The 239488-nt window shown below is 39.5% G+C and overlaps 12 protein-coding genes and 2 long non-coding RNA genes across 24 annotated transcripts; 9 read left to right on the forward strand and 5 right to left on the reverse strand.

The window, feature by feature from the left end:
* The first annotated feature begins 7323 nt into the window (after positions 1-7323).
* znf532 (zinc finger protein 532) lies at positions 7324-18786 on the forward strand. Its single transcript, XM_067574619.1, has 9 exons — positions 7324-8042; positions 11116-13495; positions 13924-14105; positions 14990-15166; positions 15953-16115; positions 16387-16695; positions 16780-16892; positions 17635-17773; positions 17880-18786. The coding sequence occupies exons 2-9, from the start codon at positions 11147-11149 to the stop codon at positions 18372-18374; spliced, it is 3927 nt and encodes a 1308-aa protein (XP_067430720.1). The 5' UTR covers positions 7324-8042; positions 11116-11146; the 3' UTR covers positions 18375-18786.
* Positions 18787-20716: 1930 nt separating this feature from the next.
* oacyl (O-acyltransferase like) lies at positions 20717-28710 on the forward strand. The gene is made up of 14 exons (XM_067573952.1): positions 20717-22328; positions 24050-24183; positions 24288-24366; positions 24458-24593; positions 24762-24962; positions 25283-25485; positions 25591-25693; positions 25810-25911; positions 26038-26370; positions 26497-26607; positions 27350-27473; positions 27634-27820; positions 28216-28358; positions 28495-28710. Exons 1-14 carry the CDS (start codon positions 21929-21931, stop codon positions 28597-28599), a joined length of 2361 nt encoding a protein of 786 aa, XP_067430053.1. The 5' UTR covers positions 20717-21928; the 3' UTR covers positions 28600-28710.
* Positions 28711-32118: 3408 nt separating this feature from the next.
* alpk2 (alpha-kinase 2) lies at positions 32119-44771 on the forward strand. The gene is made up of 11 exons (XM_067573951.1): positions 32119-32389; positions 34808-36893; positions 38134-39694; positions 39876-40023; positions 41208-41335; positions 41481-41525; positions 41638-41936; positions 42711-42799; positions 42912-43129; positions 43235-43283; positions 43383-44771. Exons 2-11 carry the CDS (start codon positions 34992-34994, stop codon positions 43588-43590), a joined length of 4647 nt encoding a protein of 1548 aa, XP_067430052.1. The 5' UTR covers positions 32119-32389; positions 34808-34991; the 3' UTR covers positions 43591-44771.
* LOC137170513 (uncharacterized) lies at positions 36191-41195 on the reverse strand. The gene is made up of 3 exons (XR_010924623.1): positions 40574-41195; positions 39878-40007; positions 36191-36280 (listed from the first exon to the last, which is right to left on the reverse strand). It is a non-coding gene; the product is annotated as an uncharacterized lncRNA (long non-coding RNA).
* Positions 44772-45021: 250 nt separating the features above from the next.
* Positions 45022-47001, reverse strand: LOC137170512 (uncharacterized). The gene is made up of 2 exons (XR_010924622.1): positions 46342-47001; positions 45022-45674 (listed from the first exon to the last, which is right to left on the reverse strand). It is a non-coding gene; the product is annotated as an uncharacterized lncRNA (long non-coding RNA).
* A 13692-nt stretch (positions 47002-60693) lies between these two features.
* nedd4l (NEDD4 like E3 ubiquitin protein ligase) lies at positions 60694-112022 on the reverse strand. 9 transcript variants are annotated; one of them, XM_067574954.1, is made up of 33 exons: positions 111684-112022; positions 109388-109461; positions 102757-102838; positions 101014-101052; positions 100516-100569; positions 88836-88871; positions 88063-88113; positions 86602-86663; positions 86136-86238; positions 85242-85396; positions 83843-83978; positions 83533-83721; positions 83299-83376; positions 83161-83208; positions 79796-79855; positions 78750-78887; positions 77513-77707; positions 74675-74872; positions 73167-73244; positions 71285-71339; positions 70449-70507; positions 69963-70028; positions 68873-69102; positions 65504-65625; positions 65348-65418; positions 65106-65201; positions 64912-64985; positions 64692-64752; positions 64402-64461; positions 63481-63588; positions 62719-62815; positions 61732-61804; positions 60694-61596 (listed from the first exon to the last, which is right to left on the reverse strand). In XM_067574954.1, exons 1-33 carry the CDS (start codon positions 111726-111728, stop codon positions 61494-61496), a joined length of 3096 nt encoding a protein of 1031 aa, XP_067431055.1. In that variant the 5' UTR covers positions 111729-112022; the 3' UTR covers positions 60694-61493. The 9 variants fall into 9 exon arrangements, with proteins under 9 accessions (XP_067431055.1, XP_067431056.1, XP_067431057.1 ...); XM_067574955.1 differs by lacking the exon at positions 88836-88871 and having other exon boundaries at positions 111684-112021; XM_067574956.1 differs by lacking the exon at positions 83161-83208 and having other exon boundaries at positions 111684-112021.
* A 5219-nt stretch (positions 112023-117241) lies between these two features.
* On the forward strand, positions 117242-131039 carry prlra (prolactin receptor a). The gene is made up of 9 exons (XM_067574011.1): positions 117242-117454; positions 123012-123099; positions 123416-123548; positions 125677-125846; positions 127191-127357; positions 127559-127700; positions 128042-128138; positions 128900-128969; positions 129098-131039. Exons 2-9 carry the CDS (start codon positions 123030-123032, stop codon positions 130193-130195), a joined length of 1947 nt encoding a protein of 648 aa, XP_067430112.1. The 5' UTR covers positions 117242-117454; positions 123012-123029; the 3' UTR covers positions 130196-131039.
* A 1002-nt stretch (positions 131040-132041) lies between these two features.
* LOC137170559 (alanine--glyoxylate aminotransferase 2, mitochondrial-like) lies at positions 132042-144079 on the forward strand. Of its 2 annotated transcripts, XM_067574013.1 has the most exons (14): positions 132042-132287; positions 133949-134037; positions 134273-134463; positions 134588-134711; positions 134813-134907; positions 135222-135315; positions 135888-135981; positions 137085-137185; positions 137449-137541; positions 138479-138611; positions 139639-139727; positions 139903-140052; positions 141287-141385; positions 142813-144079. In XM_067574013.1, the coding sequence occupies exons 1-14, from the start codon at positions 132209-132211 to the stop codon at positions 142912-142914; spliced, it is 1533 nt and encodes a 510-aa protein (XP_067430114.1). In that variant the 5' UTR covers positions 132042-132208; the 3' UTR covers positions 142915-144079. The 2 variants fall into 2 exon arrangements, with proteins under 2 accessions (XP_067430114.1, XP_067430115.1); XM_067574014.1 differs by lacking the exon at positions 132042-132287 and having other exon boundaries at positions 134273-134500.
* Positions 144080-145293: 1214 nt separating this feature from the next.
* Positions 145294-156862, forward strand: LOC137170472 (alanine--glyoxylate aminotransferase 2, mitochondrial-like). Its single transcript, XM_067573895.1, has 14 exons — positions 145294-145489; positions 146720-146808; positions 147684-147874; positions 147981-148104; positions 148206-148300; positions 149025-149118; positions 150293-150386; positions 151167-151267; positions 151464-151556; positions 151756-151888; positions 152626-152714; positions 153255-153404; positions 154848-154946; positions 156580-156862. The coding sequence occupies exons 1-14, from the start codon at positions 145393-145395 to the stop codon at positions 156679-156681; spliced, it is 1551 nt and encodes a 516-aa protein (XP_067429996.1). The 5' UTR covers positions 145294-145392; the 3' UTR covers positions 156682-156862.
* Positions 156846-165080, reverse strand: dnajc21 (DnaJ heat shock protein family (Hsp40) member C21). Of its 2 annotated transcripts, none has more exons than XM_067573893.1 (12): positions 164650-165080; positions 164137-164230; positions 163866-163989; positions 162875-163006; positions 162410-162714; positions 162143-162309; positions 161782-161866; positions 160670-160861; positions 159842-159890; positions 159612-159748; positions 157907-157991; positions 156846-157662 (listed from the first exon to the last, which is right to left on the reverse strand). In XM_067573893.1, exons 1-12 carry the CDS (start codon positions 164744-164746, stop codon positions 157501-157503), a joined length of 1629 nt encoding a protein of 542 aa, XP_067429994.1. In that variant the 5' UTR covers positions 164747-165080; the 3' UTR covers positions 156846-157500. The 2 variants fall into 2 exon arrangements, with proteins under 2 accessions (XP_067429994.1, XP_067429993.1); XM_067573892.1 differs by having other exon boundaries at positions 159612-159751.
* Positions 165081-167681: 2601 nt separating this feature from the next.
* Positions 167682-171517, forward strand: bxdc2 (brix domain containing 2). The gene is made up of 10 exons (XM_067573991.1): positions 167682-167877; positions 168855-168966; positions 169115-169158; positions 169241-169311; positions 169404-169453; positions 169552-169625; positions 169863-169913; positions 170297-170398; positions 170543-170671; positions 170887-171517. Exons 1-10 carry the CDS (start codon positions 167728-167730, stop codon positions 171133-171135), a joined length of 1032 nt encoding a protein of 343 aa, XP_067430092.1. The 5' UTR covers positions 167682-167727; the 3' UTR covers positions 171136-171517.
* Positions 171428-176124, reverse strand: rad1 (RAD1 homolog (S. pombe)). The gene is made up of 7 exons (XM_067573992.1): positions 175990-176124; positions 175367-175568; positions 175107-175215; positions 174740-174897; positions 174505-174605; positions 173969-174067; positions 171428-172533 (listed from the first exon to the last, which is right to left on the reverse strand). Exons 2-7 carry the CDS (start codon positions 175559-175561, stop codon positions 172356-172358), a joined length of 840 nt encoding a protein of 279 aa, XP_067430093.1. The 5' UTR covers positions 175562-175568; positions 175990-176124; the 3' UTR covers positions 171428-172355.
* Positions 176064-178638, forward strand: LOC137170548 (UPF0729 protein C18orf32 homolog). The gene is made up of 3 exons (XM_067573993.1): positions 176064-176201; positions 177853-178068; positions 178503-178638. Exons 2-3 carry the CDS (start codon positions 177889-177891, stop codon positions 178566-178568), a joined length of 246 nt encoding a protein of 81 aa, XP_067430094.1. The 5' UTR covers positions 176064-176201; positions 177853-177888; the 3' UTR covers positions 178569-178638.
* A 2275-nt stretch (positions 178639-180913) lies between these two features.
* On the forward strand, positions 180914-232188 carry dym (dymeclin). The gene is made up of 17 exons (XM_067573854.1): positions 180914-181133; positions 182822-183028; positions 184877-184929; positions 185126-185219; positions 186272-186408; positions 187496-187568; positions 189771-189896; positions 191085-191224; positions 196916-197101; positions 197261-197439; positions 199132-199257; positions 199389-199502; positions 199764-199858; positions 203126-203225; positions 218745-218927; positions 221223-221336; positions 230635-232188. The coding sequence occupies exons 2-17, from the start codon at positions 182889-182891 to the stop codon at positions 230782-230784; spliced, it is 2010 nt and encodes a 669-aa protein (XP_067429955.1). The 5' UTR covers positions 180914-181133; positions 182822-182888; the 3' UTR covers positions 230785-232188.
* Positions 232189-239488: the final 7300 nt, after the last annotated feature.

Here is a 239488-nt window from a genome sequence, read left to right on the forward strand (position 1 = left end):
GGAGTAGAAGTATACAGTAGTAGAAGTATTAAGTAGCATAAAATGGAAACATTCAAATAAAGTGCAAGTACCTAACAATTGTCATTAGGTACAGTACTTGAGTAAATGTACTTTTTGTTACTTTTCACCACTGGTAATACTTTTGTGGTGTAATATCTCCTTCCAACTGCTGCGGGAAGGAGATATTACAGCACTTCATTAGAAGAGCTGTAAATAATTGTAAATAATTTAATCTCTCTCAGACCTTTGCAACTCTTTTTTTCATTAAAATTTTAATTTAATTGATTATAAATTTGTTTATACATATTTTTAAACCTGACAGAGTGAAGTGTACAAACATTTCCTGTGTGCATGTACCTCGTCTGTGTGCAAATGACACTAAAGTCTCTTGAATCTTAAAGTCTATAAATATTCCCCTGCAGTCCATTCAAAATCATATATAGCTCAAAATACAGGAGCAATTGTTCTTAAAATATGAAAACTAAAAGTACTCATCATGTAGAATGGCCTCTCTCAGAATATTATTATTGATGCTATATAATGGTATCATATTACTGACACATTAACATGTTACCAGCATTTTAATATTTTCATATGTAAAATCTTCTTAGTAACTACCACATTATATCAGATAGTAAAATTACAACATTTGATTCTGACATGCAGTACAGTAGAAGTGTAAAGTACCTCAAAATCAAAGTGAAGTATGGTATTTGAAGAAAATATACTTTCTACCACTGACTAGAGCTTAAATTTAACTAATGAGTGTTTTATCCAAAGGGTGAGGGAGACCTGAAGATAAGAAGCTAATAAATAAAAATAGGATAGAAAAACCCTGTAATGACACAGACTCAACACAGGAAGAACCTTTGTTTAACCAAATTCTTTTTTTCTTTTTTGTCTAATGTTGTCTCAGTAACCTATTTAGATGATGTAAGACACGCAAAACTTATAGCACCTCAAACTTCTTTTTTTAATTGAACACAGAACAACAATACAAAACAACACCTGATTAACACAGGAAAACTGATATATTAATTACATTACATCATCAAACTGAATGATTCATATTAAGTAAGGCTGAAGAAAAAATAAATATGTAGGCCTACTATCAAAATACTGAAACTAACTTTAAAAATCACACAAAAGTAGCAAACAAACATTTAATAAATGGTTTATAGCACACTATCATGTGGTTATAAGCTGATATGAAGACATTCATTTCAGTGTCTATTAATGTACAATATTTGTCAGTAATTCTCCTGTGAAGACATCTTTATATTACCACAACTGCATTACATTAATAAACACTTACATCTGCATTAACTGCATTATAGAGTGTTATAAACCATTTATTATAGTACGCCTGTATACTGCTTATAATGCTAAATAGGGAGTCTTAAAGTAAAGGATTATCATTGTCTCTTTGTTTTATGCTTTTTGCTGCTTTTTTTCTGTATTTGTGAAACATTTTGTGACATCTGCTGTTGTGGGCTGGAATCAAAAAACAAAAAGCACTAACTCACTCGCACCTGTGCAAATGACGCAGATTTTAAACATATCAACAGTGATTGGAAACAAACACAGCGTCAAACAAGATGCTGTGAAGGACGATGATGATGAATAGTTTTGCTGCAGCCAACACCTGTCGTGTGCTCAATTACAAGAAATCTGACAAAGCAGCATATGCCAGCTTGTTATGCATAGTCCACATGATTTATCTGTACACTTTATTACAGTGTACTTATCCCTCTGGAAAGGTCAACAATGTGAATTAAGCAGCCCTCAAACACGGTTGGGCACACACGCATGCCTGTGTTAAATTCTCATACTTGACTGATCCCTTTGATGACAGTATTGACACACAGAATGCTGCAGACAGAGAATAGATGAGGACAGATAAGGAGTCCGTGTACGTTTTCAGGAAAGTAACATTTTGTGTTGAAAAGGTTAAGGGTTTCCTCCGGGTATTGTCAGGTCACGACCCCACACACACACACACACACATGCACATGCACACACATACACACACACATCCTAGCAGGATATTAGAGAGTCTATCTGGCTCGTAACGTATCATATCCAAGGATGACCTTAACAAAACATGAGTCACCTATTGGTCAAAGGGCATACAGAGCAGTGCCATCTGAAATATTTGTTGGTTTATTTTTATGTGAGACAACAAGATCCTGTGTGTGATCGTGTAGCAAGAAAATATCTTGAGAAATCACCAAATATCAGAAATATGTAGATTTATCACTGAAATAAAAGATTCTGTGTTCGTTGATTCCCTAAAATCCTTCTCAAATATACTAATACAGATTGATTTTATGTTTTATTACATTTTTTTTTAAATGCGATATCTTGATACAATGACATCAAGGATGCTAAAGTGAAACATTACATTAAAAAACAAATGAGTTATACTTTATATATGTCTAACATGCGGCACAATGAAGGTTTGACCTCAGGGGTTACCACATACTGAGAAACCAAGGAGCTTTTAATCATTCATGAGTTCACTAACAGCCACACATGTCTGATTGCCAGCCCTCGATCACCGTCACAAGAGACCACTGGAATTATTTCAGGCCACATACAGTAATCAAACCAAATCTAATTAGTCTGAAAGTTTGAAGAGGCCTTATTGGCTGCGTCATACACCATTTTACACATGAAAGCTGGTAATTATAAGCTTTTATTATGCCCTGTGATTGAATTAAGTGGGCTGTGAGGGTTTTACAGCCTATATTTATGTAGAAGAAGTATTTCTATTCATATCTTGGTATCCTCTCATATGTATAAGTTCAAAACATCCATTAAAAGTATTTTTAAGAGTCGGTGATGCTTTACTACAACAACTCCAAATGTAAAACACCAGATGGCACTGTCGAGTGAATTTAGAGAGCATTCAGTCAGTGTTTTTTGTTGTTTTTTTATGATGAGTGTTGTCGTGATTAAAGCTGCATCAACTACTTTATCTTTAAATATTATATTGCACATATTTAATATCATAGCATAATGTTAAATGTCCAACAGAGTGCTTGAAAGCATCACACTTGAAACAACTGATTTTACTGCCATTTTTAGATTGTGTACAGAATGTGTTAATTGTGTTATTATTGTCTCTATTTATATATATATATATATACATATATATAAATATTGGTACACTGTTTCTTCAGGCTAATTTGACTTATTTCATGTACAACAAAGTGAACAAATTGAATGATATCATGCTGAGAAGTGTTTCTGAGCTGTGAAAATAAAGCTCTTTCTATTCTCTATTCACACTATTCATCCTTTTCAAATGTCATATGATACGTTAAGTGCTCTGATGGTGTCCTGGCTGTAATAATATTGGCTTTATGAAAAGTTAAAACGCCATTCAAGGGAAGCCTTTCAATGGGGAAGTGTCAATTAAAATGGACACTTTGCTATTATCAGGTCTTTGCTATTAGTCACAGTTTGAAATCACCTGGCAGCCGACCAATCAGAGACCTCGGAGGTGGGGCTGGGGTATAAAGAAACATATTGCCTCATTATTTCATGTCTCATATGTATTCTGTATAGGTTCGCTCTCTTCATTAAAGCTATTTGATATTTACACATGAGGAAATATTCACATATGGCTGCAAATACTGGTACAGGTCTTGTGCAACAGTTACACACTTTTACCCAAAATTCAATCTGACATTCTGGTATCTTTGGAAACTTTGGACTTGCCACAAGAATTTAAAATAAGGCTTTGTGGGTTTGAACAATGTTTGGCTGTAGAGCATGAGTTTGTGCTGACTAACACACCAGTGAGGGGTTGAAGAGATTTGAATCAGTGGCTCTTCATCTGGGGGTCCCCAAGAGATTTCAAGATCAATCTGATGGGTCACAAGATAATTAAAGAAATTAGAAATAATAAAATATTTCTGTCACACAAAACCAGATTCAATATTTTTTTCTTCTGAAACAATAAATAGCTTTATTTCTTCAGACAACTTAAAAATCCTTCAGATAACAACCCAAGAAGACAACATCACTCTTCGGTTGAACCACTCACAGCTCATGTCCACACTGAGTCATAACCTGAGGTGAGGGGTTTCATTGCTTCATTTTAGAGTCACGAGTCCAAAAAAAGTTGAGAACCACTGGTTTTGCATTAAGAGCCTGTGTTTAAGACTTGTTACAATAGAACAATATGGAGAGAGGATTACACACTATTCACATTCAGAGAGTTAAAATATAATAAAATGCTAAAAATGATAAAGCATTTTTAGATATGTTCAAATAACTCTACTAATCCACATATAATCTACATAATATACCACAATCATAGGACTGTCTGATTCAACAAGTCCCTCGTTTTGTTGACCCATCCATCCACCCTGACCTCCTCCCTCTACAGACTGTGTAGCACTATAATAACATCACCTGACTTCCTTCTTTTCTCCCGACGGACAAGAGCCATAATTACTACTTGGGCCGCTAGAGGGCTTTATCACTTGAACACAGCATGTCGTTTTGGGGCACTATTCTGTCGTTTTGGGGAGGACCATCTCGACTGATTATCAAGAAAACATACATATGTATGACATTTTATTTATTTTATCTTATCACATGCAAGAAATTCTGGAAATAGCAGCTCCAGCTTTTTTTTTTAATTGAACACAGAACAACAGTACAAAACAACACCTGAATTAACACAGGAAAGGAAAACTGTGACAGATGAATTACATTACATCATCAGACTGAATAATTCAAATTAAGATAAGGCTGAAGAAAAAATAAATATGTAAATAAGTATGTAGGCCTACTATAATAAAACTAAGTAAAGTAGCAAACAAATATTGCAGATTTACAAAGAAAAATAAAACATTTAAAAAAACTTACTGTTTTTAATAAGACTCAGAGACTGTATTTGAGATCTAATGTCAACTAAAATGAAATCAAATTTCAGTTTAGCCTTAAGGATTTTTTGATTAGAATAAAGAATTTTACAAGTAATATGAAAAAATGTACCACTAATTCAGTAGATTTTTAGCATTTTCATAGCAGCAAACAGTAAGCTATCACAAATTGAGAAAACAACTAAACGCATATCAGACAAATCAGTAAATTTTGCTTAAATGGCGGAAAGAATCTTAAAATAGACTTCCTTAAACTCCCTTAATGTTTGCCGCTTATAGGCAACATGAACAGAGGCAACATGACGTCACATTACTGTGTCTCTGTTAGGGGAGGGGAGCACAGCAACCTCAGCCTCCTCCTGCACTGTAGAGAGGCAGGAGGCGCCATGAGGGCCTTTTATAATATATATGCACAAATCCAACTGCCTCGCAGTGTATAAAATGCATTTGTGTTGTTTGATGAATAAATCTGTCATGGTCTTTTACATAATGAAGGTTAATTAGTTTATGCTGCAGCATTCATGGCTGCCTTTGAGAGGCTTGCCAGATGTATTAAGGACTGGTAGCAGGCCAAACAGAGGCAGTCTGCTGAAGGCAACTCTCTGCAGGCTCCCAGGTAGGTTAAAAAAATACTTGCTTTAATCATGTTTTGTTTACCAGACTTTAGATCATATCTATCAGACATACTGTAATGTGATGATATTTTTACTTTTTGATGGTTGATGTCTTATTTATCTACATGAATAATAATGGAATCAGGACAATCTTGCTCATGTTTGCAGAGTGAAAAGTATTACCAGTTTGCATGTGTAAGAGAAAATGGCGCCATTAGGCATTATGTCATACCCTTTTACACTGAAGAGTAGCCATCTTCTCTTGCATTGCTTTTGTACTGTAAGATGTATGCATGTGGGTATTTATCTTGTGCATTTGTGCATAAAAACAGGCAGCTGGATTGCCATCAAAACGTGCAACACTTCCAATCGTAAACAACAGAAAAGCAAACACAAGATTCAGTGACCTTGGCACACGCAGCATGCAGATGGGCAGTCGGGCCTAAACAGGCCTAGGCTATTTATATATAATGTTACTGACCTTAAAAAATGTGCAGCATCGACGGTTCAACACTACTTTATCAACACAATCCTATGCTAACATTTGCTAACATCTTATGCTGCACAGGCCTGAAATATGAACATAGTGTGTATATTCAGGTCCTGATTATACTCTCCTGCTCATTTTCTTTTCTTGTTCTCTAACTCCCCCACCTCCCTCTGTCTCTGTCTCTGTCTCCCTCTCTCTCTTCTTTCTCTGCACCAGCTGCTGCTGCTGCTCCAGAGCCAGAGTGGAGAGTCCCCTCACCCCCCTGCACAGACAGAGACAAAAGGCCTGATTCGACTGCTGAACACTGCCCCCTTTCTCCATCCATCCCTTCATGCACGGCCGTGGTGGTGGTGGTGGTGGTGGTGGTGGTGGTGGTGGCGGGGGTTTCAGGAGCAAAACGAGGCCTGGACTGGGACTAAATCTAGGACTGACCCAGTGAAGGAGAGTGGGAAGAGGGGGAGGGAAGGAGGAGGAGGAGGAGGAGGAGGAGGAGGAGGAGGATGGGGGCTGGAATGGCTGGGGCAGAGTAAGGCAGGTGCTGAGGCCTCTACAGGAAGACCTTTTTTTTCTTGAATATCTCTCAGAGTGGGGAAAAAAAATCTAACAAAGGGTATGCAACGTTTACCTCTATATATGCATGAACGTGCATGTGTATGTGTGTCTCTGTGGGAGCAGGGGTGGCATGTGTTTGATGGAAATCTGGGGAGGGAGATGCATGGATGGCTTGTGTTTGCCCATGTCAGATTGTCTGCTGGGTTTTTATTCCTTGTCTTTATATTGCAGTGCTGAATGTAATGCTGCTGGAGGCTGCATGTAAAGCAAGTTTTTTTGGTTTGTTTTTTTTAGAATTGTTTTGTTTTCATTTGGTGTCATGACTGGACAGACTACCAGCATGTGTGGGGTGACTGGGAAGCACTAGGGATCTGGTTGAGAAAAAGGCCAAGGTACTGGATTGAGCTTCTACTCAACTGCCATGATGGTTACCTGAACTAGCTTCTTCTTTTCAATATCATCAATCACCATTTTGCACATCATTTTACTTTAAATGTTATGAATCTTACCTGATGTAACACATTGTTTTGTTAACATAGAATGATTGTTGTGATTTTCTTTACTCTTGTCTTGTTTTTTTTTTTATTTGTAAGGTATCTGCGCTCATCCAAACAACTTCTTTTTGTGCACTGTTGTTATTTTTGTGGCCTAATTTTATGGCAAGTGCAAGGGACCAGAACAGGGATTCTCTTTTAACCATGTCTCAACCTGATATGAAATATTATGTGTTCTTGTTTAATGTATATGACAATATACACATAGTTTAGTGAGAAATGTTGCAGTGTTTCCTGGGAGCTGGGCTCCCTGCTCCTGCCTGTGTGTTTCTGAGGCCGTATTGCAGCACAAGGCTTTATGTTGGGTGACCGGAACCAGCTGAAACCGGTTTGAGGCAGACTGAGGGCTGACAGGAACAATGCCGTCTCTGTGCTCCACTGAGGGATATAGATAGTCCAGGCTACTCCATGGCGGCCCTTCACAGCTCAGCCACTAGCTACCATGTCACAGGCACAGACCCTGCCGCTGCTCGACGCCGGCTAGATGTCTGCGTGCTGTGCAGCGTGGCTCACACAGCGAGGGGAACAGGAAGATTTGGGAAGGGACGAGTGCAGGGGGACGTGGCTGGCTGGGAGTCTGTGAATCTGCAGCCTAGAGCCTGCCTCACACACACGCACACACACACACACACACACAGGAGCATGATCTATCTGTCTGTTTATATGTCTGTGTGCTGCTAGTGGTGCAGAGAATGACTAAGGAGGATCCTTACCAGGACCACCACCACTTACCAGATCCTTGGATGTAACCTGACCCTGTATTCTGGGCCTTTGCCTATTTGTGAAGAAGCAGGACTTTTTTTTTTCTCAGGCAGGGTGGGGTGGATGGCTTTTTGTGGGTTAGTAGTGTTGTGACTGTGTTTGTTGCAGGATGGAAGAAAGGAAGGAAAGAAGGTTTGGCTAGTGGCTGGAGAGGGACGGAGGCAAGAGGGTGAGGAGTGGCTGATTCTCTTGCATGTTTCCACTATTGTGATTTTACATTCACTTTACTGAGATTGTAGATATCTTACTCAATGTGTAGATTTGAGGTGGTAATGATGCATGTGTATTAAACTGGAGTTGTTGAGAGGTTCTGTGTTGTGTGTTATTCATATTTGTCTGTGTTTAACCTTCATTACTTTCTGTGTCAGGCTGCTCTGGCTGTCATGGCTGTGACTAGCTGTTCTTTCCACCAGGCCTTTCTCTGTCTGCTGCAGCCTCACACAGCTCAGCAGCCATTTTTTCCCCCTCACTGCATATCTCGCCTGCCCTTTTCCCTCCATAACATTTCTCCCTCTCTGTGTCATTTTGTTTGTTAGCTTCATCATTATAGCTATCCCATCATCTGGACTGAGGATTGTTGCTTAATGAAACCAAAGCTGAGGCTACAAGATATGGATCTTTGTGTGTATGTGTGGGTGTGTGTGTGTGTGCAGATGTGGTCGCCATGCATTTGGATCAAAGAGCAGCACTGGTTTAGCTGTATGTACAAGCAGAGCAGCTCCATGACTGTACCTTTTTGTCTCCAACATGCATAACACATACAGACACAGTGCATTTCATTCCTATCATCATTTATTTGCAGTGCTCACTATCAAAAAATTAAAGACTGGTTTGTTTTCGAGGAATTATAAAGTTCTTGTTTTTCTTGTGTTAAATAATATAAAACATTTTGCTCACAGAATTCACTGACATGAATAAACTATGGTCATTGGTTCTTTCTGATAAACTTGATGCCTGTACGCTTGAAAAAGTCCATCTTTAGATCTTCTCATTCCTTATACCACATTATCAAAAGCCATCTCTGCTGCCACCATGTTCAATTTACATTTCATATTGCATTCAGCTAACATATGTTATATTCAGTGCCTGTCCCAGATAAGAAAAATACTCAAAATTGCAACTAAACTCATATATTATATTGTATTAATTATTTAGACCAGACCCATCATTCTACTGATTATAGATCGTAAAATATAATATTCTAAAGGAGGAACTCTCTGATATATTTAGGACATGATGCCGGTCCTTGCACTTTCTGTCAACAACTTTTCAAGAAAATCAAAAACGGATTTAATTGGCGCACTGGTATACTATTTGCTTTTGTTTAATTATAGCAATGCGAATCATGTGGTGATTGAAGAGTGAAACTGTTTTGCTGAGTACCCATATTTAATGTCATGAAAATGTCACATCTACCCCCCATGTAGACCAACGTGTGGTTCTGAAGTGCTTCTCTCTAAAACGGATCAGTGATGTTATCTGATAAAAGGGAGAATGTGGCAGAAATAGGACTAACTGTACACACTAGTATGTACATACTATACGTCAGCTGGACTTTTTTTTTTTCAAAAGAGCTTTTCATCAGTGTGATGCATATTTTGATTTGAAGAGTGAGGAGAGAGGGCTCAGCTCTGTTGGCTCATGCATAAATGAAAAATCAAGCACCAGAAAGCAGTGACTAAGTCATGGTTAAAATGGTATTTCATAGGATGAGCAGTGTGTGGACACTGGCACACCATGTGGTAACAAATGAAATTGCAAAACTAAAGCTTGAGTTCTTGAGCCTAAAACCACCACAAATCATACAGCAATTAACAAAATATAGTAATAATTAGCAAATACCCCTAAATCCTATACTTACCATCTCAGTCAACATTGTGAGCATCTACCAAAGCTGGAAATAAGTATAATGCCACAACATTATCATCAGATATACATTTGTGATAACATACTACTACAACTAGAAGCCTTTCCACTGATAATAAATTAGAGACCACCTTTATGAACTCAAGTTGGCAGGTATTCATTTTTTTTGTAATAAAATGTTACTGACATTTTCTTTAGTCTATTGCTCAATGGCCAAACTTGGCAATACTGTCAGCAGTGTAGGAGTAGTACAAAAGTATTGTATATTGCCCTTCCTTTCAACAGCATCCAACATTTTCTTGTTCATGTAATTGTTCCTTCACAAACTGCCTAATTGGGCAATCAGTTCATGATTTTTCCAACTTTAAGAAATGTGTTGTGCAGCTGTTTCTATTACAGCCAACAGTCAACAGTCTGCAGTCTGGTAAATATGAATAGTGCTGTTAATAATTCATTCTGACTGGAATGCACATTCGCCCTCCCTCATCAAATAATTCCAGAAATTCAATTAAAATTTCTCCTTTGAAGAATGATTGCATGTTTGTTTTGGTTTTATTTACTGGCACAGACACTATTATTTCTATTCTTATCATCCAAAATGTCTGATTTTCTCCAGGATTACAAATTTTTGTATTGTTGCCTTCATAACCCAATGTGACACTCCAACTTCATCAAAACCCAACAGCCAAAATGCTGATGAACAGGATCATATTAAAATGGCATTAAACCTAAGCAGGTTCTGCTCTCAACATGAATTGCCTAGACCAAAAGAAAAGGTGGCATTTGGGACTAATGATAGTGATGTTAGTGATTAAAGCCATTTGTCAATCACACCTTACCTTTAGAGACTGATGAATAAGTCAAATCTTTTGCTCGCACAACGTATCCTAAGATCTGCAGAGAAAATTGCCATGACATTTATCAAGCATATTCATACCCACAAATACATGAACCTTTCCACTATGGAAACCACTATCTATGGATATTATTAGCTTTCATCTTGCACAAACATAAGACTAAAATGTCAACTTTAAACACAAGACACCTCATAGTCTAATAAGTAGATGAATGGCATGAAAAGAGCATTCTGCACCAGATCACAAAAGATCAACTGTATTGGTATATTGTGTTGAGAAATAAACCATTTTTTCCCTGTCTTACTAAATTATCCAAGACCAAAAGCAAGCAATAACTATACAAATTTGGTTACCTTTAATACATTTTCTAATCAGATCAGAAGAGGTTCGTTCCAAAATATGATATCTTGCATAGTATGTTGAAGAACACATCATATCATTACATATAGTTTTTAAAAAATCTGCAGTTAACATGACTTACATTACTCATTATTTTTCTATTCCATCTGTGTTTTTCAGGTGATCTCCTCATCAGAGCAGTGGCAGGACCATGGGAGATATGAAGACGCCAGACTTCGATGACCTGCTGGCGGCCTTCGACATCCCCGACATGGTGGATCCTAAAGCTGCTATTGAATCTGGTCACCATGATGACCATGATGGCCAGCTCAAGCAACCCAGTGGTGGGGTGACTACCAATGAAGACGATGCCCACAACTCTTCAACAGGACATGACGTCGGTGTTAGTGTCATTGTCAAGAACATTCGAAACATGGACACTAGTGAGCATGGTGGTGCCACATCAGAGAAGGATGGTCATTTCCACTCCCATCCCCACCCTCATTCTGTTAGTATTGGTAATGGACTTCATAATGGCTTCTTGCCAGCTTTACCAGCTGGTACTCATTACACCAAAAATGGATGGACAGTCCCCAGAGAGGAGGGACAGCCAGTTAACAACTCATCATCTACCTTCAATCAGTTCAGTCCCATTTCAAGTGCTGAGGAGTTTGATGATGATGATAAGATTGAGGTAGATGACCCAGTGGAGAAGCAGGGTGGTCAGTCATTCTTTAGGTCCACTACTAAGAAAGAGGAGCAGAATCCCAAATCTCCTGTATCCTTGGACAATGTTTCTAAGCCCACAGCAAACGGAGACCTAAAACCAGACCAAAACAACAACAATGCCACTTTGGGAGGTTCCAAGTTTAATAAGACCCCTAAATCAAGTTTGCCGGAGGAGGAACCCAAGGAAACTGTCCTCAAGTCTCAAAGTCAGGAATGCAAAGAGGCTGGAGAACCATCAGGGCTTGGTAATGTGTGCAGTATCTCCCAGATCAAAGCCAAGTCCTCTGCAAAACTTTCGTCTTGTATAGCAGCCATAGCAGCCCTCAGTGCCAAAAAGGCAAGTGCTACAGACTTGGGTGTTTTGGATTCTTCTACAACACAGAAAGAATCCATCCAGGCAAATGAAAATCCTAAAGCTCCAGAGAAGCCACATGAACAGGAGTCAGCCCTGGAGTTTGCAAAAAGACTGCTATCAAGACAACCGGACAGTCCCTCTAGTGTCATCAGTGAAGGTAGCTGTAAAGGTTCCCCTGCCTCAAGTACAGACACCACCCCGGTCATCCCAAAGGTCAGGATCAAAACAATCAAGACCTCAACTGGACAGATCAAGCGCACTGTCACCCGAGTCCTCCCAGAGTTTGATCTTGACGGTCTGAAAAAAGGAGACAATTCCAATAGCCCATCTGTCTTGGCTACCACCAGTGCAATTTTCTCATCTCCCACAAGGTCCTCATTGCCAACCACAGTAGTAGCTACCAGTGGAGGCCCTTCAATTGAAATCACCAAGCAGATGACTATTAAACCTGTGGCAACAGCCTTCCTGCCAGTCTCTGCTGTCAAAACAGCCGGTTCCCAAGTCATCAACCTGAAGCTGGCTAACAACACCACAGTCAAAGCAACAGTCATCCCCGCTGCCTCAGTGCAAAGTGCCAGCAGTGCCATCCTTAAAGCAGCTAATGCTATCCAGCAACAGACTGTCATGGTACCTGCCTCCAGTCTGGCTAATGCTAAACTAGTGTCAAAGACAGTCCATCTTAGTAACCTCAATCTTCTGCCTCAGACTGTGTCCTCTGCTGCCTGCGATCTCCAACGGGCCCTGTCCTCCTCCAAACAATCCCAGCATCAACAATCACAACAGCATTCACTTCCTGCTGGCCATCCCTCAAAGAAAGTCTCCAGGGTTCAAGTGTTCACCAGCTCTCAAAGTTCTGTAGTGGATGCCTTCAATAAAGTCCTGAGCAGCATAAATCCTGTCCCTGTATATGTCCCAAACCTCTCTCCACCAACCTCAGCCTGTATCTCTCTACCCTCTCGTGGCTACAAGTGCCTGGAGTGTGGAGATTCCTTTGCTCTGGAAAAGAGCCTGACCCAGCACTATGAACGTCGCAGTGTACGGATCGAGGTCACCTGCAACCACTGTGCCAAAAGTCTAGTATTCTACAACAAATGCAGCCTCTTGTCTCATGCCAGGGGGCACAAGGACAAAGGAGTTGTCATGCAGTGCTCGCACCTAATCCTAAAACCCATCCCTGCAGATCAGATGATAACCACATCACCCTCATCAGGACCACCCAACATCACTGCCACCACCTCCACCTCTCATGCACAGGCACCCACTGGTCAAATCCAAGGAAAAGTTGCCAGCAGTGGGTCCCAAACTACAGTAATTTCAGCTCCATGCAGTGCTCCTCATGTGGCAGCCATGCCCTTGGGGGATGATGCATCGAAGCTCTGCAGGCACAGCCTAAAATGCTTGGAGTGTAATGAAATGTTCCAGGATGACAGCTCACTAGCCATGCACTATCAACAAGCACCGGAGTCCAATGGGCAGGTGTGTATATGTATGTTGTGAACTGCAACTTATTATGGTTAAATTTACTTTAAAGGATTCTAAATGGGAAAACATCAATTTGACTACTGTTAGGTGTATTGATTAACACAACATGGTGGGCTATGAAGAGCCATAAATCTTCTGTACAGTCTAATTTAAGTAAGTTAATTCAATCAAAACACGTTTTATCACTTACCTCTAGTGTTACTGGTTTTAAGGTACTATCATGTGGATATCACTAGATGTAAGTGACACAATATGTTTTTTGTGTTTTTGCTGACCTGACCCTTTAACTTTATATGACAAGGAGGATCACACCATCCTTTATGTAAAGTGTAACCCCTCATATTCCAGGTGCAACAATTCTATATCCATGATAAAGCACAATGACATGATTTTTTTTTATTTCCTCTTCTCTGTGATTATAGAAAACCTGCACTATCTGCCAAATGCTTCTCCCAAATCAGTGCAGCTTTCTGTCACACCAGCGAATCCACCAGCACAAGTCTCCTTACATCTGCCCAGAGTGTGGTGCCAGCTGCCGTTCTGTCCACTTCCAGTCCCATGTCACCAAGAACTGCTTGCATTACACCCGTAGAGTCGGCTACCGGTCAGTCACTACTACTAGGCGTTATTTATTCGCATTTGGTCTGCTCTTGTGCTGAGATAAATTTTCCAAAGTTTGAGAGCAAATTCATTCAGTTTTAATTTCCAAAACATTTCTTCCGGTGTCTGATAGTGAAATCTGACAGAAAACCAGAGAACGATATTTACCACTGAGTAGCATCCCTCCTTTGTAACTTAAGTGTAAGTGGCCATATTCTGACTTTAATGAGTCTTGCTCTTGCTTTTCCTTCAAAGTGCCACTTACAATGTCATTTTCTAATTACAGCTATTATTACATTATGTTTGCCTCAGCTTGACAATACCATATCACTGAAAATGATATTATTCACAATGAAACTTGTGGGGAAAAAATGGACAGTCACAATTCCTACATGGACACACCCAAGATCCAGGCCATTAAAAGCTGAAAACAATTATGCTTCAATTATGGACCCAAGGCTGATCTATCAAAATTAAAATGTTGTCTAAAATGTTGCAATGTTATAATTTATTTGCATTCTCATCTGTTAATGATATTTTTTAGAGCGATTCAAGTGTGGCATTGTGAAAATACAAATGTGACATTATACGGCATCTTTTTATGTTTTAGCTGTAATTTAAACTTGCAGAACATTACGGATTTAAACTCTGAAATTCAATGCCTCTCTGTCTATAACAACCTAAAGAAAAGTCACTGTCCTTTTCTGGTTATACTCTGATGTCACCAATCAAGAAAATTATAAAAGACAATCCTAAATTAGAAATGGCAAAGTGCTTCTGTCAGAGGAATGAGTTAAATTGACTTTCGCTGAGTTAAAATCTCATTTAAGTCTGACTTTTGCAAATCCTTACATTTTTCTCTCCTGTCTCCTTCACTTCTCCCTCCAGCTGTATCCACTGTAGTGTGATCTTCGCTGATGTTGCAACTCTTAAGTCTCACATCCAGAGTAATCACTGTGAGGTCTTCTATAAATGTCCTCTTTGCCCGATGGCCTTCAAGTCTGCACCTGGCACACACTCCCATGCATACACACAGCATCCAGGAGTGAAAGCAGGAGAGCCCAAGTAGGTTGTCACATGCTGTATGTACAATCAAAAACACTGTAAACACTGATTAACATGATTTATATAATGTTATACCAACCAAATCTATTGTAATTCAATATTCTGCTAAAGACAGAATTCAACAAAGTGTATTGCACATTTAGAAGTAAAGTTTAAAATGACCAGTATGCAATATATACTTTATGCACGTACATTTTCCTCAAAGAATTGCCAACTGCACACATACACATCAACACACATCTACGCACTCTTCCTTTCAAACATCTAAACACAATGTAACTTAATACCCATGTCCAATTCATTTTTCTGAGGAAAATCTGCTTGCTGCTTCGTCAGTAGCAGGATTTGTGGGTTTTAGACATGGTGGCTTTACTTGGGCTTGTTTTTTTCCACACAGCAACCTTTCACTGACTTACATACTGTCCATCTTTAGGCACTACTGATGATTCAGGTGTTCAGGGGCAGGTGTTTTTGCCCTAAACTGAGATGTCTGATGGCAATGAACTGGACCACGTATTTCCAAATACTCTGATCTAAAACTAAAAGTTTGTTTAGAGATACAGGCATTGGTGATACACTGCCTTTCCAACAGATTTGGATAAAGATAAATGCAACTGTTTATTAATGGCTTCATGTTTTGTGCAAAGAAAAAGATACTTTAACATTTGCTTGAAAATAAGTGGAATTTATCTAAACACTTCAGTTTTCACATTTTTTTTCTTTGTATATAAATTAAGTCTCTTATATCTTGCAGCAAACTCAGAGTGATTTTTTTCTGTCTTTCAGGGTGATATATAAGTGTTCCATGTGTGATACCGTCTTCACTCTGCAGTCCCTGCTCTACACACACTTTGACCAGCACATCGTCAACCATAAAGTTTCAGTGTTCAAATGCCCCGACTGCTCCATGCACTACGCCCAAAAACAGCTCATGTTGGACCATATCAAGGTATGCATGGAAAGCCAGTCATTTCGAGACATTCTTGTTAATCAAAGCCATTTTTTATATCCCACCTTAGTTGATTAATGAATCTGTTCTAAACATTTTAATTAACATTTTTTATTAATTAATAGTGACACTAAATTACTATTTTAGTTTTCAAAGTTTTGAAAGCCAATCAAATAAGTTTGCTCTAGTTGGTTTAAAATACCAGCACTTTATAAAACTTAAAATGTACACAAAATTTGTATTTATAATTCCACGTGTGGATCCTTTGCAGGCTATCCATGGGACCCTGAAGACCATCGAGGGTCCACCAAACTTGGGTATCAACCTCCCTCTCAGCGCCAAGCCTACTAATTCAAACAGCAGCAACAGCAACGGCCCCAGTAATAACAACAAAGATGGAGGAAATCTCAATGTTCGAGACAAGGGGGAAAAGAGGCCTTCACCTTCACCACTAAAGAAAACTAACTGCTCAACCGACCTCAAGAACCCTCCTGGCTCAGGATACACATGTGGAGACTGCAATACCCTCTTCGCTTCCAGGGAGGTCTTTGTGGCTCACATGAGGCGCGACCATGGCAAGGTGAATGTCTGAAACGGAACACATAACATGTTCTTACTCATCTTTATTTCAGGTATCTTATGTATTCTCCCTCTCATATTTCAGATACTGAAGAAGCACCCATGTCGACAGTGCGACAAGTCCTTCAGTTCTTCCCACAGTCTTTGCCGACATAACCGTCTCAAACACAAGGGCCTGCGTAAGGTCTACACCTGCCCGTGAGTACACATACTGATCCTTAAGGGCTCCGCATGGTCCCCACACCAAATGCAAGCCATATCCTCCACAGCTTCGTGCACACTCTCTGCAACAATTAATTTATACTCAAGCAAATTGTGTTCTTGTGCATGTGGGAGTTGCCAACGTGGACAAATTGGCAAGCACACAAGTTGCTCCTGCAGTAAAACGTCGCACATGATGAAACTTTCACAGCAGCTGCATGTTGCCATGAAGCACATGTTATTACTTGCGTCCTTTTCCTCTTTATCTTTAAAAGAACATCTGGTTACAAGTGTGTTTTTGAAGGAGGCGGAAAAGGAAGTGATGGCTCGGGGGCTACAAACCAATGAGCCCATAATTGCAGTTGGCGTGACAACAGACCATGATGTTTCAAATTTTAAGAGGTGTACACTGGATACTTGTGGCAGCCGTAATTACGTAATTGCAAAGATTCACAGAACAAAAGTCCAGTGCGAAAACCATGCATGTTCTTGTCCATGTGGGGGTTGCATATAATTGCAGTTGGCGTGGTAGCAGAGCACCAGTTAAACACTGGATCCCTGCATCAGTTTACACTTCACCTAGCTTAAATACAGTACACTTCAAAGTGAAAATCTTCAATTGTCTTTAATACTTGTTTACTAAAAAATGCATGCAAATGTGCATATGCAAATAAAAGAAGACAAAATCAGCTTGCAAGGAGTTATAAGTTATAATTGTTATTTTTTTGCACTTTAATAGGCACTGTCCAGCTCTCAGTCAGCCGTTCACTAAAAGAGTGCTGCTGGATCAGCACATTCAGCTGATGCATGGAGTCAAAGACCCCGAGGGGAAGACTGCAAACTCTGATAATATGGATGTTTTACCTGACAAGGAAACGGTACCGTGGCACAAATTTGCAAACATACATTGAATCATTTTACCTTTCAAGTGAATTTCATAACTCTACCGTCATTTCTAACCCATCCTTTTAATCTCCTCTTCAGACTCTCAGCCCCAAGAGGAAGCCACAAGAGGATGAGGGGTTACACTCCAGAGGCTCTGACTCACAGCCGTTGAAGAGGCTCAAGGTGAACATCCTTAAAGTTCACAAGTGTGCCGTCTGTGGCTTCACCACTGAGGACATCGCCGCTTTCCACAAGCACATTCCCCAGCACAAGTCTGATGGCTCGTCCTACCAGTGTCAGGAGTGCGGCCTCTGCTACACCTCCCACCGCTCGCTGGCCCGACACCTCTTTATCGTCCATCGGCTGAAGGAGCCGCAGGGTCTTGGCCGATACAATGGACGGGGCAAGGACGATGATGAGAGTCAGAGAGAGAACCAGTTAGATGTTACAGATGAGAACAATGACGGGACACCAAATACCAAATGCAAAGTGTGCGGGAAACTGTTTGAAACTGAGGGAAACCTGAATACTCACATGAGGACACATGGGATGGCGTTCATAAAGTCAAAGAGACTAAGTGCGGCCGAGAAGTGAGAGGGACACACTTTTTAACCATTCCATCTAAAGCAAAATGTTGTAGTTTGTAAAACTTGTAAACAACTGTGGTTATACTGTATATACATAATGTACATGTAGCGTACTACAATATGTATACAATATACTCACAAAAATATGTAATATACAGAATGTCAAAGTCACTTTATGTGTCTTTAAGTGAACTGAAGATAGTTTTTTGTATACACATAGATGTTTCTATAGGCCTTGAATAGATCTTTTTTATAGAAGAGCTTTTTATTTTAAACTGTTTCCATTGGTGTCTTCTCACTAGGACTAGATAATGTATGGATATATTGTTGTAATGGGATTAATCCTCATACAGTCAGCAGTGTTCTGAATTTACAATGCTGCTAACGTCCAACGAATGTCTGAAAGAAAAAAAAATAAACATATACAAACATTTTGGGAGCCTGAGGTTTCCCCAGTACAGGTCACACCTGACATCTTCTATTTGTACTTAAAAGTTGAGAGGAAGATTGGCATCAAACATTCTTTATTTTTTAACTAACATTTCTCCCTTGGCTTCTCTATTACAATACAACCCTGGCTTTGTTCTGCTTTCTAATACATTCTGAAACGATTGATCCTAAAACTAAATCTTTGCATAAATATGTGAGCAAAAGCTTACATTAAACATCAGATGACTTCAGGACAATCAGTTGAAGATGAAGCCTATTTTCAGCTGCTTTTCGTTATCGCCTTGTCCAAGTTATTATCATTTGCATATCAAATGAACACACAACAAAAATTGAAAATAAATAATTTTGAAATTAGTTTAAAGCTCCTGATTTTGTGAATAATTATGTCAAACACTTCACATCAAAAACAGATGTCTCCTAAAGAAAAACATATGGGCCAAAATTTTAATTTGCTTTTTAAAAAAGGTATCTTGTAAAGGTGCGTGAAACTTTTTTATGTTTCACAACGTCATTCCTGTCTTAATATATATATATATATACATATATATATCTATATATATATATATATATGGCAGCTCTTTGTGATTAAACTCACTTATAAGTGTTTATTTACCTGAATATTTAGAATATGAGATACTAAGCACTTGCCTTTCTTTTAACAGCAGTCTTCTTAACAGCATATTACAACTGCCATTTCAAGACAATGTTTTTGTTTTACTTTTTACATTCCTTCAGTTTGTGGTTCTTTGGTTTAATGTGAAGTCATAATGAATGTTTATTGACAGGAATTGCACTGGGATTAACATCTAAACTGAAGAATGTAACCTTGGCTGTGAACCTGAATGATTCATACAAAACAACCCAGTGCAGTTAAACGAACAATAACTTTGACATAAGAAAGCTGCCTCTAAGATTGTTTCCCATTGCTTTCTTTCTTCCAAGCATTTCTAAAATCCATCATTCACTTTGGGACAGTAGTTTTTCTATTCTGACAATAAGACTTTAATTGTTTTGCGCTGTAAAACTGCATGCGAGAAGCAGTCTGTGAATTGTTTGTTGGTTAGAATGTGTCTTGCTGCTGCTGCTGCTGCTGCTGCTGCTGTTTTTAGAAATTTCTGATGCTCGTGTACAACGCTGTTCTTTATGTCAATAAAAGATGAAACCTGCCAAGGGCAAGATCTGATGTCGACTGCACATGAGACATCAGCTCTTCCTATGGAAATATAACAGAAATCCTCTCATGATCATTCATGCTCATGCTTGCATAGCGCTGTTTTTGACCTCTCCCAAACCTTAAAGCTGCACTATTCAATATCTTTATGGGTAGATGGATCAAATGACTATGTGTAATGAGAAAAGGAAGAGAATTAGAAAATTATCACTCCACTCTGCAGTTGCCGTCAGCTCTGCTGAGTGTTTTTGCATCTTTAAGCTCATAGCTTTGGTTTTTCTTTACTGTTTTGGTTTGGTTTGGTGGTTTTGGTTCAGTCTCACCACTCTCATTTCTTTATTTAATTTTGCTGATGTTTTCAGCAAAAACACTCTGATAAATCCACTGTTGGACAGACAAAGTTAGCGACTAGCTGGTGGAGCATTTAGCAGCTTAAAAGCCAGACATTTCCTTCAGGAGTTGGTATAGATGAATACAGAGCTAAAAGGAGAGTGGATATAAGATTTCAATTTGTCAGGTGACCTGAAACATGCCTCTAAATAAATGCTAATGTTTCTCCGTGACTGCTGGATGTGTAGACAGCTGTTTGCTAACATGTTCACTAAACAACTTTATATGGTGATAATATGTCAATGTTGTGTTTACAGCTTGTTTTGCACTGACACCAAGGAACCAAAAAACAAGTAATGCTTCTTTTTAGTTGTTTATACTTGACCGCATGCAAGACACATCCGGGTTCCCCAGTATCTAAGTCCTATGCTTTGCACACCCACCATCCACCTCAACCACACTTCCTACATGGTCTATGTCACAGAACAATTTAATACATTTTGGGCTGGAAAGAAACGTTGGCAGTGAACATAATCCGGGGCACAAGTGACTTTTGTGTTACAACATATTTTGCAAGATGATTTAGCAGTTTGTAAAGATATTTTTTAGGAGACAGTAAGTAAGTAAAGCTTTATTTATATAGCACTTTTTAAAACATGCAATTACAAAGTGCTTCACACACACACAGGAAAAATATGAACGAATAAATAAATAAAGCAAAATGAATTACAATATAAAACACAGCACGATGAGAAACAGATCAAACTAGAAAGAACAAAAACATATGACACAGCAGACCACAGCACAATGAGAAACAGACCAAACTGAAACAAGTAAAAACATAAGACAGAGATGGAGATCCATAAAAAGGCTTGCAAATAAAGATGGATTTTTAGAAGCAGTTTAAAACAGTCCAAAGATTCAGATAATCTGAGGGATTGGGGAAGATGATTCCAATGTTTGACAACAGCAGCACCGTGGCAATTAGAGTTTTAAATATTTTCACCACCAACAGGTAAAAAAATGCAACAATGATAACACTTGTACCTCTTTTCTAACTTCTAATATGATGATGCTTTATAAGAAAAGTACAAAAAAGTAAGTGTAGTAAAACAACTCACTCTAACGACTTCCTTATCGTAACTAAAACAGATGGTCAAGAGCTGTATAACAAAGCAGTTATCTCTTCTCTTTAGCATGAACACAAAAATTAGAATTGAAACATAACTGCATCATAAAGTGTGTATGTTGTGTCCCTTCCTGTTGCCAGTTATAAAAAGTCATGGTCCGTTATGTTGGTTTTTCAGGACAAGCTCACCCTCTAGTGGCCAAGGCTGATTTTATTTCAGTTACTGGACTATCTGAAGTGCAACTTATCCCATCATTTAACTTGAGACAAATGTTGTAAAAAATGTAATGTTTGAAACTGTGTAGATGAGGTTTTCCAGCTGTGTGTGTTGCTTATTTAAGGCTATTTAAAATGTGCGTGAACTCACAGGAAAGATCAAATATAATTAGACTGATATTATTGTAAGACATCTGGCATCTAAGTGGTACCCTGCACTGACTTTTCTTAAGGTGTAGCCATCATTAAGTCTCGCACTCTAATTATGTTGATCCTGAGTGGTGACATCACAGCCTGGGTCTTTTTTGTCAGCCTCTCATCCTCATGTAACCGAATCCTTTTCACACCTGATATAGAAAACCAGGTGGGGACGATCCACAGTTTCCAGGGCAGTTTTTCAATCCAGCCCGTGAAAGATGAATTTCATGCAAGGTTCTCCTTAATGACGTGTCCTCTCCTATGTTATTTAAAACACCTTCTCCACCAAAAAGATGTAGTCAGTCCTATAATGGCTCTGGGTTGGGTGGCGTTGCTTCTGTTTGCAGGTTGTAGTGCAGTGCTGGGAAAAACACAGGCCTTGAATGTGTCTCAAAGATGTATAATGGATACCGACACTTTCCTCCAAGAAATTAACCAGGACAGGCCAAAGGAATATGCTGTTCTCAGTAAGTGTTTGACAGCCTTTTTTGTGTGTTTATTTGTAGTCACTTGTTCATTTGCAGTAAGTTTAAGACAGCGGTGGTTCTGGCCAATTTAAATTACAGGGGCCAGCTGTTCTATTAGAAGGGCCAGTTAAATGAACCCTAAAAACAGAGCGCTTATTTTAGCAATGTAGTGATTTAGAAGACAAGTCAGACAGGCCATCTAAATAAATAAAGTATAAAATAGGCCAAAGATGTGTCACTTTATCAACAACATAAAAAAAATTTAAAGGCTTTGCTGTACCGCTCCACTGTGTTGTAATGCAACAAACCAGATGGCATTTAAATCAGTAAACTTTTAGACAACAGCTGCAACTAAAGATTATTTACATGACTGATTAATCTGTCAATTATTTTCTCGATTAATCATTTAGTTGTTTGGTCTACGAAATGTCAGAAAAAAGTGAAAAATGACTGTTTTCCGAGCTGACGTCCTCAAATGTTTTATTCCAACCAACAGTCATCATAGTCACCATCATTTATCATAGAAGACTAAATAAAAAACACATTTGAGAGGCTGAAATCAGAGAATTTGGACATTTTCTTCTTAAAAAAAAGACTCAAAATGATAAATCATTTATCAAAGCAGCTGCCGATTAATTTACCAGTTGGTAACTAATCAATGAATCAATGAATCAATGAATCGTTGTAGCTCTAATTCACATCAAAAAGAAACAATGCACATACACATGTTCCTTATATATTTTCTTTGCTTACAAAATACAGTAGTAGCTTGTTACAGGTGATCGATACAAAATACTAAAAGGACTGAATGTTAAGAATGAAAGTTTATGCTCAACAAAAAGTATCAATGCATGTATCAAATACATGACTTACACAGGGCCATAGTTTTGTAGTTACTTATTACCGCTAACAATATAGCCCAGCTCTTGCGGTTGTTAATTAAATTATATTAACTTTCTATTGTTTGTTGTGACTGGCTTCAAATTTAACTAGTTAGTACTACTTCCCAGTGACATCTCTGTTCACAGTTTCACAGCTCATGATGGCATCACCATCACTGCATTTGATTGTTTGACAGGCTAATCAAAGAACTTCACCTGTCTTCTGTTCAGTAAGGGTGCAGCACCACTTTTGACCACATAGACTGACTGATATTGACCAGCAGTTGCAACTCAGAGGGGCGCTGCTGTACTCATTTGAGGCAACTTGATGAAAAATGGGGATGAGATGACCTCAACAACGAAATAAAAAGTGTCTGTTTTGAATGTGACATAGAGAATCTTCTTATATTTATCTTATCATTACAGTGATTTTGAATATAGAGGGAGCCCTGTGTTGCCTTGGATATTGAGAAATAGGCACAAGTAAAAATAGGATTTCTTGCTCAAATTGGTGATATTTATTTATTTTCAGTGAAAAAAATTCATTTCAGTTTTTGAGTATTATTTTATGTTTACATTGTTTAAGCCATTGCATGGTATTGTAAAGTTGAGTAATTGACATAAATTGAAGAATGAATTTGTAGCCCCATTTTCAGGTCTGACAGGATGTCGAGAGTTTCAAGCCGTGAGAAGTTTAAATGTAATTTTGAAGAGAAAAAAATATTAATTTTGAATCATGGAAGCAGATAACACACTTACTTTGCAATCATAGTCATATTGTTTCTTTATTTGCACTTGTTTGCGTTGCTTTGGGGTGCTTTTGTGTGTGTGTCATGTCAGTGTATGACGCATTTGGGAAGATGGGTAGCAATGTCGAAGGAGGTAACGCCAACCAGCCTGGCTTGCTGCAGCAGTGTCGCTCTGCCCACAGTCCCGCCTTCTCTGGACAGTACTGCCAAGTGTTCCTTAAGCAGGTAACAACAAAAATTGCAGTTGTATAAGATAGAATATCATCTTGACAATTAGATATTAGGTGACAAAAAGGAAATCTTGAACAAAGCATTTTTTACTCCCATAGGGAACATTCCAGTACTTTGTGGGTATTTGTGTTCCTGACTCCTGCAAGGAAGAGGAGGTACAAACGCTGGTGCTGTATGGTCAGTGACTTTTAAATTACTCTGGATACATCGCAGTATCATTCAGTCATTCCAATATTTGTTTTGTCTTACTTGTTTCATCTTTTAACAGGGAGATTTCGGTTTGGTCAGATGCCCCTCATTCCTCCTTTACCTCCCATCCTGGTCAATCAGTCCACTCAGGAGATGATCATGACTCACTGCTTGTCTAACACCATTGCACCCGATGCATCAGATGTCACCTGCCTGTCAGTATCTGATTGGGAGTTTACCTTCTCTATTGTCTTATCTGCATGTGTACTTGTAACTCTAAAGTGCCCTGGGCTTCATCTCAGGACCTCACTTGGCTTTTGTCTTTTAAAAACTTAATGTTCAGTCTGAGTCTTCACCTAAAACAGAGACCTTTTCTCCTGCAGGTTTGTGTGTTGTGTAATGGTAGCAATTCCTCTTGCTGCTACCCTGTTCACAACTATAATAAGGTGGCAACGGAAGAGAGAAGTCAGTCCAACAGTGGAGTCTTCCTGTTTAAACTCTGGACTCAACCTTTATGGGACCATGAAGTCCAATGGCTCCTCTAGTGGCGAAATGAATAGTAGCACATCAGAGGAAAATAGTAAGTACAATCTTCATTAAGATTTTTTTGTGTGAGTGTATGTTCCCACACATTTTCTGAAAATATTTACCAGATGATGAAGACAAATGTGATGCTCTGATTGGAGGATCATCCACAGAGTGTAGATGAAAAATAAACCTAAAATTTTGAGGCACAACAGACCTATAGTTAAATTTTCAATAACCAAATATCAAGGTACTGCAAATGTGCAAGAAAATTTCTTAAGTGATGTACTAGTGCAGCTGCCAAACCCCCTTTCTGCAGATTTTGTTTATATTCTCAGACGTTACCTCATTGAATAATGTCTTTTGTAGACAACGCCAGCCACAGATCACTGTGTTTTCCTCGAAGCTGCGTGTACCGGTGCCTTCAGGTGTTCTCTCTACAGACTACCAGCCAGGGTGTCTTAAGCACCTCCTCATCCATCCCAGGAGGAGGCTACTCCTCCTTGAATGGCATCCGTGTTCTCAGCCTGTTCTGGATTATATGTGGACACTCTGCACAGTTCCCTGTAATAAACAACCTAGGTATGACAGAGCTATACTTGCCTACTAAAGACTCACTCACACCTACATGTTCAGTTACTCACATATATATATGTGTTCACTTATACTGACTTATCTCTACTGTAGATAACTACAAAAACTGGAAGAAAACAGTTGAAAGCAACCCTCTGTATGTGTTTACCATCAGTGGGCCTGTTTTTCTGGCTGTAGATACCTTCCTACTGCTGGGGTGAGACTAAAACCACATGAAGTTTAAATCAGTGGTGGATTTCATGTAGTGTATCTGTAAAAATACTTATTACTGTGAATTTTAAGTTGCTGGTTCTAACAGCTTCTGTGTTTCAGGGGTCTGCTTAGTGCCAGGTCTCTGCTGGGCTCCATTCACAGAGCTGAGGACAAACTGAGACCCAGTTTGGTGGCCGACTACCTCTTCAAGAGGATTAAAAGGTATGATGATGCATCAGTTTACAAGATGAAGCTCTTATAATCTGTGTAATTGTTTTGGGAATAAAACCTAACTTAAAAGTCCAAAAATGATTAAACCAGTGTTTTTCTGTCTTTCCTTTGCCACAGGATTCAACCACTGCATCTGTTCATTATGTGTCTAACTATTGGCCTTATCTCTGTGGTCCAGTGGGGACCCTACTGGTTCCCATTTATAGACACATTGATGGATTGTAAGACATACTGGTGGGCTAACTTACTATTGATTAGCAATCTCCTCCCAGTCCATGAGATAGTAAGTTTAACCAGTAATTTAGACATATATGGTAGCTCCATACTGACCTATATTTTTTTAACATTTTATTTCCCAATCTCTCCCCAGTGTGTTCCTTGGACATGGTACCTGTCTCTTGACTTCCAGTGTTATGCCACCACTCCTCTACTGGTCTATTTCTACAGACTGTATGTCCACATCCTTTCATATGATTCTAAAAATATTGCAAAATAATTTTAGTCCTTAGATTTCTACCTATGAGACAAAACTCTAGTTTTGTAATCTTATCCATCCTATCTTCTGTTCATTATCAGGAACAGAGGTGTGTTTGCAGTTGTGGCAGGAAGCCTCCTGCTGATGACCACATTGGCTGGTGCTGTTATAACTGCACTTCTGCAGTTGCCAGTCTTCCAGCCGTCTACACTGTAAGATTCAGTAATGGTGATCTAGTGTTAATGCAAGCAGCTTAGGAACCACATATATGAAATGCACGGAGAGGCAAGTTGATTTGTAAAGCACCTTTCAACAAACAGGCAATTCAAAGTGCTTTACATAAAACTTAAAGGCACTCAGAAAAGAAACACAATGCAATGTAAAAAGGCATATAAAATAGGTTTAAAAGGGGTCAAATAAAATTGAAGATACAATAAGGTAAAATAGAATAAAACAAATTAAACATGAGAATAAAAATTACAGTGCAGCAACTGTGCAGTGCGAGATATGAATAAATAGTCCCATATTTAACTTAATAAAAGGCAGTGGCTCAAGTTTTCTGGGAGTTTTTTTACAGATGTGTGGTGCAGTGAAGCTGAACGGTGCTTCTCCGAGTATAGTTTTGACTCTGGGGACAGTAAGTAGTCCTGTCCCAGATGCTTTGAGAAGTGTGGAAGTGTATTTTGGCCCTGAATCATTCAGTGCTTTACACACCAGCAGAAGTATTTTAAAATCAATTCTTTGACAGACAGGAGGCCGGTGTAAAGATCTGAGAACTGGAGTGATGTGATCCACTTTCTTGGTCTTAGTGTAAGGTGGCTTTGCTGTCAAGTAACTGCTTTACTTTGTACTTTAAATATAATGTGAAAGAGAATAAATGCTGTCAACTAAACATTTATTTTCCTGTTATCCAAATTGTTTTTGGTTTTATGTGTTTGTTCATTTATATTGCAGGACATCTGAGAATTATGTCTTGTATTACTATGTGAAACCCTACACCAGATATGGGCCATTTTTAATAGGAATCTTGACTGGAATATACCTGACAACAAAGAAAAATCAGCTGTTAAAGCAAAAGGTGAGAACATCTGATGCAGATCTCACAGCATCACTTCACACAGTCGAATCCTTTTTTGAGTAAATTTGAAAACAACATACAGTATGTTCTTCTGTGATATTATGAAGCCACTAAGCTGCCGCCACACTTACATGCTCACCATGTCTTGCTGTTGCTCCAGTGGCAGGCAGCACTTGGTTGGTTCTGCTGTCTGTCTCTCATGGCTGTGTTGGTTGGATTGGCCTACATCCTCAGGGAGACCCCAGCCTATCCATCGGTGCCACATGCCCTCTACCAGGGACTGCACAGACCACTCTGGGCTCTGGCTGTAACCTGGATCATACTGGCCTGTGAGGAAGGCTATGGAGGTAAACCAAGAGCAGGAAGACCAAATACCTTACTCAGAAAATGGCGTTTAATATTCAAAAACTTAAAAAAATATTTAAATGCATTTTAACTTTAGAAAAAGTCTTGTTGAATGATTGCTACACTATAATATCAGCTACTTAGCAAAGCCAGAGCTACAAGTGGGCACCTTCCCCTCTTGCTCATTTACATTAACATGCTATTTAATGATTTCATACTTCAAAAATAGCAATGCCAATATGATAAATAAAAAAAAAAACACACACAATTTGGAGTATTAAGCCTCACCTACTTACCTACTTCTCTGCAGTATACAAAAACAAATTAATTGTTTGGTTCAATAAATATGGATACAAATACAAATACCGTGTTTCTCATATTCTTTCTCATTCTCCAGGCTTCATCCAGAGCCTCTTGTCATTGGGTTTCTGGGTTCCTCTTTCCAACATCAGTTTTGCCTGCTATCTGACACACCCTGTCTTCATCATCCTCTACATCGGCCTACAAGAGACCCCAATCCACTACACAGATATCAACTTTGTAAGTGCTTTCCACAGTCAATTTCATTCCATTTCATTAAGCTTAATGCTGAGATGTTTAAAATTTTACCATTATTTGGCTGTGTTTCTTTATGCCCTTTTAAAATCAATGTATATATGTCTGCCCTCTTTTTTAGATGTACCTGTTCCTTGGCCACCTGGTGCTCACATTTGTGGTGAGCTATGTGTTTACTGTGCTGGTTGAGAAGCCTTACCTCCTCCTGAAATGGAGCAGTACATAGAAGACCTATCCAGCTATTAACATCCCAAATCCTTTAATCTGTTTGTTTGTGCCGTGTAAGCTCTGCCAGTTCCTTTGTTCCCATAATAAACCTATTTGTTTCTTCTTTTTTTTTTAAATTGCAGTAGGTTTTTTACTGTGGTTTGCTAACAGGGTTACTATTCTTATAAAATAACTACTATTATTAACAGTTTGCAGAGGGTTGATATAGCAAAAGTTTTTGCAAATCACAAATAATTGCTTTGAAATCAACACATTACTTTCACTGTGATAATAGTGAAAATGTTACAGTAATACCAGTTTCAGTCAACTGCACCCATCACCAGTAATACCAACAAATCACATCAGTTAGGTCCATGGTCCTGTTGGAGAGAAAAAAAGTTTTTGCAAATCTGAATTATTTTTCAGGTTAATGGTTTCAGAAATATATATAACACGTCCTCCGGATAAATCAACATAATGGCCTATACCTACAGTTTGATTGCAGGTGCAAATAATTGTGGATAAATGGGGCAGCCCTGTCGTGTTTCCTGTAGGATTGGTTATGATTTTATTCAATTTTAGAGGTAGGAACTGAGATTACAGCAAAATACGTAAAGCACTGGCCTCTTGAGGAGTATATAGACTGGCTATCTTCTGACTGACCCAAAGCTTATCTTATTCCCCTGCCATCCTTCCTCTCCTTTTAACATTTCTGACTGTACAGATAACTTGGGCCATGTTTTTTTTATTGCACCTTCCATGACAGTGAGTCAGAATTTACAAGTGTCACTGACTCAGCTGATGAGATTATAACAAAGGTTTCCAGTTTCTTATGACGCTAAAACTCTTGCCTACGTTTCCAGTCCAGCACTTGAGTTATGCAGGGCATGCGCTCTGTTGTACATCGTTGTTATCAAGTTGGGTAATGCTTGGTGAACGGCCTAAAAGAAATACCTTGATCCCTCTGCTGCTTATTATTTATACTTATTACTTCATCCACAACTCCCATTGTTCAGTGAGCTTTAGGTCCATCCATCGGGCCGACGTCTTCGTGCTCTGAGTTGAAGTATTGTGTACTATTTACTGTAGATGTCTTTCATGTGTGGACTGCTTTTGATTGTTTAATCGTGTATGATCATAAATTTTGTGCCCACACTGCAAACCAATTTCCCTGTTGGTTAGAAAAGTTAATCAAGATCATCATCATCAAGAAACTGCTGTGAAGGGGTTTACAGGTTTTTAAACATCTCCTCTGCATAGCATGTTTGACACCAGGATGGAGATTTTTAAAAAATGATATAATCTCTCCTAGAATTTTAAGCCATAATTTCCAGTTTCAGCGCTCACTTTGCTTATTTGAATCATGTTAGTAGTTTTAGACTACGATGTGCTCAGTGGTGTTAGAGTAATGCCAATGCTATTTCTTTCACAACACTTAATGGAGATGTGTTTCATAAGTTAAGCTGCTATGGCACTCTTGCCTTAATTGGTTCTGGAAAATCTTCCTTTGACCAACTCGCTCACGCTCCCACATAAACAAAACGTAGCTGTGACGCACACTTCTTACATGTGCAGCACTGTTTTCCACCTGCCCCGGTTCAGGGAGTTTTAGGGAAGGAGTACAGACGCCAGGATGAGGCAGACTGTGCAACAACATGGTGTAAAAATATATCTTGCTTTGGTAAGACGACACTTCTCTCTCCATGACTACATGATTCCACAGGGCTACGTCCAATCTCAAACTCCACAACAACATGCTCAAGATGGTGTAACATGTCTGTGACTGATAGAGCATTTTCAAATGTTTTACAACTGTTTCAGCCGCTCATGCTGCCAGATACGTTTTATATTTTGTAATTCCATATTTATACCTGTATGTAAAATATATAAAATATACTACTGTACGCCCGCCACAGAACACATAAAGTGGTTGTTTTTAAATTTTCTGATTATTTTTTGGCTTGCAATTAATCTCTGTGCTGATTACTTGCTGTCCAACAGTCTGGTTGACATCTACGACCCATCAGCTGTTCCCTCCAGAAATCGTAAATGTCTTGTTTCTGAGAAGTCGCACAGCCACTCACATGCACAAGTACTGTACACGCACATATGTCCTTTAAAAGCTACGTAATAACAAGTCCTACCTTATTAAAGTCTTGTCTTGGTGACTCAGTGAATGTAATGATCAGCCACATTGACATATATTAGAGTTAAATATGTTAGGTAGGAAATGAGCATGCAACAACTCCCGTACACATGCACTAACAGTCCAATAATATTCCCTCTGTTGCTTAGTAGATTTACAAGGTACCACAAGAACAGGTGTGGGAACATAAGTGTTACATAATGGCACCAAAAGAATAAAAAGACATTACATAATTTTAATGGTTTGTGTCCTCACCCTCTTCTGTTTATTGTACTTGTAATGATAAATGAGACCCTTTGTAGTGTGCGTGTGTGTGTGTGTGTGTGTGTGTGTGTGTGTGTGTGTGTGTGTGTGTGTGTGTTGGGGGGGGGGGGGGGTATTCATTCATAAAACTCATCACTGGTTTCTTGCGCACACACACACAACAATAGTGACTTCACACATTGCTTTGCCGCAGTAGTTGGAGGGGTATCAGTGCTCTGAAATTAAAACAGTCATAAAACTATTTCCTGTTTTATTATTGTTGTTGTTGTCTTTTATATCCAACTTGGATCGCTGTTTTATTTAAGGCTCTCTGTTGTTACACCACTATTTACAACGTGATGATTTTAAAGCAGTAAGTCTCCGCTCCCCTCACCTGTCACAGCAACAATGATGTAACAGGCATAAATTACTCTTGGTTATAAAACTGTCCTTCACTGTGTTTAAGGAACAACATTTAGAGAGCGGTTTCCCTAAAAGAGATGTGACAAAGCTGAAAGCATCTAATGACACTGATAGCTTGGCATGTAAAAGCATCATTGTCTCTTGCCTTTTAGTACAAACAATAGAAATACAGGCCATCATGACTATCTTTATCACTTTCCAGCTAAATTAAAATCATTGGACCATTTAAATTATTGGAAACTGACCTGCCGTTTATGCCATCAGGGATTAGTGTTCACCGCTTATGACATGAGTAATTTGGCTAAATGAGAGGCAAAGTCACATTTAATCACTGTCACACCAGGGTGAGCTTATTGACTGCTACTAATTTTTCCATAAAATGAAAGATCTGGCCTCATTAGGTTGTTAAGACCCCTGACAACAGTGCATTGCTGCTTTGCCAGATTAGTAAGAGGAGCGTTTATGTTGCCAGAAATGTGACCCTCAGTTTCACAGGAGCACAGTAAACAAATTTTAATTGTACAAGAAAAAATAAACCCTTTAAAAAAACACTGCCTTGTGTTCAATGTAGCATTAGTTGTTTGTCTCTATTTTCTAGTTATTCCTCTCTGTAATTTTGTAATGAAATAATTAAAAAGCTGGCGAGACAGGAGTGAAATAACCATTTAACTAATTTCTGATTATTTCTCTAACTGGAAACAGTCAAAAAAAGCCACTTCCATCAATCAAATTACAAATCAAAATATTGACCCCACACTTCGGTGAAGGTAAGATTCAATTTGTAAAGCAGGCCATCATTGAAACAACTCGTAAATATAGATATCGTGTTAAATGCTCAAGATCGGCACATGCCCGCAATATCAGGTAACCGACTTTGTACTTGCGGGGGACAACAGTTAAAAATAGACTCACACCCCGAGACTGCCGGCTCTGCCTGAGCTCATACTGAAGACCTACATCATAGGTCTATAACCTCAACTACACGGCTATGAAAAGGGTACGTACTACATGCATGGCTGGAAATCCCCTTCACAGGCAAGACAACTGTTTTATTGCCTCAAGCGTTGATAATACTTTTATTATGTATGATTCAACTGTGAGGCAGCTTGTTAGACATTTGTTTGAGGTTTTCTTTGGGAATGATACATGTTGTCAATTACACTTGCTTCCTCTGTTACAACACTGCTAACACACACTCTAGTGCAGCATGTTACACATGATACACTTTGTCAGGAAGCTAAGTTTATCCCTTAAAGTGATTTACAAGTGCATCAATTTTGATAAATATGAATAAGTATCATTTGTATTTGCAGTAATGATTGAAAATGACTTTTAATCTTCAAACAGCTTGCGTTAGTATCAATTTATTTATTCATTTTTTATTTATTATTATTTTATTTCACATCTTTCTAGCAAGTCATTCACATGCAAAAGATTTAAAGGTGCAGTAGGTTCTTGGAGGGGAGCTGTGTGACCGAGGATGAATGTATTTTGGCAGACACGGTCCAGCTGAAATCAAATTACACTTTCTTGCTCTCAGTCACACAAGTGCTGACAGATTTATTTATTTTTTATGTCAGTACAGATGAAGCCCTTTCTATTGCACCAATCAATTGTACCAACAGAATTGATTTTGGTTTAATTTAAAACTTTTATTTAAATTGCATTTTAAAGTAGGTTACAACTCAAACACAAGGAAAATCTGTATGTGTGTCAGTGTGCTTCTGTGATCTTCACGTAAGAAACAGATTCATTAAAGGAAAAGAAATTAAAAACCTTGTTGTTTTAAGTGGCTGTTTGGTACAGTGTTAAGGTGGTTTAGTGCAATATATCATTATTATTATTATTATTATTATTATTATTATTATTATTATATTAGTACAATATATCATTAAGTAACTTTACTGGAGTACACTTGGAACATTACCATGTCTATAAAACATCAGTGCACAGTGATTCACTTTTAATGGGTTTTGCGGCCTCAAAATTAGAAGTTGGGATGTGTGTTTCATAGTAAACATGTCAGGCCCATGGGCTTGGCTAGGTGTCCTTCACTGCAGCAGGAATGTGACAAATGCAGGTCATGGGTGAAGATGCACTGGTATTTTTCCAGTGTCTTTGCCACCGGCTCCCGTCCTACAAACTTGTTCTGGACATCAGAGTGGATGTTTTGAAGCTTCCCTTCAACACTTCATATCAATCCTCTGCACAAATGTCAAGTTGCCTGCAGCAGACAACACGGACGATGTGTTATCTTAAAAGCACATTACCTGTACGCTTTTAAGACATTTAATGTGCCTAAATAATTGTAGCTGTAATCTAAAAGAAAAATAACATAAACCCAGCTGAAATATTAAGAAACATCTCTGATATTACTCATCAGGTGTATCTGCATTCTGGTTACCAACATTTAAGATAGTAACTGCTCCAGTTTGATTCTTGTGAACTAAGTAAAAATGTGATTGCTTTTACTAAACCATGTTTGTTTGGAGTTTGGAGTATCATAAATGTTAAGGTCAAACATTTTTAGCAACACTTTTATCACAGAAACCTCCACAGAGCACATTCCTTTCCTGAAGTCTCATAAATACCAAGAGTCAGGTTGCCACTAATTTGGAGACTAATTGCTTTCAAGTGTGCATGAATGTATCTGTGTAGAAATCCCTTAGGTAAGACTTATGTATGATGAATTAAAAGTTTCTTAACATAATCTTTATTACCTGATATTTGATTGTCAATGACAGGCCAATAAAAGCTGAAAGAAGAGCCTTTGATAGTTTTGCAGCAACTAAACTGAAACTGGACTGTAAGAAAACATTGTTTGTTCTCAAGATGTTTCATTTTTCTTATGAGTCCCTTGAACTTGTGAATAATACCAAAGATGTTTAACATTTCTCTCGAAAATGTAACTACTTACAACTACAGGCATGTGAACTTAATATTCTTGTATTTTTTTATCTGATAAACTGTTAATATTTTGACTGGGCAGGAACAAAAAGGAAAAAAAACACTTTTGCATGAATCACACGCTATCTAATGCATGGAGAGTGTGGTGTGCTGCTGGTAACGCCACAACCACCACACAGCAGATGTTTTTATCTGCTACAAGGTAAAAACAACATCCTGTTGATAAGGTATGTCAAGTGTCCTTTAAAAGCTTCTAAAATAGATGCAACATGCCATTTGAAAGGGGCATCTCCCGCAGCCAAGATAAACATACCACACAAAGTGACAGCTAGAGGGAGATAGTGGGCCTTACTTCAAATATAGATCTGGGAGGTAAACACACAGAAGCCTGAATCTAAATCACCAGCTCAGATCAGATGTTATTTGATTGTCTGACTTTGCTAGTTTGACATTTCAGTTGTGAAATATTATTTTTCATTCATTGGTAATGTCATGCTTTACTTTGCAGGTAAGGTAAGGCTACGGTTGAACCCAGGGGAGGAAATAACAGAAGAAAAGCCAAGCATATAAACAAGCTGATACTGTCCACAGAATTTTGTGCCGTTCATCTCAAATCTTGACCTGAAGTTGCTGTTTGACAGCCGGAGTCTCTCTGCTGCCAATTTCCTCGAGCAGCACATCAGAGAGTCCCGATGGATCTGTCACTCCTCTGCACAGATGACCAAACACGGTCACCACCGGCTCTCACAGAGAGTCAAACTGGGGATTTAGACACTCTTCCTCTGCATACAAAGTCTGCATACGAGACAGGAATAGAGATTGTGTCAGATCTCGCAGACCCCACTGACAAATCCACTAAGCCTTTATCAAACGTTTCCAAATGCCTCTCTCAGGAGAAAAGCACCAACTCAGACTGTTTGAATCCTTTATCATCAAGCTATAAGATGTCAAAGTGTTTCTCACTTTGCTCAGAGCCCACGCCAAAGGATGATGATTTCAGGGTTCATGGCTATTTTGGCTCATCAGAACCAGTACCTCATTTACCTCAACTCTCACATGACCCTATTCCGCCATCACCTGAGATTTACACTGAACATGAATCAGCCCTTTCCCTTCCTCTTATAGAGGAAAATACTACACCTCAACCTTTTTGGGCCATGTCATCTTCTTTAGAGTGTTTGACGGAGCAGTCTGTCAATGAGACCTTCTCTTGCTCCAGCTCTGAATACAGTCGAGGCACCCATATATTAAGGTCATTATCACATCAGTCAGATAGTTTAGAGAGTGATACAGCTATAGCATCTATGTCAGAGCTTTATATCTTTGAAAATGACACAAAGGACTTCATCCTGAGCACAACCGTAGATCCCCAGGAGATTAAATGTCCCGAATACCCGTCATTATCGCAAACAGAGGGAAAAGAGGCAGATCGTGATGGTGATACACATGTCCTGATGTGTGATTCAGCAGAGATAGTGACACAATATATTCAAGGCTCTACTAAGGAATGGGCTACGGTAAACTATGAGTCAGATGTGAGCGAACATACAGGGCTAAGAACACCTGCTGTGGATGCCTGTGAGGCAGGCTTGACGTCAGTAAATGATGCGAGACGAGGGAAAGCAGAGGTCAGTGGTTTAACCCCCCAAGCAAGGAGAAGTGACAGCCCATTCGATCTGTGGCTGGACGCTTCCCAGTATCTGGCAGGTGAGGATACGGAAGATATGGATTCTTTGGAAATTACAGGTCATACTGTGATGGAAGGAGGGCTCTCGGCCACCAGTAACTTATCTTTTCCCCCAGGGGAAACACAAGTATCAAGTTACAACCCTGATGGTAGCGACAGGATTGGCTGGTCCAGGGATGACACCAAAGGTTGGGGCCCACCGGTTGAGAGGTGGTCGTCGGTGGACAGCTGGGCAAGTGCACTCTCAGACTGGGCTGGGATCATCACAGCTCCACCAGAGGACATCACAGCTGCCTTCACAGAGATAGGAGCAGAGATTGATGCATTGACGCAGGCACTAGCAGAGGTAAATACTCACACAGATACAGAGACATCTATAGAAGAGCAGAGTCAGGAGTCATCAGTGCAGGTACAGTCGCAGACACTGCCACACATGGGTGTCCAGGATAAGCCTCTAGAGGCACAAAACATCCCAGAGAGCTCCGTCCTCTGTGGACAAAGCTGTCTCTCTCTCCGCCTTGACACTGCAGGACCGGAGCTCAAAGACAGAGAGAATTCCCACAGTGTTGAATCCTTGTGTGATTCAACAGCTTCCACACAAGAAAAAAAGGAGCCAGGGGAAATCGACAGCAGCCAGGCAAAGATCTCTCCATACCATGGACTTAAACACTCATCAGCTGCTACGGTGGCCTCACCTGGAGGATACAGTGTAGATGTGTCTACAGATGCACTCATCCCTCAATCTTCTTCCTCTTCTGACTTGGATCTCTCTCACTTTGGTGGATATGCCGAGTCTTTCAAGACAGACATTTTCATCAGCAATGAAGAAGTTCCAATCATACTGAATATAACAGAGGATTCAGATTTGGAGAGACAAAATGCACCCGGAGAGCTAACAACTGAACAGGTAAGATGATTTATTATATTGATTATTATCTCTGGTATCGACCGATTTAGGCTTATTGTCCTGTGCAATTTAGAAACATGTATGACAGGTGGAAGTGCACACTATGCTTGGTGTACTTAGTTTTACAAGACAATTTGGGGACAATATGTTTTTTCCTGGTCTCTCATACACACACACAATCACATATTACAGGCACCATTTTCACTCAAATGTGTGGCAGAGAATGAGCAGTGGAAAGATTCACCCTTCACGATAGAGAGAACAGGAATCACCTTCACATCAATTGTGATGGCCAACAGTTATATCAGTCATGCGCTTTGGAAACACAGCCAGAAATTCCCACTCCTGTCCTTGTCAGTGTTGTCATACCTACAGTATTGATAGCCAGTCAGGAGGTACGTTGAGCACTCCTGAGAGTGAAATCCATGAAAGTCAGTCACCACATATGAGGACTCACAACTATTGTCACCTTGCTTTGGATTGGAGCCATTCATTTTACACCCAAGGACTGTCACCCAGGTTTGATTCTGTATTATTGGATAAGTCCTTTGGCTCCAATCTCAAAGACTGACAGCTGTGTGTGCTGGAAGAAACAAGAGTCCCTGAGCAGAAAACTTCAGATGGACATAAATGGCATCTAATAATAGCTAAGAGTTCAATGATAATAGCATGCATCCGTGGCGTGTCAGGGTAGAGGGGTGAGAGGAGAGCACAGCTGAGAACTGAAACACGACCCTCCCTTGCTCCCTCTCTCTCTATTCATATGCACCCTTTAACACACCCATTCCTACCGCATCTCCTTTAAAACCCAAGATCAGGACGCCAACAGGTCCACGGGCCTAGGAGTCTGCTTCTGATTGGCTTGGGTACTCAAGGAAATGCTGGAGCTCCAGTCTATAACAGTGACACTCTAGGTTTCAGTAGGTTTCAGCATGCAGGACGTATGGACTGTAGGCTTGGATATAGAAGCATGGTGTTTCATAATCGTCTGCTTTGTGGCTCTATAGAAAGGTATGTTTTGAAAGATCTGAAATGGTATGTCTGCAGAATCTACCTTTAACATACTTACCCATTTAGTAATATTAATCCTTGTACTCTGAGTACATATTACCGTCTACATAGAGACTAACAGTCATATAATCAAGATTTAAATTCTTGAATAAATATTTCAGTCTCAGAAATGTACAATTTCTTAAAATTACCTAACATTTTATTGTTATTTGTCTATTTCCATTATCAGCCCTTTAGAGATGGAGTGTGTGAAGTGAAAGAGGAACACCGTATCTCCCAGCCAGGCTTGGTGGCTGAGAAGGAAGCTAGAAGGAGCTGTGGGCCAGCCAAGGTTGATGGGGAAGGAGCCAAAGATTCGAAAGATCCTCATTTCCTCGACACACACGCTTGGACAAATTCAAACGTGCCAGGTGTGGACACGCAACCTGGCCTGCATATTAATGTTCGCACACACGTGTCGTCTGACACTTTAGCAGACCTTGACGGAGCACGTCAGGTGGAGCAACCGTGGGGGAGCCCTGAGTTTATTATGCCCTTAGCTCCTCTCGGTATCAGTCCCCCCCTCGTCTGTCAGGCAAGTCTGGAAAGAGATCAAACTTGTGTCAAAAGGTCTCTCAATGACAACAGTGGCTTCAGTTGTGATCGCGTACAACCCCATAGTCTCTGGCCAACCTCTGATGGAATTACTGACACGCCATCTCTGGAAGACAACGAGGAATTAATTCATAAAAAGGATAATACAACAGACTCTGTGGAGAAATCTTCACCAGAGGGACAACTGGACTTGTACAGTGGTGACACTGCAGAGTGTTTCCTCATTGAGAGAAAAACTATTATTGAGGAGATTAATGACCTCAGAAAAGAACTATCAAACTTGGCTGTTGTCCCTACAAATCGTTTCATGATCTCAGAGCAGAACCGTGTTGCATTCATCACTTTAGACTTAAATGACCCATTTGTCTCCAGTGCTGCAGAACCCATCTCCACGGCCGCACAATCCCAGAGGGCTGAGCTGAATCACAAACCAGCTGAAAAGATGCCTCACAAAACTCACAAGATCACCTCAGAGGGCAAAACGCGCTCCAAAAAGGATAAGTCAGCTGGTCATTATCATGGTGCTCAGGCTTCCATGAAGCAGGAGAATTTACTCCACCATGTCCCAGCCCAGCAGACCTGCAAACAGAAAGAAACTCCTCCTCTTCCTGGAGAAAATCATACCAGTCAGGATAGCACAGCCAGGCCTAAAGACAAGGAGGATAAATTGGTGATTGAGACTAGTGTGGCAGCTGAGAAGGCTACAAACAAGCCACATGGCAAAAAGAAAAAGAAACACGGTCAGAGCGCAACAGGAGTAAAGAGTGTAGGGGAGCCGCTGGTTGAAGTAGAGAATGGAACAAAACCAAAGACTGCAAAAGGAAGGACTGATATGTTCGTGGCCAAGCTGGGTGCTAAAGCTGGGAAACCTCAAAAGGATAGTGATCACTCAGACAGTGCTGAGAAAAAGCAGCCACAGCTTAAACCTTCACAGGCAGAACAACCACCTCATCATACAGAACATAAGGACCACCAACCCAAAAACTTCACCAGTCCTCCAAACGATGATATTATTAAAAGACGACGCCTGTCAGAGAAAAAGTTTGGGAAGATTGTCAGTAATTTTGAGTCTAAACTACCAAAGCCAGATTTTTCTAACCAGATGAAAGGAGAAGTGCCCAAGGTAGATGTCGGAGCAACTCGAAGGAAGGCGTACAGTGAAGTGGTCAAACAGAAAACAGTTACACCTAAACTAGGTAAGGAATATTTTACATTTTTTCTGCTTAAGCACCCCTCCATTGACACATTCTCAAAACAAAAGCAATTTTTTAGGCTGCTCTCCTTGTATAATTTGCTACTTTACAAGAAGCAACCCCATAATGGCATGTAAACACACATTCTACACTTCATGATAAACACATATAACAATGTTTACAGACCCCAAGGTGGTGCAGCCTATACAGGCAGCATCAGTGAGCGGAGAACCCCAAAGCCTGTGTCTGTGGTGTCAGTTTGCAGCTGTCTTCACCAACTACACAGTCACCTGGAGCAGAGACGGCACGGTCCTGTCTGAGATCAAGAGAAGGTATTTAGTCAACATGATTTTTACAAAGTATTTTCTCAAATGTGACATTTAGTTTTACACAATACTTTCACATAATTCAGTCTAAGAGATGTTATGATCTACAAGTGGTTCCCAACCTTTTCTGTCATGTTATTATCACTTGTTGAGGTTGCAGAAGTTGGACAGTTGGTTTCAACCACTGAAGTTATCCATTACTTTAGCTGAGTAATTCATCTAATAGTTAACTGTTTAACCATTTAGCTAATACTGTATGCATTTCAACCATTTCCTCATTGCTTCTATTAATCTATTTCAACTGTTTATACATTACCTTCAGCAAACTATTTCAACTGTTATTTTAAGCAAACTACTGCAACTGTTTATCCATTAATTTTAGCTATTTCAGCTGTTTATCCATTATTTTTAACAAAACAATTTCAGCTGTTTATCCATTACTTTTAGCTAACTACTATGACCATCATTACTTTTAGCTAACTATTTCAGCCATTTATTTAGCCATTTAGCCATTTATTAAGCTACCTTTTTGCTAATGCTAACAATTTCAACTTACCTGCCTCCTTGCTAATTAGTTTTCAGCACTCTCCATTGCTACACGTGGTGTACAGGTGCTACAGCTACCTCCAATGTGTGGATTTTTTAAATCAAATTATCATAACTTCTATTTTTTCAAATGAATTAAGCTACACTTCAATCTTTCCAGGAACCCTCTGGCAACTACAGAAGTACTCCCTGGTACAAGTACCCCTAGTTGGAAGTCACTTAGCCTATCTAAAGCATGTTAGCATGCAGTAAGATTTAGTGTTAGATATTAGAAAAAGTTTTGTAATGCAGTAATGCAGGAATAGATATGGTTTTATTTATATCCTTCCTTTACAGTCTTCCTGTTTTTTGCACAGCAGTCGGTGGCTGCCAGTGTGTAACCTTTATCTTCTCCGTATATCTATCTATAGCTACCTTGCACAACGCTACAGTCAACATGAGCGCTCCTCAAGAAGAGAAGCAACCAAAATAGTAAAATATTAGCCGACACAATAAATATTTTGGCATAGAAAGGATCCTGGGTGGCCATAATGTGTAATTAATACATGTCACGATAAATCAAAATTTCAGCTTATGTTCAGATCTAATGCCAGAGGTCATAGTATAGTATATGGCTTTTTGTGACATTTTACCTCTCTCTGAAGTGCAGGGGACGAGAGCAGAGTGTCACTGACCATTTCCAACGCTTCTCATAAAGACTTGGGCAAGTACCAGTGTCGGCTCAGCAGCTTACATGGATCAGTCACCCTGGACTATCTGCTCACATATGAAGGTATAAAAAACATAACTGCCTACTATAATGATAAGTGTAGGACATGGTCAAGAAAAATGTAGACCTACATGTGTGTCAAACTTCATTTTAAGTTGGTTAATCAAAAAAAAAGCATTTCTTCTTTTTGACTCTCTCTATTTTACAGTGCTCAGTGAGATTGTCATCCCTCCATCTCCAAAGTCCATCTCATGTGAGTTATAATCTCAGAACAAGTTGATGGTTTATTATGTTACACTGTTGAGTTTTAAAAGCTTGACACTGCTAAACAGCTGACACATTCTTCCTGTCTTTGTCTTTTCCAGCTGCACCTTTAGAGGTGGAGAATGAAGAAGAGGATATCCATTTTTCCAAGCTGATGTTCAGAGATGATTTCCTATCTGACCAATACTTTGGAGAGAACCATCCTGTCAGCATCATCACTGAAAAGGCCCACTTTGGGGAGGGGATGCATCGGCGGGCCTTCCGGACCAAGCTGCAGACAGGCCAGGTGCCAGTCTTACTACCAGGACACTCCTGTGTGCTCAAAGTACACAACGCTATCAGCTACGGGACCAAGAGCAGCGATGAGCTCATTCAGAAGAACTTTAACTTGGCTGTAGAGGTAAGAACGTCATGGGACTCTGATGATCAGTGATATAAAGTGTCACTTTACATGGTATACTTTTTCTTCCACGAAATGATGAAAATGGAATGAATTCAAATGTAATTGTAACACAATTATAAAACCATTAGCCTACCACATTAATTTATAGCACCTGACAAACATATTGATCAAGAAATTTTGTGACAATTTCTGCAGAATAGTATTACATAAAAGTATTACTCAGAGGGCAGAAGGTGTCACAAAATTTTACTTTGTGCACAACAGGGAATTGTAATTTCTACATAAAAGGCATTAATGCATTATTAAAACATTTGGTAAGAATTTTTTGGATTTATTGTTTTGTTTTTTTGGCACAAAATTCAAAAAGTCATTGAATTTTAATAAAGAAATTAAAATAATAATTCTATCGAGTTGCAATGATGGCTGAAAATGCAGTTTGTAGTGGAAACAAAATGCTTTTTGTGAATTTGTATGGTTTCATTATAGTATTATAAGTTTAAGCCTTTGGGCCCCAAAACATTTATGAAATACTAAATGTGAAACTTTGGTTATTCTGGTTATGTTTTAATATGTTAATCATCCACTTCTGGGTTAAAATAACACACTTATACAATAACACAGCTGGTGATCTTATATCAATGTGTTCACAAGATGTATTCTATTATCAGCCAACAAAAGCTGCTCTGCTTTTCTTTAGATTTATGATCATCATTCATAGAGATCTTCTGATACAGAAAATACATTAATTGTAATTGACTTTTTGCTGTGTAGGAGTGTCAAGTGCAGAACACAGCAAGAGAGTACATTAAGGCGTACACGGAGGCGGCCCAGTCTTTTGAAGCTTTCGGAGAGGTCCCAGAGTGAGTGACATGTTTGATAAACTATGAACTGTTTGCAGGACATACAATAACTCTCAGCAGCACATTTGTCTTCATAGTTATTTAAGAATAATGTAGAATTCTTCCACTATAGGATCATTCCCATCTACCTGGTTCACCGTCCATCCAATGACATCCCGTACGCCACACTGGAGGAGGAGCTGATCGGTGACTTTGTCAAGTATTCGGTCAAGGACGGCAAAGAGATCAATCTGATGAGACGTGACTCGGAGGCAGGGCGGAAATGTTGTGCTTTCCAGCACTGGGTCTACCACAAGACTGAGGGTAACCTCCTGGTCACTGACATGCAAGGTCAGGGAAACAGACGACATTTCATATAATGCAAATACATGAGTTCAATTTGCTTTTATCTGCAGAGAGAATCCTAAATATCAATCTGATTTTTGTGGTTTTCAGGAGTGGGCATGAGGCTCACTGATGTGGGAATAGCCACCTGCAAGAAAGGGTGAGTTTTTTTTTTTTTTTTTTTTGAGAACAAGACCAATAATGGATTCAATTTGCTGATTTACGCTAATTATTGTATCCATATTTATTTTATTTTCAGATATAAGGGCTTCAAAGGAAACTGTGCCACCTCCTTCATTGACCAGTTCAAAGCCTTACACCAGTGCAACACATACTGTGAGATTCTGGGCCTCAAATCTCTGCAGCCCAAAACCAAAAAACCTGGATCTGTTCCTAAACCCAAACCACAACCTTCTGCTGCACCCAAAAAGAAAACATTTGGGCCATCAGTGAAGGGAAAGTCATAATAGGAGGAGAATCTTGGACTGAGGGTGTCGTAACAATTGAAATGGTGAGATTAAGCTGGTTCGATGATGTGCTTCACTCACATTTGGACCTCGATTTGCAGAATCAAAAAGGCGTCCACAGTATTGGACACATTGAAGCCAGATGCAGGAGACACACTGACTCTGAGGGAAGCGAACGTTACACAACCAGCAGCTGTTGTTTCATAAGAGAGTGTGTTTCATCTCATGTTGAGAAACAATTGAGAGATACTTTTTATTTAATGAAGATTTCACCATAGATGGTTTTCTGTATGAGATTTTATGTGCTGTATTTATAAACTAGGAACTTTTCTTTCGCAAGTTTTGGAATAACTGTGACAATTTTAACGAACACTTGAAAATGATGTATGATGTAGTTTGTCTACAGTGTTGAACTGTGATGTCTTAGATTGCTTTGTCGATGAATGAGGTGCAATGAATTTTCTCTACGGTGTTTTCCTTGTTTTTTCTACTTCAGTGATGTTTTCAAGCTATTAAGTTCATTAAATTAATGACCTTGTTAATTAATTGATTAGAGGAAATGTCTATGAGGTAGGTTGAGTGACAAAATACACATAGTAGAGGACACATTGTTTTGAGTTCAGTTGAATGAATGGTTACATTTTTATTTGTTTGGTTACAAGGCTGCAAACATATTTGATGAACGTATATTCTGTTAAATAATACGAATTTGTTAATTTACTGTTCAGGATGAGCTCATGTTTATATACTGGAAACAACACAAAGACATTTTGTACACATTCAGCTCATGTGACGTGTGACATAAGAGTTATTGATTTGTCATTTTATTCATTTCTGCTCGTCGAATTGAGTTCAAATGTCTGGCAGCATTTTAAGCATCCACGCTACACTGGTACAATATAGCTCCAAACTGCAGTCGATATTCAGTGTATAGAAGTGCAGGACGTGTAAAACTAAACCCAATAATCACACCCTGCTACCCTGACATCTAGAGCCACATCTACATACAGTCTATATGATCTCAATAGTATGCCAGTTATTCCACTGCGCACTCAAACTGTCTCTATATGATACAGTATGTCCTACTCTCAGTGACCCAAATTGCTGACATGGCTCTCGGGTTGAGGCCAGTGTGTGAACTAACAGTAGATCTTTGTTATTAAAGAGATGTTGCTGCTTAATGATGCTTTCTCTGTTATGGAATTAAATCAACATTTCCTGTAATGGCACCTCTGGCCTACGGGTTTGAGGAATGGTGTCTTGTATTGTGCTTTAGAGAGTGTTTGTGTCTGTGTGTGTGTGCATGCAAATATGTTTTATCTTTGTCCACATATGGTTGGGGGGGATTTAGGAAATATGAATGTCATGTGTCCATTATTTGAATTTTAGGACTAGAACGGCTTGAGTGCAAAAGTTCACAGTACAGCAACAGACAAAAAACAAGCACTGTTTATTGATGTCATTTGCATAGACGAAGGCAGTCATACAATACAGCATTAAAAAATCATTTCAGTTAAATGGTCTGTTTACATTTTGGAAAAAGTTTGAATGACAACACAAGAAGTGGCTGCAGCATGAAAACAAATGAGACGTCTATTCTTATCTGTGCTTACAGGAGAAGGTGTCCAGCAGCAAATTAGCGCCTCAAATGTAAAAGTAAGTGGGTCACACTCAGAGGCTCAACATCATGTATGATGAATCAACACCCTGCATATGTCTATTTTTATCCCTGCCCCTCCCGTGTGGTGTAAAATGTCCCAGGCTATGGATACGACTCACATATGGGGACACATTTTCAGACTTTATAGTATGTAAGAGGAAACCATTATAAATCTGCAAAAAAAAAGAAATGCTGAAATAAAGATTATACAGAAGCCACAAAACAAACAAATGACAAAAGAGGAAACCAGGCAAACCAGGAAACGGAGGAAAACACTGAGGTCCTTTTCACACTGTAGCTATTTAGTGTGATAATGGCGTTTGATACACAGGACACAAACACCATTGTCACACTCCACAGCTCTGGAGGACAGGGGTTTTACTGGTGAAGGATGGCTGTTAACATGACGTGGTGGATCCACAACCTGGTAAAGTAAGGAGAAAAGTAGTTTAGTGACATGGAAACAGCAATAGAGAAGGAGAAAAAGAGAAAATACAGTTTAGAAGAAAGCAAGATGAGTGTGAGTGGGGTGTTTTGCAGTAGAGCAGTAAAAAACAAAAACTGAAATCACACTAATTTATGATTTATGATGATACATGAAGCTCTTCGATCTTGAGCCCATTACTAGATAAAAATAAAACAGTACTGAAACTGTACAGAAAACCATAGAAAAAAACTGTGAAAAATAATGCTGAATGCTGAATACTGTTTGAACTGTTTGCCCAAAATGAACAAAGTCCAGTCATGTTTTTTTCTACTGATTGTGGGGATGAGTGCAGCTGTGTGCATTTGTGTGTGTGATTAGGAGCATGGTAGAAAGTGGGAAAGTGAGATAACACCAATTCATTCTACATTTCTGACATTTTGCCTTATTTTTTCCATGATGTGTGGTTGGAAAATGCAGCTGGTTCAGACTCTGTGTCACAGTGGATTGAAAATAAATATTTTACATAACATTTCTGAACTTATCATGGCACAAAAAAAAAATTCTAATCGTTATATTTGCTAAATGTATTCCGTAACTTATTCGTTTTACTAATAAAAACAATATTAAAGATTTCAAACCTGTTGCATGATGATAATCAACTCACCTCAAGTTTCTAAAGTGGATCCTCTTCCCTTTTTCATTCATTCACACCCAGTGGTCAGTCTAATGCTCTCCCTTCCACCAGATACTCTCTTTCCTCTGCTCATTCCTTCTCGCACTGACGTGTCTTTGTCTCTGAGTCTTTCCAAACAGTAAAAGTCCAGTAGTGCGTCCCGGAGCTGCAGGTTCATGAGGTGATCCGTGGTGCGTTTGGGTTTGCTGCTGTCCCCCCTGTCCAAGTCTTTATGTAGACAGAGCAGGCATTGGACAAACAGCCAGTTCCACATTAGTGATAAGCTACAGGGGAAGTATTGATCGACCCTGACCAGAGGTAGAGGGTGAGGGGTGGAGTAGGGGGAGACCAAAAAACTGCCCTGGTGTGGCAATGGGGCCTTAAAACCAAGGTTGCACTTAAAGTTACCATGAGCTGAATGTGACAGACTTAATGCTTTTGGGCTGAATGCTGTAGGTGATGGTACCTGACGAATAAAAAAATAGATTAAATATAATGTGGGTGTTTGGTGGAGTTGTGGGGGCCAGAAAGTGAAGGAGGTGCACAAGGAGCAGGCAGTATAAGAAGTAAAATTAGACACTCGTGAAGTAAATATCACAACAAGCCAAAGACTTAACACAATTGCATTTTTGTCATTTGTTTTTTACTTATGTTCAAATCCTCATTGTCTTTATCTAAGCAAAAACTGTTAAAGAAAAACTGCTTTCTCTATTGTCAAACTCATATCACTCACTACAGCTCTACACATATATACTTAATATTTCAGATAGTAAATGTGCAAGTTTAGTAAATAGTAAATGTGCAAGTTTTTACTGGTGAAAAGGTAAAAAATAGTTAATCGATGCACTAACTAGCCATGTGCCCAAGGACTAGTTTCATAATTAATCCTGTCACCTATAGGGCAGATTATGAAATAGCATCCCTTTAACTAGAGGTCAGATAGTGTCACTCTGCTCAGTTTTCACCCTCTGCAGCGTTACACACAGTCCATTACACTACAGGTTACTATACATATCTGTCTATGATAAACTGGAAAAGACAGGTTTTAATGCACTTACTGAAGCTATTAGGAATTACATTATTTTACAATCACCTTGGCTCACAAGAGTTTCAATTTGCAAAACTCTTTAACACTTAAAATGTTACACTCCTAAATTTATTCACACAGCTAACGAAATTAAAAATATCTGTTAATGTCTATTAAATTGGGTAACACTGCACATCACACAGTGAGCTTGTCAGAGCATCACAACTTTGTGTGTGGTCATTTCCTCAAGATTATACAAATAGCAACAAAAAATGATCGATGCACTGTAATGATGAAGAGTAAGAATGGTTTTTTAAAAAGTCGGACTCTAGATCCTTCAGGGAAAAAATGACTGTGATTGCACCACACTGCTTTAATGTAATTTACTCTTTCTGTTCTTTCTCAATGTTTGTTTTTATTTAAGACACCAAACCATGGATATTGCAATCACCTGTAAGCTTAATCATCTAAATTACACTAAACCACAATAAATTAATCCAAGTCACTGTACTTTAACAGATACTCAATACAATGCTACATTTTGACAAGAAATCAAAAGGAAAAAATCCTACTCACAAGGATAATTTCATTGGGTTTTGCACATTGAAACTCTGTTGTGTAAAATACACAACAGAGTCTGTCTGTCTTAAAATACTGTAATAATACTAGAGATTTTCCTGTCTTATGATACATCGATATTATTAAAGAATGACCATCAAAATTAAGGTTTTAAAGGTTTTGCACATATAGAAACTTAGCAGAAGAATCACATTAGAATTGAAAACATTAATTATTAGAGTATCTAATGTTTTTTCTTCTAGTCCAACCTGTAAGCTTCAGCAGTCTTTAACTTCCAGTCAGGGTTTCATCAGGGCCAGTGCTGTGACGTGTACGAAACAAAGGCCTCTAAGAGACTGATAGCCTGTAAAAAATCAAACCGTTAGACCTCATCTTTACTAGAACTGGCTTATCTTTTACAGGAAACCAAAGAAATATGTTTGAACTTTCTTATGATTCATTTTCTTTGCATATGAACAAATAAAACTTCAATTAACAGTTATGTTGACATTTAAGTCCACTTATATGCAAAAGATCACACCACAGATTTACTCTCTTATGCACTTTGTGACAATTTTTTTTTCAAACAGGTGGAATGTTGGTCTGTTTGTGCCTGGATCGAGGTAAGAGGGCTTGATAAAATGTCCCCGTACTGGCAGGGTGGCTTTTATTTGCTTGTCCTTGGAGCTGATAACTCCTAGATTGCCTATGTGAATGAACTGAGGTTCCTTCACCACGACATGTGCACACATACACACACACACACACATACATAAAAGAGAAAGAGACAGGGAGTTGTAAGTCTCACTAATTTTTCAGGACAGGCCCTCTGAAAATTGATTTTATTGACAAATGTTGGATGAGAGGAAACTATGCTGAGGTTGGATGGATTGATTGGATACCAGGAAATCAACAGGAGAGGATAAACTACAACCTTTCTTCCTGAGACTAGCTGCTCCAATCATTACTGATCAAATAACACATATCTTTAATCTCTCTATTTCAACAGCCACAGTTCCTAGAGCCTGGAAATCAGCACGTGTCATTCCCTTACATAAGGTTGGCGACAGAAGTAACCTCAATAATTATCGACCAATCTCTAAGCTATCCTGCCTGGCAAAGATCCTAGAATCATTGGTAAATAGTCAACTTAAAGCATTCCTCTCAATGAACCGTGTAGTAAGCCCACACCGGTCTGGCTTCAGAGCAAAGCGTAGCACTATTACAGCCCCCACACTATTTATAAATGATATAGTATCTGCCCTGGATATAAAGAAACATTGCACTGCCATTTTTGTTGATCAGTCGAAAGCTTTTGACACAGTTGATCATTCTCTCCTTCTGCAAAGATTTGACAGTGTCAGCTTTGAAAATGGGAAATACTGTCTGAATTCTTGCCAATTGTAAAAGGTGTCCCTCAGGGATCAGTTTTAGGCCCTGTGCTATTTTCGATTTATATCAACAATATTGCCTCTCCCCTTGACGGTTGTCATGTTTATTTTTTACGCAGATGATACCATATTGTACTGTATTGCTGACTCTGTAAAATTAGCCACTGAAAAGTTGTGTCTCCTTCAATGTCCTTCAAGATGCATTCATTAAGCTCAATGTTCTTAATGCAAACAAAATTCTTGATGTTCTAGAAATATTGCTCATAATGATTTGCATATATCCACTATAAATAGATATAACATTGATTAGAGAGACAGAATATAAATACCTTGGCATCTGGCTAGATAAGAAATTAACATTCAAATATCATGTGCACAACCTTGTTGTTAAACTGCAGCCAAAAGTCAGCTACTTTTACAGAAACAGAGACTTTCCAATGTGTAGTAAGAAGAGGGTGATCAAAGCGGTTTTCATGCCGGTTCTGATTTATGGTGATGTAATCTACAGGCAATCTTCTGCCTCCACACTTATGCCCCTAGACTCTGTATGCCACTCATCCCTTAGTTTTATTACAGGTGATAGTTATCATACTCATCATTGTATCCTATATAACAAGGCTGGCTGGTCTTCTCTGTCTGAAAGATGCAACGAGCATTGGTATCTGTTTATCTGTAAGGCTCTTTTTGGGAAACTACCACCCTACATTACATTGTTACTGAACTGGAACCTTAGTCTTTATCATACACGTTCTAATGATTGGCTTGAACTCCACGTGTCTATTCTGAAATGAGAAAGTTATCCTTTAGTTCTTGTGCCCCAAGCTCCTGGAATAAACTTCAGCACACCCTTGCAATTGTGCAATTTAAAACAATGACCTGGGATCATCATTGTATCTCAGCATATAATTGTTTTGATTTAATAGCCTGTCTTTTACCAACTATTTATGTATTATGTGTGTGTTTTATCTTATTGTGCTATTGTTAACTTGATGTCAATGTAAATGAGGGCAATCTCAATGATTCAAGCTTAAATAAAGGTTATGAATGAATGAATTTAAAGAATCCAAGTGTAATGTGGATGAATGAAAAAAAAAAACTACTTTTTAAAAAAAAAAACTCCTGTGAAACAAATATGCTGGCACAAGTAAAAGCATGTTCAAATTCCTAGCTATAGAACTGCTACACTTAGTAGCATTATAGTATTTCTGCACATTTTCAGTCAGACATGGTTGAATGTAGAAACAGCACTGAATATAGGCACAAAGGTTTGTTTAGATCAGTATGAACAGGCAATAATTGCCTATATTTAGGTGAATTAGCAAAAGACTAATTAAGGGGCTGTTGGGGTAATTTGGGTTTATAGTTATTAGTATAAGTGTAGTTAAAATTATCATTTAAAATTTCAGCAAGTACCTAATTCAATGCCATGTCATGCCATAATAACTGGCTTTCAATCTACCTACATATATTCTATATATTTTTATGAATCCTCAAAGTTTCTTCTTCTGGTATGAGGAAAATAAAAGGTCTCAGTCTCAATGAACTCAAACAACACATTCTGAGAAGTTTCATTTTTATTTTTGACTGGAGTTAAATGAACCACAAAGAGTTGCAGGGAGTGGTGGAATCTTTAACAAAAGTGATATTTTCTGTCATTCATTAAAAAAAGAAAAGAAACCCTCTAAAAAAAGGGACTAATCTTTACTGAATCAGTTTGAGTGGTGGGATCACAGGAGGAAGAAACACAAGGGAGGAGGAGAAGGTAGAGAAAAGAGAAAAAAAAACAGAATACTAAAGGGTGTGAAGTCTCTGCTTCACTTCTGTCAACTTTTTCTACCTTAGCAGCAGCCCAGATTTACAGACTATTTATATTGCACCAGGTAAGTGCTCTGAATGAAAAAAAAAAGAATCACATTCAAGTTAATGACAAGACATACAATAGGCGACATGACCTCAGAGTGATCTATAAAGTGCCCTTTAGGTTCAATGGTGTTAGAAAAAGGAGAGAGAGAGAGAGAGAAACAAAACATAAAAAAGAAAACATTTTTTTCTTTGTAAGAAACGTGCTGCTTTATATTCAGTGGCAATCACAGCTTTTCTCTCAAACACCCGCTCACGCACACAGCTTCATTTTAGTGTTGTTGATCAGTAATACTTCTGTTAAATGTAATACATACATATATTTATATATCATGAAAGAACTTAAAAATGTGTTTTTCCAAGAACAATTTACAGCATTATGAACAGCAACAGGCATGAGAATATTAATATAATCATGATGCAAATGTGATAAGTTAAAAGAATGATGCACTAAAAGGACCATACAAGCTTAAAAAGGACAGTACACTTAAAATGCTGTGATAAGGTTAAAAAGATCATAGTCATGAGAAACAATTTATAAGATGTGTTTAAAATGGGTTTAAAAAAAAAGTAGGAATTCATTATGTCAAAAGAGGTTAAAATTTTAAAAGGTCTTTAATTAATTCATTGTTCATTTCATCCTTTATTGTCAGAGGTTCAGCTATAATGGTATTATCAGTGATCAGCAAAGTAGTCTTAATCTACCAGCGTGAGATCGATTGCTTTTGTCTCCACCCACGTATCCAGGGGAACTCGCGGTGTTTTCTTCATTCGAGTAAACGCTCTCACTGAAGAAACATTACCGTATCACTCTTGTGATTATTTCTCCCCGTTTCAGGTATGTTGTCGGCATTTGACACTATTAAGGTGGTTGTAATACATTTTCTAATATGTTTGAGTGTCAAGTGAATGTATGTGTAACATTTCAAGTGAGTTAAAGTAAAGTTTGCCGAGTATGGTAAAGTGTCTGGCGAGCTAGCTCCCGCTTGTTAGCAGAGTTCAACCCGTAGCTAAGCCAATTGCTTCCGCCATTTTGTGAATCCAATTGTCTACATATGTAAATGTATTTTACACAGTTTTTCTATATTGTCTATTTAGTAATTTTTATAAGGTTATGAGAGGTTACTGAGTTACAGCAGTATATTATTTACCAGTAACAGTAGAGAGAATAGGAATTATGTCTCAAAGAAATACTGAATATTTGTGTAACTTGAATAGGGTATGTATGCTACTGTAACCAGCCTGTTAAGCAGGGTAGCCTATGTTTATTTGTAGATTGTGTATATGTTCAATTATTCATTCGAGTAAACGCTCTCACTGAAGAAACATTACCGTATCACTCTTGTGATTATTTCTCCCCGTTTCAGGGGCGTAACATTTTGGAGGCACCGCTGGGATTGCTCCTTGGATGTCCGGTGTCCACAACCTGGCGGCCGAATCCTGTGGTAGCTAAATCCCCCACAATACAACCCAGGCAGGTGGTAGTGAGGAATGTGTTGCTGTTCGAGGAGAGCTGGAAGCTGGTGGTTAAGTACATGTCACCTGAGGCCAGTCAGAGATCATCAGGGACATTAAAGGCCATCCAGTTCAGAGTCAACTCCTGCACAGTAAAAGTTGCTCCTGCCCTGTCGACATGATGACAGCCTTGGAAGAGCTACAGGAAGAGGTTGTAGGAGAACTACATACCCTGACTAGAGAAAATTTGCTTGGAGTCTGTGATTTTCTTAACATCTCAGGAGAGCGGAGAGAAAATGTTGAAGGAAAGTCCCGCATATCACTAGTGACTCATGTAATGAAGTATCTTGAAAGAGAAGAAGTGGCAGAGTTAGAAGATGTCGGCATGTCAGAATTGTTGCTGCTGAAAGACAAAATTGCAGGTTTGGCCATGGGCACGGATAACGGAGCAGTACAAACTGAGGAGAATGTGGAAAGGGCAGGGACTCAGAGAGAAATAGAGGAGCAGAGAACTGTAACGCAACGTAAAGGAGTGGAAACTGAGCAGTCCATCCCTGTTAATGCTGCTGGGTATGAGTCTCAGTGCCAGGCCCAACCTACTGTCAGCCCACCAGTCAGTATGCAGCCCCCGGTCAGTGCTCAGCTGCAGCAGCCGAGCCCATGCTGGCGCAAAGATTTCAAAATCTCAGGTCAAATAGGCGAAGCAGGCCAGAAAGATAAATTGACATTTTCTAGCCTCGCTCATCAGATTGAGAATGGACTGAACAGAGGTTATCCTGAAATAGAAATAGTAGATGCTGTAATTAGAGCTATATCTCCCGGCTCACAGTTACGCAGCTATTTGGAAGGAAAGCCCCACCTGACTCTCCCCACACTCCGACGCATCCTGCGCTCCCACTTCCAAGAAAAGAGCGCCACAGAGCTCTACAAGCAGCTAGCTTCTGAAGCACAGAACAGCAAAGACACTCCTCAGACTTTCCTCATGCGAGTTTTAGATTTGAGGCAGAAAGTACTGTTTGCTTCCCAAGAGTCAGAATCAGGGCTTAAGTATGATCCAGCGTTAGTCCAGCGCATGTGTTTACACACACTACTTACTGGTCTCCAGAATGAAAGTATCAGGATAGACATGCAGCCTCTCCTATTAGATACTGAGACCTCAGATGAGCTTCTGCTAGAGAGGTTAAATGTTGCCTGTGCTAATGAGGCTGAAAGGAGAAACAAAAGGAAGCTTAGCAACCAACAGTCAGCCACAAGTGTAAGTGTAGTGCAGTCAGAAGATAGGTCACCTGCTAAGTGCTCTGTGAAGGAAACCAAAACAGGGATTTCCCCAGAACTGTTAACAGAGATACAAGAGCTTAAGACAGGTGTAGCTTCTCTGAAAGGTCTCAGTGCAGAGATAGCCCAGATCAAAGAAACTTTATATCAGACTAGGTTCCAGCCACAGTCCTATGCCCCACCTGCAGTTAGGCCAGATAGGGACCCTCAGCCATCTGTTTCACCGCAGCAGTATTACAGCAGCTACAACCAGCCTCAAACATCTGCTCCAATGCGGCCACAGTATGGACCGAATCAGTACACCAATCACTCTGTCCGTGCTCCACGGAGATGTTTTGTCTGCCAGCAGACAGGAGCGAATGAACGCTGCATGCACTGCTACCGATGTGGAAGTGGAGAACATTTTCAGGCTGGATGCAAAATCAGAGGAATCAGACCATCCAGGGAGGCTCCTTTAAACAGGGAATGGTTACCACCACGGGACGGGTGCTAACCGTGACTAGCAAAGAGTCCCAGAAATGTGCAAATTGTGGCAGTGCAGACTCACCTGACAAATTGAAACGATGTTCATCCTGCAAAGAGACACTGTACTGTTCCAAAACATGTCAAAACCAAAACTGGGCTGAGCATAAAGGAAAATGCACTCACCTGCCAAGCGCCGGTGGAAAGGCTTCCTGCAAAGGGAAAATTGCTGATACTCCGCCCCTCCTACCTCGAGTTGGCCACCCCCGCAAAGTCACCTCGCTAGTTGGCAGGCAGTGTCTCGTTGAATGTTACCTAAATGGCCACCACCTGCAAGCTCTATGGGACACAGGTTCTCAGGTGTCGGTAATTGATGAAAGATGGAAAGAGGAATACTTCCCAACCACAAGACTGAGAGATGTTTCAGAGATCCTTGACTCACATGATGACTTGACATTGACTGCCGCAAACGGAACTGAAATGCCGTACTTGGGATGGATTGAAACAGTTTTCCGGCTAGCCTCTGAAACTGACCAAGCAGAAGAACTGATCATTCCAGTGCTTATAATGAAAGGCTGGCACCTGTCTCATCCCATCATAGGTTTCAATGTTATTGAGCACATCCTGACAAAGACTGAAAAGACTAAACGGTATCACACAGTGAGGAAAGCTTTCCCAAGCCTCAAAAGAAACAAAGTGAGAGCTTTCATACAGGCTGTTAGCGCAGAGCAAGAAGATGAGTATGCAGTAAAAACGAAGAAAGAGGAGGTTGCAGTTTCAAAACACAGCAGCATCCAAATCAACTGTCGTGTAGCTACACAGCCTTTCAAAGAGGACATGACCATGCTGTTTCAGCCAGACCTGAACCCACAATGGCCAGATGGTCTTGAGTTTTATGACACACTAGTCAGAGTCAGGAAAGGTGTATTCCCAGTCATCACAATTGATGTTTCTAACCCAACTGACCATGACATTGTTTTGCCAGGGCGCACATTAATTGGCACAGTACAAACCATTATGACAGTCCTGCCCGCCCAGGTATTTGAGAAAGTTGCAACACCAGCCACAGTGAGTCACACCAGCATGAAGCCCACAAGTAGTGCCAGTGAACAGTGGGATCCACCAGTGGATCTTAGTCACCTTAGTGAGGATCAGAGACAGGTAGTGAAACAGATGCTCAGAGAAGAGTGTCATTCCTTCTCAAAGTCAGACAGTGATATCGGCTGTATTGAAAAGTTGCATATGACCATTTCCCTCAAAGACACTGAACCTGTCAAACGCACATATATATCAGTGCCTAGCCCCCTGTACCAGGAAATGAAGGGTTACCTCCACGACCTAATAGCACAAGGCTGGGTCAGGAAGTCAAACTCCTCATACTCCTCACCCGTTGTGTGTGTGCGAAAAAAAGATGGCACCCTTCGGCTGTGCATAGATTACAGAGACCTGAACAGGAAGACCCATCCTGATCGTCAGCCTATCCCTCGGGTCCAAGACATCATGAACAGTTTAGGTGGTAAATCCTGGTTTTCTCTCTTAGATCAGGGGAAAGCTTACCACCAGGGGTTTATGTCGGAAGAAAGCAGACCACTGACAGCTTTTGTTACCCCATGGGGACTTTATGAGTGGATTCGCATCCCCTTCGGCCTCATGAATGCCCCAGCGGCCTTCCAACGTTGTATGGAGGAGTGTTTGGAAGGGCTTCGGGATAACATCTGCATTCCTTATCTGGACGACACACTGGTTTTCAGTAAAAACTTTGACAACCATGTGAATGACGTACAAAAAGTGCTGCAACGTCTCAGAGAGCATGGCATCAAACTCAAGCCAAGTAAGTGTGATCTATTCAAGCCTGAGGTCCGCTACCTGGGCAGAATAGTATCTGCAGAGGGCAGTAAAGTTGATCCAGCCGACTTCGAAGCTGTTAGAGCACTAAAAGATATCAGACCTCAGACTGTGGGCCAACTCAGGAAAATGCTTGGTTTACTCACCTACTACAGGCAGTACATCAAAGACTTTTCACGAAAAGCCAGCTGTCTATATGAGCTCCTAAAAGCAGACACAGATGAAGTCTCTGTCAACAGCAGAGAAATAAAAACAAGACTAAAGAAAGTGAGTCATGTTGTGCCCTCAAATAAACTGATCAAGTGGACAGATCAGCACCAACAGGTACTTGAACATTTGATTGACTGCCTGCTCCATCCACCAGTGTTGGGTTTCCCTGATTTCACTCAGCCATTCATTGTACACACTGATGCATCACACCAAGGTTTGGGAGCGGTACTGTATCAACACCAAGATGGCAAACTTAGAGTCATTGCTTATGGCTCTCGTTCGTTAACGGCAGCTGAAAAGAACTATCACCTCCATGCAGGCAAGCTAGAATTCCTGGCTTTAAAATGGGCAATCACTGACAAGTTCCGCGACTATCTGTACTATGCTCCAACTTTCACTGTGTATAGTGATAACAACCCGCTCACCTACATCCTGTCGACTGCAAAGCTGAACGCAACCACTTCCAGGTGGGTTGCAGAGTTGGCTGATTTCCACTTTACAATCAAGTACAGACCAGGGAAGGAGAACAGTGATGCTGATGCTTTGTCGAGAATGCCGCTGGATGTAGAGTCACTAATGAGAGAATATTGTGAGGAACTGCTACCTAACACCATCACTGCTGCCATCCAAGCTGTTGAGGTACAGAAAGAGTCCCCTGCAACTTGGTCACTCACGGCTGTATCCATGTCAGTTTCAGCTGAAAGTGAGCCAGCCACTGCATCTATCAGCCCCATACCAAAAGAACAGCTACGAGAAGCACAAGAGTCTGATCCAGTTATCTGTCCTGTGCTAGAGTGCAAACTGTCAGGTTCCAAGCCACCAGTTAAGGAGCTGAGAGAGCTCAGTCCAAAGACGAAATGCTTGTTCAGGGAATGGGACAAATTGACAATAGATGATGATGGCGTTCTGTACAGAACTACCACTGCCCGTGAGCAACTAGTCTTGCCAGAAAGATACAAAGGAAAGGTGTTGGAAGAGTTGCACAATAACATGGGTCACCAAGGCGCTGATCGCACAGTATCCCTAGTACGTGACCGTTTCTTCTGGCCATACATGCAATCAGACATCGAGCACTATGTGACTAAAGCCTGCTCTTGTCTAAAACAGAAAAAACCCTGCCATGACACAAGAGCTCCCTTGACAAATATTGTGACAACACAGCCATTTGAGTTGATATGCGTTGACTTCCTCCATCTTGACCGATGCAAAGGCGGATATGAGTACATCCTTGTCCTTGTTGATCATTTCACACGTTTTGCTCAAGCATACGCCACCACATCAAAGTCAGGGAAAACTGCTGCCAACCTAATCTTCAATGATTTCGCCCTGAAGTTTGGCTTCCCCTCTCGCATCCACCACGACCAAGGGGGAGAATTCGAGAATCAGTTGTTCAGTCAGTTACAGAAACTCAGCGGAGTGGCTGGGTCCAGGACAACGCCCTATCATCCGATGGGGAACGGTCAAGTGGAACGCATGAACAGGACATTGTTACAGATGCTCAAGACACTGACTGATGCACAGAAATCAAACTGGAAAGAGTCCTTGAACAAACTGGTGAATGCTTATAACTGTACACGTTGTGAAGTGACAGGCTACTCGCCATACTATCTTCTGTACGGGAGATCACCCAGGCTTCCAGTTGATATGCTCTTTGGACTGCACACAGAATCAGGCTCCAGTGACCAGCGAGACTATGTGGAGAAATGGAAACAAGGTATGGAGGAAGCCTACGCCATTGCTAACAGAAATGCTCAAAAGGCTGCTGAAAGGAGTAAAAGGTACTATGACACAAAAGTAAGGAGTTCAGCACTACAACCCGGCGAGCGCGTCCTGATCAAAAACTTGACACCCAGGGGAGGACCAGGCAAACTCCGGAACTATTGGGAGGACACAGTTCACACAGTAGTGAGACGAATGGGGTCTAACCTGCCAATTTATGAAGTGAGACCAGAAAGGGGTAAGGGATGCTCCAGAGTTCTGCACAGAAACTTGCTAATGCCCTGTGATCACTTACCTTTCGAGACATCACCAGAGTTTACAAAAAACGGAAAAGGGACACAGAAAAAGAAACACCAGCCTGCATCTCAAACTCAGGAATCTGATGAGGACAGCGGGGATGAGTATGAACTCCATCATGAGCCACTCCGAGCCCCCACAGTGCCTGCAGAAAGAAAGGAAACCTTGGGTGAATCGAGGATGGCGCTTGAACACAGGCACCCACCAGTGGAAGAGAGAATTGAAATGCCAGCTCCTGTTGCACCACAAGCACAGTCTCCTGGGGAAGATCAGCTGGAGGAGTCTAGCACACCTGCTGAAAACCTGCCTGGTGAGGAAATAGACTTACCTGTTGGAAATTTGCCTGATGAACACTCACCACATGCCTCTCCCTCGTCAAGTGCTGCTGAACCTGAGGAGCCATCCTACCAGCTGCCACAAAGAGAGAGACACCCACCGAGACGTATGACCTACGATCAGCTTGGCATCCCCTCTTGCTACAGTATCCAGCCAGCAACTCAGATGTTACCTGTCTACCATGCATCAGGACTGGTCCCATGGCTACCGCCCCTTCAGCCATACTACTTCCAGCCCCCCTTCATGTATGGACTCCAGCAAACCATGAGCCTACAGACTTGACTAAGTTTGACGAACACCATGGACAATACATAGACTGTTCACACAGACTGTTGCCATGGACTATTCATGGACTGTTTCAAAAACTATTGTCATGGACAATTTGCAGACTGTGTATCATTGCCATGCAAAACTAATGGACTGTTGAAAAACTGCTGATAGACAGTTTATGCATTGGCCAGTCACCGAATATGGACTGTAGCCCTGTGATTATGGACTGTTGAGTCATTAGACTGTGACCTTTGTTTTTGTACCAACTCACAGGAGCCCTTCATTGCCAAGCTCATGAGAGATTGAAAAGAAAAAGATGAGAAAATTGTTTAATTAATTGGTTTAATGTCGGGACGACATTTATTTTGTAGGGGAGTATGTGATAAGTTAAAAGAATGATGCACTAAAAGGACCATACAAGCTTAAAAAGGACAGTACACTTAAAATGCTGTGATAAGGTTAAAAAGATCATAGTCATGAGAAACAATTTATAAGATGTGTTTAAAATGGGTTTAAAAAAAAAGTAGGAATTCATTATGTCAAAAGAGGTTAAAATTTTAAAAGGTCTTTAATTAATTCATTGTTCATTTCATCCTTTATTGTCAGAGGTTCAGCTATAATGGTATTATCAGTGATCAGCAAAGTAGTCTTAATCTACCAGCGTGAGATCGATTGCTTTTGTCTCCACCCACGTATCCAGGGGAACTCGCGGTGTTTTCTTCATTCGAGTAAACGCTCTCACTGAAGAAACATTACCGTATCACTCTTGTGATTATTTCTCCCCGTTTCAGGTATGTTGTCGGCATTTGACACTATTAAGGTGGTTGTAATACATTTTCTAATATGTTTGAGTGTCAAGTGAATGTATGTGTAACATTTCAAGTGAGTTAAAGTAAAGTTTGCCGAGTATGGTAAAGTGTCTGGCGAGCTAGCTCCCGCTTGTTAGCAGAGTTCAACCCGTAGCTAAGCCAATTGCTTCCGCCATTTTGTGAATCCAATTGTCTACATATGTAAATGTATTTTACACAGTTTTTCTATATTGTCTATTTAGTAATTTTTATAAGGTTATGAGAGGTTACTGAGTTACAGCAGTATATTATTTACCAGTAACAGTAGAGAGAATAGGAATTATGTCTCAAAGAAATACTGAATATTTGTGTAACTTGAATAGGGTATGTATGCTACTGTAACCAGCCTGTTAAGCAGGGTAGCCTATGTTTATTTGTAGATTGTGTATATGTTCAATTATTCATTCGAGTAAACGCTCTCACTGAAGAAACATTACCGTATCACTCTTGTGATTATTTCTCCCCGTTTCAGGGGCGTAACACAAACGTCTCAGAGAAACTATCCCCCCGTTTCGAGTTTTCCCTTCCCGACCTCGACACCGATTACACGTCCAAATTACTATGTAGTCAAAGCAAACACAAGGTACAGTTTCATGCTGCTTCCATAGCACTACAATAAAAACCATTTTATTCAACACATTTGCTATCACCATAACAAATGATATGGATTAATCATTTTTCCCCAGACTAGCCAGATTTACACTTCACACACCATCTCATATAGAAGTGTCAAAATAGTAAACAACATTATTCATCAGTACAAATACGTTGAGAGTATTTTCCTGCGAGATTTATACCAATGAATTTAAAAAAAAAAAAAAAAAAAAAAAACGGTTCCATGATGACTGGCAAAAACTATAAAATCATCTTTGGGGATTATTTCCTCCCCCATTCTCGAATCCTTACCTAAAAAAAGAAAACAAAAATGACTCTACAAAAGGCTGCAGCGGCGATATCTGATCACACGACATAGACGAGGCTCTATGGAGGGGTGTGGCCGATTTCCTGAAATGTGATTGGCTAGCATTCCTAAGGTTATCTGGTGTTGGTCTAAGGATTTGAGAGAGTTGTGATCATAGTGCCATTGCAGTTTCTTAGAGAAATAGTGCATGTATGAGCCAGATTAAGGCCATGCTAAGACCCTTCCACTGAAGGGTGCTCAAATACTGTGCTATAGTGTACATAAAGGAGCTATTGAAATGCATTAGTGTTTTCCAGCACTGTAGATTTTCACAGGACGAGGGTAGCGGGGAAAGAAACGTACAGTATCAGGGCCAGCTCTCCTCATTCATCGTTCATGCCTGTGGATAAAAAGACAGTGCGACTCTCCCTTTCTTTCCCCAGCCCCCAGCACCTTTAAGGAGTGACCTACGCACACTGAAAAGATATAAAGACGGAGGCATATTGGCTCGACAAGTCGCTGTACAGTCTCAAAACCACCGTGCTGTGGAGGTGGCTCACAGTCAGGCATAACAGTACAACATGCTCGCACAGAACTGCTACAGCAGCTGGTTTGACATCCCTGTGGCTTTTTGTTTTGTTTTTTTAATTGTCAGTTGGTTGGTTGGATGCAGTCAGAGGGTTGCTGTTTTAGTCGACGCCCTCAAAGCCCTGCGCGTTCTCCACGGCCATGAGGAGTTTCTCTCTCAGGTCCTCAAAGGATTCGTAGGTTGGCAGATCCAAGCGGTTGAAACTGGGATATGGGAAAAATGTTCGACAAATTACAAACATGGCAATCCAAAAACGAGGCCATAGCCACTGAGACTTCAAATATACTTGCGACTCTTGTTAGTTTTTTTTTGGTTTGTGAGTGTGTGCGGTGACATACCATGTGTGAGCTCTTGGCAACTTATCGGGCGTTCCCCACTGCTCGATTGTGAACAGCTGAGGACCATTAGAACCTGGCATGAAAAAACAAACAATTATTATGCCATTATACCAGTCAAGTTGCAGTTTACATCCATGTCTGTCCAGACTCATATAATATTTGTAGTGAAGACTTTGAAGGAATTTAATAAAAAGGTATTAAGTGTATTGTCCTTGTATGTGTTCACATGCAGTTGCAGCCATGACAGTTGCAGCCATGACAGTAGATGATGCTTCAGATATGGATGTTGCTGCAAAGACTCTTCAACCTGGCAGCACAGAAGATCTAAACAATCACCACAGTTTCAAGGTGGACACCCAAGAGGAATTTATTTCCTCCATAGCAAAAAAAACACAAATTCAGTGTTTTAAATTGAGCTAACAAAACACTTTTCAGGGTGACTGGCTCTAAAAAACACACTATAAACAGACTCTTGCCAGCCTAGCAACATTAAGGCTATAAACAACCCACAATGCAACACTCTCTGTAGGAGCTGGTGTTACACTGGTGCTCTCTCCTTTCAAAAAGAATCTGATCTTCTGAACACGTTATTGTCTAGTCCATGAATATAAGGGAACCCGGGCCAACACGTTGTCTTAATATGTTTTTCATTTTTGGTCAATGGATTATTAAATGCTATAATTCTACAGAATATACATTGAAAAGATTTTCTATTTTCTCACACTGATGCCATGTAGAAAAAAAACTTGAATCTTACATTTTTTGGTCAACCTGTTTGACACCATTCATCTACAGTATCTGTATGTATACTGTGAAACTACTCGATTCTTACAACAGCTACATTATTGACTCATCTTTTCTTGGAAAACTATTTTTGTGTCACTGTTACATAAAGTTCAGGCATTGCCATTTAAACCAGTAACATAGGATTTTTAAAAAAAACTGGTACTGTTATACAATCAGAAAGTAAAGGAAATACAAAAGTACCATAAAGCTCAGCAAAGCCGTTCATGGGGACTCGTGACGTCCCCGTGACAAACTGGAGGAGTCGGATCCTCTTTTCAGCATCCATCAACAGGACAACCTGACGAAAGAGGAACAATAAAATCAATCAGTGACAAATGGTTTACAAAATGAATTTGTCAAATATCAATCATCACCCTAAAATTGACAACCCACACCTGTGAGATTTTCTAATTTTCACAACTACAACACAGAAAAGATGATGAAATTATTCAAAGCAGGAAAAGCTTTTTTAGACTGTTTTGCAATCTAGCCTGTGTGTGTGTGTGTGTGTGTGTGTGCATGTGTGCATGTGTGTGTGAGAGTGTGTGTGTGTGTGTTGGAAAAACGGACAGCACAAATTTAAACAGAAGCTGTTTGTGCCAGTTCACTTAATCTCATGACATGACACTGCTGTCTGTCTGTCTGTGTGTGTGTGTGTGTGTGTGTGTGTGTGTGTGTGTGTGTGTGTGTGTGTAAGCGTATACATGCACACATTTTGGCTTGTGTGTATTGTTTGCTGTCTGAGTGTATTTGCTGTGCAAGTATGTGTGTGTGTGTGTGTGTGTGTTAAGGGCAGGTACTACTTCAGGCTCTTTCATCAGAGCAAACAAGCCTGTTCTTCCAAACAGACTTTGATCTTCAAAAGCGAGGCCAGCAAACCTGTCGCATGCTGGATGGAGGGAAAGACGACTGGAACCGATTTTCAGTATCCAGCTTTCATGACTAATATGTAGCAATACGTACCTTCCAGAACCACTGAATAACAGGATGGTTGGGACAATAGCCGTTCTTGTAAACAGTATGTTGTCTCCAGTCGTTGACATCAACATCACCCAGACCACACATCAGCAGCTACAGAGACGCCGAAAGGGAAGGAGAAGAGAGAGGAAGCATACAACAGTCACTGCCACTTTCCATCTCAGATAACATTGTGTCATATTAAAATCCTCACTGTCACATTGCACACACAGTGCACAGATTTGATAGTTGGAGGAAAGGGTTTAAAGGAAAAGTTCACACTACAGTGAGGTGCCCATATGAACATTGAAACTGGTCTTGCTCGCTCTAATCATTCCTCCTGTTTATACTGACCATTAAAAGATCTCTTCCTAATATACTTTCAATGTAAGTGATGGGGGACAAAATCCACAGTCCTTGTTCTGATATATTTAAAAGTTTATCTGAAGATAATACGAGGCTTCAGCCATCTGAGTTAGTCAAATAAAGTGGGTTTCTTTCAAGTTGCAGTCTTTTTGTTCCAGATTCCCTCTTTTTGATCTGATCCTTCCACTGCAGCTGAACAGAGGAACAATGTCCGTCAAGACATAAAGGGGGAACATTTTTAATAAAAAGACTGTAACTGTGGGAGATATCCACTTTGTTTGACTAACTCAGATGGTTGAGGCCTCATATTAAATACATTTTTGCATGCAAGGAGGACTGTGGATTTTGTCCCCAAATACTTACAATAAAAGTGCAGTATGAAGGGATTTCTTAATGGCCAGTATGAACAGGAGGAATGATTTCAGTAAGAAAAAAACGTGCCCAAACAATGTTTGTTTGGGCACCTGACTATTGTTTTAGGAAAGACTTGAAAAATTGTGAATCTATTCTTTAAGAATGGTGAAAGAGATAAATAAATATACAATAATACAGAATCCATACCTCCAGTTCATTTTCATCAAAGATCTTGATCAGATCTATGAGAATGAGCTCAGTGAAGCCCTGAAAATAAAAAGAGAATTAAAAAAAAACTGTTTTCATGAAAGTACAATTCAAGCAACATAATTACTGAACAACCCACCAAAGATAAAAGTTGACAATACATTTTGAAAGTTATAGACATTCACAGGCTGAGATTAACTCTTACACAGCACTAAGGGCCTCAAGCATGCTAATCACAGTCTGTGGTCACATTGCCCCCAAGTGGCAACTGCATTACTGCACATAAATACCTCCAAGAAGGCGTTCATCTGCTTCTGGACCCGATTGACAAACCTCCACTGGATGACCAGGCTGTCAAAAAGATATTTGTATGAACACCTGACATACTGTAGACATTGTTTTTAAGTTGTTTGATGGTGTAGTTGTATGAAAGTGCTCTTTAAAAAGACTATAACCATAATTAAAAAGATAAAGGATGAAGCTGGAGGAAAACATTTATAATGTTCTTACTCTATGTATTCCTTTTTGTTGTCATTGGTGACCACCATGTCTGAGCCGCTGGGCTTTAGATCAACCTGGTACGTCTGATAAAGAAAAACACAATAAAATAAAGGCCAAGGTAGTCCAGTGGGAAGACAAAATCACATACAACTACCCTACTCCAATTAAAAACTGAAATATTAACTGATGCTAGTACTATGCACCTGTCCAAAGTTGTCCTCATCGATACAAAACCTCAGGTCCAGCTCTGTGGGATCGTTCTCCAGAATCCACTTGAGAGAGTTGTAGTATTCACTGTCCTGCAAGGTTGCAACAGGGAAAGATTAAGCAAATTAAAACAAATACTGTATATATTTCAGCCTCTTACTCTGAACAAAGTGGGCCAGAATTGCAGAGCTTTTAAATAATCAATCCATTAATAGTTTTAGAAGCGTTGAGATCTTACCACAGACTCCATGTCTTTAAGAGAGATCTGTTTTCCCAGCATCATCTTGTAGAAGGGCCGGATGAAAAAACCTGGGAAAGCAGAAGACTCCATGTAAGTGATGTAAATAAATACAACGCTGTGCTGTAACAGTACGTCCACGGATAAGCAGCTTACCATCCAGCAGTTTTCCATGAAACACGGCCATTCCTGCAACACGCCCGATGAACTTGAAATAGGAGAGGTGATCCTCATTGCACAGGCCAGAGTTGGGATTAATCTGGAGAGTGTAGTTGTCTCTGGAGAAACACAGGATGAGAGCATACAAGCAGAAAGTCATTTGAATACTCCTTTTCTGAATGCTACTGTAAGGTGTTTCCCAGTTCATCTCTGTAAACAGATGCGTCAAAATGTAAATAAACATAATATCTTCATTGAAATGTTTATACTATTTGCAGCTACAAGTTATGAGAGGAACAAATTACAAAAAATGAAGGTAAATGGATCTGATGAAAGTGCACGAGGATTGATCGTGAACTAATTTAATAAAACATTCATTACAGCATAGAAATAATCTTGATTTGAAAAAAGGTTTTGCTGTGATTGCTGGTTTTTCATAAGTGCCCCAGACATTTATCGATTCATTTGTGGTGCTTTAGACATTTTCTGGACACGGAGGGACTCACATGCACTCACATGCACGCTCACATGCACTAAAATGCACACAAGGCCAGACTGGCTACCAAAAGAAAGAACAGAGAAGCTCGGATAACAGCACACACAGTGGGAGTGTGACTTAATTCTCTGCTCAGGTCGCTATTACTTCACTATATCTTTACACAGCAAACAGTTGTTTGCTGACATCTAGTGAGGCTGAATGTCGTTTATTGGAACTTTAAAACAATCCAAAAATTCAGCAAATCTGGTAGATTGGGGAAGATGATTCCAGAGGGTTGAGGCTAAAACTGCAAAGGTGCGGTCACCTTTTGCTTTGCAGTTGGAGCGGGAGATGGACAAAAGCCAGATATTGGTCGAGAAGTGGAACGAGGAATGAGGAAATCAGAAATATAACTGGGGCAAGGTCATGCAGTGCCTTATATGTTATCAACAGGACCTTGTAGTTTATTCTAAATTTTACAGGAAGCAGGTGGAGGGATGCAAGAACCAGGGTAATATGGGACCTACGGCTTGTTTTAGTTAATAGCCTGGCAGCTGCATTTTGAACCAATGATTTAGAGCAGCTTTACTGAGACACGTGTAGAGGGAATTAAATATAAATCTAGATGGGAGAAAATTTAAGTGTGAATTAATAGTTCGAAATCCGTAGAGGGCAAGATATATCTGATTTTTGCAATATTTCTTAGTTAGCAGGACTGGACAAGCTTAGTGACATGATGGTCAAAAGTCATATGCTAGTCAAAGATTCTTAGTGGTAGAATTGATATCTGAGTGAAATTGACCAACAAACAGATCAACTGCAGTGGAAAAGTTATCCCATCCATTTCAAAGGACTTTGGTTTTGTCAGGGTTTAGGTGGAGGAAATTAAGAGACATCCAATCTTTGTTGACGGCTAAGCAATCATGGAGGAAGGACAGTTGATTCAGGTTATTGGGTTTGGCAGAGAAATAGATCTGTGTATCATCGGCATAACAGTGATATGACTCATCTTTAACATGTCTGAGCAAATGACCCACAGGAAGCAATTATAATGAGAAGAGGATTGGTCCAAGGACCGACCCCTGAGGACTCCACACAGCAGAGGAGTTGAGGAGGACATGACTGTTGATACAAACATTAAAATATCTATTTGTCAAATAAGAATGAAACCAGTTTAAAGCTGTACCAGAAAAGCCAATCCAGTTATGCAACCTATCCAACAAAATGGCATGATTGATGGTATCAAAGGCAGCAGTTAAACTGAGTAAAATAAGGATCAAATATTCACCTTTGTCTGCATGCATACGAATGTAATTGGTCTACTCTCAGTACTACACTTGGGGTAAAAGCCAGATTTAAATTTATCAAAGATTTTATGACCCTCAACCAACTTCAGGAGTTGGTCCGTAACAACTTTTCAAGGATTTTGGATAAAAGAAAGGAACCTGGAGATTGGTCTATAATTCTCTAAATGGCTAATCTTTTTTTAAGGAACACTGGAAATTTTAAAATAGTCAGGTACGGACCCAGATGTGAGAGAGTAATTGATAACAGAAAGCAGGCTGGGACCCAAGACAGGATGGACGGATTTTAGAAATTTTGTGAGAACTGTATCATAGGGACTGGAGAAGGGACGCTCATGAGCTGCAGTGTTTAAAAGGAACTGCTGGGAAATTGGAGCAAATTCAGACAGTAAAATAGGGCAGCTGAGTGGGGCGGGGGGTAAAACAGTCAGGGGAAAATTGGACCTCAGACCATCGATCTTGCCAACAAAAAAAGATAAAAAGTTTTCATGGTCATTAGTAGATGAGGCATGAATAGCAGGAAGACAGGGATTTACATGCTGGTTGATAGTTCTAAACAGAAACCATGGGTTATGTTTATTACTATTAATCCATCCAGAAAATTAGGCAGCTTGTACTGCAGCTGAGGGGAAATTTGAAGGCTGATAATAGCAGATTAGATATAGCATGTCATATTTTTCCCTGCTTACCATGGCAACAAAACCCTGCATGATTCATACAAACACTGCCACTGTTTTGGAGCATTGTACATCTCCCATGGCAATGCATTGTTCAAATATTACATGATATTGCTGTTTTCACTAAAACTATTGTGTGACTTCAAAAAAAAAACAAGGTTAAGGTTAACATTTTTGTGTGAGTGTTTTTTTTAACGCAACCATGAGCAAAATATAAATGGAGACAGAAAACATCAAAGTGGTTGCTAAGCATCGTCTTTGATAATCATGATTGTTTTTTAAAAATACTAAAGTTGCTGCGATAAATAATCACAATGTGGATTTAATTTAAAAGGTATTGAAGGTATTTATTTTTGTATTAAATCAAGCACACTTTAATTAAAGTAATGCTTCATTTTCTTGCCTTTTCATAAGCTTGATATCTTTTATTTATTAATTTCTTATTACCTTTACCCTACATGGCAAAACTTGGAGAGAATCAACTGTGTCATCATCTATAGATGATGGTGCCAAGAACAGTATAAAATTGGGAACAAAACACATGATACTTCCATTATCTTAACGTGTATTGTATGTGGGAAACCATTGTTTCAGGATGGCTTTTTGAATGAGAGGAAAAGTTAATCAAAGTGAAAGAACACTTTAACAGGTCTCATAGGGAAACAATACAGCAGCTCTGCCCTTACTCCACATTGAGGAAAAGAGCCAACCAAACACTTGAATAGGGAGGGAGATTTTTCCATGGCTCCAAATATACATCACGGTTCTTTTACCACATCAGCTTTGCGTAAGCACTACGTCCGCTTGTCACATCCTGTTCAGTGGCTCAAGGTTTTAAACCTCTCTCTTCAGTTAAAAACAGCCAAAAAAACACACACAAACAAGAGACGCACAAGCAGAGACTTACGTGGCTGAGTATTCAAACAAGCCATAGTAAGGGTTGAACATTTCCTTAGATAAGAGGAAGAACCATTCTCTGGCCACACCACCATAGTCCAGGCCTTTCTCTGACTCAAACTCGATCCACAGCCGCGCCTTCAGGACATCCGGCCTCTTCAAGGACATGATTCGACGATACGATTCCTCGAAGATGTTGTTCCTGTGTAGCTTCATCTCGAATCGGTTGGGGATGTCAGCCTGAAATAATTCACAAAGAAAAGTTGGCAACACTGTGTTTGATGCAAATAAAATACAATACTGTGTTAAATACAGGCAAAATTATTAAATTATTCTAGTAAATGATATTATGTGACCTTGGTACAAGGTCTGATTTAGACATATCAGAGGTAAACTATGACTCAAGGGTTCGAAAACAATGTTGTCATTTATTATTTCATGTAAATTATTGAAAGAAGATTATTGTGAAATGAAGACTCCAAGATTCAGGTTGCAACAGCAGAAAATGCAGAAAAAGTCCAGGGGATGGAACATATCTTGCCGGCCTACTGAAGGCATTCATAACATTATTTTATCTCAAAAATACACATCTGTTTCCTCTTTAAAAACAACTAAGTGAAGATATTACCCTCAGCATACCCATGAAGTTGCTGACCTTTAACATTATCAAGCATAACACTGAACCCTTTCAGCGTTTGGAAAGTTTCTCTCAGCTCAACTATTATTGTTACTGTTCACTCAAGATTAGATTCCAGCATTAGGAAAAAAAACAGGGCAGTAGCGTGCAAGTCTGCAGAACACCTTCCAAGTGTTAAACACAGAGAAATGTGAAATGATTGCAATGAATATTTAACATATTCATCTCAGTCACGCAGTGTCAAGACAATGCATTAATGATGCATTCTCTCTTACAATGTGAAGAAAGTTGGCTAAGTATGCAATCAAGCATAATCAAAAGAGAGATTAGATTGCCTTCTTTTGCGAGGAGAAGCTGTGAGGTTTTAAACAAATTAAGCTTTGTGCTGACACTGTTATGCAGAATTCCCCAGACAAGAACACAGAAACCGAGGACAGATCTGTGTTTTAAAATCACTTCTTACCGGTTTCTTTAATTTCTTCCTGAAGTAGTCATATTTCTGCTTGAACTCTCTGGAGTAGGGAACGGCCTGCACAGACAGAAAAACAATGCAAACAGGAATTAAAGACTGGTACTGTAAGATGTATCAATAACCTTATCAGTGAGCAAATTGAAATGTAAATGTTTTAACAAGAAAACCGAACATGCTTCCATTACTTATTAAAACACAGAAAACTACACAGAGTGTAACTTTGGGGAGGAGAGTTGGCAACGAGGCAGAACAACATCTGAAGTGGCACACAGAATAACACAAAGGTGTTGGCATGTTAAGAGACAACCGCAGTGACAAAGTGATAAATCTTTGTCGCCCGAAGACACACTGAGGCTGATGATAGTGTGTGCCAGATTGAACCACAGTGTTAAAAGAAGAACTTGTTATTTCCATGTAGCTACACTGTTGTGGTAGAAACTCCCTCGACAAGTGGAGCAGTAAGAGGAAACTACTCACAGGTCCTGTGATAGCTGGACTCTGTAGGCGAGGGTCCTCCCACTGCGTGTTCTTTGTATCTGGATGAAAACAAACACGAATAACACAAACTCTTTAGGCAATAATAGGATTCACAGAGACTATAGTGATATCTAGTGCAAAAATGATGAATTAATAAGTTGTCAACGATACTTTTAATAATCAATAAATTGTTGAAGTGATTTATCAAGCAAACACTTGCTAGTTTAAGCCTCTCAAATGTGAAGATTTGCTGCTTTTCTCTGTTTTATATCATTGTAGATTTAATTTATTTGGGTTTTGGACTCTTAGACATAAGTATTTTGTAGACTGTCAACATTGTTTCTGAAATTTTATACACTAGACAATTAATAAATTAAAAGAAGATGAATCAATAAACAAAATAATCGTTAGTGAATGGATTTCAGTTTACCTGCAACTAAGATAATAATAAACATTAATTTTTAATTGAATTTATTGACATACTGAAGGGTAGTGACATCCATACACTCTGATTCCATTTGTATTCATTTATTAAAATAAGGAATCTTTAATTTTTTGATTCACTCTTTTTGATTCACTGTTGGACTACATCAGGCCTTCATACAGCAATATTTCTAAAGCGTGATCTGACCACCGAATCTCTGTTCTCAGTCGGTGCTGTAATGGATGAGGTGCTTTGCTTTCCCTGACACTGAAAAATCTGTGGCTGCACTGGAACCACTACACACTATAAAAAGTAACCTTGATGATACAAAGAGAAGGGCAGATTACTAAGACACACATGACCAAATACAAGCATGGAGGAGACAGAGAGTAGTAAGAGGGAGTGGGCTTACTGTGGTCGATGTAGAAGGTGCGTCCGTCTGAGTGAACTCTTTCTTCCCAGCCAGGCTAAAAAAGGAGCATAAGAGAGGACGAGTGAATAAAAGCACACAGTCGCCATTAAAAAGGCCATGCTCAAATAGTAATTTAAATCCATCCACTTTGTTTTTCCTTTTTTTTAATTTATGCTTGATTGAACTTGACTGACCATTAAATGGTCCAAACACTGACAAGCGCAGCACTGCGGGCGAGGCAAGCTCAATCAAACAGCACAAAGGAACTTGAAAGGGATTTTCTCTCCTATTTGAGTCAGGTCTGAGACGTCAGCAAGGCAGGGGTACGACCACAACATAAAGGTTAAATCACCACCACCAGTTCAAACCAGTACACCACCACTGACAGGTGACCACTCAGTACAGTGTCACAGGCCACACACACACACTCATACGGCACCAGCAATCAGGCAATTAAAATAAGTTGATTGAGAGTAAAGGGGTGGGGAAATGGACAGTCTGACAATCTGTCAAACGGGGTGTACTGACAGTATGTGTGTTACGAAATATGCTCCAACTGCATGAGTGGAGACCAGATTGAAAAGCTGATAACACATGCAGCATACAGCCAGTTCCTTCCTAACATACAGTTGCTTTTGTTTCTCTTCAAACCTCCATCTCTCCCTCCCTCTTCCACTCTCCTTCTGCCCCTTTTTCACCCTTCATTCTCCTTCTCTCTCTCTCTCTCTCTCTCCCTCTCGGTCTCTAACTGTGCATCTCACCTTGTTCCACTTCCCCAACTTGTCTATCTGTGCCTCAGACAACTGATAACAGTTATGCAGACATGGAGCAGTCTGAGGGGTCCTAGGAGAGTCTGAATGTTAACAGAAGGAGGGGTGGTGGAGGTGCAGGGAGGGCGTACAGAGAGAGGAAGTGGGGTAAAATACTGATGAAAAGGAAGGGAGAGGTACAGTCCATCCATGCCGGTCATGAGAGAGAAAGAGAAAAGAGAGAGAGAGAGAGGAGAGAAAAGGAAAAAAAAAAAAAAAAAGTGCAAGGCTGTCTGCAGGCATTTGACCAGACCGGACTGGACCAGACAGGTAGGTAAGGCAGGCAGAGGGAGGGAGGCACCAACCAACCTCCTCTGGTAGGTTCTGCCAAACAGACATGGCCAGGTGTGGAAGAAGATGTAGCATACATTAGATCCACCAGAACGGAGAGAAAAAAGAGAAAGAGAAAGAGGGAGAAAGAGAGAACACACACACATGCACACACCACACAAGCCTGTGAGATGTATAAACCCATGAAGCTTTGATTATTCAACATCGAGATAAGGTAACGGTTCGGCCCATTTGTTGGGAGTTTGTCTATGTTAAATAGATAATAGTGGAGGTGACAAACAGTCTCCACCTCCTAGTTAGGGATTATTACAGCCCCCAGACTCGGTTTTCTCAGCCTCTTCCCATGACCACCTCTTTTCTAAGAGCGGGACTAAAAAGGAAATGTCTAATACAGTCTGATCACATGATTATGTCTCATCTTTTATTGCAAAAGACACTTTATTCACATGCTTCAAATTTAAACATAAACAGACCTTTTAGTTAAGCTTTTTAAGCTCACTTGTAAATTAAAACCACAACTAAAACATGGAAAGTCACTGATGGTGCAACAAGCTGAATAAATACCTTTTCTCATTCAAAGTTTAGCTTCAGAAACTGGTTACAAAGTTAGGGTAATCTAAATAGATGGATTTCTTAAACACAAACAGTAATAGAGTACATCTTGGTACTTGTGAGTTTGCAAAAAGAGCTTAGCGTTGTTGCAATCTATTGTTTGCTTCTATTGTTGTTTATAATGTTCTTTCTGGGCCAAAGGTTAACTATGTAGTTGTGACTGTACTTACAGGAAGAGGACCAAGTTCACCAGGCTCCATCGAGTTCTTATTCCTCATATGGACTGGATATTTCAACCTGGGATCCTCCTAGTAGTCAAAAGAGAGGGAAGGATAAGATGGAGAAGACCATGAGAATTATTCTAATACCGGGTAAAGAAAAATATTTTTAAAAACAACGAAATAATAAAAATAACATTATACATATTCTCTGGTTTAAGGATAAAAACAGCAACTCTTCGATACAATACGGCTCCCCAAAGGTCACCAAGTCTGAAGAGCTGAATCCTAATAAGGGCTAAAGTAAATGTTACATTGACTTTCACACCACCAGATGTCACTATAAGATCCCGTGTGATCAATGCTAACCACTGGCCTTGATTTTTTGTGTTTTGATAACTTAAAATGTCAAATTATGATCATAATCAAATGTAGAAACAAAAAATATAAACCACTTATCAATTATGCAGCTTCATTCGCTGAAAGCTCATTTAACGGGTCTGCAATTTCCAAGGAAGTTTCCTGGAATGAAATATGTAAATTGGTACTAAATATAGAGAGAACAGAGACAAAGGTCTCAGACAGTTATCTCAGTTTAGTTAGCTGTGTCGTGTTTCCACACATTCTCGAGGAAGTTCCTCGGAAATTTAAACCCAACTGAAAGCTCATTCATTATTAATTTATTATTGGAAACTTTATATTTCTTCATTTATATTGAACTGTATGCTTGTGGGCAGACCTTGTGCTGCTGTGCAATGACTCTCTAGGTTATGCAAGCAATTCACTGAAATTTCTCTCCATTTTAGTATATATCTATAATTAGTACCAACTAACGTTTTTTTCCAGGAAACATACGAGGAAACTAGTGTCCTATTATATGTTATTCTGTTGGGGGTGTGGCTTAAACTCAGGAACAGGATCAATAAACTGATCAGGAAGGCAGGATCCATTATTGGCTTGACCCCTGACTCGCTGGAAGTTATCATGTAGCAAAGAATGGGTAGGAAGCTCGAGAGTGTGATGCAAAATTAGGATCATCCAATGTACTATGCTTCAGCTTCAGGAAGTATTTTGTATCTGCTGTGGCAAAGCTTTTTAATGAACTCTGTTGTTGACTGTCACTGTTGATGATGATGATGATGATCTGATGTTGATGACTAGGGTGGTGGTTGTACTGCGCCTTGTGGTAATGTTGGTGTCCATAAATATGTTGATGTCATATATAACCACTAACATATACTAGTACAGTCACATTGATGTTTACTCTATTTATTATGGTGCTGTGCTCTCTCTCTGCCTTTAGATGTGTATCCCTTTTTCCTATTGTCCTACAGTTGTCTGTCCTATATGCATGGTAGCACTCAGTTTCCCTCCGGGGGATTAATTAAGTATTTTGTATTGTATCATAAATGACAGACCTGTGAAATAAGTCATTATCCTTCATTAATATTTCAAAGATCATCTTCTTGCCTTAAGTAACACCAAATTGCTGAGTCTGTTACCACAGCATGCTTACTCACCCAGGTGGTGTTTCTGCTGTTGTGGTCGATGAAGAAAGGCCGTCCGTTGGGGGCTATCCTCATCTCCCAGCCTGGCGGCAGGAAGCTCTGCTGTGCCTTGTGCTGTGACTTGGGGGAACTGTAGGGGGACGGTTGGGGAGACTGCGGGTTGGAGAACGTGTCCTTCACAGCCCTCCGCACCTGGATGTTGTTAGCTCCCTGGAACCGAAATGGGAAAGAAGAAGTGTAATATTATCAGTCCCGCTACACTAAATGGAGAGGATGAGGAGACTAAAAGATTAAAAATTAAAGTTGTAACTGGATATGAATGACTGACAGCTTGAAACAAATCATCACTGGTCCCTTAACCCACAGTGGAAAATAACATAGACAGACACCGAGCCTGGGGGTAAATTATTTGGATTCCTATGTAAAGAAGGAGGGAACTAATAAATAACCATGCCATGTACTCCATAGACATGTCAAGCTGTCAATCAAAATGTCAACAGAAATGCACTTGTTAAATTTGACAGATTTCAGCTTTTACTGATTTCCTGGATATTACCTCTGAGGCTTCTCTGTAGAATTTCACTCCTTCATAGATTCTTGGATAATGTAAAAGCCCCCCCCCCCCCCCCCCCCCAAAAAAAAATTTAAAATAACATTTCAACCTACCAGAAGTCTTTGTTTATCTAATTCTGGTAACCTAAGAAAGATGTGAACCTCAGTCAAGGCTAACAGAAAAATTGATCTTCACTTGATGCTACTCCGGACACCACATATCTAGAGAAAATCTACCATTTCTGGGATCTTAAAAGCTTATTAGCAACATTAACGAGATTAAAGTTCCGAGGGCTAATAAATGTTCCTGCGTCACATTATTCTTCTGACAGTGTTTATCACAGACTGATCTGATTTTTAACAAGAGAAAGAACTGCATTAATTAATCCACAGACCTCTCAACCCTCCTCTAGATGTTGTAATTACCTTCTGCAGTGAGTATTTTACTTCCTTTAACTTCCACAATGTCAAATTATCACACAGACACGTGCACACACAAACGTTAATTAAACCTCCATCAGGTCTTCTCCCTTGCTATTAGCATAGAATCTTCACCAACGAGTCAAGCCATTAAATGCAGTAGTAGGTCGAAAAAAGATCATGTATTCTTAGATTCAATGTGTTGATCTTAATTAGCCGAGTTTGTGTCATATATTTATAGCTACGCTGCATAATTAAACACTTGAGCTAAATATATTTTAAATGTGCACAGAAGATAAACGACTAAATCAAAAGTTTTACAAGTTTTCTAGAGTGTCAGACAATCAGCTGCTTCAAGCTGCGATAACAAGTGCATGTGCACACACAAAGCTACCTGATGGACCTGAAGTCCTCCACTGAAAAGGGAACAGTATCATGCACATTTTCAGTTCTACATTTATATTCTGGTGCTCTACTGAAATATCTTTGCACAATCTACAGTTCAAAAAAACTCTTTATTTATCTCATATCAACCCTTTATGCAGGCCCTCAGTTCAGCCTCTGTCTGAAACAGGCTGTTTTAGTTCCTGTCTCTTTAAGGCCCGCCTCCATGTAAGCCCACTCTGTTCTGATTGGTTAGCTCCCAGTAGCTGCCCCTCAGCAGACAGACCACCAACTCCAGAAGCTATGTGACTCAACAGTAGTAGTAGGATTTTACTTCTTTTTCTCGTTCTTTACTCGAGATGGACAAGTTTCAAATGCATCCATACATGTTAGAGCCCGCTTTGATCCGAAATATGCAAGCGGATGATGTGAACAACCTTAGCAACAAAGACTACGGAAGTCTTCACACAAGTACTGTACATTTTATTTATGAAGTCAAGAAAAGATGGCTTCATAAATAAATGTTCAGTACTTGTGTCTCTTCAAAAATTCTAAAATGTTCCTTTAAAAAAGGCATTCATGTCTATTCATCATCTATGTCTTACAAATTAATCTTCAAATGCTAACCAGGAGGAAACAATAAAATGTTCATTTTCACTTGTGGTTGCCTTTGTGTTACTAAAATGACCTCTGGATTTAATTACACTCAGTTTCCAAGATCAATATCATTGATTTGGCTGTCCCAGGGTTTGGTTTAGCAAATGACAACAATCATTTGGGACCTGTGATCAATTTAAATAATTTATCAGTTTTACTCATCCAGTGGTAACTAAATCTACCATCTTGGATTTACTGCACCAGCTTTATCCTGTTACTGTTATTGCTTTAAAACACTGTGCTGCAGAACAAAATGCTGACAGTGCCAAGAGTGCTGAGTGTTCACAAAAAAAATCATCATCATCATCATGATCACCAAAGCCGGGGTAAAGCTTGGACCATTTCATGTGACTAATCATTGTATAACAGCGTAGTCATCAGCTCAATATCCATTCAAGATGAAAGAAGGCGCAGTATGAAGAAAGAAAAGCATCGTCAATGGAGAGAAGGAAATAACAGATGAGAAGAAAAGACCGGATTAAATGACGAGATTAACATTTCCATAGGTTTGGCAAAGATGGAAGGAGAGAAAAGCAGCATCAAGACAGACTTAACCTAAAAGAAGGAGAAGTAACAGAAGAAAGGTGTGGTATTAAACAAGGAAATTGAGGATTGACTGATGCACAAAGGCGAATAAATAGAATCCAGCTGAGGATCGTGATTTGGTCATCTTCTAAGGGATGGAAATGCTGGTGCAATGAAGGATTGCATGAAAAGAAAGTGGAAAGGTATACACTGGAGAAAAGAGGAAACAGAAATAAGAAGTCCTTAGGTAGTGAAAAAAGGAAACGGATATGGGTATGGTGGAGCGGGACCGTGCGGGTGGCTAATTCTCACCTCCAAGGGGGTGGAAAGGGTGACAGTAGGGGAGCTGAGGCTACGAGGTCGTCGGACTTGGGGCTCATGGAGGTGGTTGCTGGAAGCATTGGAAGAGGAGGAGGGGGTGGATGCGGGTGGCAGGGCCGAGGCTCCTCCTGATGCTGCTGCTGCTGCTGCTGCTGCTGCTGAGGTGCTGGCTCCGTCTTCAGTCAGCTGTCAGTGAGAATAGCACTTTTGAGGTTAAGTTGGGTTGGAATAAGGCAAGCAATGCTGGTTTGTGAAAACAAAACTTGTCCCCATCATAAGCCATGCTGTCTGCACCGGAAAGGTCTGGATGCAAGCTTTTCTCTCAGTTCCTAAAATGTCAAAAGCGTGGGTCATACAGGCCCAAGGCAACATTTATATCACATAAAATATAATTATTAATGATTATGATTATGCATCTGACTAGAAAAAAAGGGACAAAGGCTTGGGATCAATGTCATAAAGTAGTGGAAAAATGAAAGTTAATGTTACTTCCAACCCTAATCCAAGTGGCAGGCACAATGGGTAAACCCACATTTACAGAGGGCTACAACTATGCACCAAAGATAAAGCAATGCCATGCTTGTTTTTTTTTTAATTCAATTGTTATGTAAATCATTTGGCAGGTTCCTCTCCTTCTGAGTAATAGTGAAAACAGATGAGAACCAGAGAATGAGCAGACTACGTGATGACAGACAACAGATGAACAGTTATAACCGGCGGTGTTCGGAAAAAAAAGCAAAAATAAAAAGGTGGATTTCAAAGAGAGACACGAGCATTAAAAACATACACCCAGTCCCATGTACTGTTGCAGTCTCGCTCCCTGCTCAGGCTATGTGGAGCTGCCTCACTCGCAGACAGAAAGACATGGGAAGACAAGTGGAAAAACAGGGTAGAAATGAGAAAAGGGAAGGAAAAGTGGTGGTTGCAATTCCATGCCAGGGTTTAGAAAAGGCGTGACCAGTACAACGTTGCACTTCAATCCAGAGTATCAAACAAAATGCTAGACAAGAGAAGGAAGGCGTACAATAAAGTGGGACAGAATAGGAACAGAGAGAAGGACAGAAAAAGAGGTTGCAAAGTCTCTTTCCATCAATCTTTATGGCTACACAGAGGAGAAACACAGGGGGAATAGAGGAGGAGGTCCAACACATAGGCCAAGGCCATGACGTGGAGGGCCAAGGTAAGTCCAGTCCCATGCACTGAGTCCAGCCTTCCAGACCTGCTGTACCTGCACAATTGGCCTAGTCCAGGTAGTGGTGCGGTTGTTATGGTTGACGTAATAAGTTCTTCCCTTGCCGTCCTTCCTCTCTTCCCATCCAGGGGGCAGGCCAGGGGTGGTCAAGGTGTAAGCAGTCGCTGAGGGAGACTGGCCAAGTGTAGAGAGAGAGCAAAGCAAAGACAACTTATCAGTACAGGCTGATATGCTTTTGGACATGAGGAGGGAATCTTTTAATATTTTTAAAATGTCTGTTAGTGGCACAGAAAGGGACACAAATTACCACCTGTGCAAGTGCAAAGTCAAGTTGTCCAACATACCACATATTTTTCTCAACATCTACAAACAACACAATCATTTTCTCCATTTCATCTGCGAAAGTGCAGCAAAAGTGGGTGAAAGTGTATAAAGTGAACCTTGAAACACAAAACACAATGAAACAGAGAGGAGAACTAAAATAAACACTGCATGGGGAAATGTAGTGGATCATTACTTCTTTTCTGAGTGAGCTATTAACCATTTTCAGCATGAAGGTTACTGAAATAGTCAACCACATGATCACAACATTAACATGATATCCTCCCAAGTACTGTGGTGTTATTCTAGGTATCTGCAACGATAGCACCCTCGGACATTGGATACATTTTATAAAACTGCTTTACGGCTTGTTATGAACCACTGATCAGTAGCATTACTTAATACTGACCACCAGGTTGCCAGTTCTTGATCAAGACACACATACATACACATACATACCACTGTGTACCACATACACAGCAACTTTGGGAGAACTGCTGATCTAAATAAGCACTTGAGCACATCTGATAGGGATCTGCCAAAAACTACCACAAATAAAAAAGGATAACTCCTTAAAAAAAAAAAAAAAACAGTATAAATGACTGAAGGCCTTTGTGTGGTTTTCAACTAAAGTGGGTGTTTTTATGGAAATGATTCACAAAACTAGTCAAGGGACAAATATAGCCCATCCTATGTGGTGTCTGGGAAATACGAGGTGTACGACTGATAGGGTTTATACTGTATATAAACTGAGATATTACCATAGGCTCCTCACCACCTGAGACTGTTTGAGCTCTCGTTCTCCTGGTCTGGGAACTCTGCTGGTGGTAGACAACAGGGGAAGATGGTCTTTAGTTCACAGTATGTTATGATTTCATTGCCATGGTGGAAGAAATGGGGCAAGGGAGAGCATTTGGGCAACAGTGAAGGTTGAGTGAAGAAAAACTGAATGGACAAAGGGGGCAATTTATTCTCAAAGGAGGTGAGGAGTGACAGAGAGGGAGGAGATTCCTGTGATTATGGTCCATGGTGGGAAAGTGTGGTAGCTGTGAATATAGAAAAAAAAAAAAAAACAGAGAACACCCACTGAAGCATATAAGCTGTGAAGTTGACGTGCAGCAGGAAGGAGTACAATTTATTTGGAAAGTAACTGCAGTTGTGATTGGTTGACTTGATGTAGGTTAAGTAAAAGTTTCAGCAGTGTGTTGTCAGTAAATTTGAGTGAAGTAAATCAACTTTAATATTGAGACAGACAAAGAAAAAAATCAAGACAGGCTGAGCCGCAGAATTTATCAGGCATTTCCCTGTTGGAGGGAAGAGACAGATTCTTTTCCATGAACTGTAAAGTTATTCCCTCACCAATGCAGCATCTTTAATCTCAACCCAAGTAGAAAATGATGTTCAAGCTACAGTAATGCCAGTCAGAGAAAACAGTTCTTCTTTGTCCTAAAAATGTTAGAGCGGTGAAAGTGAATTATTGTGCTGAAGTTTGCAGAGAGTTCACAAGAGAAGTTCGAATCTCGGACATGAACTGTAAGAACATTATCAAATGCAGAAAAAATAAGAATAGAGATTGAAGTTTCATCCAAGCAACCCATGAGACATGTCGTAAATACAACAATATCAGTGCAGCTCAGCTGGCAGTCCTTTTGAATAGGCAGAAAAACCTCCAGTACATGTCTTTGTAAACTACATATAACCTGGAAGTCAGTTAGCAATCTGATTTACACTTCCACCTCTATAAAAAGTAAACAGCCCTGTAACTACAGTAAAGAATGACCCAACCATATGAGAAAGCAAAAACCTGCAACCTACTTTCAAGGTTAAACTTGAAAGTATAAACTTTTACATAGAAATGAATGTCAATTACATTCAAGCCCTTGCCAAACAAGTTCACACAATGCTGATAAGGCCTATCATGTTGGATGCGACATTCCAATGCTGGCCGTTTGACCGTCAATCATTCAGCTTTTCTAGACTTCCGAGATGTTATCGGACCAAATGGATCAAATTCTGATAGTGAAACGAGTTATTTCGGGGAGGTCGTGTGACACTCAAAACAATTTTTCCACTGTTTTACAGCCGCAACAGTAGGTTACGGCAAGTGGTGTACTGCCCATCGGGCATAGTGGGGAAAAAATCCCAGTGGGCCACTGGACCTTCAAAAAAATACATTTTTGGGCCAGTGGACCGTAAAAATATATCTGTTTTTACCGGCCCTATCTGTGTGTCTGTCGTTTGGGGTGCGCATGAGAGTATGCTGCATACCTGTGTCAGGCAATCACAGCTGAGCGCCTCCCTTTACTCTCGCTGCCAGAAGGGGGAGACAAAAGTCCCGCACTCCAACTTTAAATTACTTCTAATTGTGAGTCAAGGCTACCTTTATCCAAGAGGCAATTGCAAATGCATCAGTTGATATAAACAACACAGAGGAAGGAACTGTTTAAGAGGAACAATAGAGTTCCCTAGGTTATCGTGATTTGAAAATGCTCTTTCCTGAGGGAAAGTTACTTTAAACTCTAATAATATAACAGTACAAACTACCAAACACACACACACAATTGCTCACTACACCCGGAGGAAATAAATCCAGGATAGGCAGCAAACACATGCGGTTTATATTTCCCCTCTGAAGGCTTCTTAATAAGCCTAATGTTGTTCAGTCCTGAGAGACTTGTCATTCAAGTGAAAGGCTGACATCAGCACCTGTACTTTTCCTTGGCGCGACAATGCCAAGCTCACTGCTGTGACTCAGCTGTGTGACAAACATCTGATTCAGATCTTGTGACAGTTTGCTGAGCTGAATCTCCATTGATGCTATGACTCAGGACTCTCTGAGGAATGTTTGAGCTGATGTAGCGCTATCCTTAAAGGGGACCTATTATGCTCATTTCCAACTCTTTATTTTTATTCTGGGATTCCCCTAGAGTAGCTTAAACTTAAACTCCTTATTTATCTTATACTGGCACTTTAAGGAGCCCCTCAGTTCAGCTTCTGTCTCTTAACAGGCAGTCTTAGCTCCTGTCTCTTTAAGGCCCCCCTCCCAATGAGCCCACTCTGTTCTGATTGGCCAGCTTTCCAGAATGGCAGCTGTATCAGAGTCATGTTAAGTTACTGCTGATGCAAACCTAACATTTCTTGCTTTATTGCTTCATATCAAACCTACCATTATGAAACATGTTCCTCAACGAATTAACTGAGCTTTGTTAGCGGTGCTAAGAACCAGTCCACACAACAAGATATGGGCATATTTAGAGCTATTCGTTCAGCAGATCAGTTAGAAATAATGCAAGGACGAATAGTACAAGCAGAAACAGCCACAGTGAGATGTTTGATGAAGAGCCGCAGATAACCAGCACACCTCCAACAGGTAAACAAGTTATCTTATTTTGCCGTGCTGTGTAATGGAAAAACACTCACAGCATGCCAGCTCGACTCAAGTCATGGCTCGCCGTGACTGCCCCCAAAACAATGGAAAAATGCCATAATGTTAGCAGAGTGGAGCAGTGAACTCACGCCCTGTGCATGGAGCAGATGACCATATAAAAGAAATCCATCACAAGCTGACAACAGCTCACGCTGAAAGTAGAAAAAAACTGTTGGAAGCCGAGTGTTCAGAGCAGTCTGAAGCCAGTGCTTTTTGCTCACAGGGATTACCTCTACATACATTTACCTCATTATTTGACACGTTGGCCACATTTGATATGAACAATTGACATTGCAATATTATATATATGATTGAAAATAAGGAAAAGCATAATAGGTCCCCTTTAATCTTATTTCCCTGCCAATGGTTTCTATTGAAATGGTCATTCTGCCGGCACACAGCTTTGGAGCCAACGTTTTTCTTATACGTCAAACTTGGCTGCGAGTGAATCACAAAGAGCAGAGAGTAGTAGTGGGAGGAAGAGGTGTGGTAATCCTACAGAGGCAAGATGAAAGGAACCAACACTAAAATCAAAGTATAGAGAGCAGGAAGGAAAGGTGAGGGAGTAGCAGCACCTGCCAAGTACGGACAAGTGGAAATTTTAAAAGCAAGGAGGAGCAGAAAAGGTGATTTTAATGTGTGATACACCCACAGCTCTGAGACATGCCAATGTAGAGGAGGTAAATGAAATAACAATACCTGCCTGCTTAAGGCATTCAGAGAACAAAGAAGAGGATGTTCACTACGCTAGAAGTAACGTAACAAGGAAAGGGAGGAAGTTAAAGAAGGAGAACAGGATGGAGGAAAATGTGGGGGGGGGGGGTTAAAAATATGTACCGTAAGAGGAGGAGCCTGGGTCTGATCACTGACGCCATCCGTCATACTGGAGGAACGGAGTCTGTTTGACATTTGGCCCTGTAAAAAAAAAGGAGGCAGGGAAAGAAGAAAAAGCTTTATTGCTAGCAGCACTACAACACAAAATTCCCATTTAAGACCTGCCTGGAAATCAATATGACTATCCTACATTTACACAATAAAATAATCTAAATGTGGAGCAGTTATAGATCTTACCAGAGCAGAGCTGGGCCCTGGAACTTCGCCATTAGTATCGGGGGTGAGTGACAGCCTCAGATTCAAATCTTCGGAGAACTCCTGGGTGACAGGTGTCAGCGGGTGTTGTGGGGTCATGACGGAGGAGGGGCCAGGCAGTGACTGGTCCAAGCTGTCATTAGGATCCTCCTCTGTGATGAGTTCCCAGGACTACAGAGGCAACAAGGAGACCCAATCATGATAAAATAATGATATTTTTGTGACTTTATCACTTGAGACAGCTGTGACTCAGTGTGTGTGTTTAGTATATGCATGTAATCGTCTCTCTCACATTGTCAATGTCCCTGGGCTCCAGGTGCTCGTTCTCTAGGTCTTCACTGATGTGGCGTCTTGAACGGAAAACGCGGTGCGCTTCCTGATGGATCTGCCTCTGTTGATTGTCACTCTCTGTCTCTGAAATCACATCCCTGAGAGAGAGGAGGTGATTTCAAACAAAAGCAAGTGTTATTAAGTCACAATATTACTGCCAAGAAGTAGTCATGAAACATTAGATTAAGTCAGTTTTACCGCTATGTAAATGAAAACCAAGATGCATTGGATAGCTAAGGTAGTATAGTTAAATTTAAGGTTGGAATAATAACAATGGCTAAAATCTGTTTCTGTTAATATTGCCAGATTTAGCTAATTTCAGCCTATGTCTATTGCTCATCTTGCTGACTTGCACAGGCTCATTTTGAACAGTGTTGGGCAAGTACTCATTGAAAAAGTAATGATATTACTTTACTTATTATTCAGCAACAAAAGTAGCATGTTATATTACTCATTACTTTACATTTGTTACTCAACTGTTGGCTCCATCAAAGTTGACTTTAAACAACTCAAAATCCTCCACACACACACACACAGCATCTTTTGTATTTAACATTTAGAAATAGAAAATGAGGTGTTTGTGGTTTAACAAGTAGGCATGAAACACTTGGACAGTGGAAGAAGTCCCAACCTCAGCTTCACGACTGACACACCCACCAACTCTGAACTAAACCATCAGGTGACTCGTGAATGTAGGCGTACCTGTGGCTAATCTTAGCAAGCCGGCTAAGCTACAACACAACGTTGGAATTACCACAAGTCACATTTCTCCTCCTCCAGAGCGTCTGTCAGCTGGTTGCAGAGACCACACTGATATCAACAATCCATTAATCCCAGTAAGACAGTGAGCACACAGACCCCCAAGTGTAAAAGTAATGGAGCATTACTGGGATTAGTAACTGTAATTTAATTACTGAATTTCAAAGTAATCCTTACACTACTTATTAATGAAAAAAGTAATAATATTACTGTATTGTGTTACTGCAACACTGATTCTGAATGAGCCAAAGTGAATTTGAGAAAATAATAAGGATATATAATATCTCTGGCTTTAATTTAGTCTTTAATTTAATATCTCTAGCTCTACTTATCCAACCCACTGATGTGTCTCACCTACCCTCTTTTCTTTAAGATAGTGACTAGAGTAAAACTAAAATTATTCTGCAAATATTGTAGGCATGTCAGCCGAGAACCTGACTAATATGTGAGTTTAATAGTCAACCTGTGTAATAAAATGTACACTTTAAAATTGACTGTTTAGGTCTATTGTACAGTTTTTGTGCTGAACTAAGGTTTTCTACTGAAACTGATGTAAAAATATACTTTAAACCTAAAGACATAAGAAGGGAGATAAGGCGTACATGTTGGAGGGCCGTTTCCACTGTGTAGAGCGGTTGTTGTGGTTGACAAAGTAGGTGCGTCCCAGGTTGTCCACCTTCTCTTCCCAGCCTGGGGGCAATGGTGGCAGCAGCTGCTGGGGTCGCTGAGACCCTGAGTCTGCATTCTCATCCCATCCCTGAAAGCGAAAATTCAGATTTTTTTTCTCTCTGATAATGAAATTGACATTAAGTTCATGAGTCAACCTGCTGTAATACATTTCCTTTTGCTAGTCAGTGCACAGAGGTGAAAAAAAAAAGATTGAGAATGAGGGACAGTGAGAATATGAAGTGATGGGAAGTGAGCAGAGTGACATTTCCATTTTTGTATTTTTTCTGCAAATGTCACCTTAACTGTGAATCCTTTCACTGTCTGTATAGCACCTATCACGCGATCTAGCACTCTATTACTTATACATACACATCCAATCTTGTGGAGTCTGCAAGAAAATTCACACTTCAACACATACACATGTGAGAACACACAGAAAGTAAAAGAGGAGAAGCTCCTATTTCTCAAAATAAGGAGCACTATTGTACAGTAAATGGTTTTTCCAGAACCTGACCTGGAAAAGACTCCCACCAGATTCTGGCAGCAAGATGCTGTCGGAATTCTTAGAAAATAGAATAAAAAGAAGAGTGATCCTCTCTCCTCTCACTCTTAGCAAAAACCACTCTCACATTTCTACTGGTTCCTAAGTGGGACGCTCTCTTTCATCTTTAAGCTTAGAACTATGTTTTCTTAATGTGGAAGGAAAGAATAAAACTAGAATGTGGTTTGGCTTCAGGTCATTATGAACAAGACTGTCAAAAAGGATGCCTTAGGTAATGCTTAGTCAGCAGTTAAAACTAACTCAACAATAGTGGCCAAGACCTTACCTCAGCCTCCTCCCTCATCTCTCCAGCTTCCTCCTCATGTCCTCCTTGTTTGGGCAGATAGGCCATCTTCAGACGCAGGTAACCCTTCACCCTGGACTTGTGACTGGAGAGATAACATCAGCAGAAACGGACCCACATTAAAACAGTACATTAAAACCAGGTGGCCTGTGTCTTCAGAGTCCTTAGTAGGCTAATGCTTATAAATGGAAGGGAGTTTCCAAACTGCCTCTTAGCACCAGATGGTTTTTCACCTTCAGTGTACGACTGACCCCAAAATGACACCAGTCTACATAGTGTTGCAAGCCATGATTTAAGTTACTGTGAGTTATAATAATAGTTGTCAGTGTCTATCTTCTTGCTAATGGGGGCAAATCAGACACAATTTAACCTTAGAACTCACTTTACTGATATCTATTGTCACTGTTTACTTGTCACGTCCTGTTTGTTACTTCCGAAAGAAACTGACCTTCTGGGCCGTAGGAGGAAGTCTTTAAATGTGTAAGGACGCTCCATGGCAGGGTCCTCCGTCTGCAAATTAAGAGGAGATATTTGTTGACGGCAATCAATTGTACACAAAAGCAAATACACATGTCAGATGGTATCAAAATATCACTCATGAGTTTACAGCACAGCAACAGTCCTCTGCACAGCCACCCCAGGATCATTATGCAATCCTGAGCTTCTCCTGTTACATATTGAACAGCAGAAAAGGTCTTTTGTAATTCACAGCAATCTCCCACTGCTCTCTGGAAGGGCCAAACCAGTCCACACTGGCTGCTCACCACATAAGGCTCTGTAACGTACCACTGGATCAGACTGTCAGTTTCCATATCTCAAGAGCGATCTCAAACACAGGTTTGTTTAAAAAAAAAAAAAAAAAAATTAAGACATGATGAAGTTGCTGGAGCCAAACTGTCCTTGAGATCTTAGATATTAAGAATTGCTATTAGGTTTTATAACTTGTACATCAGCATCAGGTTCATGAAACTGTGTTTGGCTACTAGATTGCTTGAGATGAGTCAGAATTGCTGACCTGATTCATAAAAAGTAAAAGAACAGTAGCTACGAGAAACGTAGAATAAGCTGATGACTAAAGTAATGTCCAGTAACTGTGAATAAGACTGTAGTCATGCACAAAACACACATCACACCATCTACAAGAGCAAATGAATAGCTTATTCAAGCTCTGTCAATTTGTTTAATGACTAAAATAAGATTTTCAGCATTTGCTGCATCAGGACACAACATCCTCTACCCTGTCCACTCACTTCACCTCTCGAGATGACTCAGCTGCAGCTTTTATCTGCTACTAATTCTCTGGGCCTATGGGAGCCAAACAGGACATTAATAATTAACCCTCGCACCTTTTACTGATAAGCTTTTAAGGTTCACAACTTAGACAGAACTTCAAAGAGCCACAACCACAGTTTTCAACTGAACGAAGGAGCTGCTGCTTCAGAATGAGCTTTAGGTCCCGTTCATTTACGTCAAATCTATAACATAAATATTCCCAAGCAGCACACACTGGTTCTGTATGTTGTTGTTTTTTAAATCTGTTATTTCACAGAAGTCAACAGTTTCCAAGCGAGTGTACCTGTGAATATGTGCATTTGACTGGTATGGCTTTTTCCATTAGTTCTGAGGGTAGCCCGCCCTCAGGACACTCACCTCTGTTTATATTGTAGACAGCCCTCGGAGGGCTCAGCTGTTTGATCACAAGACACTACTTGTGTGGCGAGCATTTTCTCACACTCAAGACTGACACACACACACAAACACACTTTTTGTCTGACCTTCACATAGGTTAATCAGGCAGAGGAAATTGAAGATAAAAAACAGCTGAGTATTCAAAACGGTTTAAACTGTCAAACTGGCCACACACACACACACACACACACACACACAGACACAGATGTACATAACTCACCGGCAAATGACTGAGAGGAACATCAACTTGTCCCAGGAAATCATCTCTGGTCTAGGGAAGAAAAACAAAAAGGTCACATTCAGCAGCTTAATTTTAGAAATAACAGGTTTTTGAATGTGTCTGGGGAGAAATTTCCAGCAGGGGAAAAGAGGGGTAAACCACAATTTTGAGGTCAATTATCTAGTGCACCAGAGGACCTGCCAGCATTTTGTGTTTGTCATAAACAGAGAGAAAGAGACAGATTTTCATTTCATGGACAGCTCCATCCAGAAATAACCTCTAGTCTTTTTTATGGACACCTGTGGTGATCTGAAAATCTCAGATGGTTGCAAAATAGTAAATCATGTTTGAGCAATTTCTGCTACATTTTACTAAATTGATCATATCATATTTGCTAATTTGATGTGGCTAATGCGGTGACAGTGCTTTTATCTTCACTACGAATCAGCACAGATCTCTACAGGTGTCCAAGAAAAAAGCTCAGGGTTTATGGACAGGCCTTTGGTATCACTTCATAGGAAAAGAACCCGTGAACCCAGCAAGGAAAAATAACATCCACTGCTACCAGATAGAAGCCACGTTCAGCCAGACACAGGAAGAGGAGGATTGATGTGACAACAGGAAAGAACCAGGGAAGGTTTGTGTTTCAATTTAAAGAGGCCCGTAGATTTGTCCATCCTTTTGCCGTAATTAATGCAGACTGAGAGGAAAATGGGGAGATTGACGGATGATTGAGCTGCACAGCAGCAGCCCCCAGTGGGGGCGATGATTACCTGTCCGAGATGGAAAAGCCCATTCTTGGTAGAGGCCTGTGTGTGGGATACAACTCATTTAGACAACAGGGATTAACTGACAATAATGTCTGTTTGTAGACACTGGTTTAACAGGCAGTGAGTGTTTCTCAGCCTGACATGTGACTCACCTGTGGGTTGTAGGAGACTTAAATGTGTTGAAAATGGGTCAACAATAAAAACAAAGTAATAAGAACCTACCCTCCCAAAAAAAAGAGTGATCCTGCAATCTACTGCACAAGAAGATGTTCAATTATTCTTCAGGTTTTAATCTACAATAAAAGGACATTTAAATGTCATCAGCAGAGAACTTTTTTTAATGTGCTGAAATGTGTGACAAAAAAATAAAACCACTGGCTTAGTACCAATATTTCACACTGATCTAAAGTTGAGGTGTACAGATACCACAATTGCTTATTTTGATCATCAGAAGGAAAAAGAATAAGCAGTGCAGGGAGCGAGTGCACTGGACTCCCACCACAGTTAACAGACCTGGAATTCAATGGTGAAAGGTTACAAATGAGTCACATAAAAACTGTGAGTTATTAATGCACAGGCACGTAAACAGACCCTTGTGAATACATGTGTACTTTCTCTCACACACACACACACACATCCACCCACCTACATTCAAGCACACACACACACACACACACACACACACACACAGTTTAAACTATTTCTTCTTGGAAACCTGGAGCCACTACTTTATAATTTACCGCAGTATCTGTTTTCATTTCCTAAACTGACCAGACAATTCATTTACTGAATGCATAACTCCCAACTAATTCAAAACAGTGAAACGTAAGCTTTATCTGAACTAGGAGGGAGCAACAGAAGCAGCCTAGACCGCAGCACGGTGTCGTATTACACTCTTTCACATGTGTTGATCTGTAACTTCAATGTGAAGTTGTGAAAGACTTTGTTTTGAAAAGCGCTCTATAAATAAAATGTATAATTACACCTAGTGTTGCAAAGAATTCACAAACCAGCCAAGACTCTCAGCACTGATCACTATGAGCATTTATTCTTGACCTCATTTGCTACTATGCTTCAACGTTTAACAATAACGGCTGAGACCTGTAGCTTGTAACCTATGAAACAGCCAGTAGTGATGGCAGTATCCTATGTGACACATGTGCTCTTGGGAGACAAGGCCATTTTTTTTTCTATCCTTAACCGTAACAAGCATTTTAAGCTGCGGGTATGTGTATGCAGTGGGATATAATTGCAGAGTCATCTAAGGGTCACAGTTGAGCCTGCAGCTGCCTCCCAGGGCCAGGTTACACTCAGAGAGGGAGGGTGCCACGAATGACCAAGAGAAGGAGGAGAGACGAAAGGTGAACGAGGCCTGTGGCAGATGAAGTGCTGTAGAGCTAGAAAAGAGTTACAGAATAAACACTTAAAAGGTCAGTCCACCCCCAAAAAAAAAACACTTAAATTGCATTTAGCTGTGGAGACAGTTGGGGTTTTTAATATCCGTCTCGGTGTTTCCGCTGGTAACATTTTGTGGGCCGCCGTAGCAAAAAAAAAAAAAAAAAAAAAAAAGTTCCGCAATGAATCATCTGTAAGGTGGTCGTAAAACTCAGTCCTAGCTGTCTTAAGTCAATGTTTTTCTCGTCTTGACGTTCCAATATAATAAAACTTGTTTAATAACTCCTCAAATACCGCCAACACACACACACGATAGATGATGAATTAACAGTGTTATGAGTCTGTGTTTAATTTGGCATGTATCTGATCCACCAATCAGCATGTATTTTAGTGAAAAGCATAGCACAGCTAACCAACAGAGACTGGTAGCGAAAAATAAAAGCCAAAATGTAAAGTTTGTGCGCAAATACGGTTAATCTTTATGGGTTATATTGATGCTGAATTGACAAGAAGACTGTCGACATATGACACTTTTTATCTTGTGTTTCTAGAGTTATGCGTTATTGCCGACACACGAGGAATTGTCAATATGTCATATTTCTTAAAGGGAGTTTGGTGTAACATTAATATTTTCCCCAGAGAGTGCAGGGAGCTTCAGTTTAATTCAAAGCGATAATTTGTATATTATTCAATATTATATGTGTGTGCGTTTGTGTTACTGACAGTGGCTGATCAGGCTCATTATCAGCTAATTGCACTCAGTTTCTAACGGCAGCATGCAGTAAATGTTTGCCCTTTGCGTGCGTGTTTATTAAACTACCTTCCTAATTAAACCTGATGTGCTTGATGAAAGCTCAGCATTCTTGTTGCCCTGTAGCTTTGCTTTTTATGAGTCACATTAACATTTATTCGTCCAGATAAAAAGCTAATATTTCCCTGTATAATATGACCTCCTCTTTCTGTCAGCTGCTGTGTGTCCACAGTGTTATTTGCTGGTTTTTCACACGTTTTCAGGCCAGTTGGAGGAGTTAAATCTGTGACTTTCTGCCTTTGTATAATTAACCAGGCTGCTGCTGTTTTTACTTTATTTCATGCAGTTTGCAGGATTTCCAAACAGTAATACTCCAACATCTAGCAGCTGAAAGTGCTCTGTTCAGATAGTTAATGGTTGACGGTGGCTTCTGTGGCTAGCTGTTTAATCTGTGTAGCTGTTTCAATGTTATAAAAATACCTCGTTTTTCCCCCACACATCCTGGAAAACCTGGAAATTTAAGGCTTTTTTCAAGTGAAGGCTACGTGTTTTGAAAAACGCTGACCCCCCCCCCCCCAAAAAAAGTTGTTAATAACAGGAACATCAGCGTGTGGTGTTGCTTCTCTTCACAGCTTTTCTTGTTCAGTTATAACTGAATTAATTAATTCATTTTCTTTTTGTTTTTCAGAACAAACCACTGCACACAAAAGGGCAGCTGTGGCCAAAATCAGCCTCTGTTTCTGTTCTATTGTTCAACAGTTTTTCTTCTTGTAAATTTCCACCAGGACCAGGATGGGAAATAATCTCAAAACAAAACTAGTTGTAGTCTTGCAAATAGTGACCCTGCAAGATCCCCAGTCTTTGCAAAATCTTACAGTCTGTGACTAAACTCAGTGACTAATGACACATTGTCTTTATATGTGAGAGGGCGTCAGACTTAAGTCTTTTAAGTCTTTTCAAAAGTCCTCTCGTGTATGGGAGGCATAATCCAAAGCCTTAGTGACTCACCCGGGAAGCCCAATTCCAGCAGGCCGGGAAGTACCCCCCAACCCGGTTCACATTGCCCCCACAGCAAATCTCTTGTTTCACAGGAAACACTGCATATCTGTGATTTCTGTTGCAACCCCAAAACAAAAGGAGGCAAGTACAATTTAATTTGTGGCACACACTGCATTTTAAAAGAAAACAACACAGCAACATGTCTTTCCAGAACCAACATCCGTTACTCTTAGGGACTATTTCATTTCAAGTTCTAATGAAAACTGTGTTCTGTGGGTTTTCCACAGAAACCAGGACTTTGTTTATGGAAGAAATATTTTTCGTTTCTGTGAGAGCAACAAACAAATTTCACTGAACTCCACAGTACTGAGGCGTAGAAATCCGAGAAACATCTTAAAACCTGGACCAAAAAGAAACAAAACTATCAGCACGTCTATATACCACAAGAAGTAACTTGATTTGAGATTTGGGTCGTTTGGATGGACCAACCCTTCATGAGCAAACAGTCATAAGAATTAGAAACGCTACTGTAGCTGCATGAAGAAGTAGTAACAGATCGAGAGTTTATGATATAGGGTTACCTGGAACACATCCAGGCTGGCACTGAGGTGTGAAAAGGCTGTCTCACCTACTCAACAGTCTCTGTGTTGACACAACTGAATTACAATGCCATGCAACTCTGAGAGGTCAGAGCTGACAGAGAAAACCCCTTCACAACAATACTAATCTGAATCCCTCTCACATGCTACTGGACCAAAATAAAGACAGCGTCCCCCGCCATCCATCCACAATCCCCTCTCAGGTAAATATAGCAAGCCCGGTGGCCTGCAAGAGCTCTTTGTGAATGGCAACTGAGGGGAGGGGGGATGGGGGGGGGGGGTCTAGGCAGGGCTGTAACGAGGGCACGGCACAGTGGCATAGCTGTCTGCAGCTAGTCTAGCTGGCACACACACACACACACATACACACACACAAAAGCACACGTGCATAGTGTCCCATGCAGGGCACTCCAACTCCAGACTACCAGTTGGGGAAGACCTGTCATTATGGTCTATATGAGGATTTCCTTGTTGCATGAGAAACGGGATGCCCTGGGGTAACACAATACCACATCTTAAAAAAAGGGAAAGGGGATGGTGTGTAAAATACATTCAAGTGGGCACTAAGTGCTGTCAAAAATACAACTAAAAATAAGTTAGGATTGTAGATGCATTAGTGGGTAACAGCAAATATTAGCAAGTCAATCCCCAAGTCCCTCACTCTGACTCTGAATGACAAAACCAAAGAGATATTTAACTAAAGCTTACATTTATCACATGTGGGTTAAATGTTAGCAATGCTTAGCCTAGTGTGGATACCTTTGTGGAGGAAGTGGTTTATCAAAAATGTTATTCATGTGATGAAAACATAGCATAGCACCATCCTCATGCAGGAGTTTTAGAGTCAGAGATGAAACCTGGGGCACTCAGGCACACTACAACAAAATGCATATTATTGGAGTAGATAATTACACAATGATGTCACGTAATTTGGTTTTGTATTAAGTATGATTCATTATCACCTCCGAGGTGTCGCAAGAAAATTCAAAGGGGGTCATGAGATGATGGACACGATAGGAAAGCAGAATAAATACATTTCTGCAACACAAAATACTTTTTTTTTTTGCTGCTCTAACCTTCAAAATCAACCTGAGAGGGAAAAAAAATACTGTTTAGCTAACTGGTCACAACATGGATGTATACAACTTGTGACAAGAGGTTGTAAATACACATTGCTTCATTTTCAGAGGTCACAACCACTGGGAACAACTGGTATAGCAGATTAAATGTCCAGGTTGTATGAATTAAAAAGATTTAGACAGGCAAATGTTTCAGTTTTATATAATCACTCCAGACTCCTGGCAGCACACACTTCATGAGAAACTACAGAGATTAATCCTTATATAGTCAAAGATTTTAAATATCTATTATATATTACTTTCATCAGCAACATGAGTTTCAGTTTATTAAGAGAAAAAAATGGGCTACATAACATACTGCTGCTGAAAAGTCCAATATCTAAATTGATTTAAGCAGAAGCTTAGGAGCAATGAATTAGGTAATGTGACGCACTGTTTATTAAAATGAAACCTTTAGATCTGTTCTGCTTTCAAAGTTTGAGCTTCGCATGAAAAGGAGAACAGACAGCAACATCAAAAGAATTCAGCCTTTCGGGAAACTACTGATACGGACAGCTTGTTCAACTTCTTGATCGTCATTTGGGCTGTAACGACATCTTAGCGCTTAATCACTCACGGAGCAGCTGCTAGGATACAGATCCATACCAGCCTAGAGCCAAAGAAGACATGCCGCCTGCCCGCTCTCAAAATCAACAACCACGCTCGAAACAGACTAAAGATAGAAACAGCCAACTCTCAAAGAGCACTGGCTGCAGTTATGGGTATAACCAAACTTTAGTGTCACATTTCTGTGAAACAGAAGGCAACAAGTGCAGAGGGAGAAATTATCCATTCATCCAGGAGCCTGTTCCTGTTTTCCTTTCGTGACTGAATTGGCTTATGTGTGTAAAATTTCAAATGCCTGTGGTCATGAAGTGAAAGAAAGCCAGTGTGTGTGTGTGTGTGTGTGTGTGTGTGTGTGTGATTTAGCTCAGCAATCCTGTCTGTGCTTTCACTTCCCAGAATGTCACCACCCTCTTCCTGCACCATACGGATCACTTCTCATCAGGGCTAAATTCAGTGAGTGAAATGAGTGAAATTCTAGCAACTTCACAAATTATATATGAAACACTAAATACATCCCATATTACAGAGTATAAATTTCACTCTGATTCTCATTTGTTACGTCCATGCACCTACTAAATACTTCCCCATCCTCTGGCTGTACAACACAAGCTATCATGTATTCAACTAAATGTCATATGAAAGACAAGACCCATTCACTGTTAGTTGCGATTGTTTACTATTCAGTCTCAAATTAAGACTACAACACTGCAAATCTTGTGTGTGTCTTTATAATCTTGCAAATTTCCACAGTCCTTGGAAAACCTTAAATCTTCAATCTTTTTCCATTAAAAAAAACTTTTTTTTGACAAAAGGATAACAGTCCTACTAAGCTTTTCCTATAATCTTTACCTTGGGATTATTCCTTGTCGAATCACTGCCATGGCTCACATCCTGATCTCCACCACCGCCCGGAGTAAAATAAATCTTGAAATGAGGCTGTCTTCTAGGGGTATCCCCACTGATTTTAAAAGTACAGCCGTTCGATCTGTTGCTTGCTTCCATTCTCTGTGTTTCCATATCAATGTGGTTCTCCTCTATAGTTGGGCTATCTTGATTTCCAAGCAAAAGCCTCTGATGAGACAAGCTTCTCCCCAGTCGGATTCTGGGGTAATGCACCATACGGCTACCGCTGGAGTTGGCAAATCCGACATTGGTGCATTCTTCCTGGGATGCAGCAGCCTGTTGCCTGCCCTGGTTCTGATCCTGGTTCTGATTTTGCTGGAGCTGAAACACTACTCTCTGTGTTCCTCCGTTAGCACCAGAGCTCTGGTCCAGGCTCTGCTGCTGGACAGACCAGCCAGTACCACCGTAAGGGAGGATTCTGAAATGCTGGATGTCAGATCCGTCTTGAGAGTTCCTCTGGATACAAATACCCCCAACACTGATACCAGGTTGGCCTCTGCTATACATAGTATGGCCATTGGAACCAATACTAAACACCCTGCGCTTGGGCAGGTTCAGCTCTGTTTGAGAGTTTAAAGAATCTGGGCTGTAGTATGGAGGAGGTGGATGTCGTGGAACGTCGGCTTGGATTTGTGGTTCTGTGTAGGCAGGCGCAGGTCCTGGAGGAGTATAACAGGGTGGTGGGACATCATCAGCGTGGCCACTGGAATCTCCATTACTTGATCCATTGGAGCGCTGGAGGGAAATGTGCATGGAGGAACTCTTGGTGGGCCGTGGTTCAGCGTAGGCAGCAAGCTGGGGTATGAACATGGAGGAACTCCGTTTAAGCGAAGGGTCCAAGCGCAAAGCAAAAGGTGGGACGTGCTGCTGAGCTGGCCCCTGAATAGGCCTCGATATCGGAGGTGGCCGCATACGGAGTGCTGTGACCACATCATTGTCTCCCTGCTGCTCCTCTGAGTCTCCTTCCAGTATCTCCGGGGCTGTGTTACTGCGGCCAGAGCCAAAGTATAAACGCAGACGTTGTGCCATTTTCACCTCACGTCCCACAGCTCCCGTTCCCTCTCACTTTCTCTCAGACTGGTTTGGTTCTCTCCTCTGGCTCTCGTCTCACTCTCCTAGTGTCGCCCACTTCTCTCCTTTGGCTGGCTAGATGACTGAGCCCCTTTTTTTTCTTCCACACTCTCTCTCGCCTCTCATCCCCCCCCACCCCCCACCCCTCTCTGAGTCTCTTCCACAACTTTCCTTCCCACAGTAAACTGCACAGAGGAAAAAAAGTCACACCACAAAAACTAAACAGCCACTGCAAGAGAGCTGACAACTTTACACTACGCACTCAGGAGTGGAAGAGTGAAGGCTAAAGAGAGAAAGGGGGAGGGGGAGAAACAAAATAAAGAAGAAGGATCCCTGCCAGACTCTTAGCACTACTAAGCACTAGCGACAGACATCAGAAATAGCCTGAGCCGAGTGATGGCCAGCATTCCTGACATGATTGGATAAGAGCGGCCGGCGCTCCTGGTTTCCGAGGTGACAGTGGGTTGCCTGTCAGTCATGTGACTACAAATGGCCCCACCACCTCCTGTTACCACCCAATGCTGCCCTCAAGTGCCAACTGGGCCCCCAAACACATCCTACTCACAACTGCCCATCCCTCCCTCCATTTACATGACTCTTTCCAACACCTGTCCATTCCCCTTCCTCCATACTTCACATCACTGTCTTTGCTCTTAACTCCACACAGTTTGGTAGTTTTTAACCTCGATAACTTATCTCTTAATTGTGACATTAACCACAACTTCATTCCTTCACCTCAAACTGCTATCTGACTTAGTGCAGCTGAGTTTCACTTCTGTCTTTATTATTATTAAAAGATATTTTAAGTCACTTCTCTGAAAACATCACTGGTGAGTATGACCCTCTATCCTCTGATCTGATCTGCATCCCGCCTTCACCCCCAGGAGAGGAAGGTAGGAACAGAGCCATTAATCTGTTGTATACAAACACACAATTCAACATCCATACCCTCTAGCAACAGAGACACCGGCCACAACATGAAGCGAAGACGTCTTTGCTTAATGACCCACTAACACTACTCGGAGCCAATACTCCCACTAAAGATGCTAAATTCATCAACAAATCTGGAGGATGAATTGAACCGTGTTACTTCTTGTGGCTCGGAAACAGAAAAAAAAGAAGCACGAGGAAGTTGTTGCTAAAAATGGACCAGAAAAAAAAAAGGCAGTGGCAGAGAAAGGAGCAGAATATCTGACAGATAGCAGCTTTGATAACACAAAGAGCACAGTCCTCTCTGGGAAAATATATCCAAGTATTCTTCAAAGAGAATAGACATACGGCGTCTTCAGTACACAGCCAAACACTTAAATGTCTGCTGGTTTTATGGGCCACTCTCTGTTTGCATCCCAAAACCACTCAAGATACAACTCAGCTGTGATGCTAGTCTGTGATGCTGAAATTAAGCAAATTATGATGCTTAAGCACTTGTAATATACTAATTGGACACAGTATGAGGTAAAAACCGAGACAGATGTCTAAACGACATACTGTACATTAATGAGACAATGCTTTACACTGCTATACAGTAAAGTGATTCACCAGCATATCAGCATGTGAAAATGGGGGTCTAGGCTACTTTGCACTGAGGCCAGAGTTAGTGGGGAGGTTGTCCGCTTTCATACACAGAGGTGACAAAGCCCTTATGATAATTTGGCCTTTCAGAGAGAGCACAGTATAGGGTCCAAAAGTGGCTGCCTTGATCCAAGCGTGACTGCTTCGACCGGCACGTCCTGATTTTGCCAAGCGCTTGTTGTCCTGGGATTGACATTTTTGTATGATAGCCCTGGGACAACAACTGCCTCAGCCAATCAGCGTTTGTGATGTCATCACACGCTGTAAAATATCAACATCTAAATATTACTTTCAGATTGTTTCAATTTGAGTCAGATATATATAGCAATGCTCATCAGTTTTGGCTGGTAGCAACCTGGTAAACTGTAAGCTAATGTTAGCTTACTTCCATGGTGGCAAAATGCTAATGTGAAAAGCAAATATGCATTTTAATATCATCATAACAATAAATAAATAAGATTTTTTTATATATATTTATATATATATTTTGCAGGCATCAGAGAGAGCAGGGCTCTCTGTGATGACATCATACAAAATGTTGGTCTCAGGACAACAACCACTTGGCAAAATCAGGAAGGGCGCTTATGGTTTAGTCCAAAGTGCGTCACCTTATTGGCGTCAAAAAGCAAGCTGCAACAAGCTGACAGCCAAGCCACTGATGACAGAAAGAGATAAAGGAAGATGACACAAACAAAAGAATTTCTTCTTCTGCGTTGTGGACGAGAGGGCGTCAGGGAGACAGGCGATATTGACTGGAGAGAGAAACAGCCAAAAAGGAAAAGACTGTGGTGCAAGAAGAAATCGTGGCTTGGCAACCAGTAACACTTAGTGATGACACACTGCCTACAGTGTTAGGCACAGTCAATAAATGTGTGTGTGTGAAATGTTATGAAGAATGTTCTGTATAAAAGAAACAAAATGCCAACGTGTGGTCCAATGGCAGCAAGCCCAGCTTGACAAATGACATAACGCGTCTGCTTCAAACAAAGTACTACTCTGTATTGTAGATCTATTCAGCCTCTTTATATTCTATGTTTAAATGTCAGTCTTCCTATATAGTTCTCTTATATTCTGTAGGCACATTAGTTGAGTCAGTGTAACAAGTGTATCTATAAGTACACCTAATCAAACCACATCTATTGTAACGGCTATAGCACAAAGCTGAGCCAAACCTTTCATCCGATCTGACAAATAAACCATTAACTAATGGACGCAAGAGAACAAGCAGCCCCTTCAAAGAAATATTGGCCAGTGGTGGATGAATTGACTTGGCATGCACCTAGAGATAGACAGAAGAGCGCCTCCTCAGACATATAAGGAGAGGACTGGGCTTAAGGCTGCCTGTGCTGTGCTTTCTTGAGTAACACTCTTCTATACAGCAACAGAGAGCTACCACTGTACTGCTCTTTTTGTAGCAGGCTGCATGCCAGCAATTCCCCTCTACGGTGGGGATGTAGAACGTGCACACACACACACACATATACGCACTGATTATATCAGTGCACTGCATAAAACATGCACATTAAAGTAAGTGAATGAGTTCAAATCATCTACAGAAAATCACAAAAAGACACGATCCAAGCTCAAATCTTTCGACCACCCACAATGACGATCCTCCAAGTACAAAAGCAGTAGACCTGAACCTGTGAGACCCGGACAGAATGTGCCTTATCCAGCCAAGAATATACAATACTGTGTTGGGCTGCATCTGCTGTTTGTTTTATCAAACATCAAACTGAACATCCAGACCTTCAAGTTACTGAGAAACCATAAGAAACAAATATCACTGCAGATCTAAGCTCCTCACTTCTTCCACAGAACAATTTCTCTCTCACGTCAACAAACACTTCCAACTATTCACTCCTGTGAGGATGCTTTGCCAAGGTGAAGGAACCTTTAAACATGAGTGTCAATTAGTGAATTAATTATCAAGACCTACTTGTGCTGTTTGTAATTGCTGCAACACTTGACATTGTGCCGACCAGAAATTTAATATAGTTGTCATGGCAACTGAAGGCCTACCAACGGGCTAAATTTTACAAATCAAGGAAACTAGTGTTCTCATCTGCGGGGGGAATCTGAGAGATTTGACGTAAGAGGAATGTAGGAGTTGTTAATGTACTACAGTCGTGTAGCAGAGCAATGGAGCTAGCAGATAAACAAGCTGCAGCAATGCCTCTGCCCACTTTTCCTCTTGTGCAACATTGCATTTCTTTTGCATGAATTATTTTGCCAGAGCCTACAGCTGAAATCCCGTGGTATCAAATCTGGCAATGCATCAGAGAGTTCATAGGAAGAAAATTGTAAAGACACAGAAGTGCAGTGCAGATAAAGTCCATACAATGAAATCAGTTCCAGGACACTGAGTGAGAATGCAATAAATGGTACGCAGCAATCATCACATTATATTTGGTGACACATTACGTGTTACTGGTACAATTGAAACAAAAACATAGAAGAAAGTAGTACTGGAAACCCAATTATCACAATGGGAAGTGGGGTGAGATGTTATCAGGATGATACAATTTATAAATAATTTAAAGGAGAAACACATTACATGAATTAAAGGAGGCATAACTATTATGGTGGGCAGAACTCAATAAATTGACTTGCTGGTAAAAGCTGTCAAAACATAACAGACTAAAATTCAAAGTAATTTGTGCAACAGAGGGAGTGGAGGGTAAGAGGTTATGAAGTGTGAATCTTACCAATCTGTTTTCATCAAACACCTCGAAGAGTAGCCTGTGATTCTGCGGACACACCTGTGTTGGCGACAAAATGACAGGGGAGATGTTAAAGCAGTCATCCAGTGGTTATGTGGCATACAAAGTTAATGCAGGTGTACATGCTTACACACACTTTTTAGGTAACTGCCTGTTTGCCATTGGGTCACAATAATCCCCAACTACTGTGACCAGAAAGTGGACAATCTTGACTACACTGCAATTTTTTTATAAATAACAAGTAGGGAGTTATCATACGCATGTGTCCAAGCTTGTAAAGTCTAATATGGTCAGTTTGATTGCAGTGGTGAAGGAGGTGGGACTCAGTTCTCAATTGAACTGCAACCAAAGATTAACAACTCTAACACTACCACTCTAAAGTAAACAAGTGCAATAACAGACCGTCGTGGAGGAGGATACAGGGAAGAAAGGGAATCTGGCACTTAAATAAAGCACACAAATAGTAATAAAATCTGAACTCACTCTGAAGTAGAATTCCTCGTTCCATTTGGGATTGAGGGTCTGAAACATAAAAGTGTAGATATGGTTAGACTAATAAATAATGCATCGAAGCAAAGTGAACACCATCGTTAGTTTACACAGAAAAAAGAACAGATGGATGAAATCTATCAAACTCAGGGTGAGAGAAGAGAAAAAATGAGGCTTGTGTGTTTCTTGTGCGTCAATGATTCTTTTATGTTGTTAGAGGAAGTTTATAGCTCAACAAAGCGTCCCAGTGATTGTCATTAGTCCCTAGGTAAACAACCATGAGGATTCTCACCCACTTTCTGGATGGATCAGCTGAGCATGAGATTCTCTCTCAGTCTACCTCACACATTTGATATTTTATTGGTCTGAGAACTATGTGACACTTCTCATTAAAATTCCTTTGGTGATTGAAATGACTTAAACACTAGAATGTCAATGAAGCCTTAATGTCACAAGTCTCTCTGATTAATAAACACTTTACAACATTTTATGGCAGCGATAAATATCATCTCAGTTAAAACAAATGCTGAGTCACAAATAACAAATGAACCTGCTGCCCTTTGACAAACAGCCAATTTAACACTAAAGTCTATAAAACTCTCCTTGATCAAATAATGAAAATACTCAACATGCTACACCAAATATCAACACTTAGTATGTGTCATTACAAAATTAGATGAAGGCAACTTCTAGTTACTGATTTTTTGTCATATTTGCCATCATTTTTCATGCCTTCTTGCCACAAGGCAAACTCTTAGCTTCAATAACAAAAGGATGCCATCAAGGGAGCCCCATTTTAAGACATATAAAGCCCACAGAAGAGCAGAGCAGTGATGCTTCTTTTTCTGCTCCACATAGCAGTGCATTGTCAGCTATTTATAACCTATAAGGCAAGCATGGCCACTGGCAGCATACAGTATGTCTGCCTGCATGGAGGCCTGAGCTGCCTGACTCCAGCAGAGGGTTGGCTGGCAGCAAGCTAACCTTAACCTTAACAGGAAAAGAGACAAAGAAATATGAGGCTGCTTGGCAAAGTAGACATCAGCAGGCTACATGATAGAGTTTGAAGCAAACAGTTTCATCCCTGCATATTATGCATTCCCGCAAATCTTAGCCTCGGGCAGTGAAAAGCATGTAGTGCAGAAATCTTTAGACTTCACTTTATACCCCAGAGCATTCCACAAGCAATGGATATGGGCATTTTTGTTTCAAAATCACAGCCCAGTTTAAAATCAAGATTTCTTCTGAATGAAGTTTACACTAATAGCAAGTAATAGCTCCCCCTGCTGTGAATATATTTCCTCCCCTAAATAGGCCACTGGGGTAAAAGAGTTTGGCCAATGTCTCCCTCTAGACTCAAATAGATGCTCCTGAATAGAAAAGGAAGGATAAAGGAAGCTCTGCCTTCTGGTGCCTTCTTGTGGTTTTCCTTTCTCAGGATGATATGATTGCCTTAATTTGAGAAAGTGGCAGTGTTGGGATTTAGGAGGATGTGGATGTCTTAAATCTGCGATTGAAAAGGGGAAGGAACAAAGCCAAATTTAAGTGGCTGTACAGTAAATGACTGGTGCAGGTGGGGGAGGAGATTACTGGGACAGGAGTAGCCAATCTGATAAGGACCAAACATATTAGAGTTTATTAGGTCTGTCTGTGCCAAAGGTCCTTGAAGGACAGATGAAAGAGCAGAAGAATGCTACAGATGGATGCCTGAAAGCCGCTTTCTACTTTGAGACTTACCTTTTTAATGGTTTTTGTTTGGACTAAGGCGAGCTCTCTGTTTTCATCCGCAACATAGAGGGAAAGCTTGACGTAAGGATCGCTGTAGAAACAGACAAAACAGAGGAATAAAAACCATCAGTGGCAAAAAAAGTGATCTTGAGCCTTTCACAGTACTCACTTTGAAACAGCACATCAAAATTCACAGGTGCAAATCGGCTCTCTGCAATATTATGATTATGTACCCAATAATATTTCAAGATGGTTACATTTTCTTTGATGCTTTGACGTTAATAGGACACACAGATTTCAGTATCCATACCAAAACAATATTTTTCTAGTTGAAAATAATTCAATATTTTAAAACAAACAAAATTATGGTTTGAATCAGGAAATATCTAACTAAAGAATAACTCAATTTGACAGAGTTGACAAGAATCTGACCAAGCCAGTAGCAACTTTAAAGTTATAAGACTTTCATGAAATTGATCCCATTTTTCCCATATTATTCATGGCTGGCATTTTTTTCTGCAATAGCATTTCAATGTATTTAAATTCAGTACTTATAGTAGTTTTTAAATCGGTGGTGGCGGAGTACGCCATTCCTGCACTGGTTCCAAGTTGCCTACCTAAGCCATACCTGTGCCTTACTTAAGTTAGTCCAATTTCCAATGTAACATCACATTATCTGTGGCCGCAGGTGTCAGAGCCTGTATTGCTCAGGCTACATTCAAACACACTGTTTGCATTAAGACCTGAAACCTGAGTCTACCACAAACAACCCCTCAGATAAAAACTGCTTGCATTTGGGTACTGTAAGATAAGGCTATAATGTGTTATTGACAACACAGAGTGCTAAAAATAGAAACTGCGGAAATGTTTTGAGGTGAGCAGCACAAATAGTAAGCGGAGTTTATATGACTGTGCTATTTAAAAACCGCCAAATGGTTTATTTGAAGGTGCTGACAGTGTGGAAATCTCGAGCGAGGTCTAGATAGAGATGCAAAGCTCCACTATTCACTGGGCAGGCAAATTACTCTTCTGATCTCAGTCCCAGCAGGCAACACAAGGTACAGTGTCAGGTAGCCTATAACCTTTCCAAAACCTCACGTTGATGAAAAACTTCATTTAAGTCCTAGGTTTTCACATTACAATCAAACCTGGATAACAAAATCAGTTTTATAAGTTATTTGTTACTTGTTGTGATTACAACTTTTACATCGACACATCTCTGTTATTATGTGGATACTGCAAAAAGCAGGAAGAATGTGGAAAGGTGGCCATGTCAACAAAAACAAACATGGTGGCTGTGCTGTCTTTACTCATGATTCTGTATTGTGCTTGTATTTTATGCCCCTTTCATAGTACGCAACAGACACATTTACTATCAGTCGAGTGACTGCTACTGTATGGATGAGGGAAGTGAGATTACCGCTGAGAGCAGATTGTGCTCAAGTACTTCGGTGAAGCTAAGTGGATGTGAAACTCCAGGATAAGTGATGGTGTTTAACTCTTGCTGAGATCTAAATACAACATGAGACATGGACATCTAGAGATATCGATGTCCATGTCTGATCTCTGTTTCATAAATATGGTCTCATTTGATTATATTAGGCATATATTATATTATTTATGATCAGTCGATTAATCGATTAGTTGCCAACTGTCAATTATTTTGGTGATCGATTTGTTTTGGGTCATTTTTAAGAAGAAATTTCCAAATTCTCTGATTCTAGCTTCTCATATTTTCTGGTTTCTTTATGATAGTAAACTAAATATCTTTGGGTTCAACATTCAGACAAGCACGCAATCAGCAAATAGAAACAACGCAATTAAGGCCAGGCAGTCACAATCAATAAATAATTAATAAAAACCGTTACAAGAGTCATAAAAAACATCAGATAATAAAGCTTTAAAATCTACAAGGGGTATGAGAGACTCACCCTGTTTGCAGTTCATTCCATTTAACAATGTGCACAGTATCTGAAACTGGTTCTGCCAAGACTAGTGCAAACATATGAGACGTCTACGGTTACGTAGTTACTGGATCGTGTACTATAGTTACAGGATTTAAACGTTAGACGAGATGTGAGGTAGTTTCATATCATGTATGCATTACACAGAGAATTTAGTGTATTTTTTTTGAGCAACTTTGACTCTGACTTTAATAAATTCACCATAATGCTTATGGTGCAATTCCCTGCAACTGTACTGTGTATCCTTAAATAACTTCAGTCAATGTAAACATACATAACATAACTTTTCTGCAGTGTGGAAGTAAAATAAGAAGCTGCAGTCTACATGAAGAATACAAACACATCATCTTATTCTTCACAGCAACACAACAATGTTAAAATCCTTCTTCTTCCCATGCTCTGAGTGAGACATTAGTGTTGTGTTGCATTTCCTGTGTAGTAAATGACATTTTGATTGCAGTGGGTAGATTTAACACAAAGGTTTAGAAAATCCATTAGAATCGCATTTCAAACCATCAATAAATGTGTTTTAAATCTCATTTGCCATAATCAGTTTCCATCCAGACTTGATATAAGAGATTCAATCAGAATATAGATATATAGCCAAAATTTGATTTGGTCTGCCAGTCTGAGAGCAGCGAGGGAAACAGTTGAGAGTGAGGAAAGGAAGAGGGCAGAAAGGATGGGAAATATTTAAAAAAAAATAAGCTACAAAAAGACGTAAAGAAAAACTGCTGCTACTTGATTGCTAATTAACATCTCCAGGAACCCCACAGTCTCTAATTGTGTGTTTGTGTGGTTCTGTGATGTGCTGTGTCTAAACAAAAACAATGGGCCTACTGTATGTCGGCCGCACTGAGAGTCCTCCTTGTCTACTTCCCTCTATCAACAAAAGTCCTGCCGAGGGAGACAGACAGGCTACTTCAGGTCAACACCGGCAGATGAAAGCTAACATGGGCCGACCTAACATGGGTCAAATATGGTAGCTCGGTCCGTTTGTTGTTTGATTGCATGTGAGTTCCTCCAGTTTCTATCAACACCTCGCAAGAAAAACGAAAACAAAACCTCACAGTCTTTCATTTAGTCTTCAAAAAGCACAATAGAACAAAAGTAGCCGTATGACAGAATACAGCAGATACAGGAACAGGTTTGGAGCAAAAAGAAGAAAAGAACAAGCCAGCACTGTTTGAGCATCTTATGAGATGACAGACTGCCAACTCAGCCCTGTCTCCTGTGGTAGCTAGCCACACATCGAGACCTCATTCAGTGTTTCTTCATTACAGTTCAGTTTTCTCCTGAGCCAGGCTGAGCTGTCCTGCCAGCAGGGCATCAGGATGCTAACACATGCACTCTCTGGCATGTGAGTAGCACTCACACAGTGCTAAACATGCCAGGCTCTTTCTCTGACAATGTCATCTTTCTCACAGCTCAGACACAATGCATCACTATTAACAACAGTAGAAACAGTGTTCTAATCTAGATGAGGCTTACGCTCGTCATACAGAGATTTCAGCCAAATACCAACCGCATTTAAATATTGCAGTTTTTTTTCCATAACTGTTCCCGGGATCAAATAATTGAATTCTGATTGTGTGAGTAAAGCTTTGCCCCAAATGGGCGTTGTCTCATCTAGACTATTCTTGGACCTTCTTGTGTTTGTTGTCTACCAGCACAACTTATTTATGAGGAGAAGGCAGTTAAATAATGGTAATGTGCAACCTCCAGTGGGGCAGCATGTTCTGAGCACTTCTAAGGATTGCATTACTGCAAAAGTGCTGTATGCATTTGTGTTACATTTTCATGTACAGACCTATCTGGATATTTATTTGCACCTTTGTGGGCCAAAGAAGTGACTCAGCCTTCTAATAATCTGCTTTCAAGGGAGTGTATTGTGGGAATGAATGCGAAAAAAAAGCAACTGTAGACACTAACTGACATATGTATCCCTAGATACAATCTTATTTTTGAACAATAGAATTAGTATCACTCTCTTCCTGTGTATCTAACTTGATATTTAAAATAGTGTAGTACCAGTGCGGCAATGTTTTCAAGAACTGCAGCCTTCCTGTGGGTAAAACAAATGTGCAGCAGAAAGGATGGTTGGATATTCAAACTGTAGCAAATACATACATTTGCTACAGGGGCCAGACATTTAATTTAAACCCATTAAAAATATAATGATAATAACCCTAAAATTAAGCCTTTTACTCACAGAATGATGCATTTTGCCTGGACTAAGAAGGAGCAAGTTCATAAGAATGTTCACATTTAGCAGATGAATAAAACATTAACTGATTAGCAATGTCTGATGATCACTCAGTGTATTATTAATTGATCACACTGTTCTTGCACTGCAAACACAGAGAGGTAGGTAAATAAAACTATAACCTAATCACACTCAACACACTTCCAGAGAGGGATATTATGCAATGTCATATAAAAGGTGTGATAATAGTGGGTCAGAAAACATGAGACAAAGGCCATTTGATAAACAAAATGCTTCAAAGACTCTCAAAAGTTTAAGCAGTTCATTTGTGTCTTCTCACATGTGGGAACACATGTGGTGTGTATAATTATTAGTCAAACGCTTTTATCTAGAAAAACTGTAATAGAGGTAGGTTATGAGTAGGATAGCAGAGGCAGGTAGGTAATCATTGATTAACACTTGGGGAGTTCAAGGTCTTTGTTTTTAAGTAGAAGGAATGCAGTGAAAGTTCACAACACTGTGCTGTCCGAAGCTGAATGGACAGATTGAAGGAGACCCTCGAAATCAAAGAGCGTATACGCAATACCGTAGCTTAAGTTTCTGTAATTGGTCTTACAGTATGAGTCAAACGTTCGGACACACCTTCCCATTCACTAGAATGAGAAAGTATGTCCAAACTTTTAACTGGTACTGTATGTTTGCTTTTCTCATATAAATGTCCCTGACAAATAATTAGTGTTGACTGAAGTGTCTTATGTAGCTTAAATATGGTATATAACAAAATGGAACTGTTACAAAAATGACAAGACATGTTGTATTGAGCTTTAGAGTCCCAAACACCAGCCAAAATATTAAAATATTAAAAAAGGCGCCATGTCAGAGGCAGCAGCAGCGCACCTGAATCAAGCTGCCTGTGTCAACAGCAGGTGCGCTGACCAGGACTCTCATTTATAAAACAGTGCGTATATCCATCCAGTCGAAATTGGTGTGCGAAAAAAAAAATCGGATTTATAAAATCGTGCGTACACACGAATGCACGCATTTATCCCTTTATAAATCACAGCCCACCTGGAAATGTACGCATGTGGATCAGCCTCATATCCAGCCCTCTACACACCCACATTCAAAAATAAATGGTCAGTGCAAAAGTATTCATAAATATTGATGTGCATGTGTTTCTTTCGCCGCATCAATCAGTCTCTCTGTCTTGACACCTGACCAACAGTACGTGTACTTGTCACTTGCACTCGGGCAGCTGCAGAGGAAGGACAGCAACAGCTGTGAACAGACTTTAGATTAATGTTTTATTTCCCCATTTTCAGACTTCATGAAGTTAAGTGTGTAACCCAAAACAACCATATACAACTTCAATAAACATTACTGTGCATCGTAAAGTCAGACATCTGGTTAATTCTTACCAGACACCCTGCAACGGGCCAGTTCCTGGTTAACCAATTTTAAGTAGTTTTTATACCACACACTCAATATTTAAAAACACAATAAACACTGTATTCATTTATATTTACTCCAAACTCCAGCATACAGGTGTTTCTCTAATTTACACAGTCCATATATGAGTGCAGGTGGTGAAGATGTGCCAGTGAGGTGACTGGAGAGGGCAGAGTGTGTGGAAACTAAAATCATAACTGGTGATACATGTACAGTATTAGAAGATATTATTAAAGATCTATTAGTGCTCTTATCTGCATTTTTGAGTTACGTTTGATGTGGTCATGGATTTCTACAACCGATGGTGATAATTTCACCAGTTAAGTCAATGCCGTTGAGGTGAAAAGGAATCAGTATAGTCACGCTTAATGTCGGGGAAAAGCGAGCCAGACTTTCCTGAATCCTGCCACCTGCCACATCATGACATCATTCGTTTCAGCAGCTGCCGTGCTGCTCCACAACTGACCCACTCCTCTGAGCTCCGGGGGTGGGGAATGTGATGGTGAGACAGCGCTGATGAAATGTTCAGCTGACTCTTATTTAACATTTGAGTTGGCTTATATTTTTTCAAATTGAAAGGTGCTTATGGAACAGTTACGGCTCACAACAAGTGCAAGTACAAATAATACTGCTGGTTTCAATGTTATTGATAAAGTGGATCTATAATTAACATTTAATATGAAGTGAAATTAAATGTGTAAGAGGAATCATTATACAATCTGGCTTCAGTTCACCACCTCACCATCTGCTTCACCAATTTCTCCTGTCTCCAAAATGTTTACACACATTGGTCAGAGTTTACGTACAGATTTGCACATTCTCCCGTCAAGTTTGTTTTTATAGATCACAAGTTTTGCGTGGGAAGTGGCGCACGCCTCTTTCAAGCCCTGTTTTGTGCGTGCGCAACGGTTCTAAATGAGACCCCAGGCCTCCACATCGTTCTCATAATATGACATGACCTCTGATGAAAAAATAGCATCTTCTGGTGTTGTCTTAAAAAAAAAACTGCTTTGATGCTCACCTGGCTCCAATGATGTCTTTCTTCGCCAAATCAATTCCTGCAATGACCTTAACCCGCAGCACTCTCGTCTCATGCTGCAGAAGGGAGAGATGAAGCATCAAGACATTTCATCAAACTCACGTAAAAATGATCTCATAACCCCACAATCAAACCCCCTCAAACATTTCAAGCTGCTGGCTGCACAAACCTATTTTTTTAAGTCAATAACCCTGACCTAGATATGATATGCGAGTTGTATCAGAAAAAGCTTTCAGCCCAGAGTGACTCCAACATTTAGGGCCCGTCAGATGACATAAGCTCAATTTAAACACTAAATTCTGAAATGATTACTCAATTAGATGATTGACAGAAAAATAACCACCAAATATTCTGATCATCAATTAATTGTTAAAGGAAAAATACCAAATATTCCATAGATTCAGGTTCTCAATTGTGAGGAGTTGTTACTTGTTTTTGTCTTATTTGATTAGTAAACTTAATATCTTCGGGTTTTGCAGTGTTGGTCAGACCAAACAAGCAATGTGATGACATCAACTTGGGCTTTAGGAAATTGTGATGAGCATTTCCATTAATTGATTAATCAATTAATCAAGAAAATAAATGTCTAGTCTAATGTGGACTATTATCTATGAGTCTTATGATCGATATAATGTACACGTCTCTGCATATTTTTCATTTTCAAATCATTGCTTCTTGGTAGGTAGGTTTAATATGACTGTACATAAAGGCTGACAACAAATTCTGTCTGTTTTAGTTATGACAACTGCAAGAGAGCAGAGAAAAGGAGGTGACTGGGGCAGGAGTCCAGACCAGCCCAGCTGTTGCCTTGGGCCATGGCCTTGATCTGAGGGCGTAACATTACTGAATGTTTACCTCATAGTCACAGGAAGTACATTGTCTCATGGAATGTAGGCCCACAATTGTCTTAAAACTTTTACTTGGGGGGACTACTTGGTGTGGTTTTAAGTCTGTAATATGCTGAATGCTACCCGAAAACTAGCCAACCCTTTCCAAAGTGCCCTTTGTTGTAGTGTGGAATGTTGTTATAGGCATGCCTTCCCCTCCACTAATGAGTGACAGAGAGACAGGGCAGCTCAAATTTATGAAAGTGAAAAACGTGACCTAGTCAAGACAGCAGAACAAACACAAACACTGTCTGAGTTAGATTACTCATACCCCATGAATTAATATATGACTGTGTATCTCATGCTCTGATCTCAGACATAACATTTTAAGTATTCAGGCAGAATTTCAAATTTAATGGATTTTGGAATATCTATCTAGGTATTGGCCAGTTCATTGTAACATGCATCTGCCAAGAAGACATATTGTATATCCACAAAATTGGCTTCTAAATAATATGACACACTGTGTAAAACACCTAACAATTTGCACATCGTCAGTTGCCACATGCAAATCTCTCTCTGCAGTGAGTTTAGTCTACTGATAAAAGCAGAGGACAACCTCAACACTCAGTCACACCCCTATTTCCCCTTGAAAACTCCCCCCAAAAAAACATTATCTTAAGTCATCCACCCAGATCAACTAAAAAAAAATCTCCAGCTTTACTATTCCTGACTGCATTAGTAATCTAGTTGGCTGATATGACAGCTGTTCGGTTGGCAAATTGTTTTGTCAGTCACTCGATGCTCTCATGTTTAACTCGTAACGACCGTGCTGTCATGTAAAACAACGTTTCAGTTACACTATAGCATCTCTTCATACTACATTATTGATGCATCTCTGAGTGTCAAAAGGCGACACGGAGTTCACTGCACAAGCGGATATCGATCTCATCGGCCAGTGCAAAACATGCATGCAGCAAAACGTACATGCCCCCCCCAGCTTCAGTCTTCAAACTGGTTTAGTAGTCAGCTTACCATCAAACATATTTGATTACTGACGAGAGGTGGTAAGCTTGTAATGCCATCCAACCCTCTACCCAATAAACGAATCGATTTTTCCTCTGCACATCTGTGCTTCAAAATAGCACTTTAAAGGTACTAGTTAGTCGAACTACAAGTCTTTCATTCGTCAAATAGAGGTTTGCTCGGTCGAGTTGAACGGTGCAATATCGGGGCTCTGGCGGCAAAGTATTGCAGTAGTTACTGAAATTAAGGTAGGTAAACTAAAGGCTGGAAATTGACAGCTGCCTGAACATTACTACGGAATGTGGGTGAGGGCTTGTTAGCTTGAATACCAGCTAACGTTGACGTTAGCTATGTCTGGCTGCAGCCCCCCCTATTAGAGACACTTATTCGTGTCTGCTGTCTGCTTTGTTGGGATTAAAGCTTACCTCATCTTCTGAAAGTCCATATATTGGCTCGTAATTCGTAGCCATATAGCCTGTGGTCCACGCTTTACACACAAAAACAAGCCGCCTGACAAAGCTAGCTGGCTAGCCTTGAACAATAAAGTCCCACTTTCCTCTCTGCGGTGCGGTGGTGGTCAAATCCACGATGACACCGAGTCGTTGGCACGGCACAGGTGTTCGGTTCACTGCAAAATAACTTAATGTAATCCTCGCCAGCGTCCAGGACACAACTTGGAAATGTAAAAAAAAACTGTGTCCAGAATGTTTCGACTGAGACAAATCGCTTTTGTCAACTCCGAGCTTTACCCCCCCTCCTCGAAACGTTGGTTGTGACACTTGACTTCCTTCTAACAGCTAAGCCAATCATGTGCCAGCAAGGCGTGATTGCTGACTAAATTAACCAATGAGGTGCTTCGTGAATTTCCCTAAGCTCCTCACCGACCAATTAAATATGGAGAGGGCGTGGAGCAGGAATGTGTCTTGTGTGTGTGTGTGTGTGTGTGTGTGTGTGTTTTTAAGCCTAATTTTCGGGGTGTGTGAGGTTGTGTGTTGCAAAGCAACTAAAATTTATCATTGTCAGGATTTTTTTTAGCTTTCCATGGAATAAATGATGTCATTATTTCCAGCTAACTAGTCTCATTAAGGTCCGTACACAGAAGGAACCAGATTAGATCAAACTACTGATCCGAAATTTACCGTGGAAAATTAAATGTGTTTTTTATTTTATTACAAATAATTCATTAATGATAGATTATGCCATCTTTATCAGTCCCAGTGGGCGGGGGATTGCAGTGTTACAGCAGCCAAGTCGCCCATAAATCACATAACACAGGGCTGCTCAAAGTAGGTAGAAAAGAATAAAGCAATAAAAAACTATATAAATCTGAGCTAGAAACGAAATTAAAACTAAAGGCTGAACACAGTGACGGTGCCCGTCATTCTGTAGGTCTACATGGCTTATGCAAGTATAATAGCCATAGCCTGATTTTTTTTGTTTGGGTTGCTTGGAATTGCATAAATGATTGACGATGAAAATGACGACAGTGGACTAAAACAGGCCTGTATTATAGTTATAGCTGTGTGAAAATAAAATAATAATAATAATAATAAAAGTAAATCCTACCGACTGTGACCATTACTGTAACACGGTAAATTTATGATTATTATTATTATTATTATTATTATTATTATTATTATTATTAATGGTGATGCATTGTTGTCATTCATTCATTCATTCATTCATAGCTCGCTACCATATCGAGAGATGAGTGTAATGTAGGCCTGTCTCTTTAATCACTTTTATGAGCAACCCTGGTCCTATACTGCCGCCTAGACGCATAATGAAATCCTACCAGACCACAAAACACATCCAGATAAGATATAACCTACAGAGATGTAGACATTTGATTATTTTTCTTTCTTTCTTTCTGTTTGTCTTTCTTTTTTCTTTGTTTCCCCTTTCTTTCTTTACAAACACTGAAATACAGCCTACAGCAGTGGTTCCCAACCTGTGGGTCGAGACCCCCACAAAGGGTCATGAGATGATTGCCCTAGAAATAACAAAAAAATAAATTCTGAAATTTTAGGATTATTTTGTTTAAACTTTCCTCAAATCTTTGCTTCTTTCTTGTGAACTACTGTAGCCTATAGTTTTATCTTTTCAGATCTCTGCGACTGAACTCACGACTTGTAGACATGCAGCCTGTGACGTGGGTGGGGTCGCGAGGAGATATGGCTTCGTATTAAGGTGTCACAAGCAGAACAATTTTGGGAATCACTGGCCTGCAGTATATGAAACATAAATTAATAAGAATCTACCACTGCATGCAGTTTATTGACTGCAGTTTCAACGACAAACCCCTTATCTAGAGATGCAACTAACGATCATTTTCATTATCGATTAATCTGGCAATTACTTTCTCGATTAATCAATTAGTTGTTTGGTCTATAAAATGTCTGAAAATGGTGATAAATGTCCAAGATCCTCAAATGTCTTGTTTTGTCGCGACCAACAGCCCACAAGCCAAAAATACTTTATTTCCACAGAGGACTAAAGAAACCAGAAATTTTCATATTTGAGAAGCTGGAATCAGAGAATATGGACATTTTTTTTCTTAAAAAATTACTCAAAACGATTAATCAATTATCAAAAATAGTCGGCGATTAATTTCATAGTTAGCAATTAATCGATTAATCGACTGATTGTTGCAGCTCCACCCATATCCCGTCTCACCAAAGGCAGACCCCAGTTTCCTTCATCCCAGCTGTTTTGGGTTGTGTGTTCGTTTTTTGGACTGTTTATTTTGCCAAACCAGTTCCCACCAGCGCCATTAGATGTCACTATTTGGTCATAATCGCTTCATCATTTGACCCGTTTTATCCTGGTGTTAATTCCAGATGTCCAGTGACTGATTGAGCAACATGACACACGGACACAAACTGACCCACTGTTTCACTGAGGAAGAGGAAGGACCCCAGTGCCTCACCTCTGACTGCAGGTCGTGCCTCAGTCCTGTCCTTTTTGCGACAGTATAATAAATCAAAGAGCAAGCACGGACATGCAAGCTGACAAACCAAAATCACAAACACACCACGCACTCGCACGCCCCCAACACGAAAAACATTCACCAGCGACAGAAAATGATGAAAAGGGGCAATAAATCTGCGCACTCTCGCACGTATCTAGCGAGGGCACCAATCAGTCTAGTCCTTGTTCAAATGTTCACCATGGCTATGTCGCATAATGGGTCTTTTAAATCAACATGAAGAGCAGATGGCTATATTATATAACATTATCGCTTCTAAGTAGAGCTGAAAAGGGGAGGGACAGAGATTTCCCAAGCCACCCTTGATACAAGGCCATCATTCACTCCGCACAAACGTTTGTTTCAACACAGAATTCTTCAATGCTTAAAATGCATTTATTACAGATATTAATGGAAGTATGCATTAAGTCTTATCAATCAACAAGTACTAATAATAAATCAATATATATATATTGTCTTATTTCTTAAAATAACATATATTAGAGAGGTTTTTTGTCTACCCATCATTATCATCATCATAGACATAAAAAAGAGCATATTTCTTTTGGAAAAAGATAAACTGATTAAAGAACAATGAAAAAAAATCAGTGAAAATGTTGCAGATGTGACGGCTATCTCATAATAAGAGAGCATCTAGAGCTCAAGTTTACCTCATCACTTTGACAGAGATCAATACAACACTTTCTCTACATGATTTAACCTGAAGACATTTTTTAAAAAAGTGATACATTTTATCAGAGCACACATTGCTGCCTGTACATTACCACTTCCCAGGAATTTACATGTTCTCGGCTCCCATCTTTGACAGATGTGCGTCTGTGCCTGTGAGATCTCTTCTGGTGCGACTTCCCAAGAAAATGAACACAATGAGTGAAGAGGAAGTTCGGTTCAGAGGACAATAACTGGATACAGAGACAGATCCCTAAAGATCCCTAAATGAATCTGTCTCTGTCTCCTTCTGCATACTTCCAGCTGCTGTATGAGTGTCCTTGGAAACAATGTGCGCTTTCACAGATTCATTCACCTTTGAGAATTTCTGTCAGCGGAAGTCTGTGATCTTTTACAAATTACACCTTGTGTATCTGCGCAGGTGTATGTTTTTCATACACCTACAGTTCACCTCATGTTTTATCATACGGCAGGTGCTATCCACATATCAAGACAATATTTTTTCCCACATGTGCTTATAGTGCTATTCAGAGAAAGGGCAGTTTCCAAGGAAAAAATGCAATACTGTCTATCTTTTCTATTATTCAGACAGAGATATGAATCTTTCCATTGGGAACATCTTGTTCAAGGTTACATCCTGTTTAGTGTGTTTCTCATAGGCTTATTTATGCTATGACTGTTTCTTATAGTGAATTAATACATATCCAAAAGATAAACTCGCACACACTCACTGATTAAAGCATAAATAACAGAGAGTGAGTCAGGGACAGAACATGAAAGAGGGAGGGGGGTAATGTCAACCACTGGGAGATCTTACAGCTCCCAGTAAGAGAAAAGAATGTGTTTTATAATATTTGTTCATAGGTGGAGTGAGTAAAAGTCACTAAGGTAGCAATAAACAAGCACCATGCGTTGTCCTGAGGACAGGTGGCTTTTATTGTTCTGCATTTATAGAAAACTAGGATCCCACAGGATGTTTTGTTTATCCAAAATGAATATAATTAAAGCAAGGACATAGCAGAATGGTGCATCACAGGACAACATTTCAACGTCTATTTAAGGAATTCCTGAAAGTATATCAGATTGGCCATGTGTTTACATTTTTGAAATTAGGGATCCAAACTTTTTCTTTTTTTCTCTGTTTCTCTCACACACACAAATACGCACAGACTGTCATTAATTTCCTGGAGTTATTTCCACCATAACCACCAACCAGGTCCCGCAACTAAAAGGGCCCCAAACAGCTATAGATTTATTGTGATGCTTAGATATGAAAAATGTTGAGTTATGTTACTATTCTAACTAATTATACCCCAAAATAACTTACAAAAGGCCCCATAAAACTTTAAAAAAAAAATGCAACTGTGTACTTCTACTTCAGAGGAAAACATTGTATTACTACATTTACCTGACAGATAAATGTTACTGGTTATGTTACAGATTCACATTTCACTCACAACATATAACAAATAAATATGATGCATTATTATTGATTAAACTATCCAGCATTATATAAGAATTAAAAGCTCCACCTTGAACAGTCAATTTAAGTACACTGTGCTGATAATACCTCTCTTTCTCTTTTAAGTAAAAAACGTAGACTTTAACTTTCACAGTATTTTTACTGTGCAGTACTAATAGTTCTACTCAAGAAATAAGTTTTGACTACTTCTCCTAGCCTGCCACTGCCAATACCAACATTCCCAGTTAGAGAAAGGCTGAAAATAAAGCAAGTTTGCCAGGGGCACACACACATACAGACACACATATCAGATCATGGTCACATTTGGGGACATTACATAGAGTTGCATTCATGTCCTGGAGACTTACCCTAACCCTTAACCATAACCACTGACCCAAAAATCACCTTTTTCCCCAATTGGGGACACAGCTTTTGTCCCCAACTGGACAAGCCATCCCCAATTAACTGGTCCCAAGTCTGAAATTTGTCCCAAAAAGTAGCCTATGACGAACCACACACACACACACACACACACACACACACACACACACACACACACACACACACACACACACACACACACACACACACTTGAAATTGAGCATTATGTAATATAAACCAAGTTGAGCAGAAGCAAAAAAAAAAATCTGCATGACAAGATTTTCATTTAACACTTCACAACTTTTGAGCTACCAATCATCTAATATTGTTGTAAATCGTTTTCTTTTAAGGAACTTTTCTCCTGGATGTCCGTCTCGTCCACCAGCCCGGTCTCTATACTGTCTACTCTGGGCGGATTGTGGCAACCCCGGCCGCGGGCGGGGCTTGTGCGGAGGCAGGGCTCCTCCGCCCCGCCCCCGCCAGGATCATAGAGGCGCAGGAGGAGAGTGGATGCTGCGATTTCTTCGTTGACGGGACGGCTGTGCTGCCCGAGTTGTTCTGTAATGCATGTTTGTCTCCTGTCATCCCGGTAAACCCGTTACACAAGTCGGAAAGTCCGCTCTTGTGGGAGCAAGCGGCGGAGTCACCACGGCTAAAGCACCGAGGGAGAGACTAAAAACTCCTGTCAACTGCTGGTAAGTTACAGCAATACAGATTGTATCATCGTGACCGGTGTGAATAAACCCAGCACAGGCTGGGGACCATGTTGTGTTTACTGTACTCATGGGTGGTCTTTTGTGACCAGTTACAGATGATGAACTTGCTGACTGGTCGTGCATCAATTCCATGTGTGTAAATAAAACCACATCCTGCAGCTTGTGAAATGCTTTTTATATGTCAGGACTTTACTTTGAACATCAGGTTATGCTTTAGAGTCCAAATCTTTATTTCTGCGAGCTGTTTAAGGGCACAGCTAGTGTCATTATTATATTGCTATTATTATTTTTGTGAGTGTGTGGTAAAAGGATAAAATATTGCCTGTTCATGACACAATAAGTTGAAAGCATGTCACATGTCATGTGAACATAAAAAGGAAATAAATGTTAAGTCAAAATCAGTAATGACGTGAAAATGTTTCATTTCACAGAGAGAGTTAGAGATGAAAAAGGATTGTAAGTCATTGTGTGCAGATCTTAAAAGGTTTGTGAGTCAGTCAAGTGATTTTTTTAATGCTAATTGCCAAAGTAATTCTACATCAAAGTTGCACATTTGTCCCTCTGACAACCCATAAAAATTCATTCAGTTGCAATTACAACTTACTTTGGATCAGTTTACACCGATTTGTAATGTGACGGAAAAGTAGCGAAAGTACTTCGGTGTAACATCGAACAAGTGAGTGGGATGGTGCTATTTTTGTTTTCCTTTGGATGAAGACATATTCCCTTCTTGACAGCTGACCGATTGGCAGGTTATTTCCTTCTTTGTAGGAGGATGATGATGCTGGGGTGTCAGAGGTATAATGAGATTTTCATGCTCATGATCTGCTCCTCCTCTGCATACCCACTGACCTTTAGTCAGGGTAGGAAGAGGTGAAAGAGACCATTGGCTATTATAGCACCAAGCTGATCAACTCAATACTGGATTACAATGTTAGGTGCCTGCAGCTTACTGACTCTTTCCACTGTCAGCCCTGCACCCAGGCTTTATATAGTTGGTCCAGGGCGTTGCATGTTACAGCTGTAATTATTAGTCTGATGAAGCATAACTGAATGTCGTCCAGGATAGCTTTTAAAGCAGTGCGTAGCTTGGGCCTGAAATTTAACATGCTTGCTCATCAGTGATAATGAATTATACACATTGAAAGGGCACGATTCCATTTGATCAGTTCTCCAGATCAGAAAGGCAGTGCTGACTTTGGCCTTTTGTTACACCTATTGAAAACACAAAAAACAAAGGCGCATTTGATATTACAGGAAGTGAACTGTAATATGAGTATTTCCTGCACATAACACAAACCATATCATGTGACAGATCATAGCTTCATATCATAGCTTTTGTAGTAACTGCTGCTGTCACACATAATAATTGGCACCACAATAAGTGATGACTCATGGTAATAAATTCTCTTCACAAAAGTATGACGGCCTGGCTGTTGACTTCCTAATGCACTCTCCTCACTTTTCTGACTTAACAACAAAAGATGTATCCGTTCTTTCCCCTCACCTTTTTCACACATGCACACACACGGCTCAGCTATTTCACTCAATGTTTCCATCTGACAAACCAGATGGAGGTCAGTTGGAATGTCGTTATGCCCACCGTCAGAAAAAGCACATGCCTGCAGCCACAATTAAATCCTGGCAGGGCCACCTATGTCAAATCTATCCCTTACACTCCAGCTGTGTCGAGGGAAATCAGATGTTCAATTATTTCACCTTTAAAAAACATGCAGTAACTGCTTTACCAGGCTGATGTGTCCCTTAAACCAATGGAAACCACTCCCAAAATAACATATTGCTACTCTCTGAGCCAGTATGCTGTAGCGGCCTTCTATAAATAAAGGTATCCTAGTCGTTTCCCTTATTCTATTAACCTATTTCATAACTTCACTACAGCTGAAGATCAGTAGGATCATTATTGCTGCAGGTGGTGACGGGCGTGTTGTCCGCCATCCTTGAAGCTTGAAGTTGCGTGAGTGCTTCAGAAGCACAGAAAAGCACAGGATATAGTCTATTGTATTGATTGGCCAATACAATAGAGGAAGTATAATTTCTCAGGCAACTGTGAAGTAAAATTTATTGCAGTAATGGTAGCTGGAACAGTGCTGAAATATCTGACGCATGATGAATTGTTGATTTTGGGAGTTTTTATGGTATACTGTGAGAGCTGTAAATTGTTTAATGCTGTCAAGTGAAAGGTGCAATGACAACTTTATTCTTATGGTGCATAAATACGCCATTTATTCGTGTATGCGGATCAAGCAAATAGACTTTTGCTATTTGTGTGTAATTGAGCGCCGCTATGCTCGCACACTGTGTACAGTATGTGTATGTTTTTGTATGTGTGCACAGGACTTACATTGTTTGACTTTCAGAAGTATGTCAGAGAACTATACCTGAACATATAGATTGGTATTAAACTCTGCTTGTTCTCCTATTGTCATTGTACAGTTAATACAATAGAATACCCGTATGTACTAGCTTTTGTCATCCTACAGTGTCCATTTTAAATAAGTAACTCTACTGATTCTCCAGACTCTAGGGTGTTTTTGCCAATGATTAAGAAAAACAAGAATAAAAGTCTAAAATCTGTCCTGTTAATTATTCTCCATAATATGAATGTGAAGTGACAAATTTCCTTCATGTACAGTATAGCTTCAACAGTAGTGTAGCTAAAAGTTTGTCTTTAGGGTGACACTAGAGCAAAGGCCACTGGGTCATTAAAATCAAGTGTTTATCCTTATAGGAGCAGTTTCATTGCCATGAAATTTGCTCAGCAACTTCAAGTTCTATGTTTTGTTTTCTTTTGCTCTGTGCCCTTGACTAACCCCATAAGAAAAAAAAAGTCCCTAGAAAGGCGTAGGTGCTGGTGAACAAACCGGTTTGTTTCGGTCAGTGCTCATGAGAACGCTGTGACCCTGCATGAGAAAGAAACATTCCTTATTAATCACCTTTGCAAAGGTGGGCTGTCGTACAACCATGCCCGAGGGGATCATCTTGCTTCACTGCTCACATTTTACCTCAACATGTTTGACGCGTCCTCTCCTCACCTTTTGAAATTGAGAGGCCACTGGCAGACACAAATTGTGAATGATTCATATTTACTGGTCTAAATTTGGATCTTAGCCTCATGTTGACCCAACTGACTCATTTTTGATTTTTCACACTTTTTACATTACACTTGGAATTAATGCCAAGGCTAACACACTGTATTATTTATCTCTCACTGTTTTTTTGTTGTTGTTTTTTCACATCGAAGCAGAACAGCTGCTCTATATTTGTCAGAGCCTGGGAAGTATGACATTAAACATAGTTATTTATTTATAGATCATGCACTTATTATGCATTGGTTATTGAAAATGTAAGCCACGTGTGCTGAGAATCCTTATAACAAAGTTAAAAATTTAACATCCAGACCATTATTATCTGCAAGGGAAGAGCTTCGCACTGTTGGCCAGTACTTTCCCAGCTTAGCAGCTTATTCAGTTTGGGCTGCTGGTTATGTAAGACAGCTATATGCAGCAGGAGGCTAATCCAGTGCCTTGACCTTAATGCCAATTATCAGATCATGGTGACGTTATTGAAATGAAGGCACCATAAAGAAGAGTCGATAACAGTTTCTTGCCGAAAGTCTTTACGATATTAAGGATGTGTAACAGCCTGAAGACAAGCTTGATGCAAAGGTGCTGCAAGAGTAGAAAAGCTTACGTATTGTAGTCACCATGCGGCCACCGTGACTAATACATCAGGTAAAGTTAAGTAAGCTTACCAGTGGACATGATGTGATAACACATGCCTAAGCAGCTACACCACCCACCAGTATTGCAGCACATGGTATTAATGATGAATTTGCAAGCTTACATCATTTTGTGAATGAATATAAAGTAAAGTCAACAAGTAACATGGCAGAAATTAAAAAGTAAACAAGCAGTCTTTGCCTGTTGAAACTTGTATTTTGGTGTGATAGTTCGTACAAGGCGTTGTGTTGACGTTCTTAGAAATACCACATACACTCCTTGACTTTATTATAACACCCCTATGTTTCCACCCAAGCTCACTGCACGAAAGAGTGAAGCAAGTAGCCTACAAGTGCGGGCGGAGCACAAACACTAGAAATGTTTTAGATCAAATGAATATGATAACGATAATGTTTTAGACACAAGTTAAAGAGTATGGCATCGAGCTATACTTTTTTTCTGAGGGAATTGTGACTACTAACTGGCTCAAATCAAAAACACCGTCAAACAATAGAGCTTGAAATTTCACTTTTCTAAACGCATTTCTTATTCCATTTCCTAGCACCTGTGCCATCACACATTTTTCGCACCACAGCATTGTTTTGTTGTGTCACGTGTAAACAAGGCACAAATTGTGGAGCATCTCCAAATTTCGTCGGCTGACCACCTTGTTTTGCATCTGTTTTATGTGTTTGTGTTTGGCTAATTATTTTTTGAAAGCCCAATGCTTTGGGGTGTAGTAGAGGGAAGTCATTAGCATACATTAAGTCTTTATTTATTTTCCTAGCCTTCATTGACTAGAGCAGTGCAAAAGGTCTCTATTCAGTATGTCAAATCCTCAACTGACAGCAACAATTCAACATCAGTAATCACAAGAAAGACAGAGAGCATATGAGAGAGCATGTGAGGGAAAGAGCTTTCTGCCAGCTTTCAGTTGTCACTGATGCAACATCAGCTCTTCTATCTATTTGACCTCCTTATCATTTCCCCACCTCCTATTCTCCCCCCCCACCCCACCTCCCCGGCTTTCCCAAGGATTCAGACATGAAGGGTCACGCCTTCAACATCTGCACATGGCTAGGGAAATGCAGATTTCCAAGTCATGGGAACAGGAGTCGTGCTGGCTGGCAGCGAGGCTAACCGGCCTCCCGCTGTGTGTGTCTGTTGTTGTGGCAAAAGCCTGAGCTCAGGTTATGCAATCATTTACGCTGCATGTGCCAGCTGGTAGAGGTAGACAGAAAGAGAGAGGATGATTTTTAATCCTTAGTGGAGCAGCATACATTCTTCATAGAAGATTTCAGTTGTATCAGTCTTTATTCATTCAGACTTTGTGTAATTTTAATACTTGTTTAAGACATACAGTACTGTAGGTTTGATGACAGGATTCAATACTGTTAACTCAAACAAATTACTTGTTGATTCTGTTCTGTATCGCTGCTGGAATGTATAAATCTTTACCTCCATGTTTTTTTCTCCCACAAATTCTTAACTGTTCACCTGTGGATGACAAGTTTTTCATTATGTCTCCAGGGCTTTAAACTAATTATAGTATCGCACGCATCACTTCACTCACAAATGTTGCATGACACAATAACAAAACATTACACTTTACAGCGGGCAGTTTTCCTTTATCATGCAAGTATGTTGTCACTCACTACAAGACATGCAGCTCTGCTTTTGTGGCGGACAGCATCAATCATTGCAGGTCATGTGATCTGTCAAGAGCACAGATCAGATAGTTCACCTGTCAACACCTTTCATTGTTTTGTTTTGTTTTTTTTTCCTCTATCCAACAGCCAAGGCTTTGCGGTGCCATGATGAAGAAAGTCATGGAAGCAGTTCTGCTGTTGTTGCTAGTCTTCACGTCGCATGCTAAGGGAACACGTAAGTCTTTGGAAACACAGTCTTAGTATCTTCTTAAGTTTCTGGCATTGAGTTAAGACATCTGAGAGATGTCTGGTGGTTGGTAGGCTGTTGAAACAACGGGAAACGGGAGCCAGAGCTGCACAATTAATAGGTGATAATAGTGTTGTTTATGTGTGGATATTTTTGCGGTATATTACATAACATTCATAATTCAGATTTTAACTCGGTTGCAGCTGTGCAAATATTTACTGTTGTTCTCTATTTTTTTAATATAATACACTCTATTCACTACGTGCTTCCACTTCCTTTTCTGACATGTCCTGTCAATCTGTAGGCTACAGCCCGCCAGGGAAACCCGCGCTGACCAGCTGTCGTTCTCCTGAAAAAGAGACCTTCACCTGCTGGTGGCAGCCAGGCTCTGATGGAGGACTGCCCACTACGTACGCCCTGTACTATCGCAAAGAAAAGTCAGTGGCTCCCAGTTTCATGCAGTACCACATTCACTTAATTTTGTCTTTTGTTTAATTTTTTGCATTTTATATGACCGTACTGACCAGAAAAGGATGGATTGTTAGCACAGTCACCAGTCTAGTCAGTAAGGATGAGGATGTCACACCAACATACATGCCAATGGAGCATAGCAGCAGTATAGCAGTTGTAGCAAACACTATGAGATGTTTTTACATTGTCAGCACAGTCGTTGGTGAGTAGCCTACCTGTTGGTTTGCAGGATTGAGGGCAGCCAACAGGTGCAAGAGGATAAAGATTGCAGAAAGTTATGCGGCTCTGGTTGTGCCTGATAAGGAACAGACATACAGCAGATCCAGAGAAGGAGGGAAGGGACAGGAATCACTTTTGTCTATTTCCTCTCACCTCACACTTTTTAAAAGAAAGCATGTTTTAGAAGAATGAAGGTGAGGTGGTAGAGCAGTTACAAACTCTTGGTGGTAACAGAGATTAAAATTAAGATTAGTGTTTCGGAAACTGTTAAGGAAATAGTTTGACATTTTGGGGAGTGTGTTCATTCGCTTTCATGTCAAGACTTTAATGAGAAGATCAATACCACTCTCACATCTGTCAATTAAATATGAAGCTACAGCTAACAAAGTCCGCTGCGGGCCTTTGTTGCATGTCATACCTCTCTTTCTACTCCTGTTTCCAGTAAATTGCTGTATATATAAATAAAGGAAAAAATGCCAGAAAACTAAACAAACAAGAAAGAAAAGAGTTGCTGGGTGGCAGATTTTTTTTTCTTTCTTTCTTTTGACAAAGCCTGGCTCGCTTTCTCCTGCTTTTTCTAGTCTTTGTACTAAACTAACCATCCCCTAGGTGTAGCGTCACATTAAACTAACAGACACGTGAGTGGTATCAATCTCTCTCATCTAACTTTCTAGTGAATAATAAACTGGTAAAATGTCAAGCTCTTCCTTTGAAGAAATGCAAACAAGCTGCACAGAGATGAACTAAACTTTAACAGCTCACAAAACAGAGAAAAAAAGAAAGGAAAATATGTTTTGAAGCTCTGTGGTTCACACCAATGATGTTCAACCACAGTGTGATTAATACTCCATTACTGACCAAGTCATAATACCGTAAAGATTTGTGAAATGTCAGTATGGAGAAATCTGTGGTGCTTGATATCAAACATCTGCGAAAGACATGGAGAGGTCATTAAATCACACAAGTGTTTGAATCACATGTTTGTGGTATGTAAAGGTCACTGGATTGCGCTGTGTGTCTGTGCTATGGGATTTAAAAGGGATAATGAATCATACATGACACATACTGTACACTTGACCTGATATGGAGTGGCTGTTGAACTGTATCAGAGCTTCAGAGCTTTATATTATCTACTACATCCTTTGGAATGGGGATTTTTTGAGGGGAGGGGAGGTTATACTAACTATTTTTATTGAGTTACTACATTGATAGTTTATAAGGAATGTCTATTGCTTTCCAGAAGCATACCGAATGGAGCCAATAACAATAGACACAGCTGGAGAGCCCTCTGCTCAGAGAAGAGTCATAGAGATCTTAAGAGATTTTATTCTGAGTAATCAGTCTCCATTAGTGCATGACGCACTTTTCAATTGTAGTGAGAAAACATAATAGCTGACACTCAGTTATGTTCATTCTTTCAGTATTTCCAGTTTTTCTTCTTCCTAGTAAGCTCTGTTAACATAAACACTTCCAAGTGTGTTCATTGAACCACCTAGGTTTACTGGAATTGGAACCCAAGTATGCTCAGGGGTGGCCAAGTGCTCATGCACAACATGTCGGCTGAATTATTTCCAATGTCTCCTTGAAACGTGCCTGCGTAACAGGACAGCACGAAACAAGTGCAGATAACAAAAGGACTAATTAAGAGTGTTGGAAATAGAGATGAAATTACACTGGTATTGTCCTTTAAGCACAGTAGTTGTCCACTCATCTCTTTTTTGTTGCCCCACTCACACCCTCACAAAGTCACACACACACACACACACTGTTTCAGGAATTGTAGCATGAAGAATGCATGTTGTTCAGTGTAACAGCAAAGTACAGTGAAAACACAGAAATGCACAACTAAATGCCGTTCCTCTGCCTGTCTTACAGCTCTGATACAGTGTACGAGTGTCCTGACTACCGCACAGCAGGACAGAACTCCTGCTTCTTTAACAAGAACGACACGTCCATTTGGGTCAACTACAACATCACCGTGGTGGCCACCAACTCACTGGGCAGCACCTTCTCCGACCCCGTGGATATAGATGTTGTCTACATTGGTGAGGGAATGTTTGCTACTTTTTTAAAAATTATTTGTTCTCATGGTTTAGCGTGATGTTGGAGACACAATTTCCCTATGAGGATTAAATAAGTGTATTTTAACACACACTCGCAGTGGCACACTGGCTAATGCTCTCTGAGTGTACTAACCCTCCCTCCAGCTGTAACTGCTCCCTGAAGGTCACCGTTTGAAATAAAAAAAATTACACTGTCGGCCCGCTGAAGACATTTCGATCACGATTGAGCAAAATGTGAAAGAAAGTCACTTAAAGGATAAATCTGGTGACGTCCTGTATATTTCCTTTATTACAATCAACACAGCTTTATTTTGAGGCTATCGCACATACACCATCCTGCTGCCGGAAATACTCACTAGCACACCAAATGCGTAATAATCCTCAGCTGAAAATAGTCCCCAACCAGTGCACCATTTACTCCTCTTTGGGTAACCTTTTCTAAAATCTACCAACTGTTTTAAGAAATTACTTAACTTTTTTTTTAGAAATGAAAAAATATCTTTGTGACTCATCTTCATAGTGATAATCATAATTCTAGCCTTTTCCTCTTAAGATGAAATTAACTAGATGCTCGGGATGTTGTTCCACTGCTCCATGAAAATAGTAAATGCATTTCCTCCGAAGTTAGATCCTTAAGTTTGTAACTGAAAAAAGACATCTGATTAAATATAAAAACTGCGCAGATCTACTTCATATCATGTAACAAAATATAAATATTGAATGAAGTGTGGAATTAGTCCTGTTCTGTCATGTTGCTTAACATGCATGTGGTTTTGTTCATGAAAAATCCAAAAGGAGTGTAAACTGGTAGATTTAAAAGACTTAAAAGTATCCACCTTGCCCTTGAAGCCTCTTATCTGAAAATGCTCCTCTTCCCCTTCTCTCTAATAGCATTGACCTAATTTGGTTATCAGTCCTCAGTGATATTTATTTCCTTGTCATATGTCACAATGTGTCTCCAAGAAGATAACTTAAAAGCCTAAACATTTATCTCAACCACGTCACCACACATGCACACATGTCAACAAATATTTGGAGAGTCACTCCTGCACCATCGGTGTTCATCCGCTGGAGGTGTGCATTGGTTTACTATTACACAGAGGAAGAGACATGGACACACTCCTGTCTGTCGGGAACTAATGCCATAGTGGTTTGGCCCGATGCATTTACACAGTAACAGTTGGCTCCTAATGTATTTCTGTGTCACAAACATTATTTCCCACTTAATTTCTTTTTTTCTTCCTCCGTCTCAGTCACACACACACACACACACACAAAAAGACATCATCTCTCATTCACTTTTCCTCTCTCTTTCTCCTTCTCCAGTCCAGCCTAATCCTCCAGAGAAGGTGTCAGTGACTTTAATGGAGGACAGAGGCTTGCCTTTCCTCCGGGTGTCATGGGAACCGCCACGTAAGGCTGACACTCGTTCCGGTTGGATCACACTCATCTATGAGATCCGCATCAGGTTGGATGGAGAAAACGACTGGGAGGTACATAACATTACCAAACAGCGTGTTGACATTATCTTATGTTCCTCTAGTAAATATTGACAGGGTGGTAGATTTTCACCAGGGAATATTCCTGATTAATTTTCTCATAAAGTCTTTGGATGTCATACTATACAACATTTCTAATCTATGTGGTGACAAGATTGTGCATGACTGCTCATGTCAATTGTGTTGTATTTCCAGATGCACCCTGCTGGCCAGCAGAAGTTGTTTAACATTTTCGGGCTGCGGTCAGGTGGTACTTACCTCGTTCAGGTGCGCTGTAAGCCTGATCATGGCTTTTGGAGTGAATGGAGTTCCACTTCCTACATCCGCTTTCCTGACTGTAAGACATCTGCCAAAATCTACAGTACACACATATACATATAAAGTGATAATATAGATATACAATATAATGCATGTATTTAGGGAATAGTACCACATTTGGTGGAATACACTTCTTTCCTTTTTGCCAAGACTTGGATGAGAAGATCAATACCACAATCTTCTCATTTTACTCTCAGAAAGAGAGCAATCACATGTATTTCCCAAAATGTGAACTATTCCAGTAACTAACAGTTAATGGGACAAAAGCAGAACGATGTTATAATTAACCATTATACTCCTTTAATGTCCTATGATGTATGTTGTGTTGAAGCACTCACATTTTTATGTTGTGTCTTACAGATTTCCATCGGGAAAAGTCAGTGTGGATTCTCATTACTGTCTTTTCTGCGTGCATCTTCCTCATCCTCACATGGTTGTTACACATTAACAGCCACAGGTAAATGGATGCCTCATGCCATTTTTTGGGTCAAATATTGACATTTATTTATTTACTTATATGCTACAGAGGCTGCAGCTGTATTTTTTTAGGCTCTTTATTTCAGAGTTTCAGTGTCAGATTGTCCTAAGATTTCAAACTATTTCCTTTGTGATCATGACTTACCTGAAGTACTATTTTGTGATGCTCATAAATATATTTCTAAACACAATATTCAGATAAGAGATAAGAATGTAATGACATTGCCATGTAGAGATGTCAGTCATCTCTTTGTTGTGATAAGCACAGAAAGATCTCATTCACATTATTATATATGAATTTTATGAATTTTAATTAGTTTAGAGGAGAAAGGTCTTACTACAACTTAATGGACAAGTTCACAGGGAAAATTACAAATTTATTGTGTAGAGATAGTGAGAGTACTTGAGAAAAATAGTGTCTGTTAAACTGACCATCACAAAATTGCTAAAATGTTGTAATCTGTTACAGTTATTTCCATGTATGCCTTATTCATGGCAACTAAATTGTTTTATTATGGCAGGATAATTAAAAAAAACGTACAGTGAAAGAGTTTAATATCTTGAGATAAAGTGATACTTAAGTTGTAATCATGAAATTAAAGGTTGTATATAATCACTGCCACTCTGAGCTTTTATAATATGCAGCAAGTGAAGCATTGATTTTAATTATTGTCTCATATTCATTGACTTTCATCTGCTGCTCGCAAATCCTGACATTGATCTTCTTTCTTTCGTTTGAAGTCTGAAGCACTGTCTGCTTCCACCAGTCCCTGGTCCTAAAATCAAAGGATTTGATAAGCAGCTTCTTAAGGTAAAGCAACAACATATGGAAAGATATCATTTATACAATAATTCTCTCAATCTGCTGCTAATAATCATATGTAAATAAGAAAAATGGACCTCTGACTTATCACTGCTTGTTTATCTTTTTGTGTGCAGAATGGCAAGTCAGAGGACGTTTTCAATGCACTGGTGGTGTCTGATTTCCCCCCAACCCCATCATCCAACTATGAGGACTTGCTGGTGGAGTACTTAGAGGTGTATGTCCCTGAGGAGCAGGAGCTGATGCTGGAGGAAGGCAAGGATCTTCATGATAGTTGCCTCAAATCCGAGGGCTCCACATCTGATAGTGACTCCGGCCGAGGTAGCTGCGACAGCCACACTCTGCTGATGGATAAGTGTGGAGAGGCAAAAGATGAAGAGAGACGAACAGGTCAGGAAGGTGGTCGACTGAGGACAGAGACACAGAGGCACCAGAAAGACTGGGAGGAGGAGGCGCTGGCCTATGCTCATGAAGATATGGTTAGCCCTGATATGTCCAGTGGGAGGGTGAAGACCTGGCCTTCAGTGTTTTCTCCACTGCCCCAGTACAGCTCAAGCCCAGCGGACCAACAGAGCTCACTTGAGATGGCCAAACACCACTGCCTCTCCGACAGTGTGTTCCCACCAGGCTCCACATCCTCCTACCTCACCCAACCTGGCCACAGCTCCAACGAGGCTCTCGGACCTAGCTACTGGGAGTTCTGTTTGAGCACCAAGCAACCTCATTCGCTCCATCCCCAGATGCAGGCCCGCCAGCAACTCCAGGCCCACAGCGACATCAACATCTCCAGCATCGGACGCAAACAGGTACCTGCTGGCCATGAGTCGCCCGCTCTCCAGTCCACTGAGTATGTCGAAGTCCAGAGGGTCAATGAGGATAATATGGTGCTTCTGCAGCCCGTTGAGTCGGGCCACGGCCAGCACGAAGGCAGCCCGCAGGTTCCTCGGGGGGAGGACTACAGCAAGGTGAAGAGGGTGGACAGTAACAACATGCTGCTGCTCCAGAGAAAGGTGGATGTGATGGAAGAAGAGGTGGACAGGTGCCCTTCTGAGGACCAGGGGACAAATGGAGTGACGGAGAGTTGCTACACATCATCCACCATCACCAATACCCAGAAACCTACAGCCTGCATTCACACTGCCATGCCGGTCCAGGAAGAAAGGGTCCTGTTTGCAAGTGGTTATGTTGACACTGCCACCATGCCCACATACTAGGAGCACAACTGGCAGGTCTGGGACTTTGCAAGACCTGTTCTAGGCAAAAAACACTAACACTGTGACTGTGACTCCTACAGAAATGGTTGCAAAGACAATATTTTGCTATGATTTATTGTATAAATTATGTGGTACTACTACTACTATGCTGTTACTATGATTAATTATATGTCTCATGAATCTTTTTCTCCGTCACAGGTACGTTTCATGTCATGAACATTTTTTGATATCGCTAATGAAATATATTAATGCATACTGGTGTAATGTGAGTATCTGTTAAATGATTTATGTAAAATCAAAACTGCAGAAAGCTCAAACATCAAACGTTTTTATTTTGTTTCGCTTTTTTGTATGTGCACATTTTCTCTGCTCTCTCTAGAACACTACATTTAAAGCTGCTTGCTGGGTTCCACATTTATACACAGTATATACTTATATACATATATATATATTTTGTGTGTGTCAAAAAGAGAAAAACTGAGAAAGAGGGAATATATTTTTTCATTCAGAGACTATTTTATGTATATAAATTTATTACTGCTTTGATCAGCTAAGTGGTAAATTAAAAAAAAAATTCTACAAAGATATTTTTTGGATGAGAAAGTAGTGTCATGATGCCATGTACAACACTAACCTTAAGTGACTCTGTCTCTATTGTTTAACAGTGATAAATTGCTGTGTTTTACCTTTTTTTTTCTTTAGCATGTATAGCTATCTATGTATATCTTTATAAACAGTCAACTGCCCAAATAGAAAATGTGGAAAAGTGGAAAGAGCACTCAAATCTTTTTTGGAAAGCTTGCCGTAAAAAATATACCCATAATAAATTTACAATATTGAGTAATGGGATGTTGATTTTTATTTTTTTTTCACTGAAATTCCAACAAGTGTATTGATAATTACATGCCACTTATTACCTGTGTATATTTATCATAATGAGGCAAAAAAAAACCATGCTGACCTGTGATTTATCAATAACTTCTGACTCTAGAGACAGCCACTGTTGTTAATACTCATCAACAAAAAACTGAGAAAACAAAAGGCAAACTGCAAGTAATATGCAAGTAAAATGCAAACTCAAACATTTAAATTGTTTTATTTTGTTTACGTTTTTAAAGAATGTGTTGTTGTAGTAATATGGATAATGTATAGGCAATGGAGATCTTAAAAGATAGGTTCACAGTTTTTCAAGTCTATCAGTTGTCAACAATACTCAAATGAACACTGACACATGTTTTTATTTCCATAATTATTCCTCCTGTTCATACTGGCCATTAAGAGATCCCTTTATGATGCACTTACAATATAAGTGATGGGGGACAAAATCCACAATCCTCCTCCTGTGCAAAATGTATTTAAAAGTTTATTTAAGGCCAATGAGACTTCATCCATCCAAATTAGTCAAATCAAGTCAATATCTTTAAAGGTTAAAGTCATTTTAGTGTCAAATTCCCTTTTTTTTTGTTACTGCAGCTGAACAGAAAATCACTGTCTGTTGAGACACAAAGACGGAATTTCTACTCAAAAGATTGTAACTGTGGAAGATAAATTGTTTGCCTAACTCAGGCGACTGAATCCTTATATTATCTTCAGATAAACCTTTAAATAATTTTTGTTCAAAACGAGGACCTTGGACTTCGGCCCCCATCACTTACATTGTACACACATTTGGAGGAGATCTTCTAATGGTCAGTAGGAACAGGATGGAATGATTACAACGAGAAAACCCTGTTTCAATGGTCATTTGGGCATCTCGCTGTTGCTTTAAGACAGACTTTGCAAATTGTGAACCCGTCCTTTAATCTACTAGTGACACTTTGTTTACAAACTCGATTTGTGTACTTGCGCGCGCATCCTGTGACGTTGCAGCTGGGGTATCCTGAGTCAGGGTCATTGGCCGCGCGCTGTCCGCCCTTCCCAGAAACTTAACAGAGAAAAAGAAAAGTTTGAACGGACTGAGTGTCAAGCGGTGAAGGGAATAGGACAGCTGTGAGCCCTCAGCACCTGCTCAACATGTTTAAAGTTGTGTCCTGTCTTCTAACAGGACAGTCCTGCTGTCGACCCAGTCTGGCCAAATTCCACTTGGCAAGTGGTGAGTTACCATGGAGACCAACAAAATCCAGAGCTAGCTAGTTGGTTATAGTCTGTAACTGCTGCTCATACAACCTGATACAACCTGTAACAGACCAGAGACTGACAGACGGTGTGTTTAAGTTAGCATGTGTGTTTATCATAGTCGTATTTATCTGTTTTTACGAATTACCGTAATTATTTGAATTAGACAAACCTAGATTTAATGAAGAAAACATTACTCCCAGTTTTTAGCCAAAGACAACGTGAATAAATCCACAGACGTTAGCATTAGCATTAGTGGAACAGAAATCAATATTATGTTTATTGTACTGTAACGTTAGTTTACTGTGTTATAGGGAACCGGTAGAAATCAGTACAATGCATTAACTAAATTACTGTATATCCACTTAGGGCTGCAAATAAATACAGTTTAATTTCAATTTCAATTATAGAGCTGCAACGATTAGTCGCTTAATTGATTAGTTGCCAACTATTAAATTAATTGCCAACTATTTTGATAGTCGATTTATCATTTGGAGTCATTTTTTAAGAAAAAAAAGGACCAAATTCTGTGATTCCAGCTTCTTGGATATGAATATTTTCTGATTTCTTTAATCTTCTATGATAGTAAACAAAAAAGCAAGACATTTGAAGACGTAATCTTGATCTTTGGGAAACAGTGATTGACATTCCTCACCATTTTCTGACATTTTATAGACCAAACAACTTATCAGTTAATTGAAAAAAGATATATTATGAAATTAATCATTACCTGCAGCCCTAATCAATTAATCTGTCAATTTATTTTCTCGATTATACAATGTCAGAAAAGTGTCAATCACTGTTTCCCTAAGCTCAAAGTGCAACCTTAAATGTCTTGTTTTGCCCTGACCAACAGTCTACAACTCAAAGGTATTAAATTTAATGTCATGAGAAACCAGAAAATAATCACATTTAAGAAGCTGGAACAAGATAATTTTAGTGTTTTTTCTTAAAAAAAAAAAATGGCTCAAAGCGATTAATCAATTATCAAAATAGATGGCATATTTGACTGGGTGACCTAAAAATATAGGTGACAACATTGATTAAAAATACACCTTGCACACTGTGATTGCAATCCAATTTAGTCATACCATGTCACCTTATTTGAAACAGTATTTGGTTAAATTGTGACTTCATAGGAAGAGGGGATTGTTGAGCACATGCTATTTAGACCTTTACATAATCTCTACTCCTCTGTGCACAAGGTAAATGTTTCTCCGGGGGCTAGACAAGTCCTATCTCACAGACCAGTCCCCCTGCCTCACGTTTTACAACCAAGGGTAAACATCAGCATTTTATCCTGTGTTGCACAATGTGAAGTCCAAGGTGAACTTAATGTCAGCTAGGTTTTAAATCTGATTAAATGCACACAAGAAAGTTCTGGATGTTATGAAATTGATTAAAGTATCAACAATAATGAAATATTTGTCTGTTGATAACAAGGGCTCAGAAAGAAAGATGAAAGTTGTAAGACCCCTGGGGAAAGTGTCGTCACAGGTTGTTTCACAAAACAATCCGAAATGTCACCGTAAAGCTTTGATTAGCCTTAGCGAAGGAGCACAGTCATCTCATGGAGATCTTAACAGTAAATATCTCCTTTATCTCTCTGTCTGAACTTCAATCACAATTATTTCACAGGTGCATTATGTCAGAAATCAGCCTTAAAATACCCTCCCACAGACCTCCCGGAGATGCCCCCGTGCAGTTTCAAACCAGAGGAATACAAGGTAAGAGCAACATCCTCCAGGTGCACAGTTTCTCTGTCTAGCACAGTTGGGCCCTGTGTTCTGTAATCACCTTAGTAATGAATGTAAAATATTATTATTCCAGACTAAGTAAATAAAAATATACTGGTTCATTCATTCTCAACGTTGTTTACAGTGGCACTATCACAGCTACAACCACAGACTCCAAACATTGATCATCTTATTATGTAACTCTTGTGTGTTTGTCTATGTCCAGGGTATGTCCAAAGAGCGGATGATGGAGATCCGCAAGCAGAACTGCAACCCCATGACCATGAAGGTTACCTACTATAAGAAACCAGTGTTCATCCACCAGGGATACATGCAATGGCTGTGGGATGTGGACGGGAGGCGATATCTGGATCTGTTTGCTGGTGTGGCTACTGTCAGTGTGGGCCACTGCCACCCGTAAGATCCTTTTACTTTGCTGTGTTACACAGTGGAAGTAGGTTTTATTCTGATATACATTTTGTAATGAAAATGACTTCTTATTAGTGTTCTTATATGTGATTCCTCCTACCTGTGGGCACAGGAAGGTGACAGCAGCTGCAGAGGAGCAGTTGAAGAGACTGTGGCATACAACTAACATCTATGTCTATCCTCCTCTCCATGAGTATTGTGAGAAATTGGCTTCCTACTTCCCAGATCCTCTTAAGGTACCATGGTGAATTTTTATTTTGATCACCTGAGGGCAGGAGCCTGGATAAATATGTTGGCTGAAATTAAAATGTCTGCATCTCTCGGTTTCCCTGTCCAGGTGATATATCTGACCAACAGCGGCTCAGAAGCCAATGACTTGGCTATGTTGATGGCTCGACTTCACACAGGCAACTATGACATCATCACTTTCAGGTTTTCACTTTTATGAATTGCCCATAGAGACAAACTTATGTGCTTTATAATAACATAAAAAGTATATAAAAATGAAGAAATGTTTTTGTATTAAGCTAATAGTAACATTACTTTTTCTTTTACAAAGCAAAAGACTAAAATTTAAAGGCAGTGTTTACTTTTTTCCTGGCCCGGTAATAGATTTTTTATTGGCTTTGCTTTCCTTTTTCCTTTTTCCTATTAATTCAAGATTCCAGCTTGATAGCTTGATTGTTAAGAAAAGTTCTCTGTAATCTAAATGTCCAAAAGGTTTCTGACTGATTTTTCTCTTTCAGAGGGTCATACCACGGTGGCAGCCCACTGACAATGGGTCTCACTTCCAACTCAGCATATAAATACCCCATTGCCAATGGTTTAGGCTGCACAAATGTATGTATGCATGAATTTATTACAATTTCAGACCATGAGAAAACCATATATAATATGGTGATATACTAAATGCACCAGCACAATTATGGTAAATAAACACAGAAGATAAAGGAGAAGCCATTCATTGCTAAATGCATTTGAAATTTTCTAAGTGAATGCGCACATGCACTTGGAGGCAGACAGAGCACACACACACACACACACAAACACACACTTAGACACACTAAATGCTCAGGCAGCATCTGCCTGAAGAATAGTTGCCATTCCAGATGTTCCGAGAAACACATTTCTAAGTTTGGACTGCATTGGAGCTCATTAGCTGTCATTCCTAACATTTTTCATGGATTTTTTTCTCCTTAGTGTTTATATTTAAGCATTACTTGAGCAAATTAAATTTCACAAAGTTTTGTATTACGCTATTTTTGCATGGATTCCACAGATATCTGAATTATACAGGTGAATATGGCTGTGGCACCATTCCAAGTTTCATGCAGATTTCTTAGTGCTGCATTAATTATGAGTGACTGTTGCTGTCACTGATCCTACTGACTAGGTTTCTGCCCAATAAACAGACCATGTGTCCTGATGTGTTCAGAGGTCTGTGGGGAGGAAGCCACTGCAGGGACTCTCCCGTGCAGACCATCAGAGAGTGTGGCTGTGCCCAAGGTACACAAACACATGCATCTATGGCTCAACACACTCGGGTTATCTCTCTTGCACGCTCTCATAAAAAGGAAAACTCACCACCATTGTCTGTTGTCTGTGAGATTAAACATTACGATCTCTTTGCAATATTCCTACATTAAATTATATTACTTTCAATTCACGCATTGTATTAATGCACAGTGATTAAAAAAACAGCTCTTGCTGGGCGTAGTGTGTTTTAATTTATTTCATATGAATTTAAATGCTGCACAATATCCACAGGAAGCCATCATTTGCTTGAAAGATTTAAACAGAGTAAAAATAAATAAAAGATAACAAATAAAAAGATGTCAACACTCTTCGCTGCTCTCAGAGCCTCTGGCAGGCTGTTCCAACAGCTCGGAGTAGGAAAAATAAAAGCTGCCTCACCAAACGTTTTCGTCCTGCATTTTTTGGAACAACTAAAAGACTCATGCCAGAGGACCTGAGGGGCTGTCCTAGTTTTCACATCAGAAGCATGTCACACAAATAGTCTGGTGAAAGAAGTAGAACCATGAAGTACGTTAAAAACACAAGACCAGATAGGAGAGTATTACAATAGTCTAGAGAGTGCTGGATATTAAAGTGTGCAACAGTCTCTCTGTAATGCAGAGAAATTTCCGCACAAAGCAGACTCGGTGACATACCCCACATGAGCCTTAAAGTTTCATTCTGAGCCAAAGACGCCACAGAGTTTTCTTGCCTGTCACTCGGGGTAAGTCCGAGAGAATTTAATTTTATGGCCAGTTTCTCTCTCTGAGTCTGAGAACCTACAACTAATATTTCATTTTATCCTGGTTGAGCTGTAAAAACATCTAAAAAGAACATCAATTGATCCAGTGTCATCAGCTCTGAAATATGTAGGATCTCACATTGTTTTAGATCATTCATTCATCTGTGAACCACAATGTAGTAATATGAGTATTTTGTCATGACACTATTGTATGGAAAGATGACAAACAATGTATTGAATAATTATTCAGCCTGTGCATTCTTACAAAGATAGGCATTATTTTCTCATTTGTATACATATGCTAATGTCTGTATTAGTTTGATACAAAGGACTTTTCTGTTTAATCCAACAGGCTACTGCATGGCAAATGAACAATACATTGGGCAGCTCAAAGAGACATTTGCTACTAGTGTCCCGAGTCGAATTGCTGCTTTCTTTGGAGAGCCTATTCAGGTATAATATTCTTGAGAATTACAAAAAGCATAGTCTTAGCATGTTGTAAATGCTACCATACTGACTGTTTGATCTGTTGCTTTGCCACACTGATTATTAACAGTATCGACTGTATTAGCAAGTAAAATCAAGTCATCAGAAAAATCTGAACAGAGTGGCATTGTTATCATGCCGTCTGTGTTAATTGTTTTCTCATATTCAGTGTCACTGATTGTGTTAATTAAGATGGGACTGCGGGATGTCAATGTGTTTGTTTTGTGCAGGGAGTCGGAGGAGCTGTGCAGTACCCAAAAAACTATCTCAAAGAGGCTTACAAACTTGTGAGAGAAAGAGGAGGAGTCTGCATTGCTGATGAGGTTAGACACATATTTTTTATATTTTATAAAATGTTCTGTTTACAATTTATACTCTATTGATTAGTATAGAAATACTTGTGCATCACAATGCACTCACAGTGTACAAAGTTTGGATATATGGAGCCTGTATTTATGAATTTTAGGTTGGGAATCAAGAAACTTCATATGTGAAAAACTTATACAGTACATATTGTTACATTGTTAATCAGTAAAAATAACTTGGAGGCAGAGCAACAAGGCGCAAACACAACACTGTTTAAAAGGTTGTTACAGCAAACATGTTAGCATGTCTTTTTACACATTGAGCAGACATGGTGCTATATTATCATCAATTTGGTGTTGTTGTCTTGGTCACCCAACAAACCTAAGTCCACAATTCTCACTCATATGAGCTCCTTTTGGTCTACACTAACGCTGAAATTTAGGCTGAAATAATTGTCTCTTTAGCTACTAAATGTACTTATGCACTATAGTTGTTAACTTTGTCCGTCTGCTGTTTGTTGCTGCGCAGATGATGTATAGTTTGTCAGACCTTTTTTGATGAAAACAGCTGCTTCCTGTGGCAAGAAATGAGGATGATGAGAGCAGTGAGAGTGAATAAAAACAGTAAATTCACAGGTAAAATCAGAACAATGAGCTGAAAGATGTTAAAAGGCAGAGCTAAGTGACAAGTGTTTGTAGGTTAAACACAATCAGCAACTCTTTTCACATTATACATGATCATTTGACCAATTGTTAAGAGAAGAATATGGATTATTGCAGCTTTACAGTTCCACAACAAAGTTGCTATGTTATGCCCAAGAGAAAGACACATAAAGCCATCACCATATCACAAGGCTCCCTAATGGCACCAATGGTCTCTTAGTGCTTCCACAATACATCACTGCATTTGAATAACAGATGTAAATAAACTTCAGGGATGTTTTGCACCTGACAGGTCCAGACTGGATTTGGGCGAACAGGAACCCACTTCTGGGGTTTCCAAGGTCATGATGTCATTCCTGATATGGTTACAATGGCGAAGGGTATCGGTAATGGTTTCCCAATGGGAGCTGTTGTTACAACACCAGGTGAGAACATTAAACACAAAAACCTTGTTTGAAAATCTGCTTATATTTCCTTAAAAGTTGATGAATCATTCGGTTTTATTTTGTGAGTTGATTGTTTTGGACTAAACAAGCTCAAAACTCTGGGACACACAGCTGGGAACATTTTAACTATTTTAAGTTAATCATGATGCTAAGCTGACCAGATATTATGCTAAATTCTAACATTTATTTCAACATGTATTGGAAAAAAAAACATTTCATCAAGTAATAGTTACACATTCAGTTCCTCAATTACTAGTTAAAGAGATTTTATCACCACCTCTGGTACATTTTATACATTTACTTGTAACAGTATTTATCATAGACGATTGTAATTATGTCCATGACTCACTGCTTTACCCTCAAGGAGCCAGGCTCACTGCTGAAGGAGGGGGAAACTGAACATCAGCTGCATTTCTGGATCCTGGATAGATAGATTACACAACACAACAAGGGTCATTAGAGGGCTTTCAAAACTCCAAACTCATTAACACATCAATACTGGTGACCTGTGAGAATTGTACTGAGGTTCTGAGAAAATAATAATGCTGAGAGGATGAGCCCTCTTGACCTATCACCACTATTACTAGTTGCTATGGCTCTCAACCTCCTTTTCTGTATGCTCAAGCTGAACGGATGTGTTGATTACAACGAAGAATAGCGTTGTGTCTTGAAACAAGTACGTCTATTTCTGGCAGTGGATGCATGTTAACAGGTTGCACTTTGTGTTATTTGCTATTTGTTGAGATAGGAAGTTGTCATATGTCTCTCTCTAATCATCCTTTAGATGCACAATTACTTCACCCCAGTGTTTTCTTTTTTTATGTCATTCTGAAATCCTTGTTGGTGACATTTCTATAAAGGTACATAGACCAAACATGAAACAGCTTTTATATTTCAATGAATCATTTGTAATGCATGTAGTCTAAGAAATATATTTTTGTTTGAGGTTTTAATTGGTGGCAGCAGAGGGTGGAGGTGTGATCTTGTTTATTCCTGTGTTTTCCAGAAATCGCAGCCTCATTTGCCAAGGGGGTTCACTTCAACACCTTCGGAGGAAATCCTGTGGCTTGTGCTGTTGCTTCGTCAGTGCTTGATGTAAGAATTCATCTTCTCTTTCTACATCAGTCCTGTTCATCAGCTCAAGAGAGTTTCATTTGATCAAAATCAAATGTATTTCTGCTTATTGTTATTGTAGCTGCGTATGAAAACTCAAACTTTGGAACCACACAAGAACACTGAATTATAACTCAAACACATTTTTACTTATCAGGTTATCAAAGAAGATGGCATACAGCAGAACAGTCTGGATGTGGGCACCTATCTGATGACAGAACTGGCAAAACTCAGGGACAAGTACGAGATCATCGGTGATGTCCGTGGGAAAGGCCTGCAGATCGGTGTGGAAATGGTCAAAGACAAGGTACTGAATTTGGAACAGAAGTGCCGCTCACCTCTCCTCACATGCTTGTACAACGTGTTTGTGTGCGCTGTGCCTCCCAGGGGCATGGTTCAGCAGTGCCCCAGTTAACTATTAGCTGGAGCAGCAGTGACCATCTGTAATTGTGAACAGAACAATCTCTGCTGCACTGCATGTACTACTGACTGAAGTTCTGATTTAAATCTGGCAGATACATGAAACAGAGCATGTACAGAATCTTCTGATAGTAAAAGACAGATGTCCAGCAGTAAATACCAGTGTAGTGAAATGTGGAATCTTCAGTTTTGTTTGGCAGATATCCTGCTTTGTCTGTTTTGTTAAGGGTCTAATTTTGCCCAGTGTTCCTCTTTGCTAAAGCAGTTTTCCTCTGTTTGGCATAGTCATCATGGTTTTGTGAGACTGTCCCTTTGCTGCATTGTTTGTAACTGCTGTACAAGCAATTTAGGTAGAATGATTCTGACCTCTTAACGCTTTATTTTAACCTGGAAACACTTAGAGTATTCTCAGATAGAAGTGTTGGTGTGTCAGCAGTAAACACCACAAAATTATGAAAAGTAGCAGAATTATCTTAAAATTTATGACGACTAATTGGAAATGCGTGACAATTACAATGACAGGGAGAAATAGTGGTCAAATGTAGACATTCATCAAGACTGGCCTAAAAGAATTTGCTCTAAAACCGCACACTGCAGTCTCAAAGATGATCATCAAATTGTAATTATAAGCTTCATCCCATTATACACAATATATTTTGTAACACCAGTCCTGATATATTGTCTCAGTTTAGAGAAATGTTGCATCTCACCACTCCACATCACATTTTCTATTTGAAAAATACCATTCAGTACTTTGAATTACTGTTCAAATTAGGGACTGATTGAGAATGAGCGGAAATTAATTATCCCTGGAAGACGCCATTTTCTGTCGCCATGTTTGAACTGCCTGCTTTTTACCCAACAGCTATACTTAGCCTGAAAATTGCAGATGTGGTCAACTCATTTTGGAGATACTATGCACAAGTTGGCCTTGCCATTATCCAGATGTATAGCCTGTCAAGCCAATTAGCAATTAGAGGTTAGATGCTTCAGTTACAATTGAATAATTATTGGAAACAGGCAGTTGGACAGTGTTCATTTATTTAGTTACTTGAATTACTGTGGTTACTGTAACACATTCAGCCTCATCCACACGTTCACCTCTTCTCTATCATCCACAGGCCAGCAGAGACCCGCTGTCTCCTGAGGCAATGAATGAGATCTTTGAGGACGTCAAGGACATGGGAGTCCTGATAGGGAAAGGAGGACTGTACGGACAGGTAACAGCACTCACCTTCTGTCCTTCGGTCAGATCGTTTTTTCCTGGGTCAGCAAACTTTGTTGAAAACAACAAGCTAAATATGATAAACAAGTACACTAGTGCACTTTAAATACAGCTTTTACACCCGCATCAAGAAAGACCCATGTTGCTTTTGGTAGTGGCTTGACAAAAAGATTCATTGATAAATTTTAATGTTACAGTTTTTGATTTTTTTGGTTCAGCAATTGTAGGCTTTTGGAAAGACTACCTCGGGTAATTTTACCTTCAGCTCTTCTCATCGCTCTAAAAGGACCATTTTGGTGTGAAACCTGCTATTTACAGATAATGAGCATGTTGCTTTTACTGGCTTTAGAAAACAAATTACTGCAGGTATTTCATGTTTTAGCTGCGTAGTGATTATTACACAAGAAGAAAAATATTAAATATGCTGCACATGTTTTGAACACTCACATCATATCTTGTCAATCGAAAAAGAGGAAGTCTTAAGAACATGAAAATCATTCTTTATACTGTAAAACTGTTCACATTTATTCCGACATGACCCTCAACTTTCACACATAAGTCTCCAGTAAACACTGTCAATGTTGACTCATCTGAGATTTTTTTTTTTGAGTAAGCTCAGGAAATCTGATGTTTCAGGGTCCAGTTTTACACATCTGTTAGTCGTAGAAAACGTGGTAACTTTCTCCATCACCGTTTGGTTCTGTAGTCTGATTACTACTGAAACAAATGCATTAAAAAAGTATTAAGGCTGTATTTAAAATTACTGGCCACACCCTCACATCACAAGTTCGCCTTCATCAAAAGGTTTTGAACATTGTTACAGATTATTTTCAGACAACTGTTATAAATGTGAGCTGTTTAAACGAAGTACATTCCCTGCAGTAATTCAACCCTTGAATGGTAATGTAATATGAATGGTATGAATGATAAGGTAATAATTTATGGTATTTTGTGTATTTTTGATGTGTTTAGGTTATCTAACTTCTGAATTGCAAACCTCCAGTCCTTTAATGTGTATCATTTTTATTTTATCTTTTATATTTATGGTACTTTTATTTATATTTAAGGTTGTTATGTGGTATTGAATGTTGTCCTGTGTGTCCTGTTGCACTATGAGTACACCAAGACATTTGCTGAAATGGCAATAAAGTCAACTCAACTTAACTCAAAGAACCATGCTAAATCCAGGAATAATCCATCAGTCCAAAACAAACTTACTGGTTGTGTTTTACTTACACTTTATCTTGTGAAAAATGCTGTTTCTACTGCTTAACATATGTTCCAGAAATATGTGAAACGCCCGCTCTTCCTTTAGTGTGTGACACAGAATGAGGCACCTGGTTGTGCCAGTTTTTCTTGGTAATAAGTATCTCTAGCGCTTCAATAATCTCCCATCTTGTTTTGTTTTTCTCACCACTTCAGACCTTCCGCATCAAACCCCCCATGTGCATCACGATGGAAGATGCAGATTTCTTCCTGGCAGTCTTTAACAAGTCCATCCACAACTACATGGAAAGAAGATGAAGGTCAGATGGATTGCTGAGAGCCAAGGACCAAACCTGGAAATCCACTCTAGCAGTGGATTGCTATTTTTGTACATCTTTTAAAATGTTGAAAATGTCAGTATTAATCATGTTGACCCTCTGGGGAAATCTACCTCTGTTATTGGCTTTGCATAGCCATTGTAGAAGCAATGTTTAACTATGTTTTAACATTTTGAAAAAAAAACAAACTTATTTGATTTCTGGTGGTGAGTTAGCATTTGTCGAGTTGATCGATACCACTCTTATCTGTCTCTTAAAATACAAAGCTACTACCAGCAGCTAGTTAGTTTAGCTTAGCACGAAGACTGGAAACTGGTGGACACAGCTAGCCTGGTTCTCCCTACCAACACCTCTAAAGCTAACCAACATGTTATAGCTTGTTTGTTTAATTTGTAAATTTTAAAAAAAAGTATAGAAAACAACAACTTGGAGTTTTACCAGGGTTTGTACTGGACTTTCTCTTGGCTGGGACTAGTAACGTCCTTGGATCTTCACTGGTTGCTTGGCAACTGGCCCTGAGCGAGAAATAGTTCAGCACATAACCCAAGGTAAAGCAATTAATTTTTCTTTTTTTTTGGTACGGATTAAACAAACAAAATATAATATTTTAATAATTTAACTTTAGAGGTGATGCAGATCTTGTTACCTTTGGACAGAGCCAGGCTAGCTCTTAACCCTTGTTTCCAGTCTTTGTGCTAAGATTAGCATTAGTTGACTACCAGTGGCTTCATATGCACCATACAGCCATTGGAGTGTTATCAATCTCTATGTCGAACTATTCATTTAATATATTCAAACACCTCATTAATTAAATGAGAAATAAAAATCATGTACAGTGTATTTTTAGCACCTGATGAAGTTAATTTTGTTCTTTGTGGATGTACTGAATCATGCTTGGATGTAACATATGATTGTTTAATAGTTTGTAATTTGTGAACACATGCTTTGTTACTGATTATAAATGTGAGCTTGAGGAACAACCGTTTGTGCTTTAACAAATTGGTCACACTGCCCCTTCCTGTTTGTTTATGGAAGTCCTATAAGTACTGCAGTAGTTTTAATGATATTTTTAATCCAGTCATCCTGTAAATCACATGTTAATTACCTCATAATCTTGGAATAAAAAAGTTATTTTATCATGATAATGGATTAATTACTTTATGTCTGAAAAATAAAAGGTTGTTTTCTTGAGATAACAACAAGATAAATATCTTGTTTTTACAAGATAATAAAAGGTGATTTTCTCAAAACAATCCAGTATCATATATATACATATCCAGTTGTTTCCTCTGGCATTGATGATCTGTTGGTCGGTCTGCCACATTGGTCCAGACTGAAATATCTGAACTATTGGGTGGATTGCCATGAAACTTGGTACGAACATTCATGGTCCCCAGACAATGTATCCTAATGACCTTTCCTCTTATGATACCATGAGGTCAACATTTTCGGTTTTGAGTGAAATATCTCCATAATCATTGGATGGATTTCCTGAATCTGTACACTAGCCAGCTCTAGTTTTCTTGAGATTTTGTAACACCTTCCTCCTTCTTTTCTTGACCAACAAATACAGTGTGTCAAACAAACTTTTGTTTGTGTCAAAACAAAAGTTTTCCAAACAACTCAATCCCTGAAGTCAAAGCCGAAAACCGAAGGTCCATCTGTTTAACAGCAATGTCAAATCCTCTCAGCCAAGTGCTGTGTAATTTGGAGGAGTTATGTCTTGATAACTAACTCTAACTCTCTTGAATAAATGTCTCAACTCTGCATGGTGTGCTGGGCTCGAGTCTACACAGGCTTCCTTAGATGCCAATACAGGCTGGTCGTATTAGTACCTGGGCAGGAAGCGGATAAGAGAAACAGAAATATTAAAAAAGCAACCCCAAACATAAATACTGCATGTTATAACTTGGCTAAGACTTATCCCAATTGAGGGAGTCCACACACAAAAAAGTTGTAAATGCCAATTTAGTTTATTTTAGGAAAATATGAAAGGAAGTGGAGATGTCAAGGCTGTCCAGCGGTCCAGTAGTCCAGTCCTGACCAGTAGTGGCCTGGGAGAGTTTTCCCTCCTGCAAGACGAAATGCAGGCAAAGTATAGTAAGCATGGATGGTGGACTGTCACACTCTACCATACATCAAATTACCATAAATACAGAGTGAGATTAGTGTCTTTTCTGGAATCCCAACAGAAATTAACTAACACCACGCAACATATCTGACCTTCCTAAACTCCCAATCAGTGAGCATGTAGTGGAAATGTAGTCACCTGGTGCCACTTGTTATATATTTAACTATGTGACGTCTCAGAGAAATCATTGCCATTTGGTGGGATCAGGGTACCATTGGCTGTGCACTGTCCACCCATCCTTGTAACCTTGAAGAAAAAGAACGTCCTGAAGCTAATCAGCTGCTGAGTGTCAGTGTCAGTGAAGGGAGCCCTCTGTATCTGCTCAACATGTATAAAGTGACTTCCTGTCTAAGTGGCCGGTGTGCAGGTCTCACTAGACAGGCCTTCTGTCTTCCTGGTTTGGCCAAATTTCACCGGGGAAGTGGTGAGTTATCATGGCTGCAAACAAAAAAAAACATAGTTTGTTAATTATGGTCTGTTGCCGATGCTAATGAAGAAGTAGTTTATGTAGCATTTATCTTGTAGCATTTATCTTTGACATAGTAAATATAGTAAGTGATCATATAGCTAAAATAATCCGCAAATTATTTTGTCTTTGTTAAACTCAGAAACCAGAGAACATTAGTTTAGATGTGTTTATTATAGGCTACAGTAGTAATTGGTGCACTACACTAGGTAACGTATTTACTGTTATTCAGTAACTGAGTCAGACAGACTTGTGTACATTATGAAAACAACTTCATATGGTGACATAAAAGTTAAGGTAACTGCATCAAATTAAAAACTGCACACAAATTACTGTCATTTTATCTAATTTGAAACATGAGTGGGTAAATATATGGTGCATTGAGAGTTAAGAACATGTTATTCAGACCTGTACATAATCTCCACTTTTCTGTGCTCAGGTGAAATGTTTATGCAGCAGCATTAATTTGATTTGATCATTTAAATAGACATGTTGTCATATAAATAGCCATGTAATAGGAAAAGCACAAGTGTTACTTACTAACATTAATAAAGGGTCAGTTCTACTCAAGAGTCCCAGTAAGTCTTGATAGTGTGATAGTGAGCCAGCGTTCACAATATCAGGACCCTGAAACCAAAGGAGATCAATAGAATTCAGTTTATTCATTTTATTTATACCTGTAAAAAGGTCTTTTGTGTGTTTGTCAGTCAGATCAGTTTTAGCTGATATTTTCCAGAAATGGGTCAACTACAAAAAAACAGGCAGCATGTTTTTCCTAAGTTGCACAATTTTAAGTTAATGTGGTTCAACCATCAACCAGGTTTTAATCCAATTAAATATTGACCAGATAATTCTGCAAGGTACAAGCATAATAAAAATTGTGCATCTGATAGGTATCCTTCTGTGGATAATAAGTAGCCTGGTTCCAGATTAGACTGACATCTGACTTTTTTTTTCAGCAATTCATTGACAATTCACTGAAAAAATACCAATGCAATTTGATTATTAGGCTTGAATGTAAGGTTTAAGAAAGAAAGTTAGGAGTTTTAGACTTCTGGGGAAATGTATTAATATATTGTCACTCAAACAACTCCCAAATGTCAGAAACAGAATCAGCTTCAGCCGATAAACGTGATCATCTGATGGAGTCTTCCTTGCAGCTCTTTCTGAATTTTGATTATTTTACAGGTGCAGTATGTCAGCAAACAGCCCTCAAATACTCTCCCAAAGACATCCCAGAGATGCCCTCATGCAATTTCAAACCAGAGGAGTACAAGGTAAGAGTGATGTGCTGTCCAGACAGTATCTAATGCACTGTTGGTGTCACAATGGCCACTTCAGTTTAAATACACAATAACACAATACGACTGCAGGGGGCAGTGTGCATAAGGACTGCTGATGGTGGTAAAAGTTAGCAATGCACAAATAAAAAGACTGCAAGCTGATTTAGGTTTTGAAAAACTTTATGAATATCTTATGAAGTTAAAAAAATTTAACATGTAAGGGCCTAGTTACACAAAACTGAAAATGCCACAGGGTTCCTTTTAAAGCTACAGAAAGACAGATTTCTCAAGGAAAACTGAGTCTTACTAAGAGTTTAGATGCTAGCGGCGCTGTGAGGTTGTGGACACAGGTGTGCATTTAACTAAATACTAACATACACACAATCACAATGTTGACATGCTGATGTTAACAGAAAACGTTTACCGTGCTACCCCTTTAAATTTAACATGCTAATATTTGCTAATTTTGGCTAAAGCTTATTCACGCATCCTTGTGAAATAGGTGGAGTCTTGGTGTTGTAGTATTCACAAGACTAATTGATGAACTACTAGAACAAAGGTGTAAATTTGTGTCAGGGTTCACCAAAGTTTAGCTCAACGCGAAAGGATTTACTTCACACCCCTGCTGGTGTGGTCGGGTCTTACATTCTGGCCTGCCAATGGCGCCAGAAGAAAAGTCAAGGGATCATATAAATCATCAAGATTCATCTTCTGGGCGTCATAGTTATCTGTACCAAATGTCATAGCAATCCTTCCAATAGTTGTCAAGACATTTCACTCAAAACACAACTCATTTGAGTTGAGAAAAGAAGGCCATGATCCTCCTATACTGTAACGTTAACCCCTCTCCGGTGTTTGTCTATGTCCAGGGTATGTCCAAAGACCAAATGATGGAGATCCGCAGGAAGAACTGCAACCCCATGACCATGAAGATTACCTACTATAAGAAACCAGTGTTCATCCACCAGGGACACATGCAATGGGTGTGGGATGTGGACGGGAGGCGATATCTGGATCTGTTTGCTGGTGTGGCTACTGTTGGTGTGGGCCACTGCCACCCGTAAGGTCCTTTTTTTCTTTGCTATTTCACACAGTAAAAATAGGTTTTATTCTGATTATATTAAGTATCCTGACTGTTCCTTGTTGCTCCTACACTGTGGTTACAGGAAGGTGATAGCAGCCACAACACAGCAGTTGAAGAGACTGTGGCACACTACTAACATCTACGTCCAACCTCCTCTCCATGAGTATTGTGAGAAACTGGCTTCCTACTTGCCAGATCCTCTTAAGGTACCATTGTGAAGTTTTATTTTGATCACCTGAGAGTTGGAGCCTGGATAAATATGTTGGCTGAAATTAAAATGTCTGCATCTCTCTCTTTCCCTGTCCAGGTGGTGTATCTGACCAACAGCGGCTCAGAAGCCAATGACCTGGCTATACTGATGGCTCGACTTTACACGGGCAACTTTGACATTATCACTTTCAGGTACAAGTGAATTATCCATAGAGATGTCCTTCTGTGCTTCAAATGAATCAATGGTATTTTGTGTTAATGCCCCAGAAAACTTGGGTGTGTATTAGTAACATTAATTAATCAATAAAAAAGCCGCAATCAAAGATAAACTTAAAGAAAATAAAACATTGTTCAACATCATTTATTGAGTATTTAACACTCGAAAACTAAGCCAATCTGCTTGATCTGGACTGTATAGGTGTGGTTTTCATATCAGTGTGCAGAGTCGTTTTCAGTCTGTCTTTCAAATAGATGTGACCGTTAAATTCACTAAGAGAAAACCAGAGTCACCTGAAGTCATGACAGTCCTGTAAACTGCAGCAGGTGTGCACGCAGCGTAACTAATCACATCACAGTTTACGGGACTGTCATGACTCAAAAAACTCAAAAAATCCACAAGCACTTTGTCCTTCTCTAGATTAACCTGATTTTTTTTTTCTTGGCTTTGCAATAGTTTGTACTTTTTCTCATTAATTGAAGGTTCCATTTGGACCAAAATAAATCCTTTCATGGACAGAGGATGCCATACACAAGTAAACAGAAGATCTATAAAAAAGATTCTGTATGAATATATTTGTGAGCCTGTTATATTATTCTTGTAATTCATTCAGTATGTCAAAACTTTAGAAGTTGATTGATAAGCAATCTTCTCTAAATGTTAAAAAAAAAAGGTTTCTGATTGGTTCTTGTCTTCCAGGGGATCATATCACGGTGGCAGCCCACAGACCATGGGTCTCACCTCCAACTCACCATATAAATACCCCATCGCCACTGGTTCAGGCTGCGTAAATGTATGTATGCTAGGGCTGCAACAATTAATTTAATTATCAATTAATCTGTCAATCATTTCATCAATTTATCATTCAGGCTACAAATAATAGTGAAAAACACCCAGCACAAATTATGAGAGCTCAAAGTATTATCTTCAAATTACTTGCTCCAAAACTCCAAAATATGCCTTTTTTGCTGAATCGGCAAATATTTGGTATTTTTTTCTTGATAAATGAGTTATAGGATTACTCAATTATCAAAATTATTGACATTTTACTGTCAGATGACTAATGGATTAATCAATTTGTTTCAGCAGTGATGTATGCATTAATGTCCCACAATGTCATGCCATAGGAAAACCGTACAATCCAAGCATAAAACACACATTAAAATTTGTATTTTAATGAGGTTGAAAAAATTGCGTCTCTGACTTGTTGCAATGTCCCATTGTGAGGCCGGTGGTGATAGTAGCTGTTCCGGTTGGTGGAGGGCTGTCTTTGGTCAGCCCGCTCTTCTCTTGACGTTGACAGTTTTGATTTTAGTTCATTAGTGAATAAAAGAAGCGGCTGGCAAAGTTCACATCTAGACCAATATTTCAAAGAGCTGCCACAAGTGCACCATGTGCTCTGCCCACAAAGTGAAAATATGTTTTTAGAAAGTTCTGCTAATGTATTAAAAATGAAAAACTGAAATATCTCATTCATATAAGTATTCAAACCCTTAACTCAGTATTTTGTTGAAGCCCCTTTGGGTGTCTGTGAACTGCCGTCTTCAGGTCTCTTGAAGTCTGAGCCACTCAAGGACAGTCAGAGACCTGTCCTAAAGCCACGCCAGTGTTGTTTTGGCTGAATGCTTTGGGTCATTGTGGTGCTGAAAGGTGAACCGCCACCCCACTCTCAGGTCACATGCACTGTGGAGCAGGTTGCTACAGGTGGACTCCAATCAAGATAATTAAAACAAACAGGATGCCCCTGACCACAATTTGAGAGATTTCAGTAGGGAGAATACAAACGTGTGCATTAATTGACCACATTAAATTTGCAACACCTCTGCTTATTTTGTATGAATTGGTGAAGGTGAATAATGCTGTGGCAGTATTCCAACACTCATGATAATTTCTTTGTGCTGCATCAATTATGAGTGGCTGTTACTGTCAGATTGACCCAACTGACTAGGCTTCTGCCCAATATACAGGCCGTGTGTCCTGATGTGTTCAGAGGTCCGTGGGGAGGAAGCCACTGCAGGGACTCTCCTGTGCAGACCATCAGAGAGTGTAACTGTGCCCAAGGTACACAAACACATGCATCCATGGCTCAACACACTCAGGTTATCTCTCTTGCACGCTCTCATAAAAAGGAAAATTCACCATAGTTGTCTGTGAGATTAAACATTATGTTCAACTTCCATTGGAAACTGCTTGTGTTGTTAGAGTGAATGCTTGACTTTTGATAGCGTACAGTCTGGATCCAAGGTTAAAGAACATTTATATTTTTTATTTATACCTAGTTTTATATTTCCGTATAGACCTCAGTAACAGCTGTGTATTTTAGTTAAATTGCCTGTTGTTTTGACAACTGGCCCCCTTCTTTAAAATTTGCTTGAAAGTAAGAGGGGTTAGTTTTATCCTAGAAAATCAGACAAAAGTGTTGAAGTTTCTGTATAAAGTTCTAAGTCTCCTACTTTTGACCATTTACCTCTTTTAACATTTTACAGTTTTTAGGAATTTGAACTATATGTGTCTCAGCCAGAGTCTATCTGGATGCTCAGTATTTTAGCATATTTTAGCAGTCATCTACATAGCTGTTTACATAAAGTATAATAACAGTATAAAGAATAATATCAGGCACATCAGAGTTAGTAAAACTAGAACTTAAACTCACCTTCACTCCATGGAGTCAAACTATTCAGAGTAAAATCCCAGAGGAAAGCCTGTTCTCAAGTATTTAAAATCTCATGCAGTAACAGATTTTGGTAAGAAGATTAACCCTATATTTTTTTAATATTGCATTTATATATGCAAATGTGTGTATTATTACTCTCACCAAAAGAAGTGTCCTTCATCACACAGGCCGCTGCATGGCAAATGACCAATACATTGACCAACTCAAAGAGACATTTGCTACTAGTGTCCCAAGTCGAATTGCTGCTTTCTTTGGGGAGCCTATTCAGGTACGATATTATGTTCTGGAGTAGTGATTTACCTTGAACATTAATATTTTTGAATGTACGTCATCAATGAGTAATTTTAACTGAAATCAGAAAAGTTCTTTGCTATTATGCCATCCATGTTTGTTGTTTTTTGGTCTTCGGTGCTCGTGTTCTTTAAGTTGGAACTATGGGATGTGAATGTGTTTGGTGTATGCAGGGAATGGGTGGAGCTGTGCAGTACCCTAAAAACTACTTCAAAGAAGCCTACAAACTAGTGAGAGAGAGAGGAGGGGTCTGCGTCGCTGACGAGGTTAGAGACACATTAAATTATTTTATGCTCAAATATAAAACACATAAGCTGCACTAACAGCCTCTATTATGCTTTGAGCAAGTTTCTTGGCAGAACCTGATTTCATTTTCCATCTCTTTGGCACAAATGTTTGCATAATATATAAAGAAATTAGAATTTTTATAACCAAGTAAATTTAATCATGTTTTGCACCTGACAGGTCCAGACTGGATTTGGGCGTACAGGAAGCCACTTCTGGGGTTTCCAGGGTCATGAGGTCCTTCCTGATATCGTTACAATGGCGAAGGGTATTGGTAATGGCTTCCCAATGGGAGCTGTTGTTACAACACCAGGTGAGATAATAAGACACAACTGCCTTGTTTGAAAATCTGCTTATATTTCCTTTAAACATAAATACAGGTTTGTTTGTTTGTTTGTTTTTTTTTTAAAAAAAAAGAGGCTGTGTGGTGCATTTCTCTAAATTATTTCCACTATTAAACAGTCAAGAAACACTGAAAGAGATGAGAAAGATGTATGGTCTTGTAAACTGTTTTCTATATGTATTGGAAAAACAGTTTGTGATAGTTACATAATAAAATAGAACAAGATTGAAGGTGCAACTTCCTGAAAGGTGCTAGATAAGAACTACAGAAACAGATGAGTAAAAAACACTCTTGAATATACATGATTTATATATACAGAACACCTCAGATACACGTCATACACACAATCATACCTCAGCTACTAATTGCAGACCACTCACCACCATCTGTGGTACATGTTATACACGTAACAGAGTAAACACAGGGTTGACCTCTTCAATTAAACGTACAGTACATCGGTTCTCTGCCTCATTTTTTATATGTTTGTGGTGACCTGATATCGAGTTCATGTTCTTTTGTCTTTCAACCATGAACAAATACAGATGAATGAAATATTGTTTTTCAAAAATCCTCTGGGTGGCATTTATGTAAAGGTTCAGAAACCAACATGAAAACATGTATTTTGAAAAATATATTGCCAGGCCAGGGTTTTAATTTGTGGCAGCAGTGAGTGGAGGCGTGAGCTTGTTTATTTGTGTGTTTTCCAGAAATTGCTGCTTCCTTTGTTAAGGCGTTCCACTTCAACACCTTCGGAGGAAATCCTGTGGCTTGTGCTGTTGGCTCATCAGTGCTTGATGTGAGAATTCATGTTCTCTTTCTAAATCGGTCGTTCACATCAGCACAAGAGTTCATTTTGATTAACTCTCTTGTGCCGATGTATAGGGGGGCATGTGTGTAAAGACATACAGAAAAGCAATTTTTCTACAATTCTAACAATTCTATTTTCACACATATTATGAAAATAGAGTTTAATAGTTTCTAAAGGCATCCAATCTCTGTGGGTGGAGTATATGGGCACGTGCCCCCTCAAATATTTCTCTGGTGGTACAACACACTGCCTGCCTATGGCTTGTAAGCTACAGCACTTTTTTTTTTTTTTACTTTGTCTCTCATTCCCCTTCTGAGGCTCTGTTTGGCAGCTGCTGTCAATCAAACGCAGACACCAATACGCCCTTCCAGCAGATTGGACAGAAAATGAGTAATTCTGATATTTCCAATGAGACCTTTATTTTTTTTTTAATAATAAAAATCAGTTGATAATATAATATGAAAATATAAAAAGTTTTTGACTTCAAAAACTAAATGTGACATTAACAGACAGATTTTTACTTAACAGGTTATCAAAGAAGATGGCATACAGCAGAACTGTCTGGATGTGGGCACCTATCTGATGACAGAAATGGCAAAACTCAGAGACAAGTACGAGATCATCGGTGACGTCCGTGGAAAAGGCCTGCAGATCGGTGTGGAAATGGTCAAAGACAAGGTACTGAATTTGGTACAGAAGTGACAATCCCCCCCTCTTCACATGCCTGTACAACGTGTGTATGTGTGTGTGTGTGCTGTGCCTCCCGGGGGCATGGTTCAGCATTGCCCCAGTTAACCATTAGCTGGAGCAGCAGTGACCATCTGTAATTGTGAACAGAACAATCTCTGCTGCACTGCATGTGCTACTGTCTGAAGTCCTGATTAGTACTCCTCGTAAATGCAATTGTTCCTAAATTTTCCCTGAAATCGTTTTAGAAAATTATAGCCGTGTATTTGCAGCATGACTGGATGTTTGTCCTTCACCTCGTATTGCATATTAACCGATACTGTTTTTATTAATTCCATTAAATCTAGTAGATATTGTATTTGAAAAGGGAACAAACAGTTTGGTGATGCTTGTAATGTTCAATTTACTTGCGTCTTTTTATTGGACTTTGCAGTGCTGTTAGGCAAATATCCTGCTATGTCTTTCAGTCTTTGAGTCAATTTTTTTCTTTTTTTTTTCTCAACATTTGTGAGCTTTCCCCTTTGCTACATTGCATAATTTGTCCATAACTGCCAGCAATTTAGGCAGCTGTTTTCTGGGCTCTCTAATTCCATAATTTGCTTTCATTAGATCTGGAAACACTCTCTTAGCTGCTTTTTGTAGTTGTAATGTAGTGTTCTCTGCTAGAGGTGATGGCACACCAGTTGTTAGCACTGCAAAATTGTAATATAACAAGATCAGAAATCATGATGACCGATACCAAACTCTGGATAATAAGAGCCTCAATGAATATAGTCAGTCTAACACTTAATACTCCAGTCTTAAAGATAACCAGTGACTAATAAACACCTGTTAGCTTCATCCAGTTAGATTCAGATTTATTAACATGTTTCTATTATTTTGTCCAGCCCCTATATTGTAAGTGTCCCCCACAGATAAAGAAATTGTCTGTTTTTACTACTGTACACTATCTGACACCATTCATGACATCTTGCATGGATTTGGAGAAATGTTTAATCTCACCACTCCACTTTTTAGTGAAAAATACCATTTATTACTTTGGATCACAGTTCAAATAAGTAACTGATTGATGGCGAGGAGGAATCATTATCCCTTTGAGTGTTTTCTTCTACCTTGTTATTGTTGGGTGTTTTTACCTCTCAGCTATTATCGGTCTGGAACTTGTAGATGTAATTAACTAATAGCAGAAATTTCTTGCAAACTTGCACACAGATGCTTACGTTGATGATAGCTCAGTGTCGGTTCTCGTGTGGGTGTATGCGCCCTTTCCGACCTCTTGTAAAGCCTCTGAGGCCATTTAACAGTCAGTGAAGTAACAAACAAACAATGTGAACATTTCTGAAGTGCCTGTGTCCAAGCAACTAACCACTAAGTATCATTTATATAACACATCCAGCCTCATCCACACTTTCATCTCTCCTCTATCATCCACAGGCCAGCAGAACCCCGCTGTCACCTGAGGCAATGAGCGTGATCTTTGAGGACATCAAGGACATGGGAGTCCTGATAGGGAAAGGTGGAGTGTATGGACAGGTAAGAGCACTCACCTTGACGTAGCCTGTCCCCCTGTCAGTTTATATTCACAGTTTTAGCTTAACTCTGAAGGGAAAATAAATGGAAGTCATAATGTTATAAAGAGAATAAAGTTGCAATTTACAAGAAAAAATCATATTTTTAGAATAAAAAATTGCAAGAAAAAAAGGTTATAGTATTTCAATAAAGTTGTAATTTTACGTTATGTTTATTTTAATACTGAGTTGAGAGCAGTGTCTCAGTTTAAATGTTAGATGAGGAGGTTGTATAAATACCTTAAAGCCGTGACAACGACAAAACGTAGTTAAAGGTTAAATATAAAAGTCAAAAGGTTAAAAGTCAAAGTCACAAATAAAACTGAACACCTGCTTCTGTAAGTCATTTAAAACTTCTGATGAGAAATTTATCTTAAGAAAGTTTGTTTTACGAGAGAAAAGACCTCAAGGATGCATAACTGTAGTGCATAAACCCTCCTCTAAGCTTTATACAGTCATACACTCAGTTATCCAAAAATCAGAGAAATGCAATGTAAAATAAATAGTAGTCTGATCTGCTCAGTCTCATCATAACATACAATGTTTTTGTTCTTGAAATATAGTAACCTTCTTGGAGCAAATACTGTGACTTCATATTATGATTGTTTTCTCATAAAATTTTAGATTTTATTCTGGGAGTAAAATAACTTTTTAGTCAGGCAGCAGAATGCAATATTTTAACAATTATTGGAAGGATTGTCATGAAATTCGTGGCAGACATTCACTTTCCCCTCTAGTGCCATCATCAGGTCAAATTTAGCAGAAAATCAAATTTGTACATTGTGAGCATGCTGATGTTAGCGTTAAGCTCAAAGTACAGCCACCAGCATGGCGATTATACTCTTTTTTAGTACAACTTTACTCTTGAAATCTCAGGTTTCTCTTTCCTTAATACTCAGTGGTAAAACACAGCCGGCTCCTACATCAAAGTAGATTTTTAATACAACCTTGCTTCAACTAAGAGGCAAGTTCCTTTCAGTAGTGGCTTGACAAAAAGATCCACACTACAGGATTTCTGCCATCGTTTCGTGATTCTTTGGTCCAGCTGCAGTATCCTTTGATTGACACCATCTTTGGTCATTTTGTCTCCATCTCTGCTCATCAGTCTTCACTATAAACAGACAATTTTGATGTCTACACAGCACATTGCTTCTACCGGCTTTAGAAGATAAAATACTTCATACTATTTCATGTGTAATTGCTATAAAAAACTGTTCATTCACAAAGTAACAAAGTGTAAATCTGCAATCCTTTTTACAATTTAATTTTCTCTGATTTAAACCTTCGTCATCACCTCGGCCTCACCTTTGAGATCTCTTCTGTTAAAAATAATTTCAGTTGCAATTACGGCAGTTTTCCATACATGACAGTAAATAAGTACCATATGAGCCAATTCTACATTTCAATACCTACTGGAACTAATTCTAGTCCACAGGATACTGATGTGTAGATTAACTTCACTATTTCACCTTCTCTTCCTCTAACATGTGCCAGAACCGGCTGAAGTGCCTCCTTCTTCAGTAAGGTTACGAATGTTTTCCTGGTAATCTTGTGCTAATCAGCTTCTTTTCTTTTTTTCCCTTTTCTCACCACTTCAGACGTTTCGTGTCCAACCCCCCATGTGCATCACAAGGAAGGACGTAGATTTCTTCCTGGCAGTTTTTAACAAGGCCATCCACAACTACATGGATGGAAAATGAACGGCTAAATCATGCAATGTCAATCATTTTACAATCTGCTTTTTATCATTATAAAGACACTTGAGCTGCAGTCATTCCTGTTCAGGCAGAGTTCATTTTGCTCCAGTGCTTGAATCTGACACCTTTATGATTGTTATGCAATGAATCTTTGTGAACACGCAATGTGTTACCGACTGTGAATGTAATAATTATCGCAGTTTAATGACAACCATTTGTGCTTCGACATATTTGCTTCAGTATCTCATTTTTTTTCTGTCTCACCAATAAAACAACAGATAAAAAAGTGTGGTTATATGATTGATACAGACACATCCAACATAGTTTATTCTCAGACGTGGTTACTAGAGGCATTAATGCAAATTATACCGACATGCAGTATCACCTCTAATGTTATGATAGGAAAAAAACAGCTTAATTGTTGGCTGCGGTAACCAAGGGAGACCATTCCTAAAATAGTAAAGGATCTGATAACGGGGATAAATGTGTATCCAGTGCACAGCCTTGTATGTTTTTCTCCACTGGTTCATCAATTCAGAGGATCTTAGAAGTCATGGGGAAAAAGGTGCTGAATTACTTTGTTATAGCAGCCATAAAAAAAAAGAGTCTCAGTGTCACACAATTTCGCAGTTGTCTCACTGAACATGATTATTATGTAATTTTAAGAAACTATCTTCACGCAGTCGGCCAATCCAGTCCATTAAAGTCCACTTTCAAAGGCTTGTTGTCTGTCTGTTTATTTATTTTCCTACTGACAGACGTCCCAAAAGCGTTGTTTCCTCCCTGCTGAGTCAAACTCTTTCAGGTTCAGATGAAGATGTGTTATCTGTTCTTCTTTTTGTCTTTTTTGCTCTTGCTCGCGGAGCTGTGAGCGGCGTTTGAGTGGAGCGCGGAGGCGTGGCCGCTGGTCTTCAGGTGGTCGAACAACTTGTTTCGGGTGGGGAACTCGTAGTTACACGTCACACATCGGAGGTTTACTTCCTTCTGGAGGGTGGGAGAGGAGAGGGGGGGTAGTGATATGTGGATAATTTTTTTTTTTTTTACAGTGAGTGCCATTTTAAAAGTTTTTTTTAAGTACAGTTAAAAAAAAACACTTTTCTGAATCTTTCTTTTTGATAATTAAGAGGTGGGAAAGGAAAATCGAAACACTGACAAATATGCAAGTAGGCAGAGGAGATCTGTTATAATAAAACTGATTAAGTTAAGTTTTGGGTTTTACTGTACAAACCTCAGGACATTGTTCTCCTGTGTGAGACTTGACATTCTTTGGTTTGTCTTTTCCTCCTCCCTTCTTTCCTTTTGTCTTCCCGGAGCTGCAGAGGCAAAGCAGAAAAATACAACACATTACATTTTATAACACAATTAACTTGTGTTATTTATTTTAGAAATAAACTGTCATGTGTTCAAGAAAGAATTTTAAAATCTTGGATAAGAACAGGTTTCTATATGTCATAAATATCATTTGAATATCATTTTTCTGTTATGAACGTTGTGCCAAAAACTGAATGAGAATATTTGACCTTTTTTTTCACGTAGCGTGGCCGACATAATTTTTAATTCTTTGTTTATACTCGGTCAGATTGGATTCCTGTTTGTCTGAAAACAGGAACCTGATCAGAACCCAACAGGAACCACAGCAGCAGGAACAGGAATACAAACAGTCTTCAAAAGTCTAATGAGTGGGAACATTTTTTAAAACACTGATGAACAGGGGACACCCATGTATGTAAAGTTTCGGGCCTAAAATAAAGTCTAATACAGATTGGGTGATTCCATTAACATATTTAAAGCTGCACTTATCAAAATTTTTAATCAAAATATGATAAATGAATTGTGTGAAAGGTGTCAAAGTGACTTTATCACCCAACTCTGCAGATCCCCTCATCTCTAAGGAGCTTTATAGCATCTTTAAGCTCATTCTTTGATTTTACGACTCACAAACTCTGCTCTTATCAAGCTCGTTTTCTGCAGGCAGCTGTTTTCAGCTCGGATGAACCCACTGTATGCTACCTCCCTGGCAGCAAATGGCAGAGAGACAAAGTTAGCAGTTAGGAGACCAAAAATAACTAAAAGGAGACTGAATACTGGATTTAATATTCATCAGGCAGCCAGAAACCCGACTCCAAATGAATACTTATGTTTCTCTGTGTCTGCTGGAGGTGTAAATGGGAACATTTGCCATGACAGATATTGTGTTTTCTGCTTCTTCTGCTGCCCCCAAGTCAACAAATATTTAGTACGTGCAGGTTTAAACATTCAGTACTAATGTAGCATACTAGCATTTACTTGGTCCCGTCTGAGGAAAAAGTGTATATATAAATTTTGCCTGCCTCATTGGATAAAATCTAATAAGGTTTAAAAGTGGAATAGCTGATTTTTTTGGCCACTTGGGGGCAGCAGAAACACTGACATATCATATTGTTTAAAGTTACACATCCTGCAGTTAAAGAGCAACATTATCATTCATTCATTCTGTTTCTACCTGGTGACTTTAAGTCCAATATTCACTCTCGTTTAGTTCTGTTTTTGGTCCCTACCAACTCCTGAGGGAAATATCTGGCTCTTAAGCTAAATGCTCCACTATGTTCACCAGCTGGTTGCTAACTGTGTCTGTTTGGTGCTGAGCAGACAGTATTCGGAGGGTTTTTAGAGCTTTTTTGCACTAAAAATAGCTGCCTGCTGCGGCTGAAAACAGAGCTGTGACGGTTAAACAGTAAAGTTGCAGTCTGGACAGTTTAACAATGAGCTAAAACTCGCTATAAACTCTGTGGAGCCGAGGGGAGCTGCAGATATGGGTGATAATTCTCTGTAGGTTCATCACTTTGAGCGACGACTCTCACATTACTCGTTGTCTTTTAACACATTACAATTATAAAAATGATGAGAGTACAAACAGTGACTGTATCTAGTAGCATGAAGAACAACTGGCCGACCTCTTGGCTTCCGTGGGAGGGAGTTCATCCTGCTGCTCGGGCTCTGTGGGGTCCGCTGACTTCTCGGGGGCATCTTCATTGCATGTGGTCAGCGTTGGTTTCTCCTCCTCCTCCTCCTCCTCCTCCTCTGGAGCACTCTGCTTTAGTGGAGGAGAACATGAATAGAGAGGGCTTTTAAGGAGGGTTCACTGAACCAGGCACAGCCGCTTGAAAGAAAAGATATTACTCACATGCACTACTTTCTGCTGTTTCTTTTTCCTCTTTTGCTTTTTGGAGAGCCTGTATGGGTGGAAAGAAAAATGTCAGCGAGACAACTAAGAAATCATATGAAATGCTGACACATCATCAAGTTCTAACTGTTATGGAGAAACGCTGATCAATGGTCAACTCATCAGTGAAGAAAGCGTCCAGGAGCCTTTGATGTCTTCTGCTGAGAATATTTATTGAACACTGGGCCAAGCAGTGAACAGAAACTTTATCAATCACAGTTTTCTGTGCATTGATGTTGTCTCTAATGCTCTGACTTTGGTCTTTAAACCCCACAAATACTATACGCCCAGAAATGGTCAAACTCAATGCATCTACAATATGAGAAATGACTCTATTGGTTCATTAGTTTCTAAACAGGGAAATGTTTTTACCCGAGTTAGTTCAGTCACATTTCATAGAGTTTGGAGCCGCTGTTGTCTGATTATGCCGATGGAATATATGCAGTCATCTATCTGTGGTGTCTAGGGAGTCGGGCAGTCACCCCCTCTGACCTTGGTAACCACGGCAACGCTGACTTACCCTTTATCAGAAAGGCTTCCGCTTCCCCAAACATCACAGACAGCTGCTCTGAGTCTTAAGGAGAGAAGACAGTGTCTCCTTCAGCTTCAGATTTAGTGTTGCTTACTGGGAGACCTCAAGGCCAAAGCTTTTCCCAGTATAACCCAATTTGTAACCCCTTAAATTAGAATTTTCCACTAACCCTAACCACACTAACTAACACTAACCACTCCAACAACCAGGTGAAAATACATTTTTTTTTACAATTACATTCGGCATGAGATACATACTTTTGCCTCGGCTTATCTTCCTCCTCCTCCTCTTCTTCTTTTTCTTCTTCCTCCTCTTCCTGCTCATTTTCCTCCTCTCTTCCCTCCTTTTCGTCCGCGTTCAAACCGAGTGAATCCTCTTCTTCCTCCAGCTGTTGCCGTAGCAACGCCACCATCTCCCGGTGCTTTTTGGATTTTTCATGGTTTTTCATGCTGTAGAGACATAAAAATGCATTAAGAGCATAGACTTAAGTTAACAGTGTATACAAGTCGTTTACAGATTTACATTATTATCACCAAAGAGTATTAATAGAATCATTTTATATGTATATAATTATATATAATTAGTATAACTTTCTCATTTAAGTGAATGGGAAGGTGTGTCCAAACTTTTGACCGGTTCTGTATATATATATATATATATATATATATATATATATATGTATAATTAGTATGAGTATACATATAAAATTCATCCATGGAAATTAGCTCAATCAAGGAATTATACCCATGGCAATGAATCATTTCTAACCATTTGTCTCAAGTGTGCAGTACAACTGAGTACGAAATGAGACGAGAAAAAAAAACCACATCAACAGCTCCGAGCAAGTCGATGAGTCACAGCCAAATCAATTAGTAAATTCCCACAACACATGTAAACAACCGCAACCAATGAACTTGTCATTCTAGCTTGACTATTAGTTTTTCTCCGTTGTTCAGACTGATTATTAGAAACAAAAAAACGTCATCACAGACAGCAAATAGAAAAAAAAACATTTATTTTTCAACAAAGTACATCTAGTCCACACCTACAATCATCTAGTAGTGATGAAAAATATAAATAAATGACTCTGTGTACTCTCTATATTGATAATTACTACTCCATATCTTCTACATCAGGCCATTGATTTTCAGTCACATCACACCTCCTGTCCCCTCCGGCCAAACACACACACAAAAAGGCTTTGTGTGACTTTCTAATGTGGTGCTGCAATCAATGAAAGTTAACTGAGTGCTTTTAAAGTTATGTTGACTGCCTGCTGACCAAACATTACTAAAATCTTAGCGAGGTGCATTAATACGTAGTTCCAGAAAGCAGCAAATAGAGGCTGAGTGGGAGGGAGGATACTCACGCTTTATCTGATTTGAAGGATTTGTCGCAGGCTGGGCAGTAAAGATCATCAAAATAGTCGATCAGTTCCTCTCCATCAGGCTGCTCTGCATTTGTGACCACACACACACACACAAAAAAAACAGAAAAAGCACATAATACCTTATTCATTAACGAGTTATTACTAATAAAACATCCCTTGAGAATTTAAATCTGTGGAAATGACTGAAAACATAATTGGTTTGTCTAATGGGGAAAAAACACACGCAGCCCACGCTGACCAATCACAGTTCTTGCAGTCTCTGTATGTTATTTCTGTAGCCGCTGTAGGTGCGACGTAACCACTTATCACAGAAATATAAATAACACAGACTCTTACTGACCTATTCCTTCTTCACTGGTCTTCTCCCGTGTCTCCATATCCAGCTCTTCTTCCTCACTCTCTGATGCATCACCGAACTCCTCTCCGTACTGAGCCTCTATCTGCTGCAGCTCCTTCTCGAGTTCAGACATGGCCGCCCAGCTCTGCTCCTTGTACTCCTCTGCCAGTCTTGGATGGACAGACAGAACAGTATTATGAGTATGAGGAGGACATACGATAGCATAGAAATACGTAACACATTTAACCCAACTCTCCATCCCTTACTCACTTGGCCTGGTTGAGCTTCTGCTTCCGCCTAAGCTCCTCCATCTTCTTGATCTTCTCCGCGTTCTGTTCCTCCACCAGCTTCCTGTGGGCCTGGACCCGCCGGTCACGCTTGCGAACGAAAGCCACTAGCTGTCGCACCAGCTCGTTTCGCTCTTTTCGAGCCTTGTCTCGGGTCTTCTTGTTCTCCTTCTCCATAGCCCTTTTCTCCCAGCGGTTGGACGCCTGCCTCGTATCGTACTCCTCCTTCCAGGCAAAGTTTTTCCGCGTGCAGAAGCTCTGCCAGAAGCCGTAAAATACGTGCACTACCTGTAATACGGAAAGAGAAGCTGATTAAGTATCCCTCTTTACTGGTTCATGATTAATATTTCAGTCATGTTATGTTTTAAACTGAATTGTATGTGGAACTCATATCATCCATCAGAGGAACAACATCATGACACATGTTTTAAGTATGGGGCTGTCTTACGGTATCATAGTCACTCTGAGAGTCTCCGAAGGGAGGAAACTCTTCCTCCTCTTCCTCATCGTCCACCCTGCCATGCTCCGTCTCCTCCTTAACAATAGACTCAAAGAGATTCCTGTAGACTGTGTAGAAGCCCTAGAGAGGGCGAGTGAATGAAAACAAGAGGGAACAATAAGAGAGGAAATTAATGTGCATAATTCAAAGCGCATGCAGAATATCTGTCCACACAATCATGAAGGATAAAGCTGCCACCTCCAACCTGGACAGAGAGTGCTGTGTGTTCTTACGTACTGAAAATAAGACTGGATGTTTTGTTTTTTAAAGTGGAGGATTATTTCCAGCTTGCCCACTATCCTACAGCTGATGTTAATGTTGTCATGGCTTTTTTATCTGCCTTTTGATAATCTCATTACACCCTCTCACTTGTACACTTATCCAGCGAGGACAGACAGTCTGACCTGTTATTTAACTGAGTGGTGCCAAAGTTCCTGGGTTACCCTGACCTTTTTTTAAAAATCAGGAGATATCCAATCAAATTCTCTGGTATGTGTTTTGAGTTGAAGATTGCATTTTCTAAGCCATTCGCAGTCATACGTTTCTCTGTGCTGATAGAGACGACGCCTGCACGCCTTAATGGAAGGCTATTTCATTTCACACATTCAAATAATTCTCTTGGGAACAATGTTAAAATCACTGATTCTGACTTTATATGGCTCTAAAAACCTTAGACTATGTTCCAAAAATAGTTTTTACTTTCCCTCCTTTTATTGCCAAAATACATTTTCAGTCTGGACGTACAATAGATAAAGTAGGGAAGAGATTGATCTATGCTGACCACATACCATATGGTAACAATTTGTTTATCCTCCACAAAATTAAACTCCAGCATGTGGCAGATGCAGATCCTGTTTTCTGTTAAGATTGTCTTTGTTTGAAGAAAGTATCTTAAAAGAACTGCTTGTGAGTACTGATCTTTGCATACATGACCACAAACCTTCTCATCATCTCCGTATCCAGAGTAGCAGGTAACCGTGAAGTACTGCAGCAGGTCGATGCTATCATCTTCATAGTCTCCACTCAGTCCTCCTTTCAGCAGCGCCTCTCTGTGATTGTCATACCTGCCACGCAGGAGGAAACAGAGACATCATGCACAAGCCAAACTGCAACTGTCTGTATATAAAGCAGCAGACAGTGAAAATATTGTGAGTCAGGGAGAGATGTGCTGCTGAGGGTAGACGGTGATGACGAGGTAAATTTGTACAAACCAGGCTCTCTCCTGTGGGTCACTCAGGACATCATACGCCGCCTGAATCAACTTAAACTGCTCCGCTGCTTCCTCGGCATTGTCCAAGTTCTTATCTGGAAATGTCAGAAGTATATCAAAAGGTCTGAATATGATTTGACATTTTGACAGGCAAGTCTGAAAGCATATCAAGTCACACAGCCCGGGCCAAAGGAGATTCAGGAGTATTTTTGTTTATTGTTTCACTTTGGGAGCCTGAAAGCTCAACCTACACTACATTTCAAAAGCAATTTTTAAATTCTTATTGTTTTACAAAATGTCATGAAAATAAAACGTTTGGGATTCAAAACTTGCCAATTTCACCATCACAATGTAATGTCGTAAGACGTGAATGAATGTCACACCATTCTTATCTATAACGTTAGCTAGCACTGTTGGTAGTGGTGCCTCTATTTAATTAAAAAATAAAGAGGCGAATTCTACTTTAAATACTTGAGGATAACTGGGTACTCTCCTACTAACTGCCACCACTTACCTGGATGCCATTTCAGTGCTAATTTACGATAAGCTTTCTTCAACTCGTCGTCTCCTGCGTCCCGTTTCACTCCCAAGATTTCATAATGACACTTCATTGTTCACTTACTAATGAGAGAAACTTGAAACGGGGATAAATATTCAGTAAATGTTGTGAAAAACGTTGTCCCAGACTAGGCTAGCTTTAGCATTTGGCTAACTGTTAGCATGCTAGCGACCGGTAAACATCTCTAATTTATCTCCGAAACTTCACAGATGATGGCGACAACATTGTAATGTTTGGGCTTTACATATTCAAATCCGTGCAAAGCTGTATATCACTGACAAAGCTTCTATAGTATTTATTTATATTTAAATAGTCACTTTACGACCGGTAAACCATGGCATGGATGGACTGTCCTGTGCCGTTACAGTCTCGCGAGAATTCGTCTTCTTTTGCATTATAATCTCGGCTGACTTGAAGCTACAACCGCTTATTGCTGCCCTCCACAGCTCAAAATGAAGATCGTATTCAGTTGATAACTTTAAGATCCCCTCCAGGCATATTTTAAGATGTATATAAAATACTCTACTTTGAATAATAATGTGTGTCTGATATGTTTTTCCCACAAAAAATATAATAAACTTGTTAAAATCCTTAAAATGGCATCTACTCCCTCATTGAATATTCCAGAGTCTATGAATATGCAAATATATAAATATATTTCATTTCAGAAGTTTAACTACTTCACAGAAAATATATTCAGCTTCACTGTTAAGTAAATTCTCAGTGTATGTGCTCTGGAGGCTTCACGTTTCCACATCACACTTGTGTATGTTGAATAATGGACCACAATTGGCTCCAAAACATTTGTGATGTCAGAAATCATGCTCATTGACCCGCCCCCTTAAAATGATATTTTCAATGAGCACAGAGACACTTTCCACTTTCAGCAGTTGAATGTGAAAACAGCCTTCTAATGTCAAACTCTGCACATACATCATTCTGCATGGTGAAGCTCAAACATCCAACTGTAGGAGCAAGAAGAAAAACATATTTTTGATTGAGGGGGACTTTAAATATTGTTGATTATTATTACTAGGCTCTACCCTCTCAGTGTTCTTCTAACGCAACCGCAGAGATATTTTCCTCAACTGAATTAGAAGAGCAGAGATGATAGTATGTGAAAGGTCACCAACACTCAGTTTTTATCTGTATTGGATCCGTATCACAGAGGACGCTGCATACATCAGACAAACAATGAGGATTTTTTAGGTTTTTTTTGGTTTGCCTGAAGTAACAATAAGAAAAACACATTTTTGAGTGGAGGGGGACTTTAAATATCTGCACTCTCTGGTCTACTGCCTTTTTTTTTTTTTTACAGCTAAATACCACATATTTTGGTTTGACTACAGATATTTAAAAAATCCTACTCATCAAGCTATCTCATTGGACCTTTTATGTGCCTCAGCTCATATCTGTCACCTATAAACATTTTATTACACACCCCTTTAAACTTATAGTTTAGGCAAATAATTGTCATGCCTAATTTTATTTCACTAACCTGCATAAATGTGACTTGTTGTCCGACTCACCATAACTGACAATGAATACTGAAATGCTCCATTATTACACAAAATCTATTTCCAGCCAGTCAAAGCAATGATTAGTAAATTAACCACTAAAGTATTAATTATTTACAATACACACTGACTACCACAGCTCTCTGTTTATTGCATACTGTTATAATTAACCTGTGATTGTACAATGAATACAAAATGTCACCAATTTACAGCCATTAGTTATCCCATGATGCACTCTAGTGATGACGAGGAGACTTGCACCTTCCACAGACCACCTCCTCATCCAGGATCATTAAGGACAATAAGTCATTCAGACAGGTATTTTAAAAGCTGATTCTAGTATTTTTTTTTAAATAAATATTTTGGGCCAATAAAATCAAATAATAAATAAATAAAAGCTTTAGTATTTATCTGCCAGGTTTTTATTTCTGGAAACATGGAGAAGGCTTTGAAACACCTTTATGTTGGGAGAGAAAAAAATATAGAAAGTATAATTGAACAGGTAGATGACAAAATAGAAAATATCCAAATAATAATGATGAAAAAAACATTTAGATTTTTTTCCCCCTTGGTTTCTGCTGATGTAGGTGGGGGTGCTCTAGTCAGACACATTGCCTCAGCCTTTTGAAAATCCAGGTGACACAAGATTATATTTTATACCTATTTTATACCCATTGTATAGGACATTGTAATCCCTTTAAGTATAGTTGATTCAAGTCAAGTCAGACATTTCTGAATAAAAGTCTAAAATCTGTCTTTAAAACTGACTAAAGTCACTTGATTAGACTAAGTGGGGGAAGGGGAAAAAAAATCACATTTCATAGTTGGAGCATAGTTGGTGAAAAGGACAATGTTCTCTGTGATGGAAGTCTTTGAGAAGGGACACTGAACTGTGACCAATGATTGACTAATGATGGGATTAAAAGCTAAAGTCTTCAGACAAAGCTATAAGGGATGGGGCTGGATTTTTCTGGACAGTTTTGTGTTGTTGTTGTTGCTGTTGTTGTTGTTGTTATGTTGTCAGGGTTTGTTGGTTTCTCCCTCGCTCCAGGCTCCAGAGAAAAGGAGACTGAGCTTTTTTTTTAGGTTGTAGAAAAAACAGCTCAAGACCCATTTGTTTAGACTTTCTTTTGTTTAATTTTTTTTTTTTTATTTCTGTTTTTGCCTTGTTTTCAGCTGAATGTCTGCATTCAATGCCTGTTATATTGTTTTTGTTTGTTTTTATTGCGAGGCACTTTGTGATGTCTACTCTTGAAAGGTGCTCTATAAACATTAATCATTTTTATTATTTATGTATTTGTTTATTTTGGTAGGAGCTACACTTTCAAAATGCCATAATTTCTCTGTGTTTTGGTCATTAAGTTTTGTGCGCACTTCAAGTGTTTTTGGATGTAGTTTCTGCAGTACCACCTCCGCGCCACCAGGGAGGCGCTCCTCCTCTGTTTGACCCACACATGTGTTGTTTGAGTCTTCGGCTACGTGAGACTTGTGTCGGCGTGCAAAAAAAAAAAAAAACATGTCGACACACAAGAGAAAACGTGGAGGACAGGGTCCCGGTGGAAAAAAGGCAAAGAAAGTACAATTTGTAGCAGAAGCAGGTGAGCCACCCGGTGAACCCGAACAGGAGAAGGAAAATGAAGTCACAATCCCAGCACCGGTGTCGCAGGTAAGTGCTCTTGCTTGTTATTTGTCAGTGAAGTTGGTAGCTTGTTAGCGTTAGCATTATACCTGGGGGTAAATTGTCTTATAAGTTATTTATTGTAACATTAAAATGGTTGTCAAGCATGTTGCTATAAGAAATACACTGAAGAGTAAAATATAATGTACAACTTTACAGAGAAAGAGCCTTTAAATTATAAATTACACTCAAGCTGCTCCAAATAGAAGTCTGCCTTCATCCAGCATGTACACCATGCATCATGTTCACTCACTAATCGGGGCCAAGATACATTTGATTTACCCAGTATGGTTAAAGGACGTGTTCACAATATTTCATGTCTGTCTTAAAACAACAGTCAGGTTCCCAAAATGAACATTGAAACAGTTTTTTTCTCGCCATAATCATTCCTTGCCTCATACTGGCCAATAGAAAATCCCTTCATGATGCATTTACTGAGTGATGGGGACCAAAACCCACAAGCCTCCTTCTGTGGAAAAGTGTATTTAAAAGTTTATCTGAAGCTAATATGAAGCTTCAGCCGTCCAAATGAGTCAAATGAAGTAGATATCTTTCAATGTTACACTCTTTTTAGAGCCAAAGTCCCTATTTTTTGTGACTATACTTTTGCAGCTCAACAGGGAAAGACTGTCTGAGTAAACACAAAGAGGGAATTTGATGCTTAAAAGACTGTAAATATGGTAGATATCCACTTGATATGACTAACTCAGACTGCTGAAGCCTCATATAAGCTTAAAATAAACTTTTAAATGCATTTTTGCCCCAAATGACTGGATTTTGTCCCTCATCACTTACATTGAAAGCACATTTGAAGGGGATCTTTTAATCACCAGTATGAACAGGAGGAATGATTACAGCGAGGAAAACCTCTTTCAGTGTAATGATGAACGACAGAGTGATTTCAACTTCGCAATAATAAGCATGTTTTAGTTTGTTTTGATGTTCTGTGATAAACTCTTTAACAGGGCAAATGGACCAACAAGGAAAGGGTTCTCATTTTCTCCTCGAGAGGCATCAACTTCAGAACGAGACACTTGATGCAAGACCTGAGGACTTTGATGCCTCATTCAAAAGCAGGTTAGTGTCATGTAATATTGACATGCAGTATGTCTTTCATACAACTATCTGCACTGATCCATATCAGACTGTTATGTATTCAGATATCTGGATGTCACTATTTTGTATTTTACTGTTTATAATATCAAGAACATTTTCTGCCTGATAGATACAAAAATGGACAGAAAGGACAAGCTGTTTGTTGTAAATGAGGTGAGTTCTATGTTATTTAAAATGTTGACACACTATACTAACACACACTGCGGCAGAGCTAAAGATCAGCTTTGTTTTACAGGTGTGTGAAATCAAAAACTGCAACAAATGCCTCTTCTTTGAGGCCAAGAAGAAGCAGGACCTCTATATGTGGTGAGTATTTGTGATCTGTATTACATTCTCTAAACGTCATCAGCATCGTAGAACGAATTAAAAGTAAATTCATTAATGTTTTTGTTTTACAGGATTTCAAACAGCCCTCATGGACCTTCTGCAAAATTTCTGGTTCAGAACAGTGAGTTACTTGTCTCTTATAGTCCTGAAGTGAATCAAGACTACATTTGTCATATTGCACAAGAACTGATTTACATTTTTTTTTACCTACCTCCACAGTTCATACACTGGCTGAACTCAAGATGACAGGAAACTGCCTCAAAGGATCCAGGCCGCTGCTGTCGTTTGATCCTGTGAGTAGCCGTGGACGCTCCGTTGTTAATGGGATTTTGACAGGATTTGTTTTCATGGATTGTGTGACGGAGACAAAATTATTCTGGTCACAAAAACCTGCACATTCTTTTCACTCTAGTCCCCAGATGCTTTGAAACAATTTACTAGACTTTGCAATTATACGAATTTAAGAAAGAATTTGTGAAAACCCAAACAAGAGCTTAAGGTTTTATGTTGTTCTTTGTTTCCTCCTACAGAAATTTGACAAGGAGCCCCACTTTGCTTTACTGAAGGAGCTGTTCACCCAGGTCTGTTTCCAAAAGAAAAACAAAGTTGTTTGTCAAAGGATGCACACATTAATGCCGTCAATACGTTTGGTTATAACCTAGCAAAGTACACCTTCTGTCAAACTGTAGAGCTGATGAATGTTATTGAATTCAAATGTTCAACAATGTGACATTTAGCTGCTGCTGTGTTATTTAAAGACAGGTGTGTTAGATTGTAGTGTGAAAACGGAGAGTTCACTTGATGTAATATGACTTGGACTGTGTCAATACTGATCATTGGTTAGATCCAGCAGTGAATGTATTCTCAGCATAAACAAGCTGTGTTTTGTTTTAAAGCTGTCAGAGTTGTATATCTACCTCTATTTAAATTTAAGAAAGTACTCACAAAGTTTTTTCTGTTCTAGACATTTTCCACCCCACGCTACCACCCTAAGAGTCAGCCTTTTGTGGACCACGTCATAACATTCACCATCGCAGACAACAGGATATGGTTCAGAAACTACCAGGTGAATAAATGGTTCTAGGCTTACATTAGCATTTTTAGGTGTTTTGAATATAAAAATCTGTTGTGGAGCTTCTGAAATGTGATGCTCAGTGACTTTTTTTTTTCTTTTTGTAATGTTGCCATAATCTCTTTACACCACATTCAGATCATCGAGGAGGATGCCTCTCTAGTGGAGATTGGACCTCGATTTGTTCTCAACCTCATCAAGATCTTTCAGGGGAGCTTCGGAGGGCCTACGCTCTTTGAGAACCCAGACTTCCAGTCTCCTAACATGGTAAAAACCTATTTTCAGCCAGTTGAAACTGTAGGCATGATATTTTATCTGTGAAATTATGCATTTTGATTGTCAAAACTTATTTCATCTGAGTTTAATGTGGCTATAGTCTTGGGTTTCACACCCAAGTGGCATCTCTCTCCAGCTGTATTAAGCACACTTGCTAAAAAAAAAACCACACCTGATCTTATATTGTCTGATTGTGTCACCTGCAGCACCGGCGAGAGATGCGACTAGCAGCGGCAGCCAGAGTGCGTGAAAAGCAGATGGTGAAGGAGATGCAGAAGATGAAGAGGACTGAAGCAAAGGAGGATTTAGCCAGAGATGTGACCGCCGACGTCTTTGTAACACCGGCTGAGGAGAAGCCTCTTCACATCCAGACAGAACCACCTGAGCCAAAAGTGGTGAAGAAGAACAAACACAAAGCTTTCAAAAGACAAAGGATGCAGATGGCACGCAGGTAACCGGATGGACTGGATCAAGCTGAGAGAATGACTCACTGCTACTAAAAGAGTGCAGTGAAAGGTTCAATATTCAGAGCTGTTTTGGTCATGATAAGACTTTGCCTGCAACACGTCGGCATTTCATTATCAAATATTTGACAGTCAGAGAAAATCCTTTACTGGCAAATGTGTGTTGAGTGTCTTTTGCTATAGTTTGTGGATTCACACACTATATACTAATGTTGCTGGCTCAGTCACACGAATATTGTAACTGGTAATCAAAGTCTCAGCTTTTAAAACATCACAAACAATATTTTTCCTTTTTAATAACTTGTTTATTGAGTTTGAATGTGACTACTATTGTTTTCTATGTCCTGGAAATAAAACAATCCAACTTACAGTATCATCTGATGTCTTCTTACAACAAATTGTGTATTGTGAAAGGAAAATTATAACCAGATGTGCAGAGCCGCTGAAACAGCTAAAGCTTTGTAGATGATGTAGACACACTGTATATCATCTCATAGAACCAGCTCACTGCATGCATCAAAAAAGGGCTCCAGAAACAGTATGTGAGTGGATGAAATATAATATTGCCCTCATAATAATCAAAGGTAACGTCAATCTTAACAAGTAGTAAGAATAAAAGACCGTTGTCCAGCTCTGTTCATACCTGCATACACTGGGTGAAAGGCCTCGACAGATCTCTAGTCTGTCATAACACCCTAATAAGTTAGTGGTCTACTATTGTAGTGTGGATAATGTGAACCATTAGGCGATGCTTGGGGCAGAAATGGTGTTGTTTTAGACTTAAAACACTTCTGGAGGACAGATTTGTTCCGATGCAGGAAGTAAACTATTCACAAAGGCAGGCAATGTCCACATGTAGAGTGCCTTGTGTTAAAAGAGCCGGGACTCCAGTGTAACTTGAACACAATTCAGTAACTGCAACCAAAGTCATTTCCCATATTTATAAAGGAAGCAAAGAGCTGAGTAAGATATTCCCATTAACCCAGTGCCAAAGTGCTACTTAAATGTCACTGTTTAGGAAATGAACCACCAGTTGATTTTGCCATAACAATCCAACTTTGCCCATTTGTCCATAATCCACTGTGCCCACTCCACATTCATTTTTGTCCAGTGTACACCCCACAGGCTGTGCTGCCCTCTCAGGATTTCTTGCGCTCATTCAAAGCGACTGGCCACCACTGATGATAATGTGTTTATCAGAAAGAGTGTAATCAATCCTCATCCACCTCCTTGTCAGGACAACAATAATATTCTACAAAGCAGATTTGTCCATCGTCGTTTCTGACCAGGTACTGCAGAGAGAGGAAACCTCTGCTATCTGTCCTCACAGAGACTTTACAGGACAAAGCCAGAGCCTTGGTGGACGGCTTCAGCAACGACATCTTATACCTGGTACAGGGAACAGCACAGAATATGGACATGTTAGAGAAGACACAAGGATATTCCTAGGTTTATAATATAAGAGATAATGGAGTCGACATAATACAGTATAACAACGTATAAATTGAGATAAAGGCCTTTAAAGCCCCTCAAAAAGCACATAACATCATTAATAACTGTCACAAGTTCCCAAGCCCTGCTATTGTGCATGCTGACTCACTGGTATGTATGGCTGGGTATCAGTACTCAATACCTTGAAGGTATTGATTGAAATAACCCAATACCAAGTAGAATTAAAACTTCTCCAGTCAAACGAAACTTGCAATTGATCCTTTTTGTCCCCAGATCTAGAAAAAAAAATGTATATGGTTTTGCTCACAGCCAATCACCACAAGCGTTCTTTGATTTAATGCGATGTGTGATTGACCCACTACCACAGCAGCTACAACCCATACAGTCTATGGTAATAATACTTCATCATACAGTTATTTAATATTTAAATAATTTAAACACTTTCAAAATGTATTGATGTAAAAATCATTTGGAGTCAAATGAAGTGCTCTACTGGTATCAGTATCATTTTTTAAATGATACCCAGCCCTACCAGTATGGCTTACTTAGACATTTAAATGGAACAAAGCAATCATTAATGTTATTAATTACACTAGCGCTTTTCCTGCTATGACAAATCACAATGTCTGCTGTGAAAATAGACCTATTACATAACTAGTTATAGTATAGAGGTATATTAATTCAGTGAAGTCAGCCCTTCACCACATTTACAATCCAAAATAAGACAACTAAATGAAATCCAAATAGGGCCATGCAAAGCGTGTGCAATGATTTAAAGGCCCTACACTCTAACGCAGGTGTTGTCGTCTATTCTGGCTGATTAAACTTCTGCACTGGTTGGGTAGAGCGATGCTGAGAGTTACAATCCAATCTGTTCGCCCACACAGTACTGAGGAGAGATCTAATCAGACAGATTAAGTGAAAGCACTAGTGGGGTTGAACCCGTCTGTGTCCCTGTGTGCGTGTGTAGGGGCTTTAACAAGGCCTTCCACATGTCTGCATTGGCAGAGTCATCTCAAGTTGAAGGTCATCAACAGGATGAGCACATGTTTAAAACATGTTATGTCAATATACTCCCGACTAAATATTATTTATTAACAGAATTAACTCATCCATTATCCAAACCCCATAAGGATTCATGGAAGTAGGTTCCACTACTTGATCTCAAATCATTCAAATTTATTTTAGAATTATCCACTGTTACTTGTTATACTGATTACGATTTGCATGGCAGAATGATTAGGAGGATTAAACCGTTTTATAAGGTCCTACCTCTCAATGGGCTTTTCTATCCTGCTCCACCACCTGTGTATACAGTTTATTTCTCTATAGTCTTTACAATGCACTGTGCTGTTTGTGACTCTATGCTTACCTGTTGGTTTGCGTCTTGGTGCAACGGAACAGCTCCATCATGTCTGAGTCTTTGGGATAATCATAATGTGCATTTCCAGAGTTCCCAAATGTAGACAACCTAAAGAGAACAACAAATCAAAGAATAAGTTAGTTAAATTTAGTCGGCATAGTAAAAAAAAGCTGAAGAAACCTTTTGCATGCTTTCTTCCTTAAAAGATTAGACAGTCCAATTATTGACAAAAGGTTAAATGTATTTTAAACATTATTTTGGACACTTATGCAATATAACTATAAGCCAAATGTCCCTAAGAGATTATACTGAAATTGTTTAAATAGTAGTGGTAGTATCAGTAGTAGTACTATGTGAACCTCACATAGTATAGATTATTGGGAACAGCAATAACATATAGTTGCAATAGTAGCAATCGTGTAGATGCAAGACTACTCTTGAACTATTTACTTGATGTAAGACTTTGTTTTCTAACACCAATTAGATAAGTGTATGGTAACTGATGTGAACAAAATATTTTAGTTTAAATAGTGTTAACAACACACCGAAAGTACGGCTGGCTGGGGGACATGGTGATCTGTAGCACCTCGCTGGTCATGTCCAGTTCAGAAAAGGCTTCCTTCAGACTCTCTGACAGCAGGATCGCCTTTGAAAGGAGCCAAAGATACAGTCAGTAATCAATAGAAATCAATAGAATATGCATATTTTTAGTCTCTAAAGAGATTGGTATTGGTAGAGTATATCTCTTTCATTATATTATTTAATATTCAGAAAGTTCACCTTGTTTGTGACGTTGGTGCTGCAGAAGTCAAAGTCAATTGGCTCTTCTGGTTCTTGTGTGTTGATCTTGCAAACAGTCACCACCCCACCCTCCTCCAGGAACAAGGTCAGAGGGTAACCATATCCCCTGTAGCACATCCGTAAGGCTGTTGATATTCCTGCAACATCATGTGAGGGGGATAATGAAACAAAGATAAACTACACTCATGCTCCAAAAATGCAATGGGTAATGAACTAATGATGGCTTAAGATGATTTAAATTTAGTAAACTGTGTTGAAACCAAATAAGAGTTGGTTTAATATAATTTAATACTTTTTGCATACTCTGAGTTTTAGCTGCTTCTAATGTGGTTTCCTGTTTCTTTACCTGGTACTGTGCTTCCTCCAAAGATATTGAGGCAGTCCAGCAGAACAGTAAGGTTGACCTGAAAACCCACCAGGTCTTCTTTAATGGTGAACTCTTGGAAGATCTCAGCCTGGAATAAAAAACAGAGGCCAAATCTGTTATCTGAAGTATCATCACTGGAGGGGAGAAAACCAAGACTCTCTTGCATACAACTGGATCACTTCATCTGTGTTTACTCCAATTAAAAAGTAAGGTTTATTATGATTGTATAGCAAACACACCTGGATGAAGGCATTGGCTTGAAGGCATTTGCAGTCTTCCACAGTGACCTTCAGGCCGTTGGGTGTAGCGCTGAAGATGGCATGGTCCTTGAAGGTGATTGCTTTCAGGATGTTTGACAGATTGCGAGCATTATCGAGACTGGCCACTAACACGTACTGTTCATCATCGGGTTGAGACTGGGTTGACAGAGGCATTGTAGCGCTGAAATGAAGACACAAACAGAGCTTTGCAAGAAAGGTTTGGACGTTTTCAGGAGGTTAGAAACTGTACAAACATAAGGTGGCATTTAAATAGCAGCCATGTTAAATGAAGAAAATGTTAACTTAGATGTCTCCTTTATTACAAATTGGGTACCATTTTGATATTCAAATGAAGAGGGAACGCTTTTCCATAAAAAGGTTTATGTAAACTATCAAATACACCCATGAAACTGTCATTTTGCTGTCTGTTATTGACGTATCCTAAGCTAACGTAGGCTAGAGTATCACACATAAAGATAAAACAACGTAAATAGCAAATTACAGCTACTTTTAGTGCAATATATTGTAATATCTAATATCCAAGGTGAGTAAACTTTTAAACAATTGCTACTGGAAAATGTGAGGAGGTGTCAGTCACTTACAAAGTTGCAATTCAGAAATTCACACGATTGTGTTTTGAAGAAAGGCGCCCCGGCGTGGAACAACTTCCGCGTCGCTCTTCTTCTACGGAAGTACGTTTTGCGCAAGTCACGTTAGCTCGCGTTCCAGAGATTTCTTCCAAAACACACACACGAGGACTATTCTGTGAACCTTGACAATAGTCGACAACAGCGGTGTCTTGTGATCCACGGAGGTGAGACACATCACTCAGTTTAATGTTGTTTAGCCTGCAGGTTAGTTACAATCGTTAATACCTGTCTACGTTCAGCACCGAGCGTTAGCAGGAAGCTAGCGTTAGCTCACAGTCAGTCTGTTGACGTTGTGACGATAATGTTCGCTGACTTGTAAAAAAGACAAGTTAATAGTCCCTAATCTCTTAAAAGAAAGCCATCCATGAGTATGCCTCAGTTGTGATAGAGTCATTTAGAAATTATGCAGGACAAACACCAATTTTCCCGACAGGTCGCTGGTGACAAACCTCACCGCTCACTTGCTGGTGAGGAGAGGCAGAAATTAAGTAAGTAAGTGTTGACCCAGCATTATTAACATTACTATAAATGACTAAAACCAAGGTTTTCAACGCAGTTGGACACCAGCTCACCTCAAGGATGTAGGGCTGCAACTAACGATTATTTTAATTATTGAGATTAATTTGTTGATTATTTTTTCGATTAGTCGTTTGGTCCATGAAATGTTAAAAGATGGTGAAACATGTTGATTACAGTTTTCTGAAGCTCAAAGCGACTTTCTTTCGGCCCAAACAAGAGTCCACACCCCAAAGATCAACAAAGACTAAAGAAACCAGAAAATATTCACATTTGAGAAGCTGGAATCAGGGAACCTGGACAGTTTTTCTAAATGTATTTTCTTAAACATAACTCAAAACGATTAATCAGTTATCAAAACAGTTGCTGATTAATTTTCTGTTGATCAACCAACCGATTAATCGACTAATAATTGCAGCTCTACAAAGATGTAACGTTGTCATCCTATGACTGATTAAACTCTGCTATTACTGTTGGCTCGCAGTCATCTTTGGCAAGTGAGCATCACAGAAATATTGATTCAAAGACAAATGGTTAAAAAAATCATAATACCAACAGTTAAAACCGATTGTTAGATGGTATTTCCAAGTAATTTTAAATTGTCACAAACTCTAAACACATCACCACTGTTGGAACTTGAATACGTCAGGTAATAGATTATTTCGTTTGCATATTTATTTACAGGCTTGCCTTCTTTGCATCAAAGTCTAACTAAGTGTTATCTAAAGTGCAACTGCTGAAACATTCATGGATGCGCCTCAGTTATGAAACATTTGTGCGCACATATCTTAGCAACCACCCAGTAAATACCTCTTAACACCCCTGAGAAAACACCTGTGGGAACATTGCAACTATCCAGCAAAACCTCAGCAACCACCTAGTAATGCCCTTCAAAGCATTTAGCAACACTTTCCAGAAAATCCAGTCTTAATCCAGGCAGCATCACTATTATTTTCTCAAGAAAATGTATCCTTTTTTAGTCATAAGACATTTACATAGAATATATTAAGATTGTTTATGTGTTCATGATGTTGTATTCACCCCTCTGTAGGTTTAGGAGATCAGAGGGTTTTCAAAAAAATGTTCAGACTTAATTTCTAGTTTCTGTCTGTATCTGTGTATCTGCAAGTTCCCAGAAAGCAGTCTGGGAACTTCAGTCAACTACTTTGCTATGTCAGGTGGCCACATGGGCAGATATGTAATATATGGGCATGAAAGCTGTCTCACCCTTGTTGTCAACGAGATGAAGACACGTTATTATACTCTTTTGACAACCTGTGTCCCCTTTCTGTGCTGCAGGTTCTTCATTTTGGACGGCCTGTCTGAGCCACAGTCATGGTGTGCATTCCCTGTATTGTGATTCCTGTCCTGTTGTGGGTCTACAAGAGGTTCCTGGAGCCTTTCCTCTATCCTTTCATCTCACCCATCATTAATACATTCTGGACCAAAAAAGCAGTCCAGGAGACAGGCAGTAGTGACCAAAAAGTTAGTGAAAAGTGTAATGGGACAGACAAGGTAAGATAATGAGTAATGACCAAGTCATTGTAATATTTTTTTTTTCTTATTTATTTATTTTGCTGGATGAGGGTTTAGATACCTGTCTGTAGCTAATATCAGTATGTGTGTAAGGCTGTGCTATAATTCAACATTATCTATTTAATATCAGAGTCATACTATGATGATATGATTGTATTGTGTTTTCAATTTACTACATTTTGTTTGAAATTAATGATTTAAACCAAATTATAAGTGAAAACTAACCAGACTTCTTATTATGTAACACAGCTCATCCAGACATTTTTAATGTATTTTGTTGTATTTATTTAACATATTAATTCAGTGGATAAAATTCCTAATCATGATTTCTCTTTTGTGTAAGCATTTTAATGATTGTATGTTGTTGATTATAGCAGGGTGTTTTATTATTTTTACTTATTCATGTCTTTCAGCCTGAAAGCAATGGTGAGGCCACTGCCAACGGATCTACTATAGCAGCGGATAAGAAGACGGACTGACACCTCTATTTGATTATAATGCAGCTACAACAGTGTAAATATTTGATATAATATAGAAACTATAAATTAACTTATCAGTCTTCTTTGAATGGTCTTTACAACCTTCCATATTGTGTGTTTACCTTGTTTTTAATTATTTCATTTATATTCCAGTAACTTTAGGAAATTGGTTAGTATTATATTTTCCTTGTCAATCATGAATTGATACAAGACTTTAATGTATTGAGTATTCAAATATTCAATGGAATAGTTTTTCTAAGTCAAACTTGCTGTTTAATCAATGAATAAAAGAAATTCTTCAAATAAAAAATTGCTCATTTATTGCTCCCTTAATGAACTGCTTCAGATACAACTAGTTTGCTCTCTCCTCATTGTAAAGTCATTAAGGAATTGATGTCTATATTTCATGCTATTTCAAACAATATAAATGTGATAGCAATATCACAAGTGTGCTAAATGGGTTTTAGATTGATCATTGATCATGATCAGTTTAAAGCAGCAAACAATTAGACTGCTGTAAGTTTGTTGAAAGCATTTCCAACTAGAATATATTTTACAATAGTAGCTACCATTAAGGGCACCATGTCATGATGATATTGCATATCAAGTGGCCACATGACTCAAAATGAAAGCTAATGTCTGCTGGTTGTGAAATTAGGTAGTAGTTAAACACCTTAGTAATAGCCATGTTGTATTCTATATAATATGATGGCTCTTTATCTGTCAGCTTGCTTTGAGTTTTTCTGTCTGGGCAAAATTGGACTCTTAAAGCTGCACAAAAAGGTGTTCAACCCACAGGATAGTTATAATGTTTCAGCACACACAAGTGTTTATTGTTTGGCTAATTAAACGTCATTGCTGCATTTGGCTGTTGAAGGGAGACCAAGGCTGTGCCCCAAAAACACTCCCTATTTACTGTATAGCGCACTATATCCTCCTGTGTGAGTGTGAAATTTCTGCACGGTATAGTGCCCTCAAAAATGTAGTGTCCATGGCCTGTTCACTACTTTCTGCTAACGATCTCACAATTCAATGCTTCACATTTTATAGATGTTGAAATTACAGCTGGGCGAGACACCACCTGTCAGTGATGAAAATATGAAAAATAATAAAAAATAAAAACTTAATTCTCACTACAGAGGAAACTATTGAGTGTGTTTGTGATTTCTTATACAACCAAACCATGTTTTTCACTGTGCTCTGTCCTTGAAACATTCAAACCCAGGCTATGTCCCAAAATCTCAATTTTGGGACACTTATGAATCATCATTATTTTCTTTTTTACCATCACTGATGGTGCGGTGTAGCATAATGTTAAAGATACAGATCAAAGCGGTCAAAATTAAAGCAGCAGGGGGGCAGAAATATCCTGACTTTGCTACTATGACTAAGCTTTACTCATTATCAGGGCATGCTCAGTTGGACGACAGTGACGGCACCTGCACACAGTCCTGATGAGGCAGATTAAGCAGAGTTTTGTGTGTTGAGTGTTGAACTCTTACTGAATTCATATTTAATATAGAGAAATACTAAGATTTGAAGCTGGGTTTTCAGGGACTTAAACTTTTCATGGACTATTCATTAATATCTTGCACTACACTCTAGCTCTTTTACTTTTTTGAAATCCTATTTATCTGTCTTTTTATATTGCCTTGTACTATCTTGTCTCAATAAATAATGTATTAGTCTTCTTTGAATTAAACTTCCCAAATTGTGCGTACCTTCTTTTGACCTTTTTTTTTTTGGTAATTTCATGTAACACTAAAAAAATCTGTTACCTTTTCTCGATAATGATAGGTTGACTACATAGGAGCATGTACTTGTGTATTCTTGAATGTATTTACTCTTAATTTAATAGTTTTTCTAACTCAAACTTACATTTCAATTAATAAATAAATGAACATCTTCACATTGACAAAGTGCTCATACATTGAGCATTGCTTCTATTCTAACCAGTGCTTTGCTCTGAACTGGTATACTGACTTTTTACTGAAATTTTATTATTCAGACAGTATAACAATAATAATAATAAAATAATAATACATTTAATTTGTACTGCACTTTTCATTCACAGTGAAACTTGAAGTGCTACAGTATTGATAATATAGAACACACAACATAAAGAAAATAATAATAATGTAAATGTGTATGTGTAGTGTGGCAGTGTGTGTGTAAAATGCGAACATCCTGAGGTGGTTACTAAATGTTTTTAATAACTTCTAAGACGTTTAAAACACAACTAATAAGTAGATAGAAATTTTTAGCTTAGATTAGGCGCTTCTATTCACCCTATTTCTATCTGCAACGTCACTTACGTATGTCAAAGCCCTTATGTCGTCATTACGCAAGGGGTGGCGACGTGGAAAACATGGAGGAAAGGAGTGTGTAGTAGAGTAAACTTAACTGTCTTAATTTCCACGCAATTTCAAGCATTTGCCTTTGTAAATTACGCTCGGTAAACAAATTGGACAAAATTGCTAATTAGTGTTAATAACAAAACAGTCGTTTCTTAACGGTCGTGGGATCCGAGCGAGCCACGGAAACTGCGAGAAGCATTCATGACAGGTAAGCTAAACGGTCAGCTGATTGCAAACAAGCAGTGAACGTTAGCTGCTTTCTGGAGAGTAATTAATGAGTACTAATTAACTGGACACGCTCGTGAATCAGTAATATAACTATATATGACTTCATGCTATTTAGTTTATGTCAGTATATCGTGGTGACAGTCAAAATCGCCTCCCTGGCGCCTGCACTTGAAACAGGATGAGCTACCTGACGTCCTGTCACGTTAGCTAAGTTAAACTGAAACTGCAGTGATACAAGAACAGATACAACTAGAGGGGCATGAGATAGCAAACTGGATGTGGAGACTAAATTTAGCTCTGGCAAAGTCACAATAGTCCGTTAGTCTATAACAACAAGAACATAAGGATAGGTAGCATTTTTTGATGACATACATATCCTTATGTCTTTGCTCAAGTTTGTATTTTTCATGTTTTCCCATAAATACATGAGGGGCACAAGGTGTGGTATATCACTGTTGTATGATGCACTTCACCTGAGCAAACGTTGCTCCGCTGGCTACACCTGTATGCCAAAGGTGTGTCATTTCAAGAAGACAAAACACGTCCTGGTTCGCAGCGTGTCACCCATGAACGTGGCCTTTCACATGAATGATTTTTTTTTTTTTTAATTGAGGAGGACTGATCCAATTTGCTTGCATGCAATGGTCAAATCATGTGATTTGATAGCTCTAGTAGCAACAGTAGCTTCTTTTAAATTCCATCAGCTTCATAATTTCTCCAACCCTATTTTGGTGCAAAAACTAAACTGACCTACCCAAATTAAAATGGTTGCAGCTCCTGAATCACAGTGACTATATCTATAAATAAGGTCTTACATAAGGCCAGAAAGGTGTGAAAGTGTTAGACACCCTCGATGTGATACAGACACAGAGCAGTAGGCCATTGAACATTGAAATCTTTTGTTTCCCCCTAAAATAAAAAAAATCAGTCTAAATAACTTCCTGAAGCCTTGTCTGTAAAGAATGTAAATGAATTACCAGTGAATACCTTCCTCATATTTTAACAAGCTAGCACACAGTATGAGAGTCCTACAGCTTTTTCAAGAGGGACATTTGGAGACTTCATATTCTTGTGAACATGAGGTCCTTATTACAGCAAAACCACAAGGGATGTGACGTATCAAGGCAAGAAAGAAAAAGAGAGAGAGGGCCAGCTAGCAGACGCTAGTGTCCTAGAGGAGTCGGATAGTTTAAAGTTTTACACAGAGCAAAGACACACACTGTAGCTTTTCTTGACCTAATTAGTCAGCTCATGTGCTGCGTCCAATGTCAATAGTTAATCTTTGCCAGGATATGAGAAATGAAGGAAAAATAAGTGATTGTGAAGTATTTGTCATTTCCTTTTTAACACGGGACATCTACTGACGCCATAATAAATATGATATGAAACAGAGTAGTCATGTGCACATCCACTAAACGTAAACGAAACATCACAAATAAAGTAAATGGAGCTCTGATTCACAAACATGTTTGTGTTTGAGTGTTAGTGCAGACAGAAATGTAAATGATCTATGTTAACCGCAAGCTGGTTTCTAGCCTCATAATAAAGTTATGAATGCAGGCTTATAAGTATAACATTCTGTTAAGCATTAGTAGTTTTGCATTTGTTTTTGTTTTGTTTATTTTGGTGGTGATGGAACCAAAGATTAAAACGTTTCCTCTGCCTCAGGATTTGGCATACGCCCGATGAAAAATCAGTAAGGAGTGGTGCATCTGGCTGAGTGTAGCCAGTAGAGATGGGAGCCAACACCAGCCAGGTCAGTGACCTGTCTGAGAACCCCAGCCTCAAGGCCCTCGTGGGCACTGAGTCCATATCGGAGAATGACCCTTTCTGGAACCAGCTCATCTCCTTCACCTTCATCAGTCCAACCAGCAGGTACTCAAAACACACGCATAGAAATGTTTTATCAGACATAATGTCAAATTATGTGCCAGAATTTTGCAGCTCTTTTCTCTTAGACTGCAGTGAATGAAGGTCCAGCTGAAGAGCAAATAGCAATTAGTGGAGTCACAATTTTTGTTGCTTTATTTACATAAACTAATTGATTTATTCATTTAGTTGAATAATTCAATTGCTGATTGTTTGACATGGTTAATTTCAGATTGGAAAAAATATTATTAATTTTAGGAATTTATGTATCAAAGTACCAAACATTTCCTGTTTGCAGCTTCTTCTAAATTTAGAGGACAACAGATTCATCAAAATCTCTCGCATATTTCCTTTTGTTTTAGCACCATCTCACTTTCCCCAAGCATCTACTCATCAGTTATAGTATGCTATACCAACAGATGTCCTTGAAGATTCCCAGCCAGGATCCAACATTAAACTTTAGACAGGATGTTTGCAGAGCTCACCTGAGTAATGATTCAACAGGATTATTGGCCTGTAAGGCTGAGGACTAGTTAGTGTTTAGTTCCTTTGTAAATAGTGTTGAGAAGTAAAGATACTGGGTTTCCTCTTGAAGCTGGACTGTGACTGAAGTTATAAAATGATGTTGTTGATTTGTCCTTTATATTTCATTAAATCTAGGATTCAGCTAATCATGGTTTTAAAGGGCAGACTTTTTTTTTGATAGAAAACTAAATTCAACCAAAATGTCACAGCAGTTTCTGTTTAGGTTCAAATGATAACATCAACTTTTAAATAAAGCAATCTGCCACTGAATTTCCCAGTAGCAGTAAGACTGTGGAAATGCAGAGGACATATGATCTGCGTGTAGAGCATACCAGTGAAATATCTGGACAAGCCTGAAAGGGGATCATGCCCAATTAGCACTTGAGAAGGACACATGAGTGGAAATGAGAAAAGATCTTAGCGTGACCCAGCTGGTCTTCTCAGTTCAGGCTTGTTGAAATTGATTTTAAAAAAAGTTTTTTTTTTCGCTCGTGATCACAGTAACGCCCAGAGGACACACTGATACTTTACCATAAAAAATGAATGGCACTCCACTGCATACTGCACACAAGCACGACATGACGGTACTTGACAGAGCTGTCCACCAGAAAAGAAACATATTCCATGCTCAACTCTAATGGAAATTTACAGTTGCATTAGTTAGTATAAACCATGAATTCCTCCATCTGACCTAAGGGACTAATATATATATAGAGCTGCAACAATTAGTCGATTAATCCATTATTCAATCAACAGAAGAGTAATCACCAACTATTTTGATAATCGATAAATTGTTTTTAAAGTAAATTTTTAAGTAAAAAATGCAGAATTCTCTGGTTCAAGCTTCGTAAATGTAAATATTTTCTGGTTTCTTTAGTCTGCTATGGAAATGAACTGAATATCTTTGGGTTGTGGACTTTTGGTTGGTACAAAACAGACATTTTAGATTGCATCTTGGGCTTTGGGGTACAGTGATTGACATTTTTTTGACTAGAAATCTAATCAATTAATCAAGAAAATAATCAAAAGATTAATCAGTAATGAAAATTTGGTTGTGGCCCTAGATATAATATGAAAAAGTTGATCTGTACACCTTAACAAATCCTTGAACGTCTCATTCAGACATTTAGAGGCATTTATATAACTTTTCCTCTGTCCCTGCAGATCTATGACAGTTGCAAATAACCAGTTGTTTCAATGTTATTACTGTTTAATTATGCAGCAGTTTTCTAGCATTACAACAGAGAGCACTAGTCTTTTATCATGCATATCTAAGTATCTTCTCCTTTTCTCTCTACTTCCTCTCTTCCCTGTTTTCCCCTTAAACAGTGGAGACTCTAAGCTGCTGGAAGAGGCCGTCATCCCCCTGGCAAAGATCCTCAGTATGTTTTCTATGATTTAAATATACTTTATATGTGCTTATTTGACTGATCAATACCTTATTCTAGTAATCACAATTAATATCAGCAAAAATACACGTTTTTTTCATACTGTTGTTTGCAAACTGAACTCTCAAATTAGGAAGTTAGATTATGTAATGTTGTTGATAAGTTCTCTCATACGTTTTTTTTTTTCCAGTTGAAAACAATCCCAGAACGGGGAACTTTGGCGCCCTTGTGAGAATTTTCCTGGGAAGAACCAAAGAACTGAAAATCTCTACAGAATGCCAAGAGTGAGCATGGGAACCTCAGAGGAGGGGAAAAATGAACTATGAGGACTGTGTCAGTAATGATACACCCTGTGCATGTCAGTGTCTTCAATGAGTGGGAGTGTAGGCCAGCTATTGTTTGATTGCATGCAGTCAGGGAATCCCTGTGTTTGAAAGCAGAGAAACAATGAAGCGGTTGCAGTTTCCCATAAGAAAACTGCTGAGGTATAACCATCAACACATGTGGCATTATTCTACACTCACTGCCAAGATCCATTTCCACAGAAATGGACCGTGCCCAAGTTAGCGTTTGAGAACTCTTCATTCTGTGAGGTTGGACTTATCGCTCCCATCTATTTTTCTCAAAATTTTTAACAGGTTTTGTTAACCAAACCCACATATTCTGGGTGTAACATAATTCGCATGTGCAAAATGTCAAATTGTGGGACTGATTAGACACCTCCTTGTTGCTGTTTAGTGGTTGTGAAACATTGCGGCTAGCGCTGGATGGTTCCAATCATTTCTTATTTTCCTCTACATTTCTTTCTCACCAACTTCGTCCCAATTTTGTCTCCGTCAGAGGCATATGATTATACTCAAAGAAGTCGAAGAAGCTGTGTCATGATTTGCGAAACACCAGAGTCGCTACTTTGAATGTGAAAAGTAAAAGTAATATGCTCCACTGGTTTGGCACGGTCAGTGGCAAGCACAAAGTGATAACATGATGCTTTATTAATTGCCATCAGGAAATGAACATCACACACTTGCTCCTTTTCCTGGAGTTAAGAGCTCTGGTCCACAACAAAACACTCATGGAGCAGTTAGTGTTGGGTTTCCAGTTACATTAGGCCAAATACACAAAGGCTTCAGTCCCAGTTTAGTATGCTGAGCAACTCTTGGATGAATATGTGTAACTGTTTACATTGATGGCAACATATTACTGAAGAACATTCAGGGTCTTACCTTGTTAAATTTAGGGCATAAACCCAACAGAATGAGCCTACATTGCATTTATTTCAGTCACATGTTTGACCTTGATGTGACACGTCTTTCTTTGCTTTGTTTCTCCTCCGCAGTCAGCTGTTTATCTGGCAGGCCCACAATGCACTGTTCATGATCCGCTGCCTGCTCAAGGTGTTCATCAGGGAGATGAGTGAAGAAGAGCTGCACTTACAGTTCTCCTACCAGGAGAGGGCACTAGGCTCCTGTGGAGGTGAGCTCCATCATCATCATCATCTGATTTGGGGAAAGGAAGGTGTGCCACAGGAAGACTGAAATGAGGCCACAAAATTAAAAGAAAAGAAATCAGCTTCACAGGATTCAACAACTGATTTTGAGTCAAAACCTCTCATTTTGTTTGTAAGGAGTGACCAACAGCTACGTCGTCAAACACAAAAATGAAAGTGCTTTAAGTCAGTTTGAGCATTTTTACTTTCTTTTTGAGTGTACTTTACACACACAAAAATAAATAATTTACCGAAAAATCTTATGAGCAACATCCTTGTAGGTGTTTGGATCCCAGTAGACACATGAGGTGTGAGTTAATACAATTTAGTCACTGGGGTCGAATGCGTAATACTTCCTTTCCTACCAAAAGAGAGATAAGAAATTGACTTTTTAATTGAGCACAAATACCCCTGGCTACTGACCTGGATCAGCTGTCTCTGAGAAACTCAGTTAATAAAAGTCAGAATCTACGTTCCCTGACTGCACATCATTTTTGGACTCAAACATAAGCCCTGCCTCTACTAAATACTGAAGATATGCACTATGCAAACGTGTACCCTCTTGATGACCTTGATAAATGTAAATTATTTAAGACTTTGTTTTGGTGGTCACTTACAGAGTAATTAAGAAATACCATCAAGGGGACAGTGGAAGAAATACACATTTTTATGGTTCTGCTGTGTCTGTTCCTCAGTCTTGTCCCTGTTATGGTATTCTTCACTCATATTCACATATCTACCAGTATTCACTCACATACATGAACTGGGACACATTCACTCGCTTGCAGCTGCCTACAGACCTTCAGGATTTCGTTTTATATCTGCTTTGTTGGATGATTGTTTTCAAATACCTTCAATCTCTGCTGATTTGTCTGCAAAATAATACAGTGCTAATTTTGAGTTGTTGAAAGCGGTAAAAAGAAGATTCCAGTGAGCTAATTTCACTCAATGCCATTCGCTCTGCACAGTGAGCATGAAACAGGAACGATGATTGGGAGTCGGAGGGAGCAGAGAGCTGCGATGTATTTCTTTTATAATAATTCTCTGTAATAATGTCCTTAACCCTTTGTATAGAAACAGGCCATGAGGATCTCCTTGAGGAGCTCTTATCCAACCTCATTCACCTGATCGTTGAAGTGCCCCTGCTGTAAGTATCTCCCTGCTGTTTGCGTGTCTATGATTATGTACTATGTATCGATGTGTGTGTGTGTAAGGTTGAATTAAACATCCAACCATATCTTCCGTACACTAAAAAGGTCAGACATGTACAACTGATTCAGATACAACACTGTAAAAAGACATTTTACATGACCAGGTTGTTCACATTTCCCCCTACACATCAATTTAATAATGTCATAGTGGTATTTGCTCAAGATCTCTTGTCTGACATTATATTATAAGCGTAATAATCACTCGGAAAAATCAATGGCTTGTGCGGTTTCTCAGTCCGGTCCATCCCTTAGTTTGATCTCCTTGTTTTTATTCATTTTCGTTCATTGTTAATCTGTCTAGGATGTTAGTCATTGAGTTAATGAAAAGCAGTTTGTGAAACTTTTCTCTTTGCGTGCTCTGTTTGCTCATTCACCCCCTCGATACACTAACCAAGAGGAGATGAAATCCATTACGGGACACGCTTTGGCTCGGACATCCGTGTGTTTTACTTCCAGAGTCCGTAGCCATATAGGAAGAAGAAGAGAAATGGTTTGAAAGTTGAGTAGGATTAGCAGGAGTGGTGCCAATGAGCCGGAGAGGAGCACATTGAAAAATGGTATCAGCCTTTACTCCCAGTGGGTGGTGTGCACGCTAGCACACTCAGCTTTAATGAGTGAACGTTTCCATGTGTTTACTTATCAATGGCAGAATTGTCTCCCGCCTGCCACTCAGTCTGTCACAGAGGGACAAACAAAGATACAGAACGTACGTAGAAGCAGAGAAAATCTCCCTTGCGGTCCTACATTACACATGAGCATCATAATAAGTTTGCGTAAGCGTCTGATAAATGACGCAGCATCTTTCTCTTTTCTCTCTTGTTTGTCGTTGTGTTATCTCGACGTCTTCCTCTCTCTCTCTCTCTTTGTCAACCGATCTCTTCTTCTTCTTCTTCCTCTCTCCCTCTTCCTCTCTCCTTCTCTTCTGTGTCTCCGGACATCAAACCCTGGCTCTTGTATAAATGCGTTCAGTATTCCAACATTATTCATTGTTCCAAGCTTCAAGACTCTCCCTGTTTTTCTTCCCTTCACCACTTTGTGGCTCTCGGCCCATTTCCTCTGTACGTGCTCCTGGTTTGGATGGGAACCTTACCATTCTTTTGGTGTAGTTCCCCCAAATCCTTAAAAGACTTCTGCACTTTGATTGTAACCTTAATTTTTACAAGAAAGCTAGATGTCAGCATTTTTTTTTACTAATTTTCCAGGTAGGCAGTTGATGCATATTGATAGTCTAGAATCTGTACGGTTAGATTAAGTACTGATTTAGACTAAAATATATCATGTATGTCTCTAATCAATGTATGTGCAGTCTTATTTTTGCAATACTTTGTAAAATATTTAATAACCTAAAAAAACAGACAATTTTTCACCATTTGTTTTCCATTTACGTCCTGTTTTTTTTAGCTGTATCTTTGTCACTGGTCATTTTTTAACTCACAGATGTAGAGCTGAAACAATGTGCAAAAAGTGCTTAATTTCCTGTAAATGGACTCATCAATTGATTGAGTTATCTATTAATCATTAATTAAGTCATTTTTAAGCAAAACGCCAAAAACTCGCTGGCTTCTAAAATGTGTATTTATCTGGTTTTCTTAGTCGTCCGTGATAGCAAACAGAATATTTTTGGGCAAGCAACTTGAAGATGTCAACTTGAGCTTCTGGAAATTGTTTTTCACTATTTTTTTTTTCAGACAAGTGATAATCTTTCAGTGTGACTCATAATTGGCAGAGAGTGTGTGAAAGTGGAAAGAAAACACTAGTGACCCATGTCTGAAGTCAGGTCATTTCAGTTAAAGCTGTTGTGCGTACGTGTTATGTGTCAGGAAGCAGGTACGAGTTAAGTTTAGTAAACAGGCTTTAGTGGAAGGATACTCTTCTGTAGTGGGACCAATTTCCACCAAGGAATCACATTGTTCTTTCTACCTCCTTTATAATGTGAAGTCAATGTAAACAACACTGCAAGGGAGATATGTATCACAGCTGCAAATAACCCGCTTCCTAAAATGTAAAGCAATAAATAGGTGATGCGTAGAGATCATCCATATACTTCAAGGATTAACGCATCTAGATACCATTTATACCAATGAATTTGTGAACAAAGATTATACATTAACTCTGCTCGCATCTGTCCGTCCCTGTAGTGACATCACCTATAGCATCCTGTTCGAAGCGGTGACCACGCTGCTGGTATTCTTCTCCTACCAGCTGTTCCACAAAGACATCCTCCGAGATGGATTAATCTACCAGCACATCATGAAGGGACGATGGTGAGGACACACACACACATTTGTGGTCCACTGAGGACTGCCATTGACTTAACGATTCGGTTGAGCCACATAGTTTTAATGATCACAATTACTGTTTGGTGCATTAACTCTAAGCATAACAGTAAAACCAACTTTGTGTAAAGATAGAAATATGAGTTGTAAACAAACATTTAGGTGGAATCGTTTTCGGGAATCTCTACTGATGTATGACTTAGTCTCACTCGTCTTAGTAACTGGGTCATCCACAGTCTGTTGACGACTTTTTTTGAACACAGATCATTTTGGACCTCTCCACGTCAATGTGAAACCGTGTAATCCAGCCTACTGTTTCTCTATCTGGACTCTAATACCGTTAGCCTGTCTCTGTGCTTCCAGACATTCTCATCATGCTCCAAACAGTGTCTTCATGTGTCATTCAGTTGATACGAAAAGGGGGGAAAAAAAAAAAAAAGAAACAAGTCTATTCAACCGAGACCTTTGTCTCCGCTGTGACCTTGTAGTCTGTGATTCCGTGGGAAAGTGAACAAGCGAGTCTGTTTTTTTAAATGATAATAACATCCATGAACTTCAAAATGCAAAAAATAAAACGTGGCGATAAGATAACTAACTAAATGCTAATTAAAAGTAAAAACAACATTCTGATGTAGATCTGTACTTTGAAATGGCGAGAACCCAATTTTCTTTAGTTCATTCTTATCTTGAATATTGATAAATGTTGATTAATGCTGTACCACTGAGTCTCGTAGTGCAGTTTAGATGGGTGCACTAGACAGAGGATGAAAGTAATTTTCTTTCAGGGCTCTCACAGCGTAAGAGCCGAATGAGAGCACTTTGGATTAATTGCCACTGAGCTGAAGAAAGGCTTCCAAGTAGCTGATGTAGGCAAAACAGATTAGAGGGCTATCTAAAATGTTTTTGCCATTTAGTCTGTCAAGAAAGCAAAGCTGTGTCAAATTACCAAAACAGTGATATTGGATATTGTACACACAACCAATTATATATGTATGTCACTGAGAGAGAGTTTATATGATGAAGGAAGAGTAGAGTCTCAAACTGACACCTGATATGGACACCTGTGGATTGAGAATAGGATGTCAATCTGTCCTGTGATGTTTCAAGTGGAGTCAAACATAAAAAAATACATAAATTTCTTTGATTTTTAACTCTGCATTTGTCTCTTTTCTCCAGTTTGTGTTTAACCAGTCGGCTGGTGAAGACCCTGCTCTACAACTTCATCAGACAGGAGAAATGTCCACCTCCAGCGACCCACATCTTTGAGCCGAAAGCTGAGGGCGGCCTGCTTTACGGCCTGGCATCCGGGGTGGCAAGTAAGAGTATACACATACACACACACACAAACTAAATAAAAGGAAACAATAACAAAGGAGCAAAAGAAAAATCCATTTTTTCAACCTAGATCATAATTTTGGCAATCATTTGTATTTGCTCTGACAGCTTTTTGCTCACCAATCTAATTGCTGAGGTCTTTGGATGCAAGTGGACAGATCCGCAGTGATTTTGTGTTTATTTTTAAAACTGAAAATTGAGTTTGAATGAATGTTTTACACGGTTACCTAAACTGTCCGTTGTAATCATCTTTTAGATTTCGCTGCGCTATATTCTGGTTCAGCTTTGGCATAGATCCAGTTTCTCATTGCTGTGAATAATTATTATGGACATTTTGGATGCATTCACCTTCATTTTCAAATAACATGGCTTAGAAACTGTAATATGGTAACACTGCGGTTTGAATTTAATCTGCCTTATTATTGGATTATTTGTCGTAGAGCTGGAACAGTCAATTAATCAATTAAAACTTATCAACATCTAGTTTGATTGATCTTAAACGATAAGTCTTGACCATGAAAACAGCAGTTTGACAAAAATCCAACTCACTTGTTATTTCCGAAAGCTTTTGACCATATGTCGTGGCTGAAATGACATACTTAGGTTACATGATAACCGAACTAAACCATCTCCAACTGTGCAACTCTATCTGCTGAGGCTTTGAAAACAACTGGTAGCTTAAAGGACCAGTGTGAAGAATTTAGCGGCATCTAGTGGTGAGGTTGCAGATTGCAACCAATTGAACACCTCTCCCCTCACCCTCACCTTTCAAGCATGTAGGACAACCGATGGTGGTCATGAAAAACGCGAAAAGCCCTCTCTAGAGTGTTTGGTTTGTCCGTTCTGGGCTACTGTAGAAACATGGCGGTGCAGCATGGCGGGCTCCGTGGAAGGGGACCCACTCCCTCTGTAGATATAAAGGGCTCATTCTAAAGTAACAAAAACACAACGATTCTTATTTTCAGGTGATTATAACATAATATAAACATACTTATGAGTAGTATACTCCATTTCTGCAAGGTCCGTTCCGCTAGATGCTGCTAAATTCTTCCCACCGCACCTTTAAGTTGGACCTTTTGTTGTGAATTTATTGCTAATAATCGATATTTGGCATTGATTAACATCTTTACTTGATGTTCTAGTGACGTCACCACGTTCCCACATTACATCTCATCATCATCAGAGAGTAAAAATGTCATCATAAATTATAGGAATGATAGTCAAATTACAAGAGAGAGAGAATTAAAAGAGCCAAGGAGCCAGAAATATGACTAATCTGCGAAATCAAAGTGCAAGTCGTGCTGACATCCATGCCAACGTAGATGAAAGTGATGAGTCAAAAATTAACAGAGTATGTGTGTGTTAGACTGGTAGTGTGCTCTGTGTTTGTATGTTGAATGGATGTTTGTTTGAGTGTGAGAATAGGACTGCGCCCATGGGTTTCCCCCACAGATAAATGCTCTTTGTCGGTTGTTGGTGGCAGATTCCTATCAGTGAGCCATCAGCATGCACCCAGCCTGTCTGTCTGTGGCCAGTGATCGGCCCGATGAGTTATGGTGCCCTGTCCTGTTCTGTAATCCCCTAGAGCCTGTCTGTCTGCAGCCGCCTCCCTTATACACACACGCGCAGACCAACAGAGACACAAGCTCTCTTATGCCCAGAGCTCAGAAACAAAACACTTGTTTTCTTTCTCTGTCTCTCTGTCTCGTATGCACACAGTCATCGCCCATTGACAGACTATACAAACAAGTACATTTTATTAAAAATGTGGAAAATGGGTGTATGTATGAGTGCTGTTCTGCAGTACCATAAATATCAAGTGAATTTCTTGATCTTTGCCTCATGAGCAAATGTTCAGTTAATTAGAGGAGAATTTTACACATAAGTGGTTAGTACGTGTCCCGTCCTCAGTGGCTCTGGAGGAGCTTTGTCAAGACGGAGAAAATAACCCGGATGATGTCATGGTAGAGTATGTTACAAATTGACCATTCACCAGGCAGGTAAGGTCTAACAAATAGATGCTATTGGCTATTGGCAGTATGGGAAACATAGGATCCAATGTTTTCTGAGCTCGACCAATAGCAAGGACAAAAAGTCAAGGATATCTCAGCCATCTTCTTTTAATTTTCCTCTTGTGAGTCTCCCAACTTTATAGCAGCAATAAAAAAAAAATCATTTGAGTGACCGTTTAAAGGACCACACCAGTGGTTTTGCATGTATCGGCTAATTTAATATAAATCACTTACAAATGATCAGGCATCTATTGGTTTCCATTAAATTCTTTGTGGCATGATGATAAATTAGTAGGCCCCCTGAAACATTCTTGACCTGTGTAATCCATCTCAGTAGATATGAAGTCTGCATTAACTTTTGTCAAAGTTGCATTATTGTTGCAAGTTTATGCAATGCAGACTTTTAATTTAGCATTACCCAACACAACGATAATGGAAACCAGTGGCTTTCTGAAACTGTAGGTATCTCTGTCTAGGTTCAAAAACAGTGGGCAGAAATAGTAAGTAAGTATAAAGTTAAGGTCTTGAAATTTTCTGGACTAGACTGAATACTGAATACTTTACATTCCCATTGTTATTGAGGAATCACTGGTCCTCATATGTTATTTGAGGAGAACATATTTGGATGTCAGATCACTCATACCTACACACTTGGATTCACAGACAGGCTGGATGGTCCCCAGATCTGAATACTGGTCATTGTCAAAGAAAAACAGTGCTTGATTTCTGTCGCCATTTTAATGTGTGTGTGTGTGTGTGTGGGGAAAGGGGGGGGGGGGGTAGGATGTCTCTTCCTCTCTTGCTTTTACACACTCTGCTGTCTGAGTCTGAGCGAGCGTCTGCAGGGGGGATTATCACCCAGACTGGCAACTCAGAGCTTTTTCTCCTCTCCTCTCCTCTCCTCTCCTCTCCTCTCCTCTCCTCTCCTCTCCTCTCCTCTCCTCTCTTCTCCTCTCCTCTCCTCTCCTCTCCTCTCCTCTCGCTTCTCTACTCTCCTTTCATCTCCTCTCTGCTACGCTACTCTACACTACCTTGTGATGTCTACATGTATGTGTATAAGGTCCTCGTTAGTATCGCACACCTACCAGTAAAATATCCTGGGAAAGGTCATTAGAAGATTAATTGAACATATTAGCGCTAGCTTTTTAATATGATTATAGTAATTGTTTCCAAATTATTCTAAGCCTGTGGAGTGTTCTCATATGTTGTATGTATTTTGTTTTTTTAGCAGGGATTTGGATTGGGTTTGGGTAAAAGCTCTTTGAGCATACAGTATATTTTGATTTGTGTGGGATTATCAGAAGAGTGTGTTTATTTATTGTCTGTACAGCATGTCTCCCCATGTGCATTTTTGGATAATCATCACGAGTCCGGCATACTTTGTGTGTGTGTGTGTGTGTGTGTGTGTGTGTCTATGTCTGCATACTTGGCCAAGCCACTGGCCCGAAGCCCTGATGTCATATTTCATTCACTGTTATGCAAGTAAATAAGTAAGAAGCATATTTTGTCTGTCTCGGTTCGCCCGGTATCTCCGTCTACACTGAAGCATATGTTCTCAGCTATAACTATGAGGAATGATTTCCCACCTCAGCTCCCTTACAGTATCTAGTGTCTCCACAGGCCTACTGAGGTAGTCACATGATCAAATGGGTGTTGCAGGTGACACAGGTGAAACAGAAAAGCAGATGTTTAACCTATCCTGCAGAAATTAGTTCATCATTAAAGCTTCTTTTGCAGAAAACTTGCATCATGCACTGTTTTTCAGCCTGTTTTAATGGATTTTAATAGATGTTTGCTATGTGTAAATATTGTTAAGAGACTTGTTGACATTTGTTTAAAAAAAAAGGTGGAAAGATCAACTCTTAAATGTTGTCGTGGATACAGGCTCATACGGCAAAGTTTTAAAGTAGGAATTTGCGGGTGCAGTTGCGTCGCATGCCTCACAATACGATGCCTTCACTGCCACCGAGTCCCGAAGCCCAAATTCTGCGTGCCAGCTTCTATGTCCGTGTGTGACCTTCTCTTTTCCTCACTTTCCCCTTCCCTTTCCTCCTCTTCATGTCCTCCTCCTCTTTTTCCACTGGGCGGCCGGCCAGGGCCCGAGCAGCCTAAGCAGTGTAGCATTATTGGGTTTATGTGGTCGGCAGGCAGACAGGCAGAGGGAGCTGAGCCAGATGGATAACAAACAGCACCCACTAAGGTAAAATAGAGCTCTGCGAATGTGAGTGCGAGAGTACAGGAAATGTGGCTGCCAGACCGGGTACTCTGACACTGTCGGGCCAGTCACTCTGGTGCCAGTGATGAGATGAACAGGGCTCCGTCACAACTTGGCCCTCTCTCTCTCTCTCTCTCTCTGTCTTTCTCTCTCTCTTTCTCTCTCTCTCCCCAGATTTAGTTTTCTCTCACACTCTCTCACACTCATTCCTCTCTCTCTGTGCAGCAGAGGGAAGAAAGACTATCGTGTGTGTGGAGAGAGAGACAGAAATTAGGGGAGAATGACCAGTACAAATGATGTCATTTGTTGCTCGGGGGTTTTCTTTCTGTTGTGGATGCAGCTTGTTGATGTCCTCTTGTTGAAATATAAACTCCTCTCTGGAATTGCACACACAGTTGTAAACACAAATGCTGGGAGTAGCTCTTTACTAGCCATTAGTGAATTTAAGGGCAGACCAACATATAAACCATAGATGTTACTAACAATTTAAAACAGTCACAAGCTGTTGAAAAGAAACTCTTCACAAGGGAAAGTATATGAAATGGTTTAAAACTTTTACTGTTTAATGTAATAGGAGGTCCTTGCACATAATGTTTTGAAACAGCATCTCCTTTTTCGCTTGTCTGACATCTTTTATGGGTCAGCAACCAAGTAAACAGATGAAATGATTGTGTCATAGTCGAATGGATCAGGATGACTTAGTGACATTATTCTTCAACAAGGAGAGAGAGAACGTCCTGCTCTTCTATCCTTCGCCACTAGATGGCAACAGATCTACTTGGCTTCTCCTCAATTTCAGTAGCTTGATCAGTGTGGACCTACAACCCACCCGCCGCGCTGCCTCTCACTGGTGCTTCGGTTCATGCATTCTGTGCAGCTAGACGTGCAGGAGCCAGAGAATGTCATCTGTGTACCTTGTTGCTCATGCTTCTCGTGCTTCACATGACGCCTGAAAGCACCAGCACTTCAGCGGCTTCGTAGGAAATTCGGCTCTCCCTCTCTCATCCCCCCCAACAAGAAAAACGAACACGGCTCCAGTTGGCCAGTAGTTCTAGTTTCTCTTTGTTCTCTGGCGCCGTCTATGTTGTTTCAAATTTCAGGTGCTGCAAACCACTGTGCGTGACTCCATTGTGCCCATTTTGGCCTTGATTACATCAGTCTGGCTGCACATACTCATTTTTTCCCCCTATGAAGCGTAAATCAGTTATGAGAATGACTCTAGTGCTTTCTATAAAAAGGTTGACATACACAACCTGACTGCTCTTCATTACTGGATCCTACACAGATTACCCATCTGTTGTACTGAAAATGAGAGCTGCAGTTCTCAGGCCTGTCTTAAATATACTCACTGTAATGAATAAGTAACAGAAATAATTCAACAAATAAAAATCATATATATTAATGCTGCACTCGTGTGTTTACCTGTGTGTCTGTTGTGTCTTCAGGTGGTCTGTGGAGTGTCTTCACATTAGGAGGAGCTGGCAGCAAAGCAGGGATGGACCAGGAACACAACCCCTTACCTTTGTCCAATCAGAGCCTTTTGTTACTTCTGGTCTTAGCCAATCTGACAGACGGGCCTGATTGGCCCAACCCATACCGCCAGGCTATCACTTGTTTCAGAAACACACAAGGTAATATATGCACAGTTGACATATTATTTATTTTAATCTGTTGTACATTTTTTTTTATTGCATATTGTAGTTGCTGCTGAGAATATGTCGTTTTATATGTACGAACTGCGCCAGAATACGATCCACTAATTCTGATTATAATTGCTTCTGCCCATGTAGACACATCGTCGCTGCCTGTGGAACAACCTCACACTTTCCAAATCAATTTCAACAGTCTGTACACAGCGCTGTGTGAGCAGCAGCGCTCAGATCAGGCCACACTACTGCTCTACACGCTGCTTCATCAGAACGCCAACATGAGGACGTACATGCTCTCCAGAACCGACATGGACAATCTGGTGGGTAGGAACGAAGCAACAAAGACGCTTTGATTTTGTTGTTCATTTACAGAGTGTGGTGCACAAATGCATGTACATTTATTCCTTTCTGAATCTGGCATTTTAGGGTTTTTTTATCAAAGCAAAAGCAAACAACACTATTAAAATGAATAAGAGTGTGATTAGGTAATTCTCAACAAAACATTTTATAGAGTTCCTTCTTTCCTTCCTTCCTTCCTTCCTTCCTTCCATTGAGATCATAATCTCCTTCAAGAGAGACCTGTGTACAATAATAGACACATACAGCTTAACTTGGACATCGGTTAAGAAAAGCAATTACTAGTGGAATTGCAAATACTCAAGTACAGTCTTTTAAAATCTTACGGAAATGGGTTTGGCCATGACATTGTTTCATGTAGGACCAGTGCTATGGCTCAGTAAACAGTGAAGATGTATGCAGTGGCAGCTGGTGCTGTTCTACTCATGTGGGACAGTGCCAGTTATTGTTTATAGCAGAGTGAATGTACTGGGGCATTTACTGAATGGATTTCAAGCTTTTAGCTCAGCATGTCAGATGGTACACGTTCACAAATTAGACTTTTTCACACAGCGTAGCACAAAATAATGTGGTCTTATGGCGAATTATCCAAATAATGTGATTGTACTGTGCATTGTGATTATCATTTTTCAGGGGTTTCTGACATGTGTTGACATATTAATGTGTGGAAGTTAGAGTTAAATAGTATCTGTCAAGCCTTTGTGCCATGTTTAGAGAGTTGAGAAAACAACATCTGAACCGCTAACAATGGAAAAATGCTATAAATTCAAGACTATAGCAAAACATGTGCAGGTTTTGAAACTGTAGGTCAATTAAATCCCTGTCAGTATGACCTTTCTGTGTATTCTCTATTTTTTCCCCATATAGCATCTACAATAAAATACCATAATTAGCAGATCTAGATTGAGCTCATCATGTAGGGGGGGGGGTACTAATGAGTACTGCTACTTCTCTACTGAACAATAAAGCACCACTGCACAAGAGCGTAATGAGCTAACACCGCAACTGTGTGTGTTCCTCACTCGCTATGCTAGCCACTCACTGCTGTCACTCTGACAGTGTGATTCTGAGAGTAAAATCTTTTGCACACTTTCACCATCTGTTCCGCGTGCTGCGTCTGATTGTCACATCCGTCTCCACCTTTTAGTTTAGCAGTCACGGTTCAGAGCTCTCAAAAAAGTGTGAAAAGATATCTGAAGTGCAGTTTTTCCTGTTTTTTTTTTGTCTGTTTGACTTGGTACTCTGTTAGCTCCACAGGTGGAAACAGGACTGTACTGTATGCAGTCATACTAATTATATGATTTTAATGGCTTTTGTCCCTCTGAATGCATTTTCGAGTGTGTCGAGTGAGTGTATTCAGCTCTTCATTTTTTCATCTATTGCTTCTGCAGTTTGCCCCCTCATGCCGCCTCCAAGGCCTTGCCCACAAATAGCCAGAAAATCCACAGATTCGGACTCCCCTATAGTCAAGCACCAAAATTAGGAACGGAGGAATGTAACTGCTGAATTTGCAGGGCTGTGGCAAATACATGACTCATTTTTTATCTTCAGACAAATGCCCATGCACACAAAGTCAGAAGTCTTGTAACACGGATCTAATAAATGTTATCGCACATGCTCAGCCCTTCCTCTTCCTCTCTCACTGTTCCTCTCAGGTGTTGCCCATCCTCGAGATCCTTTACCACGTGGAAGACAGAAATTCTCATCATGTCTACATGGCCCTCATCATTCTCCTCATCCTTACAGAAGACGACGCCTTCAATCGCTCCATTCATGAGGTGGTGGGTAGACACCGAGTTTAATACACACCGTTCACGTCGGCACTGCAACCCTCAATTATCTGCAATTGCCGGGATTATAGTAAATTATTCCTCATTCATGTCCCGTTTCTCTCTTTCCCTCATTCCCTCAGGTATTGAAGAACATCTCATGGTACACAGAGAGGTCGTTGACAGAGATATCACTTGGCAGTTTGCTCATCCTGGTGGTCATCCGCACCATCCAGTTCAATATGACCCGGACAAGGGTAAGCTGCACATACATGCAGACACTCACACACTTTGTGCATTTGCAAACACGATGTGTATACAGAAATCCATCCGCTATAGGCACATTTATATGTCTAAATAGTAATTTATTACATAAATAAGTAACATCCACATACAGCATTTGTCATGGTAGAACTGTAAAGATGAAAATGAGTGACTTGAAGTTTAACAAGATCATCATTGTGTGTGTGTATGTGTGTGTTTGTGTGTGTGTTTGTGTGTGCATCCACCCTCTCTAGGATAAGTACCTCCACACCAACTGTCTGGCCGCACTCGCAAACATGTCAGCACAGTTTCGGTGTCTCCACCAGTATGCTGCCCAGCGCATCATCAGGTGAGGACATACTGCAGTTGTACAATTTGAAAATCCACACAGAACAGAACAGAGGATGATAGAAAATGTTAGATGGTATCTATTTTCTTCCATCTATCCATCCATTTTCTATACGACCTATCCCAGCTCTTGTCTTATTATGCATATAAATGTATTCTTTGGCAGAATATTAATAGTGGCTTAAAACAACACATAACCAAGTCTGTTTTTATTGTGTATGTTTTGACATTTGATTTTTATCTTTTAATGATTTAAATTAGAATCTGTGTCTTGACCTTCATAGTTTTTTGCTAATTCAGTGAATAAAATAGATGACAAATCAAAATAGGTCGTCACAATTATGAAACAAAATGTGTACAAAAATCTAATTTCATCACTAAAAAAGTCCTGCTAATTGATTTGCAACATTTGCTACTATGGTCTAATACATTTAAAGATGTTAAATGCTAAAATCTCTGATGGTAGACCAATTTATATCATCCTACAGTCTATATTAACATATCAGCCAACCCTACCAACTCTAAACTGTGCTGAAGTGTTTCCTTTTTGGCAGACTATGTAAAATAAGATTGCTTAAATTAGAGCTGTTGCCCACGAAGGTGATGCGCTGTCTGACATTTTTCGCTGAAATCTATTTCAATTTTTTAAATTGCTGCTTCTTCAGGACTTGACCTTCTTCACTAGATTTTTTTAAAAAATGCATCGGAGGCAAACAAAGAAGCCAAAAGAGAGACACAAAATTGCCCAAACACAAGAGTGGAAATTCTAATTCACACAAAAACAAACTCATTAATGTTAATGATTCATGTTGAATCAGCACAAAATATTTATTGTTGTAGTAACTTGACAGTGGCTGCAGCAGAAGAGACTAAGGCATTAAATATTGAAAGAGTGGTGTGCTTGTGTAGAGAAGAACATTATGTAACGTGAGGGAATTGAGGGAAAGGGTTTGGCCCATGAGGAGACGGAAGACTTGCGAGGCGAAGGTCCAAACCACACACACAAACAGACACACACACACACAAGCATAAAGTCATTCATGTCTGTTTGTTAACTTCAGGCACACAGGAAGGAATGTTTCCTTCCCTGAAGACGTGCACACATTCACGCACGCACAAGGATTCCTCTTATCTCGCTGCCTGTGTCTTTCTCTATATCTGTGAGTCTCTGGTGCTTTGAGTCAGAAAGGAACACTGTCTGTGAATGTGTACTTGTCTGTCTTGTCGTAATGTTGAGCAACTGACTCCATGTCTGATGATAATGATGATGATTATGATGGCCTGGGTTGGGCTAAACTAACTAACTAACTGGCTGGCTGGCTGGCTGGCAGGCAAGATAAAGGGAATTTCCTGCCAGGAATTTCCAAATTTCAACCAGGAAGCCTTGAACTCTGCTCCTTAATTGACTCCGAGAGAGAGTGGCGGCTGGTGCTGTTTATTTACACACAGTAGTGGGTAATATTCCGCCCGCCACCACCCCATATCTTTTTCTATTGTTTTGTATTTATCCTCTGTCTCCATCAATATTTCCTCTGTCTCTTGCCCATCCACAGTTTCCTCTCGGCTCGTGTCTTTTCATTCACTGATTACTTTGATGTCTGCGGATTCAACAGACACAGCCTAGTTTTCAGTAGTCCACAGTCAACTGATTGAACTTTAGGTACATTTCCATCCATTGTAAAAAAAAAAAAAAAAATTGGCGTATCACCAAAGAGAATATGTGATAAAGCCTGAAATAGTTTTTTTCAAATATAGCTCGATGTTGCAGTACCTGAGCAGCGTAGCTCCATCAGAAAGCCATCATTGCATATCACCCTTTAAAGTCCCCCTCCACTCAAAAATATGTTTAGCTTATTGTTACTTCATATTGAAGTTTGACCCTCACTGTGCAGAATTTGTTTTCAAATTCATCTGCAAAAGGACCGAAGTTTCTCTGGGCTCACCTTAAATCTGAGTTTAAGATGTGTACATAAAAGATCATTTTGTGACATCACAATTACTGCCTCAGCATAAGTGAGGGGAACGGACAGAACAGCTAGTTACACTGCGTTATTGTGGGCAAGGGTCCCGGTGGGAGCTTGCTCGGTGGTCTCTCATTTGAAATAGAAAAAACTGACTAAATAGTACAACAGGTCCTATTAAGCAGTCTGTAGGTAACAAGTAGATCTCTTCATAGCTGTTCAAATAGCTCTATTTGGCCATTTAGCTAAAGATAAAGAATGCTGATAGATGTTGTGTATGTATGTGTGTTTTCCAGCGCTGACAGGTGAACAGGTGTAGCTCTAAAGGGCTTAGCTGAAGTCTGTTCTTGCTTTTGAGTTTCCCAAGTCTTTTGCTGTCATTGAATCTAGTTTATTCTGCAATTTTTTTCCATTGGATAACACAAAAAAATATGAGAGCCCAGCAAGACAATTGAAAAGTTTTATTAAAAACAGAAGGTCACTCACTTCATGCACTTCTGTAGTTAATATGATGAGTAATGAAAGAAACGCTACCAATATATTAAATTAGATTTAACGTTTTTTTAATTACACTACTAATTATTGTGTGTTCTTTTCACTGGAGGTACTCAAAGCTGAACATCTTGAGAATAAAATGTGTCTTCTGTCTAGTCTCTTGCATGACCACACATGTTGAATGAATCAGTTTACTGTGACATGAACACTGTGTCATTAATGGTGTGTGTTTGTGTGTGTGTGTGTGTGCACTGACTAACACTATTGCTACAATCCAAGGTTGCCCAAGCAGACTCTATGACTCTGTGCAATCATGTAATCTCCTCACATACAGCATCTCTACAGACACAAACAACATACAGTAAGGTTAAAGCAAGTCTATGAGCCACTGGGTCAAATGGAAGGCTGTCACCTACTACTGGAAATACTGGAAATTCTCTCAAAGTAATTAAGGCTGTGTGACCTGTCGGGCAAATATAAGCCAGATCACAGGAGTTGTGATTGTAAATTAAGTGTAATTTTTATTTTTACACATAAATTTCATGATTATTTTGTTGTTGCAAGACTCATTATTACTCGTTATTTTAAAGGCCTCATTTACAGAGCAAAACAAGCTCGTTTTCTAATAGTAATCTGTTTTTAAATAAAGGCCTCTCTCTTTACTTGAGGTAAGTAAAGGCCACTATTTGAGTATTTAAGGGACATAAATTACAGGTCAACATGTGCAATATGACGACTGCGTATTTTAGTGTATCATTCATCTGTCATTACTACTCTCACTCCTTTCCTCTCTCTTTGTATCTCTCCTGCAGTTTATTTGCTTTGCTTTCCAAAAAGCACAACAAGGTTTTGGAGCAGGCAACACAGAGTCTGAGAGGCAGACAGGGAGATAACACAGCCTTGCCCGACTATGTGAGTAACACACACACACACACACACACACACACACACACACACACACAGTTTGCATTTGGTATATTGGTGGTTGCCAAATTATTTGTACTTTGATAAGGTACAGTAGTAGACATGCATAATTTGAAAGTTTATTATGTGTGACGCTTTAGTGTGAGGTTAAAGTCCCTAGGGATAAACAGGCAGACCAGTTTTGAGGAAAAGTAATAAGAAGAGCCCAAAGTGGCTGAATTTTGACCTTTTGTATTGTCAGGTTTAGCATTTTAAATTTTTGATTTTGAGACTGCAACAAAAAATTTAACCATCAATTAATTGATTTGTTTTTCATTTAATGATACATTATTTGTTACAGTAGCCCAAAATATAACCTTAATGAAACAGTTCAACACTTTGGAAATGTGGTTATTTTCCCTCTTGAAAGTTAGATGAGAAGATTGCTATCACTTTCATGTCTGTCCATTAAATATGATTGCCATAGCCAGCAGCTGCTTAGTTTAGCATAAAGACTGGAAACAGGGGGAAACAGCTAGCCAGGGGCTTATGTGCAAGACTGTTTCTTGGCCAGGCGCAATGACTTCCCAGCCAAGAAGTATTCCTGCACATAACGCCCAGTAAGACCACAAATTGTAATTTTTACACATCAATTTATGTACAGATTAAACAAATGAGTTATAACATGCTAATAGCTGAGCTTTAGAGGCGCCGGTAGCAGGATTTTGTTTCCTTCTGACAGTGCCAGGCTAGTTGTTTCCTCCTGTTTCTAGTCTTTGTGCTAAACTAAGCCAACCAACTGCTGGCTGTAGCTTCATATAGCATACAGACATGAGGGTGGTATCAATCTTCTCATTTAAATGTCGGCAAGAAAGCCAATAAGTGTATCTCCCAAAATTCAGATTCAGACAACTTTATCGATCCCAAGAAGGGCAGTTCATTCGCAGCTTACCCAGTCCATACACACAACTCCAAAACTCAAAGGCAAGGTAGTTATATGTCAGAGGCAACAGATCAACATGCATGGGTCAATACAAGGAAACAACGAGCAGTAGTAAATAAATGAAATGTTTCGTTATAATTCATATAAATAATCAAGTTTAAAGGAATGAAACAGTCATTTAAAATGACTACTGTCGGCGTTTAGTAGCCTGATAGCGGAAGGAATGAAAGACTTACAGTAGCGGTTTGTTCTCCTAAGGGGCACATTATAACGCCAGCCTAAAGGCATTACAGTGAATTCACTGGACAGAACATGGTCAGATTGGCTGATAATTCCTTTTGCTTTCTGGGCCACCTGTTTCTCCCAGAGGGAGCACAAGTCTCTTTGCTGGGCTCCAATTATCTTGGAGCAGGCTTTCACAATACGATTTGGGCTATTCTTGTCCTTCACAGACAACCCATTAAACCAGCAAATAAATGAGAAAGTTGGAAGACTTTCTGTGAATGATTGATAAAAATTTACATAAAATAGTATCACAGACATGAAAAGAGTTTAGCTTCAGCATCAAGTGAGTTCTTTGTTGTCCAAACTTGACAACTGATTGTGTTTACTTTAGTTGAGAGTTGAACACTGTTCTGAGATACTTATATGTGTTGACAATTTGAACATCCTCGCCATGTATAATGCTTTGGTTTGTCACTATTCTGCATGAAATCAATGATTAATTCCTTAGTTTTTGATACATTAAGGTTGACAAAGTTAACATCACACCATTTAACAAAGGCAGGTAGGGCACAACCAGGATCTGGCTCCAAGCCCTGGAGAAGAGACAATAGGGCAGTGTCGTCAGAGAATTTCACAAGATAGTTGCCCTCTTGAGAAGTCCTGCAGCTGTCTGTATACATAATAAAAAGCGTGGTGGGTGGGGGGGGGGGGGGCAGGATACAACCCTTGGGATGAGCCTGTATTTGAGACCTTGGTGTTGGACATATGTCCATTCACCAAAACCTGCTGGATTCTGTCTGTTAGAAAATCTAAAACTAGCATCAAAAGCTGATCAGGTAATGTAAAATAAGAAGCAAGTCAATCAAAATGAGGCTGCTTGTTGTTAAAAGTCAAAGAGAAATCAGTGAATAAAAGTCTCACATGAGATTTGGGTTTCTTGAGGTGCTTATACACACTATTGAGAATGAAGGGTGTTGCATCCTCCACACCTTTACCAGCTTGGTAAGCAAACTTTAAGGGGTCTGATTTGCAATCAATGAGGAAATAATCCAGATTATTTACATTTTATAATGATTTTGAAAAGCAAATACAAGCTGACCAGCCATTTATTTCTACCCCTCTGCCATCAGTATTAAAGTAAAATTGTTTGACTCATACATAAAATGTCAGTCTTTAAAGAGTCACATAACTTCTCACCTTGCTGCTGTGATGTAAAAGTGTACTCCACGGTGTGAGTACATCGTGACATCACTGCTCATTTCTGACTACACCTGACTTTACCCAACAGTTATGATGAGAGTCATGATGACTGATGACAGTCATCATGACTGTGACAAAGAATATTTTATTATGGCTTGAAAAGCAAGCAAGTCATCACAGAAATTCAATTCTGAACCATAACTAGCAAATGTTTTGTAATTTTATTTAATAAGTCACTTAAATTAATTATTGATTATCTAAATTATAATTTTAAATCACTATTAATATAATAATAATGTATAATGTGCTACCACACATGCTTTGGTTTGCTTTGTAGCATCTTCTCTATCATGGATTTTGAAACATTTTTTGATGCCTCCCTTTTTTTCTACTGTAAAAGAGGCAACTCCGTATTTGGCTTATGGTAGCAGTAATGTCAGCCAGTTTAGGATGCGGGGCATTGTTTGATGCTTTTTGTGACGTTTTCAGCCCCTGGAAAGTATAAAATCTAAAGGTTTGTTGCTGTCAAGTGACAGACTTCAGCTCTGTCTGCTCCAATCCTTTGTCTTCTTCTCATTATTTTTGCAGCCCACATCCCCCATGTTTAATTTGCACTGAAAGCATTTCCACTTGTAGGATAATATTTGATGAAAGTATTGAACATTTATGAAATTGAATATTAAAATCAGTCACACTGGTACCAAAGTAATATTGAAATTTCTCTGAAAGATCAGTGTTAATCTGAAATTGAAATCTTAATAGCACCACAGCAGTAGCTAAGTGGTGGAGCTTGAAGCAATAAATTAATCATAATGTTGTCCCAATGCAATAAACTATCTATGGATCCCAATAGTCACACCTGACCGATGAGTGCATGTTGTTGACTATGTATAATTGTATTTGTGTTCAGGCACCTTTGCCTTCAGGTTTGTCTGTCTAGGTCTTAGTCTGGCTGTCTCATTAGATTTGCATGGTTCTGGATAAGTGTGTGTGAACATATTTGTGTGTGTGTGTGTGTGTGTGCGTGTCTGTGCATTTGGGGGTTGAAGATGTAGGCTATTAGTAGGTCCCCACAGATGCCCTTAGGTGTTGGGGAAACATGAGTATATTTGAGTGCTCCTTCAACCATGTAGCGACTGTCTGATGAAGCCCCTTACAAACAGACATCCATAGACACACGTAAACACACACACACACACACATAAAAACATGTAAAATGCAATTATCCAGCTTTGTTTTGATGCATCCTTCCTTCAGGGCTTATTTTAATGTTCTATTTTATTTACACACACGTGCATAATCGCACACAATATATGACTGAAAACAGAAAAGAAAAACGTAAGAGAAATTACATTGCCATCATTAAAGATATCAGTCCAGCCACATGTTCTCATAGGAGAGTGTGTTCAGAGCGAATATAATAGTTACGACAACAATAATAAGACAAAAACATGCAGTGGAAGGTCAAAGTGTGAGGCCTGCTACGCAACAGCACTCCTACTTTTGAAGAGTCAGTGTGTTGCTCAAGGGCGCAAGGCAGAATTCTAGTATTATTATTTCATGGGAATTTCACAATGAGGGTCTTTTTCCAAGAATAGTGTCAGACATCTAGTCTGGGTCATAGAGTTTTACGACAGAACTGGTCAACTTTTCTGATACCGCCGTTATCCTTGAGCTTAGACTATACTAACTCAGTGTGACATTGGTTCCCATGTCTACAAGGGTTCCTGTGTCTGCTATCCGCATCTAGAAGTCAATGTTTAGCTTTATTTACATCTCTAAATGAAAAGGAACATATTGTGTTGTTTACCCCCTGAGCATTTGCCCACATACACCCACCAAGAGATATACATTCAGCTTAATTGTGTCTTGGACAGTAGTTAGGTTTTCTGTGCACCCACACAAAAGAGCATAATCAGTTTTTCTCATGTCTTTGGTAGTAAACATGGTGATTTTCAGTGTTTGATAAGGCCTGTTGTGTTGTGCCGTTCAAAGGGAAAGGGACCTTCCAGTCTGGCTTTATGTCTGACTGTTTTCATACAGTGTGCAACCTTGTCATGTGTTTGCAAGCCTATGTGAAATCTTCCCTAAGTTTTTTTTTTTTAATTCATTAGCCACTCTAGCAGCATTATGCATGGCACCCCTTTGGTCCCGACTGGAATATTTCAACAACTATTGGATGGATTGCCATGTACACACATTCATGTGTACCTCAGTATAAATAGTGTTAACTTTGGCAGGGTTCAAAATTAACTTTTTGCTAATTTTGAGCCCTGCTTTGGTGATTTTGTTCATGACGCAATTCCTGCAAACTATTGGCATTCCCATCAGCCTCAGGAAGTTAGTGCTAATTAGTGTTGGCATGCTAACACGCTAAATTAAGATGGTGAACATGGTAAACATAATATGCGCTAAACATGTTAGCATTGTTATTGTGAGCATGTTATTATGCTAAACTTGTCATTTAGCTCAAAGCATCAATGTCCCTATTAGTACAACCCCATAAAGCTGCTAGCATGGCTGTAGAGTCTTGTTTATATTTATTTGAAATTAAGTGTGGCATAGATATAATATAAAAAAACACTTAACTGCCAATACTTTGTGAATGTGGTTCTGACATTGTTTTATTTCTATCTGCATATCTGGAGCAATATTCGTGTTTTAGAATAAGTTGTATTCACGCAGTTTACAGCAAGAGGGAAATATCCAATTATGCTGGGTAAACCATCGTTATTTGGTCATTTAGTCGAACTGTATTGGCATAAAGTTTTGTAATTTGAGGTTTAGTATGTTTTTTTTCTCTGAAAGTGTCATGTCAGATATTAGCAAGCTAACGTTAGCTTGTCAGTTGGTTCACTCAGCTAAGCTAGCTCCTCTGATCAGATTACTTCATAAAAGTCTAAAAGATGTGATTTAAACAACAGCACTGAGCCATTATACAGCAGTGAGTTTGACTAAGGACCGTTTATTTTTGTCCTGTGTGATTTCTAAATGTGCGTGTGTGACAATTAGGGCTTGAACTGTCTTTGAACATAGCGTAAATGTTAATCAAATATATAGCTCATTTGTTCCTATCAGAAGAAGAATGAGACTGTAGATGAAAAATAAACGGCTAGTTAAATGTTTAATGCAGCAGCAAATGTGAGAAGAAAGTAACACAATACATGAGTTAACGGTTACAAATGTTATCGGTAAGATAAACATTAGCTGACCAGCCATTTCATTCTACCCTCTGCCATCAGTGTGAATCTTAAACTGACATTTACATAAATCCTCATGCATAGCATTTCTTATCTGGACGGTTATAATGACCTGGCACACTGACTAAGGTCCGTCATTTGAGATTGAGGTTTGAGAGATGCGACATCCAAAAGAAGGATTGCTGTCTCATCGTGCCGACTCCTTTGTCTCCTTGATCTCTGGCTCTCGTCTCCTCTTTCAGTAGTGGTAGATGTGGCAGAGCAGTTGAAAACTTGCTCTGGTGTTACTCGCCTTAATTTTAGAGAAGTGAGGAAGTTTTGGGATGTATAGGGAGAGACGAAGAGGAGCTAAAGGTGAGGAGAAAAGGAGAACAATAGAGAGGAGAAACAGGCAGGAGGAGAGCAGAGCAGAGTAGAGGAGGAGGGTATGGTAAGTGTGTTTTTGTGACGGGCATCTGGAAACAATGTAATTTGGCTGAGTCTGGCTCTGGAGAGAGAACTAATATTTGTTTAATGTGGGATTGTCCTGCACATGTAATTGCTCTCTTTACAAGGCAGAGACTGAGAGAAGGGTATGAAAAAAACGTCGTCAAATGCTCCAAGCTTTAGAACCGGGCGCATTCTGCTTATGTGTTAATGTCTCTCTCTTTCTCTCTGTCTCCTCTGTTTCCCCTCCCTCTCTTCCTCTTGATGTCTGCCTCTTGGTCTCCGTCTCTCTCTCTCTCATATATATACACACACAGTACACTCCCCCCCACCCTCCCCATCCCTGAATGTGTTTGTGCTGCTGTGTCTGGTTAGTGTCAGGGAAGAAAGAGTGAAGGGTTAGGGCCCCTTGAGCCCTCAGGGGACAGCCAAATGCTCCCAGTCCAAGCAGGACAGCTCTCAGGGGGCCCCACGGTTGCTCTGTGCAGCCTCTGCACCTCTGATTGCATTTTTTTTTCTTCCCTTTGAGATATATGCAGTGACATGCACTATGTGCCTGTACACACAAACAAACATAAAAAGAAGGAAGTATATGCTGGATTGCATTGAATTGCATTGTGTGTCAATGTTTATGCTCCCAGCCAGTGGTAATGTTACTTCTCTCTCTTAGTCTGTTTACTGTTGCACATTTCTGGGAAGAGACTAAAAGCACACACACACACACACACACACACACACACACACACACACACACACACACACAGCCAGAAGCATGTTGGACCACCCTGTCTATGTGTTTATGTGCACTGGTTGAGTCACAATCTGTGATCTCTTTTTAATAGCCAGAGTAGAGACATGCATTAGCTTTGTAGCACCATTCCTCTTGTTTAGGGGAAACGCAGAGCCAGAGGATATATCAACTGATAATAAACATTATGCCTTCTGTTTATCGTCAGGCCTTCCAGGAATTTGCCACTTTCTTATGAGGCAACAAAAATGTTTTGCAAAATCCAAAGTTTTCCATTAATGCTGCAATAGCTCGTAGACGACTAGAAATTGTGTTTTTTAAAGCTGGTTACGGTCCAGTCTATGAGGTATACTGCATTAGCTGAGCAGGTTTTGGAGTTCATCATCAATCTGGTGTCATTAATTCTTGTCCAGAAAATGATTGTTTAGTTTAGTTTAAAGTGGCGTTCATCAGCCTTATTTTTTTCCCTACCCGCATTCCTCAAAGACCTGCCATACTCTGCCTCTGATTGGCTAGTACTTCTTACCTTCATTGGTTAGGTTGGTTAGATTTAGTCATGAGGGGTGAGATGTTTAGGGTAAATATATCAGGGTCAGAGCCAATCAGAGGCAGAGCAGGGGTGGGTCTTCGTAGCCGTTCATCGGGTTAGATTTTACTTCGCAGCTGTTTTTTCATTTCCTTGGGTATGTTTTACAATTTCTGCTTTGAGTCCATATATGTTAATATGTTCCCACACCAGTGGTGTAAAAGTAAAAACTCACACCTAAGTAAAAGCACAGATATTTTGTTTGAGAAATGTATTAAAATATCTCAAATGTCTCTCAGTCTATCTCAAGTGCTCCTCGCTCCCAGTCTCCTTCGCCAATACTTCTATCTCCTCTCCTGATCTTTCTCCCCTCTGCATATTTTATATGAAATTACTTAAATATGTCTGTGTTCAGTGTAGCCCCCTCTTGGCTCCATCGCAAGTGGAAAGCTCATGTATTTTCAACGTAAGTCCCAGTGTCAGACATTATAAGAAATGGCAACTTCATACGCTGACGTTCCTCCATGTCTATTTCATCTAATTCCACGGTGCTGATGGAGACTCCAGGACAACATCATGTGCAAGGACAGAGATCAGTGTCTCTTTTCATACATGGTTTACCTGAAAGTAGGAATTGATTGCTTGAAGTGTGAATGTTATATTATCCTGTCACATTTCTTGCAGTCTTTTGATGTGGAGCCAATCCTCCCGCCAGACTGATGTACATTATCATACCCCTTTCCCTGAAATCAGAGGTTACAGTGCGCACACAGAGCTTCCTGTCATTTCATGTGAAAATACCTGGAAGGGAGAAATAGATATAGAAATGAGGAAGGTAAATTGCACCTATACATTTCGCCTGTTACATTTTCATACCGTTTAATAATAATGTGTTTGCCTACAGTTGGAAGATTTTGACTTGTGGCCTAAAGTCTAACAGTTCATGAGGACTATAAACATATATTAGGAACTTATGAATTACTTGTTTGGTGACATAGTATCAACACATCAGACTCAAAGATATTAAACAAATAATTCTTTATACAAAACAACTGCACCAAAAACTCAAATGCAGCTTCACCTAAACAAGTACAGCTGTACTGCTATACTTTTTCACAGTGTAGCTTTGAGCTAAATGCTGCCATCAGCATGCTAACAGGCTCACAATGACAATGCTAACATGCTGATGTTTAGCAGCATAAGCATAAACATAAAGTATAGCTTGATCGGAATGTCATTAGTTTTGCAAGTATTCAGTCATAAACCAAATATTGACCTGATTGACAATTTATCCTGACAGGGAAATTAATGTTCGCACCAAATTTCATGGCAATCAATCCAATATTTGTTGAGAAATTTCAAAATACAAAATGTCAATCTCATGGTGACGGCTGGAGGAAAGGTCATTGGATTTCCAGAGTCAGTGGGGTTCATCCTCTGGGCACCATGAATGTCTGTACAAAATGTCATTGCAATCCATCAAACAGTCCTGATATTTCAGTCTGGAGCAACGGACAGACCAGCACTGCCATCCCTCTAGCCATTGCATGGCTAATAAGAACTGAAGTGAGCTTGCTTCCATCAAATATACCTTGCTGTTTCTGAGGTGTTTTGTTCGTAACGAGCCCCAAGAAGATGGGGTTTAAAAATACCAAGGTTGTTCACCTCCTGTAATGAACCAAACTCACAAGTCTGAGGTGGTCTCCATAAAAGTTAACACTGAATAAAATGATCTAAGATAAGGTTGAGCTTCACAAATTATAAGTAACCTCTAAGACTTTGACGCTCTTATGTGGTTCATTATGTCATCCACTCAGTCTCAACATACAGTAAGTCTGTTCCCTTGTGTTCCACTCATTAAGGCTGTATCCTGCTGAGAGCGGAGAGCTGACTTACTCCCTCACTCCCCCACCCTTTTCTTTTCGGTTTTTTTTTTAGTCTCTCATCCTACGAATTTTTTTCTCACCTGCCTAGACGACGCTGGGCCTAGCTGTTAGTTTACTTGTTAGCCTGTCTTCCTATATATCTGTCGCCCTCTCATCTTCTATCCTCTGTCTCTCTCTGACTCTTTCTGTATTTATTCACCGGCAGTAGGAGTGGCACCCCTGCAGACAGCAGGTGCTACGGGGTCCTAATGATTGTCTGCTTCCAAATGGTAATTAGGGCAGCCCCGCTGTGCCCTGGTCTTTTCCTGATCGGGCACAGCACAACAGAGCACAGCTCGCAGCAGATCAATTAGCACTGCCCACCTATCTGTCAGAGTGCTGTTGCGGCCGTTGGCGTCATCTTTTTTATCATTATCACAGGCGTCATCGCCAACATCACTGCTGTTTCGCCCCCCCGGACCCCTGCTGTTAGTGCTAGCCATGTCTTGGAGAGGTGGTGTGCTTATTTAAACTGATAATAAGGTGTCTGTCTGCAAATATGCTGGACTTCCCCTCCACACAGACAGTGATGTAGCACTTGTCTAGCACAATCTTTCCGATCCTAGACGCAGACAGTGTTGATGGTGCTGTTGTTCTGGGGGGGGGGGGGCAAACACTGTCTTTTGCTTCATTCTGTGTGTGCAACAAAGGATGTTTTGTGCTTGCATGAGGCTATGGGGTAATAAGAGGCTGACCTGGGCACAATGCTCTACAAAATGGTGTGATTATGACATGGCCGTGGTACCATAATGCAGGTCAGACAATGACCTATTTAAAAAACTCCCAAAAGACAGAGCAGGCTGCTGCTGCTCAGCCAGTCTGACCCTCTCTGTCTGCCCACATAGTGTGTTTTTTTTTTTTTTTTTTTATTCTTCTCTTCATGCTTTCCATCTTCTGTCTTTTTATTCCAACCATCACTCTTTTTAAATTAGTGGTTTCCTTTGGTTCTTACAAGAAATTACTTCTCAATATTTTCTGTCTCTCTCTGGGTTTTTTTTTTTTCACATGATGACATGGCATCAGGGATGAAAATGCAAATATTCCTTGTCTTTCTGTTGAATGATTTGTATTCTGGTAGGGTAAAAAAAAAAAAAAAAGATTTTAGGCGTGGCTTTTGACTCTTTCTGTTTTTCCCTCCAGGTATCTCTCGGTGTTTATCTCTATGCCCTTGTCTTTGTCAGTACTCTTTCTTAATATGTCTGGTTTGTCTGCCCTGCAACAGCCTGCAGTGAGCAGCGGGGCCAGCCAGGGAATCACTAAGCTATTGGTTTAATGATGCCAGCTCCTACTTTACAGGGATTTACATGTCTGTGTCTCTAAACACCCTGTCCACACACACAAACACTTGCATAAAAAAAAAAAAAAAAATATGCATGGGTATGATAGGACGGCAACACACATAGACACACACACCCTGTCCTTCCCAGGCACAGATTGCATCTGCAAACTCTATAATTTTCCTTGTCAGACAGATAGCAAAGGTCAAACATACCTGCAGACATAACACATTTGTGCCCAGCATGTTGAAGAATTAGCAGCAGAATCAGACAGATGGAAAAGCTTACAAACACACACACACACACACAGGCGTATACGCATACCCGCAGTCTTCGTGTAAGGTTTGTGTAAATGGTGATACAAGTAAAATGGGGCAGGATCATTGAGACTAATGATATAGCTCATGTCTGAGGCCTGTGTTTTCCTGGGTGGAGAGAAATAGCGGCATGAGCGGTTGTGACTAAATGACAATGCAGGAGGCTGGAAAATAGCACATGACTGGAGGAGACGGAGCAGAAGAGAGGAGGGGAGGAAAGGGAAGGGAAAGAAGGGGGGAGAGAGAGAGAAATAAACGAAAGGCATTAATGGTTTCATGCAGTCATACAAACACATGTCAGGTGTTTTCTGGCTGTCTAGAGGATACGTTTTTTTTTGGGAGAGGGGGGGGGGGGGACAAGTGCAAGAGAACAGAGTGGGAAGTGGAAGAGGTGGGGCCAAGATATTTAAATCCTGTCTGGGTTTCAAGTAGACCATGGACCTCTTAATCTCATCCACTTGACAAACATACACACAGGGCCAGGCAGATGTCTAGCTAGCCTATTTTCATGTGACCTGAATTCCCCAGTGTGGCATTTTTTTCCTGCCAGGCTAATCTCATTAAGCTGGGTGCAGAGCTAGAGAACAAACACACTAGGCATCCCTCACTCCCTACTCTCCCTTCCTCTCTTCCTTTTTGTCTCCTCTTCATCGTGTTCACTTTCTCCACCAACACCCCATCCCCTCCCCCCCCCCCCCCCCTCCACTCTCTTCCTCTACGCTTTCATTTTTGCTCCCGTCTTCCTCCCTCTGCCTCCTCTTCCTCCTACTCGGTCGTCTCCCATATCTGTCTCCGCTTTTCTGTCTAATTATGGCCTGCCAAAGCAGAACAGAGTAGAGCAGGTCTAGCTAGGCAGTGGAGTCGAGCGCAGAGAACCACCTCTGCTTCCAGACGCACAATCAATCCTCATTATAGCCGGCTCTCCTGCATTCCACTTGCCTCTTCGCGTCTGCCTGTTAAAGCTCCACGCCACCACACACCTCCGTCCGCCCGCCTGTGGAAATTATTGCATCTGTGTGGCAAGCCTGATTCATGGTCCACGCACAACAGAACACAGTTATTTACAATCATTGTAATCCCCCTATGCCTACTGTCAGGTGGTAACTGTGTGTGTTTGTGTGCACGACATTGTGCGTATGCTTATGTGTGGATATGGCAAAAGGGAAAAGAGAAAAAAAAAAAAAAAAAAAAAAGAAAGGGCCACACAGCAAGAAAAGTTATTTATAAGATAAGGACTTGTTTCCGAAGCAGAGAGCTGAAGATGGAATATAAAATGCTACCACATGCAGTTCTGTTACAGATGGTTAGCCCAGATTTGAGGTGGAATCTCGGCTTCCAATCAGCTTGCCGTTGCAGTCTCGCCAGGCTGCTGTTTTGAATCTGGTCTTAGCTGGTATTAACAAATTCTTGGTCAAAACAGGTCATCATCAGAACAATGATGTTTGTCATGAAAATGAATCCTTAAGGTTAAGTCTGGCCATGGAGAATATAAAGGCCCATATTCTTTCCCAATGATAGATCTTGTTTGTCCATGGTAACATGTGTTCTTTATTTTCACTTTCTAAGATTTGAAATATGTCTCATATTTATAGGACACAAGCTTTTTTTTATGCGAGGGCTTCAATGATTCATACATCTCTGCATTAAACTGGCTTCATCTGCACCTTATTCTAATTTATAGTATTTAACTGGAATTGTAATACTTCCAGTGAAACACACTTGAAATGAAATGAGGAACGATGTAATCCCGGAGGAAATGGCTGATGAGTACTGTCTAAGGCGAGGCTTCCTGTAAAGCAAGGATGGTGTTTAAAGTTGTGGGAACTACTGACTGAGTCAGTTGAGCTTAAACTTCTAGCATAGGCTAGCTACCATACTTGGTTTAGTAAATGTGTTTTGTGTTTTTCAATAGTGCACTATTAAAGGCTGCAAATCAATCAGTGTGCTCCAGTCTTTTCTTATCTGATCTGGGCTGGCGTCTGTTCATTCTAATGAGAGTGCTAGGTGTATTAGGACTACTCAAATAATTTTCTTTATTGATTAATCTGCCGATTATTTTCTACTTAATTAATTGTTCTATCCATAAAATGTCATGAAATAATAAAAAAAATTGCCATCACAATTTTCTAAAGCCAAAGTTGACATGTTCAAACTGTTTGTTTTATCCAACCAACAGTCCAAAACTAATTTTTAAATATCATACAAGAAAATGGGGTTTAGAAGCTGGAACCAGTGAATGTTTGGCATAATTGCTCAGAATGTGACTTAAATTACTATCAAAACAGTATAGTAGCTCTATAATGTGCACAGAAATATTTTATCCCACTTCATCATGAACGTCCTACTGAGTGTCCATAGTAAATTCACATCATTTGGTGGCTTTCTATGGCTCCACCTGGCCAACAGCTCGCACACACAATGGACTCACAATGACAGAGTAGAAAGTGTTTCAGGAAAAAACATGAAAGTGACACATGCAAGTTATCTTAGATGTCTGCCTTGTTTTTCTTTTAAGGCTTTTTCTTTGTAATTCTAAGGCTAAAGGCTGATTTGAAGTTGAAGTTTTTGCATTGTGTTTAGCTTGTTTTTTGTGTATTTATTCACAAGCATGCACCGCAGGGTTTGTCAGTCGGTCTAATGGTCAAACAGGCCCGGTGGTCATTCGACCAATGGACTTATTTCATTAGTACTCGATAGCATTAAGTTAAGCAGCTTTGAATGTTCTTGACTCCTGCATTCTTTCAGTCTGCGTCTTTTGTCTCAGTTGCGTCTTAGCCGTTGACCGGTACATCTTGGCTCTGTTGTGCAACACAGATATACTGTTTATAGATTACACAAACATCAGGGCAAATGAGCTTCCAAGCGGATATTAGTACTCTTTTACAAATACATTTATTATTCTAAATTTGACTAAATTGAAAGGCAGTCATTTTTATTATTTTTTTTGGCAAACGAAAGAGAAGACAAGCTGAAAACCAGAACATGGTGTCTGAAGTCCATTTTCCTGGCACTGTTTGTTTTTACTGAGCTGAATTATGGCACTATTCATTGTTTTGTATTTTTAGATTGTTTTTGTAACCGACTGCATCATCATGGGATCTTATCTATAATACCATCAGTGCATGATAGATTTTGCAAAGGCTCTGCCCATAGTCACGCCACGGGAAATCAGACATCATCTCTTGAACTGTAGTTGCCAATTCATGTCGCCTGGTTTTTATCTCTTTAAAGATTATTCATTTTCACAGTCTCTCCGCAGTTTTCTTTCTTTGCCACCACCGAACAGGCCATGTGGGACGTTATCTCGTCATGGTGGCGTCTGTCTATCTGTCTGTCTGTGTAGACACATTATTGTGAACACAGTTACTACAGAACAATGCATGACAGAATCTCTATGCAGGTTTCCCATGTAGAGGAGATGATCCGATTAGATCTTGGCATACCTTGTCTTAGATTTTCCGTATTAATAATAAGAGTGACTTTTGGAACTACCAAAACTTAAATAATAATATAGTACATTATAATAAAGACCTGTAGGTTAACTATTTTAAGAGCTACCACTGGCAGTACGAGCTAAAGGTTTTGTAGCACCTTCAAAACTGAGTTTCACAAATGTAAGATTTTAATGAATGGCTGTTGTATTGCTTTGGATTTTAGTACTGGTACCTCAGTGTATTCTGCTGACTGTTCTTATTAGTTTAGACTTCTTAAAACAGGACGTCTTAACAGGTCTACTCGGTTCCCAGGATCTAAATTATATTGACTCTGATCAGGTGGGGTTGGGGTCCCGTTCTATTGCTGTGAGTGTCGGGTATGTGCGTCAATATATCTAATACCAAACTGGATCCAAGCAGGCCTGTGTTCAGCTCAAATTACATGGTTTTGGTCAGAAATTTGGTTCCTGAGGTGAGACGGAGAATGTGAACTGGGAAATGCATTTCTGTAAATTATTCGCTTTCTTGCCAAAAGTTAGATGAGAACATTGATACGACTCTCATATCTGTGTGGTAAATATGAATATGGTAAAGACTGGAAACTGGGAGATGGCTACCTAATCTGTCCAATAACCAAAATCCACTCTACAAGCCCCTTTAAAGCTCACCCATTTAACATGTTAGAGCTTATTTGGTTCAATCTGTACTAAAACTAAATCGTGTTTTACAGTGTTATGTTGCGGACTGGTCAGGGCTTTGGAAGTTCTGTTTGGTGGGTTTTGTTACTGCTGGACAGAACCAGGCTAGCTGTTTCCAGTCTTTGTGCTAAGCTAAGCTAACCACCTGCTAGTGGAAGATCTTCTCATTTAACTCTTTGAGCTATTATTTGAGCTTGAACTCTTTTAACTACAACACACTCTGCATGAAAGTTCCTGCCTTTCACTGTCACAAGTCTACTTTGTGTGAATAACTTTTGAAATAACTCATCATGTCAGCCTTCCAGCCCCCCTGTCTTTCCCCTCCATCTTTCCCGCATACTGTCACCTGTCCCTTGCGACAGTTGTCTTTGCCCACAGGAAACATACTGCGACATGACTTGATCTGTGACATACAAGGTCACCTTGGCTGACAACTTAGTAACAACATCGTTCTTTCCTCCTTTTTCTCTCTCCTTCTGACATTTCTTTCACCTTTCTGTTCCCCCCCGCTGATCAATCTATTAGGAAGAAATCATTTGAAAACACCATTATAAGTGAAACCAGTGTAGTGGGAAACCAATTAACCTTTACATCCTCCCTCTCCCCCAGGCCCAGGACCTGAATGTGATTGAGGAGGTGATCCGCATGATGCTGGAAATCATCAACTCTTGCCTGTGCAACTCTCTCCACCACAACCCCAACCTGGTGTACGCGCTGCTCTACAAGAGGGAGCTCTTCGAGCAGTTCAGGACACACCCTTCCTTCCAGGACATCATGCAGAACCTGGACACGGTCAGTCTGCTTGAACTGAGAGAAGCTTGGACCTGGGAGCCTTTTTAAAAACCTCATGGTGTTGGCTGATTTGCGGTGATTACGCCACAGATCAAGGTTATACAGATTTTTCCTCCGCATATCCTCTGCATCTGCTTTGAAAGTTTCGAAAATCCAGGCAGTGCGGGAACATAGGGGAGCTGCATTGTTAACATACTGTGCAGTTGGACTGTACAGCATGCTGAGCTCTGTGAGCTTAAGTAGTATTGATAAATTAATCAGTCCCCTTGTGTCGAGAGGCTCTGTGTCAAATATTCATTGAGAGTGTTTGGTGTATGGGGGAGGAAGGGACAGCGCAAGAGAAAACTGTCATTCAAAGCTGTATTAGTCATGTAGAGGAGGAAAGGAAGCTGGCAGGCTCCAGTCTCCCTTTGGCGTGTGTGTGTGTGTATGTGTGAGTGATGGGGGTTGCTGCATACGTTGCCATGAGCTTTGCTGTTATCCATAAGTATGAGGGGAAGCATGCTTGCTAGAATCCCTCAGTTAAGTCAGCCTCCCTAAGGCTATTCTCCGAAGCCTTCCCTGTGCTTGCAAATCTGTGTGTGTGAGCATGAGATTCAGGATGAGGGGCCTGCTTTTTTGCTCCTCTAAATTAACCCCATATGGGAGGCCTTCAGAGTTAATGAAGAGATTAGTATTAGATAGATGTAGACACACACACACACACACACACACACTGCTCATGCAGGGCTCTGGTGTGTTTGAATTCTCTAAAGCAGCCACAGAGCGTGAGCAGAGAAAACATTGCCTGTAGATGCATTTTTCACTGTTGGTTTGACAAAAAAGAGCATTAAAAAGAATTAGTAATACAGAGTTTTTAATTATCAAATATTCAAATATTATTTCTCCAGGGAGGAACCTAGCACAGCGGTGGAAATGCAAAATACACTTTCCTTGATCTCTTGTTGGGGCTTAAACCCAGGAGGCATCAGATAATTTGAGCTCCAGTGAAGTGCTTATTTTAAGTGGGTTGAAACATGCTCAAACCCTATGGTGAGTTTGTAATCTGAAATACTTCATGTATGTGTTTACTGAGTATGTAGCCTACAGGCATATTATCCAAGCCAGTGTTTGTAGCATCTATAAAAACACAAGTTGTGCAGTTTTACAACCATTGCCTCAACTTTTATTTGCAAAGATTGTCAATCAGTCTCATTAAGCCTGGTTTTGGCTTATTAATGATGCTATACAGTATGTATCACTGCATAGTATAGATGCATTTTTTGGAGCAATTATACTGTTGCTAGGAAACATGAGAGCCCATGAATTTGTCTTGTTGGCTGTTGATGCCAGTAGCAAAATGTTGTCTCAAAGCAAACAGATCATAACAAGCTAGCTATATAGATTAAACAGCGATTTCTCTGTCACTTAATGTTTTGAACAGGTTGGAACTTTAACCAGTGTTAATGTTTACAGAATAAAGCCCTCTATATGTGGTATGATGTCATTTTGTACCAACTTTAGATCTCCATATTGCATCCAGTGTCATCATATAGGGTGTGGCTGCTGCAATCTCAGTGTGACAGCTCCAAACACTGGGATTAGACGAGTCAAAGGGCTCCATGACAGAACTGGGAATTGATATTAAGCTTCAATGAGATCAAGATGGCATGAGATCCAGCGTCTTTAGGAACGGAACAGGATTTAATGGTGAAAGATTTAGACTAGAGCCCAGACCGATACTGGATTTTTGAGACCAATAACTAAATATATCAGCAGGTATTCTTTTTTGTTTTGTGATTAAGATATGTTTGAGTAAAGATAGAGAGGCCAATTTGCTTACTCAGTTTCACAAGCAGGAAATCCAGGTCCTCTTGAAGATTAAAAAACTCAGAACTGAAAAGAAAACGTTTGGGCAGAGCAAGGAGAGAAGTTGTATTAAAAGCCTTTATTTAGTCAGGCATATTGCTAAAAACCTAATTGTCTGAGATGACAGTAACTGTAAATATAACATTTTCAACTGTAGACATCATTGATATTAAACTAGTTCAAATATTAACTATAAATAAAATCATATACACATTTGGAAGCCAACATAAACGTTAATACCAATATATTTATGATAATCCAGTGTTGTCCTATGATATTAGCCCACCCGTGTCTACTTTAGCTATAAATAATAGAAAATGTAACGCAAAATAGCACCAACCAAATTCATATTCATTCATTATGTTTCACCCCTTACAAAAACAGTTTTCATTACAAATCATGTCTATCAGACCAAATGTAAGTGTTTCTCTCTCATGTGACATTTAGGTGATTGGATTCTTCAGTCAGCGTCTGGAGCAGGCTGGAAGTGACCTGTCAGTTGAGAGGGTTCAGGAGGTCATCATGAAAGGAGCCCAGGCCCTGCCCACGGACAGACTGAAGGTAAATCACAAACACACACACACACAGACAGACAGACGCACTACATGGAGACGAGGAATAGTGAAACATGAGACCGGCTAAAGAACAAAGAAGTGGTACATATTGGACATGGAGATGCATGTGTAGAGAGTACAGTGTGTTGTCAAAGGCTGTGAGGTACTGCCGATTGGTTGCCGGGAAGTGAGGAAAAGAAAATGAGTTTTGTCTGAACAGGTGAAAGAGGGAGAGGTATGGGATAGGGATATGGACTGGGGCGAGGGGAAGATGGAAAGAGCCATTGGGACATGAGACAAAAGGCCAAAGCCCAATTCTCATTAGCATTAATGCCCGTCTTCATTCCATCTCCGCTGGCCTGCTACAAGCGAACATGTAATGACATTTCAAGGAGATGGGATGGGGGGCTAGGGGGCACTTTGTCATGGGCACATAAGATCGAGGGGAAGGGTGGGGGGGGACATAAATCTGCCACTGCGCCTCGTTACCCAACACTCCCAACACTCCTGGCGGGATCGCTAACCCCTGCCCCTCCCAGTGCTCCTCCATTAATCAGTGAGGAAATATGTAACCAGCGGTCTCCCTACTCCGCTCCTCACCAGCACCGAAGCTCTTAATTGCATGTTTCATCATGTGTTTCATGTTCTATACTTGGCGGCTGGCTGCAAGGCATTTGTCTTGCTGGCCAATGTGGAAGAGGGATGGTGCGTGGCCACGAGTCCGTGTGCTCTCTCTGTCTCTCTCCCTCTGTCAGCGCCTCGGAGCGCTAATGTAGCGATCGACCGTATAGCCGTAGAATTACACATGGAGCCATGTGGATAACCCTGCCACGTCCTTCAGCGATGGCGCTGTACCTGTAGCGCACGCTCATGCAGCCAGCTGTGGTGTGTGTGTGTCATTCCTCTCCATCTGTGTGTGTTTGCAGATGACCGTTCCTGTGTTGAGACGTGTAACTGTGTGTGTGTGTGTGTGTGTGTTTGTGTTTTGATGAGTGTGCAACCATGTGTGCCAGTCTTTGTTTCTCTGTGAAAGTGTTCTTGATACTCACATTGACTCTCCTACATCTGAGTGCTTTCCAGTTCCACAGGGTGACGTGAAGTGAAGAGAATATCTGGGCAATGTCTCCTCAGGGAGAAGTCCCAGCCGTTTGATGGTACCATCGCTCAAACAAACAGCTGTCTCTCCACCTCTCGCATCCCTTCATCTTATGAGCTCATTCTACTATTCAGCCCCCAATGCGAAAATCCATAGCTTGGATTAATGTTGTGTGGAATCATCGATAAAGTTGGTAATTACTCAGTAAAAGCTCTTAGAGGGAGTATTGGTGTCTCAATCAGTTGTGCAGGCAAGGAGAGGGCTGACTAGAAAGAGATGTAAGGAAAGGAGAAATGGATAATCAACAAATAAATTATATCATTCCATTTATATATCGTAAATAAACAACATATTTTTGTTCCTTTCTAAAAAACACCAGTTACATAATAGTAGCACAACATGTGTCAATGCGTTACCAGTTTTGTTTGGAAATCTGAATTCCTGAAATTGCAGCCATGTCTGCACTAATTAGCTTCTTTTCCTTTTTGGCCTTCTGTCTGCACTGATCCAGTATTCTCACCCAAAGACAGAAGAGCAGTTTGATAAACCTCTCCCGAGAGGATAAATCTGAAAACACCAGTGTTGTGTAGTAGTGTGGATGAAAGAATGGTGAATGGCGGTACAGACACTGTAGCTGTAATGTAATGAAGCGATCTCTCCATCTCCTAACATACAACAGTGAGATGACAGCAAGCAGCAACTACCACAGCTTGAGGCTGAAGCCGATGCGGAAGAAACTGAAAGCGCAACACCGACGACAGCCGCTAGATGCTGGCTCCCAACAATCCCTGCTCCAAAAAGCATCAAATTCTCTCTAGAAATATTAAATCAATATTTTTTTCAACAACTCATTATGCTCTCAATCATTATATTCGAGCCCTCTAATAATAATAATAATATGCTGGCGGTCATTTTGGAAGTTATTGCTCCGTTAATGAGATTTGACGACTCATAGCAGGCTTTGATGTCCGCCGCGTGGGCGTTGATTGACAGTTGTGATCGACAGTTGGCCCACCAGCTGCTTTCCAAGGCTCTGAGACTGAGTCAGACTATTGTTGCAATATTTCTGTAAGTTTAACATCACTTGATTATGATACCTGCCCTGTTAGCACAATATAGCTAAAGTAGCTAACGTTAGCCCAAGTATACACCCTACACTCCTTATCTGGAACGTCCTGGCTCCAAACAGAAAAGATTGACCCAACCTAAAGCAGAAACTCTGGGCTTCAAACTGGCTCCAATACTAACCAACGGGTGACGTCTCACTTCACTTCATCCATTTTGATACACAGTCTATGGTTGACAGGCTCATTGCAGTATCACAGGATTTACTGTTAGCCTTGATCAGCGGGTAACATGCATGAGTCTTGACCAGATTACTTAAGCAACGATTGTCTGACAACAGAAACAAAAATATGTATAAACTAAATTATGTGTTCATCTATACTGAAACACAATATAATCACCTATTGAGAGATAAAATAAGTTTAAACTAAGTCCAAACAGAATAACTGAGTTTTGTCTGATGATGAGTTTAATGGACAGACAACTGAAAGATGAGGAAGAAGACATTTTCCTATTGTTTTTGCATGTTATTGCGCGGACAGAGCAGTCTCACTAAAACAACATGAAAATATTATTATTTTCAAATGGAAACCGAACTTCCATATTTTTCCTCTTTTGAGTGGAAGCTGCTTAAATTTGCTGCCTTGAAATCTGTTTTTTTTTGTGGGGGTGGTGGGGCTGACAGTTGTAAAGTAAATAGAACAGAACAGAACCATGTTGTTTTAGGTGAGGGATACATTGTAGACACAAGACTACAAAAAAAGCCTGTTTACTTAAAGGCGTTTACACAAAGACGTAGACATGCAAATGAGCTCCCAACTGAAAAAAAAAGGGTTAAAAGAAGGTGGTAAATACCCCAGGGACGACCCTCAGTGCCTCGTCACTCAACCGTCTCTCTCTTTCGTTCTTTGTGTATGTGTGTGTTGTTTCAGGGTGTGTGAGGCTGAGTGGCTCTCATGGGCAGTGCCTGAGGAATGTGTTGTTTAGCCTGACCAGCTGAAATCTGCCTTATTGAGCAGCGATAGCCCACAGACTCTCTGGCTCCTCAGGACGGAGGGGGTGGGGGGAGCAAACCAGCTGTTACTCAGTCAGTACCTGGGCCTTTTGTAGGTCTGATGGCCGGGTCAACCCTACTTTCCCACACATTAAGGTTTTCTCACTCTCAAACATCTTTAAGATCAACGCAGTAACTTTAGGGTTCAGATTAGTTGTGAAGCAATTAGCCGATTAATCGGTTGATCAACAGAAAATGAATCAACAAGTAATTTATCAAGGAAAAAGTCACTGGTCCCAGCTTCTGTATTGTGAGTAAACAAGCACATTTTCACTGTTTTATATACTATATTATCAATCAATTAAATGGAAAAGGTCAACAAATTAATAAATAATGAAAATAATTGTTAATTCTAGCCTTACTTCAGATAAACCCAAGTTTGAGATGGTTTGATTTGTTCAACATTATAACCAATCTCCAGACGAGGGTTTAAGACAGATCTGGCTTGGCAGACTTTGGGTTAACAAGGTTTTTGAAGTTATAATATGGTTACTTTGTGGTCTAATAAATATTTTAGGGTTACTAGAACACAATAATAGATATAATTAGAAGCCTCTAGTCTCTAGTCTTAGAAATACTTGAACAGGATTGCAGAATGTGAGTTGTATTAACATTATATAAGACGACAAAGTAAAGAAAGAAATATCTCATGAAAATTAGAGCTGCATTTTGTCCAAACAACAGTAAAAAAAAAACAAATATGTTAAATTTACATACATATAAAACAGACAAAATCATCACATTTGATAAGCTGGAAACAGGAAATGTTACTTTTGCCTGATTAATGACTTAAACAGTTAATCAATCACTGAAATTGTTGGTTAATGTAGTGTTCATCAAGTAATCAATTAATTGACTAATCGCTTCAGCACTAATAAAGATAAACCGCTTCATCCATACCATCATGTTGAATTGCCAGTGTAAATATTACAATGACCACTTCAAGTGATTTGGAAGAATGGACAAGAAGTGAAAACAGTGAAATTTATCTGAAAGGACGACATAAATATATATTTCACATGTATCCACATTAATGTAAATATGGCCTGAAATTACTAGTAGTTATCATTAAATTGAATGACTACTACAAGCCCTTTCTTTACAATGATATAATGTGTTGAAGGGGTGATTCACTGATTCAGTGTGGACTCACAAGAAGCATTAAAAACTGAATCGTCAAAACATATAATGTTGAAGCTGTTCTGAGGTACAGCAGTGCTTTGAGCTAAATGCTAACATCAGGATGCTAACATGCTGATGTTTAGCAGGTATAATGTTTACCATGTTCACCATCTTAGTTTAGCATGTTAGCATGCTAACATTTGCTAATTAGCAAAGTTAAGCATTAGTTTTGTAAGTTCATAAACCAAAATACTGATGAAAAATTCTCAATGAAAAGTCAGAGGATCACCAAAGTTATTACAAATCATCCTGAGGGGCACATGAATGCCTGATCCAAGTTTCATGGCAATCCATTGAATAGTTGTTGAGTCATCTCTTAACTTAGACTTGACACAGAAATGTGAACCTCATGGGGATGCTAGAGTAAAAGTCAGGGGATCAGCAAAGGATCCATCCACTTTGCACAATGAATGTGTAAATGTTTGTGCTAGTTCATCAACTAGACGTTGAGATATTTCACAGGATAAGTGAAAACTTTGACCTACTAGTGGCGCTAGAGGAAAAGTCACTGCATCATAAGTCATTAGGGTTCATCCTCTGGGGACCGTGAATGTCTTTACAAAATGTCATGTCAATTCACCCAATAGTTGTTGAAATATTTCAGTCTGGACCAAAACAGTCGACCGACCTGCAGACTGACATTTACAACCACAGAGCCACCCCGCTAGTGTTGCTAAAAACACTGAATTCTGAGTAGGACTCCTCGTGACCATGAACTTATATGAAAGATTAATACAGTAGCTTTTTTTTTTTTTTTTTGGAAAGATGACCTTTCAATGTTTGTGTGTGTACCTGCGTGTAAGTGCACATTTGTGTGTGTACGTGTGTGTGTGTGTGTGTGTGTGTTCAGTTCATATTTGCTCCCTAGCTGCATTCTTCTCTGTCTGGCTGAGCTCTGACAGCACGGCAGCGTGCAGAGGAGGGAAAGGAACACTGAGTCCTGAGTGAAGATATGAGGCCAGCCAGTCAGTCTGTGTTCAGGGGCGAGGGCCTGACCCGCCAGGACCCATAACTAACTGATATGAGCCTGGGCCAAGTGGGCCCAGACAGCTGCCAGACTGAGAGCAAAACAGAGGAGGGTGGGAGGGAGAGAAAGAGAGAGAGAGACGGCAACAGAGTGCCAGAGGAGATATGTACAGAGAGGAAGCTGCAGTATGGACAGAATAAGGGACCAAGATAATATTGGGGACAGGATGTGGCAGTCCTGACTGATATTTCCAAGAAAGCACTGGAGCCTGGAAGGGACATTCTTTCTGTGAAGCATGTAGTGATATCCAAGACTTCCCTAAGCACCAAATCCCTCGGTGCTCCCTCTAATATAGACACAGGAGAAAAAACGTTTGCCACTGTGATACAAGGATAATTTTTCTTTTTTTTTTTTCTCATTTTGTGTTCTTGTGAACATATCTGGATGTGCACAGGGAGACTGTATATCGCTGTCATTTAGTTTCATAATTTTCTTCTCCAGTGGGCATTTTTGTCAAGAATCTCTCTCTTAGATAAAAGATGTTTGTTTTAGTGGCACAAGATGCATCATTTTTACTCACTTCTCAGTCTCTCCACAGCTTGTCAGATTATGTACTGCCTGTTATACTGATGTAACACTACACTAACAGCTTTTATCATTTTAGGAAAAATGCTTATCCGTGCTCTATTTTTTTTCCCTACCTGTTCCTGTAAACTGTGAAAGCAGCATTCACGGGTTATGATGAAGTGCTCCTCATATTTAGTCACAATAAACTGATCTTTTACTGTTCTGCCTTGATGGAAACCTTTTTATTTCCACAGCGGCGTATAACGTCTACAGACATGTTCTTATGAAAACAATAACTTACATGACAATACTGCTTACACCACATGTTCCCCGTATAGATGATGTGATTAGCTTTTGGAGCATTTTTACATATATTTGCACATTAATGAATGGAAAATTAGATTCCCTAATGCTTCAATGATATTAATACCACACGTGTTGCTTGAAAGTATGTTGACATAGCAGTGTTTGCTGATTAATGCTTTAATTATCTCAATGACCTCATTATCATAATTGGCTATGTTTCATATATCATGATAATTATTGCAAGTTATTAATCAACTCAACTAACCTTCTGTTTTGTTTTTGTTTCTGCTCTGTGATCAGCAAAAGCCGCTAAATAAAAACAAAAAAAAAAAAGATTCCGTCTTAAAATTAAAAATTAAAAACGATATTATATTACAAGCGAAAGTGAGCCTGGGTTGAGTAACCGTCGCCGTCAGTGTCGTATGAACATTTGATGAGTTGGTAAGCTTGTCTACGAGACAGTCACCTACACACAAATACCAGCCAGATAATACAGCTCCTGCATTGTGTCTAGCCATCACAATGGCACTGGTGTGTGGTCTAGCCTCAGTAGCCTGGCATATGGCCTGTGACCCCGTAGCCCCCCTCTTGTCTGTGTCATTATGATACCGATAGTGTGGCTGTGAATAGAGCCAGCCGGGACTCAATAGACCGGACTGCAACCGCCACATAAAGGCCCTCTGCGTCTGTCTTTCACTGCAGACTGATTACTGGCTGCGTGTGCGTATATACATGCGTGTGTAGACAGGAGAATATAATGAGGTACCGTTGTATTATTGATGCTCTTCTTCTTTTACCTACCTGCTGTTAGGTGGGTCAGGTCTGGTCGGTGGGCTTGTGTAATGCTTCTAGCGGGTTTCGGGAGACTTGCACATCCAGTATTTCTTATGTCGCTGTGTCAGAGAGGAGTTCAGTATCTTGTTTACGTTTAAGACATTTATTATTAAATCAAATGATGGATTCTGGACTTGTGTTTTCTTAAATGTTAAGTTGTCCTAAATGTGCTGAAACTTGGACTCTTTTGTTTTATTTGTTTTATTTCATTAGTTTGATTGACATGTTCATTGATCAACAGTAATAAATAACAGTAGTTAATGTGGAAGGCTGTGTGTTAAAAAGACATCCTAAAAACAGAGTGAAACAACATATATTATGAAATTAATTAGAGCTGCAACTAACGATTATTTTATATATTTATAATTGAAATTTTTGGTGCATTAAATGTCTTAAAATGGTGACATAAATAGCCTAAAACCCACAGAAATTTAATTTTATATCATAAGACATAGAAAACCATCAAATCCTCACATTTGAGAAGCTGGAACCAATGAAACAAAATTGTTTATCAAAATATAGCTGATTTATTTTCTGTTGATTGGCTTAATTGACTAAACTCAGGTATAAAATTCATATATACAACATCTGAAATATGCAGAAGACAGTAGAGAACACATCCACAACCACAATATGTTTGTTTTCTCCTTTTTTTCCCCTGTTGATCAGCCTCTGACATAATCTCACTGACAACCTGCAGTATGAACTTATAACATCTCTCGGTCCAGCTCAGTGAGTGTTTTGTCCATTAACAAGCCGTGTCAAGACAAGCTGAAGCTTGAGTCTTGAGTCTAGTGGCTGTTACCAGGTAATCGTGTTACTCAGCACTTCTCCACAGACCTAAACAATAAGGTCACAATGGCTGACAGACCGCTCTGTAAAACGACACGCTTCTTTCTATGTTTGGTTTCATTTTTATCAGATTATCTTTTGTTCTTTATGTATTTACTTGTTATGAATTGAGGTCAGGTCTGTAATGGAGCTATTTTCTCATTTCTCTGTGGCTATTTTATGAACAAGTCACAAGTGACTCTGCTGTCTGTTTCATTTGCCAGACAGTAGCTGTCGATATCCAGTCAACTGCTTGGGTCAGGAGGTGACGTTAGCACATTAGGCAGCCCTTTAAGAGGTCAGCGGTCGGACCACAGAGTGATACCTGTCCCGCAGGCAGCTGTAAGCAATTTTACCCCACAGTCGGATGGAATTACATCTGCCGGAGAGCTACTGTACCCGATGAAGAGTGATTACTGAGAAGCCTGAACAAGTTAACCTACCTGTATAGAAGCACCTATAGCCTCCATCCATGTGAGAGAAATGTCATTCTCTTGGTCACAGCGCTTTATAAATATCCAATGTGGCAGGAGGTGTGAAATTGTCTCTGTGCTTTCTGTTTTTTACCCTATGTTCAGACATTTGCACCTGAATTAGTCGGTGTCCAACATTTGCTTGAATTTTTAAGGGGACCTATTCTGTTTTTTGTGGTTTTCTGTTATTTATATACTGTTATGATGTCGGATGTCTATGTTAAACATGGTCAAAGTTGCTGCAAGTCAAAAACACAAACTTCTAACCTGCTCTGAACGTTGTTTTTTTTTCTACTCGCCAACAAGCTGATATCAGCGTATGTCCATAAATGGCTGTCTGTTCCGTATCCTTTGTTGCTAAGATTTTTCCGTGGGTTGTTTGCGTTGTCCTCTCTCATATTTCGGATCAGCTTGAACATGTACGGATGTATTTGAGAAATTGACATTTCAAATTAAGAGTGAGGGGAAAAAGTAATGAAATCCAACTACTGTAGTTTGTTTCACGGTTTGTTGATGTAGCCTCCTGTCAGCTGAGAAGCAGTTTCCGGAAGCTAACCAATCAGAACAGAGTTGGCTCATCGGGAGGCGGGCCTTAAAGAGACAGGAGCTAAAACGGCCTGTTTCAGACAGAGGCTGAACTGAGGGGCTGCATAGAGAGCCAGTATAAGATAAATAAGGAGTTTTTTGAAGTGTAAATCATGCAAAGATTTCCCAGTAGAGCCCCAGAACAAAAATATAGACCTAGAAATGTGCATGATACGTCCCCTTTAAGGACAATTTTATTTTACACTTCAGTCACAAAGTTCTGCAATTACTGTTTACATCATGATTGAATTTGAGGCCAAATCTGCCTACGGTCTTTTTTTTGAATCCCTTTTTCATCCTAACAGTTTTCCTTGCATCTCTTTTTCTCTTCTCATGTGTCAACAGAAGTTCCCGGAGCTTAAGTTTAAGTACGTGGAGGAAGACCAGCCGGAGGATTTCTTCATCCCCTACGTCTGGTCCCTGGTCTTCAATTCTGGAGTCGGCCTCCACTGGAGCCCGCATGGCATCGAGCTCTTCAGCATGGACTCTGGCTGAAACATCTGCTGCAGTGGACTGTGTGTCTTCATCCCCGTTCAGTATAGAAAAAAAAAAGAGACTGACAGCGCGTGAGTGTGTGTGTGTGTGTGTGTGTATGGGGGTGTGTGTGTTTGTGTGTGTGCGTGTGTGTGCGCATTACCCTTTATAGTATGTGCACGCTGCTTTGAAAGTGCCTCAACCTTGTACAGAACGGTGTTTCTTTTTTTTCCATTTTATGCAGCACAACCTCTTCTTTCCCCCCCTCTTCCTCTTCCTCATATCATAATAATCCCTCTGCTTCTACACTGTGAAGCTTCGTCTGTGCTGGTTAACAGTTCACACAGTAGCGCCCACTCATGTATAGTCAGTCCTGTAGTGAATTGCCTATTTAACATGGGAGCAGATTGACCTGATCCCACAGCACATGCTGCGTTACATCTCTTCTGTAAAACCTTCTGTTATTGTGAGGGGCTCAGGACACTGGCGATGGATAATCCCACGGTTGTTTTTTTTTTTTCTTGCTTACAAAGAAAAGGTCAATTAAAACATATACACCTAAGTGTTACACTGCTCTGGTGAACGTTTATTTACAGCTGCACTGAATGCTAAGAAATAGCACCAATGTAATATTCAAGGCAAGCCACATTTTTGGAAAACGCAGCATACGTCTCACGAATATCCTGTAAAATATTGACTTTTAGATATGATTATCTCATAAATTAGCTTTTTATTTTGACCACATATTGTTCTCTGAATACAAAGAGTTTGTATAAAAGATTTGTGTGAAATTAAGTTTAAAACAAGTCAGAGAAATCGAGCTGATCACCAACAGAAAGTCTTCTGTTTTGTCGTAATATCTTGGGGGCTTCAGATATGAACCCACCAGTATTGCTTGATGTCCACCTCCAATAACCCACATTGAATTATAGTTTAATTAATGCTTAATTTCAGTCCCTGGATAATATTAGCAGTCCACATCACTCTGATACATGTGATTTCACTGAAGCTTCCAGCCCATTTATTTGACTTTACCCCGTCTTTGTCGTTTCCATTTTTTTTCCTGATGGTAACCCAAGGCAAGTACTTCAACTAGTCATTAAATCTCCTGTTGTACTGTGCATAATTACAACTGTCTCTTTAATTTGTCACTTTATTTGCATGTTTAACTAGAGACTTTGTATAAAATTATTTATTTTCATGTATATTGTTTTTTTTTTTTATATTCAGCCCCTCCAAATGTAGATGGTAGTAGTAATGAAATATCTACTACTAATGAAAGAGAAACAGTGGTACTATTCTTTAATTCTTTCCAGGTGGGAAACTGGCTTTATATTATTACATATAATATGACAACAGCTGTCATTTTGTGGCAAATATTACTTTGAAAATAGGAGTTTAAATAAAAATATTACATCAAAGCAACCTAAGTGTCACATGGTTATTAAGCAAAATGAAAAAGAATGACTGTAGACATAAAAGGGGAGTATATTGTCACTATAAAATAATAAAGTTGTTTCATTGACACATAGATTATTTCAGTTGGAGAGCACAGGAGATGTCAGTCAAGAACTTAACATACTACTGAATATTTCAATCTATTCACTGTATAATTCTGCCTCCTCTTATTACTGAGGCAAACTCTCTCCCACAGCACCCAGTAATATGAGCGCACCGGGATGCTATGTACTGGTTTCCAACCTTTTTCTGCTTGTGATCCTTTAAATGAATAGTTTGGGGAGATATACATTCGCTTTCTTGCCAAGAGTTAGATGAGAAGACTGATACCAGGAGATTATTAGCTTAGTTTAGCATGAAACTGGGAAACAGTCAATCAGCCCTTCTGCATTAACACATTATATGTAATTTGTTTAATTCATGCAAAAAACCAAAGCATAAAAATTTGTGGTTTTACAGATTGAATTCTTGGAGTCTTGTCATCACAGTGAGCTTACCAGGCAGAGACTCCATGAAGCTAGCACGGCTTTAGGCTGAAGTCAATGCAGAAGTACCTTAAAGTGCAACACCACCGACGGCAGCTAGATGCTGGCTCCAAACAATCCCTGATTCCAATTGATTCCCATTCAAAAAGCATCAACTTCTCTCAAGAAATACTTTTTTTCAATGAGTCATTATGGTCTCAATCGCTAAGTTCAGGCCCTCTAATATGTGTGCTGGTGGTCATTTTGGAAATCGTTGCTCCGTTAATAAGATTTGAAGACTTACAGTAGCTTTGATGCCTGCTATGAGGGTGTTGATTGAAAGCTGTGATTGACAGTTTGCTCACACACTCCTTATTTGGAAGGTCCTGACTCCGAACGGTAAAGATGGCACCGACCGTAAACTGCAGCTCTGTGCTTCAAACAGGCTCCAATGCAAACCAATGGGTGACGTCACACCTCGCTAGTCTATCTTTATATACCATCGTAAAATAACAACTTGTCATTATTACACTCAAATTAGATTTGTATGAATTAAACAAACAATATATAATAATATAATTAGTAAGCTTGAGAGGCGCTGGCTGAGCAGGCAGATTTTTTTTACCTTACCTACAAAGCGAGGCTAGCTGCTAACTCTTTTCAGTGTTTATGGTAAACTAAGCTAACCAGCTGCTGGCTGTAGCTATATATTTGGCATACAGACAGATAATTAATGTCTTTTTGTGACCCTTGTGGCTGTATTATGTCAATAAGTTTCAAGCAGTTCAACCAGATTTGTTGAAAACTTTTTCGAGGCTCGACAAGGTGAAACTATCCAGTATTTAACAGTAAAAACAAAACTCTGAAAAAGTTTATCATATGTGCAGGAGAATATTTTTTCTGTCATAGATTATTAATCATCTCTTGAGCCTTTAGATTTATCTCACAAACTCCTGGTTGGGAACCGATGCTGTAGACGGCTTCTCTCTGTATATTTTATTCATTGAGGTTTTCTGGAAGATTGTGACATTGATTTCTGCAGGCCGAGACAATTCTGTTATTTCACCCAGATAATAAGAGTATAGCTGGGAATATTTTATTTTTTTTGGACTTCATCAGGTCTTCCTTGGCTTATAGTACAATGCCTTATATCTGCATCACAGAATATTAATAAACTTTAGCAGTGAGTATGTCTCTCATGTCTTATTGTCGACTGTTGTGGTCATAGCTGCAGAGGCAGCAGAAACACAGGCATGAAACCACTTCGGGGGGAAAAGTTTATGGCACAATGGCACCCACTGTGTCACTGGATCTCCCACTTCCCCAGAGAATTTCATGCCTTTCGTCTCTATTGTATTGATTTTCATGCCTGAAATTCTCCCATTCTCAAGGACAATATAATGGAAGTAATTTGATGTAAAGAATGGCCCATTTTCAACGCAGGGTCATTGGTAAGTTACAGTGAGACCGCGTGCTCGTGTACAAGCTATTCAGACTGACGCTTTCTTTCTCTCTATGCACCGACTCTCACCTGCTTCCTGCTCTATTATCGCAACGCCAGATGGTTGAGCGGAGGTTTTCACAAAGTGACATGGCCCTCCTTGTTCCTTTATGGCACTGGGGGTCACCTTACCATGGGCTCCCGTTTCAGGTGACAGCGGGAAGATGGATGGAGCGTGGGATTCTGGGATGGGTAGTTTATGTTTTTTAGAGGCTGCTACATTTTCCTCAAGGTCTATGTGACAATGCGTCGCAGTGTAGCAGCGCAGCAGTGCAGCGTGGCCCCAGAAACAGAGGTCAAACCCAGAGCTGCATGTATTGAGTGATGTAAAAAAAGTAGGGCACTGGAGACCAGTTTGCTGAAGTGGCTCTGTACTAACTACTGGTTGCCCCTAGTGACACAGAACTCATTAATATGACAGATTACCACGGTAACGACGGAAGGTCGTTAGGCTCAACGGTTTTAGGATTGGGTCACAGCAAGGGGGAAGCTTGCTTACAGCATGAGAACAGCAATGAGAGTGAGATGTAAATATAAAGTAAACCAGTGGTGGTAAGTACATTTACTCAAGTACTGTACTTAAGTACAATTGTGGGTACTTTCCATTTTATGCTACCTTATACTTCCACTCCACTACATTTCAGAGGGAAATATTGTACTTTCTACTCCACTACATTTATTTGACAGCTTTAGTTACTGTTCAGATGAAGATTTGACACAATAGATAATATAACAAGCTTTTAAAATACAACATATTGTTAAAGACGAAACCAACCTTTTTGGCTTTTGACGTCTTATAAATAGCAGTGTGTAGTCAGGGTCACATTTCAGATGTCTATCAGTTGTTAACAGCTCTACCAAATAGTGATTTTTCCCTCTAAACTTCTCACATGGTTTCATTTCAATAAATGTTCAAATGACTCAATATTTCACCAAAAATCAAAGATTAGAGAAAAAAAACTGGAAACAGATTTCCTCTCCCACTCATTCTCCCATCATCTCACGACCCCTCAGATTTATCTGGTTTCAGTATTAAGTATCTAATGATGTCATCTATAATAATATATCAGTCAGACGGATCAAACCACTACTTTTACTGCAATACTTTAAGTACATTTTGCTGCTAACACTTATGTACTTTTACTGAAGTAGTACATTTAGGATGTTTACTTGTAATGGAGTATTTTTACATTACTGTTTTGGTACTTATATAGAAAGGATCTAAGTACCTCTTCCACCACTGACGTAAACAGACACAAAAACAGATAACACTCAGTTTCATTTTGTGTCATTCTTCCCTACAAGTCTCCAGTGGAATGACAACAGTTTTTCACTGGTTGAATACTACAGTTACGCACTGGAGCGTCAATGGGAAAAAAACAAAACCAAATTTCACAGAGATATAAAGAAGAGACAGACAGACGGTATCATGCTCTTGATGTCTGCGAGATATCAGATAACCTGTGTTTGGTAGTCACAGGTTACAGTGAGTGAACAGTATCGGGTCACCTCACCTTAGGAAATACAAAAAGGTAACATCAGTACATATATCTGTACTGGCTTTCGTCATGTTTATGTTTTAGACTGGTTCAAGCGTCTATTTTTGAGGAATTACTTGGCTCAAATTATCCTTTCTAGGTCAGCGGTCATTGACCTTTTAACATGGAGCTACTTAACACATCACAAGATAAGCTGTCTAAGACAAGAAAAGGGGTTAAGAGGTCATTTTTAGCAACACTAGCGGCGTAGGTATAGGGATGGAAATGTTTGTAGATTTTTTAGACATTCATGATGTGACTTTTTCTGCAGTGGCACCATAAGGTTGACACTTGTGGTTTGAGTGAAATATCTCAACAACTATTGGATCAATTGCTGTGACATCAGGGACAGGCGTTCATTTTTTGTTTCATTTTCCTTAATTCATCCAGGTAAAAGTCTTACTTAGATTAAATAATATTTTTTAATTCATACTGCTGCTCTGAGTGAATTAAAATAACTCTGGTGATCCCTTGACTTTTCATCTAGCACCATCATCAGATCAAAATCTAAATGTGCAAAGTACTTGATGACCAAATACCTGCAAAACTACATTCCCATCAGCCTCAACTGTACTGTGTGTTCAGTGCTAATTAGCAAATATTAGCATGCTAACATGCTAAACTAAGATGTTGAACATGGTAAACATTAAACCTGTTTGACGTCAGCATGTTAACATTGTCAATGTGAGCATGCTGGCATCGAAATTGTTTTAAAGCCATGAATGTAATATGATGAAAATACAAAAGCCATAAAAACATTCACAAAAACTTTAATGTTCGCTATACAAAGGGGAACCAAATTACTCCCAGAGACTGCTACTTTAATGACTTTAATTAGACAGGTAAAGATTTATAATGACTTTTTTTTTTAACACTATCAGGACATTTTAGGTCCCATCTCATACACCATATTAAAAAAGTGTTGGACTGAACTAACAACACACTAAAGATGTTATTATTCAGAAAGCTTAAACAGTAATTGATTATGTCTTTGAGACATAACACATGGGAACATTGAATATCATGCCTGGTCTATTTTTATTTTCCTTGTGTACAAGTGGATATTTTGGCATAACGGTGAATCCAGGAGATGTTCAAGAGGTCACTAAAAACACTGGTATCATTCTGTGGGGACCATGAATATCCAGACCTCGTTTCATGACAGTCTTACCAGTAGCTATTTAGGTATCTTGGTCTGTACGAGCGACAGCTGGACGACCACACTCACTGATTTTCTCGTATGTAGAAAATTAAATGTGTGCAGATCGTCAAAATCGTTTCACACTAATGGCCTATAAAGAGAAGTGGGTCATTGAGGCCTCCAGCTACTTCGATAAAATGTCACAAATTGAATCCCAGAACAAAACCCCACTTAAGGAATGTGAATGCAGAATGACCTGCTCTACAGCACTCATGGGTAAAGACAGTAAAACTTTCCTCAGACAACTCTGGAAAACACTGAAATTATGTTTTAACAAAACCATTTTAATAAGAGAAAACCTCTTTGATCACCTGCAGACTGGGAAAACTTAAGCACATGTATTTTTTTTTTTTTTTTTTTTTTTTTCATCAACAATGTCATGTACTGCACATATCAAGTACCCCTGAGGACAATTCTGTACTGGTGAAATCAAAGGTAAAACAAGGTTTTGATTTTGATTCTCGTTACGATGCAAAAAAAATGTTGCAGAGAGGGAGACATGAATGTAATACTTCTCACATGAAAGCTGCTTTATACTGGAAGGAAAACATCAGTGAAGACTGGTAGAAGGTTTCAGCCAGTCACTTAAATACACCTTATAACTGCTTGTGATGGCCAGCTACATATTAATTTTTATAAAGTACGTAAATGTAACGTATGAGGGGGGTATAGGCATGATCTATTTGAAAAGTTTGGATCGATTAAAAGTGATTATGAATTGACATTGACGGACTGTTATCTATTGTGATATGTTTCTATTCACATAACAGAACTACATACTGAGCTGAAGGTGAAATTTTGAACTTTATATGTGTTAAATTTTATTGACTTATGACTTCCATTTTAAAATCTACATCTGTAGACTTGTTATAGATGTTGGAAGTGTCAAATTTAATCAGTGAAAATTAATATTTGGAAAGATGCTGAACTCCTGAAAGAATAATTAAAAAAACTTATTGCTTCGGATTAAGTCGTCTCATCTCTCAGCGCATTAAGTTGCAGAAAACTTTCTCAAAAAGTAAACAACAACGTCTCCTGAATTGATCTACTGTGTTTACTTTTTGTTTTACCAAAGATGAAACAATAAAAAACAGATCATGTGTGACTTGTAAAAGATAATCGTGCAATAGTAGCACAAGTAGATGTCACTTCCACAGCAATATCGTTAGCTAACATGAGCTAATATTAGCCACCATTAGCATTGGTCATACCAGACCAAGTCAGACTGTAGCAGCAAAACCCTTTAGTGGTGTTAAATTGAGCAAGGGTGTGTTTTATTGCTTATGAATTCAACTTTTCATGTGTAAGAGGAAGATTGTGTTATTTCTTCTTTCATAAAGGCACAGTCTGGCTTTAAAGCTAAGCAGGGTCTTCTCATGAGTCCCTCTCACAGGTTGTAAACGTCTATGAGTTGTGAGCGGTTCAACCAAAAAGCTCTCTGCTTGTTTGATTTGGCTTCAAGAGGTAAAACTATCCACTGTTTTGTAGATTTATGAAAGGAATGTTGGAGAAAAGTCATAATTTTCTGAACTTTCCTTTGCATTATTAATCACCTTTCAGATTTTTCTTGCAACCCCTTGGCGGGGTCCCGACCTCCACGCTGGGAACCACCGCTCAGGACAAAAACATTTACATTCCTTTAGCTGATTCTGTGTGACAGTATGATGCTAATTTGCCTCATGTTTTTGGCCATTCATATACAGTAAATATTCAACAGACCTACAGTAGTTTCATTCATTGTCATTCAGTTTGTCTATTTTGTTTTTTTGTACCTACAGGGAAGAGATTGTGCCTGTATGTTAGTCTGAAATAAAAAGCTTAAATATGAGTAGACAGCATGTGGACTGATTTGTTTGTATGTTTAGGGTTTTAATTGCTTTTTGATTTTGTATTTTGCTTTTTTGATTAATAATTTAACCCTCCTTGTAGCTGAAATTGGCTGTTCAGGAAGCCTCAGAATTGGAGATCTTATAAGATGTGCTCCCCAGCTTATACATAAAAAATGTGCTTTATATGCCTCCAGTTTTATAGTCTGGGGATATTACTATACATTTCAGTTTCATGCTGCATTTTTACAGCTTTCTTTTATGAGATGAATTTTATTCATTTTTATCTGGTAGTTAATCAAACCGATAAATGTACAGAGACCAAGGGAAAACAGGATATTGAAAACTGATTGACATATATTGCTTTTTTAAAGCTGAAATGATTAGTTATATAGTTAATTAAATAATAGTGGATGGACAGAAAAATAATTAACAACTATTTCGATCATTGATGAATTGATTTTTTTAAGCAAAAACATCAAACTTTTCTTAGTTTCAGCCTCTCAACTGAGATTTTGCTGCTTTGATTGTCTTGTGTGACAATAAACTGCGTATATTTGGGTTTTGGACTGTTTGTTGGACAAAATAAGCTATTTTTAATGACATTCCCTTGAGCTTTACAAAATTTTAGTTAACATTTTTGACAATTTTCTGATATTTTAAACACCAATTGGGTGATTAATCCAGATAATGAAACTAATCATTAGTTGCAAACTCACTTTTTTTTTCTTGAAAGG

This window comes from Thunnus thynnus, chromosome 19, assembly GCF_963924715.1.
Source record: "Thunnus thynnus chromosome 19, fThuThy2.1, whole genome shotgun sequence".
In the NCBI taxonomy this organism is placed as follows: domain Eukaryota; kingdom Metazoa; phylum Chordata; class Actinopteri; order Scombriformes; family Scombridae; genus Thunnus; species Thunnus thynnus.

Excerpts from the sequence above, each read along its gene's own strand:
- znf532 (XM_067574619.1), top strand. The coding sequence starts at position 11,147 with ATGGGAGATATGAAGACGCCAGACTTCGATGACCTGCTGGCGGCCTTC. Across the intron at positions 16,116-16,386 it reads TCATGTTGGACCATATCAAG|GCTATCCATGGGACCCTGAA; the intron begins GTATGCATGGAA and ends GATCCTTTGCAG. Across the intron at positions 16,893-17,634 it reads CGTAAGGTCTACACCTGCCC|GCACTGTCCAGCTCTCAGTC; the intron begins GTGAGTACACAT and ends GCACTTTAATAG.
- oacyl (XM_067573952.1), top strand. The coding sequence starts at position 21,929 with ATGTTGATCCTGAGTGGTGACATCACAGCCTGGGTCTTTTTTGTCAGC. Across the intron at positions 27,474-27,633 it reads ATCAGCTGTTAAAGCAAAAG|TGGCAGGCAGCACTTGGTTG; the intron begins GTGAGAACATCT and ends CTGTTGCTCCAG. Across the intron at positions 28,359-28,494 it reads ACTACACAGATATCAACTTT|ATGTACCTGTTCCTTGGCCA; the intron begins GTAAGTGCTTTC and ends CCTCTTTTTTAG.
- alpk2 (XM_067573951.1), top strand. The coding sequence starts at position 34,992 with ATGGATCTGTCACTCCTCTGCACAGATGACCAAACACGGTCACCACCG. Across the intron at positions 40,024-41,207 it reads CTGTCTGAGATCAAGAGAAG|TGCAGGGGACGAGAGCAGAG; the intron begins GTATTTAGTCAA and ends CTCTCTCTGAAG. Across the intron at positions 43,130-43,234 it reads CCTGGTCACTGACATGCAAG|GAGTGGGCATGAGGCTCACT; the intron begins GTCAGGGAAACA and ends TGTGGTTTTCAG.
- nedd4l (XM_067574948.1), bottom strand. The coding sequence starts at position 96,193 with ATGGCACAACGTCTGCGTTTATACTTTGGCTCTGGCCGCAGTAACACA. Across the intron at positions 86,664-88,062 it reads TTCCTCTCAGTCATTTGCCG|ACGGAGGACCCTGCCATGGA; the intron begins GTGAGTTATGTA and ends CTTAATTTGCAG. Across the intron at positions 64,986-65,105 it reads ATGAGGACAACTTTGGACAG|ACGTACCAGGTTGATCTAAA; the intron begins GTGCATAGTACT and ends TTTCTTTATCAG.
- prlra (XM_067574011.1), top strand. The coding sequence starts at position 123,030 with ATGATGAAGAAAGTCATGGAAGCAGTTCTGCTGTTGTTGCTAGTCTTC. Across the intron at positions 127,358-127,558 it reads ATGGAGAAAACGACTGGGAG|ATGCACCCTGCTGGCCAGCA; the intron begins GTACATAACATT and ends TTGTATTTCCAG. Across the intron at positions 128,139-128,899 it reads TTACACATTAACAGCCACAG|TCTGAAGCACTGTCTGCTTC; the intron begins GTAAATGGATGC and ends TTTCGTTTGAAG.
- LOC137170559 (XM_067574013.1), top strand. The coding sequence starts at position 132,209 with ATGTTTAAAGTTGTGTCCTGTCTTCTAACAGGACAGTCCTGCTGTCGA. Across the intron at positions 135,982-137,084 it reads AGAGTGTGGCTGTGCCCAAG|GCTACTGCATGGCAAATGAA; the intron begins GTACACAAACAC and ends TTAATCCAACAG. Across the intron at positions 140,053-141,286 it reads TGGAAATGGTCAAAGACAAG|GCCAGCAGAGACCCGCTGTC; the intron begins GTACTGAATTTG and ends TATCATCCACAG.
- LOC137170472 (XM_067573895.1), top strand. The coding sequence starts at position 145,393 with ATGTATAAAGTGACTTCCTGTCTAAGTGGCCGGTGTGCAGGTCTCACT. Across the intron at positions 151,557-151,755 it reads GGGTCTGCGTCGCTGACGAG|GTCCAGACTGGATTTGGGCG; the intron begins GTTAGAGACACA and ends TGCACCTGACAG. Across the intron at positions 153,405-154,847 it reads TGGAAATGGTCAAAGACAAG|GCCAGCAGAACCCCGCTGTC; the intron begins GTACTGAATTTG and ends TATCATCCACAG.
- dnajc21 (XM_067573892.1), bottom strand. The coding sequence starts at position 164,746 with ATGAAGTGTCATTATGAAATCTTGGGAGTGAAACGGGACGCAGGAGAC. Across the intron at positions 163,007-163,865 it reads GATACGGAGATGATGAGAAG|GGCTTCTACACAGTCTACAG; the intron begins GTTTGTGGTCAT and ends CGCCCTCTCTAG. Across the intron at positions 161,867-162,142 it reads GACCAGTGAAGAAGGAATAG|AGCAGCCTGATGGAGAGGAA; the intron begins GTCAGTAAGAGT and ends TCACAAATGCAG.
- bxdc2 (XM_067573991.1), top strand. The coding sequence starts at position 167,728 with ATGTCGACACACAAGAGAAAACGTGGAGGACAGGGTCCCGGTGGAAAA. Across the intron at positions 169,454-169,551 it reads AAAATTTCTGGTTCAGAACA|TTCATACACTGGCTGAACTC; the intron begins GTGAGTTACTTG and ends CTACCTCCACAG. Across the intron at positions 169,626-169,862 it reads CGCTGCTGTCGTTTGATCCT|AAATTTGACAAGGAGCCCCA; the intron begins GTGAGTAGCCGT and ends TTCCTCCTACAG.
- rad1 (XM_067573992.1), bottom strand. The coding sequence starts at position 175,561 with ATGCCTCTGTCAACCCAGTCTCAACCCGATGATGAACAGTACGTGTTA. Across the intron at positions 174,068-174,504 it reads CCCAGCCAGCCGTACTTTCG|GTTGTCTACATTTGGGAACT; the intron begins GTGTGTTGTTAA and ends TGTTCTCTTTAG. Across the intron at positions 172,534-173,968 it reads ACCAAGACGCAAACCAACAG|GTATAAGATGTCGTTGCTGA; the intron begins GTAAGCATAGAG and ends TCCCTGTACCAG.
- LOC137170548 (XM_067573993.1), top strand. The coding sequence starts at position 177,889 with ATGGTGTGCATTCCCTGTATTGTGATTCCTGTCCTGTTGTGGGTCTAC. Across the intron at positions 178,069-178,502 it reads AGTGTAATGGGACAGACAAG|CCTGAAAGCAATGGTGAGGC; the intron begins GTAAGATAATGA and ends CATGTCTTTCAG.
- dym (XM_067573854.1), top strand. The coding sequence starts at position 182,889 with ATGGGAGCCAACACCAGCCAGGTCAGTGACCTGTCTGAGAACCCCAGC. Across the intron at positions 184,930-185,125 it reads CCCCCTGGCAAAGATCCTCA|TTGAAAACAATCCCAGAACG; the intron begins GTATGTTTTCTA and ends TTTTTTTTCCAG. Across the intron at positions 185,220-186,271 it reads ATCTCTACAGAATGCCAAGA|TCAGCTGTTTATCTGGCAGG; the intron begins GTGAGCATGGGA and ends TCTCCTCCGCAG.